The following is a 264,413-nucleotide window of genomic DNA, read 5'->3' on the forward strand; positions in this document are numbered from 1 at the left end:
CCCCCAAAAATGATTGGAAAACTAGATGAAATTAATTTCAGGAGCTCTTCTTGAGAGTCCTTCCTAATTTCTTCTTAACTCTCACTCATCCTAACTCCAAATATCTCATTTTTCTTTTTCCTATAGATCTCCAGAACACACCTGTCCTAAATTAACAATATTCAAGCATAATCATTCCCTGCCAATGTTCATCATTGTGACTGGAACATAGTAGGTACTTAATGAATAATAATTGACTTCCCAAAGCATAAAAACCTGGAGTTTTTCTTCTGTTTTCACTTTCATCTTCCTGAACTTCTCAAACAGAATCAAACAAATAAATGGTTAGTAAGTTTTCTCAAGGAAGTGTGTTTTCAGCTTTCTGGCCTTCCACTGATTTTCAACAGGTTATAAAGTTCTAGAGAAAAAGCCAATATAGATAGACATAAACGCACTAAAGTACTGGCTTAGAAAACATAATCTAAAATGTGTTTGAGAGAAGGAAAATACCTTTTAATGACTTCTTGATGGAAGTAGTGGTGGTGGTGGTGGATGGTGTACTGGTCACTGGAATAAATGGTTTGTGAAAGAAAGTAATGGAAAAATCACAGTCTCAGAATTGCAATTTTTTTTTGAAATTGGAAAGGACATTTTTTGTCTTTTAGTTAGTCAGTAAATATTTACAAAAGCACCAACTATTGTCCAACCATTGTGTTATGTGTTAGGAGTACAAAGAAAACAAAAATACATTTCCTTCTCTGGAGGAGTTCAGTCTAATGGGTGAGACAACATTATAAACTAGGTCAAAGCAAACTATGTATGGGATAATCTGGAGATAATCAACCAAAGGAAGACATTCAAATTAAGAGAACTCAGGAAAGATCTTGTAGAAGGTGGGATTTTAGCTGGGACTTGAAGGGAACCAAAGAAGCCAGGAGGCTGAGATGAGGAGAAGGGAGAGCATCCTAGGAAAGGGGATGGTAAGTTAAAATATCCAGAGTTGAGAGATGGAGTGTCTGGTTTGAGGAATAACAAGGAGGTCAGTGTCACAAGGATTAAAATATCCAGAGTTGAGAGATGGAGTGTCTGGTTTGAGGAATAACAAGGAGGTCAGTGTCACAAGGACTATTAGAAGAATGGAAAGGTGAGAAGAGAGCAGGTTCAAAGTCAAAGAAAGACTTGGACACCCAAAAGAGAATTTTCTATTTGATCCTAGAGGTGTTAGGAAGCCACTAGAGTTCATTGAGTATATGGAGGTGATGTGGTTAGATTTGTACTTTGGGAAGACTTTATTGGAATGTGAGTGGAAGATAAGCTGAGTGGGGAGAGACATGTGGCAGGGAGATCAGTCAGCAGTCTATTGCAAAAGTCAATTATGGGATGGTGAGGGCTTGTAGTAGGGTGGAAGTAGGGTCAAAAGATGGAAAATGGTTTCTAGAACATATTTTTTTTAAGGGAATTTTTAAAAAGGGTAAATATCCTGAGGATTCATTTCTTTTTTTCCTAAACTGAACAGTCTCTGGTCAAAAGTTGTGAGAAACTCAAAGTTGATTATGGACTGCTCATTTGAGCTACAGTTTCCACTTCAGAGTATTGATGATTTAGGGATATTATGAATAGACTTTAGTTTCAGGAAGTCTTATGCTGAGGGGATCATAAATTCATAAAATTATAGCTCTAGACCTGGAAGGCATTTCAGAAGACATTTAGTCCAATCCCTTCATATTATCAGTGAGGAAACCAAGTTCCAGAACACTAACTGAATTGCCTAAGGTCCTACACATAAGTCATCTTCAGAGATAGCCTTTGAACCTAGGTCCTCAGACTCCAGAGTTAGCTAGCCAGGCTCCCGTGCTGTCTCCTTTCTCATTCAATTATCCAGCCAGCCTTTGTAGAGTTCATAGGTGTAGAGCTCTGAGGGATCTGAGGTCATCTACTCCAATTCCATCAATAAAGATGAGGAATCTGAGGATTAGAAAAATTTAGTGCTTGTCCAGTCAGACATTAAGCATCAGAGGTTGGATTTGAATTCAGTTTCTCCCACTCGTCTCCAAATCCAGTATTTTTTTATTTGTTTGTTTGTTTTTGCGACTAAGTAGAAATAACACAAAGAAGTAGAAATTCACAGGGAAGAAATAAAAAAGGAAAGGAAGAGAGAAAGGGAAAGAGGCAAGAAGAAAAGAAAAGGGGGAAAAAGGAAGGAGAGTCAAGAGAGATGGAAGAGCAATTTATCAATTGCATTTGCCTGGCTTTATCATTGCCAGAGAATGTTTTATTTCATGAAAGATATTTTTTCCCAACAGTTGTAAGGTTGACGGGGTGGATGTCACTTTTTCTCTTCCTCCCCTCCTCTCCGGAACGTTTCTGTTTAGCCAACAGATCCTTACTCCGGGGGCCCCAGGACCCACTCCAAGCTTCTCCTCGCCACATATCTGCCTTTTGAGCATCATTGCTTGTTTATCTGCCTAGCAGTATTAATGATCCCGAAAAGGTGAACAGATCCGCTAGAAAGCAGTGGTTTCAGACTCGGATCAATTTCTTAATAACTTTTGCGCTCCTCCCCTTTCTTCCCTCCCAGCTTTTTTTTCACGTTCAAAGCCGATGTCAGCCAGATGGTTCACCATTACTCAAGCCCGAGCCGCCTTCTTCTCTGAGCTGCAGGCAAAACACGGACAAGTGGAGTGTGCAAGCTTGCTGCAAGCCCTTAGGGTGGCGTTCGCGGGCGAACTGGGCATGCTCAGCATATAGGGCTAGTCTACTAGCTAGTAAGAGCTTTGGGATTACAGTGGGAGCGGAGAGAGCGCGCAGCGGGTCTGGCTGCGGAGAGTTAGGTTCCCTGGGAAGGTCCTCTTCTCAGCCCGCCTCTCTCAAGCATCTGTACGGGAGGCAACAGGCTTCCCCGGCTGGGGAGACTTGAGAGGCGCTGGCTTAGCTCGGGGAGTGGTAGGGCTTTTGCTAGTCCACCTTTCACCCAAGTCCATTTTCTCGATTCTCGACCAAGAAGAAGAGCTGCTGAGCTCCAAGAAAAGCTTTTGTGCACCACTCGCTACTGGTTCGGAGCAAGAAGAACCAACCTACCAAGGTAAGAGAGCTGCTTGACCTAAACATTTCCAACAAAGAGATCTTGTCGGTTTCGCTGTGCTTGTCTATTTAACCCTATCTTTTGATAAAAAAAAAACAAAACAAACTATCCAACAAACTCCTTTGCCTTTTTGTGTGTGTGTGTATGGTGGATTGAAGATTGTAATCGGCTTTCCACTTTCGCGTCTTTCAACTGGTGTTTGGAGTAAGGTGCCAACTCCTGCCCTCTGGGAATATTTAACGTGCCCTCTGCCTGCAGGAGCTTGGATTTATTCTGCTTTTCCCCGTTCTTATCTTCAAATAGAACATTTCAAGCTTGATAGCCACAATTTTGCAAGAATTTTACCCCTTTTTTTTTGTTTGTTTTTCTGGGAAGATGGGTAGAGAGAAACACAAAATGCACATATAATGTTTCCTGGTAACTTGAGTCTCCGGCTACTACACCGGGTCTTATCTTGTCAGCTGGGCTTCCATAGACCTAGTATTCGTCTCACATCTTCTGCTCCTAGACTTCGGGTTTTCATAGTCTTTCTCTTTACCTCCTCATCTCCAAGAAAATTATGACTGGGACCAATGATTTCTCTGAAAATATCTTTTTTTGGGGGGTGGGGTTGGGACCAAGATGCCATCTGCAATTCCCTTTCCCAATTAAAGAGAACTCGATGGGAATTTTTTTAATCTCCCAAATTACTTAGATTTTCTTTTCTTCTGTTATGTTAGTCACCTTTATTGATTTTTTTCAAATGATCTACTTTTGAGAAGACTTTCTTTCTCTTGATATTCACTATCTATGAGTCTGATTTATTTCATATTCCCTTTTCCTTTTACTTTATAGTCTCCCATGACACCTTACTCTTTACATTTCTTTTCCGAATTGCTTTGCGATTCATTGAAATCTTTGGATTTGGAGTCCAAGATCCTTGGTTCAAATCCCAGTTTTGCTACTTAATATCTGTATTACCGTGGGTAAGTCACTTAATCTCTCTAATTATCAGATTTTTCATTTGTAATATGAAAGGATTGATTGAAGAAGATACCCTTTCCAGCTCTAAATCTACAATCCTAATGCTTTTACATTTAAGACCATTGTAATTAAGGCAAGTTGGTTGGATTAGTCTCCTTTTGCCCTAAATCAGGAGTGACATAAAGTCAAATAGACTACTGACTAGTGAAAATCCATTAGTGCAACCCCCAGACTCAAAGAAATTCTTCCAACCAACTGTGCTTAGCCCCAAATATTTACCCTAAGATTGTTGCATTTAAAAGGTCTTGCTTCTTCTCCAGTAAAAGAACCCTTCAAACCCTCTGATATTTATAAGCAGGCAGAATCACTTGGCTGTTTGGATTGAGCTGTTTATCTACTTAGGCATAGGACTGCCTTCAGGAACCATATCAAAAAAGGGACTTGTGGAGTTGGCAGTGAGAATAGGCATACCATTCATTTTGCTTGTATTTGTATTCTCAGTCTTGATATATAGTAAGCATATAATATATGCTTGTTGATCCACTAACTTACTGATCTTTTTTATGTGTTGTATTGGTACTATACATTATCCAGCAAACCTTGAAGTGAGTTTAAGGTGACGATGGTTTTTTGAATTTCTCAAAATTAACAGATGTACACAATAATATATTTATAGCTAATATTAATTTGTGGCTTTAAAGTTTGTGCAACTTGTTATAAATGTAATTTCACTTGAGATTCACAATGATCTTGTGCGTTAGGTAGTAGAATGACCATTGTCTCCATTTTACAGGGAAGGAGAATGAAGCTCTGACCCTTGAGATAGAATACTGGGACTGAGACTTGAGTTCCAATTTGGCTGCAGACATTAGTTGTGTGATTCTGGACAAGTTATTGTTTGCCTCGGTTTCCTTAAATGTAAAATAGGGATAATAACAATGTCTGCCTTTCAGGATTGTTGTGAGGATCAAATGAGATAATATTTGTAAAGCATTATGATAGTGCCTGGTGCTGTGCTAGTAAGTGCTATTTAAATGCTCCCTATTATTTTTATTATGCTGTGGTAGTCTTCTTGCCTCCAATTCCAGCACTCCATGTACCGTAACGTTATTTTATAGAGGCAGAGGATGTTGACCTGATAAGTACTATTAAGGATATGTATTCTAAATTGTTGCTGTCTCAAACAAAATCTAGATAAAATTAAGTACAGTTAACTATAGAAATAAAAATCATAGAAAAGTTGAACATTTGGAACTTATTTAGAAATCTTATTTTTACAATCATTTAAATGAGCGTATTGTTGGTTTTCTGGGTCAGGTTAAATGCTTGCACCAAAGAATCAGTTAAAAAAATAGCCAATGTCTTGGTCATATAGTTTTTAAAATCTAGATTGAAATATTCTTTTGTATTTGAGAAATCATTTGATTGAGTTTTGTTGCACCTAGGCAGTAGAGGATTTAGGATTTAGAGGACACTTTTTTGAAATAATATCACAGGAATTGGGTTTTTTCCTTGCTTTTCAAAAAATTATTTTTAATACACATTGCTTTATGAATCATATTGGAAGAGAAAAATCAGAACAAAAGGGAAAAAACATGGGAGAGAAAAAAACAGAAAAAAAGAAGTGCACATAGTATGTGTTGATTTACATTCAATAGTTTTTGTTTGTTTGTTTGTTTTGTTTTGTTTTTTTCTGGATGCAGATGACACTTTCTATCCAAAGTCTGTTGGGATTGCCTCAGATCATGGAACCGCTGAGAAGAACCAAGTGTTTCATAGTTGATTATCATATATTTTTGGTGTTATTGTATATACAATGTATTCCTGCTTCTGCTTGTTTCTCTCAACATCAGTTCATGTAAATTTCCAGACCTTTCTAAAATCAGCTTGTTCATCATTTTTTATAGAACAACAATGTTTCATTACTTTCATATATCACAACTTATTCAGCCATTCCCCAATTGATAGGCTTCTACTCATTTTCCAATTTTTTGATACTACAAAAAGAGCTGCTACAAACATTTTTGCACACGTGGATCCCTTTCCCTTCTTTATAATTTGCTTGGGATACAGACCCAGTTATGGCACTAGTGGGTCAAAGGTTATGCACAATTTTATAGCCCTTTGGGTATAATTCCAAATTGCTCTCCAGAACGGTGGATCATTTCACAACTTCAACAAGAATGCATTAATGTCCCAGTTTTCCCACATCCCCTTCAACATTTATCATTATCTTTTCCTGTTATCTTAGCCATTCTGAGAAGTGTGAGATGGTATCTCAGAGTTATTTTAATTTGCAGTTCTCTTATCGATCGTGAATTAGAGCATTTTTCACATAACAACAGATAACTTTAATTTTGTCATCTGAAAATTGTCTGTTCATATCCTTTGACCATTTATCAACTGGGGAATGACTTATATTCTTATAGTTCTTTATGTATTTTAGAAATAAGACCTTTATCAGAAACATTGCTGTAAACATTTTTTCCCCCAGCTTTGTACTTCCCACAGGGATTGTTTTGCTGTTAGTTTAGTTTTTCTATTGAAAAAACACAATTCTTCTATACCCGATTGCCTTCTGAAAATAATATGTGCTAGTGAATTAAGTCAATTCAGTTTAATTTTTCCTCATTCCTTGATATTTGAGGTTACTTGAGGTTGGTTTTTGCTTTTTATTACATTACTTTGGACAGTTAGAGACAGATTTGGGAAACCTATAGGCTTTCCTGATGTGTTTGGCTTTTTGTGATGATAGTATTAAAGTTTTCTTTCTTTTTTTTTGGTAAGAAGTTAGAATCAGAAGGATGTAATCTTTGATAAGTAGTTAAATAATTAGATAATAAATATACACATTTTCAATTTTTTATTAGTAGCAAATGATACTTTAAAACAAAATAAGATGCAGAAGTTGGTATTTGAATTGGTTGGTCACCTTTTCTTCTGAAGAAAGAAGACCTATCCTAGAATGTTAATTAAATTTCATGGCTCTTTTGGGTTTTCAATGCGAGAATCTCCTCTTGATTTCATTATTTATTTGAAATAAATCTTTAGGTCTTTAGGTCCCTTTACTTTTCCTTTCTCTATTCTAACATCATTTTCTTCTTTCTCCATATTTTCCACTTGTGAATTATTGTCAGTCTTTAAGAAACAAAGGATAAAAACTAGAAGAAAGTGGTAGCCAAAGTTTCAAGTTATTTTATGACAAATTTAATGTATAGTTAGCATTTTATCACTTATTTGAATGGTATAAAGTTTAGGTTAATTTTATACTGGAAGGTTATTTTTATTTCATAATGTAGATAACCAACATGCATTAGGAAACTTGTTAATATCAGCAGTTGTATGTAAGAAAAAAAAAGAGTTTTTAAAATTGCTTTTGGAAGGTGGGTTGACTGCAGGAAGCTACTTATACTTGGTGATGGTTGTTAATTCTTCTTTATGAGAGGTTCCATAAAAACATAGCTGAAATGCTTGATTTATTAAATTGAATGGGCGAAATAGCAACTTGAGGTTTTCACTTTCAATTCAATGTGTGATTATCTCATTAGTCTGTTCATTTCCTAAGGTTTTCTAAGGCATTTGTAACTGTGATTTTAGGTTAAATTAGGATTTCAAAATAGCCTGCAAGCACAGTTTATTCATTTATGATGTATTGCAAAAAATCACTTGTAAACCATTTGTAGAGAGATTTGTTGATTAAAATGCCACGTCTGCATGTATCAAGAGCTTGCTTCCTAGATATTAGGTGTAACATTTATAGTACCCTTCAATTTCTGTAAATGGCAATCTACAGATCAGAGCTGTAAAGATATTTTCAGCTGGCAAATGTCAATAATGTTTTCTACAAAGAAAATCTGAGATATGGGAAAGTGGTGGTGAACCTTAACATATGCCCATGATCTAAGAGTCAAACTCCTGATAAACAGCCTATAAGACAGACACAGACACTATACCTATCAACCAAACCTTCCCTTATAAAATATTTATTTTTTTTAAATACCTTAAAATTTCTTGGTGAATGTTTTGCCTTAATGTTATCTATATTAGTTGATGTTTTCATTGTTGCATTGGCAGCTAGGTGGCGCAGATGATAGGATTAGGTTTGGAGGTAAGAAGAACTGATACTAAATAGCTATCTGTCTCTATACACATCACTTAACTTCTCAGTCTTTATTCCTTTTAACCTCACAAGGCTATGAGGGATCAAATGAGATAACATAGTAAGTACCTTTCAAAGTTTAGAACATCATATCAATACTATTATTCATTGTTTGTGAAAAAAATTTATTATACTTTTTATGCACTGCAAAGAGCTTTACAGATATTATCCTTTTTATCCTCATGGCATACATGGCTTATTATCTCTAATTTAGAAATGGAGAAACGGAGGCATGTAACAGTTAAGTGACTTGCCCAGGCTCATATAACTAGCATGTGTCTAAGTTTCCAAGTCCAACTGTCCATTATACACCCCATTGCCAAACACAAAGTTTCTAGACTTCGAATTCCCTATATTTATAAAATGACAGATCAGATTCCCCCCAAAACAAGCAAACAATAAACAGATAAGAGTTGTTCTTGGTTGTTTGGTCTTTTAGACATTGAAATGAGCTGAATTGTATCACCCCTGACACTGGACTCAACTCTGGCCAAAATGTTTTAAGAAAAGACATAAACAAATTAAAGTGTGTTTGGAGGAAGAATATAGGGAGAGAATTGTTGAGGCTATAGGAATATTACTGGAAAGAATGAGGATGTTTAACTGGGAGAAGAGATGATTTAGAGATTAACTGTGAAAGATCATCATGTGGAAAAAATTAGTCTTCTTAAGGTCGAAGCAATGGATAATAGTTTTAGAATGGCAGATTTAAGCTTCATGTCAGGATAACTTGCCTTACAGTTAGAGCTGTCCAAAAGTTGATTGGACTGCCTCCCAAGGTTTTGGGTTACCTCCACTGAAGTGGAGGCTGTAATGACCACTCTTTAAGGATGTAGCAGAGGAGATTCCATTTCAGGTACCAATTGGAGTAGATAGCCTTTGAGATCCTGTGATTGTATGGCTAAGTAACTTCCAAGGTCCATTTCAACTTTATAATTCTTTGATGTTGTGACTTGACCAAGGGCAGTCAAAACAGTATTTGAATCCATATTTTCTTAGTTCACTTCTTTGTATTGCTAAGTTACCTTCCAAAGTAATGAGGTAATATAGTTTCAGTGCATAGTTAGGTAAAATGAACAGCTGAAAATAGCTATGTAGTCAGTGAAAGAAGCAGTCAAGAGTGTCAGAATAATTAATCTGTTCTTTTTTTTTTGGTAACCTCATATTCATACCAATGAAATGTTAACCTGGCTAAATGACCATGGCTCAAAAGAAATGAAATCAACTTTTCTTGCATGCTGGGATAGAATATGTTTTACTTTGTACCTCTCTGGTTGTTAGGGGGAGTCTACTCACAAAAAGGGATTTTTTTTTTCAAAGAAGAAAGGGGAAGGGACCAAAATAGGACTGAACAAATTAAAATAATAGTATTAACAACTAATATTTATGCATGCCAGACATTGTGTGAGAGGTGCTTTACAATTCTTATCTCATTTAATCCTCAAGGCAACCTTGGGAAGTAGATGCTATTATTATCCCCATTTGACAGATGAGAAAACTGAAATAAACAGGGATTAAGTGACTTGCCCAGAGTTATGCACAGCAATATTATAATATTTTATACTACAAAGCCCAAGAAGAACAAAAGTTTTTGTGAATAAATATCCAATAGGAACCTATGTTCATTGCTGCTCTTACTTTTGCAGAAATTATACTTCAATTTTAGAGTAAAGAAAAAATATTCGAAGGACTTCAGTAATGGCTTATCTTTCTGTTAAGAGGTTAATGAAGAAGTCTAAGTGTTTGGAGAGGGCCTGCACTGTTTAAAATTGAAGTCTCTTAGTGAAGACAGCCTGACAAAGTGGAGAGTTGTTTTTTTGCAGTCTGGAAGATCTGGATTCCACTCTTGTCTTGATTCTATATTGATACAAACTTTGTGACCAGATCACTTCCTAAGACAATAAATTGCTATATTGGGGGAGAGTTTTTCCCCATGTGGAAGAACTTATAGGTTCAAATTTACCTCCCCTAATGAAAAATTACTAGTTTGAAGTGACCTTTTTTGTTCTTTTTAAACATTGAACTTTTTTATAAGACTCATTGAAATAGTCCATCACTTCCTCATTTAGAAAATGAGAGTACAACATTCAGTTGGTAAGTGTTTTTCCAACTACAGTTGCAGTTGAATTGCATCAATAGATGTTCCCTTCCAGTATCTTGAATTTATATATGAAAAATATAATTGTGGACATCAACTATCTAAATGGATTTCTCTGGAAGATTCTCTGATTTTAGCAATTCTGGTAAATTTGTTATATTTTTCCATTAGAACAACATAAAAATAGGTAATGAAGGCAGTTAGTTCTTTTTAAAAAGACACTAGATACTGGCTCAGCATGCTCTCTGTTTTTCTTAGAGATTTTCCTAGAGAAACTTGTGGCTTAATGGTTGCTTCAGACATAAAGGTGTTCAGTAGAATGATTTTATTAAAGCATCCTGTGGCTTTATATAAAACCTAAAGAAAAAAGGGAGAACTGAAAATGGATAAAATCCATACTTACACTTTCCTATCTAGCTAATAAAAGCAAGTCAAATTTAAGATCTTGCTGGGCTAATCCTTTTACCCTATTTTGCTGAGTTTAGGTTTGTGAATTACTTTGTTAAATGGGTGACTCGCCTTCTACCAGAGCATTTTGCTTAATAATTTCTTTCTTCCATGTATGGAAGGAAGTAACCTTATTGCAGTTCTTGAAGAATATTTTGTTCATAAAGAGTTATTATGTTTGGGAGAGCATGAGGCCAGTCCTTCTGATTTCTCCATTCCATCCATTTTTAGCCTATATTTTGTTGTGGTGAACCTAAACACACTTAAGGAATTTTTTAAAATCCTTTTGACCTAGGAATGTCTTCTAGGACACTAATCCTTAATCTAATATGACTTTACAAACATAGGCTTAGCTTTTGGAGTATGTGAAATTATATTCAATGCTTATGTATGGTTTATTGCTAGTACTATGTGTAAACAAGGAAGCTGTATTTTTCCATGCCCCAGAATCTTTAACACACACACATAAACACACACACACACACACACACACACACACACATACACACATATATGAATACAGATTTTCTTGGTGGGGCTTTTATTTAGGTCTTCAGTTTTATGTTGTTAATAATTTAAAAGCAATAGAATTCTTTCTGTGATAAAAATATAGTCACTGGATAAAATCTTGTAGCATTATTCACATGATCTCATGCATGTAAAGAAGTAGAATCAGGATATATGATAGTAAATATAGGCTTTTAAATGAGAGTATTAAGGAAGTATCATTTACAGGATCTGAAGATTTATAATAAGTAATCCAGTCTTATGAGGAATGTATAATGTATGAGGAAATGATAATGATAGAAGTTAGATGACTTCTTGAAAGTCACATAGGTAATAAATAGAGCCAAGGGTCAAAACCAAGTTATTTGACTCTAAATTTAGTATTCTTTTTAGTACCTCAATCTATTTCTTATCAATGTCTGGCTATTGTTATATTTATTAAAATTATGTGTGTTTTCTATATTTGCATTTGTGTTACTAGCTTGAAACTGCACTAAGACTTTTTGGCACACCACATATAAAACTGACATATGTTGGTGGTAGGAGACTGTAGGATTTATATTTTTAATAATTTTATTAGTGTCAGTCAATCAGTCAGTCAGTCAGTTATTCAATAAACCTTTTAAAAGTTCTTACTATGTTCCAGGCCCTGAACTAAACTCTGGGAACACAAAGAAAGATAAAAGATAGTCCTTGATTTCAAGGAACTCACAGTTTAGAGGGAGCAATTATATATAATGTTATCTTGAGGGTAGAAACTCCTTAAATTGATACTAATTAGCAATTTACTGCAATTTTATTTTTGAGAAATATCTGGGGGCTTTGTCTGTGAGACTGTGGCTTGCCCAGAGTCATGGAGTTTGTGTATATCTGAGTTTTGATGATGCTAAGTGATGTTGACTCTAAAACATGCCCTTTATCTACTATGTAGGCCTGTCTGTGTTTGAGAATAGGTTTCTTGTATATAAATAAGTGTGTAAAAGTTATGATCTCTATGTGATATACACGTGCATATATAGAAGTAGATATAAAATATTTTTGAATGATCAAGATGAAATAATACCTGTTTTAGGAAAAATAAAAATTCAGCATAGATTGAACTTGAAACATTATGAATGTTAAATTCTGTGCTTTTCTTTGATGTGAAAAATACTATCTGTCTTTGACTTAAAAAAAATGGTAAGTATTAGAAACACATCTTGCCCACTCCCATACATGTAGTGCAATTTAATTTTCCATACAGTTTTTAGTATAATTTTCATCCCAATTGTTGAAAGAAAAATTTTCAGTACTGATTGCCTTAATATCAATGTTCTAGAGCTTGGCAGAATTTCATGTTTTTAAGTTTTATCTTAAGAATTGTTGTTTTCCTAATCTCTTGTGGGAAACAGTCCAATAAAAATATTGAAGCAGATATAGTCATCCGGCAGACCTTCTGGTTGTTTTTTGTTTTTTTGTTTTTTCTTCTCAGATTGCTTCTGATAGTTTCCTTCAATTTCCAAATAGCTTTAGTTACTAGTTGTATCTTTTGTAACCTTGATTTCCTCCTACTTGCTATTCTACCTCTTTCACGGTGAGTGGTGATGTCATAGTCAGAGAGAGTAGACAAAAGAAAGAAGACATTCATGGTCATTGTGACAATGAAGGTCAAGTTTAGGTTGCTAAATTGTTTGAAATAAAAGAGGCTATTGAAGTCATTTCTTTCAAGTGGAAAGGTGATGTGTACTAGTAGATAATATGCTAGGCCTGGAGTCTTTCTCCAGTTCATTTTGAGATGAGAAAACTGAGAGAAATAGGGTTAAGGGGCTTCCCCAGAATCACATAGCTAGTAAGTGTCTAAGGCTAAATCTTTCTAACTCCAGACCAGATGTTCTATCCATATGCATGTATGTATGTGTATTTGCATGTGTGTGTATTGTAAATGTGTATGTATGTGTGTATAGGTATGTTGTATAGGTGTGTGTATGCATATGTACATATACATGCAAACCCACATGTGTATATGAATGAAATGTTTGGTAAATGCATTGCAAGCTGTAAAACATTATATAAACGCCAATTATTATTATTAATTTAAGTAGTTGTCATATATTATTTTGTAAATAGTTAGACCACAGTAGAAAGATAATTAAACCTCTACAGAATAAAATGCTGGTAGGTAAAAGTGTAACTATAATATGAATTGCAAAAAAGGTCCAGTTGTGATATATTTATGAAATTAAGCAAAGAGAGCTCATACATTTTAATTTTCATCAGCCTTACTATAATAGAAGTTGTAGGTACAGGTATAATCAGTATCAAATCATCTCACCTAAAGCATGACTATATACAGGAAAGTCTGATGTAAAACTATAAAACTATAAAACTAATTTGACTTGCCTTCCAGCATGAACATTTTAAAGAGGCTCCAGAGAGCAGTAAAGATTGTTCTCCATCTTTGCCTCCAAATGTGTTCTCTTCACGTATTCCACATAATACTTCCCCACCTTCCAACATTCTAAGATAAAAAAAAGATTTAGCCTTGGGAAGAATCATTTTCCCATAGGTGATGACCTGCATAGAGTAGTTTTATGTGGGATGTTCATGTTCTCCTGGGAGCATATTAAGGAGTCAACATAATTAAGCACATGTGGGAAAAGCAAATCTGGGTATAGGACTTTTTTCTATTTGAGAACAAGAGGCATTTGCCCCTGGTATGAACATGCAGGGATCAGCTCTCTACAGGCTCAGTGAGACGCATGTGTATCTCTCAGTCTGCAGAGTCAGGTTCATTGTTAGGTAATTCATATGTATTATTTTGAAACAAAGTCAATTAAGTATTAGATCTTCATTTTCATTAATGCATTCACTGAAGTATTATTTGATTCAAATATTCTAAAAGTACCTTCCTCAACAGTCATAAAATAAGATTAATTAGAAGTTCAAATTAGATTTTTAACAAACTGAAACTCCCATGTTTCTCTTTAATATTTTGAATTTTGAGTTTGAGTTCTCTTTGAAGCTTTTTCTTATGATGGAGATTATCTGCTTAAGTTTTCAGAAGTTGTTATAATTACCTCTTAATGGAAAGCAGTAAGAGGTGAATTATAGGCTATCTATTTGAACTATATAGCATAGGAAGCCATGAAAAAAATAGAATAATTCAGGGTGGTAATTATTAGTTCTCCCTATGTATAAAAATCTCTATAATTCAATTTAAATCGTTAAATCGGCTGAGCATGTATTTTTCTTTTTTTAAACATTCAAGGATAGAATGACACAGTATTGGGACAAGGCAGTGCTGAAGTTAGTGATTAGTTATGTTCAGAGACAAAAAAAAGTGTGATGAAAATATGCTATTTTTTGAGCATATAAAAGCCTTCTTAGTCATGTTTACTAACATTCATGCTGCTTATGAGCTACAAGAAAAGAACTAAGTTGTAAAGCAGTTGGCAAAATTTATTAGCATAAATGTCTTAGGAAATTTGTTAATGATGTAGATTTAGTCAATGTACAATAAAAGAATTGTCCCAATCATTGTCTTACCCAATGATAACTATTTGAAACCTAAATATTTTCTTAGTTCTGAAATGCTATCCAAGGTATGCTGTATTATGAATTGTCAAAGTGGAAGTCTATGGGTTCTTTGTTAGGTTCCTATATAAGATCTAACCTATTTAATCATAGAGCCCATCCCAAAGACTGGCACTGTGTGATGAATTTCTTAGCAGAAGTATCTCAAAACAACCATTTACTGTACTGTGGAGTACTCACGTGAATTAAATAATAAATCTTTAGAAGGATAAAGTTTGGCCAAGAGGTGAGTATATGCTTTTATTCATTTATACAGTGACACTTCTATTTTTAAATAAGCAAGTAAAACCAAGAAAAAAAAAAGCACCCATATACATGACAGCTTGAGTTTATGGACAAATTAGAGTTAGAGACTTCTTTGTGTTTGTGATAATAATTGGCATCTCTGTTATTCAATACCATCCAAAGTATAAATTCCTGATTCACTTTGTATTGTTAAGGAGAGGGATGTGATTCCAAATTGCATGTTTTTGTATATATTTTTCACTTTTTTGCCAAGGAACTTTGACAAATGTCAGCAAATAACTGATTATTGTTACTAGAAAAAAACTGCCATTGCTATAAATGACTTTAGCATCTCCATCCCAATAATCCCTGTTTTACTATTACTTGTTATTTAGCTATCTCAAAATGATAGTATAAACCACTTTGTGTCTTAAACATAATTAAGATAAAGACAAATTAACTAGTGGACAGAGTTGAGAGTTATCAGTGGAAGAGAGTTTTCCATGATGGAATTCTCATTACTTATGCAGACCAGTGATCTGGTAGCATATAGAATTTTAAAGCCAGTTCTTTACCTCTTTGGGGGTCCTAGACTCCTTTGCTGAAGACTGTAATCCCCTTCTTTTTACATGAATTAAATAAAATGCTTAGTATGCAAAGGAGACTAATTATATTTGAAATAATTTTCAAAATATCTTAAGACATTTTAAAAAGTTTTTAAACTTTTATTTTAAAAAGTTTATTTTGCTTTATTTTAAAAAGTTGCTTGGGATATTGAGAAATTAGATGACATTCTGAGGCTTATATAGCTGGTGTGTATCAAAGGTGGAACTTGAATCCAGGTCATCTCAACTATGAGGTACATTTCTCTATGCCATTCTGTCTTATAGTATTAGTTAGCAAATAGGATTAGGGATAAGAATTGGTTAAATCATTTTGACCAGGTGACCTGAGCTAACATCTCAGCTAGCATTCTTAAAGAACTCCAGGGAGCTGTTCCCAGGTCAGTCTGGAAATTTAGGTTTGTTTTGAGATTTGGTTACAAATAGCATAATTTAGATCCCATCCTAAATAGATTTGAATCATTCATTCATCAAAAAGCATTTAAGTGCTTTTTTCTGTCCAGGATAGTATGTTAGATCTTGGGGGAGATAACAAAGTTTCAATGAGCTTTAGATCCTGTTGTTACAGAGCTTATGTAAACTAATGAAAAAAAGTACAAATACATATAGTTAGTGTGCAAAATAATGTTTGATAAGTAGTAAAAAATGCTGTAGAGGTTCTGAAGTGGGGGGGGCAGATTTTATATCAGATCTTCTTAGAGAAGGCTTTATGGAGAAGATTGTTTTTAGATTGGGCTCTAAATGATTGAACAATAAAATACTACAAGCATTTTGTTAAGTATTTATTATGTGCTATGCACTCTGTTAGGTGTTGAGGATATAAATAAAAGCAGAAATAAAGAAAATCCCTGTCCCCAAGGAGCTTACATTTTACTGGGGGAAGTCATATGAAAGAGAGAACTAAATAGCAGAGATGAAGGAAGTACCTATATTGGGGTAGGGGAGCATCACATAAAGGTTTAGAAAGTCAGAAGGGGAATACAGTTTTGCAGAGTTGGGCCCCTCCCCAAAAGAGAGGATCTAGGAGGAGCTGACTAATGGGGAATGGGGAATGGAAGTACTCATAGGTCCGAAATTCTCTAAATCTAATATATTGATCTAATGCAAAGTGTTATAATTTGCTGAGCTCTGGGAATCACTCAAATAAATATTTATTAAGTTTTACTGTGTTCTAGCTTCTGTGCTGGGCATATAATTTACCATGAATGAAACAATCCCTACTCACAAGGAGTGTTTGTTTATAGTCATATGTATATATGCATATACCCATATTCATATAAAACATATGTTTTGGGCATTCTTGTACACACCTATACATGCATATTATAGAGTCATACAGGAATTGAATTTGTGTGTGTTTATGTGTGTTATTTCCAGAGTAATTCATTAAGATGCCTGTTGAAGTATGGCATTTGCATCACTGGAAGGAGTCATAGGTCTTTTGAAATAGTAAAGAAAAGAAACAGAAAGGAAGGGTATTTTCCCATGCTTTGTAAATATTTTTAAAATATATAAGAAATAGGGCTTGCTTAACAGAAAGTTTTCTTCATTGAGTCTTGTTCATTGTTCTCTCCTCTAGTCACATATAAGGCTGTCACATATTTAATTTTGACAGGATGTGGGTAAAATTTGCCTCAGTTTAGATAGACCTTGTCCACTTTCAGGAATCCAAGCAGTTATTCTTGGGACTGCTACTCCTTTCTCCTCAGGCATGTGAAGACAAGTTCTGGTTGTAGCAATAGTAGGGAGCAAAGGTTGCCAAGTCTGGTAATCATGAAGAGGCAGAAGTCAGGCTGTGACAATAAAGTTCTGCTTATATATATTTGTTTCAAGTGGTTTTTTTGAATATAAGGCCAAAGTCTTAAGTTTGTTCTGGAATATAGTGCGTTTTTTTCTTTTCCTGATGTGTGTGTGTGTGTGTGTGTGCATGCATGTATTTTCTCTTTTGCTTTGGAACAAACCTGCTTTTTTAGGACAACTGTATGTAAGAGAAAGCTTCCAGAGTCTACATTTTATAATCCTATATGCCAAGTAGCTACTATTCATTCGTGATATTCAAAATTGAAACCACTAGTTTACATTGTGAATTTTTAGAATCCCTAGACAGTAGTAACTTTTTGTAATTGAGAAATCTGAATGAAGGGATCTGAGCACAGATGACCTTGGATGCCTATTGGATGCCATCCATTTTGCTACCCCATTAGTTTTTTTTTTTTTTTGTCCTTGTTGATATTCATAGATCTGAATTCCTCCCAATTAGTGTGAGGAAGTCACCATGAGAGGGACTGGGCTTCATTGTTTGCTGAGGATATATTATGTCACCATGCCCCTTTGTTGACTGCCCTGATGAGAATAAAGTGTATTCTTTAATATGTGTATGTGATAAGTGAAATTTCTTGACAACAATCACACTAGAGGGGCTGGTCATCCCTGAACACTCCATATACCCCAAGGATTTGCTAAGCACTTTTCAGGGCTACTTACTTACCTTTAGTGTCTACTTTCATCGAATTCTTATCTATAGCTTCAAGAAACTAGCATGAGCAAAGGCCACACCCTAGTAAAACCATCTTGGTAGATGGGCTAAACTTAAAGAAGACTTCCCTAGGTAGAATTGGGACCGTAAAAGTGGCTAAGGCAGGCACTGTGGAGGGCTCAAGACTTGGTCAGACATTGAAGACTCCAAGGTTATCCATGAATCCTCAGATATTGTCCATCATCTTGATTTTTGACCTGTCACTGGACTGCAATGATTTGGGAAGAGAGAGTGAAGATGAGAACTTTGTGCAACTCTATCTTACTTAAATCCAGTTCACGTGCAAGTCAAGACATCACCTGTGATGTTGTTGGCCTTCTTCAAAAATGAAGGATGAATAATAGCAACATCATGTCTTTTTAACCATATAATAATTTTGTGAAGAGGGTATTATCCACATTTTGTAGCTGAAGGAGAGATTAAGACAATAGAATGTTCATATATTTAGTAATGGAGGCAGGACTGAAACCCACATTTCTGACAATAAGATCAATGTGATATCTATTATACCCCACTGATTCAACTAGCAGAACTGAAACTAGAGCCTAGTCTATTGTTTTCTAGTTTAGTTCTTTGTATTACCCTTTATTGTTTCTCTTACTCTAACCTATTATTGAGTTTTATTTTGAGCTATAGAGATTGATATGTTAGATCATAAAATTAGAACTAGATTAAATGAGATATTATTGGTAGAGAATGCTCCATTGCTTAATAAATACTCATTCTCTTCCCACTTCCCATCCTCCAGAAGGGGCCTTAGTGGTCACATATTATTGTCTGACACCCTCATTTTACAGATGACAAAACTAAAGCCCATTAAATTTAAATGATCTTTCTTCACATAGGTAATAAAGCATCAGAGTCAAGATTTGAACCCAGGTTCTCTGATTTTTGCGTCAGTGCTTTTTCTATCATACATACTGCTCCCCTACACTAATCCTTTCAGAGTTTCTTGGCTCTTTCCCTAATCTGGCACCCATATGAGAGACATCTGGATGATACTGGAATTCAGGAAGGAAGTACTGATGCTCCTACTTATATTATTTTAAACCCACAAACAGTACCATTTAGCACCATGATCTAAATAGTGAGTTTATCTCCCCATGGGCATTTGTGATATCTTTAATTGAAAATAATTTCCCTTGAGTTAAATAAAATTTTATCAACAAATATATATTAAGCTTGTGTTTAAGTGATTAAATAAATTAATAGTAAATTAGCTTAATAAAAATGTAAATCATTTTATTCTGATTTTTATTTTAAAATTTTTTTCTTTTTATTTTCTAAGCAACCTACTTAATCCATAAAGTTTTCTATGTTATATTTTTCTACATTATATTTTTCTTCATGTTCTGATGCTTCGGTATTTCAGTGCTTGGTATATGCTTTATTCATTCATTAGTCTCATTGATGTGATATTCCCTTTGTTAGTATATATTTCATCCTATATGTACTTTCTCATCTTTTTTTTCTCTTATTTTTGACATAAAATGAAAATTAAAGCAACACTTGAACCATTTAACTAACCCTCACTTTTTATTCTGGTATATATATTTTTTCTTTCACTAGTGTTTCAGTAATATTTTTTTTTCAAATTACATGTAAAGATAATTTTTAACATTCCCTTTTATAAGATTTTGATTTCCAAATTTCCTCCTTCCTCCCTCCCTTTTCTCCTTCCTTCCCAAGACAGCAAAGAATCTGATATAAGTTTTACTTATACAATCATATTAAACATGTTTTCACATTAGTCATGTGGTGAAAGAAGAATTAGAAAAAGTGGGGGGAACTATGAGAAAGAAAAAATAATAAAAAAGTGAAAATAGTATGTTTTGATTTACATTTAGACTCCATAGTTCTTTCTATGGATGTGGATAGCATCTTCATCACAAATCTTTTGGAATGTCTTATATCATTGTATTGCTGAGAAGAGTTAAGTCTATCAAAGTTGAGCACTGCATAATGTTGGCATAATTTTTTTTTGTATTTTTAAGCATGCTTTTTTATTAAAGCTTTTTGTTTTCAAAATATATGCATGAATAATTTTTCAACATTAACCCTTGCGAAACCTTGTGTTTCAATCCCCCTCCCCCCCCCCCCCCCCCCCCCCCCCCCCCCCCCCCGCCTTCCTACTCCTCCCCAGATGTCAAGTAATTCAATATATGTTAAATGTGGTAAAATATATGTTAAATCCAATATAGGCATACATATTTATACAATTATCTTTCTGCATAAGAAAAATCAAATCAAAAAGGGAAAAATGAGAAAGAAAATAAAATGCAAGCAAAATCAACAAAAAGAGTGAAAATGCTATGTTGTGACCCACACTCAGTTCCCAAAGTCCTCTTTCTGGGTATAGATGGCTCTCTTCATCACAAGATTATTAACTGGCCTGAATTGTTGAAAAGAGCCACATTCATCAGAATTTATCATCATATAATCTTCTTGTTGCTGTATAAAATGATCTTCTGGTTCTGCTCATTTCACTTAGTATCAGTTCCTGTAAATCTCTCCACGCCTCTCTAAAATCATCCTGCTAATTGTTTCTTAGAGAACAATAATATTTCTTAACATTCATATACAGTTATTCAGCCATTCTCCAACTGATGGGCATCCACTCTGTTTTCTTGGTCAGGTTATTGTTCATGATCATGTCCATCTAAGATATGTATAGTAATGGATGAAGTTTATATTCATTTGTATGTCATAGTCTGGACCATGGACATTCTTCATCTACTAGTTTACCACTACGTGGATAACTAGGTTCAGGTTTTTTTGGGAATTATTTTAGATTTCATTTAGGAGGAACTTAAGTATTCTGGGGCTTAATGCATCTAGCAAAGTATAATCTGAAAGACATGATATATGGAAGACCATATTAACATGTGGATTAGGTTTTGGAAGCCTTACATCACAGTGACAAATATCTTTGATAAATACATATCTCTGTGTTTTTTATTTTTATTTTTAACACTATAATTCATGTTAAAAATAAAGGATTATTGAACAAAGTTTACCAATATTAATAATAGCAATTAACATTTATGTAATCCTTTAAGATTTGCAAAGCATTTTTTGTACACTATTTCATTTGATTCCTACTGCTATCCTCCAAGGATTTTGTACTTATCCCCATTTTATAAATAAGTAATAAAGACTTAGAGAAATCAAGTGACTTATCCAGGATAACACAGCTAATAAATGTCCAAAGCTAAGTTTAATTTCATGTTTTCCTACCTCCAAGTCTAACTATCTGTTCTTTGTACCACCTTTGTGATATCTTTCAAGGACTCTATGATTTTGACAGATGCAAGAGTTACAAGTTGGAAGAAAGCTTTTGAGATTTGTAAAATCAGTAAATACATTTGAATCTTGTATTGTCTGTACCATTCAGTTTTATAACTATAAAGAATGGTCTACCATTAATTATACCTACCTGTCAAGGCTCTCTGATTACAACAGGTCAAGGACCTACTATAAAACAGATTTTGTGTTCAGTTGTATAACTATAAAGAATTGGTCTACTACTGAATATACCTATCTGTCAAGGCTCTCTGATTACAACAGGTCAAGGACCTACTATAAAACAGATTTTGTGAAAGCCTGAGTACTAATCAGATTGGTAGGAGGAACAGAACGAAAGTAGGAGGGAGGAAGAAACTTGGGACTCACAGATGGTAAGAAAGCCTTAAATTCTATCCATGTACTGTGATTTCTTCCACAGGTGATGGGAGATGGGTGGTATTTCATCCCTAAGAAGCAGAGAGATTGCAATTGAAATTTACATATGGAATTTGGGGAGTTCTTACTTAGTTTGAAGAATCGATTAAATCAAGCAAACTCTCCAATTATATATTATCCTTTGTCCCTTTTTAGATGGCTTAGGAATCTCAACAATAAGCATTCTTCATTTACTTGGTTATTCTTACCTGGATAATTTTGTTTAAAAAAAATCATTATTTTCTTTTGTCTCCTTGTTTATTTATTGTCTTCTTCTCAGTTTCATTCTTAAATTTTCTCAGGATGTCTTTGCCTAATTAGATCTTTTTCCTAGTCCTTCTTAATCTCTTAGTACTTGTCATCTGAGACTATTTCCAATTTATCCTGTCCATATCCTATCTGTACATAGTTTTTCCTCCCTTTCTTTCCTTCCTTTCCCTTCTTTCTTTCTTCTCTTCCTCCCTCTCTCCTTCTCTTCCTTCTTCCTTCCTGACTTCATTTTTTACTTCCTCCCTCCCTCCCTTTTTCCTTTTCCATTCTTTCCTTGCTCTTTTTCCTGCCTTTTTCCCTCCTTCCCTCCCTCCCAAGTGAATTTCAACCAGAACTAAGCTTAGGAGACTATAACATTATCTTCTTCCTGATATGACCAACATTCATGCCTTTAATATATATATATATATATATATATAATATATATATATATATATATATATATATATATGTATATATATACATACATAAATATATATATATATATATATATGTATGTGAGTGGGTTAAAAAAAGTTTGGCTTTTTATTGCATTTTGACTAGTTAAAAACTGTGTCTCTAATTTTATTCTTTGTATTCTTCATTGGCATTGATTTTGATTTTTGCTTTAATAAATTGGTGGTCTGATTATATACATATTTGAAAATAATTTCCATAGAGTAATAATTTTATAGTACTTCCATTAAAAAGAGTTGCATGCTTTAAGTAATTTGAAATCAATATGGCATTTAACCTAAAATTTGCCTTTTAAGTTTTTAGTGACAGTATTATTTTCATTGTGCTTATTATTCTTTTCCCATCAGGATGTATAAGATTTCATAAGCTTCTCTTAATTTTTTATATTTGCTGTTTTTCATGGTACAAGAAGTTTTAATTATTCACATGCTACAATTTGTTCAGCCATTCTTCAATTACTGAGCACATAATTTGTCATCCTCTTTAAACTGATATAAATATTTTTTTATAGGGCAGCCTTTTGGTACTGTGGAAAGAATTGTCTGTTCATAGGCATAGGATCCAGGTTCAATTTCTCTAATACTATAACTGAGTGCTCATGGGCAAATCATTAAGCCTCCCTGGGCTTCAGTTTCCTCATCTGTACAACGCAAAGTTGAACTAAATGGCACTACTTCTATTGTATTATTCATGGCTTTTCTTTGTGTCACTGATTAAACAAGCAATGGCTTACAATGTTTGAGATATTTTGCTAAGTACTAAGAATACAAAGAAAAGCAGAAAGAATCCTTGCCTCCAATGAACTTACATTCTAATGGGAAAGATTAGCATTCAGATAATTACACATACATAAGATAAATTGGAAGTAGTCTCAAGGAGAAGGGATTGAGGGATGGATTGAGGGAGGGAAAAACCAGGGAAGGCTTTTTTTTTTTTTTAAAGTGAGATTTGAATTGATCTTGAAGATTATCAGGTAAGTCAGCTCCTTAACTCTAGATAAGGAGCTCTGGATAAGGAACAGAAGCTTTGATGTGTGGGGGGATAGCCAGTGAAAAGATTTGTAATGGGAGGGAGATGGGGTGTTGTGTTTGTTGTAAGGAACAGCAAGGATCCCAGTGTTGCTACTAAATTACAGAGTGCATAGGAGTGAGAGATCACTAGTTCAAAGAACATAAATAATTAATATATTTTCTTTTATAACTTCAAATTCTTTTTGAGAATGACTAGATCATTTCACACTGCCATCATCATTGAATTAATATTCCAGTTTTTCATATAGTCATTTGAGCATATCATATGTATATATACATGCATATATGTCTGTAGGTATATATTTTCCTATCATTTATTGCCAAATTCTCTGCCATTTAAGGAGTATAATATGATAACTAAGAGGTTTGCCATTTATAAACATTAAAAAATTATTTTCTTGAAAATTTTAGATAAAAAAACTAACAATGAAATCAAACAAAGATTTCAAAATGCTTATAAAATGCTATTCTGGTGAGGAAAAATATCAGATCACAATGCTAATTCTATAGAGGCAAACTAGTAAACTTAACTTATTATAGTGACAATTTTTTAAAAAAAGTTAGTTCAGACATTATTATTCTGTAATCTGTGACCCTCAAGGATCTTTCTATGGATAGATTTCAGGGAGTCTGTGAATTTGAATGGGAAAAATTTACATCTTGGTTTCCACTAACTTCTGACTGAAACTCAGCATTTCTTTCAGTTATTTAAAAAGAATGATTCTGAGCAGTGGTTCCTAGGCTTTACCGGACTGCCAAAAGGAACCATGACCAAAAAAAAAAATAAAAGTTAAGAAACCCTCGGTTAACTCCTCCTTGTGATTAGTGAAACCAGGCACTTTCAAATGTGGCTCTCAGATTACACACTCTTGGAGTTATCCTTACAGTGTGTCTGGCTCATGTGTGTCTAGTTAGCTGCTTTGAATGAAAGATTCATAACTATCTATTTCAAAACCATCTGCTTTGGTTATATATTGCAAGGAAGTTAGCTCTTTTGGCAATTATGATTCCAGACATTTTGTAATAATAAATTAAATACTTGAATTATGATCAGCACTTAATTTTTTTTCTTTCATATTTTATGCACATAGCAGGTTTTCAGTACTTATTGATTGAATGAGATATTAGTGGTTGTAGCAGAAAGGTATTATAGCTATAATATTGTCCAGCTTGTGCCCAAGATGACCTCTTTAATTTTAGGCCATTGTGGTACCATATTTTCCCAGGCTGGGGCATAATTTTATAGTGGCCCCAGCTAATGCTGTTATCTTAAAAAAAATTATTATGAACTTAATGGACATCAATAAACATGGACATTTTAATATACAAAGAAGAAAAAAGATTATTTTATATAAAATTGTGAATGTATTATATAGTTTTCAGAACTATTTTAAATTTAACATTCAGTGACAAAATTGTCTTGCCTTCAGGGGATTATCTGAACTTTCTATCGCTCACTTCTGTACATTTAATTGTTAAAGTTTCATTATTGTTCTTCCCCTTGTTTTCTTTCTTTCTTTTTTTATCCATCATTACTTACCCACTTCTCTTCCCACCCCCTAAAAATGGCACTCCCTTGTAACAAATAAGTATAGACAAGTAGAACAAAACAACACATCATTTTTGAAAATATGATGTCTGCTTCTCAATATTTAATCCAGTACTTCTCGTAAAGAAATAAAAACATGCTTGGTCATCAGTCATCTAAAATCATGATTGGTTATCACATTGGTGAAATTTTATTGCTTTTTCCTCTGAACAAACTATAACAAGATTAGGAGAGGAAAAAGCAAAATATCTGTAAAATGATCAGATGTCGAGATTGTGGAGTGGAGGGAGTCAGATGATTTCAAAATATTCTTTCAGCTCTAAATTTTATTATTTCTACTGTGATTTTCAAGGTATGGGATAAGTATGCTTAGATGGAGAATTTTTCTCCAATGATATTTTTACATGCTGCTGTGAATATCTAGATCTCAGTTAAGTTATAAGATACTCCAAGGAAAAGAAGTGAGGTTGGAAGCATGTATAGCCACTGGAGAGAGAGGAGTGAAGTGATTTTGGGGTAATAGTGGATAAAATAAAGGTGTGGATATATCGGAAATAAGTTCTACAACTATCATTTGACGTGTAGAGTGGGATACAACCTATTTTTCTCTCTTCCCATTGGTTGGATCATTGCATACATTTTGAATACTATTGTTTTATGCCATTCCTACATGCATGTTGTACTATGCTTTATTGTCTCCACCACTACACAAGTTCCTTCTCATATGTTTTCTTATCTGGCCCTACCAGAAGGGTATAGCTAGCATTTAGGAAAAAGAATCCATTATGTTTTTTTCCAAATCCATCTGTCTTGAAGGTCCAACCTCCCAGATTTGTTACTTTGATGTTATCTTCAATTTACCTTGTTGCTGTATCTTATCATTTCTACTTCCACAACATCTTTTGTTTCTCTTTACTCATATAGCTGTTACCGTAGCTTCTATTCTCATCTTTTCTTGTCTAGATTATTAAAAGCCTTCTTAATTGGTTTATCTGCTTAACTCTCAACTCTTCCCATTCCAGTCTAACAGCTACACTGTAGCCAGAGTACTTTTTTCTTAAGTGCAGTTCTAAGTTTTTCATTTCCCTACTCAGTAAACTCTAATCATTCTCCAGGATCATGATTCTAGGATAAAATAGAAAATTCATGTATCACCTTTGAAAGCCCTTTCACAATGTTGTCCCAGTCTGTTTTCTAGCCTTACTGTACATCACTCCCCTGAATACCCTTACACGTTTGCCTTCTTTCTGTTCCTCATACAATAGCCAATCTCCCAGCTCTATATTTTTGCACTGATTGTCTTTTTCCTCACCTCTATATCACAGAATCCTTTCTTCTTTCAAGACTTAGCTCAAGGCGGCAGCTAGTTGATGTGATAGAGCACCAGCCCTTAAGTCAGGAGGACCTGAGTTCAAATCTAGCCTCAGACACTTAACACTTCCAGCTGTGTGACCCTGAGCAAGTCACTTAATTCCAATTGCCTCAGCTAAAAAAGAAGAAGAAGAAAAAGAAGAAGACATAGCTCAAGCCTTTCCTAATCTACCCAACTCTAGTACCCTTTGACCAAATGCCTTTTATTTATTTATATTTATTTTCTTTACTTTAAAAAAAAAAAAAACTTCCATGTCCTTGTAGTCTTTTTTATTTAACAATGTAAACTCAAAACAAAAATGAGGATTGTTTCATTCTTTGTGTTTGTATCCACAGTGAAAGCATAAGTTTGGCACATATTAGGTGCTTTATAAGTTATTTGGTTGATTATCTAAAATGTGTTAAGCATGCTCCTTTAGCAACCAGTTTATAATCTCTTCATCCTTCTTAAGCTACTATATGTATCTTAACACATGTATGAATATTTATTTTAGTGATGTTCAACTGGAATTTGAATAATGTATACCTTTTCTTTTGCAAAAATTAATATAGCAGGACCAGAGGGATGAAGAACGGACACATTTTCAAAGTGTGTGTATGACACACAGAGAGAGACAGAAAGAGAAAGAGTGAGAGACATGCTGAGTGAGAGAGACAGAGAAGAAGAGAGAAGAAAAATGGAGAAAATGAATGAGTGAATGTGTTTGGATCTGGCTCTCTTTAAGTTTCTGTCCAGCTGTAAAATTTTCTGACTTCTCAATAGGAGCCTTCTGTACAGTAGGAATAATGAAAGGACTAAAGACTGTAATTTCCTGTACTCAGAAGTATGCTAGGCATTATGAAGAATAGAAATCTATGCATAATCCTGTTCCTTTTCTTAAGGAGCATATAATCGAGCTGGGGAGATGAAATAGTCTATTATCCAAACATGTGGAAATTAAGGGCTAAAAAAAGGGGTGGTATACATTGTATAAATAATGTATGTAGAATCACAAAATCTCAGAGTTAGAAGGGACCTTAGAAGCCATCTAGTTCAACTTATCTGGAAATCACTGATGCACTGCCTGATACATGATCTACCAACCTTTTGTTGAAGACCTCCATTGATAGGGAACATAAGCTTCTCAAGGAAACAGATCCATTTTGGAAGACCAATGTGAATATACAAAGAATTCATTAATCAACTTAGGTTTAAAAAATGTATGAAAGGTAAAAAATAGGAATATGTAAAAGAGATGAATACAAAAAATAAAAAGTGGTAAGAATACTAAGTGTAAAAATAAACCAAAACTGGTAATGAATTAGAACAACAAAAGTTTTTTTTTTTCATTCCTTTTCTTTCTTTAAGTTATATTGAGTTTGGGGCTGGAAGAAGAGATCCAAAATAGGATAACAGCTTGAGCTGGATGGATTGCTAAAGGAGAAAGGAGAAAAAAGTAAAAAGAAAGTTTTTAAAAAAGAATTATATTTTACATCTGATTTCTCTGCCAAAAAGACTGATTCTTGGACTGCAAAGAATAGAACAAAAGGGATATTATCTTCTTTCCTTCAAGTTATTAGCCCTGGACTTAGAGTTCTGAAAGAACTAGTAGATGTGATTACTGAGCCAATAGATTATTTTTGAAAAATTTTTTGGGTATATTTAAAATGATTCAATCAAAAGATAATGTGGTTTAGTAGAGAAACTGGCTTCAGGCTTAGGGAGATCTTGACTAATGTGCCTCATCTAGGATAGGGCATTTATGTGATCCTGGACAAATCACTTAATCTCTGTGTCCCAGGCAACTTTCTAAATTACTAGACCTTTAGCAATTTGCATTTGTGAAGGGTATTTTTCTACCAAAAATTCCTTATGATGATAAAATCTTGAGTTCAGTAACAAAATAAATATCTTTAAGTGTCTTTAATTTTATGTCTCTTTTTTTGTCTTTACCAGCTTTGTGTATCAAATTGATATTTTTCTTGTGCCAAAGATTAGCAAACACATAGCATCTTTTTTCTGTTTTTCAAATTAGTTCATTTAGTTTAAAGATAACTTGTTCTTTTAATATTTGATATTTGTATAGTAGGTATATAGTATCTATATTGATCTTGTCATATTGATCTGAATTGACCTTGTCCTTTTCATCTTGCAATTCAGATGTCTTCTTTAATTTCCATAAATTTGCTCCTTTGATATTTTATAAACATTAATTTTAAAAGAATTCTTAACTCAGGTTTTTAACTGAGAATTTTCCTTATTTCTTTTCCATTCATTATGTTTTTCCTCATTTTATTTTGGTCATTTGATTTTCTTCGCTCTTTTTTCTGTTTAATTTTGCTAATTGTTTACCAGTGTTTAAGCAAGATGGCTTTTTGTTTTAATTCACTTTGGAGGATTGCAGATCTGGACCTGGAAGGAACTTGAGGGCCCTTAGTTCAATCCTCTCATTTTACAGATTTGGTTCTTTTATCAACATAGCCCTAGTGCCAGAGGTTCTCTCCATGTTTTTGGCACCTCTAATTTGGCTCAATGCTTTCACTAAAGTGGAACCTGGGAACTTAGGTATTTGCTATACTTCAAAGAGTGACCTTGAGTCTTTCTTACCAACAATTAGGCTTTAAAACATAGATCAATTTTATTTACACAGAAAGGATGATCTTTAGTAGGCAACCCTGACAGCAACTTATGATAGACAAGTTACTTAGCACTCCCCTGCTTGTGTTCCTTCCAGGGTCTAGGCTGGTATTTGCTCCTGCATGTTAGGACTTTGAACCTCTTTTCATCATGTCTTTTATTGGTAGCTCTCTTCCCAGTAGGGCCCTATTTTTCTCCTGCTGATGATCTAGGTTCCTGGTGGTCTTAAGGGGCCTCTCTGCTGGTTTTTGCAGTTTTGAGTTCTGGAATTGTGATAATTGCTATTATAATCCTCAGTTTGGCTTCACTGTGTCTCACTTGGACTCCTCAAGTGTATTCATACTTCCTTTTTAGGTATTACTAGCTTTTAAGCAACTGGATCATAGAAGTCTTATACCAGAGTCTAACCTGATAGTGTTATATTTTTTTCTTCTATCTCCTTTGTATTGAATGTTTCTGCCATATTTGAAGCTTTTTTTTATACTAAGGTTGACATGCCCATTTGCTTTCCTTATCCTTTTCAGTTCTATGGGAATGATTCTTGGTCATTGAAATGAATCTGTAGAATGTCAAGTCCATAGTCATTTACCTATTTTCTCCCTTAGTACTTGAAAAGCATATATCCTTTTTCAGGCAGTGTTTCCCATTGAGTATTTTGGAGTTGAAATGCCTGCCAGCTCTTTTCATTTTTCTATCTTTCTTCTACTCAGAATAGTTAAATTGGATTTTTTTTCCTTTAACGAATCTATCAAATTCATGAATTAAATTAGCTTCTATGGGTGCCAAAATGTGGTGTTTTTCTTCTTTTTTATAATATAATGGTTCTCTCTGGGAGCAGGTTTCTTGGGGAGGTTTTCTGGAGGCAGCCTTAGTTTCAGTTGAAAGCAATAATCACTTCAAAATGCAGCCAGCTGATAAAATGCAAACATTTATTTTCTTCTTCCAAAATAGCCCGGTTAGTTTTTCTTAGAGGCCTATCTTTCTGCTTGGTTCCAAGAGCTCTTGCCTCTAGTCCTTTTCCTCTGCTCCCTTCAGCCTCCAGCTAGCACAAAGATGGAAGATGGAATGAATCTGTCTTGCCTCCGAGAGAGGGCTTCTCTCTGAACTGACCCTGACTGGCTCACTGAAGCGCTATTTATGCTCCTTCTCCGAGAGTGGGATTGTGGGGTCTGAGAGTGGGATTATGGGTTTCCTCCCAGAGTGCTCTCTGGCCCTAAGAGCTTCTTGCTTATATGACCTCTCTAAAGGTGTGAACACAAGCATTGTTTCTATCAGTTCTACTTAGTACCTTGTTTCAAGTTCTGGCCCATAACATCTCCTCGTAGGATCAGATCAATCATACTGAACCATGCTAAATTAGATAATTATTGTCTCTATCAATTCTAATGACTTAACAATTTGTAAGGATTCCAACACTTGGTTCCTCATTGCTTAATTGAAGGGATTGTTGGACTAGTCCAAGTAGTAGTTAGACTAGCTACTGAAGTCTTTTAGTTTTGTCCAACTCAAGGGCTGTGATCCTATGAAATTTCTTTGAATATTTGTCAGAAATTTCTTAAAAGGACTATATATAGCCTTTGACTAATGTGACACATAAATTCATTAGTACATAGATTTTTTTATTTTCCATTTTCTTTTTTTGTGTTTGCTTTGTATTACTTCTTTACCTTCTGTTTTTTTTTAATTAATTTAATTTTGGCTGAATTTTAATTAATATTTCTGTTGTGGGTTTTTATTTTTGCTTTCTTTCTTTCTTTTCTTCTTCTAATTTTTTTTTTTTTTGTATCAACAGCTGGCCTCTGTCACAATTTCCTATGTCTTCATGATACATTTGACCTTGCTCTAATTGGTTATATTCTCACTGAACCTTAACAGATAATTTTGATGATTTAGGTACAAACCTTTTCAATTTTTATGATGTCACTTGATTCTAAATACTTCCTGCATTTTCTAGGGACTCTAGGGAAAAGTATTAATGTTATATAGGAATGTGGTTTCTAAATAGACTATAATTCCTAATCTCTTTTATTTCTGAAAATTGAATTAGATTTTTGTCATTCCTCATCCCCATCTCACCTTTTTTGTTGTTGTTGTTTGTTTGTTTGTAATTACTACCTGTTGGAATCCTTACTAACTGCTAACTAATTAGAGTTGATCTAATCTTACAAGAAGATGTTTTGGGCAGAACCTGAAACAAGGTACTAAGTAGAACTAATTAATACAAGGCTTGTGTTCACACCTTTACTCATTGGAGTTCAATGAGTTCATACCTCCCTTGAAGCTCTTTGGGCCAGAGAGCACTATGGGAGAAAACCCATAATCCCTCTCTCTGGAAGGAGCATAAATAGGCCAATGGGCCAGTCGAAGAAGTTCTTCAGAGAGTGAAGAAGCTACAAGTCGAGATTTCGGCGGAATGACATGAAGAATAGAGCTGGCTGGAGGCTGAAGAAAGCAGAGGCAGAGGCTGAAGGACCAGACCTTTGGATTTGGCGACATTCAGAGAGAGCTCTTGGAACCAAACAGAGAGATAGGCCTCTAAGCTAACCGGGCTATATTGGAAATAATAAAAGATCTGAACTTTTATCACCTGGCTGCGTTTTGAGAAGAAAAAGCTCACCACATTTTGGCTCCTGAACAGGGACCGATTCAGATCCATTTGAACTAGATCACAACAACTACCTATGATGGAATGTGCTGGCTTGGTTTGGAGAATCTTATTAAGTTCTCTGTACAATTTCTTTAATGCTCTGCAGTCAGTGTTAGTATATGAGTGTCAGTTAACTCCATTGTAGTCTTTTTTATTGTATTTATCATAAATACTGCAAAAAGAAGACCATGTTTTAAGCAGTATTCATGAAAAATCCTTAACATATCTGTAAATACATTTTTAAGCCAAATATGAAGGACTAATCAAAATTTCTTTCTTGCTTTTTCCCATGTAAACACAAAGTGTATAACATCTTTTTTAAAGTTCACAAAACTTTTTAGAACTATTTTTGAAGAAATCAAGTAGAATTTCAAATTGAGAATCTTGACTCCGAAACTCAAGCAATGAATCATTGTATAGATCCAGAATTTAAGGCTAACCTTATTGATTCAATGTGTTATAATGGCTGATTTTTTTTCAGTTTTGTCAAATTTCACAAATTGAGATTATAAGGAATATACTCACATTTTGAGAATTTTTTTTTAAATTTTGCGTAGGGAATTGTTTTTATGATCATTTATCTTTGGTTTCCTTGAATAGGAGTTGAGTTTGGTTTCCATCAGTCTATTTCTTAGATTTATTTCTTTCCATTAGACAAATAGTGTTTAAAAACTTTTTGGTTAAAAAAATGTTTTTTTTAATGAGGCAAGACTTATCATATACTTAGTTTCTTTGAAAATGATATTTCCTTAGTAACATTATTTGCATCATTTTGGTTTTCTTTGAACATTGTCAATAAATATCAGTATCTCAGGATTTTTGTTTTAAAACATATCATATCACCTGCAACTAATGAAGGGAACAGTTCTAGCCATTTATTGCCTATCATAAAGATAGAAGTTTCTTTATTTGGAGTTTCTATTTAAAATTGCATGAAATCTTGCCTGATACAAATTTTATTTAAACTGCCTTTAAAGGACCTCAGTTTATGTAAGGATGAATAAAAGTGTAGAACTAAGAGAATTACTTGATAATAAATATTTACACTTACCACATTTAATTTTTTTAGGTTGTAGCTCATTATAGCCCATGCTGTCACTTTCAAAAGTAAAATTACTAGTTACTGAGATTAATTTAAAATTTTAAAAATCCACAAAAATTAATATTCAGGTTGTTTTACAGAATGAATCTTTCTGAGGAAAGGTAGGCTAAGTTTTTGTTAAAACTTGACTGAATTTTTATTTATTAATTGAAAAACTTAAGAGCCTGAAAGTATAAGAAACAGAGCAAAGTGGTGAAATATGGAATGTTTGACATTTGACTACCCAATCTGCATGTAAGGTGTGAAACAGAATGACATAGTGGATTGAGGGCTCTGCTTGACCCAAATTCAAGTCTTACCTTAGTCACATGTCATGAGCAACTCTCCAAGATTATGGTACTTAACTTGGCAGTGTTTTTTCTTTATTGGGAATTTCTATACCAATGACATCATAGGCCCATCCTTCCTCCCTCTCAGATATGCCTAGCACAATGTTAAGTGCTCTGTGATTAAAAAAAAAAAGAAAGAAAAAAGAATTATAGGGTACAATCTGTACTCAGAAAGAACTGGGAGTCTAGCTGGGAGATTAGGCATATACACATGAAATACTTTGGAAACATGGTGTGAAGATGAGTTCAAAGCCTTTTCGGGTTTTGCTGACCATATCTCTATAGTAAAGGCAAAGAATGTAGCTAGGTGGGTGGAAGAGAACAATGACTTTGTCCCTTCTGAGTTTAGCTCTGTGCCATTTCCCCTCCCATTTGACTACATGGGAAAACCAAGAGAATTAGAGTTGGAAAAACTAGAGGACTGAAAAAAAGCATTGTTTGAGAATTGCTTCTCTCTTGCTAGTTTTAGACATTAAAATCAAGAAAACTTTACCATGAACTGTGTAGTGGTTTCCCATGCTCAGTAAGAAGGAAGATTTGTCAAAAGAAAAAAAAAAACACAGACCAGCCTGAGAGCACTAGCTGCTGATTTAGGAAGGGAGAGAGCTTTATACTCTGTTCTAAATTATTGGGACCTTGGAAGTTGAGATGAGAAGCTTTATAGGCAAAAATCTGAAGGGAAGGTGACAGATCATTCTGTAAAGAACGAAGAGGCAAGAGTCCAGGGTGACTGCTTTTCCTAAAGCTATTAAAAAAAAAGCACTCTGGCTTTTGAAAAACAACAGTAAAATCTAAAGAATGCTTTCTTCTTACCATGCTATTCTTATCCTAAAATGGAAGTGATGGAATCAAGATGTAGAATGAGACATATGTTTTTAGAAATAGCCAGTATGGGTTTTGCTTAATTATGTATAGTTGTCATAAGGATTTTGTTTTGTTTTGTTTTGTTTTTGAATGTAGGGCAGAAAATGGGAGGGAGAAAACATCTTGTTAATTAAAAAAATTAAATTAAAAAAATAAAGGAAAGAACATAAATTCTGGTGGCTCTAGGTTCAGATCCCATTTCTGAACCTTTTTGGTTTTGGACAAGTAACTTAATTTCTATAGGTCTCAGTTTCCTCATCAGTAAAATGTGAGTATTGGGTTAAATGACTTCTGAAGCCTCTTTCATGTCCAGATGTATGATCCTATCAGAAACTTTGTACATATATCAGGGTTGTACTTGGCACCATTCTGTACATATCTGACAGAGCAGTTTCCAAGAGAACAATATTTATCCAGTGAGGCATTGTCTAGCAAAGAGAGATTAGTGAGGAACAGAACTGGTAGCTGTGTGATGACTTCACTTGTAGAAATCATCAGCTCTTCAATGTTAGAAGTATCCCTTTGCATCTGGATCTTGGCCATATGTATTCTCTATATGTATACATCAAATAGAAATATTCCCTATGTAACTTTATTAGCTTAAAACTGCACTGACTTTTGGGATAACCTGGATGTAATTTTTCACCCATTAATTATATAAGTTCACTCTTTCTACTGGTAGTATATACTTTTTGTAACACTGCCTCAGGTTTATGAGAGAAATGTTGGAATTGTGTTTTTGTTTACTGCCATTTTATTAAATGACTTTGCATTGAATTAATCTGCATTGTTTGGTTGATGCTTAAAAGTAAATACATCAGTGGGGATTAGTGGTCTGTGATTTTTAGTATTTTTGCATTTATGGATTACCTTGAACCTAGACATATTTGTAGACCTGGCCCTATTAGTTACATGTGTGCCCTTGTATGCTACATGCAGCTAGTAGGGCCAGGTTTACAAATATGTCTAGTTTTAAGGTAATCCATTTTGATCATGGAGAAATTAAAGCAGAGAGTTAGATTGAAATAAGTATACATTTGTATTGAAAGTTACTTTTGCTAATCGCTGTTGTTTCCCCTGATAATAAAATGTAGAATATTATGTAAATTGTAGAATCTTTGCTGCTCAATTACAACATGCTATGTCTTGTAGTTTTCTATAAATCCTCATTTACAGGATACGCCAAAAGTTTTAGGGAAATTTCAAGTTACTAAAGAATTAAACTGCTCTAAGAGTTTTGGGATACTCTGTATATAATAAGGAAAAGAGAATTTGTAAGAATCATACATATATTATGATGTTTGTGATCTTGTAAGCAATAAATAGCCATGGTCTAGTGGATATAATCAGAAATACATCAGTGAAAACATTCTGACAAGCCAAGCTGTGTGACCATGGACTTAATCTCTTCTCATCTCAATTTCCTCATTTTTAAAAATGTACATAATTATACTTGGATCTACTTCTTGGGAGGATTGAGGATAAATGGAATGATGAATATAAAACACCTTGAAAATATTAAAGATCTATATAAATTATTATTAATAATATTAATATTATTTGTGTAACTATCGTATGTTTGAGTTATAAATGGTTGTCTCATGCCAGTCATTACAGAATCTTTTTAAAATTTAAAAAAGATTATAGACCACAACCTTTTTTTTTTTTTAATATTTTATTATGTCTTTTAATTTACAAGACATGTGCTTAGGTAATTTTTTCAGCATTGACCCTTACAAAATTCCAACCCTTCCCTTCTTTCCCCTCACCTCCTCCCCTAGATGGAGGTAGACCAAAACATATTAAATATGTTAAAGTATATGTTAAATTCAATGTATGTATACATATTTATACAGTTATCTTGCTACACAAGAAAAAATCTGATTAGAATAAGGTAAAAATAACCTGAGAGGGAAAACCAAAATGCAAGTAAACAACAACAGAAAGAATAGAAATGCTATGCTGTGGTTCACACTCATTTCCCATAATTCTTTCATTGGATGTAGCTGGTTCTCTTCATTATTGAACACTTAGAACTGATTTGGTTCATCTCATTGTTGAAGAGAGCCACTAGACCACAATCTTAAATCATGAATGAGCCATTATAATTTAAAGATATTAGAGTATTGTGTTAATCTGAAAAAAAAATCCCTTCTGATTTGGGGGCCTTTTCTTTCTTGTGCAAACTGTCTGTGTTCTTAATGATGTTTCCTTCTTCTACCTGTTTTTCTATCCTAAATTGTTTTTTGGTTCTTTTTTTTTAAATTAATTCCCCATTTCTGGCATTCTTTCTCCTGGAATTTCTAGTTTTCTAGCCAATTAATATCTGCTTTCTTGTGACATAGAAGCAAGATATCAATCAGGTGGGGGTGAGAACCATCTCTTATAAAATAACTAGGCTGGTTTCATGCTACTGAATAAGCGATTGTGAGGAAACAAACTGGGAATGGGGTGAAAGCCTAGTGTAGCCTTGATGCTCTCTAGGTCATATGGTCATTCCTCCAACCACCTCTTAATGATCATCTTACTCAAGGTCCAGATTCTACTCCTGGCTACATTGTAAATGCTTCTTGGCCTTGTAGAGATTCACTTGTATACATTTGTAAAATTTGAGAGTCTTTCCTTGACTTATCTGAAGGATTTGATACTGTTCACCATCTTCTCCTTGTACATATTTTAACCTCTATATTTTCATGATACTCTGTTCTTTCTCCTTCTCTCTTGCTGACTGGTCGGTCTATATTCTCCTTTGCTGGCTCATCATCTACATCTTGTCCTATAACTGTGGGTGCTCCTCAAGGTTCTGTCATTGGTCCTCTTCCTTACCCTCTTCCTTTCCTTCTTTTTTCTCCCTCTCCTTTCCCTCTCCTCTTTCATAATCCTATGTATCTGACTATTGAATCTATGCAGATATCATGTATCATTTTATCTTAAAAACACAGCTTAAACACCATCTTCTACATGAAGCCTCCCTTGATCATCCCAGTTGCTTGTGCCCTTCCCTCCAAGCTATTTATTTACCTATTTCGTATGTGTGTGTATTCACATTATACTTATTCTATTTTTATTATTATGCACACTTTTCTTCCTCAATAGAGAATAAGATTATTGGTAGTAGAATATTTTAGTAGTAGTATTTTTTATACCTATCCCTAATACTTAAGATTATAGTTGTCGTGTTGTTCAATTGTTCAGTCACATCCAACTATTTTTTACTCAATAGACCTGATTCTTGGCACAGCTCTCAATCCACTGAGCCATCCAAGTGTCTAAATTAATAGGGCTTGGGACAGATTTGTTGACTGATTATACACTAATATATCATTAGCTGGTTATAATCTTGACCTATCCTTTTTACATCTTCCCTTCTTCATGATCAAATTAAGCCACTTTGCTCCTTTTGTATGAGTTTAAAATGTGCCTCCAAAGGGCCAATTGTTTTTAGTATCAGTAGCCAGTTTGTTTCTTCTGTGAAAATTTCTAAGCCTCCTATTCTCCAGCAACTATAATTGACTGGGGTAAATATAAAGTTGACAATTAAGCTATTGTAAAATGTTGATACATAAAAACAGTGTTAAACCACTTGAAAACAATTTTTTTCTCAGAATATAGGTTTTGTTAATCTAAAAGTCATGTTGAAGTAGCTACATTTTAGATAAATAATTTATGGAGATATTGTGATATAGGGAAAAGCCCATTGGACTAAGAGTCAAGGGATGTGATATCTTTAAGGTATAGTTGACTTTATCGGCAGTGGAATCTGGAGCAACAGCTTGCTAAGAATTTGAATGAATGCATATCCTCCAGGCTTTTTAAGTAATAAGATCCTGTGTACAGGTAATTTGCATTATCTGTATATTACAAAATTGGAGGTAAAATGGACCTTAGTTAACTTCTCAGTTACTGAGATACTGTGTCAGAGTCAGTATCTCTACTGTGAAAAAGCCCTGAGATTTTTATATTTAATAGGAGTTTTGTACTATGTCTGTACTGAACTGGCCGTGTGAGAGAAATATATTACAGAAGCTAAGGCGAAGAGAAATGCCCATGGGATCTGTCTTTAAGGGAAGTAAATACCTCCTCTCTTTTAGTTGCCCTGGAGTATCAGAAGTAAAGAGTTAACAGGTGGCAAAATACCCAGGGAGCTTTCTGTTTGACTTGTTTCATCACAATACCATGTTACATATTTTATAGGCAGACTGAATCCTCTTTTCATGAACGTATAATTCAAGAATAGCTTAAATGTTGTTGAAGTACTTTTCAATAAATTCTTATGTTTCAAATTCTACTGCAGATGTGAAAGAAGAGTTTTTGATTTAAATGAATACTGAAACCCAGAGAAAATTTGGTTGGTCCCAAGAAGCTGAATTCTTAAGAATGGAAGTTCTGTTCAGAAACATTTGGGATTCTTTTAGTACTCATGTAATAAGAAATCATTACTTAATTTTCCAATGATCTGTTATTGAGTATTACTCATTTATTCCTGATTGCTATTAAATTTTAGTGACTTTACATTGTTAGTTCATCTAGTGACAAAACAATGGACAGATTACTTACCCACTTCAACCCAGTTTTGTCCAGCTTTATAATGCCTTGGTATGGAAAGATAAAACCTTATCCTTAACTCTCTCCTTCTGTGAATACTCCAATTTAAATTTAGGTTTCTGGCTCATTGGGACACTAATGAATGGAAGTCATCGTTAGTATTTCCTACCATTTGGGAATCCAGGTTAAGGCCACCACCACCTGTCACAGGACCTTCACCCCATGCTCTTGGCACAGAGAAAGCACACATAGAGTGGAGGAATGGTGTGAGACTGTTTGAAAAAAATATAATCCACTGAAGTGTAGCTGATGCTCAATTAGATAGACACAACACAGTGACTACCCTACTGAGTTATGTTGACTTCTCTGATCAGAAGCCAGATGGCAAACTTGGTAGGGGGAATAGCACACTGATTCTCCGTCACCTTGGGGCTGACATAAAGTGTCCAACTGTTCCTTCTCTTGCAATAGCAACCCTGATAACTAGATAATTTTATAATTACTATTTAATACTTACATAGTTATGCGTCATGTCTTAATTGTAGCTTGGGATTAGTCAAGTCCTAAATCTTAAACTATGCAAGTACTAAAAGTTATTTCACACATTATAAGCATTTTAATGTAATGGAAAGAATGTTGGGTGAGGATATGGGCTCAAATCATACTTGGCTACTTTCTGCAATGGACAAGTTGCCTAAATTATCTGGGCCTCCATTTCTTCATTTGTAAAAGGAGGATAGTGGATGGGATGAGCTCTGAGGTTTCTTTTTCCACTAAATTATGTTGATACGAGATAATATCAGAAGAATAAGAATGAAATTTTGGATTAGTTTGAACTTATATAGATTATGTACTCATATGGAATTTTGAATTACTAAAATGTTTCATTTTTTAAAATTTTCATACATAGTATAATTTTAGATTTATTTGAAATTTTTTTCCTTGTCAAAGTGCCAGTCGAACACATACAGGAACAGGAGTCAGAGGCTTTTTCCAAAAAGAAATGTAATTTTTTTCCTTTTTTCTTTTCCTTCCTTCCTCCTTTTGTTCCTTCCTTCCTTCCTTTTTTCCTTTCTTCCTTCCTTCCTTTCTTCCTTCTTTCCTTCCTTTTCTTCTTCCTCTTCCTCCTCCTCCTGTTGTGAAAGAAAACAGATCCCCTCCATTTTTTTTTTCAGGAAAAATAAAGTGGAAAAAATATGCTTCAATCTGTCTTCAGACACCATCAATTCTTTCTCTGGAGATGGATAGCATTTTTTCATTATAAGTCCTTCAGAGTTGTCTTGGATTATTGTATTGCTGGGAATAGCTATAGCTGATCATCTGATAATATTGTTGTTACTTTGTACACAGTATATTTTACTCTGCATCATCTCATGTAAATCTTTTCAGGTTTATCTGAGAGTATCTTGCTCATAATCATATCACATACCACAGTTGAGTTCAGCCACTCTCCAATTGATGGGCATCCCCTCTATTCCCAATTTTTGCCCACAGAAATATTCTTGTACACATAGTTCCTTTTCTTTTTTTATCTCTTTAGTGGTGGTATTGTTATGTCAAAGAGTGTTAGAGCCCTCTGAACATAGTTCCAAATTGCTCACAGAGAAATTGCTCTACAAGGTACTGAATACCTCTAGTCAAATAGTCTTGGCTAAGTAAAAGCAGCTAAGTTCATTATTTTCTTGGATAGCTCTGATTGTTATGAAGTTATTCCTTTTCCATGGAACCAAAATATTCTTGGTTTTAATATTTTTTGTCTGAATGAGAGTATATATATATATATATATATATATATATATATATATATGTGTGTGTGTGTGTGTGTGTGTGTGTGTGTGTATAAACACATAAGTGAAACTATGGATTTGGTTCTTTTATATAAAATATATGTTTATTATATTATGTATATGTATTTTCATCTTTGTATATGTATATATGCATCTTTTTGCTCATGGAGAGTCTTGCTTTGATACTGATGGATACTAAATATTGTGGTGACTTGGGGCAGTTTCTTAAAAATAAGATTGCAATGAAGTCTGTTCCTTGGTTGACTCTTCCTTTCATCTGAACATTTAGAGACACTTGTAGAGTTATTAATTGGCATAATTTCAATATTTTGTTTTTCAGAGAATAGGGAAACTGAGGAGAAAGAGAGAAACTGGAATGTTTAGTCAGTGAAGCAGTCAGAACACACACACCATTTATTGATTAAGTTTGCATTATTGTATGGGCATAATTTTGATGTCTCAAATCAATTCCAATAGTAAAATCAAAGATTACTGATTACAGATCACTGTAACAGATATAATAATAAGGAAAATGTTTGAAATATTGCAACAATTACCAAAATGTGACACAGAGACATGATGTGAATATAGGCTTTTGAAAAATGTCACTGGAAAGACATTTAATGCTGGGTTGCCACAAACTTTCAATTTGTAAAAACAAACAAACAAAAATCCCCTCAAAATGGAATATCTCCAAAGAACAATAAAGCTAAGTTTAATACAACAAGGTATGCTTGCATATTTACATATCTATATCTTTTCTGATGCATGTATTTGAAAATCACTTAGCATCACCCTACAAGCCTTACATTTTAAGGCTTGTATCTGAGATACAAATGTTCCTTTAAGGAGCTAAAAGTGTTTCAGCTGTATTGAAGAATAATTCCTGATACCTAAGTATGTTCTCTATTTTGATAGAAAAAGCAAGGAATCATAAATTTACATTTTACTCTTTGCATACATATATTCTTTTCCTACATGAATAAAACATACATCAAAGTCAGAAGACTGTATTTCATATGCTTTTTTGTTTGTTTTACTTTGCCAAACTAGGTAAGGAGGAAGTTAAAAGTTAAATAGGTATGTTAAAAAGGATAACAGTTGTCTGATATTCTTATCATAATATTGCTTTCATAGTTCAGTCTCATAGTTTGGTTCAGCAGAGATTGGGGAAAAAGACCTGCTTATTTGAGAGATAATAAGGTTTCAGATAAAAGCTATAACATTGCATCTGATTGTGTGCAGGTGTGTATATGTATGTGTTTGACATGTAAAGAAAATATAATTTTCTCACTTATATTTTATAGCAACTTTTTTTTGTGTGCCATGGTAGTTATGGGAATGAGGAATAGGGAAAAGTCTCTCCTTATAGTCTTGAAAGGAAAAGTATGTCATTGGTGCACCAAGTTCCCAGATTGGAACTTGGATTGTATTCATTATCTCCAGAAACAATGTTATAAATGGTGGCTCTGTTCCCAGACCAGTCACAAAAGCCTTTTTAATCCATAATTTTGCTGAAATAGTAGTTTATGTTGTAGTAGTTGACAGTATTATTGGTGAAACAAGACATGGATATATGAAGCATAGAACTATTGATACTATTTTAGCCTTGGGATTTTGGCTATAAAGTTAGCCTTCCCATTTCCTGCTTCCAAATTCACTATAAATTAGAAAGATGGGTAAAGTGTATTTGTGAAACTTTGTGCCCATTTCCTCAAGAGAAACAATATTAAATGTGAGCAAGATGTTATTATATAAGGCCTATTTCATTAATACCATAGCTGAATCAAAAGTAGGGTTTAGATAGAGACAAATAGGGAGGGTGTTTGAAAAAGGCATGGGTAAAGCCCAGAGTGTATTTGGACAAAGATGAATATCACTTTGGTGGCAGCAGAGGGAATCCATGTAGAGAGGCAGTGGAACATACTGTAGAATGCAAAAGGTAAACCAATTTATGTAGTACAGTTCTTTGAATGTCAGGTTAAGAAATTACAAAGGCTTTGCTTATTTTTGTTTTTTCTATTGGTAGTAGAGAAGAATAGCTTATAAATGAAACTAATAGTAGGCAGTATGATGTCATGGAAGAAATGATATGGAATCATGTAATTTGGAGTGAGGATCAGAGTTCACATCCAGATTATTTTACTTAGTTTGATTTTTTTTGACAAAATATTTAACTTAATTGAACCTCCATATCTTCATTCGTAAAATAAGGAGTGTTGATGATGATATAGTACCAAAGTCCAATCCAGTTTTCAATCCTGACTATGATTTGCAGGGATTTAACTTTCTATAATGTTCTAATAGTGCTTTCAGTATTCATTTTAATGGACTTTCAGTTCTCTGTGAATTGTATTTGGATTGAAGGTTTCTTGCAGGAGACTTGGGAGTGGGAAAGAAATGGGAGTTTTCACCAAGGTCACTGTGTTCTGGCATTGTAACAATTTGTTCTTTAGCATTTCTAGGGACTGCTTTGTATATGTGCTGCCACCATGAGCAGCAACTCAAAGAACAACAAACTTAAAACAAAAAATATTCATTGCAACAATTTTTAAGCACAGCTTTCTAAATAATAGCTGTGGTATATAAGAAATCAAGATAAATTCCATGAATTGTCATTCCTTCTATGTCTCTTTTTATTACCTCCAGTAATTTTAACAGTCATTCAATTTGCAACAGTGTGACAAAGATTCATCATTTCCAAGTATCTAAATTTCCTTAGGGTTCAGACTCAATCCATTCAACTGAAAGCATGTATATACCTCTTCCTTCTATGAGGAAGAAACTAGATTATCATGGGAAAATTTGGGGACTCAGGGGAGAAGTGGATCTGTCTGGGAAATAAACTAGCCAGTCATATTAAAGGGAAAGGGGCAATACTGTCAAATGTAATGCTTCTTTTATATATTGTCTGCCAAGAGTTGCTTATGTAATATCAAAAATCAAGTCAGTCCTGACTGTGATAGCAATGGTTTTGTGATTAATATGACAGAGAATAAAATCAGTTCTGTTAATTGAGGCAAGGTTCCTGCAGCCTTTGAGCTAACACCAAGGTAGTTGTTAGATCTGAACTCTGACAAAGCTGCACTGAGCACAGCCAAGTGTTACAGGAAGGGCAGGTGTACTCTACAGGATAAGTAAACATTCTCACCCTGCATCCTGGCTATTTTCTGGCCAGCTTCTATCACCACCAGATTCAGAGAGAGTTTCAAGATAGCCCTCCTCAGCAGGACAGAAATCAGAAAGAAAGGCTAGAATCTGTAATTCCATTGGTAGGGGTCCAAAGGCTGGAGGCAACCCTTTCCCCTCCTCCATCTCCTGAATGGAGGTGACAGTTCCATGTCTCATGTGAGGTAACAAATTTATGATTCATAAACATTTCCCTGGCCAACTTGTTTTATTTGTTTAAAAAATACCCAAAGAGCAGCAACAACGAAACTCTTAACTCAGTGCTCAGTGTGTGTGGGTTACAACCATTTTCATGTTGTTGGGGTCTATTAGAAATCTACAAAAATATAAATCTACATTATCTTATGGTGATTTTTTTCAAGAACTCTCTGATATATTTGCATGTTTTTTTTAAACATCTTTGTTGCATTTACTTTATTTTATGTCTTTTTTTTAAGGATTGTTTATTATTAATAGCATTTATTTTTTAACTGCTTACAGTTATACAACATATTAATATGGGCTCAGTAGATGAGACAAACTTTTTGGGTCTATTTGTCCTTTGGCAGTTTATAACCTCATTCAACAAATAAAATGTACTATTGGAAAAATAATGTAAGACTGATTCATTCAGCACATGTTTATTTAGCAACCTTTGTGTATTTCTTGCTGGGGATTCAAAGCTTAAAAAATGGATGGATGGATGGATGACAATAAAAAAGCATCTAGTAAGTACTTTTGGAGGCAACTAGGTGGTACAGTAGATAGAACACTGCCACTAGAATCAAGGGGACCAGAGTTAAAATCCACCTTCTGACATTTACTTCTGTGACTTTAGGCAAGTCACTTGATCTTGTATGCTTCAGTTTCTCATCTATAAAATGGACTGGAAAAGGAAATGGCAAATCACTCCAATATCTTTGCCAAGAAAATCCCAAATAGCATCATGAAGAATCTAATGTGACTAATTGACTAAACGGCAACAAAAAATATTTTTTACATCAAGTCAGTAAGCATTTAGTAAGCACCTACTTTATGTGTGACATTGTTCTAAGTTCTGGGAATTCAAAGAAAGACAAAAAGTAGACCCTTGCTCTCATTCTAGTGGAAGTAACATATAAACAATTATGTAAATGTGAAATTAGGTATTAGAACATGGGAAGTGATTTTAGATGGAAGACAGAAGAATGGGTATCAAGAATTTGAGGCAAGGAGATTTCAAAGATGACCTTTTATAGAAGGTGAGATTTGAGCTGAGCCTTGAATTTAGGTGGAAGTGATGAGGGAGAGTATTCCAGGCATAGGAGACAGTCAATGAAATGGCACAGACTAGAGTTCAAGTGTAATATGTGTAGAAAAGCAAGAAAGCAGATATTTCTAGTCTGCAGGATATGTATGAGGGAAATAAATTATAAGAGAAGTAAACTAAGAATGAGTCAAGTTGTCAAGGACTTTGAAAACCAAAAAGGAATTTGTATCTGATTGGAGAGGTAATAGAGAGCCACTAATGTTTATTGAGTGGGGGGTTATATAAACGCTCCAAGTAAGAGCTGAATGTAAAAGGACAAAAGCTCAATGCCCTTCAGTAGCTTTCATTCTACTTAGGTAAGATTACATATAGAGGAACAAAAGCCAAAGAATGTAGTTTTGGACTGAAAAGTCACTGTTCTCAAAGTTAGAGGCAAAAACTGACGGGAGAGTGGAAGAGACATGGAATGGGCATAGAATGATAACAAAGTCTCTGGATTTGGCTAATTACGTAGAAATTTCATCAAACAGGAGTAAGCAAGGCTCCAAGGTAAAAAGTGGAAAACTGTCTTGGAGAGCAAAAGTTCCTGCCTTTTCGGAGTGGGACTTTTTATGACAAGGACATCCTCTGATATTGAAAAGTAAGTAAATCATTTGAGCCTATAGGGAATACTGACAAGGGGAAGGGAAGGATAATGACATCTACTGCTTCATAAAAAAACATGGCACTTGAACTGAGCCTTCAAGGAAGACAAGGTTTGTGATAGTTAACACTCAGACAGTATTTTTTAGGTATCTTTGAGCAAATGTCAGGAGAAAGGAGGTAGAATGTTAAGTTCAGGGAATAACTAGTAAACCTTTTCATATGGAATATGGTGCAATGAAGAGGACTAATATGAAATGAAGTAGAGGTAGAAAAAGATAAAATCTCAGAATTGTAATATTTAACAGATTTTTTAAAAAGACTTTTCTTGAAGACTTATAGTGAAGAGGATCCCACTTGTCCACTTCTAAATGACTCAAATTGATAGGATTTTTTTTATTACATCAAATCTGAATCTGCTTCTTTGAATGCAGTCTTTGTCCTCAATTAGCTCAGGTTGCTTCCATCTAGTCTTTGACATATCCAAAACAAACATAACTCCCACATCTTTGTTCGCATGGTTTTTTTGGTACTCCACAAATGAGTGCAGAAACAGGATGTAGCTAGACTGTGGAGAGCTTTAAATGAGCAGTTGAAAAGTCCAACTCTTTATTATTTTTGAAATAAAACATCCTGAAGATTTTTGAATAGGAAAATATGATCAATTTCAAAAGATCATTTTAGCACCTTTGTCAAGAATTAATCAGTGCAGTCCATTGGGGAAAGAAGGAAGAAGTCTAATTCAAAGACTATTATAGTTCAGACTAAAAGTGATTAGAAATAGAACTCGTTTCATAGCAGTAAGACAAAAGTAGAAGATCAGTTTCATAGAATTGAAGATACCTAGACCAAACAAATTAAGAGACTTATACAGATATCTAGGTAAGTAAATACTAATGCTGGAATTCAAACTAGCTCTTTTTCCACTGCATCACATTAGGTAGTAGAAATAAAATGGATGAGTCTTTGCATGGAAAGACATGCAAAATAATGAAAAATGAAATGAGCACACCCAAGAGAACATTGTATATAGTAAAATGTAGAAGATAAAGGAAATGCAATGCAACAGTGTCCCTCAATCCCAACAAGAACAAAGGACAACAACCAGAAGTCAACATCATCTTCTCAGTCCCTCAAGCTCCCAACCTAAGAATTATTTTTTGACTCATCTTTATTTGTCACCCTTCCCCATCCCAACTTATCCAACTTTTTGTGAAAGTCTATAAATTTCACTTCGGCAACACCTCTCATCTTCATTCTCTTTTCTCCTCCTCCATTGCCAGATCCTGATCACCTCACTCGGGGATTATTGCAATAGCCTGTTGGTCTGTCCATCTACCTCAACTCTGTCCTCCCTATACTCCATCCTCTATTCACCTCCTTACATGTCTGGGTTAGTAGCTTCCTCTACCAGCATTTACTAATTACCTTCCTCTGATCAATTGAGTCTCCTGATTAACTGGCATTTTCCCTGTCTTATGGCAATCAAACACTCATTTCCTATTCCATCACTCTTTGATCTCTTTTTGGTAGTTAGAAAATGCTGGTGTAGGAAGTCACTAACTCAGGCATATAAGTGGCTGGGGTTTTACTTCACTTTTTGGCTCTATCCATCACAGCTTTTGAGAGGGGGCAGTACTGGTGCTTTGTCATTTCATGATAATATAAGCTTAAGAAAGAGTTTATTTATATGGTAGTAATTCATAATGAGATAGGGATGGTAGAACATTATTTCTCCCTGTCCTTCTGGAACAACTTTCCTCACTTACCTGGGGCCTTAGTGTAGCTATAGGTATGGGTAGAGTTATTCCTTTCTTAGTAATTATGTGCATTGTAATAGAAACTTAGCTGTTAGAACATGGAGGAATCTGAGTCATTGGACTCCTCCTTTAGTCTATATCTATGGCTTTAATAAGTGCCAAAAGTTGTCTAAATAAAAATTCCTATTCAGAGGAGTGTATTCCAGTTCTGATATTGGCAGGTTTTATTTGGTTAGCTTTGAGCTTGAATGAAAGTTGGGTCTTTTTCAGAGATTAAAAAAAGAGCATTTCAGATGAATCAACAGCATAGGTTTCTACTCTGTTCTTTCATTTGGATTAGTGATTTTTATTGCTGTGCCAAATCCTCTGTATGGAAACTCCTTCCATTGATAAAGATCTGAAATTCCTCTGTAGTTTGTCATTTTTATAGAATTTTATAAAGGACTTCAAGGTTGAATTGTCTAAGGATCTCATAGCCAGTTTATATCATAAGTCAGAATTTGAATCCAAGATTTCCTGACTAAAAAAAAAATGCTGATCTTTTATCTACTGGGACACACTGCTTCTCAAGCATGCAAAGTAGAAATGAGCATGATTCCTTCAGAAACCAGCAGGTTGCCATTTAGATTGGAGAGGGTAGTTTTCTGGCATTGCCTTAGCAGGTAATCAGTAAATATTATTAAGCACTCATTTTATGCCGGATTTTATGCTAATTGCTAGAGATACAAAAGAAGGTATAAGATAGTTCTCATCTTTGAGAAGCTTATAAGCTAATGGAGAAGACTATATAAACAAACATATGCAAAAACTATAACCAGCATAAATAGGAAATAATCAGCAGAGGGAAGGCTCTAGAAATAAGAGAGATTGGAGACAAGTGTTGGAAAAATTGGGACTGATTTATTGTTGGTGGAATTGTGAAGTGATCCAACCATTTTAGAGAGCAGTCAGGAATTATGTCCAAAATTTATTAAACTACTTATACCCTTTGGCCCAAAGGGTCTATTTCCAAAGATAATTAGAAAAAAAGGAAAATAACCTAATTGTTCTAAAATATTTATACCAGATTTCTTTGTGGTGTCAAAAACTAAAAATTGTGGGGATATCCATCAATTGGACAACGATTGAACACATCGTCATATGATTGTAATGGGAATATTACCATGCTGTAAGAAAAGATGAGTTCAGTGGTTATTCGTCTTTGTTCTTCATTGTTAAAGATGACCATGATATCATGAAGGTGATGCCAGGACGTGCAAGTGAATTGGATTTGAGTGAAGGAGAGCTGTGTAAGTTCATCAGCCTTACTTTCTCCTCTGGAATTATCTGAGTCCAGTGGCAAGATACAAATCAGGATGACTAGAGATGTCTGTGGTTGCAGTGGGAGATCTTGATCTTTTTAAGTTAAGGTCTTTGATGAGGCAATGCCCAATCAGTGATTAAGGTTAGGTAAGAAATAAGACAAAGAATGCCTTTTTCTAACTAATCATTTAATATTGACATGTAAAATGATAAGCTTACTGATTGAAGAAAAACATGGAAAGACATGCAAAATAATGAAAAATGAAATGAGCACCCCCAAGAGAACATTATATATAGTAAAAGCAATAGGGTTTTAATAACTATAAGGACAGATGAAGACACTATCTGCATTCAGAGAAAGAACTCATGAATTAAAGTATGTATAGAATAATTTTATACACACACACATACACATACATATGTACATGTATACACAAATGCATACACATATGTAATGCATATACATATACATATATGTTTTGGGTTAATAGTGTCCATTAGCTTCCCCTACTCCTATTAGCTCCCTGTTACCATTAGCTTCACTAAAGTGGTGAAGAAGGAAAGAAGAAAAAAATTTTTTCATGATAATTTTGTTATATATTTGAAAGGAATAATACATTTGTGCATAGTAGATTTGCAGTTTCATGTACAATCATCTTTGTTATTATACTATATTATGAACATGCTTGTTTTATTCTATAAATTAAAAGTAACTTTTTTTAAAAAAAAAGAGAGATTGGGAAAGGCTTCCTATAGAAAGTGGGATTTTAGCTGGGACTTGAAGAAGTCAGATAATTCTAGAGGTAGAAAGAAGAGAGAGGATCCTAGACATGGGGGTCAGCTAGAAAATATGTCCACAGTCAAAAGATGGAGTATCTTTTTTGAGAAATAACTGGATTGGAGTCAGTGGATTGGACATTATATTGGAGGTAGCTAGGGTATAATATGTAAGAAGAAAGTTAGAGGTGGGACTAAATTATGAAGGACTTTGAATGCCAGAGGATTTTGTATTTGATGCTGGATCCACTAGAGTTTATTTGGGGGAGGGGGCACGCTGTGACACAGACCTAAGTTTTCAGAAAATCACTTTGGCAATTGAATGGAGAATGAACTTAAATAGTGAGATACTTGAGGCAGGCAGATCTACCAGCAGACTGTTACAGTAGTCTAAGGGTAAAGTATTAGGGACTACTCTAGCAATGCTAGAGGGGAAAAGGGGGCTGATATGAGGATGTTCTAAAGATAAAATAGTCTTTGGTAACAGATTGGAAAATGGCTATAAGAGAATATCGAGTCAGAATGACACTTGGATTGTAAGCCTGAATGACTGCAGAGTAGTGGTGTCCATAATAGTAATAGGGAAATTTGGAAAGGGGAATGGCTTGGGGGAAGGTAAAAACATAATATCAGTTTTGGATATGTTGAGTTTAAAATGTCTACAGGACATTCAATTTGAAATGTTTAATAGGTAGTTGACGATGTGAGACTGGAAATCAGCAGAGAGGTTACAGCTAGGTAAGCAGATTTGAGAATAATTAGCAAAGATAATAATTGATTCTATGGGAGCTGATGGAATCATCGAGTGAAATAGTATAGAGGGAGAGAAGAGATCTCAGAACAGAATTTGGTGGGACACAATGCTTAGCAAGTAAGACCTGAATAAAGACTAGGCAACAAAGTCTGAGAACACTCAGACATCCCAAAAATTTAGAAAGAAGTATATTGAGTAGAAATGGGTGATTGACAATGTCAAAGGCTGCAGAGAGGTCAGGGAGGATTACACTGTTCCACCATCTACTTATTTGTTCTTGGCCAAATCCCCCCTCACTGGGAGTACCATGTGATAAGAATATAAAAATCTATGTCCTATGAAAAACCTCTGTGGATCTATCCCCCTTTTTTGGTGGGAGGCTATTCATCCCCTTTCACCTCCTTCCCTTGTTATCATAAAGCAAGCTCCTTTCCAAGAATGACACTTGATCCTGTAGAATCAAGAGAGAAGAGAAGAGGGTCCAGAACAAAGCCTTTGGGATGCACAGGGTTCATGGGTATAACCTACTTGTACTAGCCTTAATAGATGGTTTGGAGGTAAAGAATCTAGAAGCTATTACAGTATCCTAGTTACATGACAAAAGTTGTGAGGTAATGGTGAGATCCTAAAGGAAATCATATTCAGTGGTTCTCAAAGAATATGTCTGGGCCCTACTGAACTATGAGTTTTGCTTGGTATTCACTCATATTCTTTCCCTTTCCCTTGGTTTTCTCCATTACCTGGTCCCCACTTCCAGAGAGGTTTGCTATTCCCAGCATGGCCTCTCGAAGGTCACAATAGCATCTACATCTAAAGGGGCTCAAAGTTGCACTCCCACTTTGAGTCTTGAAGAAGTAAAGAAGGAAGATAATAAGACAGTGGAGAAGGGAAAGGAGAAACAGAGAAATCCCAAGGCCTAGATAATGGAAATGGAATTCCCAATGTAGGGAATATTTATTGCTTACTTCAGTGTGCCCCAATTCCTCATGATAAAGAATACTGGGCTGTGAGGAGGAAAAAGTTTAAGAAACATTAGACTATTACCTCATATTTTTAAAGACAGAAGAGAAATTAGAAGTCAGCAAGTCCCACTCTATCTTATATATGAAAAAATTGATACCTCTTCAATCATTTTAGTTGTGTCTAGTTCTTCTTGTCCCCATTTGGGGTATTTGTGGATGCTGGAGTGATTTGTTATTTCCTTTTACAACTCATTTTACAGATGAAGAAACTGAGGCAGAAGGGGTAACTAACTTGCCCAAGTTCACATAGTAAGAAAGTGTCTGAGATTAGATTTGGACTCAGGTAGTTTTCTGATTTTAAGTCAGCCATTCTATCCACTGCACCACCTAGCTGCTGTACTACTAGTTGAAAATGGCATAATTGTTATTTGAACCAAGAGTTTCTGACTCCAAACTAAGGTTCTTTCCATGGCTACAAACTGTGCTCTCAGTTAAGAGCAAGCTGGACCACTGAGTCTTCCCTCACCATTCATACCTTTTCATTCTGTGGGAATCTATTTTATATTCTTCCATATATCCTCCACAGAGAGATCATGCTAACTGCCTTTAGCCGTTTTTTTTTTTTTCCAAAAAAAAATTGCATATGTATAAGTGCAGTATCTGTCCATCTATTAACCTTTACTTGTGCTTTGGGCCATTCTACTTTCTTTTTCATAATACATTTCCTTGATAACATCCCTTATGACTACTTGTAGGAAATATACTTCAGCCTATTTGAACTCTAAATCCCAAATAGGATTTGGCTTCTGTACCTTCAATCACCAGAAATGTTTTCATAGATTCAAGAAACATTGTGTAAGGAGGACTTGGTTATTGATTGGAGGGGGTGAGAAGAAAGAGGGGTTAAGCATAAGCTCAATTTAGAAGCTGGGGTGTTTTGGAGAATGATAACAAAGTAGGATAATCTTCAGCATTTTAACAGGGATCTGTTAACTAAAGGAAGCAAATGATTACATGTTTCTTTTGATGGGATAAGTCTCTTGGGCTGTCATGAGTTCAAAAAAGTCACAATATCTATTTTGGTCATAATTTTGACCTTAAAAATTGAACTGCCATAAAATTTTACTTAAAACAGGGCTCTTAATACATTTAAGTACATGTAGTAGACATTTTTCCTTTATAACAGGTAGTAAAATGAGATTATTCTGTGTTTGAAACTTACTGTAAAATGCCAAAAGAAAGTTAAAGAATATTTCTTTCTATGGATCATTAAAAAGCATATAAAGGTACTGGACTGTCTGAGACGTATTTATTTGTTTATATATACTCTATCTGTTAAAAAAAACCAACTAGTGTATAAAACCCCAAATTTAGGAAATATATATTTGGAAATGTTCATTTTCTGGACTTATTCACTCCAATCAAGGTTGCTTTAATGAATTACTCTAGTGCAAACATTACCTAGTTTATGAACCTCTGACTACTTTATAAGTATTATTTATATATACATATATGTATATATATATATATTATATATTATACATATACACACACAAGTATTTAGGTCCATGTTAGTGCAGAGAATGAGATCCTCTTAGCAATCCAAGAAAACAAAAAAGTGCTTCTTAAGTTGCATCTCACAGCTGAGATCCTACATTAGTGGTAAGTATCACGGTGACTATAATTTTTAAGAACTATTTACACCAAAACCTTTTAGGAAATGATAATTGGTATCCTAGAGGTAGCAGTATAAAACGCATGAAGCAAATGGTGTAATTTAAAAAATTGCTAGTATTATTTTGTGGCAATTTCTTTTATTCTTTTGAATATTATATTTTTAGCCTCTTTAATGTATCGGTACAAGAAAACTGTTTTAGTGAAAAAATAAGTTCTCTTATCTGTAGTTAAGGGGTCTATTCCTATTTCATGCTCTTCAGTTCACCAATAGCTTCTTCTACTTCTGGACCCATGTTCCTCCATCTGTCTACTGATTTTGTGGATACCTTTAAAGATTGAAATATCTCTTTCCGTGGGATGGGAAGCAAACTTAAGAAGAACGACCCCTACTTAGAGATGAAAGTCTCTTGAAAAGCCCACAGTCCTTTGAGAGAAGACACTGAAAAGCCCCATTTTCACACTTTTCTGTTGCTGGAATTTCAGGGTATATTTTCTCCCGAAGTAGAACCAAATCCCTACTTTATCTGTATCCTATTTCCTTATCTGTAATGATTTTTCCCCTCCTTTTCCACTCTAAGTTCCTTTGACTGGGTGTTAGAATGAAAAACTGACAATCTCTCTCCTTTTAATCTTAAGCTCTCCTTTTCTCTCTTTCTATATAAGTAACATCCTTCCAGTGATACGAGATACTTTCCTTCTAAATCTTGATTTGCTTGCAAGTTTTATTCTAAAAATATTAATTTTAATTCTCTTTTTTCCATTTTGATTCTTTTGGCCTTATTACATCTTTGTTCCCTTGAATTTCTTTGCTTCTACATGTTCTCTTATTGGTACTAGAAAATTCTTTTTAAAAAGTTTTTTAAAGAAGTTTTCTTGATTTATTTAATTATTTCCTCCCCTCTAGGAAGGAAAAAGTATTAATTTTCTTCCTTAGTTTTTATTGCTGCTGTTGCTACCTGCACTTAGTTACTTTTGTTGTTCCTCTTTTGTTTGAAATGCCTTGCTCACCTCATTTTTTTTTTTGTAGAAGGAATGTGATATCCCATTTAAAAATTGAGTAATCTCAATTTCTGTAGGTTATACTTTATGATATGATAATCTTTGTTTTTTGGAAGATTATCTTCCAATTCTTCTTTTGTGTCTCATTGATGGCTTTACATGGTTTGTTTTTTTCCTATTGGTAGGTTAATGACTCTCCTGCCTGCAGTATTTTTATTTGATGATAAAGGTCTAAAGTTTGATTACTGTGTTTCTTGGTGAGTTAAACATTAGATTTTTCTCTGGATTTTATTGAGCCCAGTACTTTTCTATTTTCCATACTTCTAGGTACAGTGGAAAGAGTGTTAGGTCTGGAGTCAGGAAGACTTAAGTTCAGATCCATCTTCAGATATTTACTAGCTGTAGGACATGGGTCAAGTGATTTAATTGGTTTGCCTGTTTCTTCAGCTGTAAAGTGGGGATAATAATAGTATCTACCTCCCAGAATTTTTGTGAGGATCAAATAGGTTAATATTTATAAAGTGCTTAGCACAATGTCTGGCACATAGAGAGCATTTAATGAATGTTTCCTTTCTTCCTTCCCCCCTCTCCTTACCTTCTTCCCTTCCATGTTTGGCTTTTTTATTGCTTCTTAGAGAACTTTAATTTCCCCTCTAATCTGCATTTCTTTATCATTTTAAAATAAATCTTTCAATTGTTGTATTTCTTTTTTAAATGAGTCTGGAATTTCTTTGTATTTTTTTCTTGATCATTTTTGGAGATCCAATTAGAATTTATTCCTTTGCTTCCCTTTCATTGAGCATTTTTCAAGTTGTTTTTCTTGATTCCATAACATTCATTGTATTGTTATTTTTTTCTAAATTGTTTGCTTCCCCCCCCCATATTTCTTTTTGGGAATCCCTGCCTTTTTTTATCTGAGTAGATAAACCCAACATTATTGCAGATTTATCAGCATGCTACTTAAACCCAGGTGATATTCGCACCCATTTCTCATCCCTTCTGACTACTTTTTCTTATCCACATCACTACTTTTAGGTAATTTCAATGATTCCCTCCATTTTAAAATTTGGAGCAGAGATTGGACATATCACTGTTGAAGTGAAACTTTCAGGGAAAACAATAAACACTAATTCAGCCCACACTTCTACAGGCTTTCCTCCTCTTGTTTTATTCTTATTTTTAAAATAAGTTTTAATTGATGTCATCTGAGTTATCCTCAGTATGCCTCAAATAGTCATTCCATATGACAAATTCTATTTTTTAAAGACAATAAAAATGGGAGAGGGAAGCATCAGTGTCAACAGGGTTATTTTTTTTAAAGGATAGTTTTCCCTTTTCTCTATGAGTTAGTATCATGATAGTTTCTATATTACTGGGCAACTCTCTATCCATAGTTCATTGCTTGTGACTGCCCTTATTTTTACATGTAGTTTGCTGCATTTAATCAAATATTGTTTCTAAAACTGTATCACCAAGACTATTTGGATTCTGTATAAATTGAGTACTGAATGAGGATCCAAAGGGCTCTACTAGTAACAATTAAATTGCCTGAAATTTAGTATATGAACTTTGTAATTTATATTTTTGCAGTTCATGGATTTTTTATGTATTCTTCAGCTACAATTCAGATACTTGAGATTGTTGAATAAATGAACTCTGTGCATATAACTTGTTCCTCTACTGAGTTTGAACTAAAAGTCATTATACCTTTTTTATTATATATTTTTATTTACAAAACATGTGCATGGGTAATTTTTTCAACATTGCAATTTTTTTTTCAACATGTAAAATATTCTGTTCCAAATTTTCCCCTCCTTCCCCCCACCCCCTTCCCTAGATGGCAGGTAGTTCAATACATGTTAAATATGTTAAATTATATATTAAATCCAATATATCTATACATATTTATTATGTTGCTGCACAAGAAAAATCAGATCTAGAAAGAAAAAATCTGAGAAGGAAAACAAAAATGCAAGCAAACAATAACAGGAAGAGTAAAAATGCTATGTTGTAGTCCACAGTCCTCTCTCTGGGTGTACATGGCTCTCTTCATTACTGGATAATTGGAACTAGTTTGAATCAACTCATTGTTGAAAAGAGCCGTGACCATCAGGATTGATCCTCATATAGTCTTGTTGCCTATACATAATGATCTTCTGGTTCTGCTCATTTCACTTAGCATCAGTTCATGTAAGTCTCTCCAGGCTTCTCTCTATTCATCCTGCTGATCGTTTCTTACAGAGCAATAATATTCCATAACATTCAGATACCACAATTTACCCATTTTCCAACTGATGAGCATCCACTCAGTTTCCAGTTTCTGGCCACTACAAAAAGGGCTGCCACAAATATTTTTGCACATATGGGTCCCTTTCCATCCTTTAAGATCTTCTTGGGATATAAGCCCAGTAGAAACACTGGTGGATCAAAGGGTTTGCACAGTTTGGTATCCCTTTGGGCATGGTTGTAAATTGCTCTCCGGAATGGTTGGATTCCTTCACAGTTCCACCAACAATATATCAGTATCCTAGTTTTCCCACATCCCTTCCAACATTTGTCATTATCTAAAAGTCAATATACTGATGTTGCAATTTCCAAAGTTTAGCTTGAGTGTAATCCGTACTAAATACAAGATATTATTCTACAGCTTGAGATTATCTAAGGCTTACTGTGCATACCCTTTGATCCAGCAGTACTACTACTGGGCTTATGCCCCAAAGAGATACTAAAGAATGGAAAGGAACCTGTATGTGCCAAAATGTTTCTGGCAGCCCTGTTTGTAGTGGCCAGAAACTGGAAATTGAATGGATGCCCATCAGTTGGAAAATGGGTAAATTGTGGTATATGAACGTTATGGAATATTATTGTTCTGTAAGAAATGACCAACAGGATGAATACAGAGAGGCTTGGAGAGACTTACATGAACTGATGCTAAGTGAAATGAGCAGAACCAGGAGATCATTACATACCTCAACAATGATACTGTTTGAGGATATATTCTGATGGAAGTGGATCTCGTCGATAAAGAGAGCTAATTCAGTTTCAATTGATCAAGGATGGACAGAAGCAGCTACACCCAAAGAAAGAACACTGGGAAATGAATATAAACTGCTTGCATTTTTGTTTTTCTTCCCAGGTTATTTATACCTTCTGAATCCAATTCTCCCTGTGCAACAAGAGAACTGTTCGGTTCTGCACACATATATTGTATCTAGGATATACTGTAACCTATTTAACATGTAAAGGACTGTTTGCCATCTGGGGGAGGGGGTGAAGGGAGGGAGGGGAAAAATTGGAACAGAAGTGAGTGCAAGGGATAATGTTGTAAAAAATTACCCTGGCATGGGTTCTGTCAATAAAAAGTTATTTTAAAAAAAAGAGAGAGATTATCTAAGGCTTTACAGTATTATATCAAAAAAGGAATTGGTTTTGGAAAAAAAAAGTTGATATTGCTAACTCTTTAAACATACCTGTGGAGAAAATGTTGGTTATTTGGAGGATTATATATTAGTCCTGTTTTTGTGTGTGGTTAATTCCATACCTATTTTTCACCACCTTCAAAACAACTTTTTACTCTACTTTTAAAACAATCTGATAAGTGTTTATTGAAAATTTTGTTTTAATGCTCCAAATCACTATTGATTGGAGAAATGCGAATTAAGATAATTCTGAGATAACAATTCACATGCCTCAAATTTCTAAAATGACCAGGAAAAGATAATGATGAATGTTGGAGGGGATGTGGAAAAACTGAGACATTAACATATTGTTGATAGAGTTGTGAACTGATCCAACATTCTGGAGAGCAATTTGGAAGTATGCCCAAAAGGCTATAAAACTGTGCATATCCTTTGATCTAGCAGTGTCTCTACTGGGTCTGTTTCCAAAAGAGATCATAAAAACGTTAAACAAACCCTCATATGCAAAAATGTGTGTAGCAGCCCTTTTTTGCAGTGGCAAGAAACTGGAAACTAAGTGGATGCCCATCAGTTAGGGGATGACTGTTATGGTATATGATAAGTTATGTTATATGAATAAAATTTATATTATGATAATATGATATATTAATGTTATGGTATATGAATGTTATGGAATATTATTGTTCTATTAGAAATGATCAGTAGGAAGATTTCAGAGAGCTTTGGAGAGATTTACATGAACTGATGCTTAGTGAAGTGAGGAGAACCAAGAGAACATTGTACATAACAACATGATTATGTGATGATCAACTGTGATGGACTTGGCTCTTTTCAACTTTGAGGTGATTCAAGCCAATACCAATAAACTTGTGTGTTGGAATCTTTACAAACTGCTAACTCATTAGAGTTGATGTTTTGGGCTAGAACCTGAAACAAGGTACTAAGTAGAACTAATTGATGCAATGTTTGTGTTTACACCTTTACTCAATGGAATTCACAAGTATGGGAGATTCACAACTCTGCACCCAGAGAGAGGGCTGTGGGGACTGAATGTGGATCACAACATAGTATTTTCATTTTTTCTTCTTTTTGTTTGTTTGCTTGTTTTTTATTTCTCACTTTCCCCTCTTTTGATCTGATTTTTCTTGTGTAGCATGATAAGGTAGAAATATGTTTAAAAGAATTACACATATTTAACTTCTATTGGATTACTTGCTTCTAGGGGAAGGGGAGGTGTAGAGAGAGGGATAAAAATTTGGAACTCAAGGTTTGGTAAGGTTGAATGTTGAAATTTATCTTTGCATGTGCTTTGAAGAATAAAAAGCGATTATTATAAAAAAAGAAAATTTTCTTTTTCAATGTATGGCATACTTACTTATAGAATTATTTTTATAAATACATAAATGAAATTCATTGATTACTGGCTATTGTAACAATATTTAAAGCAGGTCTCATTTAGTAACATATGATTTAAAAGGAGATGACATTATAAAACATCCTAGGCCCTTCATCTATTATAGATAAATAATAAATATATAGGAAGATAAAATATCATCTACTTTTAAATTTTAAAGTGTTCTTTTTCTGGTTTTTTAAAAACATAATTTCTTTAAAGCAGGTTCTTGTATTTTAAAATGAAGCAAAAGCAGATGATTTTGTTGAACTTATTTTGTTGTCTGTATAACTTTCCAAAGAGAGTTTGTCATAAGTTCCTTCTTTTTAGAATATAATAAGAAATTAAAACATTTGAAAGGATAATTGATGTATATCTTTTGATGCTAAAATAAGAATTTTCACATTGTTTTGTGCAGGCCATCTATTAAGGGTAACAGCATTGAACTTAAGAGGTGAACTTCGTGGACTAGGAATAGGAGCCATTTTGTTCCATTTTTAAGGTAAGTATTTATGTATGAGATGTGAAAATCTTCAGTATATCATCATAGAAAACTGAGTTAGGAGACTATCAAGTGTTAGGAAAGTCATTCAAACTACACAGGTTTCCCTATCTCTGATATGGAAATAATAATACCTGCTCATTCAGTTTTACAAGATTATTGTGAGCTTGAAATCACATAATGGTTATAAAAATTCTGTGAAAAATATATAGAACTATCCCAATGTGAGCTATTGCTATTTGCCTTTTGTGATGACTGCGTATTTAAAATCAGCCGGAGTCAGGAATTCAGGTTAAAAGAAAAATCTTCAATCTTTATTCTTTTTGAGATGAAGGGGGATTGCGATAGCAATATGGGCAGGTGCAACAGGAAGCAAGCCAGCAGAGGTGAAGGGGAATTGCAGGTGAAGGGAGATCATGATAGCAATGTGAGCAGCTGTGTCAAGAAACCAGCCAGCAGTCTCTCTGCTTCCCTTTCCACTCCCCTACCTCTATTCACCAAAAATGTCATTTCCTATACAACACATCAGGACTTGCACAAAGAGTGGGCAGGGAGGAGGGGGGGGGTCATTCTTTCTCCAAGCACATATATTAATAGAGTATGGTCCAATTACTATTTAGCCTCACGTGCTTGGGACCTCAGTGCATCAACTCGAGCCTCAGCCCATTACAGCCTTTTGGGAGTTTAGGATTAATAAAAGCATTTTAAAAATTTCCTATCAGTAAGGCCAGCATGTTCATCTATCTGTAAAATCTGTCACAAACATTAATTAATCTTAATATGTATTTAATTTAGTGGACTTGGTTATCTAGTACTGTGTTCCCCCTTTTGTATTCACTTGGCTGTCATCTTAATTCATTCACTTGAACTGCCTTAGTGATCTCCTAATTGATCTTCTTGCATTTAGTTTCTTCTAATTCTCATTGACCCTCCCCACAACTGCTAAGGTGATCTTCCTAAGAAGAAGGGATGATCAATAATTCCCTGACTCCACTTTGCCTGTGTAATAAATTAAAACCTCTTTGATTGGTATTTCAGGCTCTTTCTTTCTCAGAATTTTTATCTTCCTTTAAAGCTCAGTTCAGGTCCTGCCACTTACATGAAACTTTCTGTGATTCCTTTCTTCCATCTCCCATTTCCTATTAATATTTGCTCTTGCTACTGTTTTCCCTATAATATAGTTATTTGTGTATTTGTTAAATCACCGACTAAAATGCAAATCTTTAATGGCAATAATAGTTTCTTTTTTTTCATCTTTCTCTATCATTTTTTTCTTTCTTTTCATTGTTAAGCCTCTACATCTCTAATACCTAGCATAATGTCTTGTATCCTTGCAGGTTGAATACCTGTTTTTTTTTTCTTTCTTTTTCATATAATAGTTATTTTTTATAATATAACAGTATTCAAATTGAAAAGAGTAGGAAATTTACTTTAACACTTTCTCTTAGCATTCTTGCTTTTAAAACATCACCAAGTTTGTGATAAAATTTAAATATCTTTCAAACTTATCAATTCCTAAAAAGTTATTTATCTTATTACTCTCTGACATTTTCATGCAAATCACAGTAGTTTAGGTAGTGCCTACAGTGTGCCAGACTTTTTCTGTCTTGAAAATTACTTAATATATAATATTAAATATTATATATAATATATATAAAATATACGTACATATACATTTCAATTTTGCTAACATTCCATGGCAATTAGAAAAAATACCTATACATATGATAGCATTTTACTCAATTGTATCCCTAACAGATCTGAATAATAAAGTGCTCATCCTTTACACAAGCCCTTAACTATGTTAAGCACTTCACAACTGTATGTTTTTCCCAATAACCTGGGGAGATCATTAATTCCTAAATCTTTTTATTTCAGTGGGATTAAGACTCTCTCTGAAATTTTCTTTTCAAAACTCTAAAATCCTTTATTTTTTAAATAGTATTTGATTTTTCCAAATACATTTTCAACATTCACCTTTGCAAAACCCTGTATTCCAAATTTTTCTCCCTCTTATCCCTTCTCCCTCTCCAAGGTAGCAAGCAATCCAATATAGATTAAACATGTACAATGCTTCTAAACATATTTCCATTGAGTATTTGCTTTTCAAAACTAATTGAATATTGTGTTATATGAATTGTGTTATGTAAAATAGATACTGTTTTTATGCCTTTGGTTTTTTTGCATGTTGTTAATTTTTTTTTCTTCTTGAATAATCATGAATCTTATTGAGGTGACTCAATATTCTGAAGCTAGATGCAGTTCAGCACAGTAACACACCAAGCTATTGCCCAGAACCAACGTCCATCTTTTCAACAAAAAAATATTCTTTTGGTGACCCTCTGGTTGTGAATCTTAGAATACTTCATTTCTGAGGAATCAAAGTTGTGGAGACTCAGAGAACATTGAGCAGATAATTGCTTTGTGGAACTTATTTATACTCAAAAAGTAGTTGAGATTTCATTAAAGAGATGTATTGTCAGAGAAAGAGATAGACCGAAGGAAGTAAATGATAACAAATAGCTTGAGTAGTCCAGTGTATCTCATGAAATGGAAAAAGACCTAGAATTGTTTAGTGGATTGAATAGATCTTCTCTCCTTAGGTGAGACCTATATGAGATAAGAAGGGATGGTTGGTTGGCTTTCTCCACTGATAGAATGAACACTCAAATTGATGAACTCACAGATTCATTGATGTATTGAAGTATTATGTAGCACTAAGAAAGTAGTAAGGAATTTCATACAACATCCTTTCAAGAATGAAATTTTGAAAATTTCTTCAATTCAATTCTGATAATTAAGAATATTCGTGGAAGGCAATGGTTAAGAATGAAGTAGCAATTTGAAGGGAAAAAAAAACTGCAAAATATCAGGAAGTCTTGAATTCAAATCCAGTCTTACTTACTTACAAGCTTTATGACCCTGTTCTGTGTTCAGGTCTCACAAATCATTCAATATCTGTTCAGCCAGCTTTTGTTTACTTAGCTGTAAAATGAGGATAATGATAGCATCTGCCTCTCAGGATAAGATTAGATAATATTTGTAAAACATTTTGCACATCTTAAAACTATATATATAATTGTTATTTTTCTTCCTTAAGAAAAGATCTCAAGAATTGGTTTAGTTTAGAACTTTGTGCAAAAATAAATATAGTAATTTTTTCATTTCTGTTAAATTATAATTTTTCTTCATTGTTTCAAGAATCATGTAATTTTTTTCTCCCAATTTCTTCTAGTGTTGTAATGCTCCATCTCATTCTCCTAGATGATTAACAAATAGCTATTTTTAGTAAATCTTCCCTTATGTTATTCTTCCTATGTTGTATCCCTAGGTTGTACTTCCTACCAACATTTTTCCATTATGACTTTTCATTCTTGTTCCCACCCCAAATGCCCACCAATGTAATTGTTATTTCCAATGGGCAAATAGCAATGCTAAGTTGAGGAGAAAGCAGTCCCAGCCAGATGGTACCAGCAGAGTTGTATTCCTACAATCTGTATCCTGAGTGATCGTTACTGTTTGGACAGAAATGTTGGCTGATTGTCTTTCCTATGCTAGGGTTGCTGATGACAATTTCTTTTCTCCTGACTCCCTTATATGAAAAAGCTAGATATATGACCTTCAGTGTCTACTAAATTGCCTACGTATTTAGTTTCTTGTTTAATGACTAGAAGACCTGTTTGCAAAAGTCTTTTTTTCTCTTAGTGAACTGGCCTTTAAACTTCTTGGAAATGACTAGAATTTCAAATCACATTGACACACCCCCATTTAAATTATTGTATGGTTAAGTGATCAACTTTCCATTTATCAATAGCCTTATTATACTTCCTCAAATTATGTGTTATTATGCCCTTAAAGAAATTTGGTGTCCTCATGTAGTGTAACATTGCTTGCTTCTATTGAATATGAGTCACATTCTTTGTTACTTTGGTGACAGATAAATGAGTGGATGACTAACCTAAAGAAAACTGAGGCATAATGAGAACTGCTTATGAATGGACCATATTCTAGGCTTTTTTTAATTAAGTATTTTTGCCCCACAGTAAGATATAAATAATATAAAACTTTAGAGCTTATAGAGATGGTTGGCAAGGGTTGTCTATAACTTGAATGCGACACCGATACATTTTTTTCTTTATTTTAGTAAGCCACATTGAAAATTTCTATGTTGTAATGCTGAGTGAAAAGAACATGGTCAGTTTTTAAGCTTTATCAGGATATAAGAGAGAGACCAGTGGACTGGTTTATTCATACAACAGATTTGTGGGAATTGGTTCATTGGTCATGGAAGCATTAAATTTCTAGGAACTATAGAATCCCTTAGTTTTGCAAAGCATAAACCCTGTGTCCATTTTGCTCAAACTCTCGATATTGGACAGTTGCCTAGATTTGTTTTTAAGTAAGAACAATGACTTATATAAATTAGTTTTGGAAGGAAGAATTGTTTGGATTTTTCTGTTAATCCTAGGAAATCCTAAGTCATTATGTGTGCATGCGTATATGTGAGATGAATAAATCACCATGTAAAGCCTTACTTCAAAGAGCTGATTATTCTATAGTTATTAGAAGTTAAATGAATTTTCCAAACTCTCCTTCTGTTGCTGCTGTCTATTACCTACCATCTTGTAAACCTTAGTGTGCAAAAACCAAGCTGGACTGGTTAGATAACAGAAGCACTGACGAGCTGCTTCTTGACAATTTGAATATAAAATTGCTGTTTCTCAATGTGAAACTAAACTTGTTAAAGCCTTTTATTAGAAATATCCTAGAAAAATATTTTCTGCTCCATTTATTCCTAGCTCTTTGAATCTTTGGCATGCCTTTTTTGTTTTTAAAATGTTTTATTGATACTCTTTAAAAAGGACATCTTTGTTATTTTCCAATGACTCTCCCTCCACCCCCACCAAGAGAATCTTCATCTTTAAGAACAACAAAAAACCCCAAAGGGAAAAAAAATATGTCTAAAAATATCATTTCACTTTGAGTTCCTTATCTCTCTGAGTTTACATCAATCCTTTGAAATCATAATTGAATATTTCATTCATTAGAGTTCTGAAATCTATCAGTTATATTGTTTTTCTTTCTGTTGTAGCTTTGTAAAATTTTCCCTGGTTCTGTTTACATGTCAGCTTCAGTTCATGCAAATCTCCCCAAGTTTCTCAGAATTCTTTATATTTGTTATTTTATAGTATCATTTAATATTAATACTCCATGTCATCCATATATCAAATTTATTTTTTAAAATTCCCTAATTCATGGCTCCTACTTTCTTTTCAGTTCTTTGCTACTACAAAAAGTACTGCTATATATATATATATATATATATATATATATATATATATATATATATATATTTGTATTTATTTGCCCAGTGCTTAACATAGTACCTGGCACATAATTATTGTTCACTCATTTAGTCATATCTTCCTCTTCATGACTCCTTGGACCATAGGCTTTTCGGCAAAAATACTGCAGTAGTTTGCCATTTTCTTCTTTACTATGTTATGGTAAACAGAGTTTAATTATCTTGTCCAGGGTCACACAAGCCAGTAAGTATATGAGTTTAAATTTGAACTCGAGTCTTTTAGACTCCTGGCCCAGTGTTTGTTCCATCCACTGAGCCATTTAGTTGCCTCCATATGATATATGAAAGACATTTAATAAATGTTTATTAATTGATTGATTAGCATGGTATTTAAAAAAATCTATTTTATTGCCTCCTTTGAGAATATACCTAGCAGTATGACCAAAGGGAATTCATCATAAAATTTAAGTAAAAACACAAAGGCCCTGAGTGAATAAAATACTTAGAGATTTGAAAAATACAAACTTTTGTACACTCTGGGTAAGACATATTTTTGGTATACTATACCAATGAAGAAAATTCTTCTTTGCAAATAAGATATGCTTTTTTTCCTTTAAGAAAATTCCAGGATACATTTAAAGGATCTTAGTCTCTGTTTGCTCAGAAAAGTTCATTTTTAATTTTTAGAAAATCATCAGTTTATAAGTACAGGTAAGCTTTACTTCTATATATTTTATTTTCTTCATATATCTTGTTTTCATATAATAAGAATCTTATAGGTACATTCTCTGAAAAGTTTATCAAAATTATGTAACAGAATGGTATTTATCCCTTTTCACATTTGTTGTTTATCATTTTTAACAAAATGGAAGAATGACCTTTAACATTAATAATTTGATACCACTATTTGAATTTAATGTAAATTGTGTTGTCTCTTAGTGTTACCTTAATTTAATTGATTTTAATCACTGTGCATATTATTCTTTTGCTTCTCCTTTTTTTCATTTGGTGCTATTACATACATATACCCATTTGCTACAACATAATGGTATTTCATTATATCCCTACAGCAAAATTTATTCCCCGGTGGTTGAGTGCATACTTTTATTTCCAGTTTTTGCTATTACAAATAGCATTGCTGTGAGTATTTCATACATACAGAAAGTTTGTTTCTGTTGCCAGGGGAATAAGCTCAGTGGTGGGATTTCTAAGTCAAAGGTTATGAAGAATTTAATAACTTTTCTTGGATAATTCTGAATTATTTTCCAGAATTGAATTAATGCTCAGCTCTACCAGAAGGGAAACAATACACATTACCCTCTTTCCTGAAAAGTTTTTCCAAATTTTACCATCTTCAGTAATTGGATGGATTGGAGCTGATACCTCAAGATTGTTTAATGTGGTTTTCTGATTATTAGTGATTTTAAAGTTTTTCCTTTGCCTATTGAGAGTTTCTATTTCTTCTTATGAAAACCATACATATCTTTGAACTTTTTTATCTCTGGGGAAATGACTCAGTCTCGAGGATAAGCACACTGAGTATGTAGAAAGAAGCATGGTCATGGAGTCAGAACTCCTAAGTTTATATTTCACCTCCTTTTCTTCAAGCTGATGCTTCTCTGTTGATTTCTTCATTTTTTGAAACTCCTTTTTGCATTTAAAGATACAATCATTCATTGTGTGGTTGTTTTGATTTTTAATATGATTCATATTGTTGCTTATTAAATTTTTAACAGTGAATTTTTGGTACAAATTTAGTTTGGGAAAATGAAATTAAGAAAAAGTATTGTAATGCTTTTGACAGAAAGTATTGATAAAATTGTGTATTAATGTTCTTTACTGATTAATACAGGCTCTCTTTCTCTGCACTATTTCTGATTTGTTTTAGGGATATAAATTTGTTTTGTTAGATTATCCCCTTTATAGCATGAATTTTTTTATTCCTTAAGTATTTGATGAAATTCATTTATAAATTTATCTGTTCCAGATTTTTGTTTTGGTTTGGGAGTACTTTCGTATCATGTTTATTTCTTATATTTGGTTGTTTAAATGTTCACTTTCCATTCTTAATTTTTTGCAATATTGATTTTTAAATTTCACTTTTGTTGTCATATAGTTTAGAGTAATTGTTTCTGATAATTTTTTTTCTTTTCTTATCTATCAGTTATAAATGTATTCTTCTCAGATTTCATTTAGTTGATAAAGATTTTACTATTTTATCAGTCTCTTCATCATGTTTAGTATGTAGTATTCAGTTGTGTTTATCTTTCCTTTGATTTTTCAAAATTTCTTTTTTATTATTTTTAATTAGGAATTTTCAGTTTAGAGGATTTTTAGCTTTTAAAAAGGTATGACCAAATGACCAGACCTTTTTGTTTTTCTCTTCTATTAAAATAAGTCAGGACTTTTTTTCCCTTTCTTTTATCTCTGGTGATTAGCAAAGTATCTGGTAAATAGTTGGTATTTATTAAATACTTCACTGACTCCCACTTCCTTTATATTATCTTAAAATGAATACAAAGTATGTTAGCTTGTTTTTATTGAAATGATTAAAATTTTAGTCTTCCTTGTCACATATACATATCTACTCTGGCCTAGTTCTTTGGATTCTACTTATACTAATATGAATTCTAGTTTGCTTCTAGTTCTTTGGATTTTGATTTTACTAATACATATATGCACATATCATACACACATGTTCATATACAAAGACAGACATAAGATCTATAACTACATTTTTAGAAAGCTGCCTAAGGCACTGAAGATTTGACTCAGAGTCACATCTCTAGTATCAAATATAAGCCTTGAACCTAATTGTTTATGACCAATTCCAAGGTGAATTAGTACATATTTCTGATTACAGAATATTTTTTCTTTATATGGCAAAGGGAACTGATCGATCTCCCTGTTATACATTGATTGCTACAGTGTTGTTCCAAAGAAGTAAATTTCTGGCATATCAGCATCTACCCTAGAATGGGAAAAAGAATTTTTGTACAAAACTTGTATATCCAGATAAGTTTTATTGGAGAACATTTTTCAGCTAATTTATTAAGTATTTATGATGTATATTCTTTAATATACATGATGTATATTCTTTAAGCAAGCTATTGAAACCATTTTGGCAAAGGACATTGTCCTTAAATGATGCATGTATATGTGTGTTTCAGATCACACTTAGCCTGAAAAATGGGTTCTGTGAGTTGGCTTTCATATTTGTTTTTCAATGTTACTATGGTGATGAATAGTGTGCTTAATTCTGTAGTTAAAATAATTCTTACATGTAAGGTCACATATGTTTCTCACTCTAACAGTTGCTCACATTTTGGTGTAACAATTATAATACTGTCACTAACAAGCCATTAGTTAGAATACAAAACTAGCAATTTAGGAGAATTAGTGATATAAATAAATTTAATCCATTGAATTGCCTTTCTTTGCTAACTAATGGAGCCTGTTTCATTCAAGCAAGCTTTCAGCCTTTCCTTTGCCTTCAGAACTGTATTACCCTTGTATGCTTTACATTAGTAGTTAAGGAAATTAGGGGGAAGGGTAAAGAAAACTGAGAAAATCTTTCTGCTGAGGGAGACAAGAGTTACTCATCATTTTAAATTTTAAAGAGTCATTTCAAAGCTTTATTGTATTCACAGAATCTGTGGTAGTGGATGAATTTGTTGTTTAAATTACATCTGCCATTAAAAATTAAAAACAATTTTGTAGTATAAAATATAAATTTTAAGAATTCCACAAACCCTTTCTGAGCTGCTTTTTATCAGTGCTCCTTCCTTGTCACATCTGCCAAATTGGAATGTGAGAATTTCCCAAGTAAGGTCATTGTCCCTAAAAATAATTCCAGCTGTCCTAAACCATAGAAGGCTAAATAAGGTCTTAAATTAGCCAGAAAAATAAGAACTGGACCCAAGCACAGTAGGTCCTTATGATGAAACTTTGTTATTTTGACATTTACAATGGGCTATACATATTGCTTCTTTAAAAAAAAAGGGGGGGGTTAATACGACAACTTTATTATATATTTAAAAAGATTAGCAAAAAGTATAAAATACATTTGCAGTTTCATATGCAATCACTTTTTAAAAAATATATTGTTATGGAAATGCTTGTTTTATTCCATGAATTAAAAAAAATTAAAAAAGAAGGGGTTTACTAAGCAAAATGATATACATTAGATTGGATATAGATAGATCGATGATTTTAGAGCAATTTCAAATGCTTTATTCATTTAGTCAAAGCAGATTAATATGCTAAAAGACAAATTATATTTACCTTATAATGAAGATAAATTCCTTAAGGATCTCTACAAGGCAAGATTTTGGTTACACCTAAAGCTAACCCTTCCTCTTACATACTTCATCCAGTGAGAGATAAAAAGGAAGCATCTTTTGTAATTTAGAGGCTTTAGCTTCAAATTCTCCACTTGATGCTTATTACTTTATGGAAGGAGGGAAAGAAGAAAGAAAGAGAAGGAGAGAGGGAGGAAACAAGAAAGGGAAGAAGGGAGTGAGGGAGACAGGGAGGAAGGGAGGGAAGAAGGAAGGAAGGGAGGGAGGAAAGAAGGAAGGAAAGGAGAAACAGAAGAAGGAAGGAAGGATGGAAGGAAGGGAGGGAGGCAGGGAGGAAGAAAGGAAGGGAGGGAAGAAGGAAGGAAAGGAGAAACAGAAGAAGGAAGGAAGGACAGAAGGAATGGAGGGAGGGAGGAAGGAAGGAAAGAAAAAGGGAGGGAGGAATGAAGAAAAGGAAGGAGGGAGGCATAGAAAGAAGAAGGAAGGTCCCCTTCAAGAATGAAGGACCAACAACAACAACAACAACAACAACAACAACAACTGCTTCATGACTTTAATCTGAAAATGATATGGTTGGTTAGTCAGGAGTCAGTGGTAATCAAGGAATGGTGGCCTCTGGTGGAGGCCAGAGCATTGGACCTGAAGCCCATGATAGAGATGTAGATGCATGTGCCAGAATGGGCAAGAATTGCTTCTTAGATTGCCTGAGAACCAGCCTTGTTAATTATTTATGTTGGGGGGTTTTTCTAAAGTGACTGGAGACTTTGACTTACAGCAGAAACACTACTAGATGGGCTTTGATATTTGCCCTACAATTCTGAGTGAAGTTGTAGATGGATAAATGGAAGGACATCTTTTTCAAGGGATATGGGTTTACACATCCCTTCAGATTGGAGTTATTCAATAGTTGTATTAACATTATTATTATATATTTGCTTTATTTGCTTGGCAGTGACTCTGATACTGACAAGGAGACACAATTCTCCCAAGCACCCCATTGTATTTTCTTCTCCTCACTCTAATTTGGCCCAAAGAGCTCTTGCAGTCCTTGCAGTTGCATCCTGAGAGTGCTAAGCAGTTGGAACTGATTGTACTCCAAGCAAGGAAAGCTTCACTGGAGATATGATGTTAGTCTACAATAATAGCTCAATAGAAGTTCTCTTTCTTTTTGGAGTATTACAGGCACATTGCCCAAGGAGCCTAGACAGTGATTAAGATGGACAAGAGGTGAAGATGCTCAAGTTATCGAAAGAAGTAGTTTGATTTTTGACAGCAAAGGGGAAAATCAGTGAAAAAAAGAGCAGAAACTAGATACTAAGGAAGAAGAAACAGGAGTAAAAAAGCAAGGAGGGCAAGGAGCTGTAAACCAATAAATATTACATTGACTATAATTGAATGCCTCATTTTTGAACAAGAGTATTCATTCTTTGGATTCAACCCAAAGCTCATTCATTCTCTTTCTAGTAGTCTGATTTTTAGCTAATCCAGTGCTTAGCACATAGTAGACACCCACTAAAGGCTTTTTGATTGCCTGTTAGTTATTCATTTTTCTGTACAGCAAGTTAAAACCTTTGATGATTCATAAAAGTGAGCAAATGCAAAGACTTGGAGAAGGAATATGAAGTTTTCTGTGAGGCCCAGCAAGTAGTTCAGTGAAGCTGGATTGGAGAGGGCATTGAAGAGAAATGTGTAAGAAGAATATATAAAATAGGAAAAAAAACACATTGTGAAGAACTTTAAAAGCCAAACAAAACTTTCTGTTTTATCCTAAAAGTAATAAGGATCCCATAGAGGTAGAGAAGTGTTACTCCAACCTGTGTTTTACAAAAATCATTTTGACAGCTGATAAAGGTTAGATATGAGTGGGAAGAACCGAAGCAAAGAAACCAATGAGGAGGTTGTTGCAGTAATTCAGGTGATAAGTGATGAAGCCTGAATGAAGATGGTAGTTGTAAGACTGGAAAGAAGAGGGCACGTGTGTGATAAAATAGAATAGAAATAACAATATTTGGCAACTTATTAAATATCTGAGATGATAAGAATGAGAAGTCCAGGAGGATACCAGGATTGTGATCCAGGAGGACTGAAAGAATAGTGATGTCCTCAGCAGTAACAGGATAGTTGGGAAGGGGAGTGGGTTTGGGGGTAAGAATAGTGAGTTTTCATTTAGACTCAATTTGAGATGCCTTTGGAACATCTAGTTCTAGATGTTCAATAGTCAGTTGAAGACTAGGATCTTGTAGTTTAATAGAGAGACTAGGGCTGTATATATAGATCATGTAGACATATGTTTAAAAATCACAATTATACACATTAAATCACCAAATAGAGAAAAGATTAAAAGATGTAAGACAGAACCTTGGATTACTCTTAGTAGTTGTGACATAGAAGCTCTAGCAGCTTAGCCTAAGAAGAAATTGTCAACTGATAGGAGGAGACCAAAGGTAGAGCAGTGTCATGAAAAGTCTGAGAGGAGAATATATTTAGATAGTAAGCTCTATGATCCTTGGCAAATCAGTTCAGCTTTTGTGGTTTTAGTTTCCTCAGCTATACTATAAGGATAAGAATATCTCTCCCTTTTTAGATCCCTATCTTCCTTCAACATACTTCAAGTATCATCTTTTACAGGAGACCATTCCCAGTTTTTCCCAGATGGTAAAACTTTTAATAGCTATCTTCTATGTGCTTTGTATGTAGTTTGCTTCTTCCCATTTATTTACATGCTCTCTCTTGAGGACAAAGAATGTGTTGCCTTTTTTTGTATCCCCAGTTGCTCAAAGCTTGGCATATAGAGCTTGACATTTATTGAGTTATGTTAATTAATTGATAAGGAAATGTTTAGCACCTTCATCATAATGTTGTTGGGATGCTTAAATTAGATAATATATGTAAAATACTTTGTGACCTTTAAAATGCTATAAAAAGATGTTATTATTTCATAAAAATCTTTCCATTTTTTATGTTCTTCATATTTGTTATTCCATGTGATATGATAATATTCCATTACAACATAATTTTTTTCTGATTTCTCCAATCATTGGGCACATAATTTGTTTCTTTTTTCATTTACAAATGATTTTCCTAGGAATGTTTTTGTACAGATGGGCTTTCTTGATTCAGTAACTTCCTGAGGGTATAAATTCAGTAGTGTTATCACTGGGTCCGGGATATGTATAATTTTGTAACTTTTTTTTGCACAATTCCAGATTGATTTTAAAAAACAGTTGGACAAATTCACAGTTCTATGAGCAGTGATGAACATTTCTATTTTCCCATAGTTATTGTGGTATTGAAAATATTCAACTTTTTTTTTTCCAATTTGATGGAAATAAAATGATAATTCAGAGTTATTTAAATTTGCATTTCTCTGCTAATTAGCAGTTTTAAAGTTTTCACATGACAGTTGAAAATTTGCATTTTCTTTTTGTAGACTGTGGGTTTTATTATTTTTTTTTTGGACTACTTATCTATTGAGCAATGATGGGATCATTCTATGGTAGATAGAGATTTGACTGGGATCTTAGAAGCTATTTAATAGAAACCCCTCATTTTACAGATGAGTAACTAAGACATAGAGAGGTTAAGTCCGAATCATAGAGATAAGAAGTCATATAGCCAATATGCAAACCCAATACCTTCTGACTTGAAATCTGTACTGTATCTCCTGTATTATATTGTTACTGAATCATAAATTTGTATCACTAATAGATTTTGAATGTCATACTTTTAGATGATCAATGCAAAAATTTTCCTCCTGTTCATATCTCATCTTATTCTAACTACATGAATTTTATTTGTGCTTAATTTTCATATAACCAAAATAGTCTATTATGCCTTTTGTAATTATATTTGGGGACTCACTGTCCTAATGGTGGTTATAAATTCTTCTCCTAAGTAATGAAAGAAACAACATTTCATCCTCATCTAACTTTGTGACAGTGCGATTTTTAAAAATAATTTTTATTCATGTTTTTGGTTTTTACATCACCTACATTTTCTGCTTCCTTCCTAGAGATTCATTCTTTATAGCAAAGAATTGGAGGAGGGGGGAGAGAGAGATGAACAAGAGAAAAAAATTTTCAATAAAACCAGTATCTGGGGAGATAATCTGGAATTACATTCAGTGTTTCATACTTTTGTACTCCCAATTCCTGTAAAGGAGATAGAGGGAGAAATGTCTTTTCATATATATTCTTTGGGACAAAATTTAGCTTTTGTAATTTTTGCAATATTTAACTTTAAATATTTTTGAATTGTTCTTTCCATTTATATTACTATAATAATCATATATATAGTTTTCCTGATTCTGATTATTTCACTTTGCATTAGTTCACATAAGTTTTTCTGTGCTTCTCCATATTCATCATGTACATTTCTTAAGTACAAATAACATTCCACTACATATATATATAGTACATAACATTCATGTGCTACAGTTTGTTTATCCATTCTCTAACTGATGAGCATCTACTTTTAAAATTCTTTGCTAAGAGAACAAAATTTGGCTATAAACATATATGCCATTTTTATTTGTAGGTTTCTTATGAGTTTTTCTATTTAAATTGCTTATCCCTTTGACATTTATTATGTCAAATGATTGAGCAACACTTTTTAGACTTAATTTTTATTCAGTTTTTTCAGAGTTTTTATTATATTATTCTTTCACCAATAGTGGTTCTTTTGGTTTCTCTAAGACTAAACAGAATCAGCATTTCTTCCTAAGTTTTAATTATCTGTTCTATTATGCAGATTTGCTTTTAAATGTCATTCAGTACCAATTAGTATTGATAATTATTATTTTATAATGTAATTTGAGTTTTGATTATGATAATCCCATCTAATTTGCTAATTTTTTGTTTCTCTTGATAAAGGTAATTTTTTCATATGAATTTTGTTCTTTCATTTAATTCAATGAATAAGTATTTATGGTATTTCTTTAGTAATTTCATGTCCATTTATTAAGTTATTAAACTCATAAAATAATTTGGTTTACATCATTCTTTTTATTATATTGCCATAGTCTAGTCACAAAATCAGATGTTTCTATTGTTATTTTATGCTTCTTTTAGTTCTTTACCTAAGGAAATTTGGTTATATTTGTTTCTTTTTCTACTTCTTTTGCTCCCAATGCTTTAGATGATTTGGTTTATATGATGTATTAAAAATCTTATCTATTTTTTTATTCTTTTTTGGTTGCATGTATGTGTATGCATGTGTTTGTATGTGGATATGTGTGTATGTATATATTTATTTACACATACACACAATACATCTCTTGTTCCTAAGAAAGAGAGAGAGAAAGAGAGAGAGAGAGAGAGAGAGAGAATTCTCTTTCCTTGTGATTCTTTCACTCTAATACACTGATTAGTTGTCTGGGCCTTGGTTTTCTTTCTTTCAAAATTATTTTGTAGTTGTATTTCTATAAATACTATATATGATTTGGTTGGATTAAATTGATGAAATTTGTTGTCAAATTTTTCTTATTTACAGATGAGCTACTCAGCACATTATTAATTTGTATTGTCACTATTGATGTTGAGATGTATCTATATTTGAAATGTTTGTTTTGAAAAGATATTATAATTCTTTTGAATCTAATTTTTTCAACTATTACTTTAGCCTTTTGGTTTCTGAAAAAGGAAAATTATCCTTTTTTTCTTTTTGGTTATTTTTCTGTGAGATTTATTACACTCCAAAAGAATATTCCCACAATTATTGTAGTACTCCATATTTTCATAATTTAATTAACTTTTCATTTTAAAATTAGGATTATATGTTTCTCATTTTATATATTCAATAATAATAAATATCATTGGAGCTTTAATGCATCATGTGATTTCTGTGTTATGTCTTGATATTGTGATTTTTAAATTGTTGCTTTGTTTAAATCATGCTTGGAAATTATTTTTCATAATCACTTGAATTATAGCTAAATGTGTCCTAGCCTTTTATTTTTCTTTTCTTTTCTTTTTTGACTTCATTTTCTCTTTGTCCAAGCCTTTATTTAAAAAAAAAATTATGTATTTGTCTGTAGCAGATTGTTGAGTTTGGTTTAATTACCTGTTTTTCTCCCATTATCTAAACTGTAAGAGTGTTATCCATTTATATTCAATGTTGTAATTGTTAGATTTGGGCTTTCCTTTATTTAATGTCTTTATATTGATTTTTCTATTTCTCTTTGTTAGCTTTTGGTCCCTTTGATTAGTTTTACTTGTACTAATTTTATCCCAGCATTCTCCCACATACTCAACTATGCTTCCTTTTTCTGTAATCATTTCATTTGGATTTACTTGTTATTATCTTCCTTTGCAAATTGCCCAGAAAAGTATGTGGTACAAATCTTTCCTGCCTCTCTCCTCCCTTCATTCCCTAACCATTTTATCCTTTTAAATGGAATATCATTTATTTATGTCTTCTCTTCTGAGAATTATTTCCTTTGACCTCCTTATTTCTTTGGCCTTCTATTCTGTTTTGAAGTCTAGTATCCCTCTTACAGGAAATATGTTTTTTCAATTATTCTCTCTATATTGGTCATGGAAGAAATGGATTCTGGAGGAAAAAAGCTTTGCTTTCTCATTTGTCCATTCAACAATGAATTTAATCATCAGTCTCACTCATTCCTTTGTGTATATTTTATATTTTGAGGTTTCTGATGAAGAAGGCAGTATGGATAGTATAAATCATCCTCTATCCCCAAAACACTCTTCATCATTCACTTGTGTATCCTGAGGCCTACATATACTATCTCTGGGCCTATATTGTTTTTGTTACTCCAATGATTGTGTATACATTTTGGTGACTAAATTTTCTTTTCTAGGGTAGGATATGGTACTGGAAAACATGGCACTTGTATGTGGGATACTTGCTTAGAGGATAAAAGGGTCATGTAGAAAGACAGACAAGAATCCAGATTTGTGGAATGGTTTGTGATCATATTGGTGGAAAGCATATTAGGCAAAATTAGTGAAATTGAGAGTCATGAAAATAATTCAATTGCATTCAGAGATTATTTATTAAGCATATTCTATGTATAAAACACTATACTAGGTGCTAAGGACATAAAATAAAAATAAAAAGAAACAGATTCTGTCCTCATAGGAATGCAAGCCTATATAAATGCATGTCAACCTACCTATATACCTATGCCTATCTATCTATCTATGTATCTATGTATCTATCTATGCATATATATATAAATGTATATATATATGTATATGTATTTACACACACACACACACACACACACATATATATATATACATTGAAAGAAAGGGAATACTAAAATTGTGATAATCAAGGCAGACTTTTCTTAGGAACTTAGTTAAATTTTGATGGAAGCTGGAATTTCTAAGAGGCAGAGATAAGGAAGTTGCTGAGTAAACACATAGAGTTAGAAGACAGAAAATTGAGTTTAAGGATCTGCTAGTAATTTAGTTTGTAACACAGAATTCATAAATAATATGAAGTAGTTTTGAAAAGGCAAATGAGAACCAAGGTGGAGTGTGCTTGGGATATAGAGCTAAGGATTAAAAAAAATTATCCTAGAGGCATGAATCCACCACTGTTCTGTGTTGTAAAGCAGGTTTATTATATAATGAGACTGATCACAACAGCCATATATAAAATTCTCCTCTTTATTTTCAAGCCATATTTCATAGATTATTTCTCCTTTGCATAATCACAAACCTCTGGAATATACCAGTGGTCTCATATAACTTTATGTTTTCAACATAATATCAATACACGATTCAACATTTTGAGCAAAATGCTCAAAATAAATATGGAAGATCCTGTGCTTTCCTTATTCTCCTTCCAGTCTTGATTTTATTGTGAAAGTAGGAAATTCTGACTCATTGTGGATTTTCTGCCAAATGGATAATCAACTCAGGATAATAAAAAATGCCTTCCTATGTCTTAAAATTGAGGATATTGTGTCGCCAAACATTCACACCACCATAATAACAGCAGCCAATGTTTATGTAGCCTTTTATGTTTTGCAAAGCACTTTGCAAAGTTACCTTATTTATTCCTCATAATAAACCCTATGAAGTTGGCAGGATGGGAATTATTGTCAAATAAGAGATTGGACTAAATGCTCTATATGTTTCAATCCAGCTCTAAGACTTATTGTGCTGTTATTCCCAATGGTCAAAGAGTTAGCCTTGGAGCCAGGAAGGCCTTGCTTGGTTCAAGCCATTCTTCTGGCACATACTCTCTGTGGCACTCTGGGAAAATCACTTTCCTCACTCAGAATTTCTCGATATCGATAAACTCAAAAATATATTCCTCATCTATCCCTGTCTCTGTCCCCATGTCCCCTAATTCTGGTTTATCTACTAGCTGTCAAAGTAGTCTTAAAGTTCAGATCTGATCATTTTTCTGTCTGTCTATCTCTGTTTCTCCATCTCTGTCTCTGTTTTTGTTTCTGTCTCTGTCTCAGTCTCAGTCTCTCTCTCTCCCTCTGACACACAGAGCCCCAAATTAGTAAATTTCAGTGGCTCTCAATTATCTTTAAGATTAAATATAAAATATTGTCAGCTTCTAAAGTCTTCATATCCTGGTCTCTTTCTTCCTTTCTAGTCTTTAAAATATATTCCTCTCCTTGTTTTTTTATAAGGCTGTTCCCAACTGCATGTATTTTCAGCAGGATGTTCCCATGTCTTTAATCCTCTCACTCCCTGCCTATGTCTTCTATCTTCCTTGATTTTCTTCCAGTCTCAGTTAAAAATTCCATTTTCTGCAAGAAGTCTTTCCCAGCCCTCCTCAATCTCTGTGCTTTCCCTCTGTTGGTTATCCCATGGATATATCTTATTTACCCATAGTTATTTGCATGTTGTCTTCTCCATCAGACGTGAACTTCTTTAATGAAGAAACAGTTTTGTCTTTGTTGTTGTTATTGTATTCCTGGTGATTAATATAACCTGGGTACATAGGTGCTTAGTAAATGTATATAGACCTGATTTACAAACCAAGAGGATCAGAAAAAGCTTCCTGAACAAGACTATATTTGAATTAGACTTTAAAAGATGTAAAGGAATCCAACAGGTGAAGACAAATAGAATATTCTAGGGATAAATAACAGTAGGAGAAAGTTATTGGCACATAAGGGGTATAATAGAAGATGTCCTAATTATCTGTAGCCTACAATGAATGGAAGGAAATACTATAAGATAGGCATTTGTGGGCCAAATTATGGAGGATTATTATTATGACTCATATTTATATGGAGAAATGATTCTCAATTTTTTTGCCTCAGGATTCATTTATGCTTTTAGAAATTATTGAGGACCTTTGGAAAGCTTTTATTTATAAGACTTTAGCTATTGATATTTGTAATATTAGAAACTAGACTCTTTTATTATTATTATGAAGCTAGTTTTGTTATTGTGAACCACAAAGAAACTTTGTGATCTGCTAGGTTTCCCTAAATTACAATTTAGAAATGCTGATATGGGGTTTTTAATCAATTCATGAGCAAACAATTATTTATTGCTTACTATGTGCCGGGAATTGTTCTACATCCTGGGAATACAAAGAAAAAAGCCATGACTGCCTACAAGGATCTCACATTCTAATGGCAAAGAACATGCAGACAATTATGCAACTGTTGTATATATGCATGTATGTGTGTATATATGTATGCCTGTATATGTGGCTGTATGTATATATAATGTAAATGGAAGCATATCTCAGAGGGAAGGTACTGTAAATTTGGTTGAGAAAAGCAATGGATCATGAAAGGTTTCTTGCCAATGGTAGGATTTGAGATTGTCATGTAGGGGTAAGACCACTATATCTATGTGTACAAAAATAATTTTGACAATGGTCTAGAGAGTTGAAGCATCATTATTTCCTCATACTAATAGACTGACAGTCACATATACAAAGATCTTGTTTTTCTCCTGAAAGTGCCTTTTCATGGCTTTGCCTGAATTTTAGGGATCCTAGTCTTGGGAATGACAGAGAAGGTAGCCCTGAAAAGACTAGTGAGTCTAGAAGGTAGAGGCGAGAAAGGAGAGCATTCTAGGTTAGGGATAGCCAGGAAAAAGGCACAGATTTGGAAGAAAGGGTCTCATTTGTGAGAAATAGAACAAAGGCCTATGTTGCTGGATCACGAGAGAACATGAAGAGTAACACAATATACTAATATTGGAAAGATAGAAAGGGGTCAGTTTATGCTAATTTTAAAAGCTAATGGGATTTTATATTTGTCCTGGAAATTGAAGGGAACTATTGGAGTTTATTATGTAGGCAGAGACATTTTCTGATCTGTACTTTTGGAAGATCACTTTAAAACCTGAGGGAAGGAGGGATTGGATTAGGGAGAGATTTGTGGAATGTAGTCCAAATAGAAAGCTATTGCAATAATTCCCACATGAGGTGATGAAAGTCATATAATAGCCTTGTGGGATAGGACCATACCGGACAAAGGTGTATGAACTATGTCCTTGGAAGACAATAATGATGATTACTCATATTGTTATAGAATTATGAGGCTTACAAAGCACTTCCCTAACATTCAGCAAAAGCCACTTGAGATTGCTGTGCAAGGGTGACATCACTAAGTCTATGTATAAAAATGTAATTTTGGCAGCGGTCTAGAGAGTTAGAGCATCATCATTCTCTCTGTCTAATAGACTGAAGGTCACAAATACAAAGGTCTTATTTTTCTCCTGGATATACTTTTACATGGATTTGCCTGAATTTTGGGGACCTTGGTCTTAGGGATGCCATTGAAATATTTTTTATCCAGGTCAGAACTGGAACATGGTGAAATAGAAATGGAAAAATGAATGTCCTATGTGTACAGAATAGTTCATGAATCTAAGCTCTGTCTAATTAATATCAACCAACTTTATACATACATAGTTTTAATCTCCTAATTTTTTTCCTTTTTTTGCCAAAAACTATTGTAGGGAATGATTAGAAGCTGTGATATTGTTTACTTACAGAGCAAGAAGAGGAAGTCTTGGTTAACGCCTTAGAAAAACCAAGGGAGAAACTTTGTACAATGCTGAAACTGACACATAGGGTCCCACCCTTTCTTTTGATATGCAAAGGTCACTTGGCATCCAGAAATAAGCTACAAAGAATGCTGTCCAATACAGCTTAGAGAAATATAACTATTATCCACGAGGTCATTTGAATTTGTTCTGAGAATGAAGATATAAGAGAAATAAATCATTACCACAGCAGTACCTTGATATTGCTGTATCTACACCTACAAACACTAAATTGTGGTATTAGAGAAATAAATGCAGGTGATTCCAGATATCCAGATAGGAACTTTGGGTTGAGAAGAAACAGATTTTGGGGTATTTATTAGGATACTTGGTCACCAGAAAACCTCCTAAAATGTTAGTCTTTGCCAAAGAAACTGGAACCAGAGATATGTTCATCTGAATTCAACAAAAATTTATCGAATACTTAATATATTCAAGAAACCGAGATAGGTACAAGTGATACAACTGACTAACCAAAAAATAAATCCCTGCCTTAAGGAATTTATATTCAATTTGCAACAATGTTTGCAAGACATATGTGAATGTAAAGAAATTTCAAAAGATGTAACAACTTGGTTGGTGGGAGAGTGGTGGTGTTGGTGGTGGAAAGATCAAGAAAGGTCTCACTTAAGAAGTAGCCTCTGGGATGAGTCTGATAGATAGCTTAGGGTTTTAGGAGGAAGAAGTTAGGAAGGAATTTATTCCAATATGTGAAAAGTTAAATGTTGAATTTGGACAACAGTTTGTAGTATAGTTTGGACAAAATGTAGAGTATTTGAAGGAAAATAACATAAAATTGCTGGAAAGGTAATGGGGAGTCAGATTGTGAGGGTTTTAAATATCAAGCTGAGGAGTGTTTGTATTATTCTAGAGGCAATAGGAAGGCCTATGTACGTATGTATGTATATATGCATCTATATACCTAGCTCTCTTTCTATCTATCTATCTATCTATCTTTCAGTAAGACAGCAACATGGTCAGATCTGGTGCTTTAGTTTGGAGCAAGGCATAATTGGGATGGAAATAATGAGTTTGTTTTGAACATAGTGAATTTGAAATGTACTTCTCAAAGAGAGATATCTCATTGGCAGTTATAGATGTGGGACTGAAGTTCAAATGTAAAATTAGAACTGAATATATAGATAGATTCAGGGGTACATTCATACATATATATACATATAATTAATAATAGTTAACATTTATGCAAGGATTTAAAATTTGAAAAAATACTTTATATATAATATTTCATTTAATTATACCTATAACTCTATAATAGGTATTGTTATCTTCATTTTACAGATGAAGAAATTGAGGTTGAGAGAAATTAAATGACTTCTCTAGGGTCACACATCCAAGATGAGCATGGTCTTTTGAAAGACTCTATCCATATAGAGTATAACTGATCTAATCTGGGTGATTGGGACTAAGATGAATGAGTTGGCTAGACTTTTAGGAAAATGATCTCTGATAGGAGAGACCACATTTTATTCTCCTTTATAACATCAAACTGGCAGATCCAGTTAATTCTCTTTTGGCTGTTTTATTTTGTCTGAGGGGATAGGGATGGGGAGCATCTTTTCCTTCTGTTTTCTTCTGCAATGTGCAGGAGATGTTAATGACTACTCCAAAACATGAAGTAGCTGCGTACTTGTTCACTGGGCTTAGAGAAGAGTTCCCAGACTCCTTTTGCTTTTATTTTCTCTTTCTGAGCACTGATCCCAGATCAAGGAATTAAGAATGGATTTTCTTTCACCAAGAGATGACAGCATTCAGGAAAGGGGTGGCGTACACTTGAGAAACACATAGTAGTTACATGTGACTTAAGAGGACTATTCATGAATCAGGTTTTGTGATGGGTAGTAGCCAGAGGATTTCCTAGGTAATAAGATTCTGACCATCAATCTGGAGAAAGTGTGAGGGAAATTCAATAATGAAGGGAAGAAAAGGATTTCTGAGCAACATAGAGGGTCCAGTTGAGATTATACTACATAGCATAAATTTACATTAGACATACTCTTACTCCCAGTAGTATTTAATATTTGTGTAAGTAAGAGCAGAGAGGTAGATTGTCAAAGTCACTCAGGGTTAGAATTTGGTAAGATGTAACTGTCAGTAGAACAAGGGGACAAGGAATTCAAAAGAAGATGATAGCATATGGATGAACTTTTTTTCAGTTATATAGTCAGAACTGGAAAGGAACAAAAATGAGAATAGGAGGAGAGGAAGGAATGGAGGTTATGGGAAGGATAAAGAAAATATTTAGGAGGACTAGGCAGAATTATAAATATAAAGATATAAAATTATAAAATAATGAGCAGATAGATCAATCAATAAATATTTATTAAGTGCCTATTGTGTGTCAGGCACTGTGCTGACATAAACACATTAAGGGTCTGGCCACCCTTCAGAGTAGTAGAAAAGCTCTTTTTTTTGGTGGTTTTCTGTTTTTTTTTTCCACAGTGCATTTAGGGTTGAGTGACTTGTCCAAGATTACACAGCTAGTAAGTGTTAAGTGTTTAAGGTTGAATTTGAGTTCAAGTCCTCCTGGCTCCAAGACCAGTGTTCTATCTGTGTTCCCAAATATTCTTAATCTTTTTTTGACCTTTAGGCAGTCTCTTGAAGCTATGGATCCATTCTCAGAACAATATTTTTAAGTGTATAAAAATAAAATACAGAGGATTGCAAAGGAAATGAATTAATTAAGTTAATAGACTCCAGGTTAAGAATTGATGGATAGACTAAGATTGAGTGAATATGTAGGTCTTAAGACAGTTGATAAACTGAGAGGACTGAGTATTTGAAAAGATATAACCATTTGGATTGAAATTTATGAATATGAAGACTGAGGTGGGAGAAAGAGAAAGTCTGTGTGATGGCTTTTTAATTCCTTGAAAAAGAAAGAGGATTGTGGCAGGAAACTAATGGATAACTACATCTAGGATCTAGACTAGATAATAAAAAAGATTAACAGTAAACATCAAGAGAAACAAAATAGCTGAAGGAATAGTGAGTTTCAAGGAACATTACTATGTTTCTTGTTATTCAATGTATTCGAAGCTTGAGACAAGGAGCCCCCACAGAGAAGTATATTCTAAAGGAGAAAGTTTAGTTTGATTGATGATGATGATGATGATGATGATGATAATGATGATGATGGTGACTAGCATTATACAATACTTTTAGAATTTGCAAAGTGTTTATATTGTTTCACTTGTTCCTCATAACAAATCAGCTGCTCTTACCCCCACTTTATAGATGACGATATTGAGGCAAACAGCACTTTTAAGTGACTTGCCCAGCCAGGGTCACATAGATAATTAAGAGTCTGAAGTAAGATTTGACTGAACTCAAGTCTTCCTGGCTCTGATTATATCACTTTAACCACTGTGCCATCTATTTGACTAAGATGGAAAAAAGTATCAAGGGAGAAAAATAAGGCTAAGGTGAACAAGTATGAATAGATGAAGAAAGAAGGAAAGTATTTTCTTTTTCCCTCTGCAGACATTAACTTTGAATCCTAGGAATAAGCAGAGGAGCTAAGAGTTTTTCAAAGAACAAAGGAAGTTCCAGTTCACTGGGCCTCTAGTTACTAAGATTCTGGATGACTGACCGCTAATTCAGTGAAGCTCAGAGGGTAGGTGTTGGGTAGGTGGCAAAATGTTCTATCCAAACATCTGGATCAATCAAAAACGGATATTTCCACATCCAGAGAGGGCCTTGTGCTGGAAGTGACACTGCAATCCCATGCCAAAATAGGAGCTTCTGTGCCTTGCTCAGAAGACATCTTGTATATGGCAAACGTTCCTTTTCCAGTCTTTGAGTCTACTCTTGTCTTTCATTTCCTTGTCTTTACGTTGACCATATTTGGTGGTACTTTTTTGCCATTCTTGATATGTTGCTCAAACATAATCTTTGTGAACCTTTCTCAGGCCTTTGAGCAACTAGAAAAGGGTACAAACTATGTTGTATTTAAACTACTTTTTATATACATATATTTATTAACTTTTAGTTATGCTCTTCATGTATGCAGATTGTTTCATTCTTTGTACTTGTATTCCTAGTGCCTGCTACACAATAGGTACTTAATGAATGCTTATGGAGTTCAGTCATTTTGAAAATCTGCAGCATAGTTTTTCTACTACTTCTCATGCCCTGAGACTCAGAATCTGTTGTGACTTTAAATACCTGACTTTAAGAATGTCATCTACTACCTCTGACTCTCAGAGACTCAATATCTGTGAAAACTTTGAGCCCATTTTGGAGAAGATTTTACTTCTCCCAGAAGGACTTCTGGGTAGTGATCTTTTGTATATTTTAGGGTAAGGATAATAAGAGACTATTAAAGATCTGTTTATAGCATTAATGAAGAGCTGTTTATGGCATTTTGAAACCACTTGTATACGATGTAAAGTTATTTTAAAACCGCACCTCAAAATTATTCTGATATATATATATAATATGATTATCCTTTAAATATTAGATGCTTTGGGATATTTGTGCAATGTCAATCATATTATGAATACCTGCTTATTAACCAAGTACAGTTTGTCTGTAGTTAGTCTTGGCCTTGTATCCACAGGTTCAAACTGCCAAATTCCTGTGTAAACATTTTAGTTTGGTTTGGTCCTCAAAAGTAAATGAATATGTACTATCTTTTACACTGTTTATTCATAACTGTCAATTGAGCATGCATGTTTTTAAAAAGCCAATCTCTACACAGATTAAACAATCTATCACCTCAGAAGTCTGCATACTCCCCCTTTTAAATGGCTTAATTACTATGGTAATCTTCCTCTATGAACTTTCTACCCATTGCTCCCTTCAGTGGTCAGACAAAACAAGTCTAATCCCTCTTCTATTTACATGGCAGCCTTTCATGTGTCTTTGTCCCCTCCTTAAGTCTTATGTTTTCTAAGCTAATCATAAATCTTCTTTCAGCTGTTCCTCACAGTTTTTCAATACCCTTCCTAAAGTATACTCTACATATCATTTGATCAGGGCAGAGTGCAATGAGATTATCACCTCTTTGTTCCAGTCATCATGCTTTTTATGGGGAAAGTACTTGGAAAGTACTACTTTTTTATTGTTCTTTTATCATGTTGATTCATATTGATCTTGCACTTCTCTAGATTTCCAGATCTTTTTTTTTTTAACATTAGTTATTTCTATTTCCTATCCATCCTTTCCCTTCTTCCTCTCCAACTTGTGACTATTTTATCTACTGCAAGTGTAGAGATTAACTATTTTATCTACTGCAAGTGTAGAGATTAACATATATTCAATTTGTTGAAATTTTTCTAAAGTACTTAGAATTTGCAAGAGACCGTGGTAGGTATTAGGGATGCAAAGGCAGAAACTAAGTAGATCTTTATGGGGCTTATATATTCTAATGACATTTGCTATTTTCAAATGACATTTGATTTGATTTGCCTCTAACCTGTTGAAATACTTTTTGAAATTCTGAATCTTCTGTCCCTCTCCTTGTGGCTCTCAATTTTATGTACTTATAGATTTAATAATCATGCTGACTATGCTTTCATAAAAACTTTGAAGACTATAAGGCCAGAGGTACTCCCCCTAATGTTTCCCTCAAGTTGATACTAATTCCTTATAATAACTATTGTTTAGGTCATTCATCCAGTTAATTTTTTAAACTGTAAATTCTTCCCTAGCCCATATGGCTCTAGCTTGTCCACAAGATTATTATTGTATTATATCTCCTCTTCTTCAGAAATAAACTACAAAAACTCTGTCCTCTTTGTAGTTCAGTATATGGTGTGATGGATCATTCAGAGCTTGAGGGTTCAAATAAATAACCAATTCTTTAATAAAAATATATACAAATACCTGCTAGGTAAAAACAGTTCCTAAAGTAATTTAAAAAGCAGTTCATGAATGTGTAAGCCAATAAAAGCCTCACAGACATGGAAATTAAAAGCAGTCAGCCAGCAGGTTCCATGGAATCTCAGGAGTTGTCTGCCAAAAAATACTTCTATGTTCTTGCCAACAGCTGAGTCCCAAATCGATCCACCTGGGGTGAAAGTTAACTTAGACTTCCCCATTTCTGCACAATAGTTTCTTTGCTTATAACAATCCTGGCTGGAGTTGTGAGAGTGAGGAAGGTTAACTCATACTTCTCCAGTTCTACCAATATCCTGGTCCATAACAAGCCCAAGTCAGCTCTTATTTCTTGACAAACAAACTTCCCATTCTATTCTACCTCGTAAGGAGCTATTCTCATCTCTCAATTGCAATAGTATAGTTTGTACGGACTATGTAGCTTATGGCATACAACTTTTGATACATGTATGGCATACAACTGACTTTTGATAATGGGCTATTATTTTCTGATCATTTTTATGTATGTTTGTTGCCCTCTCCTCCCAAATGAGGTATTTGGCTTTCTAAGAAAAGACTATCTTGATCACCTGCACCAGGTAGTAGAGAATTGAGCACACAATTTCTGCTTAACAAATGAAAAATAACTTTGCTTTCAGGTAAGTTTTCTAACAACCTTTACATGATAAAGGAGTAAAGATTTCATCCATTTAAGCACTCAGTGTTGCAGAATTAAGGACTTGAGTTCATATTCTACCCCTAAAACTTACTAGTTGTGTTACTCTGGGACTCTGCTGATTTGGAGCTTGAGTTTTTCTTTGTTAGTACAATGAGGAGATTGGACTAAATGGCCTGTGAAGTACTTTTCACCTGTACAACTATGATTCTATGGCTGAAGTACTATTTATAATTCTATTTGCAATGAATATCAATTAATGACAATAAGACATATTTATAAAATTTTACAGTTTGCAAAGGATTTTTCCTCACCAGCAACCTTACCCCAATCCATCTCCATTCAATTAATAAAGTGATTTTCCTAAATCATAGGTCTCATCATGTCAACCCTCTATTCCCCTGATCAATCCTTCCTCTCCCCGTCTGTTCATTCAAAACTTATCATAATCTCCCACAATCCTTTCCAATCTTTTTACTTCCTCCTCCTGTTCTCATCGCTATTTCACAAATAAGACATTCCATCTCTTGCTTCTGGGCATTTTCACTAATTGTCCCCCATGCCTGGAATGCTCTCCTACCCCATCTTTACCTGCTGGCTTCTCTGGCTTCCTTTAAGTTCCAACTAAAATCCCATCTTTCATAGGAAGTATTTCCCAAACTATGATTGCTCACCCTGTCACATTTTAAACCTGATACAAAAATAGACCAGGTTCATTAGTTTGCTTCTGATTATATGCCTCAAAGTCTATGGTGAAATTCCAGACCAAATTCTATAATAATACTACTAATAATATAACAGTTGACATTTGTGTAAGGCCTTAAGGTTTGCGAAACATTGCATGTAACTGTAGTATCAAATTTTCTTTTTATAACATCCTATAAAGTAGGTGTTATTATTATCTCCATTTGACAAATGAGGACACTGAGGCAAATAGAGACAGATTAAGTGACTCACCAACATTAATAAGTGTCGGAGGCTGGTTTTCCTATCTTCCAAGTAGAAGCTTTTTATCCATTTCATTGCTTAGTGACCTCTGCTATAGAATCATTATTTGATGCTGTTCTTATTTGGGAATTATTAGGGAGAGTTATTTTCTATTCCAATGAGGTTTTTCTTCAAAGAAGACAGTTTTCAATTCTGAGGAATTGGGGGTCTTGTTCAAGCCAATTAGTTAATATACCTCATTAATTGGATATTTGGTATTTTCTCTTATTTGTTGGTCTTTCTCCAAGTAAAGAGTGATGGTTTTGGAGACAGATGACCTTTTACTTGTTAACAATGACTTTTTGTCAGTTACTTTACCTCTCTTAAATTCCTCTTCTATAAAACTAGGTTAGACTACAAGAATTCTAAAATAAATGATAACATTATAATGAGCAGTATGGATGAGTGTGCTTTATTTACAAAAAGCATATATAATTGTATACACCTTTCATATTGCCATTCACCTCCTCTCCCCTTCTCTCCTGAAAATTTTGGCAATTCATTGAATACTTCAGGAAGATTTTAAAAATAAAATTTATAGTCTTAGAGGAGTCAGTGTAACACACTTTTAAGTATAGCCTTTAACCAGACTATAATGTAAATGGATATATTTAACAAAGTAAACATAAACACAATAAAACATAGATTACATTTTAAACCTAAGTCAATATGCTTCTTTTTTTTAGATATGATTTCTTTTATTATTATAGCTTTTTATTTACAAGATACATGCATAGGTAATTTTTCAGCATTGACAGTTGCAAATCCTTTTGTTCCAATTTTTTCCTTCCTTCCTCCCATCCCTTCTCCCAGATGGCAGGTTAAGCAATACATGTTAAATATGTTAAAGTATAAGTTAAATACAATATATATACACATGTCCAAACAGTTATTTTGCTGTATAAAAAGAGTCAGACTTTGAAATAGTGTACAATTAGCCTGTGAACAAAATCAAAAATGCAGGCGGACAAAAATAGAGGGATCGGGAATTCTATGTAGTGGTTCATAGTTATCTCCCTGAGTTCTTTCCCTGGGTATAGCGGGTTCAGTTCATTACTGCTCTATTGGAACTGATTTGATTCATCTCATTATTGAAGAGGGCCACATCCATCAGAATTGATCATCATATAGTATTGTCAATGAAATGTATAATGATCTTCTGGTCCTGCTCATTTCACTCAGCATCAGTTCATGTAAGTCTCTCCAGGCCTTTCTGAAATCATCCTGCCGGTCATTTCTTACAGAACAATAATACTCCATAATGTGAATATGCTTCTTGTAGAGATCCTTTAGTATAAATTGGAGGCCCCTGAATTTGGAACCATCTTAGGTTTGATGGCACAAATACCTTATAGACTTAAATATCAAATGTACAAAGATATAGAAATTAGATTTTTGTGTATGTAATGATTTTGTAGTTAATTTTATTATATATTCACTTAAAATATTTTGGTTCTGATTGAAGTTTTATTTTTCAGTTTGGAATGTTAGCTATTAATATTTAGAAACATTTTTGTGTGCTGGGAATCAGTATGGTATATATGGATAGATTTTTCAGCCTTATAATTGGAAAGACCTAAGTCCCACATGCCATACATACAAGCTTTGTGACCCTGGACAAATAACTTAACCCCAGCTAAATACTATAATTTGCAGAGCAAATATTAATCTCCACTAATATAGTTTCCTCATTGAGAGTTCCTTATGCTAATGAAATCATAGATCCAGAGGATTTGCTTTACTTAAAACAAAGGGAGAAATAAATAGATGTTTTAAGAATATATAGAAAAATAAAAGCACTAAACAAGAAGAGAACTCATTCTTTTGACATCAAGCTTTGATAATTGTACTTGTATTTAAAGCAAGAATTATTTGCTGTGTTAGTTCACCTTGAAGTCCTGTGATTTATTTTCTTTCAGTACTGTTTATTCCGGTTGAAAGAAGGTGTACTAGGTTTGACCGCACAAAAAGCAGTGCTGATTTTTACAGTGCATATGCAGCATTTAGAATATTTCACAGACAAATGAAACATTAGATGCCATGAATTAAAAAGTGGGTGTAAGTGTTTAAGGGTTGGTTTGTTCACACCCTGCAATAAAATATTGTCAACTAACAGGTCAAATTCCAAGGTAAACTATAATAATATTGAAACTAAATTTAACACATACTTTCAGTACGGTATGTAAAATATTTAGTACTTTGGCCCACCAGTTCTCATCTATTGATAGTCAGGGAAGGTCTCTGTTAGCTGAGATTTTAAGACAGAGGTTTCTTTCTTCACTCAGTTGAACTTGGAAAGGGCCTCTTCAGTATCGTGTAAGTAAATTGCATAGAAGAGGAAATGATTGTGGTGGGGATAAGCTGTTTAGTCTCATTTTCTGTGTGAAAAGTTCTGAAGTAAATTCTGAAGAGAAGCTTTTTGTCCTTCCTTTTTTGTGGCATTGCATATAATTAGTAATCCATCAAGGTAAGTGTAAAATGTAAATCCTAGAGCTGTCTTAGATTTTAAAGGGCTAAAACAACAACAACAACAATAGAAAACAGGCATTAAGATTTTAAATGAAAATGATTAAAATGCTTAAAGTTCTATGGTAAATGTTATATAAAATATATACCATTTTATATTTTGAAATTATTTTGTTGTATATTTATATCTACCACATTTAAAAATATAGATAAAAGGTCCATTTTATTCAGTTTTTTTCCATTGTAGTTTGATATTGGAAACATTACATTTTTTTTTAAATTTTGAGATAATACACTGGGTTGTCTGATGTAATTATATCATCTTGATAACAGTGTATAAAACCTGAAAATGTATGCCGTTTGATTTCAATTGCAACTGAATTGGAAGACAATACATTTTATTGCTTCATTTCTGCTCACATATAAATATTTTAAGTAAATTTTGCTTTTAGGAGTTCGAATGCCCCTTTTCAAGAACAAATTTGATTTGGACTGAATTATTTTGAGCAAAAGATTACATATTTTTAAAAAATGTAATCAATAGTAAACCAAATAACATTTTTGTTATAATATCCATTTTTATATAATATATCATATAATATAATATAATAACCTGCTCTTCTTTCCTCCTCCTCCCATAGAACCCTCTCATAGTAAAGAAAAAAATTTAAACAAAATAAAGGGATATAGGAACTGAGTCTGACAATATATGCAATAATCCATACCACTAATTCAACACTTTTCTCCAAAATAGAATAAGTGTGCTACACAATCATTTCTCTATATCCCATGGTATTGTAAAATCTGAATTTTGTCATCTTTTCATGTAATTTTTATTTACATAATTTGTATAATTTCTCATATGGTACTTTTCATTCTGTGTAAGTTTTTACACATTTCTCTTAATCCTTTAGTATTTTCCCAGGCCATATTCTTTTATACATTTCTCACATTTATCTTAATCCTTTAGTATTTTCCCAGGCCATATTCTTTTACTGCCTTCATGTTCCTTCCTTCCCATTCTCAAACCTATAGTTAACTTAGCTCAGTTCTATCATGTCTTCTATTATTAATCCTTACCCCATCCCCAATTCTTCTGCTTTCCATATCTCCCCATATCCCCAATCTTGAATTATTTTTATTATCCATCTTCTTTCTTCTCCCTTGAAATGTTCTTGAATACAGCTGGAGGAAGTGATATGACTTTGCCATTTGTCTAAAATAAATTCATGCTATCTAATCTCAACTGAGACTTCACTGCAGCAAGGCAGTTCATTTATTCCTTTTTTTTTTTTAACTTATTCTCTGTCCCACTCCTTACAAAGTTGTTTGAAGCATTCTCTCCTCTCCTTAAATTTCCCATACCATATCTTTCCTCAACCAATTCAGTTTATTGTTGAAATGCATTTCATACTTTATAAAGGAAGTAGAATCTGTTCTATATTTTCTTCTCCCCCTTCTTGAATTCACTATAGTCTGCTACACTATTTACCACCCTTCCTCTTTCCCAATAGTTTTTTCTCTGAGTTTTTGTGACTGTTTTCTTGGTTCTCTTCTTACCTAATTTTTTTCAGCCTTCTTCTCTGGATCATCAATGATACCTAACTGTGGATAGACATCAAGAGTCTGTACTGAACCTTCTTCTCTCTGTATATTCTCATACTTGGTGACATTAGATTTAATGATTATATTTATGTAGATGATCAACATATCTGTATAGATCTATTCTTAGTCTCACTCCTCAGTTATGGTCTCACATCACCAACAGTCTATTGGACATTCAGAACTGATTATCTCATAATAATTTCAAACCCATATAATCTAGAACTGAATTTATAATTTTTCCTCAAACCCATTTGAATGTGAGGCTTTATAAAACATGATTCTGAGAGGCTTTATAAAACTTCTTGAGGGGAATTTAAGGCACAAAAAAGGTTAAGTATCCTAGCACTATCCTATGCTGAATCAGGGAAAGCTTCACAGAGGAGGTAGAATTTGTTCTGGTCTTTAAAAGATTGGTAAGATTTCAACAGAACGGGGCGAGGGAAGATAGATAGCATTCCAAACATAGCAAACATCATGAGTAAAAGGAAGGAGATGGAAAATCACAGGATAGAATATGGGGAATAGTTCAATGTAACTCTAGCATTGGGGTCTCAGGCTATCAAATGTCAAATAAGTGTCAAATAAGAGAGGCTCTTGAGTGAAAAGCTAAAGGGTTTGAATTTTTGTTAGTGACTCTCAGAAAGACTGAAATAGAAAAATTCTTACAATTTTTGGAGCTCTCATATACCTTCTCTCCTCTTTTTTTTTAATGTACACATTTTGATTTTTAGTACAGATGAATACATAGGCAGGAAGCTCAGCAAAATTAATCAAGATACAAATTCATGGCACATGCCATGGGTAGCATGTTTTCAGGGTAGACCAAAACATAGCATGCAAGGAAGTATGGAGCAATTCTGGGTAGGTGGCGTGATGCCATATTGAAAAGTATCTTGAACACTAAGCTAGATTTTTAATTTGGTGCATCAAAAGGTTTTGACTAGAGGAGACAGTGTAATAGATGAGAGTGTTTCATTTGGATTCAGGACATCTGTTTTCAGTTCTACCTCAGACTTATTAGCTGAGGATTCATGATTATAGCTCTTAAACTTTCAGATCCTCAGTTTCCTCTTAAGTAAATAGGGACAATTATATATATCTATGTATCTATAAATATATATCTATATCTATATATATAGATATAGATAGCTAGATAGATATAGATATGTAGATATACATATAGATAGATATAGATATATAGATACATATGTATATATTACTGGCCTCAGTAGATTATTATGAGGGAAAAATTATAAAATCTGAAAGTTCTATATAAATGTGAGTTGGAGATGGGGAGAAAGTAGAAGCAGGAAGACCTTTTACACCCCTGAGAGGATCAAATTGAGAAACTTTATTAAGGTGTCAACAATGGGAATAGAGAGGAAAGAAAAGATAAGATTTTAATTGTTATTGTTATCTTCAGAAAATAATTATAAGCAAACTAAAAGTATACCATACAAAATATTATGCAATAAACAATAAACTTGTTACATTTATATAGTTGATTAAAATATGTATTAAAGTTAACAAAGTAGGAACACAATTGCCTTTTTTAGGGGAATATCTCCTTTGTCATATGTTGGTGTTTTTTGGTTTTGTTTTTCAAATTAAAACAACCCTAAGACTATCTCACATCCATCAGATTGACAGATTGTATCTTGAAATATAAAGGGGTAAATGTAGACTATATGAGACCCACCTTTCCTAACCCTTTCCAAAGACTGAATAAATGGTAGAACTTCATTTAGTCTTCTGGTTTGTAAAGTTCCAGAACGAAAGGTATAATTAAGCACAGCATAAAGATTGAGTCTTTCCCTTTTCTGTCTTTCTTTTGCAAAGGCATGTAGTCTGGGAACCAGACTAATACTTAGTTCAGCATAAAAAGCCCTTTGTAAGAAAAAAATCATAAGTGTAGTTATTACCCTAGGCAATTAGTAGCTTATTCATGGTATGCAGAAATAATAGGAACAAAGTATTTCTTACTTTATTAAGGACAAACATGTATATTTTCATAATTAATTGGATTCATGTAAAACTAATAGACTATGAAAATACTTCATTGTACCAGACATTTGCCCAAGATCATTTTGTTATTTCAGGAAATGTGTTTTAACAAACAAAGAAAAAAAACCCCCACAAACAAATGAAAATTTCATTGCTAATTACTTGGCAAACTTCATTGTGAGCTGCACACTATCATAGACAGAACTTGGGATGGTCATTTGGAGAGAATTGAATGCGAAACCTTATTCTGGCATTTATTGGTTATGTAATGTGATAATTTTCTAATTTTAAAAATAGGGATAATATATTATTTTGTTAGATAATAACATATCTCCTACTTATGGATTAAACTTATTGGATAAAGTTGTTTTGAGGAAAGCACTTGGTAAAAACACTATATAAATAAAAGTTGTTATTGCTGAAATATTTGCTTGTTGGATTGGGTTGAATTGCTATCAGCAAAAATTTATGTAATTCCTGATTATTCAACTTGAAGATTATGTATGGATATCTTGGAGCTGTTTTGATTTTCAATGTGGAGCTGTTTATTTAGTAGTTGTATTTCCATCAGTCTAGCAACCAGTAGAAAGGAACTACTGAGTAGGATGGGGTAAAAGTCTGATATCGTTATATACAGATATTGCATTTCATGTTAACTATGTAAAAATATAGGGAAGATTTGGGTCATGGGTCAGTCAGTAAACTAGAAAAATGTAATTGTAAGGAAGAATGGTGGCCAAGGAAGGAGGAAGTAAAACCATTTTCCAGGAATCATTTTAACTCAACAAATATTTGAGTGCTTACTATGTGGAAAGCAGTGTTCTAAGGTACCTACTTAGGTATATAAATATTAACATGGGAATAGTGTTTGGTACAGTGTTAATGTGCCTACCACAGTGATTGTTGAATGAAATTGAACATCAAAAGGCATCTCCACTCTCTTGAGGAACATCTTTTGAGGATTGCTCCATATTCTTATGTGAACATGCAACAAACTCATAGAACAAAGAAAAAAGGCCTATAAAGCCTTGTTTATCAAATAGTTGTACCCTCCTGCATGACTTTAAGATTTCAATCAAGTTGTGTCTAACTCTTTGTGATCCCTTTTGGGGGTTTTTCTTGTCAAAGATACTGCAGTAATTTTCCATTTCCTATATCACAGGAATTGGGGATGTGCCTTTCCTGCAATCTAGAAAATCTGCATAAAAATTTTCAATCCTCCTTCCAATGCCAGAGAAGAAATCTGATTTTTTTCCTTTATGGGATGCTTACTGTATTTTGTTTTAAAATTTGGGTGAAGTATTTGGTTGTATACTATATGTAAGTCAACATTAAAAAGACTGTACATATATTTATGCATTTCTGGATTTCCAAACTTTTTCTGTATCATCAATTGTCCTTCATCCTTGGCTTCCACAAAACTCCCCCCAAATTCTCATTTTATTTCTTATGCTGACCTTCAATAATGGAGAAAGTCTAAATATAAAAAGGATGACCCTATATACAAATTATGTGGGCAGAAGAACCAAAGTTAGATCAAAGAATAATTTCAGGCAGTATTTGTCACATAGATGTGTATAATTGGAAAGTCAATAGTGAAAATCAGGAGTTTAAAAAAAGGACAGCTCTTTTTCATCACTGTCTTTTTTTAAATGCTATCAGTGTTAAAAGCCTTTTTACTTTTTTTTTTACTTTTTTTTTAATTTTCAAAATATATGCATAGTTTTCAACATTCACCCTTGCAAAACCTTGTGTTACAAATTTTTTCTCTCTCCTTCTTTCACTCCCTCCCTTAGATGGCAAGTAATCCAATATTGGTTAACCATGTGCAATTCTTCTATACATATTTCCACAATATTATGCTGCCCAAGAAAAACCAGCTCAAAAAGGGAAAAAATTACAAAGAAAACAAAAAGAAAGCAAACTATAACAAAAAAGATGAAAATACTCTGTTGTGATCCACATTCAGTCCCCATAGTTCCCTCTCTGGTCTAGATGGCTTTTTCCATCACAAGTTTATTGAAATTGATCTGAATGGCTGAAAAAAGCCATATCCATCAGAATTGATCATTGTGTAATTTTGTTTCTGTGTACAAGGTTCTCTTGGTTCTACTCACTTCACTTAGTACCAGTTCATGTAAATCTCTCCAGGCCTTTTTGAAATCATTCTGCTTGATCATTATCTTTTACTGGACAGTGCTTTAGAGAGCAACAGGCCCTACAAATAGGAAATGAGGTTTTATGAATGAATGAAGAAAAGATTTTTATTAAATCCTGTGCAAAGTGCTGTGTCAAGGTAGCAATGAAGGTACAAGTAGAAAAGGCAGACAACCCTTGCTCTCAGTTTATATTCTTACTGGGGAGACAACACATACAGGAAATGTTATCTTCAAGTCTTGTGGAAAGGTCCATACTTCTTAGGGAGACATGACAAAGCAGAAGGTAGGGGGCATTGATTAAACCATATCAGCTTCTGTTGTGGAACTGTTTGATAGTGCCGAGGGTTTTGGTGGAGTACTTTCTTTTGCAAGTCTTCTGCAGCTGTGGCTGCTGAGAAATAAGGGGCAGTAGTCCCTGCAGAGAGAGAATTGCTTGGTTGTATGTTTATAAGAATTGCTTCCTTGGACTCTGGATACAAATCCCCATACCAGAAGCAAAGATGTTGACCTGGGACAAGTGTGAAGTGCTGTTGATAGTTATTTTCAGGATCCTTTAGTTTCTATCTGCAGTTGGTCACTCATTGGTGTTGGCTGAACTGGGGTTGGTGGAGAGCCCTTCTCCACAAAGATTTTTCCCTCAGTAACCACAGCAAAATCCCAGTCAGTCACAGTGCATTCACAGTTTGGGAAGAACAAGGGAATAGTACTCATTCCATATGGATGGAAATCATAAACTTTCAAGTTCTTCCTTATTCCTCTTATAGGAACTGAGGTTTTCTAAAGTTTGCCTGGAGTCCAAGGCTGCATCTTAATTCAGGTCTTTCTGACTTCAAGCCTGGCACAATAGTATCACTGGATCACCTCACTGTCCTGAACAATATTATTTGGGCCACCAAACTTGATGATAATAGCCTTTATGATTTAGCTATATGGTCCCTGGATGATAGCAATGTTGTCTGTCACCGAGGCTTTATTTCAGGTCTTTTCTCATGAGTGGGAAATGCCAGCATGAGTATAATAATTACAGTCATCTCTGACTAGCTCTAGCTATATGACTCTGAACAAATTATTTCCCTTCCCTTCTCATTTTACAGAAAGATTGATTCAACAATGAAACTGTATGTAAATAAAACATAGCGTTATGTTCTTGTTATTAGTCATTTTCTAGTCATATCCAACTCTTTGTGACCTCCTTCCCCCATTTGAGGTTCTCTTGACAAAGATTCTGGAGTGATTTGCCATTTCCCTGTCTCTTTCTCTTTGTCTCTGTCCCTCTTTATCGCTCTCTTACTATCAATTTATCTGTCTATCTATCTATCCACCTACCTATCTACCTATCATTATGTTGTTATTCTTGTTTCAGTTGTGTTCAACTCTTTGCCCCCTTTCAACCCCATTTTAGATTTTCTTGGCAAAGATACTAGAGTGTTTTGCCATTTCCTTTTTCAGCTTATTTTACAGATGAGAAAACTGAGGAAAACAGAGTTAAATAACTTATCCAGTTAGTAAGTGTCTGAAGTTAGATTTGAACTCAGAAAGATGAATCTTCCTGACTGTAGGTATATCATTCTATCTGCTTTGCCATTTAGCTGCCCTTTATAGTACATATGTATATGTTATTTATGTATATGTGTGTATGTGTGTATATATATATATATATTAGGCATCTATCATTTACCACATTTTACAACCTCCCCCTTTTTAATTTCTGGTAATATATAATGATAATAAATACATCAAATGCATATATACATATATGCATGTTTGTGTGTTTAGTCTCTATGTATTGGTGATCATTCCCTGCAACAGTTCCTGAGTAATTAGAGGTGTATGATTTTCCAGATAAAAATTGACTAGTTAAATTTTCTTGTTAAAAATTGACTTGCTATGAAAGCAAGTTAATAGCAACTTTATCCTTAAAGAAGTAAGGGATTTTGTTTTAAGACATTAAAAAAATGTTATCTTAAAATTCTTTACTATTAATATTTCAGTCTTTAGAGATATATTATTTTCTCTTATTTTTAATTATTGGAAAGCTTTTAGAAGCTTTCTTTGAATTTTGGATTTGAATTAATGGCCTTAAATAAAAACATATATATATATATATATTTTTACAATTGTAAGGTATAACCTTTGAAACCACTTTAACAGATCACAGATAATTACATTTTTTTTCCTTCTGGATATTTTACAATGTCAATGTGAATTGTTTTATGCAATAATTTTTTTTAAGATGTGAACATTCTGAATTTTTTGTGACATTTTATATTATTTATTTTCTATTTTATGGAACATTCATTTTCAAATATAGCACATTTTTCCCCTTTTTATCCCCAGTGATCTTTGTAACAAAGATTTAAAAGAAAAAGAATGCAGTTTATCCAAACAAACCAACAAATTGCCTACAGCTGGTAATATGTGGACTATTTCAAACCTATAGTCGTCACTGCTGCAAAGAAGGGAACCACTTCTTTAAACCATAACTTATTTCTCTTTTACCAGTGCAAATTAGAAAACACATTAATTCAAAGCATAAGGCATTTGATTGAACATTGCTGCTGCAATGAAGGGAGCCACTTTAAACACAAAGTCATTTCTATTTTACCAGTCCAGAACACACATTAATTCAAAGCATAAGGCATTTGATTAAACAGCAGCAGTATAACTAATAAAATCCTCTCAATCACGTGACACTTTCTCCAGCTGATTTCTCTTTCATGAGTAGGAAGTGCCATGTTTTCCAGTAAGCGTTTTCTGCTTTCTCCAACTTCTAGTAACTTCCTCTCTAAGGTTATATTCAGTTTACTATATATTATTTGATATACACAAATTTATGTATAGATTATGTATGTGTCTTCTTCTTTGGAATATAAACTCCTTGAGGGCAGGTGGGACTTTTACTTTGTTTTCCTAGTCCTTAATACAATGGTCAATAAATGTTTATTGATTGATTGATTGGTTGATCAGTAGCAAATTAAATTGGAACACACACAAGGAATATATAAGCACTCACAGATCAAAAAGTAATGTTACACAAAGCTTTTAAAATAAGAAAAGGAGATGGTATACCTACTATTTTATGACGTTTAAAATTATCTTTTGAAATTTGTTATTGTGAAGGATTGGAACTATTACTACAAAGCCCATTATAATAGCATTTATAGCAAATAAATTGCAACCTAAAGCATCATTTATATGATGCTTTAAAGTTTGCAAATACAAATATTTCATTTTATTTTCTTGAAAAACTTTGAGAAGCAGGTGCAATGATTATTTTTACAGATAAAGAAACAGAGGTAGACAGGTTAAGTGACCTGAACAGCACCACAGCATCAGTGTTGAGGCAGGATTACAACTCAGATGTTCCTGAATCCAGTTATGATACTGTATTCACTGAGCCATATAGCCAAATACTGTCAAAGTGCATTTTTTAAAATCCCTCCAGTTTAGGAAGAATAAGCTTGTAATGGAATCCACTAAGGAAAAAAAAAACTTTTAAGATGTTTTTCCTGTTATATCCCAGAACTTTTAGAGATTCTCAGCCACAGCAATCAGTCATTTGAAGAATGTTTACGCACAACTATTCTTGACAACTAACTGACTTTGCTAGTTTTCCTATTAACAAGTTTGTGTGACAATACAGGAAACATATAAGGAATATAAACAGTTGGACAAACATTTGTAAGAGAGGGAGTACATATAGCCAGAATATCTCATAGACTGAGGACTTTGTCCTGTCTGGATTCTCTCTCTGCTTTCAAAGCTGCCACTGAAGTATAGGATGTGGTGGATAAAATAAGTCCTTAGGGAGTCAAGAAGACCAAGGTTTGAATCCTGTCTTAGAAATTTCTTCCACAGGCTATGAGGTAGGAGATATTTTAGTCTGATAACTTTTTTTTTTCTTCCCTGTGCTACATATTAGTTCTCAGTTGCTAATTCTCTGCTTTCATGGCATTTCCTGGTTGTTCATTGAGTTTTAGTTTATGCGAAATCTCCTTTCTACAAGTAAGGGACATAGTTGTTTGTGTGTGTTTTGTACAACTAACCCATGACCTCAGGGCTATTCCTATTCTCCTGTGAGTCACATCCTTAGTGTCACCCATTCAGCTAGGAAAAAACCCTAAAGTCAAATCTATTTTCCAAACTGTTTTTCTTTGCTCTCAGCTGTATCTTCTTAGAGATTTGGTCTAAAGAAAAGTTCTTTCAGCCTTTTAGTATATACCTAGCTATTAGCTTGAAATTCCCTTAATTACACTGGACCCTAGCTTAGGACCATCCAGTGAAGCAGCTAAACTTTGTCCTGTTTACTACTGGCACCAAAGTCCCTGCTCTCCCTAGGTTTAGTGATACTTAATTTCTCCCTCCCCCATTATTCCTTAGAAATATTTACTTTATTATTAAATTAATTATTAAAATAAATTAATGAATTATTATTAAATATTAGAAATGTTTGCTTTAAAAAGTAATTATGTAACACTAAAATAAATTACATAGAAACTTAATTTTTTAAAATGCAACTACATTTTTTAACATAATTTAAATGGATTTATTTAGTAGCCATTAGCACAAGGAAATGTGAAATTTATTTGTTCTTGCTACCTCTATTATAGGTCAGGGATGCAAGCTAGACTTATGATTTCAGAGCAAATCACTTATCCTCTGTTTTTCTCAGCTTTACCATTTATTTAAAAGGGGGGGAAGATAATATAGCATCTACTTTTCAGAGTTGTTTTTGGGATGACATGAGATAATAATAGCACTTTGCAAATCTTAAAGATGACCAGTTCTCAGCCCTGTATGATTTTTTTGCTTACACATTCTCAGTCAAATAAGGGCTGTTTATATTTGCCAAATGAATTTAATATACATATTATTTTTTGAGATGGAAAAGATCAAAGAAATTGTGGGAGTCTCATTGTTTAATTAATCTTTCTGTAAAATGAGAAGGGAAGAAAAGTAATAAGCATTTATATGGTACTATTATGTGCCAGGCACTGTGCTAAGCCCTTTACAAATACTTTATATGATCCTTACAACAACCCTAGGAGATAAAGGCTATTATTCCCATTTAACAGTTGTAGAAACAAGCCAGAAGAAATTAAATGACTTGCTCAGGATCACAGAACTGAGATGGGTCAAGTCTTCCTGACCCCAGCACCCTATGCATTCTTGCCACTAGCTGCAAATACCTCCTTGAGATACTTAAAAAGTATAATTACTAAGAAAATCCTAAGGGAAGTGGGAAACAGTATAAACTTGATGAACTTTTAAGTGTAATAATTAATATTAACTACTAAGTTTTCAAATGTGACTTCTTCACTGGTTTATAAAAATGCTACTTGGGGAAAATGGCTTGATCATCTTTATATTGTATAGATTTTAATGTCAGAGGCACTGTATGGCAAAATTAATACTAACCTAGAAATAAGTTTTGACTTCAGTTGATCAATAGTTATTAACTATCTATTATGTACCAAGAAAATAGAAGGAGGCAAAAGACACTCTTCAAGAAACTTAAAATCTAATGGAAGAGATTACATGTAAACAAGTTGGGTAAATAGGAAATAATTAACAGAGGAAAGGTACTAGAATGTTAAAGGGATTGGGGAAACCTTCCAGTAAAAGATGAGATTTTAGTTTGGACTTGAAGAAAACCAAGTTGCTTAGTAGTCCTAGTGGAGAAGGGAGAGCATTCTAGCAGTGGAGGATAGTTGGAGGAAATACCTGAGCTGAGAAATAGAGGGCCTTGTTCATAGAACAGTCAGGTTGATACTTGTTAGTTTTATAACCTTGGCCATACCACTTAACATCTCATGTACTTATTTTCCTCATCTGAAAAAGGGAATTAACATTGTTCTTGCTATTTCTCTGGGGTTTTGAGAAGAGCAAAAGAGACTAGGATTGAAAAGGCTTTGAAAAATTTAAAGAAAGGGTACAACTTACATCAGTTAGCATTAGAAGTTCAGAAGCTGCTCTTCCTATCCCTATTCTCAACATCTTTCAGTTGAATGAAACTTTTTTGGGGAACATTATAATTATACAATGTTCAGTATATTTTTTCTTTTCATGAACAATATTATATATATGTATATGATATTTTCCTGATTATGCTTGATTTTGCTCTTTATAAGTTCATATTCATTTTTCCTGTATTACTGTAGATTCTTCATATTTATCAGTTTTTATAAGCAAAAATATTCCATTAAATGATCATATCACAGTTCATTTTGCCATTTCCTAATTGATGGGTATCTTCTTTGTTTTTGATTCTTCATTGCCACAAAAAAATACTTTGATAAATATTTTATTGTTTCATCTTGAAAAATATGACTCAAAATAGAATTCGTAAATCTATGAATACAAGCATTTGAGTAGCACTTTTTTCTTTTTATTGAAATTGCTTTCCAGGATAGATAAAATGCACTTTGTTTTGACACAACAAACAATATACAACAAACACCCAAGTAAATATACCACCAAATAAAATTGCTAAAAAAAAAAAAAAAGCTGTCAAACCGTGTAATATTTAAAATTTTTTTCTGATGGTAAATGTCATTGTTCACTCCAGTGGTCATTAATAGAAAGAAAAAAATATATGATTTTATTTTAATTGGTTAGTATCAGTGTCGTCAGTTGTAACCTGAAGGTGGTTTTTTTAAATGTTAAATTTTGTTTATTTAGCTGTTCTTTTGGCTTTGCTTTCTACATCCTGCATCACTTTTTAGAAGTCTTCAGATGTTCCTAAGAAATATTCATATTTGTTATTTCTAATTGTACAATAATATTCATTATATTATCCTGCCACAAATTATTTAGCCATTTCCCAGTTTAGGACCTATATTTATTGTTCCCAGATTTTTGTTATCACAAATTAAAATGTTTTGCATATGTAGATTTTTCTTTGAATGACTAAACAAATACATGAAAAAAAGTATTTATTAAACACTTACTACATTCCAAGATTAGATCATCCCTCCTAAGAAGTTCACACTTAATTGGAGAAACAAACAACACATATAAAAGAGTTCAGATATTGGGCAGATGGCAAAATCTAAGGTCCTTAGAGTATACCAGCAGGTCAGATGGTAGTTTCAAAGACGATAGTGACAGAGCAGATGGTAAGGCTGCTGGTTTTCCATTTCACTGCAAGGTTCATAGTTGATGACTTCTAGCTTATCCAAGTGATATGAATAGCCACGAATTTTTCTACCTGGATCCAATTTTTGTCAAGGTGACCTCGGTCAGGGGAGGGACAAAATAAAGTAGGTATTGGGAAGAGGAGAATCTTTTAAAAGTTTTAATAACTTTCTTGGGGCACAATCATGGTAATGGAATCTATGATGAAAATGGATTGAATACTAGATTTGGAGTCAGGAACAATTGAATTTAAATCCTGCATTAGTCATTTACTAACTATTTGGTCCTAGGCAAGGCATTTAGCATCTCTTATCCTTAGTTTCCTCATCTATAAAATAAAGGTAATAATACCATCTACCTCATACAAATGTTAACTGAGACAATATATTAAAAGCTTTTTACAAATATTAAAGCTTTATAAATATTATTATCTCTGGATCAAAGAAAATGAACAATTTAGTACGTATTCTGACATAATTCCAAATTGTTTTCCAAAATGTTAGGACTCTTACAGCTCCAACAACAGCAAAATCCTATTTCTGTCTCTCTTTAACCTGCCACATAGAATTTTTCTTCTTCTACATCTACATCTCTCAATTTCATTGATATAGAATAAATGCAATGTGTTTTTTTTTATGTTTTTTTCAAAATTTAAAATTCCCAATTCAGATTTGAAACTCGTTTACATTTTTTTCCTAAAAGATATGTATATCATTTGATCACATCGTTAAGGAATTTTAAAAATTTGTTTTTATAATGTACAGATTCAGGTTTTTTCCAGAGATGTTATAATAATTTCCCTCAACATACCCAATTTCTTATTAGTTTAGCTGCATTAATTTCATTGGTGTAAAACTTTAAAATTTTGTTATTTAACTGTTTAAGTATTTTATTTTCTTTTATAACTATCATATAATATCTGGAAATGAAATTTTCTATAATCATTAGTTGGTAAAACAAATAACCATTATTTTCTAAATTTTTTTAATGTCATGACTTTGCTTACATAATTTTCATTTCATTGCAGCATAAGGCATGACACAATGAAGCATTAGACTGTTTAACATAATGTTTTATCAATAATAATAATGATAGTAATAATTATATTTAACACATAACAATTTAAGTATTATAAAACAGCACATTTTAACATATCCCAATACAATTTTCTCAAGATGTAGCATTTTTAATAATTATAAGATGATTATTTTACCTGAAGTCCTTACTTTTTTTTTCTTTTTCCTTTCTTTGTATTTACTCTTATTCTTCGATCATTTTTCCTGATGGAATTTGCTGATTGAGATTCTTGTCAGGCAGTAGCAAGTCAGCTAGATATGCTTAGTAGACAGTGGAAGCTTTTACCTTTAAAGAAGGATAAAGCTTCTTTCATTCTGTGTTTGACTTGGAATTCCTTTCACAATTTCAGAAGTTTTTAACTAAAGAATTCTTGAATTGAAACATTATGTTGTAAAAAGACTTGGTAGTGTTGTAGAAACACTGGGGGTTGTAATAGGAAAGATTGGATGTTGGAGTAGAAATACTTAGGTTCTGGCCTTCATTACCAGTATGTTCCTGAGTCAGTTATTTCATATTCCTGGGCTTAATTTTTTCATCTGGAAATGGAGGAAGCTTGGAATATAGGATGGTTGTAATGATTTAATCTTTTCGATTTCCCAGGAACATATGTTAATATTAAATTGAGTATCTATAGATTTCAATGCTTAGTTCAAAGGACTGTATCTCTAATTTGAACTGCAGTTCACTAAACTAGCATTGTAGTGACTGCATGGGTGAAGAGAATATTTTGGAGAAGATATGCTTTTCCTAATGCTCTTTGAATCACATCTTATATGCAATTTATAGATTAGGAGCTTTAGATATGAGACATGAACAGAGTGATGTTAACTTTGTGTTGATTGGGAAGGTAAGGATGATGGGCTAGGAAGTTGTGCAATAACAAATATTTGATCTTTGAAGGATGGGGTAAATAGCTAGGCTGGGTTTTACTAGTCTGGCACAGGTTAAACTGAAAGAAACAATTTTTATATGAATACTTGGCCCAAACATTTATTTGCTTAACCTAAACTGTCAGATTATAAAATAATGATCTATTTTGTAGATTTGAAAGCTGTTTGTTTGTTTGTTTTGCTTTGTTGGTTAGGCAGTTGAAGTTAAGTGACTTGTCCAAGGTCACACAGTAAGTGTTAAGTATCTGAAGTAGCATTTGAACTCAGGTCTTCCTGACTTCAGGGCCTGTGCTGTATCCATTACACCATCTTGTTTGGCCAATATTGTATAGATTTTAAAAATCAAGAATACATATGGTAATTATACCACGTTTTTAACCTCTGTGGTAAATTATTTGTTATAAGATGAATATAGCTACTTGATCTCCAAAAGCTCTTTCTCATCCTCCATAATTACTTGCCATGCCTTCTCATTTTTACAGCAGACATCTCAACTATGCAACCTGGAGGAATCGTTATGTATGGTTTAGCAGTCCCCATTTCTATTTGAGTTTGATTACCAAGGTTCTACTATATCTTCATGACATCCGTACCCTTCTGTCTTGTTAATACAAACATGACTTTAATTCAGACTCTTATCACCTCTCACTAGAATCATTGTAATGATTTCTTAGTTGGTCTTTTTGGCTCCAATTCATTAACCACAGAATTCCATATAGAAATATTTAAATCTCAGATTTCACTATCACTATAACCTATGGACAGGAGGTTTCATTGGCTTCTTGATGCCTTTAGAATATAAGAACACTCTTTGACAAAGCCAGACTTGGAACCAATGGCATCTGAATCCAAATTCAGCACTTTTTCTATTCTACTACAATGCTTCTATTCCACCACCCTTTTAATCTAACATATTCCTCTTTAATACAGAATGGTCACAAAATGTATAAATTAAAATTGTTTGAATTGATGTTATTTGAATGGCAGTAATTAAAATATCTTGCTAAAATCAGTGAAATAAATTCTTGATTATCAAAAACTGAATTATTTTCTCAGAGATAGGATAGCCACTTCCCAGTTGATATTGGAGAAGATAGAGTCATTTTTGGAAATTCAGATCTCTATGAATATTCAAAAACAGAAAGAACATTGCTTTGAAAGAGTTTTTAAATAGAGCAGTGTTTTTTAGTTATAAAGTGGGAATTCATAATCTAATATGTTTAATTGGTTATTTAATCACATTTACTCATTGTTAGAATTCTTACAAGGGGCTGTCAGTGGAATTGATAGAGACAATAATTATCTAATTTAGCATGGTACTTAACAGTTCTCTAGTTCACTAATGAACTTAGTACTTATTAGAGTTGACACCTTTTACACCTTTAAGATTCACACCTTTAAGATAGCATATATAAGCTAGGAGCCTCAACCAGGATGCACTTCAGGAGATTCACAAGTCAGGATTCAGTTCAGGAGATTCACAAATCACAGAAGCCCACAAGCCCACTTTTGGAGATGGAGTCAGATTCATTCCATTTTCCACCTTTGTGCTGGCTGGAGGCTTTGGATTCCGAGGGATCTAAAGGCTGAAGCTGGAAGAGACAAATGACTAGTGGCAAGAGCTCTCGGAACCAAGGAGAAAGATAGGCCTCTTAAGAAAGCTAACTGGGCTATTTTGAAGGAGACAATAAAGGATTTGAACTTTAATACCTGGCTGCATTTGAGGTGATTATTACTCTGAACTGAAACTAAGGCTGCCTCCAGAAGCCCCCCAAGAAACCTGCTCCCAGGGAACATTATATTTTTTAGAAGAACATTAAGCTCATTTGATGGATATTTGATAAAAACTTAGAGTTACTTTAATTTGTGTCTCTTTATTTGTGCATTTGTATATTTCACAAAATATAACCCTCATTTGTTTAAAAAAAAACCCTAAAAAACATAGAAATAAAAAAATTAAAACAGAAAGATAGCATTATTTGAACTGGAAAAACGATAAAAGCTTTTCCTACAGCACCAGGGGTAAAGCAAAGGGCATTCAGTATATCTCTATTATTATTTGATATAGAATTAGACAAGAAAAATAAATAAAAGGGAATAAACCTTGACAAAAAAGGTCAAAATTAATCTATGCAAAGATATTATGATAATTGACTTAGTGAGCCTTAGGGAGTCATTGAAAATATGATAGAAGCAATTAATGGTTTTGGTAAAATAAAAAAATTTAAAAAGCCAAACCTACAGAAATTATGAGGATTTTTGGCCATTACTTTTTAAAAACTCAGGAAAGAAAAAAAAGAAATTTTATTCAAAGAAACTACAGAATAAGTAAAATATGGGCTGTTAAGCTATCAAGACACAGAAAATTATAAAAACAATTAAGTAGAAATGAGGGGAGACAAATGTTTGGAGAGATAGAGTATATTCTCTAAATTAACTTACAGATTTAGTGCTATTAAATGAAATTAATATTCATTGTAGGACTAGACAGAATAACTGTTAAGTTCATTTAAAAGAGTAAAAGATCTAGAATCTGAAGGAAAATAATTTTTAAAAATTAGACATTGAAAACAGTAATCATAGAAAGTATGTGGCCTTTCTTCCAAGAACAACATAGGGTGTTGCAGGAAGTGGCCTTAGTGAGTCAGAGGAGAACACTCTTTCCTCTGAGTAAGTTCTGAATCTCTGTGATATAAATAGTGCAATCTTACTCTAAATTGTACTTTTTACATAATGTTAAAATTGATATATATATATATGGCAACATTAGCAAAAGTAAATGTACTACCATTAACAGTAAATTAACCTTATCTATTGCCAGATTGTTTTTTTTTTACTTCCTTTCAGCCCAGCTAAATTCTTTTTTCCATGTGAATTAAATTGATTGTTTTAGATTTATTTTTTGCTTTACATTATTAGGTTTCACTTCAGAAAAGGGTGGAGTGTTGTGGTTGCTAAATAGTTCTGTATTGAGATAGGTAGGAGGGAAAAGATGAAATAAATTTGGGTAAAATATTTTTTTTTCTCTTTCTCAATAAGTAGTCAAGAAAGGTCAGCTTTCTCATAGAAATGGCATATTTTATTTCAAAAACATATGAAAATATTTTCCTAGCATTTCTTTAATAGAAAGGAAAATGGTTATCGTTTCTTAACAAAGTAGGAAGTCTAGGTAATCAATGAAAAAAATCATTCTTCTCCCCTCCCCCACCACTATTCTGGCTTGCTTTGTGTTTTCAGTGACATTTTTGATTGTAGATATTGCATAGGGGAACTTCATGTAAACTCTGAAAATGTTGTGTCAATATTGAGAGTTCCAGAAATAATCAGGGAAGAGTTTCTTCAAGGGGTGGAATGTGATCTGGAGTTAGAAAAGTAAATAAACTGCAGTTAGATATGGAAGAGGAAGAAGGATTTCTTAAGAGGAGCACATGTGGACAAAAGTATGGAGGTGAAAAAGCAAAAAATGTATGCATAGAATGGTGAATGGACCACTTCAGTTATAGTGAAGGTTTACATCCTAATGACTAACATTTCTATAGTAGGTAAAGGACTTTTTCCTCACAACAATCCCATGGGTTAGGGAGTTCAAATAACTGTAGACAAGGACCAAAGAACAAAGCATCTGATCATAGATTTAGAGCTGAATAGGACCTTAGAGATCAACAAGTGACATCCCTTCCCCCCACCTTTTTGTAGATGAAAAAACTTAGGTCTACAGAGATGAAGTGATTTGCCCATTATTTATATATTAAATATTGGAGTCAGAGGTTCAACCTCTGTTCTTATTTCAAGTCCACTGTTTTTCCCATTATATCATGCTGTTTTCCATATTATCAGTACATATTGCATACTATATGCTACTACATTAAAAAGAAAGCTACATGGAATTGATGACTATTTGCTAAAATATATATAGCCAAAAGTAACAAAGAAAGAAGTGAATAATTCTCATTAAATTGTTAAAATGAAAGCTATAAAATTAGACAAAGAGAAACATTAAACTAATTTGACAGCTGATATCTCAGTAATTCAGCTGTTCATTTGGAGATGAAAGCTATTAAGACTGATATTATCCACTACAACTGCCATATTGAGATAGATGACAATGCTTCTCAAATTGTTTTGTTAGTGTTCCATTTGGCTTAGTAATGTGAGAATTGTGGTATATTACTAGCAGGGCCCTCCTTTGTTGGATGTGTTGTTTCTGAGATTTTTAGTCCTTTGGTCTTATGGTTTTCCTCTATTCAAATGCAGTTCTTATCAATAGGCAAAACACATTAAGTCCTTTAGAAATTATATTTTCATTTATTTGTTAAATATTTTCAATTTATATTTTTTCACACTCATTTCTGAAAATGTCAAGTTCCAAATTCTCACTCTTCCTCCTCACTTCTTACCCTTATTTTCTGTCATTGATTAGAAAGGCAAGCAATATATCACTTATACATGAAAATACATTGTCTTATCAATAATAATCTAATTGATACTTGTAATTAATTTATTAACCTGAAGATGAATTCTAAAAATGAGATTTAAAAAAAAAACATGATTTGAAAGCATCTGTCTTGGGCTTCAGCTCTGAGAAGTGAGAAAAAATTAAAATCAAGTTTTGCTTCACAATTTGGCTGATTACTATATATACTATATACTACACAAGTGTAGTATAATAGCATAATAGCACACTCTCCCATTTACCCTACATATCTGAAGACTCTACCTTCACAGCACCTCTTTAGAATTTTAAGTTATTTACAACTTCCTCTCTTCCTATCTTTCCAGTTTTCTTACATTTTACTCTTTGTTCATGAACTTTATGTTTCAGTGACATTGGTTCTTTGGCTCTCCTACACACGGTACTTCATCCTCTCTCTCCATACCTTTTCACCTACTGTCCCCAAATCTGTCATGATTTCTTTCTATACTTCTAAATCTCTTGACTCCTCTGGCATCCTTCAAAGCTTCTTCCAATCCTTCTGGGGGTGGGATTAGAAACCAACCTCCTCCCACTGCTGTCTCTTCTTAAAATTACTTTCCTCTTCTGCAAATATCTTGAATGCATATCGTTGTGTGGTTGTTGTGTCTCCTATTAGAATGAGAGCTCTATAAAGGCATGGATAATGTTTCTAGCCTGCTTTGTATTCTTAGTGCTTGGTGTAGTCCCTGGCACATAGTAAACATTTAAATGTTTATTGTCTATTTTGCCTTTCACCAGTTTTTGTCCAGAAAGCCAGAAGTGGAGATGTGAAAGAAATAAACTAATTGTCCTTAATTTTTTTCAAAGCGTAATCTGGTCAAAGGATTAGATGTTTTTGCTTAGTTGGCTGGGAAAAGAGCTTGTGTAAGAAACAGATTTAGGCAAAATTAAAAAAGGCTTCCTAATGATTAGAGTTATACAAAAGTGAATTGAATTGCTTTGAGAAGTTTTCCCACTGTGGAAGTCTTTAAGCAGAATCCAAATGATCTCTTAGGTATATAGTAGAGGAATTCATATTCAAGTCTGAATTAGAATATGTAACTTCTGAGAACCATTCCAAAACTAGAACTCTAGGATCTGTAAAATGAGAGTAGTAATAAAATTCTGTTCTAATTCATGTTCTACTTTATTCATTACTTTTATGAAAATTTTGTTATAACTTATATAAAGTGCTTTATAAATTATAAAATACTATGTAAATGATTTCATCTGTTATTTTGTACCATATTTTCTTATCCCTTCAATTACTATTTTCTCCCCATTCTTTTTTCTATTTTATATTTTCTGGTTCCTTTCTTTTTTTTTTTTTTTAAACATGAGACTTACTAATTCCTGTTTCTCCTTCATACCTACTTGCTTTTAAGGTAGTTCTCTAATTGTTGTTACCTTCCCAGTTTTAGAGGCTTAGCATAACTAGAGTTACTTAAATTCCTATTCAAGCACCTCCAGGCTAGCAATTCCCGTTCCAGATACTTGAGTTTAAATAATTCCTTGCCAGTTGCCTTGTTGATCAGGGCTTAGCCTTACTAGCTCAGACCTGATAATTGAAGGGTAATTATGACTGTTGATTTAGTGCTATTTAGAGCAGGGGTCCCCAGATGTTTTTTCCAGTCATGTTAATAGTGACTTTCAGTAAACTGATTATTGACTAATCATTATGTCAGGAAATAAATTCTAGAGTTTCTCAGGTATATGTACAAAAAAAAAGTAGAAATTCAGTAATTTCAGTAGGATAGTAGTGTTATTTGTGAAGTGTTTCCCATGACCCATTGTTAGATTTTTTATATCCTCTTTGGTAAAAGGGAAATACATCAATTTAGGAACCAGTCCAGAAGAAAGCTCAATACTTCAGAGGATACTTGTGTGTTTTTTAGCATGTATATTAATATAACCTTTGAATTTTAATTTTATTCTGTATTAAATGGGCCTTATTAAAACAAATTAACCTTGTTATATATGTATGCCCGCCTACAAGAGAATATATAATATAAACATTTAAAACATTTTGAGATGCTATTCACATTAAAGGTGATCATGTATAAGCCAGTCATCTTTCCAGTAAAGGGAGAAACATTTAAAAAGCTATACTAGTAATGAATGTACTTTCATGGTTCTCTTACATACCTGATGACTCTTTCCATCTCTTTCACTCTTCTTCCCACTCCCTAAATGTAGGCATTTTTCTAAGTTCTGTTCTTTTCTCTCTAAACAGTTCCCCTTGGTGATTCATTTTCTTAGCTTCAACTATTACCTAAATGGAGATGATTCACACATCTGTATTTCTAGTTGCGGTTTCTCTCTCAAAATTTAGATCCACATTTTCTACTGTTTGATGGGCATCTCTATATTCATTATCTTCCTTTCCTAAACTAACTCTTCTTCTTTTCTTACCTACTTTAACAAATTATTATATTAGGCCAATTTGGTTAACGTATGGCTTTTTTGTTTTTTGTTTTTGTTTTTTTTTCAGACCAACATTTCATAAGCTAATTGAATGCTAATTTTTTTTTTAGTATGGCCCAGTTCATGATTAAAACGAGAGAGGTTTGTGAGTGGGAAAGAGGAAGTGAATGAGAATCTTACAGTATGAAAAAACCCAAGTCATCTCGGGTTGATTTACTGACCCATCTTACACTGGGTTCAGAATTGGACAACCAGTGGTGGGTTGGAGTAGTGACTGGAACAGAGACATATAATGAAGAGGTTGGCAACAAATCAGTCAAAACAAAGTCTGGGAGGGCCCAGAGCAAAGCATTTGTCTGTATAACATCGCACCTGGTTAGTCAAAACAGAGTATAAAATAGGCTAAAGTCCAAGGGTGGGTTCATAATGTACTGAAGCAGTCATCTGGCAAGATAGCAGTGGGATCCAAGGGCAGAAAAAGAATAAGACATGGGCCAAAGCCATCAAAACTGGAAACAAGACAGATCAAAGTATGGAAGGAGATGGCTAAGGGCAGGTGAGCTTCAGTCTAAGAATTGTAAAGAACCTAAAGCAGTTTGTGGGGATCAACTGAAGATGTTTCCTGCCTTTAAAGTGTGTGTGTGTGTGTGTGTGTGTGTGTGTGTGTGTGTGTGTGTTTGTACAATTTGGGATGAAGGGATTTAAGAAGAAGGTCACAAAAAGCTGCTGCCACTGAGTTAGCCACTGGCTTGTATCTTTATTCTTCAGTGTAGATAGAAGCCACTTTCAGATTAGCCACAAAAGGATTTGAGCTTGAAATATGTCAATAAATACAGGGAGAGCACAGTGAAATAGACATTGCATGGTATTAGAGACATAGGACTGGGTTTGAATCCTGAATTTGCCACTTACTACTTCAATGATCTTGGACAAATCAATAAAATCTTCTGGGTATTAGGTTCCTCTTCAATTAAAAATGAGGAAATTAAGCTAAACTAGCTCTAAAGTTCTCTTCTGAACATTAAAAAAAGGTACAATAAAAAGATTTTTTTTAAAGTACAATGACTCCTTTTTGCATCATTTTTGCTAGTTCCTCTTTCTCCAATCTCCCTCCTCCTCCATTAAAAATCAGGAGAAAAGAGCAAAAAAATATAAAAATTGTTATGTGAGTACGCCTAGCTGTACCCATTTACTTTATGCTATCATTAATATAAGCAGGTGGTATCTTATGAAGGAAACTTATCTGGGGCTTTCCTTTACACAAAATTATATATTCTTACACTTTCTACTTTGATGATCTCTTTTCATCCCCATTGCCTAATTTATTACCTCTATAGAGGTAGGTGACTGTCCAGTCTGACCTCCATCCCTTCAATTCTTCCTTCAAGGGAAAGAGACCTGTATGTGCAAGAATGTTTGTGGCAGCATTCTTTGTAGTTGCCAGAAACTGGAAACTGAGTGGATGCCCATCAATTGAAGGATGGCTGAATAAATTGTGGTATATAAATGTTATGGAATATTATTGTTCAATAAGAAAGGACCAGCAGGATGATTTCAGAAAGGCATGGAGAGACTTACAGGAACTGATGCTGAGTGAAATGAGCAGGACCAGGAGATCATTATATACTTCAACAACAGTACTATATAATGATCAATTCTGATGGTCGTGGCTCTCTTCAACAATGAAATGAACCAAATCAGTTCCAATAGAGCAGTAATGAATAGAACCAGCTACACCCAGCGAATGAACTCTAGGAAATGAGTGTGAACCACTACATAGAATTCCCAATCCCTCTATTTTTGTCCGCTTGCATTTTTAATTTCCTTCACAGGCTAATTGTACACTATTTCAAAGGATGATTCTTGTCAATGAAACAACTGTATGGACATGTATACATATATTGCATTTAACATATACTTTAACATATTTAACATGTATTGGTCTACCTGCCATCTGGGGGAGAGGATGGGGAAAGGAGGGGAAAAATTGGATGAAAAGGTTTTGCAAATGTCAATGCTGAAAAATTACCCATGCATGTATCTTGTAAATAAAAAGCTATAATTAAAAAATGAAAAATTCTTCCTTCAACATTTTATATTTCTTCAATAATTTTATATTTCCCAACCACCTGTTAAATACTTATTTCTGCCTATTTATACCAATGACATATTAAACTCAATGTGACTTAAATTGAACTTATCATCTTCCTTCTAATTTCCATATGGAAGTTGGAAAGACTCTTACTTAAATCCTACCTCCAACTCATTAGCAAGAAGCAAATCAAGAGTTTTGTAAAATGCTTGTAATTTTTACTTTATGAAATTGTTGAAGCTCAAATAAGATTATTTCATGTAGTACTTTGTGAATATTATGTAAATGGCATTTCTTATGGCATTAATATAATTAACTTCAATTTCCATCACACAAGTATTCAATTCACTTAGCCTCTTAGAATCTTCTTTGACTCTTTCTTTACATACACACATATATGTGTGTGTTTACCTTAATATATAAAAAATTAGTTGTCAATCTGACTCATTTTTTTGTAAACAACCCCTTTATTCCATTCCTAGAGCAACTGCTATGAATCAGTCCCTCATGCCTACTCAAATAGAATATTACAATAACCAGCTGATTGGTCTTCCTATCTTTATTCAAGTGGTCCTCCAAACTTTCCTCTTCATTGATTCCTGAGTCATCTTCCTAATACATCAATCTGAACATGTGACTCCTCTGCTAAAATCCTTCATCAACTTGCCTGTGGAATAAAATAATTGTGACATTCAAGATTCAGTTTTTTGTGACTTTCACTTAATTATTCAGACTTATTCCATACTATTGCATATTATTCTTTTTCATCCTTTCCATTTTTATCAGACTTTACCACTTTCTACTGATGTCTTCCATTCTTGTGCCTTCACTTATATTACTTTCACTCCATCTGCTGATATTCACCTCTTTCTTCAAGGACAAACTCGTGCCATTTTTTTTGAAACTTTCTCAGATAATATCTGGCCCTCAGATTTCCTAATTTAAAAATAATTTTAGTACTTAAAAGTTGGAAAATTCTTCACTGTTTGGTAATCTACCCTAAAACAAAGATATAACTACAGCTAGGCTTCAAAAGAATACCTCCGATTGTTCAAGCTCAGAATATCCCACTTTATAATATTGCAATATCTTTTCCACATTTGTCCTTCCACAAGCTATTTTTTAAAAAAGAAATGTTAAGAAAATTGAGACTCACCTCTATGTACTTGAAAACTTCAAGATCCAAACCTTGAAAGATAATATTAGTATCTGTTTTTACTAAAAACAGAGTACACTATGCTAAGCTGCTCATAAAAAATAAGGAAATTTACTATAGATACAATCAGGTGATAGTGGTGATGTTTTGGAAGCTTACTTCTGGCTGCTGTTTAGTATAACAACTAACCATATTTTTAAGAGAAAATAAAAAAGAAAGAACTTTATTGGCCCCTAATCATTAGTTATAATGAGAATCCTCAAAGTATACCTCCTTTTATTTTTAAAAAATCTTTTAAATTTAAGATAAATTGAAGTTTTAGAATTCAAATTAAATTTTAAAGGCAGGTGACTTCTAGTCATATATAATAAAGAGGGTTTTCCACATATTTCTCCAATCTAACAATATCAAAAGAAGACAAATGAGCTAAATTCATACTGATTAAAGGTGAAATTATAAGATATTTAGGAAGATACAATGCAGAGTAAAAAAATCTCATAAAATAAGGTGGAACATTTTAAATACCTAAAGCTCTCATTCCTACTTGATCCTAGTCCACCATGAATATTAGGTATAGCCAAACACTAGCAAGCTCAGTGACTCCTGTTTCAGATAAGGTTAAGGGAAACTCTTTCTAATCTTACACACACACACACACACACACACACACACACACACACACACACACACACCTTCTCATATTAATGACTTAGTTTGAGCCCTATCCCTCAAAACTCCTAGTAGAAAAGGCAGAAAATATTGATTTTTTTTCCAAGTCCTGTGAAATAAAGGCAGGGTAGCTATGTGAGTGAAGGAGAAGGAGAGGGGGGAGGGAGGGGGGGAGGGAGGGAGGGAGGGAGGGAGAGAGAGAGAGAGAGAGAGAGAGAGAAAGAGAGAGAGAGAGAGAGAGAGAGAGAGAGAGAGAGAGAGAGAGAGAGACAGAGAGAGACAGAGAGAGAGAGAGAGAGAGAGAGAGAGGAGAGAGAGAGAGGGGAACGCTCCAAGAGTAGCAGTAGCCTGTGGCAAACAGACTATTATGCTTCTATGGTACTCAAACCAAAGAGCTTAAATCAGGACAGCTAGTAAGTACCAAAGACTTGGAATTGTATAATAATTAGATCTAAGATGTCAAAGGGGGACCAGAAGATCCTTAAAAATGAAAATTTTCATTGATTAATATATGCTTGAAAATGAATTAATTAGTCTAGGGAGTTTTGTAAATTATTCATCACTTTGTTATTTTTATACAAGATCTGTCAGTGCCAACTGCCAGCGGACATCCTTTCTGATAAAAGGAGGCCATAAGAAAGTTTGATCTTGAGTGGACTGATTGTTTATTTTACTTTTAGTTAAGTAGAACCAAGAAAGAATTGGATTTACTAGTAATATTTGTTTTAAAATTTTAACCAGGGTTATGTATTATGCTGTTTTGGCATTTATATCAGCAAATAGCTAAAACCAAGTTTTTATTATAGAATTTTAAAAACTATATATGATAAATACTTGGCTCTGTCACATGTAATATATATTTTTTAATCTTGGACAAATTACTTAAATTCAATAAGTCTCATTTACCTCATCTGTAAAATGGGAGTAATAAGATACTACTTACTTTATAGACATGACATGAATCCAATGAGGTCATATATATAAAGCATCTTGAAACTGTAAAGAGAGAAATGGAAGCAATTTTTATTAGTGTTAATGCTATCTTGAAATTCCCCAATACTTGATATAGACCAGGTAAAACTCTATTTAAATGATAGTTTTATAGACTTGGATATTGCAGAATTATTTATCCTGCCAGATGGCTCTGAGAAATAATTCTTTGCTGATCCAGTTCCAGTGAACTGAATGCAAAGACTGTTTGCGAAGTGGTTTCATTGGATCTAGTGTGTATATATATATATATATAATATTTTTATTTTTCTCTCTCTAATTTATTTTGTTAGTCTGGACCTATAATTTGCTCTGCATGGGAAATTCTCACTAGGAAAATTCCCTTTACTAAAATAGATCAGCAACTGCTTCACCATTTACCAGTGCTACTGGCACTGAGAGATTAAGTGACAATCCAGGTTCACACAGCCAACATTAGTGACTTAGTAATTAATATCTCTGATGAATTTAGAGGCAGTAGTTTCAAGAAAATGTCAGCATTTGAAGTCAGGTTGCCAAAGTTTAACAAGTCAATGCATGGTAAGGCATAGAAGGAAAATGTAACAACTTTTTATAGAAATTGTTAGAGAGATGTAAATCAATACCTTGAGTAAGATCAGTGGAAAGGTTATGGTTTTGAATACTGGAAATTTGAGCAAATTTATAGAAAAAGAGGAAGGAACCAGTAAAGAGAGAAAATTTAAAATTGAAATAATGAGCAAGGGTTTTGAGAAGCTAAGATCAAGGATACATGTCAAATAGTTAGCTTTGGCAATTAGGTGCCCTATATTTTCACAGCACTATGCTACAATATTATAATCATCTTTTATTATCTGATCATTGCTTTCATCTTCTTTTCTCCCTAAAATCTAAGCTGCTTATTGAGTTCTTTATATATTTATGTTAACTTTCTTCAGATGAATCCCTTTTTCCTCATTAGATTGTTTCTCTTTGTGTCTTAAATTTTTTAAAATTTATTTTTAATTTATGAAATAAAACAAGTATTTCCATAACATAATACAATAAAAAAGTGATTGCAAATCTATTATGTGAAACTTGCTATTCCTTTTAGTAAAATAATAAGTTATCATGCTTTTAAAAAAGGAGTCCTGTAATTTCCTCTGAGAATAGAGGTAAGAAAGGAGTTCAAGGTGAATGAAGTTCAAGTAAAGAGTGGAAGGGATCTTATGACAGCCTCAGTCTTCTTGCAAAAGTAGGAAATAAAATCATGTGCACAAAGAGGAGAATGGGTGGTTGATTGAAATCCTGTTGGGTTCCTTAGAGAAGTGGTTAGGAATAGTGACTATGAGATGTTTGATGAGAAATTAGTCATTAATTAATAGAAGGATTACCCATGTCCTGTTGAGAGCCCTGTAAATGAACAATTTTAGCTTCATGCATGGGTGATATTTTCCTTTAGGACATTAACTAACCTTTTCAAAGGAGTGCAGTTCAAGGCAGGTATATTTAACCTAGAGTCTGTGTACTTTTTTTTTTATATTTTGATAACAATATATTTGGTTTCCTTTGTAAGCCTACATATTTTATTTTGTGCATTTAAAAGCACAAAACTTTATTATCAGAGAGATCTATGACATAAAAGTATTATGAACCACTTTTTAGGACAACTTAGAAACGATATGTGCCAATTTTGCACTATCGTTTTTAAGAGGTTGACAGGTCACCATTGCCTTGTTTCCTCTCTGGATCCATCCTCTTCCCAAATACCAGCATTTAGCATCCAGTGGCTAATTGATGGGCATCTTAATATAGGGTTTTAAGATACAACTGTTAGTTTGCTACTTCTATTGCATTTGAAGACTTTCTAGTTTGGTAGACCCAAAAAGACATGGCCATAGCATCAGAATAGGACTTTTATAAAGATTTTATGTAGGGACAAGCATTTTTTTTAAAAAGGATAGACAGGGGCAGCTAGGTGGTGCAGTGGATAGAGTACCAGCCCTGAAGTCAGGAGGACCTGAGTTCAAATCTGGTCTCAGACACTTAACACTTCTTGGCTGTGTGACCCTGGGCAAGTCACTTAACCCCAATTGCCTGAAGTCAGGAGGACCTGAGTTCAAATCTGTTCTCAGACACTTAACACTTCCTGGCTGTGTGACCCTGGGCAAGTCATTTAACCCCAATTGCCTCAGCAAAAAATAAATAAATAATAGGAAAAAAATCATTTAAAAAGGATAGACATTATTAGCCAGAGTCAAAGACCAGTTGCCATACCTTTCCTTACACTAATGAATCCCAGATTTAGACAACCTCTCCTCCCCACATACATACAAGAAAGAAAAATTATGATTGTTGGTACTTTTATTTATAATGAAATCCTACTGTGTTTTTGATAAATTAATTTACCTGCTTAAGTGACATTTTCTTTAACTGAGGAGTGAGTGAGCTAAAGGACTTTGTTTACTTATTTCTGCCCTTTGCTCTAGGTTGATGGTGAGGGCCAACTCTGAATAACAGGGCAGTTTAATATTTAAACAAAGTATCAGATAATTTCTTTGTTAAGAATTATTCTCTTCTACTTCAAAGTCTCCATAGTTGGCTATTTTTAGAACCAGTTTCACTTGTCACTAAAATTCAAATTCAGAAACAATTTTATCCACATTTAAAATGGCTTTAGAACAAATCCAAATGTTTCTATCAAACTAGATTGTGAAGCCTATTTATTTGCACCTTACTTGAGAAGCAATTTGGCAGAGTAGATACAGTAAATTCTAAAAACATAGCATGTAATCTTAACTGTGAAAAGACCCTCTAACTCATAATGTTGGAATTGGGAGGAGACCTCAGAAATCATGTAATACAACCCTCTTATAGTAGAGATAAGGGAACAGTATTCAAGAAAAGTGACTTATTCAAGATCACACAGTGGAGATCAGAGATCAGCAATCTACTCTTTAAAGCATTTAAAGTCTAATTGAAGAAAATGTCTGATTCTTCCTTCTTTCTCCCTTCCCCTTCTCCCCCTGGGGAACTGTTCTTCATTACCTAGTTAGATGTTTAAGATATAATTTAGGAAGAAGTAGGTCTCCAAGTAGAATATCAATGGCTGGGAAAAGGCCTGCTAAGGAAATGAAGTGAAAAGATAGTTGAACATCTTCCCTCAAGATCCAATACCTGGCAGCTATTGATATTTTTTCCTATGAAACCCCATAATTAATGGGGCAGGCAACAACAAGCAAGATGTGGTCCAAGGAATCAAAGAGCTTACTACTCAATTTTTGATGCAACTAGGTAATGCAGTGCAAAAAAAAGTGCTGGATTGAAATCAGGGTTATGTGAGCTGAAATTCTATCACAGACACTTACAATAGGCAAGCTACTTAATCTTCTGGTTCCTTAGTTTTCTAATCTGTAAAATGGAGATAATAACAGTCCCTATCTCCTACAGTTATTATGAGCTTCAAATAATAAGATGTAAAGTACTTTGCAAGCCTTAAAATGCTTTTTCAATACTAGCTAGCTATTACTTAATGTTGATTCTCATCTTCCTAGATTTTGAAAAAGCGACCTGCTTTTGATATTGTTCCAACTATATTTAAGGATTTTCAAATAAAAATTGTTCTCACCAGGAAGTTCTAAGTACACTGGAGACCTGCTGCATCCAAAGTTTATTGGAATTGTCTTGAATCATTGAATCTATATATACTTTTAATGTGTTCCCATCTTTTCCAGTATCTTGTTTAAATTTTTATTGCCACTTTTCCTTTAATCCTTAATCTCTCCTTGTGTGTTGGGTCTTTTTCTGTTATAATCACCTATAATCACCGCCAAAATACTTTTGCATGGTTTTACTGTCCCCACTAATTAATATTATATATCTCTGCTTTCTTTTTCAGCTAAACTTCTGGAAAATCTGTCTACATTTGGTGCCTTTTTTTCTAAACCCACTGAAATCTGATCTCTTATAGCATCATGATAATTTATTTCCAAGAATAGTTCACACTCTTTTGCCTGATATTGTCCTAAAAGGGTTATTTGGGTAAAACACTTGAACTACTTAGCCTTTATTATTTATGATGGATTCAGCTACTAAATAATCTTAAAAGACAGGTCCAAGCCTGTTAACCCCTCATTTAAAAATCATCAATAAGGAGGGTTTTTTGTTTGTTTGTTTGCTTTATGAACCCCTTTGATTGTCTGAAGCCTATGAACATCTCAGAAAAATGCTTTATATATTGATTAAAATACATTATTTTGCAAAGGAAACCAGTTACATTGAAATACTGTTATCAAAATATGTTTAAAATGCTAAATTTAGTTTCTGGGTCCCAGGTTAAGAAACTATCACATCCAGGACAAATATCAAATGTCATTGGCATTTAAAACCTTTTACGATATCATCCCAACCTATTTTTTTCCTACTCATTTTACATTCACATACACACACATACACACACAAATATATATATATCTGAGGTATCCAACCGTAGCCCACAACACACTTAAGTATTGCAGAATCAGATTAAAATGTAACATAAATATTTGAAAAATATAATAACACATAGATAATATTAATATGTGGTTTTCTAAGTCTACCTGCAGCCCATAGGAATCCTTACATATGAATCAGTGGCCCTCATTTTTATTTGAGTTGACCCTATTGCTCTATCTAAATACTAGCCAAACTGGACTATTTACTCCACAGAGGTGGCATTCAGTCATCTATCTTTGAGCCTTTATACTAGCTTTCCTCTATGCCCTATCACCTTTATCTTTCAGAATCTTTAAATTCTTTTAAGACTGAATTTAGTTTGTACCTTCTTTGAGAAGGCTTTCTTGATCTTCCCAGTTCTTTATGCATTCTTTTTTCTCAAATGATCCTCTATTTACTTACACAGAGTAAGTAAATCATATCTTTCCAAAAGAATATAAATATCATGAGGGCAAGGACTGTTTTATTTTCATCCTCGAATCCTTGGTTTCCAATATTTGGTCTTGCCTCAAGTAAACATTTGATATATGCTTGTTGAGTTGAGCTGAAATCATGACCTTCCATATCTTAGTAGATGGGTTTATGTGTTAATATGGCCATGAAAATCATTAGCTGGTGACTAGTGCCTTAATCATGGACCTCTCTTAATTTGTCTAAGCTATTTTTTGGAACTAGACATAGTCTGACTACCAGATTCATGCTCTAAAACTTCTATGTCATTGTAATCATTGCTATCATTGTCTAGCATCACAGCAGTAGTAGCAGAAATAGTAATACTAACAACTTAAGTTTACTAAGAACTTTATTGTTGCAAATAACTGGTGTTACAATAAATCTATGAGGTAAATAGTACAAGTATTATTTTCATTTTACATATGAATCTTTAGGTTAGGGTTTTTTGATTATAATCACCTCACTAAAAAGCTCCTTGAGATGAAAGATTTTCATTTTTGTCTCTATTCCTAGTGCTTAGGACAGTTGCTAAGTCATACTAGATAATAAATGATAATTGAATGAATGAATGAATTTTGAATACCTGCATTTAAGAGCATCATAGTTAAGATGGAAACCCATTTATGGAGTGGAGGTATCTCACATTTCATTTATAGGTCAGGATGTACAAGAAATGAGGGTAGAGACAAGATGGAATACTGAGAGTCAAGTTTTTGCCTGGATTTTCTCTAAAACTTCTCTATAACAACTTTAAAAAATGAGTCAAACTGAATTTTTATTTGGAAAGCCAAGAAAGTGTCATAGTGAGTTATTTTTCCAGTCCAAGGAAGCTTAGGAAGAAATACAAAAAAGTTTATGGACACTGGAGTAAGAGCTGGCTAGGAGTTTGGAGTAGTGGCAGCAGTATCATCAGGACTGGGAGCATTTTTATACCCATGCATAGAAAAAGAACTGAGATAGAATAGCAGAGCAAGAAATACCAGAAAGAAAGGGATCTAAGGAGCCCTTCAATTAATATTAGGAACTCTGTCATCTATTACCCAGTTCTATGTCACTGATCCAGGTTTGGAGAGGAAAATCCTCAAAATTGCTCCTATTTTCCATTTGTATTGTTATTTTGAATTAGTCTTTCATATGATTATAGATCACTTGCCTTCTTCCTGAAATTTTAAATATCCATTGGCCATTTATCTGTTGGAAATGAAGGTTTTAATGTAGATGTATTTTAGTTAAAGGTATAATATTTGAATTGTGCAAACAGTATGTGTACTAAAAACTAAAATAGGTCAAATGTTGGGCAACAAGGTGGTGTTAGAGATAGAGCACTCAGCCTGGAATCAAGAAAACCTTAATTCAAATCTGGGTTCACATTTACTAGCTGTGTGACTATGGGCAAATCACTTACTTCTGTTTGCCTCAATTTTCTCATCTTCAAGGTGAGCTGGAAAAGGAAATGTTAATATGACAGTATCTGACAAGAAAACACTAAATGGAGATTATAGAGTCAAGCAAAACTGAACAACAAAGGAAAATTTTGTCTTTTAAAAAAGAAATGAGAGGAGAATTGGTCAGTAGAATTTTATTGATTTCAATAAAGCATTTGCCAAAGTTTCTCATGCCAACCTTATGGATAGTACTTGGATTTTTGATACTACACTTTCACCTAAACTGGAACAAATTCAATGATTAAACCCCAAAGTGTAATTATTAGTTGGTGAATATCAATTTAGCAAGAGTAGAAATGCTTCTATTCTTGCATCTATGCTGTTCCATATTTTTTATCAGTTATTTGGGTGAAACCATAGAAAGCCTATCTGTCAAACTTGTCAGTGATGAAGGATAACATATAATGAGTGATGTAATAGATGTAGAGTCAGGAGGAGTTGATGAGGTTAAATCCTGACCTGTGTATTACCAGTTTGACACTATCAATGTCATACAATCTCTCTTAGCTTGTTTCCTCACGGATATAAGGGGGTTCGATTCAGCCCTTAAGATTTCTACCAGTTCTCAATTTTTGATCGTCAAGCTTTCAACCATAGCTAACATGTGAAATGGAATAGTGAGTATCCAAAAAGATTTTCACAGGTCAAGTCAAATAAAGATAAGTTTAATAGGGATTAAAATTCTATATTTGGGTTCAAGAAATTCAGGAAATCATAAGTATAGCTCAAAAGTTTGGGTTGTGATAAGGCCTGAGTTCTTTTATTTTTATTTCATTTTATTTCATTTTTTATTATTTATTTTCATTTATTTATTTATATTATTTATTATTATTATTTATTTTCAAAACATATGCATAGATAATTTTTTAACATTTACCTTTTTTAAAACCTTATGTTCCAAAAAATTTTCTCTTCTTTCCCCCTCTCCCCTTCTCTAGATGGCAAATAATCCAATTTATGTTAAATGTGCAATTCTTCTATATGTAAGACCTGAGTTCTTTAGTGGATTATAGATTCAAACATTATAACAAGAACAAAAAAGCAAATGACATTCCAGACAACATTTAAAACAGCATGGTGTTTGGCTAGATGCCATTTTGAATATTGTAATCAGTATTGTGTGCCAAGTTTTGGAAATTATATAGATACAACAAAGGGAGAGTGATGGAAGAAAATAGGAATATTTAATATGAAGAAATTTATTCTGCTTAGCTTTATAAAAAGAATAAGATGGAAGATGCAGAAAGGAAGATTTAAGCTTGATAAAGGCACAATGATAAAGCACCAGGTCTAGTTAGAAAACATGAGTTCAAACATGGCCTCAAGTACTACCTGTATGACCTTGGGCAAGGCACTTAAACCTGTTTGCCTCATTTCCTCATTTGTAAAATGAATTGGAGAAGAAATGATATACCACTTAAAATATATTTGCCAAGAAAACCCCAAATGGGGTCATGGAGAGTTGGACATAACCAAAACAAATGAATAATAAGAAAAAAAAAATACTTCCTAAAAATTAGAGATGTCCTTGAGTGAACTGGAGTATATTAAAAGGTATTGGGTTCTGTGACTGGTGGTTCTTAAGCAGAGACTGTATTGTCACTTCCATTTCTCTAATTCAGTGATATTTGTGAAATAGACTTGCATAACACATTATAATTATTAAACATTTGCCTCTTATTCCTTGTGATTTCCAGAAGAATATACATAGTGCTTTATATACTTTGAAGACTTAAGTAAACATGAGCTTTATCATCAGCATTATTAACATCATCATTTTACAAATTAAGAAATTGTGATATGCTTGGGGATCCATGATTAATTAATGACAGAGACAAATATAATAGCATTCTTCTGACTTTTGTCATTTCTTTGTGTGATATCACTTTTCCTAGAAACCAGAAATAGTAGTACCAATGCTTAAGTATGCCTCAAGAAAAAGGATGGAACAAATAAGGCAACATCTAATTCATAAACATCTATCTAGATAGAACATAGACTAATTTCTAATTTAATTTATTAAATATTGTGCAATTTTGCATTTATATTTTAAGCTATGTACAAGATCATTTGGAAGGATTAAATCATAATTATGACTCCATGAGTATCTTTTCCTTTCTTCACAAATCTTTAAAATTTGACCCCATATTATTTTTTATTCCTTCATTTTCTCTACTAGTTTTTCTCATGTGGGCTTGATTCCCTTTCGCTCTTTGTTTTTGCTCTATTTTTTGTTGTTTTAAGGTGATGAAGGGGAATTCAGATTAGATGAACTCATTTATTCAAAGACTTGGCTGGATATCCATCCAGTTCTTTTAACTTATCCTTATGTAACATATTGTTAAGTTCCCTCACCAATCTGAAGTATCTTTTTTTCTGGAAGCATTGTAGCTTGTTAATATCTTTTTTGAATTGTGGCACCCAGAACAGCTATTTTGTAATAATTAGGGTCTTGTGAGGAAAAATAATGAATGGAAGGCTTTGCATATATTGTTCAATCTAAAATTTCCTAATGTGATAGCATTGTAACATGAAGAAAAGTGATTTTAAAATCAATATTAATTTAGAGCTAAAATGCAAATATAGTTATCCCTTCCACATTGTAACTTTCCCCATCATCCTTTAGATATATCATGAGACCAGATGACAAAGAAAAAGTTTAGAATCACAGAAATGTATACAATACATGAATAGTATTGTACTATATTGATATATTTTATTTTTAATACCATAATAATTTAGACTTCTTTTCTGATATGAAGAGAAGATCAAAAATTTTACTTGGATTTTTCCAGATCACAGGGGTGCCATGCCTCTAACATCTGCAAGGTGAAAGAGATAGTTGTATACTCCTACATCCAGATAAATTCGGGAGTTCAAGAGGGAGATTGATTATAAGATTCCAGAAGTGAAAGGAGATCTCTGTGATTATCCAGCATAGATGAGAATTTGACAGTTACTATATGATACATATATGATGACAAATACTATATGATAAAGCAGGGGCTCATAACAGCTTTTTTTACTCCAAGTCCAATCCTCCCATGACACCACTATTAGAAAATCTTTTATGGGATAGTTAGGGTTCAAGTTTGGTCTCAAAGGATGAATAACTATTTTAGTGGGGAAAGAATCATGTAAAGTAAGGGAAACCCCCTGGGCAAAAATCCTGAACTAAATAGTCCAACATTACCAGACAACTGGGGTTATTGTGGTATGTGTTAGATGTAAGAGGACCATGTTATGCTCATTCAGACATAGGAGGTACATGTGGCACTCTAGTAATGTGGAGCCATTGAAGATTTTTCAATCCATGAAAAACATTTGTTAAGTTGACTAAGTACTGGGATTGCAAAAAAAAAGAAAAAAAAAGCAAAAAGACAGTTTCTACTCTCCAGGAGTTTGTAATCTAATGGGAAGAGACAATATACAAATTAATACAAAAGAAATTGTATGCAGGATAAACAGGAAATAATAGAAGGAAGGCTTTAAAGTTAAGAAGTGTTGCTCTTTTTAATAATGTTAGTGTTAACACTGTAAATTATTCTCTTTATTCTGCTAATTTCACTAATTATCAGTTCATGTTAAGTTTTCCTAGGTTTCTCTAAAAGTGTCTCTTCATTTCTTCCTGTAGAAGGTGAGGTTTTTAATTTGAACTTGAAGTCAGTGAAGTCAGTGGTTAGAGCAGAGGAGGAAGAGCATTTCAGAAATGGGAGACAGAGAAAATTCTCAGAATCAAAAGATGAAGTTTCTTTTTCATGGAATAGTCAGGAGTTCAGTGTCTCTGTATGGAAGTAATTGAATGAAGTGTAAAATGACTAGAATGGTCAGACTGAACTAGATGATGAAGAAGATGGATAGCAAATAGAGCATTTTGTATTTGATCCTAGAAACAATAGGGAACCTTAAGTTAATTGAGTTGGAACTGACATGGCTGAACTGGTGCTTTAAGAAAATCTCTTTAATGGCTGAATGGGATATGGATTGGAGTGAATAGAGACTTCAGGTAGGCAAGGTACAAGAGGCTATTTCAATGATTCAGGAGTGAGGTGATGAGGGCCTGTGTTAGGTGGTAGCAGTGTCAGAAGGCAGAGGACTTGTGCTAAAGATGAAGGTAAAGGTGAAATTGATAAATCTTGACAACAGATTGGATCTGAGAGTGGAAGATAATGAGGAGTTCATAATGATTCCTACGTTGTGAACCTGAGAGAGTGGGAAGAATAGGGGTTGCCTTCTAAGTAATTGAAAAGATAGGAGAAAGGGAGGGAAGACTCAAAGGGAAAGATAATGAATTTTGTTTTTTGATATATTGAATTTTAAGATGTCTACTGGACATTCAATTTGAGATATCTGAAAGTCAGTTGGAGGTGCGAGATTGGAGTTATTTGGGGCAAGGTGGGTGAGAATCACCAGCATAGACAGTGTAATTAAATTTTTGAGTAGAAGAAAAGTTAGTTTTATAGCAATTTGAAGGATAGGCTGAATGTGGAAGAAGGAAGGTCAAGTGGCGAACCATGGAGTAATCTAGACATGAAGCAATTACTGTGTGATAAATAATTGTGGCAGTATTTTCATGAGGAGGAGTTTTATTATAATAAGAACTAGTTCTCAGTTGATAAATGGTCAAAAGATATTAACAAGCTGTTCTGAAGGGATGAAATCCAATTTATTTATAGCCATATTTCGAAAAAGAAAGTTTTAAATCACTAATATGTAAATTATATGAGCCTAAAGTAGTATTGTGGTTGTAATTTACATTCATTAGATTAGCAAAGTTGACAAGGAAAATGACAAATTTTGGAAGGTCTGAAGGAAATATCACATTGACAAACTTGCTATGGGTATGAATTGTTCCAGCCATTCTGAAAATCAATTTGGAACTATATACACATACATATATGTATATTATATATGTGTGTAAATTATTTTGATTTTTAAAATATTTGAGACCATGTCCTGGACATATATCCAGATAAAATACATGCATATATGCTTTGAGATTCAACACTAGTTGGTGGTTTCTTTTTAATTTAATAGATTTTGATATTTTAGGCAATTCTTTTTGAAATTTAGCATGATTATGCCAACTTCCTTTGAATTTGAAGATCTTTCTTTTTGTCTATATCTATCTATCCAATTCTGTTAAATATGTTAAACCCATTTCTTTCTTTTTTTACAGAATATAGTTGTGAAGCTGTGAAGGCCAGGATGAATGGACATATTTCCAGCCATTCCAGTGGCTTTGGAAGTTATCCTTCTCAAATGAAGTAAGTTGAAAGATTAAAATAATCTTTGGGAAAGTGGTTTTGTTATGTATATCATTTCATATTTGCAAATATAAAGTTAATTTATATTCCTTATTAAATATCTCAGCAATATACATACATTCCTGTTCATTTTTAACACATATTATCTTTAAAACTTTATAGCATCTAGTCAGGCTCAAATAAATCAATGAATAACAATTGATCAATAAGTAAGTATTTATTGTTTTTTGTTTGTTTGTTTTTTTGTTTTTTTTGTGAGGAAGTTGCAGCTAGTAAGTATCTGAAGCCAGAACTGAGGTCAGAACCCCAGACTTCAAGGCTGGTGCTCTGTGTACTGCACCATCTAGTTGCACCTAAATAAGTATTTATTAAGCAACTCCTACTCTGTGGTAGCCATTGGAGGTACAAATACAGCTGTTGCTTGCAAGGCATTTATATTTTAATAGAATAGGCATTTATTAACTGTGATCCTGGCCAAGTCACTTAATTCTGCCTCAGTTTCTTCATCTACAAAATGAGCAAGAAATTGCAAACTACTGCAGTATCTTTGCTAAGAAAATCACAAATGAGGTCATGAAGAATTGGATACACCTGAAATAATTGAACAATAAAATATATACATATATGTTATATACATATATATTTATACAGACACATATATGCTATATGGTTTTTATATATCATTTTTTTATTCTGTATATAATTTATAAAGTATATTATCTTTCTATTTATATAATGCATATATATTGCTTATATACATTCTACATAAATATTCTATATATTCTAAATATATATGTATGTATTTATATATATATATGTACTTTTAAATATATATAATTGAAGGAAGGTGTTAGAGTTAAGAGGTGTTGCTTTTTAAATAATATTGATGTTAACACTTTAATATATATATATGTGTGTGTGTGTGTGTGTGTATATATATATACTTGACTTTCAGTTAGAATGTAAACACTTTGAGACCAGGTATTATTTCATTCTATTTATTTGCACCCACAGCATTTAGCAGTATGCTTGGTAAGTAAAAGGTACTTAATACATGCTTAATATTTAAATAGGGAGCTCACTATTTCCCACTTCAGTCCATTATTCTTCTAGATAACTCTTCAGAAAATTTTTCATCCTAATAAGCTAAAATCTGACTGTCATATCTTCACTAATGCTCCATTTCTTGGAGACAAGAAATGTCTTCCACGTGATGATTCTTTTAACACTTGAAGATAGCAGTTTTACACTCTATAAATCTTTTCTCAAGGCTAAACATTCCTATTTCTTTCAAGTGATCTTCCAAGGTCATAGATTAGAGTCCCCATATCACTTCTGGACATACATATTAGTAGTTTTAGTGAAATAAATTAACCAGAAATTTCCATAGTAGTTTAGATACAATGTCAGCAGTATAGAGTATGGTAAAAACTATATAGGATCTCTGTTCTGATACTGTGTTTGTCTTAATGTAGCCTAAGAGATCAGTTGCATTTTTTTGGGCCACTATGACAGTCACTTGAAACATAATAATGTGATATCTTTATTTTATTACAGTGGTTATGGGTCACCCACATTTCCTCAGATGGACAGAGATCATAACTCCAAAACAAGTGCAAAGGCTCTATATGGTATGATTCATTTATTTGATATAGTATTTCTATTCTTGGATAATTTTCAAGAAATGAATTTTTAATTTTTATTTTCTTCAATGTATTTTTAAACTCAATCTTATGCTATTTGATCTGAATTTTTAGTAGCACTATGTACTTTTAAAGACTATGTTAAATACTTTTCTTTAAGAAAGCTAAGCAAGAGCTTCTTTGTTACCAGTATGCATTTTGAAGTATAGAGGATACTTCCTGTGACACTACTCTTGGCTTTTACCTCTGTAAGACTGCCTAATAGGCAGAGGTCCAACTAAGTTTATTGCAATTTGGCAGTTAACAAGGTTCCTTTGTCATGACTCCTGAGTATGTTTAATATGGATAGTTCTGGACAACAGCCACAGATGACAAGGTCCTTTCCTGTGGTATTTAGAAATATGCTTCCCACTTGGCATCAGATACTGTCAATGCTTCAATTTTGCCAGGTCTTTTTGTTGTTGTTGCTTTTGAGAATTGAAGAATAACACACTGGTCCAAATACAGACTCTGCTTTGAAAGTATAAAACTCAAAAATTCTGCCTCTGAAAACATTTTGAAAAAGTGTACATAAAATTATAAATTAAAAGATAACATTGTAATTTGTACTTGAGTTTTTTAAAGTACAGCCTTGCATTCAGACAAATATGATACAATCATTTTCAGAGCAATCCTAGGTATCTCTGAAAAGTGTAATAATGTGTGTCGAAGGGATTAAAATTTTTAGGTCTTATTTGCCTTTTTTAATTTTATTGTCTTAGAGTAAAGCAAAGTTTTAAAATTTGTAGTATAATATTTTAGTAAGAATTAATTGTATTAAAACTTGACCTTTTTTCCTACTTGTGTTATTACTGTATAGCCTTTATGATTCATTATATGTTTCAATAAACTGGACATAACAGCTCCCATCAACAAATTTTAACATTGACTTGTCCTCCTAATTTAGCATTTGATATCTATACTTTTAAAACATATATGTTGATGGATATGAAGGCTTTAGTTTTATATTTATCTATCTTCAAACTAAGTGCCCTCAACAATGGAATAGAATGAGTAACTTCAAAAAACTTTTAAGTATACTAATATAGCCCCAACTATCTTAATGAGCGATTACCAAAATATAAACTACTAAGCAAACTGTAGTCTGCCCTAGCCAGACCATCTTTAGAGACCCGTGTTTAGTTTGTGGCACACAGTATAAAAGATAGTCTTAATAACATAGAGAGTATCCAGAACACAGAAACCAAGATGCTGCATGGCATCCAGAACACACCATGTGAGGATCAGTCAAAAAATTGGTACTTTTTCCTGAAGAAAAAGAGGATTAGGGTAGATAGAGGACATTATAGCTTGTTTAGGAAGTTGAAGGGCTATTATGTGAAAAAGAAAGATTAAATAAGTTCTGTTTGGGCCCAGAAAGTAGAGCCAGTAATAATGGGCTAAAATTGTAAAAAGGCAAATTCAGATTGGATGTCCTAAAATTAAAGGTCTCCAAAAGTGGAGCTGATTGTGCTGAAAAGTTGTTAGTTCCCCCATCTTTAAGAAGAGTCTGAACGTTCATTTGTTGGATGTTGCATGAGGAATTCTCATATGGCCCTTAATTGATTAATTTTGTTTTAAGGAGAAAAGAACATTCAAGCATTATTTCCTGGATAATTCTATTTAAAGGTTGCTTTGTAGCTTTTGTCTATTTGGTAATAGAATAGACTTTTAATCAGATAAAAATAGGGAAACTATTTTTTCCTTTATGTCTTTACAATTCTATGTCTCAATCATAGATTCCTGTGAGACTTAATTTTTGCATTTGAACTAAGGAAGCTATGTTTTTTTTTTTTTTAATTGAAAACACACTGATGTGTGTATTCAGTCACATTAATCACGTCTATGTGGTATATCCATGGTTAGTTTTTTTATTTCATGCTGACTACTCATATTACCCACAAAACTGTTTCCAGTGCCACCATTATATGTATGTATGTGTATATATATATATATATATATTATACATGGAATGAATATAAACTATTTTGACATTAGCTTAAGTAGAATATAACTCAAGAAATAAACATGCTTTAAAACAGCATATAATAGGGCATTCTGACAAGAAGGCTCAGTGATTATGAGTAAGCTCATTTGCTCATCTCTACATCATCTCTTCAAAACAGTAACAGATGTGCCATAGTGAGTAAAAGAATAATAAATAGGAGAGGGGAAATATACCAGAAAAACTAGCATAGAAACTAAAGTAAAGATTAAGGAAAAAAGAGATCCTGATAACAATAAATAAATACAATAAGAGTAAAAAGAACAAGTAAAAATCTTGAAAGTATAAAATTCAAAAATAGCAATATTAACTATGTCCAGAATAGAAAATAAAAACCTCTTGGTGGTTGAAAAACATAATATGAGACAGAAAGTTTGATATTGATGTATAAGAATATGGACTTTAAAGTACTGAAAGGACAGAAAAAGAAGATAAAGAACCCAAGACTCATAAGTTTGGAATAGTTGGCAAAAACTGGATAAAAGGCATAGAATAGACATACATACATAAGTTTTGAAATGGTAAAGGAACAGAATAAAGTTTTAAAATACCTAACCTAGAAAAAGACTTACTTTCTATAAGCCAACTAAACCAGAGGACAGAATTTTAGTAAGACAATCTGACAAAATTTTTAATGTCCTGGGAGAAAATGCAAAAAAAAAAAATAACAAATTTGAATATTGATCCAAAATTCATGTAAAAAATTAGAACTGGAAGGTCAAATGCAGATTAATATATAACTCCAACAGAGAGGAACTATAAATTTTGCTCAATTAGAAAAAGTTTTCCAAATTTCAGAACTCTGTAATCAAAGAGAAACTCTTACACAATGAAATTCAAATATTAAAAAATGCTGATTTGAATCATATAATATTAATAAATGAGGATAAGAAATTAAAGAAAACTGTCAGAATCTGAAGTAATGGAAATCAAAGCAAATTGACTTGTTCCTCTCCATTTTTTATCCTGTAAAATTGAATATTTTTCTTTATAAGTAAAGATGGCTCTAAAGTAATATCAAACTTTCATTCTTCCTGAGTGGACCTGTGAGGTTGGAGAGCTGGGTAATGCTTTTGACTTGCAAATTGTCCTCTTGTAAATCATTTACAAAGTTAACAGACAGATGTTAAAATATGAAAAAAAAAAAGATCGAGGTTAAGATACTGAATGAGTCAAGTCAAGGATGATTTAATATTTATATGCCATTAGAGGGAATTGTTATTTAGTGATTTTTTTAGTCACTTTTGACTCTTTGTGAACACTTTTTAGGTTTTGCTTGGCAAAGATACTAGACTGATTTACCATTGTATTTTTTAGCTCATTTTACAAATAGAATTAAGTGACTTGCCCAGCTAATAAGTGTCTGAGACCATATTTGAATTCAGAGATTTCTGATTCAAGGCCTAGCACTTTACTGACTGCCCTACCTAGTTCCCAGGGTTATTGTCTTTGAAAATTCCATTTTATAAGGAGGATTTTATTTGTATTTGTAAAAATCATTGAGAAAATGAAGGCAATAGAGTGGAGGCAGAATCTCAAAAAGGAGAAAAATTGAAGTTGAACATTTAGAAGAGGGAAAGAGCAGATAAGTGAATTATTATTATTAAATTTAATGAGGCATCAGGTGAAGATCAAGCATATACAAAGATAGGATTGGGAAAGAAAGAGTGATTTTAAACTACGCTGTCTTTATTAGGCTCAAGATGTAAAAAAAAATCAGTAAAAGTTGGCTGTTTTTCTAGATATTCATTAGCTGCTTAATAATTTAGTATTAAAATATTTCTAGGAATCAAACTCATAGGCCTATAGTTTATAGATTAAAATGTTCCCCTTCTTTGAAAATAGAGTATTCATCCTCATTGAATTCTTTGGTATAGCATTTTCTACGAGCTTTCAAAAGACTTCTGACTGTCACTCAGCTGTCACATTTGCTTTTTACTTTAATATCCTATATCAGAAGTATCAAATATGATGTCTAGAGGCCACATGCAGCCCATAATGTTTTCAAGTGTGGCTGGAACCAGATTAAAAGTAATTGGGAAGTTTGTAACAATTTAAATACACACACACACACACACACACACACACATAAACAGATAATCTTAATATGTGGTTTTCTAGATCAGCACATATCCACAGGAACCCCATTAAACTGGCCCCTCTTTCTATTTGAATTTGGCATCACTACCTTAGGTATTGTTCATCTGGGCCATCTGATCTGCCAGTGCACCTTAAAGCCCCTTGGACTATATCTTAAGGACCACCAGGCTTTCTCCTTGTCCAGGAACTGAATACTCATATGTGTTTATTCTTTCATTTAGGGTGTGAGGTGTTTGAGAGCAATAACTATCCTACTTTCCTATTTGTATTTCTTCTACCTTCTTCACTGTGCCAGATTTTCTTTTCAACGTGACATCTTATTCTGCTTACATCCTAGTGCAAAAATACCCTCAATCTATTCACTTTCACTAAGTATTAATTCAAATTGAATTTCAAAAAGCATTAAGCACTCACTCTGTAAATGTAGGTTTAAGTGGGCCTCAGCATATTACCAATACTGACTTTCATGCAAAAACAAAATGAAACAAATAATGTAAAATATATCCAAGAAATATATCATTAGAAAAGAATGTAGGCTTCTAAATTTTCATTAGTTCATTCATCAAAAGAAACTACATGCTTTCTTCTAGTCTGCTTATCCTTGTTGTGGATATCACTTCCCTCTTAAATATTTTGGTTCTATCCTTTCCAATGCAAAAATTTTTCTCCTTGGCAGTAAAAACAAAGTAAAATAATTGAAAAGATTTGACTCCTCTCACTATTATTGCTAGTCATTATCCCATCCAGAGCATATTCTTTTGTTGATCTTCTTCTTTTCCCGGATATAGCTGAATTAAAAAAAAAAAAAAACCTTCTCTGTTGTTCCTCTTCAGTTTTGTTTGTTTGTTTTCTATCTTCATAATTTCATTGTTAAATGCTTCTAATCCTTCTTGGACTGACTTCCCCAGTAGAATTATAATCTGCAATGCCCTTTCTCTAAACTCTTTGGAATGTGTTATCCTCAAATCTATGTACATGTCAAACTATTTCTGGTTTTCTTCTCTTTTTCTATGATAACCTTTAAGATCAAAAGTTCATCTAAGGTTCCCATCATTTCTATGTCAACAACTACGTCCTCCTTGTTAGTGGATGTCAGATCCAGAATAGTATTTCACCTTTTTGGCTCCTTCACCTTTTGAAGTATGAAAGTTTTTCAAAGGCAAGTAAAAACATTATTAGCTGTTGAAAGAACAGCAGCAGATCTATGAAGAACTGAAAATACCCATAATATGTCAGGAAGCCACAGATATTCTACAATATATTCAAGTGGCAATATTATTTTGCTCTATTTCCATGGATCTTGATCTGTTTTTTGCTATGTGCTTTTCCTGGACTTCCTCATGTGTATATATTCTTCTATTTCCTTTCTTTGACATAAGATGCATCCTAGCAGGGTTATTTTTTTAGTCATGGGCCTCCTTCCACCAAATATTAACCATACTGATAAGTCCAAATTTCTCTTTTATTAAAAAGTCTGGTTCATCTTGCTTTTAAAATATACTTTGCACATATTTATAGACTTATGAGACTATGGGTTTGCTGGTTACTTTCTTAAATTTTGTGCTTCTCTACTGTGATTCCTTTTCTAATGTATCTGCTGTTCTTGGAATATGGCATTGTGAATAGACATCTAGACAGTTTTCTCCTTCCCTCTTTTTCATTTTAATGCTCTTTGATTTGATTTGTAAGACTCAAACAAATGCATTCTTGACAGCCCTCATTAGGTATATTCCTTTCTGGTTGGAAGCTTGCAATTCAAAATATTAAACAGTAGTCCTAAAATACAAATCTCATTTTCAGAGTCTGTCTTATTAAATGACTATTCCCTTTTCAAATATCTTTCCCTATTGAAATCCTTCACTTCCTTCAAAGATTATGAAATGACATTTTCTGAGGTCTTCATTTTCTTCCATTAGGCTTTTTATTCTTTTCCTTCTGCCAGAGTTATCAGGTGTTCCCACACAACTCATAAGAAGTGAGTAGTCATACACTCTTTAAAAAATCTTGAGAGGTTTTCTGTCTTGTATTAGGTATATCCTTGTAAAGTAGCAGATGCTTCCATTATTGTTATTGGGGTAATGAAAAGGTAACTCGGACCAACCCTACTTAATTCTCATTCTTGCTAGATGATCTCTCACCTTTGGATGAACATCAGCATTCCTTGGGAGCATAGGCAGTTGTTCACCCTTGGGGAATGAAACTGACCTCTTCTGTAAGATCCTCCTTCTTGTTTCTTGTTTAAAGGCCATAATCATTTTCCTTCTCTTATGAGTGAGGTTCCTTCACTTCTTATCCACTCATTATTCAGGATATTCTCTCTCTTTAAATTCTTCCCCCCTTTATTTTCATACTGCCTCTTCTCAAAGGCGTCATGACTTAATTTTGTTTCATATTGCTTTTGTTTGGGTCCATATTAACACTTTATTGTTCTAATAACTAGAGTGCGGGGGGACATTTTTTCAATCAAAGAATATTCACTAAATGCCTACTTGTTGTGCTCTTCTTTAAAATATAATGGTTCTCTGGGAGCAGGTTTCTTGGGGAGGTTTTCAGTTTCTAGCCCTGTTGGGTTAGAAGGCCTGTATTCTCCCCAACTGTAATCTTTCTGCTGGTTGATCATGTAATCTCTTTGTGCCATGTCATTATTTTTAGGCTGATTGATCACATCAGAGTCCTGCCCTTCCAAAGACTCTCTGGGTGTAACCTCAGCTGCCATCATACCCCACCTGTCTTTTGATTGATATCTTAGAGGTGGGCTCTGCCTCTCATTTCTCTGGGTCAATCTACATTCAGAGGCCCAGTGAAAGCCTCGGTTGCATTTTGGACATGGGGTTTTGGGTTTTATTCTCTCACTCTGTCTTCTCACTCTATCTCCATATCTGCACTGAGCTCTAAGATGTCCTATTTTTCCACACTGAAAGCATCTACAAGTTTCTCTGGAAGTCCCTTGCCAAGAGGGACCCTGTCTTCCCATGTTCATCAAAGTCTGAATATAATAAGGATTTGGCCTACTGTGGCACAGCATTTTATGATCTCTTCTAAAGGAACATCTTTGTCTAGTTCCCATATAGTTCTTTTGCAAACCTCATTGGCATTGTCCTTAGCCAGATGTCTGGTCATTATTTCTGTAGCAGCATTATCGCCAATGGTTCTTATTACAGCTGTTTGCAAATGTCCTACAAAATCTGCAAAAGGTTCATTGGGACCTTGCTCTATTTTTGTGAAGGCTTTACATCCATCTTTTTGTCCAGGGTGAGAACTCCAAGCTTATATTGCAGCCTTAGAAATTTGCTCATACACTGGTATGGGATAATAAATCTGTTCTGAATTCTCTCCATACTGACCTTCACCAAGCTATCTGTACATTAGCTCCTGCATTGGGCTTGAATCCTACATAGTTCATGAAACTCCAGAAGCCACAACAAATTTTGTCCAGGTGCTAAACATGTTCTTGCTATGGATTTCCATCATTTGGGGTTAGGATTTCATAGGACAAATTATCTAGTAACATCTTAACATAAGATGATGTAGCCCTGTAATGACCGCGTATTTAAAATCATCTGGAGTCAGGAATTCAGGTTAAGGGAAAAATCTTCAATATTTATTGAAGTGAAGAGATGAATAAGGATTGCGATAGCAAATATAGGTAAGAAAGATTGCAATACCAATATGGGCAGCTGCGACGGGAAGCCAGCTAACAGAGAGAGATCTGAGCTGAGCAAACCATTGCAATGGCAATGCAAAAAGTCTCTCTTTCCCCTTCCTTTTCCACTCCCTTGCCTCCACCCACCAAAATCGTCATTTCCTATACAACACATCAGGACTTGCACAAAGAGTGGGTGGGGGCCATTCTTTCTCCAAGCTGATATATTAATAGAGTATGGTCCAATTACTATTTAGCCTCATGTGCTTGGGACCTCAGTGCATCAACTCAGGCCTCAGCCCATTACATAGCCCCATAAAGAGTGCAACCCTTTTTCAATTCCTTACTTTTTTCCAAATTAAAAGGAGTGTATCTTCTCCCTTTTTGACCAGAAGAGTCAAGCTCTTCAATCACAGGATATGCATTTATAAAATCAGATACATCTTGTCCTTCATTTTTTGCCTTAATGCTTTTTCTAATCTTGTCACAGGCTCCTTAATAAGTGGTTCTGGTTGCATTACTGCCTTGCCCCCTCCTCCTTCTCCCTCCACCCATGAAGGGTTAATTGAAGGGGGAGGGTCATGATATATGGAATGATCTAATTTCTCCTGCTGTGAAGTATCACACTCAAAATTGTACTTAACTTCATTCTTTTCTGATTCTTCCTCCTTTTCACCTAGTTTAGTTGGCACCTCCCCCTCCTGCTCATTCTTCTTTTTCCTTATTCTAACACTTATATAATTTCCTAAAGCCAGTTGTATTAAATTATATGTATTAAGGATGTCTTTGAAAATTGAGTCAGATCCATCTTTATTGCAGAATTGACAAAGATCTCTTCTACTAATTTGGAGTTTGGATTAGAATTGTAGTATTCACTAAGTTACTCTCCTACTAATTTTCACTCACTTTGATCCAATTCTTTTTTCGTAGAGAACCAAGGGCATACGTGCTTTACAATTTCTAAAAGTTCAGTGATCTGCTCCAAAATTATAATCAAACTTTGGCTTTTCATAACTTTGACAATGCTATCTAAACATTTTCCTTGAACAGAAACAGAAGGCTGTTTTCTAAACATCTGTCCCAACTTAGCTGAAATTCTACTTTAACTCTTTTAACAAAATTTCTTTGTTGTACTCACCCTAATTTCTGGGTTGAGGACACTTTTCCACTGGAATCAGGATCTGAAATCAAGGTCCTGTCAGTCTCACATTCGGGCACCAAAATGTGGGGTTCTCTTCTTTAAAATATAATGGTTCTCTCAGAGCAGGTTTCTTGGGGAGGTTTTCTGGAGGCAGTGAAGTAATAATCACTCCAAATACAGCCAGCTCATAAAATCCAAACATTTATTTTCTCCTTCCAAGTCTTGTCTCTTTCCTTGGGCCAGTTAGCTTTTTTAGAGGCCTGTCTCCCTCCTTTGTTCCAAGAGCTCTTGCAGTTTTGACTGCAGCCTCTAGCTTGTCAATCTCCTTAACTGAACTCACTTGAGCTTTCTTTGGTTCTGAGAGCTCTCGTTGCTAATCTTTTGACTCTAGCAGCTTCTGCTTCTAGTTCAACTCTGACCCCTGGCACTCTTCCTAACTTCCTAACTGAACTAACTGACTGACTGACTGAAGCTCTTTTTATGCTCTCTCAAAGGTTGACTCCTCCTCCAAGAGTAGGATTATGGGAGGTGTGAATTCACAAAGCTAACTTTGTGTATTTCCCATATTTGTGAACATTTGTGAATCTTCCAAACTTGTGAACATGAGTGTGTGAGTTAATGTGTGAACTCTCAAAGGTACAAACCCAAACACACAAGCATTGCTTCTATCAATTCCATTGAGTTATCACCTTGTTTCAAGTTCTGGCTCATAACACCTACTGTATGTCACATACTCTTATTCTTGAAATAGTGACATGGTGAGACTCAAGTGAAGAGAGAATGGATTCTAGGCTCTCAAAAAGGCCAATGCAAAGTCATAAATGTGGGAGGTACAGGAGAGTATTGTGTGAGAGGAAGGAGAGAAAGCCAGTTTGGATCACAGATTTTAGGAAAGAGTAATATGCAATGAATTTAGAAAGATAGATTGGGGGTAGGTTGTAAAAGGTTTTAAATAATAACAGGGCTTTAAAATTTGCAAAGTACTAATCTGCAAATTTACAAGCAGATTCAAATCCAAAATAAATTCTTAGTAAAAGTGTGAATCCTATTTTTTCATATTGTTAAGCATTGAATTGCCCACACCTATCATACTTCTTTCTTTGTGAGCATAGCTGTAGTAGAGTTGTAATTTAATTTATATCTTTCTAATATATGCATTTCCATAAATGTTTGCCTCCTTTTCTTACTATTTTTTGGTCATTAGAGTAGATCCTCTAAAGAAATAGACAATTTCAATAGATGTTACATTATTTCCTTTAAATTCCCAATGGTACTCTTTAGTCAAATAGCATCTGAGTCTCTGAAATAGGAAATCTTACAGTACAGCATGTTTCATATTCTTGTCTAAGTCTAATTTATCTATTGAACATAACTTGGATCAATGTAGTAATCCCACATTTATCTAGCATCATTGGGGGATTGAAAGAACAAAACTTTAAAAATATTAACCAATTCTAGTGGAAATACTTCTACAACATATTAAATATAACCTTTTTGATGATTTAAGGCTATCTTGATGAATAGAAATTTAACTAAATATTTATTAAGCATATATTGAATGAAATATGTTTTGTTATAGGTGTCCCAAAGTATATAAATAAGACAATCACAGTTCTTGCTTTTATAGAATTTATAGTTTAATTGAGGAAGTGATGCATACTCATATGATTGATATAAGGCAGGATGTGATGCATCATAAGAAAGTACAAAAGTGTAGAGGGCCAGTACTCTGAAAATACTTGAATGGACCTTCCTATAATATAGTTCCAATAATAAATACTGTGATGGCCCCAAAGTTACTAAAGTGTATAGGAATGCTGGACCTCAAATTCAATATCTCCAAGATGCTATATTTTTTACTGTGTCTATTTATTACTATTGTCATGTGCCTCCTTCCTTCAATCAACTCCCTTTTGTGTATGCTTTTAGTAGCACCACTTCTCATATTCCCTGGCATTTAAATCGTTCTATTGTTGGCAGAAAACCAAATAATCAATTTTGCATAAAATTGTATATAAAGCAGAAGTATTTATCTCTGAGTTTATGATTGAGGAAATATCCTATTATTTAAGCATATGAACTTTGGGGCATCGATTTTAATTACAAGTTGTAATTTTTTTCCCCTTTTTTAGACTCTCAACTATGTCATAGCTAAAGTTGCTAGAGAAGTGACTTTCAGAAAAATCATGTTAATAATATTTACAACATAACCATTTATAATTAGGAATTTTGAAGTCAGTGACTATATTCAGAAAATCCAAATTATAAGAAATTCTTAATAATTCTTTTTTTTATTGTCAATTCTTAACCATTATGAATAATCTATATTGTTAGAGGAACTGAAAACATAGAAATGAGATCCATAGATTTCCCAACTATCATTTTAGCAATTATACTATCCTCTTCATAAATACTTTTTGTGGCCATTTTAATGTTACGGAAATGAATTTGAATATGTGCCTAGAATGACAGGCATGCATGGGAAAAACATGTAGTCAGGGATTGATTATAGCTGAGATCAACTGTGTAGGAGACCTATGATCCTGATATTTTTTAAAAACAAATTTTGAATGTGAAACAGATTAGAAAAGCAAGATCCAGAAACAACTGCTCAGTGTAGCCAAATGTTCACTTATCCCAACAAGATAAATATTAGGGAAAATAATCCCTATTTTATCAATTCTGCTGCAGAAAACAGTCTTATATGGGAGAAATTCTGCTGGGAAAAATGTAAAGTATTTTGGCAGGAAACAGGTTTGGACCAGCAACTTACAGCATACATCACAATGCAGTCAAAATGGATACTTATCCTAAATGTAAATAATCAACCTGTTACTGAAAAATTAAAGGAGGATGAAAGGAAAGACTATTCACAACTATTAGTAAATTGAGAATTAATGATCAAACAAGAGATAGAAATAGTCATATAAACAAAATATAAATAATTTTGACTACATAAAATTTAAAAGATTTTGCACAAATTAAAACACATGTAGGTAGAACTTATATAAAGAAAAATTTCTCTATTTTATAGAGAAGGAAATTGAGGCAAAGAGGATTAAGTGTCTCACAGCTCATAAGAGTCTGAGGCAAGATTTTAACTTATGAAGATGAGCCTTCCTGATCCCAAACCTAATATTCTATCTACTGTACCTCATTCAATATATATATGCAATCAATAAATCTGCCATTCAAAAGTAGATATTACTCAAAGACTATGAATATAAATTTTTAAGGAAAACATGTATTGATAACCATATGGGGATATTATTCAAATAATAATAGATAAATGAATATTTAAACACTTTTGAGATTTTTAAACTTATATCCATAAGATTATGAAATATGATTAAGGATGAAAATAGTTAATACTGTAGAGGCTGCAGGAAGATAGACACATTAAAACAGCGTTGATTAAGTTGTGAACTGGTCCATACATTTTGGGAAATAGTTTAGAATTATAATAGAAAAGTGATTAACATGTTCATACTCTTTTCCCCTATCTATAGATTGATACAATATGTAATATATAACTTAAAGAGTCAAAGATAGATGGAAAGATCTCACATATACCAAAATATCCATAGCAATAATTTTTGTAGTAGTAAAAAAGTGGAAACAAATTTGGTTACCATTGGTTAGGGAATATCTGAGCAAAATATGCAATATTCATGTATCAAAATACTATTATGCTATATGATATAATGAACATGTAGAATTCACCAAAACTTGGAAAATGCATATGAAATGATACCATGAATCAATAAAGGCAAGAGAGAATATAGTAACATAAAGAAAAAGAACCCTAAAAAGTACTCAATTCAGATGAACGTAATAGTACCAGTGAATTTGTGAAGATACACACACACGCACACACACACACACACACACACATATGAAATCAAAATATATATTCAAAAAATAGGTTTGGGCAGTGAGACTTTATTAGCTAAAGTTAGGGATGGTAGACTCAATCAAACACTGCAGCCAACTTCTGGATGACAGTGACTTAATGGAGGGTAGTCATATGGAGATCTTTTTGATATTTGTTTCTTTTTATTTTTTAAATTATTGATGATTTTTTCGTTTACAACATTTACTCAATACATATATCTTCATCCTACCCTCCTCCTGTAAAGGTCTGAAACTCTGAATAGGTGCACTGGAATCAGACAACAGAGCACTTAAGGCTAATTATCTATTGGATGATACACTATTAGCATATGCTTGGAAAATGGCCCTTCCCACTATTCTGTGCTGGCTCAATCTTTTGGTGTATACAGATAATTGTAGGAGGGATTAGGGGGTGGAGTAAGACAAGCCAAGGTCACTTTGGCGATGGATGAAGAAAAGGGAGGTTGTGGAGAACTTGTGTCCATCCCCTTGACTTCTCCCCCTAAAAGCCAAGAATAAGACCAAGGACTTTTGCTTATCCTGACTCTAGCTGATTCTAAGACATCCAGGATGCTAACCCAGACTTCACATCCTCCCTTTCATAACAAAAAAATTAAGCAAATGAAAGTGACACTCTATTAGCACATCCATACCCAATATCTCTCAACTTCGTACTGAGAGAAGAAAAAACTAGCATGCTTCATCAGTGTTCTGAAATCAAGATTATTTAATCTGACTTTTTATTTCTTTTGCTATTTCCTTCCTGAAACATATTTCTTAATTCTGCTTTCTTCACTTTATATGTTTTCCTTAGTTTCTCTGAATTCCTTAAATATATTGTTTCTACCACAAAAAGTGCTAGTAAGGGGTTTTCTCCCCAATCCATTATTGACCTTGTTTTATTTTATGCTTGAAAGTAAGGTTCAAATAATTTGGTCACTTTTCTTGAAAAATTAGCCAGAATAATTGGACCAGTACAGGTCTACAAAATATATGATTGCAGCTTTAAAGCATTTGGGGATGAATATAATTGATATATAGTTGAAGTATTTGGGGGGAAATGTACATCAATTGATACTGTGAATTAGGTTAAAAAGAACTTAAATTCCTTTTTTCTGAACAGTGCTTGAAAGTATTTCAAATTTGCATAATAGAATCTTCTTATCCCACTTGTAAATTAGCTTATTTATATTCCAAAAGTATTTTACATATGCATTGGTAATTTCTCATAACTGAGTACTTTCCTTCTTAGATTCATTTCATATTTTTTATTCTTAAATCCCTCTACATTTTTCATAGTTTACATGGTCTCAGAAGCTAATGTTGGATAAATATATCCATTATATATTGACTATAGTCATGCTGTTCCATGTAAACTAAAATCAAAAAAGAGGCCATAATCTTACCTTATAGACACCTATAATATCTGTTAATTATGTTTCAACTGTTTTACAGACATGTTATTTCACCTAGGGCTAACCTAAGTATAAGTTAAGGAATCTGGAAATTTTGTATTATATTGATTCAATTGTCTTTGAATAAATCCCTTAACCTTGTAATGCCTTCACTCCTAAAGTTTAGAAGAGACTTATCAGCTGAAACAAGTATTTTGTGAGTCAATAAAGTCTAACAAATAGCAGAGAAAGTAAAAGGGGTCTTCTAGGATTGGAGTTTTAATTGTGTCAAGAAGCTTTGTTGAAGCTTTACTATTGTTCGAATTCTTTTGGTGGGGATTCTCAGAACAGGTGCATCATTGATATTTATAAATTATATTAATGGTATATTCTCATAGTTCTACTGAAAGAGAAATCCCCTTTTTAAATTTTTTCATTTTTGCAAGAGCCTGTCAGGAGTTCAGGTATTACCTCCTTAAATGTTGCTTTGTATTTTAAGATTAAATTGCACTTGTTTCTAGAATCACAATAAATGGAAAAACAGATCCTATTTTTAAAGATTATTAATGTAACAGCAAATTATTTTTTGCCTGTTTTTATAAACCTTGTTATTGTATCCTGCCTTCCCAGATCTTCCTATTTTGTATATGGATAAATCACAAAAATAATAATGACAATAACAACAACAATAATTGGCATTTCTATAGCATTTTAAAATTTGCAAATTGCTTTGGATAGCTTTACTCATTTGAGTAAAATAAGTGAGGTAGGAATTATAGATATTTTTAACAGATGTGGAACCTGATGAATACAGTGGTCAAATGATTTGTTAACATTCATATATGTTGCTGTAGTAAGTGTTGGAAGTAGCATTAAAACTCAGGACTTCCTGACTTAAATCTAGCATTTTATGTAGACTAAGAAAGTAAGCTTAGAAAAAGTCCACATTAAATGATCATCTGGAATATTAGGTAGTGATTATCAATATTGTTATTTGATCATTATCAAATAGCGAATCTTTCATTTTTTTTCTGTGAAGTATATATTTCACTGAATTATGAAATTTGTATTGAATGTTAGTATAGCTTGAGCTTCATGTGGAGACATATAGAATGAAATAATTCAGAATTACTGTTGCAATATGATGGGAAATGTAAAAACAAAATGTACTCCTATCCCTAACTTTCTGTTTATTGTATTCTGTAATCATATATGTGTAAGACATATTTAAAAAGCTGAACATCTTGAGGCTGCCACATCCTGACAATGTCCTGATTGAATATTGTTGAGAGTAACAAGAATGGTCTAATGCATCACCAGGATAGTTGCCCAGTTGATCCTGAGATAGTTGTCAAGGTCATTTATCACAAGAGTTCCTGGATAACGAGACAATATTTCAAGCAGAGGATTTTAACATTTCTCCTTCATAATGAAATTTTAGTGAGTAAAGTCTCATAATGGAACCTAAATTAAAATCAGAACAAATCTGAGCTATCTTTTATTCAATAAATGGGACCTAATTATATAATGTACTGTGACATTTTGGAATGAAAATAATAAATTTCAGAACTTGAACAGGCATTTCTTTTTAATTACCTTGTTTCATCAGGGCAAGATGGATTATACTTCTTCAGATCATCATCCAAACAAAAAAAGAAAGGTAGCAAACACTGAACTTTGTGGTGTGTCTGATCTTACAAGCATTTGCTATGCTGCAAAAGCAAAAATAAAATAAATAATTCTTTTCAAGCCAATCATTGAGTATATCTGTGCACAGAATCTCAGATTTGTGGAATTTAAATAAAAAAGTTTCATCCTAAATGTACCTTATAATTTGCAAAGATAAAAGGGAATTCTTTTTTGTTTTTGAAAAAATAATTGCAAAGCCTAAGTCAGTTGCTAGTAGTTGGAGTCAAAATTTGGACTCCAATTTGGAGCTAGAGTTGGAGTCAAAAGATCTAAATTCAAATCTTGCCCCCTACTACTTTCATAATTGTAGCGTTGGGCATATTTGGTCTTTAATTGCCATAAGCTTTAGTTCCTCTGTAGAATAAGTGAGTTGAATATGACCTCTGAAGTGCTTAATAATTCTAAATCTGTGATCCTTTCATCTGCTCTTTTTTGGGGGGGTGCTATTTTGGAGAGCTAATTGGGGGTATGTAATTTGCCCAAGGTCACACAGCTGATAAGTGTTAAGTGTCTCAGGTTGGATTTGAACTCAGGTCCTCCTGACTCCAGGGTTGGTGCTCTATCCACTGCACCTTATCTGTTCTTAATAGTGAAAAAAACAAAAAACAAAAAACAAAAAAACCCTTGTCTTTATTTTTTCATTGTAAACATTTCTTCTATTTTTTATCATTTTATGTCACTTTTATCATTTTTATACTAGACAACTTTTTGATTTCTTTTACTATTTTTTATTTCTTTTATTATTATTAATTATCATAGCTAGCATTTATATAACACTTTCAAGATCTAAAAGACACTTTGCAGATATCTCATTTTAAAAGAGAAAAGATAGAAAGGTCTCTTGTCTCTTCTCTCTGGTGCAACTAGGTGGTACCATAGTGCACAGAGCACAGGGGCCAGGAGTTAGGAAAACCTGTTTCAAATGCAGCACCAGACACTTAGGAGTGTAGTCATGGACAGGTCACTTAACCTTTTATTACCCCAGTTTCCTCATCTGTAAAATGGGGTTGATGACTGTACCTACCTCACAGGGTTGTTGTGAGGATCAAATGAGACAAAATTTGTAAAGCACACATACAGTACTTGACACAAAATTGGCACTATATGAATGTTAGCCACCACCACCATCAATGTCATCAAAGTTATCAACTAAAAATAAAAAGCATATGATATTCTTCCTATATTCTTGCCTATAATCATATTGTAATATATATGTGGAAAAATGTTTTGAAGATTTAGGAAGAATATTATAAATTAGTCAATTTAAACATGAGAAATATGGCCATTAAATATAGTTACCAATCATTATGTCATTTGTTATTAATATGTAAATGATACTAAATATCTCCATAGTACTTTTATATTTTTGAATGACATTTTTGATTTTGCAGCATTATATGACAGAGAACGAGAGATGCCTATTTGCTTTTTAAATAGCTTAGAATGATTATTTTCCACTTTTCTGGTTTTCTGAATTTTCTTAGCTGACCTTACTTTTACTATCCTTGTGTATAAATTGAATATTTAATGAGATGCAGCAATCTAATTAGATTTTAAACTTTTCTAACCCAACCCATATGTTGAATTTTACAAAGCAATGTTTTGTAGTGCTTTTTAAAAAAAGAAAGTGATAATTTTGTTTAATTCATGTAACATATATGACATTTTCAGTTCTCCCTAGTTCATTAGTGATTTTATCATAAAATTATAAGAAATGTCAAACCAACCTGTATCCTTTTAAGAAATTTTGCTTTATTTAGACTAAATTTTTTGGTACCCTTTCAAATATCATTAACCTGTTGAATACTGAACTGTTATAATAGTCTTATACAGTACACTTAGTTGCTCTTTTGTGGCTCCAAGATTTTATGTAAATAACACGTGCCTTCAGCTACACAAATACAATGGTGACTTGTCATCTATTGTATTTCTGTGTGAAGCAGACTTGTTTTAGAGATGATCTTGTGATGTGAATCATAGACTGAGAGTGAATAATGTCTTTTTCATTTCTTTCAGAACAACGAAAGAATTATGCCAGAGACAGCGTCAGTAGCATGTCAGATACAACTCAGTATCGTGTTGAAGTAAGATGTTTTTCTTCCTTCACTCTATATTATCGTTTTTCTTGACATATGAAAATATCTGGGATATCCAATGTATTTTAATGAAGAATGAAAACAAATTATAAATCCACAATCACTCCCAGCCTCGTTCTGTATATTATACAATCTAACCTTCTTTATACTTTTGCATTATAGAATATATTTTGAAATTGAACCAATAGTAGTTTCTTCAGGTGCAGGTGTTTTATTTTTAGATGTGCTCCCAAGCCATTTCTGCTTGCTCTATTTAGTTAACTGCTTTCATTTTGTAATTTGATGATTTAACTGAGCTCTTTGAAACTTTTTTTTTGGGGGGGATAAGGAGTTATTAATTAAATCCTATTTAGATTCCCTTTACTTATAGTAGAAAATACTTAAAAAGTATTAAAGTATTAAAAAGGAAATGTGACTTATTTAATTTTTTCTACAAAAGCTCAAATGTTAACATTTTAGGTTCATATTCTTAACTTAAATGCTGGAAGAATTTTCACTAATCTTTTGCAAGTACCTTCTGTTGATTGTTCAGAAATTAAAAGATTTTATCACAGACACTGACTGAAGCTGATATTCTCATATATCCCAGTTGATAGTAATCCATATTGTGAAAGCTATAAAATAAAGTTCTTGTTGTCATTGAATTGAATTGAACTGTAGTGATGGAATTTAATAATTGTAGAGAGACAGCCCTGGTATAATGGAAAAAGATGAAGGTACAAGTACTAATATTTAATATCTAATGTCATTGTGAATATGTTCTTTTGTTTTGTTTTTTACTGAGGCAATTGAGGTTAAGTGACTTGCCCAGAGTCACATAGCTAGGAAGTGTTAAGTGTCTGAGGTCAGATTTGAACTCAGGTCCTCATGACTTCAGGGCTGATGTTCTATACACTGTGCAACCTAGCTACTTCTGTAATTGTGAATATGGACAAGTAATTCTCCTTCTGTTTGCCCCATGAAAACTTAAAAGTTAAGAAAAGTTGCTATCTGCATTGTTGTAGGAAAGTTCCATAATTGCTAGTTGCCCAAAACAATGAAATCATAAATCAACTCCCCAAAAGATATGTTTGAAAGAAGACAAGGTACTGATTCTTAAAAACAAAGAAATTGAAATTCATGTTTGTTTAAATGTGATATCCATATAGTAAATCTTTATTACAGTGTGGTATATTATTGCTTAGCATTAGAAATATAATAGGTTGAATCATTTTCCCTTAATTAAAACACTATTGAACCATAGTTTTCCCAAGAAATAGATCCTATTGTTTGCCTTTTGATAGACAATGGTGCAAAAGATACCAGATTAGTAAGAATTAAAATAATAGAGCCAGAACTGTACTGTATTTTTATATATTTCTCTAGTGTAATTAACTTATCAATTTGTTTTTAAAAATGACAATGTTATGTCGTGTCTCATGTTTTTAAAATTTATGTTCCAATCAACAGCATCTGACTACTTTTGTACTGGATCGGAAAGAGGCTATGATAACAGTAGAAGATGGAATAAGAAAACTGAAATTGCTTGATGCCAAGGGCAAAGTTTGGACGCAGGATATGATTCTCCAAGTTGATGACAGAGCTGTGAGTCTGATTGATTTGGAGACAAAGGTAAATTTTGTAAATTGCAACCTTGTCATTATCTAAATCCTTTGAAAACTCAGGTCAAATTTATTATGGAATTGAAGATAATTCAATAAATGAAAGATTTAGTAATTCAAACAATGGAAGAGAACTCATAAAAAGGAATTTTTTAGTCAAATGTAATTATTTTAAATGTCTGCTTTGTTTTTAAAGTAAATTTTTCTTGAGAGTAAATTCTTTTTTGTCCCTCATGCATCATGCCCTTTCTCCCCATCTCTGTCTCTTAAATTCTCTGACTTCCAAGTTTCACCTACTATCCCACCTGTTTTTAGAAGTCTTTTCTAATCCCTTTTATTTCTAGTACTTTCACTTTTAAAAAATGTCCTATTCATTTTGTTTATTGATTGTAGGTCATTGGTTGGATCTTCTATTTCTCATTAAATTGTGAGCTCTTTTAAGAGCAAGGAATGTTTTTAGCTTTTCTTTTCATCTCTAGCACTTAGTAGAGTAACTAGTATTTTATGAGTTTATTTAAATGTTTATTGACTAACTAGCTAACATAGGCAAAGAACTTTTTATTTTCTGTTCTTTGAAATAAGAGATGAAGAAATCTTGTGTACTAAAACAATATGCCCTAATATTAGGTTTTTATTTTTGTTTTGCTTTAAGAATTTTTTCTTATGAGGTATCAATAAATGTAAACATTTTAATTCACAATGAAAAACAAAAAAGATGGTATATAAAACTTACCCTCTTTATGTACATTCCTCTGTATAAATCTTGAGTCCTTTATATATCTAAACACATACACACATATATAATTCAAATTTAAAATGGTAGTTTCATCACTATCCTACATGTCTGTTTCCCTTTTGAAGTCTATTCTACTATCTTGTTTATTTTTTTAATTGTTCATTGGTACTCTTTTTTTTCCTTTTCTTTTTCTTTTACAAGAATATTCTTACTGTCATAATTTTTATTTTATCATGAGCAAAATTATGTACCAGGGCATGAATAAGAAACATTTATGAATTAAATTAATTTTATGTATTGTTATAATTCTCAGTATTGCTTATTATTAAATTTTCAAGTGATACTTAAAAAAGAGTTTTCATATATTTCAATAAAATCTCAAATTCACATGTAGCTCTTTTATATATAAATGCACATGTATGTACTAGATGCCAGTGTATAGGATAAAGTTATCTCACTTGTTTTTTGATAAATGCAATAGGTTACTTGCTAACAGAATGATGATGAAAAGCTTTAAGAAATAGCTGGGTTATTTATTCAGCTTTTAAAAGTTTTTGTGTACTTCCTACTTGGAAATAATATAAAAAACTCTTATAATCTCAGTTTTTTTAACCTTGCTTTTTGAAGAGCAATTCATCCTCAATGTATTTCTTGTAAAATATAGATTTGTCTTAATGACAGTATTATTTGATTTCATTGAGTAGACTAACATTGTGGGAGTGTATTTATAGTTCTTTCCAAACTGGCATAGTTCCAGCTTTATTCTCAAAATAGTACAAATGATTGAGTATTCTGAGAACAAGATGTCACATTTATTATATGTTTATTAAAAAGAGAATGAGGGAGGAAAGGAGCAAGGGAGGGAGAAAGAGAGAGACAGAGATAACAGAGATAGAGACAGAAGAGAGATTATGTTAGACACACAAAAAAATGGAGATAGAGATAGGATGGGGGCAGGGAGTGGAAGAGAGAGAGAAAAAAATAAAAAGCAAAGGGGCTAAAGGTAGAAAAGAAGGGAGAAAGAAGGAAAGATTCTAGTGTAGCTGGCCTTTTTCTATATTATCAGCAGTTCTATATCTTCAGAAAATAAGCATTCCAAAGTTCATTTTCTCTCGGTTAATTAAAAATATAATCTGTTTCTCTTCATGTACATTCCTTTCCCTGTCTCTTCATTTTCCTACCCCACTCCACATTTTTTTCTTTTTAGGCTGTTTCCTTAGTATCAGTCAATTTTTAGCATTAAATCATTTGCCAGAGTTCATAGTAAGAGTGATTTACGCAATTTAAAATGACTAAGTAAGTTGTTGCCAGATAGGTGAAGCAGTGGATAGAGTGCTGGGACTAAAGTCAGGAAGACTCATCTTCCTTGAGCATGAATCAGACTTCAGACACTAATCAGCTATGTGACTCTGGACAAGTCACTTAACTCTGCCTCAGTTTCCAATCTGTAAAAAATGAGCTAGAAAAGAAAAGAGCAAATCATTCCAGCATTTTTGCCAAAAAAAAAACTCCAATATGGTCATGAAGAGTTGGAGACAAACTAAAATGATTGAATAACAACAACAATAAAGTTGTCCATTTTTTAGAATAGAAAATTCCAGAGACCTATAGCAGTTTAGAAATAAATCAGTGATGGATGGAAAGGGTAGAAAGACTGATACACTTGAAATCATAGACTGGGTTTGAATCCTGGCTCTGTCATTTTCTTTCTGTGTGACTTTGGGCCAGTCACTTATATTCTCATGGCCTCTGTTTAGTTATCTGTAAAGTGAAGGAATTACACTGGGTGATTGAGTTGCTTTCAAGTTCTAGATTCTTGAGGGCAAATAATGTGTTATTTTTGTATTTGTATCTCCAACACTTAGAATAGTGCCTGGTACTTAACAGGTTCTTAGTAAATATGTAAAACATTGATTATATAAATACAATGCAGGATGATTATAGAAATATAATTATAGTTAATTTACGTTTTCCTTTAATCTATAGAATGAACTGGAGAATTTCCCTTTAAACACAATCCAGCACTGTCAAGCCATGATGAATGCATGCAACTATGATTCAATTCTTGCTTTAATATGCAAAGAACCAGCTCAGAGCAAACCAGATCTTCATCTTTTCCAGTGTGATGAGATTAAGGTAAAAAATTATTGAAGAATTTTCTCTAGAGGGCTAGAATTGAACAGATTTCTACTGATTCTATAAGGGGAGGATCTCATCTTCCTAATCATATTGTTTTTTCTTTAATAATAACTTTTTATTTTCAAAATACATGCAAAGATATTTTTTAACATTTATCCTTGCAAAATCTTGTGTTCCAATTTTTTCAATCTTTCTTCCTTTCCTCCCCTCCCCAAGACAGCAAGTAATCCAACATAGGTTAAACATGGGCAATTCTTCTAAATATATTTTTACATTTTTTCTGATCATATTGTGAAAACAAACTAGCTTTTCCTTTCTCAAAACTTTCTAGCATGATCATGAAGAGAAATATCAGATATAAATGGGGAAAGAATTAAATTTATTTTAAGAAAAAATCCATTTGAGGGGAGAGATTAATTGTATGGGATGTAGATCCATTAGAATATATTAGGTGACAAGATGTTAAACATTTTCCAAGTATCCTAAATTTGTAATAAATAGGATTTTTTCAATCTTGCTTTATAAATTAGTCACGAAGTTCAGTTCTGTTAAGCACTAATCAAATAGCATAGTCTATTGCAGTGAAACACTTGGAACATTTCCCAGGATATCATTGAAGAGTTGACTGGTTAATTACATGACATGACTAAATTGCTTAGAATTTGTAATCCTCAAGTTATATATGAGCATAGTTACCTGCTCAAATAGACTGTTGTCAGAGGGATCATATTCTATATTCTAGAATTTCCAAATGATGATTAAAATTTATTGATGTCTCTTAGAAAGTTAGAAGGTGTCTTTCACCTTGAGCATCTTTATCTTATGAATGGAATTCCCTGAATGATGTGTTTTTCTGATACCTTCATTGGGCCATTTTGTACTGATTGCTTCTTGGTCAAGACACTTTTATAGTTTTCTGGAAATTCATTTGCCTTTTCTCTTACTGAAATTCTCTAAAGTTAGAGACCCCATAGATTCAATTTGATCACATGAATATAATTTTCTTTAGACATTCAAATTAATGAAATTATAGAAGGGTTTATTACAAAGTCATTTTGAAGAGACCCTTGGCATTCAACTAATTTGCATATATTCATTGACTGGTTGGTAGTTAGTACTTTTTGAGACTGGCAGTACACATTTAAATTATGCAATAATTGGATATGTTAAAGCAACAGATATTCCATGATTATATTGAACTATAGCTGCTTCACAGGAGATAAAATGTCAGATCAAATCAGATGTTTATGAAGATATTCAGCTGATATACTGGATTCCAAAGGTTATTGAGCAGGATTGTCAGATTTTAGTACTTATGATAAAGGATATAATGTTGTTTGTAACAGTCAAACTGGCTAGCACACTGACTTGTCACAGCCATTTGACTGGGCTATTATATAAATTTTGTAGATACTTCCTCATTCCACTTTGTATATTTAGCAATTTGAACCATAATGAGCATGGGAGAACTTGGAGATGCCAAAATTTAAAGTACCCTCATACAATTTGGGCTTCTTTTAGCAGGTAGAAAGAAATGAGCTTAGCACTTAGTTAAACATAAGAACTAAATTGTAAAGGTAACATTTTCTTTTCTCTGGCTGTCCTGGCCTCTGCTTATTGCCTCCCTTGGTTTCTGCCTCCTGCCTATAGGACCCTAAGTCAAAAAGTCTCCTTCCATTTAACTCAACTAGTCATTCTGATAATGGTTTTATGGTGCTTGTATCAAGTGCCAAATTTGTGAGTTTATACTGTTAACAACTCTCTGAATCTTAAAGATGTCACAAATCATAATAAGAAAAAAAAAAGGAATATTAAATCTCACATGGAATCCTAAAAATCGGCAGCACTTCTGTTGGGTATATATAACACAGCAGTAAATTCTTATTGCACTCCTCCTCTAGTTCTAGGAAATCATATGGAAAGTGAAGTTTTAACATGTATATAATATCAAGGTTGCTTTGAAATTACAGACTTTTCACTTCCTCCAAATTTGTCAATATTTTTTTTATTTATTGGATCATAGAATCTTAGAGACGGAAAGGACCTTTAAAATCATTGAGTCCAACTTCCTTTTCTTTGTTAGGAATTTCCTAAATAAGGCTAAAATGACATATTATTTGTAAACTACTTTGCAAACTTAGAGAACTATATAAATGCTAGTTATAATAATTTTTATTACTGATACTATTGATATAGTTATTATATTTGCTATGTCTACCTGAGAATTACATTAGACAGAGATGAATTTCAATACCTCTAGCTCCAAAATTCTAAGATTCTAGTATTGCACTGTAATTTATTTTTAAATGTAGTTATATGAAATAAATATTATAAAAGAATGTAGTCTATCTTTCAGTGGGATCTTGATGATGGAGACTGGCCAAAAAAATGTCATTATACATGTAAGAGAGAAACATTTTAATAGCGACTCAGTTCAAGAACAATACATTGGAACAAAAACACATTATATATTTAGAAAGTTCATCATGTGGGAGAAAGATCCATAATTATTCAAATGTCTAATGAGACTAGTTGGGATGTGGTACCAGAATATAGTCCATGTTTGAAAGGGACATTTGTCTTAAAAGAGATTATTTTGTGACTTAGTAGTAGAGTAGTAATGACACTTCATGCAATAACTATTAAGTATGGGATTTGTACCCTGGGCTTCTTGACTGGTCCAACACTCTATTTACTCTACCAAACTATTTCATGCTAAGCTTTTAAACAATCAATTAACATAGAAAAAAATCTTCCAGGTAATTTTTGCTTTTATCATTTTAGGCGAATCTCATTGGTGAAGATATTGAAAGTGCAATCAGTGACAGTAAAGGAGGAAAGCAGAAAAGACGGCCTGAGGCACTAAGGTAAATATATAAAACAATATCAAGTATTAATTGAGGTTAAAACATATCTCCTTAAAACTTTCAGATTTAACCAAAAGTAGAGGATAAGCATACAACTTTAAAAAATCTTTATAGCAAGAGAACCAGGCCAAATTTGTTAGAATAAGAGGCATCCCTCAAATGATAAATGGTTAAAGGATAGGAATAGGTAGTTTCAGAGGAAGAAATCAGAATTATAAATAGCTAAGTAAGATAAAATACTCTGTTACTAATAATTAGAAAAATGCAAATTAAAACAACTCTGAGCTTATCAGATAGACTAAGAACAAAAAAGAAAATCATAAATGCTGGAGTGGTTGTGAGAAAATAGGTACACTAATGCACATTGTTGAATTAGTCTGATTATCCTAGAAAGAAGTTTAGAATTATGCCCCCACATTCTTATTAAACTGTACAGATTCTTGATCCAGAAATACTGCTTGTAGTTGTATACCCCAAGGAGATCAAAGAAAGAGGAAAAGGACCAAAGCATCGAAAAATATTTATAGCACATCTTTTTGTGATAACAAAAAATTGGAAATTGGAGGGATATCCATCAATTGAGAAATAGCTGAAAAAGTTATAATATATGAATATGATAGAATACTGTTATTCTGTAAGAAATGATGACATAGGTGGTTTTAGAAAATTTGGGGAAGACTTGTATGAATAAATGGAAAGTGAAGTGATCAGAAGTAGAACAATTTTTACAGGAATCACAAATAATTGTAAAGTTTATCTTTGGAATTAATCAGCATACTGACCAAACACAATTTCAAAAGACTTAAAACATGGGACATATAGAAAGACAGCTGATGAATTTAGAATAAGATAGAAACATGTTTTCTCCTGTTTCTTTTTCTTGCCTTTTTTATTGGAAAATGGCTGATTTGGAAATTTATTTTGCTTTTCTAAACATATTTGTAATGAGTTTCATTTTTCTTGCCTATTAATTGGTTGGAAGAGGAAGAAAATTTGAAGCTTAAAATTGAGTTATAAAAAATAACTTCAAATTTGAAGATTTGTTTTCAATGTTACATGTTACATTTTAACAAATTTGTTAATATATTTTTTGTTTATAGTATTGAAATGGACAAAGGACTGGCCTTTCCTTCCTTCCCTCAGTCTTAGGGCCTCGAGCTGGCATAGAAGGGTCTGCTCAGCTAGATTAAAGGAGGTGTTTTGCACTTCAAAGTGCCTGCTCAACAATGAGGGGTATCTGTTCGATAACCCAGACCTATAAACTATGTTAAACATCTACCATTGTATCTTTCCTCTGGTAAAGTCGAGTCACTGTTTAATGTCAAAGGTGCCAGCAAGGGTGAACAAGAATGCTTATAAGGCTGTCCCTACTTCAGTTGGCACGGAACCATGCCAGAATCCTACTGGAGATCCATCCTGGCCATGTAGACCATTTAGGCCAGTTACAAATAAATTATTTCTAAATTATGAATTACTATGGCCGTCTTGAATTCTATTGCCTGGGTTATTCAGTATCATAGAATCTAAAAGTTAGAAAAAACCTTTGAAATTGTTGAGTAAAATTTCCTTTTCTTTGTAGGAATTCCCTTTGCAGTATCCTTAGCATTCATGACAGATGGTCTTTCTACATCTGTTTGAATATTATTTATCACAGAGAATTTATTGCCTCACAAGGTTGGTCACTTGAAAATTCTACCCAGTAAGTCTAGTTCCTTTCCCAAATGATAGCTCCTCAAATAATTGAAGAAGGCTAGCTACATAATAAATGTATATTGACAATGATAACCTTGCCTCCTCCCCTTCACAAAGTTTTCTTCTTTCAGATCATTCAGTTTTCTTCTATGAAATTAGTTTCAGAATTTTGACCATCTAGTTGGTTTTTTCTAAGCAAGCTTGCATCATAAGAATTGAATAATAATATTCTAGATATAATCTGGAATATTGCATATCATCAAGTCATAGCATATTAGAATTACAAGGATCATACATTCATATATGTGTGTACACATACACATATATATGATATGATTATTAAGTGAAGAATTGATTTGTTTCTGGCCTGAATTAAGATTTTTCAGTGGTGCAGGAAATTATATCAATTATGTCAAGGTATTTAACCTTTATATCGTGGACCTTTTGGTCAGTCTGTTAAAATCTGTGGATACCTTCTCAGAACAATATTCTTAAATGCATAAAAATAACATTTGGAAGATTACAAAGGAAAACAATTATATTGAAATATTCATCAAAATATTTTTCAGAATTCATGGACCCAAGGTTAAGAATGATTTCATTAAGTTGGAACAGAAACAAGATCTATTTTGACCTTGATAAAGTTAATTTTCTCTTTTCTTCTTTTTAGCTTTATTGATACATTTTGTTTTTTATTCCACAGTCATCTCCTGATGAACTTAAAATCTGTCACTCCTTCCTCTTGTCAACCCTTCCTTGTAACAACAACAACAAAAAAAATAGTTAAGCAAAAAATGTAATTGCCTGACAATAGTAATTTTCAAGTTGAGGAAATGATACTCTTTTCAAAGAATTGCTGAGTTCTCTAAACAGATGATAAAGGGTTTATTTGTTCTGCTTTTTTTAAAGGATGATTGCAAAATCTGACAGCAGTATTCCTCCTCCACCAAGAGCTCCTGCCCCTGTTCCTCCAGGGACCGTTACACAGGTAGATGTTAGAAGTCGTGTGGCAGCCTGGTCAGCGTGGGCAGCTGATCAAGGAGAAAGTAAGTATTTGTGTGAACTGCTTTTACTGAATGCTAACTCTAATTGGGCAAATGGTTGTTGCTTAGCTAATAGAACTCTGTAAATATCTGGCTAATAAATAGTCCTCAGCTTTCAAATGCTGAAATTGATTCATTGTTTAAAGACAATAGATACTTGAAAACAAAAGAAATAAAATAGGAATTTGATGCCAGGAGACTAGAGGGTTTTGGAGTTCATTTAATCATTTTTCAGTCATACTTGACTCTTTGTTGACCCCATTTTGGGGTCTTCTAGGCAAATATACTAGAGTGATTTGCCATTTTCTTTTCATTTTGCAGATGAGGAAACTAAGGCAAGCAGGGCTCAGTGATTTGCCCAGGGTCACAAAGTTTGTAATTGTGTGAGGTTAGATTTGAACTCAAGAGGATGAGCTTCCTTGACTCCACTTATGACACTCTTATCTATTGAGTGCCTTCTCTACAAATTGTTCTCCATTGTGTTTTAATACAAGTAGCCTTTTATATTCCTCAATTACAGTGTCCCAAATGATAAATTTGATGGTGCAGTGAAAAGAAGAAATTTTATTTCACTGGCAAATAGCCATTAGAGGACTATCCAAATGGTAAACTTTAGAGTACAAAAGTATATTCAGAGAAATTGCTTCACTCTCTATTCCACTTATCATCATCATAACTCCTGTATTAGCTTCAGAATAAATAGTTCTGACTACACTGAAAATTTTCTTTGATAGCAAATTAAGGTTTTGGACTAGATTACTTCTAGGTCCTTTCCAGCTCTATATCTACAATACTATGATCTGATAAAAGATGCAGGAATGGTACTAGAATTGAGGATAGATAACTAACCATTTGGTTCCACTAGTTTGTATTATTAAAAGGAAGTAAGCCATAGTATTCACTACTTACTGTTGTACTTGGAATCACTAGAATTCATTAGCGCTGGAAAGGACTTTAGGAAAAAAAAACAACCCCCTCATTTAACAGATGAGGCAGTTAAGATCCAAAAGAACTGAGGGACTTGCCAAAGCTAGCAAATGTTAGAGTTGGGACTAAGCTGAGTTCTTTTGATTCCCACTTTATTCCTTTTCTACTGTGCCATATCGCTTTTAATTATGTTATTCAATTATATTCAGTGGAATTTACAACTCTAAAATAAAACAATATGACATGTCATATTGAATAACAATGGAATGGAGAATGATTTGATATGTTATATGTAAAACTAAAGTTTACATTCAATTGTGTTTCACTTTGGGGATTTTTTAAATATTTAAGAGGTTGCTTATTTAAATTCTACAACTAAACACATGAAAATAGCAGCTCTTTAGTGTAACTGCTTTTAAAAATAAAATAAGACATACAAATTACTCTTCTTAATTTTTTGACAGTTACTATTTTCAGCAGTTATGAACATTTCTGGCAAGCATACTTGATGTTCCCTTAAACTTGGCAATTTTTTATAAAATCTGTTTAAATAGTTGCTCGGAATATTTTCTGGTTTGTGTGTATGTGTTTTCTGGAGGGATTTTGTGCTCTTGTTTTTCTTAAAGAAAGAATAGCCCTTTTACATTTTTAGAATTTAAAATAAACCTGTAAAGATGTAAGAAAAATTCATGTAAAAGCATATAATAAAGGACAGATAAGTTAATATCCCAGCAATGCTCAACCATTACAGTTTTCAATTCACCATAAAGTATATATATCCTCTCAGTAATGTCATCCATTTCTATGGATTCAATTACCACTTGTGTGTTGATAACTCCCAGATCTAGATATATACTCCTTGGCTCACTTCTTGAGCTCCATTTTTGTAATCATCAATTACCTATTCCCAAGAGGGAACCCCATTGATTTTTCAAATTAAACTTTTCTTTTTCTGTTTTAAAATTAAAGCCTTTTATTTTCAAAACATATGCATGGATAATTTTTCAACATACAAATTAAAATTTTCAAGGACAAACATCATTACCTTACTCCTTAACTCTGTAATTTTTCATATCACATAAAATAACAATTTTGGTATCATCCTCAATAAATCAGTTTCTAAATTTTATTAAATCTCCCTACAACATATCCATTCCCTTCATTCTATTCATTCTTACCAACTTTGTTCACACCCTCATCACCTTTCACCTGGACCATTGTACTGTTTCCTGTTTGGGCTCTGTGTTTCTAGTCTCTTTCCTCTCTAATCCATTCTCTAACTAGATAGCAAAATGATCTTACTAAAGCACAATTCTGACCAGCTCACTCTTCTTTTCAGGAACTTTAGGAATACCCTATTCCTTCTAGGTAAAGTGGCTTCAGCTTACCTTTCCAAATTGATTCCACATAAATCCCCTTCCCATACCCAGATTTCAGCCAAAATGGCTAAAAGTTATGTGAGTGTTGGCCAAACTTTCCTCTCTATCCTTCCTATCTTTCCATAGGCTATCTTTGCCATGGCTAGAACTTGCTCCCTTTTCAGCTCTCTCTGAATGCCTTTTTAGCATTCTGAGCTTCTTTCAAGATTCAGCTCATATGGGTCGTCCTACATAAATCTTGATGCCTTTTCCTTAGTGGAAACAACAACCTTGTAAAGTGGCTAATTATTTACATTTTGTATATGAGGAAACTAAGGCAGAGACTAAGTGATTTACCAGGGTCACATAGCTAATAAGATATGAAGCAGGATTTAAACTCAGGTTTTCCTGACTCTCAATCTAGGGCTCATCAACCCCATACCTAACTGTTTAGCTGCAGATTAAGCAGGAAGAAAAAAAAAGGGATGGGTATGTAGGGAGGCAAAGAATGAGCGCTAATCCTTGAATTGGAATATATTTAGTGACTGAGAATTATAGATGTCTAATAGAAGTTCTGCAGTTTCCAGATGACTTCTTCTGCTTGTCTGTTTTCATTTTTATTTACATGGATTGGTACTTCCTGGACTCTTGACTGAGGCTTTTTGTTTATTTATTTATTTTCTCTAGTAGTAATGCCTGAAAAACCCAGGCATTATGAACCTGAAGAAACAGCTGAGATGATGGCAGCCAGGATTGACAGGGATGTTGTAAGTAAAAACTATAAACTTTGGGATATTGGTTTTGAAGATGATTTAAAAGAAAACATTTTTAAATAATAATTTCATAAATAGGAAAGTATTCTTCTTTTAGACTGGTAATCTATGTTAAAGTTGTTCTTTATCTCTGTTTATCTCTGTTTGTTATTTTGGCCCTTTGATTTTATTGTATATGATGATTCCTGCTGTGGAATCTTCCTCCATCAATATCCATCAATAATTCATGCATAATCGTTGGTTTTAGAGATGTGCTTAGGGCACTGTGAGGTTAATAGATGTTCTTGTGGTCACCAATTAAACATTTTAGTGGCAATTCTTGAACTCAAGTCTTCCTGACTTCAAAGCCAGTTTCCTATCCATTATACTATACTTTTTTTCTTTTATTTTTATGACTGTATCTTGCTACAGTAAATGAGCATTAAATACTAAGTAGTTCATATGATAGCAATCTGTGAGAAATTTAGATTGATAGTGTTAATATCTGGCTTCTCTTATTCTCTACTTTGTAAATTATAATTTTGATAATCTAAGTACCAAAACAAGTTTGGATTTGCTTTTAGTATGACCTTTAATGTAACCCTTATTGAAAAGTAATTGTAGAATTCCTGAAATATGAACATATAATTTCTAATGGTATAATTTAGTATTAGAAGGTCTTTTACCACAATCTAAATGTGTGAAGTTGCAACAGTGTTTTGTATTAGTGCAGTGTATTCTCTGTTTCATATGTGTAAAAATATCTTTAAATTTAGCAATAGAAAGTTTGTAATTTTCTAATTAAATATTAAAACCTATTACATATATATGGAAGAAAAACAAATTGTAGACTTTTTCTGACAACTAAATCAATTTGTGATAATTCTCAAACATTTGAAATATTAATGTATCATTAAATAATTTTTTTACATGGAAACTCTGCAATGCCTCCATTATTGTGGGCATATCAGTCAAATTGTCATAAAATTGTATATCTCCTTCATTCCAAAAATAATACTATATATACTTTTTATGGTAATACTTATTAAGAAAACACACCAATATTAAAGCAAGTAATTTAATCTTGTATGTGTATATGTGTATGTATGTAACTAAATACATTTATATATTACATTAGAGTTAATTGGATAAATGTTTAATAATTTGAGTAGTCATTATAAAACGTTTTCATGATAGCATTTGGAAATAGGAAAAATATGATATTACATTTCAGCCACTGGAATATTTATTCAGTTCTCTTTCCTACTTCTCATGGTAATCTTAAATTTCTGCAAATAAAATTTTGTCAAGTTCTTAATTTTTCTTTAATGACTCAATATGTATAGCAATCATAATATTATTTAAATTCTTTTCTTCTCATGTTTTAGCAAATCTTAAATCATATTTTGGATGACATTGAATTTTTTATCACCAAACTTCAAAAAGCAGCTGAAGCATTTTCTGAGCTTTCTAAAAGGAAAAAGACTAAGAAAAGTAAAAAGAAAGGCCCAGGTGGTAAGTTGGATTTTATTCCGTTTTTAAAATTCAGTAAGAATTCCAAATTGGAACAAATTCTGCAGTTCCATCATAACCTAGGGAAAAACTATTCAAGAAAATGGTTGTTAGTCTCATTGGGATCCCAGATATAATAGGAATGGATTGGGATGGATGCTGCAAAGAGTGCACATTTGCACTTGCATAGTTTCTAATTAGGAGAGTAGCTAGGGTACCATGCCCAAATCAGCATTAGGACTTTTTGTTTGAAATGTAAGAATTGTGGTATATATGTGTTATGTGCATGTTAAAATTAGAATTGGATTTTAATAAAATAAATGTTATATATGGTATTTATATATATGATAGATATGTGGTAAATAGATGTATAACAGAGGAAAAACTAGTTTAATAATTATAAATTTTTATAACTTGAATACAAATAGAATGATTCTTGCATACAAAGAAAAATCAAAGATGTATTTTAAAACATCATCCAATAGTATGTTGACTAAAGGAAGCATTGTGAGACAAAAAGACAGCTACAGTTTTAAAATGAAAAGTTTGAATAAAATTTGGTATATTTTAAGCTACTTCAGAAAATTAGGAATTAGGATTCTGATAATCAACAAGGATAAATTCAAATTATATGGTAATGAAAAAATACTTGCATACTTAAAGATACCATCAGAAATGAAAAAATATTAGATTTGCTCATTTTTGGCCTTTGATTTTATGTTGGACATAACTAACAGCATAGCAACTATTTTTTTTTATGATTTTTAATAGTATTTTATCTTTCCAATTACATGTAAAGATAGTTTTCAACATTCATTTTTGTAACATTTTATGTTTCAAAATTTTCCCCTTTGTTTTTTATTTTATTTCTCCCCAAAGCAGCAAATAATCTGATATAGATTAAATATTCTTTTAAATATATTTCCATAATTTGTCATGTTGTGCAAGAAAAATCAAGACACGAAAGAGATAAAACAAACAAAAAGGTGAAAATACTATGTTTTCATCTACACTCAGTCTCCATAGTTCTCCTTCTAGAAGCTGATGACATTTTTTACCCCAAATCTGTTGGAATATTAGCAAATAATTTTGAAAGGAAAAACCAATTTATTTGCAAAGGGACTTTGACAGAAAAACAGTATCTTGAAAGGTCTACACTTTACCAGTTAGTAATGACAAAAGTAATATGGTTTCAGACTTATATAAAATATAGGAAAAACTGAATTCATTACATGTAATTGACAATGTCTTTAAGAAAAATTGAAAAAAATTGAGAAAAATTATTCTGTAAATAAATACAGAAACTTTACAAATGGTAATCATATCATAGGGTGTAAAGAAATTAAAAGTAAGCTTAAAATGGCAAAAAAATTTAAACAATATTCTTACAGGTTTTAAAGTAATTAAAAAACAATACACACTCAGGTTCCAGGAATACCTACATTAATATTAATACCAAAGTTCAGCTCTATGAAGAGGGGGAGAAGGCTGTTCATTCTGGTAAAGCCACAATGTTCGAATTGGTCAGAAGTTTTACCAGATAATGGCAAAAGGATGTTGTAAAGATTTCTAACAACATGAGCAAAGGATAAGCCATGGTCATGAGATTAAGTCTGTAGGAAAAAGCAACTGAGACTTGTTCTGATGGATAAGACAGGAACTCGGAAAAATGCAATAGGGATCAGCATCCTTGGAAAATGAGCATTGAGTCAGTACTAAGTAGCAAAATGGATGATGAAGACCTATTTGAACATAGAAAAGGTGGGGAATAGGAAAGAAATTGTAGTTGTAGCTCTTTGGATTGATCCTGATGTGCCTGATGTGGACACTTTGAAGGAGATCAGCCCCTGCCTTATCATTTACTTCCTTGGGTCTCAAGCCATTATCCTGATAGTCCCACTTGTTCTTTTGTTTTCAAAGAGGACTACATAACAGAATGTTTTATGTTTTCACTTGCACATGAATTGTCTTTGTAAAGTGGAGTTGAAGAAAGGTGTCAACCTCACTCTTTCCTCCAGTGTCATTGATGTCCAGTGGCAAGACAAAAATCAAAGTGATTGGCAATAGTCTAGGATACAGTGAATAACCTTAGCATCTTTAATACCTTGGCAAGTTGTAACTGTTCCATGCCCCTGCTTCAGCTGCTTCATGGCCACTGGAATAAATTGTTCTTATTCACCTATTCTAAGAAGAACGTTTTTACGTGCTTGAGATAGACATCTTCCTAACTCACTAATAAGTTTGAAGCCTTTCAGTTACCCTTTTAATTGTTTTACCAAGAAGGAGCAAGATGCAATAAAGAAAATGCTGGAAATTTTGTGATTCCAAAGCCATGGAGTTCATGAGCCTTTTATTCATCTGAAAGGATCATTTGGAAGATATTGGCTTGAACCAATACTTAAGTAAAACTAGGGATGAAAGCTTAAAAGACTGATACTCCAGCTTAGTAGAAAGTAGCATGGGTTCATCTGCTGGGCAAAAGAAAGTGAGAAGGAAGCTCAGCTAACAGCTTCTGGCCTTAGTTGAGCAATTGGTGCAGAAGAAGAGAGGCTCTTGCTATACAAACCATATATATATCAATAGGCCGAGAAAAAGATTCAGGAACAAATTGAAGCATTAAAAAAACCCTACACATAAGACCTGCAAAAACTGAAAGAGGAAATAAGGCAGGAAGATAAAGAGAAAATCAGAAAATTAAAAGAGGGGCTGAAGTAGAGAAAAAGAAAAGGAAAAAAGTATGTAGAAATCTTATAAGAAAAGAAACTTTTTATGGCACATGAGCAAAGAAATGTCAGAGCTGAGGTTGTGAGTCATAATGTGTTCTTTGAAAACTTCCCAAAATTTTTGGGAGCAACCTTTGTCATCATTTAAAAAACACATACATACATACATTCATATATATATACACACATATATATATATGTACATATATATATAATATATATATATTAAGGAACTTGGTAAAAATCATCTTATGCTCTGTTAATTTTCCAACTTGTCCTTTCTCTGTTGTTTAGTTGATGAATAATCAGTTGTTCCAGATCCATATTACTCCTGATGTCTTCAAAAATATATAGCTGCAAACCATTCATTATCAAAAATACCTTAATATTTATTAACTAATATTTTAATATGAAAATGAAGAAAGAGACACTATTCCCATGAAAAACCAGAAAAGGAAATTCTAACTCTTCTGAACTAAAATTTTCATTCCAAGATCAAGGGGAAGACAAAAGGAATCTAATACTTTGCTATTTCTCCATTCTCACCTTTTTAGAAAAGAGATATAATCACTGGGATGGTGGGTCTTATTTACATTTTGTTATCATTATCAAGAAACATAAAATAGCTAATAGCTCACATTTGTATAGGGTATTAAGGATTATAGAACATTTTATGTAGTGTAGAATATTTCATTTGATTTGATCCTCGTAACAACGCTGAAGAAAGATGTTATTATCATTCACATTTTATCGGAGGAACCTAAGACTGAAAAAAAATTAAGTAGTTTGCTTAGGATCACAGGGCTAGTAAGTACCTGAGGCTGGATTTGAATTCAAATCTTCCTGTCTCTTAAATTCTCTCTAATTCATTAACTTTCTCCCTAAGCCCTTCCCAATTTCTACCTTCCCCATTCATTTGTTATTATTTGGATAGGGAGAAAATAAAATCCTGTTATATTCATATTTATTAATCCTAAGGCTAAAATTGTCCATAGATTTTTCTGATTCATAACGATCCATTCTCTCCTTGTCTATTCATTGAAATTGTCAAAATTCTGTACTATTGATTGTTATATTATTAGTAATGACAATGACAGTTTATTTCATTAGCTCTTTAAGCTTTAAAAAGCCTTTGATGTCTTGGGGAGGAAGGAGATGAGAGAAAGGGAGAAAAATTTGAAACATAAAATCTTGCAAAAATGAATGTTGAAAACTATTATTTACATGTATTTGGAAAAACAAAATATTACTAAGAAAAAAATGTTAGGGCATAGATACTCTTGAATACAAAAAAAAAAAAAGATTTACCATATACAAAGCCTCTCATCACAGCAAACCTTTGAAATAAAATTGCAGGTATTACTTCTATTTTACAGATGAAAAAACTGAAGTTCAAAAAGAACTGATTTTTCCTATTGTCATGAACTTAGTTAGTGTCAAGGTTAGGATACCAGCCTGGATCTCTCCTGATTTTAAGGCCAATGCTCTTTTATTATACCATATCACCTCTTCTATTAAATGACTGTTTATTCAAGGTCTTGGAATTCTATCTGCTTTGACCAGATCACATTCAGAGTATAATGATGGTGTATGTGGAATGCCAAATTCCTGTCAATCCATAAGTGAAAAGCTTCCATCCAAACAGAAGAGACAATGCAGTTAACATTTTTATTTCATTCTGCTAGGTGAACTGCATGATTTGAATATAATTTGGCTTTTCTTGGAAAAAGTGAATGAATAAATAAATGAAAATAGTCCTCAATAAGGGTAAATATGATATCTAGATATAAACTCAATTGGAGACTAAAAAGTAAATGGCCAAATATTGGCCACATTATTAAAACCATTAAAATTATATTAAAAATTACAGTATTAAATGTAGCTAAAACAATTATCCATGATAAAAGACAACAAAATTCCATGTTTATGCAACTATGGAAAAGAAACAAACTGTTTACATAAAATAAAATATTTTGCACAACAATAACATTGCTTCTATTATACTATGTTGCAAATCTAGGAATTTCTATTTCATGGATTTTTTTTTTTTACAAACTTTCACTTGATAACACCATGAAAGAAGCTATAGCAACTAGGTTTTAGATGAAATATGTGTAGAACAAAGCCCTTCTGGATTGTATTTCCAATTAATTTCTGAAAATTATCTCTATATTTATTTCACTAGAGGGTGTGTTAACACTCCGAGCAAAACCACCACCTCCTGATGAATTTTTTGACTGCTTCCAAAAATTTAAGCATGGATTTAACCTCTTGGTAAGTAGAAAGACAGTTATGTATATAGTACAAGTAAGAGAAAGAAGGAACACTATAATCATTAACTTGGTAGAAAAAAATTTTTACATAAGTTCTAAGAAACTTGTGGTTATTTCTAGTCTTATTTTGCCTATTTGATCAAAACATAGAGAAGGTGAAGCCTGATCTATAAAACTTGGTTTAAAAATGTAATATATTCTTTTTATTTTGCTGACCTTCTTATATAAGCTAATATTCAATTTAAGAAATGGGATTAACCATCAAGAAGTATTTATTCCAATTTAATTAGATCCAGTCTAGCAAATATTTATTAGATTCAGGGGACTATACTAGGTACTTGGGATTCATTGACAGAATACAAAACAATTCCTGTCCTTAAGGAGTTTATATTCTTTAGAGGAAGAAAACATAGAAACAGATAAGCTTATTTATATCTATTTGGTGATGGCAAGAACAATCTTCAAAGGAGTGACACATGAGTAATAAAGGCAATTGCAGCTTCTAGAAGGTAGAGGTGAGAAAATAATGCATTCTGGTATCAGCACAACCTTTTAAAGACACAGAAGCAGGGGATTGGATTTTCAATTTGGAGAACTTGTAGTCCAATTCGGATGCAACATGAAATATTTGAAGGTGAATAATATAAAATAAACCTAAAAGTTCATGTGGAACCGTATTATGAGAAATTTAAGTGTTTTTTAAAATAACCTTAGAGAAAGTCATTTCATTGGAGTAATGAGGTCAGAAGCCAAATTATGAGGACTTGGTTGAGAAGTTAATAATAGGATAGGAAATGAAAACAATGAGGTTTTTTTTTTTAGGACTTTGTGAAAGGGAGACGATTAATAAGATTATAGACTGAAGTGAAGGGGAGGGAATGAGGAAGGAAAGAAGTAAGGGAAGCAAAGAGGAATAAAATTGAAGAGATTTAGTTTCCATTGGTAAAGGGCATAAATATTAAAGGAGTTAGCCTTAACAAAAAGAAATGCCAACTCTTCAACAGAAACTAGCAAAAAAGAGAATGGGAATGGGAGATGAGGATGAGAGGTTTTGAGGTATGGAATAGAGAGAAGAAACAGCTCACAAAGAATGACTTGTGTTTTCTCTGTAAAACTAAATATGTCCAAAACAGAATTCATTGTCTTTTTCCCTAAGCCCTCCCCAAGTCCTAACCTTCCCCATTACTGCAAAGAACAATACTATCCCCCCAAACCCAGAGGCTCAAACAACCAGAGTCATCCTTGACTCCTCACTATTTTTCACTTCTTCATCTCTCTCTCCTTATGCCCCTCATCCCTATATCCAATCTATTACAAAGGCTTGCTGGTTTAACTTCCCTCAAATATCCCGCCTTCTGTTCTCTGACACTTCCTTCACTCTAATACAGACTCTCATCTTGAGCACCAGAGCCGGGTGACTAAGCCTCTTGTCTTGGGAAGGGCTCACAATGGTAGTTATTTCTCCATGCCAGTTTATGGCATATTTATGATTTTTATGATTATAGAAAACTACAGTTAAGGCAGAGTAGCAATAGATTCCAGCTTATGGGACTTATATCAGAAGAAGACCCAATTGCTGAATTGGACCACACCTGTAGCATCTGCTTATGTTGTTCTTAGAACAAGGCAAAACTTTGGTACTGTGATGTTAGCCAAAGTGGTAATCTACCTGCTCCTCAGAGTTAAGCTTACCTTGCCATTTTGACAATGTAATGTTATGCTGATCTTTCTTTCTTAATTGAGTATCTCTTTCCTTCATCATGGCTTGGAATTTGTTTTGTATTTTTTTAAATTGCTGTCTTATTGTTTCAGGCGAAATTGAAGTCTCACATCCAGAATCCTAGTGCAGCAGATTTGGTTCATTTTTTGTATACACCATTAAACATGGTAAGTAATTTGCCCAAATCACCCAAATAGTTGTAGAAATAGGAATCTTGATGCTTTGTCCACTTCCTACTACTTTGTTTCACACCTCACTTCTTTTACTATTCCTCCAAAATATTGGAGATATGTATATATATATGTATATATATATACATATATATATATATACACACACATATATATGTGTATATATATATACACACACATATATGTATATATATGCTAATTTAAATATAATATTTTTCTATGCAAATTAATATGGATCAGTGGGTTCAGAATTTTCTGAGAGTAGTTTGATGTGTCAGCTTATCTATTAAAATATACAATTAAATAATTTAAATGGGGAGACATATTTGCTACGCTACTTCACAATGAGGATTGAGTTTATATTTTTAAGAGGAGAAAAGTGTTATTAACTATTATTAAATATATTTTAATGAATATTTAAGGATAGTAAAAATGAGAGCAATCTATTCAGCCCATTAAAATGTGCTAATGATTGGTAGCAATGTTTCTAACTTTTGAAACCTTATGATTTGATAAATTCAGCAAGCACTCATAGATGCCTACTAGATATGAGAGACATTGAGACTATATCCTGCTCCTGTGTTATTTTTATTGGGAACTGAAAAAATGGTGGTGGGGGAGAGCAGACATGGAGTATCAAAGAAAGACTGTGGATTTGTGGAGAATGTAGCACCCAAGGTCTGTGTAGAAGGAAGAGAAGGACAGATTTGGAATAGGGATATAATAGAGAGTATAAGCAAAAGCCCAGAGGCAGAACAAGGATGGAGAATAGAAAGTTGTCCTTTTTGGTTAGAAATTTGAGCATGATTTTTTTGTTGTTCCTTTAAATTAAACCTCGGTTGTAATTGGAATCTCCCTCTGCCTAGGTAGATTGGCACTTAATCATGCAAGTTATGCTTTCAGGGAGTTGCCTCTCTAAATCTGAAATTAGGCTTTAAAACAATTGGAAAGTGATACTTTGCAAATCAAGATCAGTAATTTATACTTTAATATACAAAGTTTGTTGGGTACAAAAGAGTGATAGATAAAGGAGAAGTATTTGAGCATCTGTATAAAACACATAGTACAAAGAGGATAGAAAGAGACAGAAAAAGCAATAGCAAGTGAGAGGAAATGAGAATCTTAAAAGAATTCATGCTTATATTGAGAGTATAAAGGGGGGGGGGAATAGATTTGAGAGATACTGTAAAGAAAAAGGACTATCAACTGCATCATTTCTCAGAATTAAATCAAATTCAATCTTATTGTCTTTACAACTTGTAATCATTTTTACTTGAATAATAAAAAAAGAATCAACAAATAAAATATCATCTATTTTTTTCAAAGTGGAACAAGACAAACTGTTAAGTAAAATGTAAAATATGCTTTATTAGTTTCCAAACACAGGAAACTCATTAACCCAGTCAGTGACAAAAGCTAGGCAAAGTCAGATTAGAAGAGGAAAAATCCTATATTACATTAGTTTATAAGTGGCTCCAGCATCAAAGTTTTAGTGATCATTGCTATTGTTAAAATAATTCTTAATACTGTAAGTACTCCTGTCAGAGAAGAATCAGATGTACTATCACATAGTAAAAAGAGTAATTACTTAAATAATTTTTAAAATAGAATTATTTTTATACATTTGAAAATATCTTGATCTTTTTATTATTTTTTTTCTGCCTTTATGGCATGGAATTTGTAAAAAGAAATGTAACATGGAATACTATTTGTACTGTAAGACATGTATTATGTATTTCCTCTATGTTTTTTCTACACCCTCTACAAAGAGCTGAAATATGGATTTATTCATATGAATATAGAATGATAACACTTTTATAAGCTACATGTAAAAATCTCAACCATGTAATTTCTAGCCAAAGCTCATGTATTAAAACAAATGCAAAACATTTTCATCTTTGCTTCTTCTCAAGAAAATGACCCCTTAATGAAAAGAACCTGTTATAAATAGTTTAACTATTGATTACACTATCTTAACTTTTTATAGTGTATAAACAATATATTATTATTTTATATTCTTTAAATTGTTGATCCGTTTTGTATTTTGCATGGTAACAATTTCCCAATATACTCTCTACTACTCCATTGAATCCTCCATTGTAATAAGGAAAAACAATTAGAAATAATCAATTGATAAAGTTTTTGTATTTAACAATATATTCAATATTTCAAGGGAAATACATTTTGTTATCTCCTCTGGTGGATCAAAACTGGCCATGATACTTAACAAATAAGTTTAGGTGCCTTTTCAAGTTGTTTTCATTTTAATTATAATCATTGTGTATGGTATTTTTGTCCTTATATCACTCGGCATCAATTTCTGCACATCATTCCATGTTTCTATGAATTCCTAACATTTATTATTTCTTATAGGATAGGAGTATTCCATATAAAATGGTTTTTTTAATGATTCTCTGAGTCAGGAACACCTCTTTTTTTTCAATTTTTCATTGCCACCAGAAATGCTAAGATGAATTTTTGTTAACCAATCACAAACGTATATACTAAGTGTTGAGAATGTCCTCCCCCCCAAAAAAAATGGCAGAAACAAAATCTCCGTTCCCAAGGACTCACATTCTAATGGGAAAAGAATCATTCTAATAATCAGGATATATACTCTTGTAATCTTAAAGGAAAGTATAGCTGCTATAGAAGGAGATCAAGAAAAACCTCTTGCAGAAAATACTATTTGTACTGAATATTGAAGGAAACCAGGGAAGCCAGAATGTGGGGCATTGGACACAACCAGTAAAATCATAGCTGGAGGCAAGACATGTATTTTTAAGTGTTTACTCAGTGCCAGGATGAGTGCTAAGTGCTAGAGATACAAATACAGAAAAAAAAGACTCTTTGCCTTCAAGGAGCTTACATTCTAGGGGAAAACAGACAGTGAGCAGAAGGGAGTTGAAAAGTGGTATATGACTTACACCCAAGGGAGATAGGGGGAAAGATAAGCCATGCAGGGAATGATGATGAAGTTCCAAGATTCACTAGCAGAGCAAGCAAGGAGATGGAGTGTTGTATGCAATTGCACAGGATTTGCAAGGACAGAGTTGCTAAATCATAGTATGTTGGAGAGAGTAAAATTGTAACACAATTGAAAAAGTAGGAAAAGTATGTGTTCTGAAAGGCTTTCAGAAGAAGTAGCAGAAAAATTTATACTTTAGGTAATTTTTGAGAGGAATATTATTTTTGAGGTATGGACCCACTGGAATTACTGAATAAGGGGAAGGAGGGCAAAGAGGTAATATGATCAAATTTATGCTTAAAGCACATATCCATGTTGGGAAATATAGGATGAATTGGACTGGGGAAAGAGTTGAAACAAAGGGAAAACCAGAAGGTTATTAAATTAAAACCAGGGCCTAATTAATGCAAGTAAGGAATTTCATAAAGTAGTCTTATATGTTTTAATTTGCAATATTTGAAGTTATAATTATATAAAATACAGTAATTGGTTCCAGTCTAATGGAAATATGTTGTGGGGAAATGGGGGAAAAATATGACCACAGTTCATTATTTCAACTAATAGGAACCTACCTGGTTCAGACAGGAAATGATGAGTACCCAAATTAAAATGGTGACTATATGGGTGAAGAGAAGGACATGTTGTTGAAGGTTGAAATGACAAAATTTGGCAACATACTGGCCATGAGAAATGAGTGCAAGAGAAGAGTCAAGGATGACACTGAAATTATATATGAACTTGCATGATTAGAAAATGGTAGTGCCTTAAAAAAACCAGAGGTAGTGAGGTTGGGAAGAGATGAAGGGTTTGGGGAAGAAAGGTAATGAATACTGTTTTAGAAGTGGTGAGAGGCATATGAGACATAAACATTTTTCTAATCTTATTTATTTTCATCTCTCAGTATGTACAAATAGAATCTGTGAAAGAAAATGTGCTTCCTATCCTATGTGCTAAGAATGTGGGTGTGTCCTCTCCTTTTTCCTCCCAGTTTCAATTCCTTTTGTTAAACCTGAGATTTTAGCTTTTCCCCAACTTCATAAGCACCAAGATAATGCAGGGAATAGAGTGTGGAACTTGGATTCAGGAAGAACTGACTTAATACACTTATTAACTATGTTAGTCATGAATTTATGTGGACAAGTCACAACTCTCTCAATCTGGTTTTTTAATCTGTAAAATATGGATAATAACATCTATCACAAGGTTATTATGAGAATCATATGAAATAATATATAAAGCACTTTGCAAATTTTAATATGCTTATATAAATGCTCGATACTCTCTTGTCTTGGTCACTACTAAAACCCTGGAAGACCTTACTCAGTCAGCAGGAGAGATTTAAAGCTAAAATAGAGTCAGTTACAAAGCTGTGCCAATTAACTGGAACAAAGTAAAATAAAAAAGGGTATAATAAACCTCAACAACTTTTTGCATCTTAAAAAATATTTTAATATGTAATATAGTTGCTCCATTGGCTACAAGTCTTACAAGTTTTACCATGGAGTTCACAAGATTTTGACACATTTTCTTTAAATCTTTACTGAAACACAATTATCACATTCACTTTAGGCATACCTTTGATGACTAATCTGTTCTTTCAAGTCTAGCATTAATCATAGCCTATAGATTTTTGAATGGGTTTTACTCAGGCAAGTTTCAAGACTGCTTCAGCATGTTAATCTATAGATCTTGGCTAAATATTTTCACATTTCATGATAGATGGCATAATGCAAGATCATATTGTAGTAATCCATTTCTACTTGGACAATTCTATAATTCTGGAACAATTCTGATTCTTTTTATATGGGTCTTTTTAACAGAGTTCATCATTCTCTTGATGGGGACAAGAATTCTAAGCCCAATACAAGTTAAAAATCCAGAGAATATTTTTGGGAATAAATTTTTAGAGTCCAGTGAAGATGCTTGGATCTGATAGACTCATTCAACCTTCTTATGACAAAACTTTTCATTTTTCTTTCAATTTCAGGAAGCCTTGTAAATGCATTGTAGAAAAATCAGTAATAATCCTGCCAGCTTTCAGATCCCTTTGAAGATCTTTGCTTGATTTCTGAGGATTAATTAGGCTATTCTGTGTTAATAGTTTCTCATTTCTTGATGTCATTTTTTTATTTTTGACTCTTTGAATTCTCAAGTGACTGATTCTATTTCATTGTGTGCTTGAAATACTTGAGTTTTCCATAGAGATACTAAAAATATTTCTAATAGTAATTGAAGTATGCTTTATAAGAGCAAAATTTTATAAATAGAAATAACCATTCTTTAAAATCATAAACTTTAAAAAACAACAACAAAAGAAAGCAATAAAATGTATTTCTGTGGCTTGAAATTTAACTTTTAACTGAGAAAATTAATAAAAGTTGAGGAAATCAGATCATTCAGTTTTATCTGGTCAAGGTCAGATCCTGAGTCAACCTAGTATCAGTAGAATTAGTAGGATTTAGTATAATCATTAAAATTTATTCCCTCTTTGGAGGCTTTCCAAAATGCATCTTTTAAAAAAAATTCATGGTCTAACACAAGATAAAAATCCCTGAAGACTGAAAAAATAATTGTCCAAAAGTATTCTTGTTTCTGTCTTAAGACATAGTTCATGATTTTTAAGGAATTGTTATCATGATATTTATCAGAGAAACATACCTATAGAGATTCTTCCCTCTTCCCCCCACATTTCTTAAACTGTTATCCTTATTAAGTCAAAATTTATGGGAAAGCTGACAAGGGAGGAGAAGAAAGGGTTCAAAATAGTTCCAGATTCAGATTGTTAAAACATAAATACTCTTTCTTCTGTGATTTTTGCACCATCTTGTTTATTTTTTATTATGAGAAGATCCAATTACTCTCAACATGACCTTTATTTCTGTCTCTAACATTACTTTCAAAACTATATTTTTCAAGTATGAATTAATTGAGTTTGTCAGTTGGGATCACTTCAATAAAATTTTTATAGCTTAAAATCATCAGATAACAGAGATAAGGTTTTCAAAGGAAATATTAATATAAAAATCAATAGATAGATTTTTCAGTGTTTCTAAAGAAAGTTAATCTTTCATTTTATTTTTTTAGGCCAAGATGAACTAGATTGGTTTACTTGGTATGGTTTAATGCTATATATAAACAAGATTAGATTGGAGGTTATCGAGTATGAAAAAATGCATTGATTTTTTTAATGGATTTTTGTGTGCTGTTAGAAATTGTGTGCTGAAGTTGTGTACTGAAGAAATTCTTGTTCTTTTAGGTGGTACAGGCAACCGGAGGTCCTGAACTAGCCAGTACAGTACTCAGTCCTCTGTTGACCAAGGATGCAATTGATTTCTTAAATCACACTGTCACTGTTGAAGAAAGGCAACTCTGGATGTCCTTGGGAGAAACATGGATAAAACCCAGGTAAAGAATTATGCAAATCTAACATTTTAAGTAATTAAGGCTTTGGAATACCTTTGTGGTGTAGACATATCAATAAAATAATTATAACACAACTCATTGGATCCATGGTATCATCCATATGGAATTTTTGTAATCCTAAAAATCCTTCACAGAGATTCTTTCCAATGTTATGGTAGCCCTCTAGGTCATTTTAACATTTAATGGGTGCAAATGTAGCCCTCAGACTGTAAATGTTTTCCTCTATTTTTGATAGATAACTGGCTGAGCTTTATTTCCCATCATATATTTCCTAGTTAATAATCTTTTCTGCCATATATTGTTCATCAGTTATCATTGATAACATGCTACAACCCACTCGTACACCATGCATCACTCCACTTCCATTTGTGTCAGGTATAATTCATATTCTTTGCAAGTTCAAGAATTGCAGCCATATAGGCTCATGAAAAGAATAATGTTGTTTAAATGATAGATTTTTTTAATTAGGAATCAGGTTGGGATTATTGAAAATTCTGTATTTTATAACAACCACATATAAAAAATATAGCTGATGCTCTTCTTACTAATCAATCAATTCTGGACCCAGAAAGAAACAAAAATCTAACATATTCCAAAATATTCATAACAGTAATTTATGATAACTAAGAACCAGTAATAAAAGCAGAAATCCATTGATTTGAAAATAGGTGAAGACAAATGAACTATGACTCATAGACATAATCAGATATCATTGTGCAGAAAGAAATAATTAATATAAAGAATTCAGAAAGATTTATATGAAATAATTCAAGGTGAATGGAATTAGCAGGACCAATAGAACAATACATACAAGGACTACAACAATGTAAATAAAGAGCTAAAGCAAAACTGATCTCTGAGCAGTTGGAGGGAAAAATGATGATCTGAAGAACAGATATTGAAATATAGCTTTTTCCTTAAGTCATAAAAATAAGGGACTTGCTTTCTATTTGGAGTCTTGGTTATCTTGTCGAATATAGTTTTTGTAGTAAGTGTTTATGCTTTATTTTTTCTTAGTTACGTGAAAAGTTTTAGTCTAGAGGATCCATGGAAGAATAGGTGTTTCCAAAAAATGACTTTAAAATGTAAAAAACAAACAAAAAAAAAACAATTAAATTTACATTCCAAAAATTATCTGTTCCCTTTTGTTTTTTCCTCTAGGATTCACTCCATATATAGTTCATGTTCTTAACGATTTCACAGAGATCAGAAAATTATCTCATATATAAATGTATTTGTTGATAGACAATATAATATTTCAGAGGCAATGCTATTCATTGTCTTTCTAAACATTTAATACAATCTCCATCTTCAAATATCTTAAGAATACCCACAGATTTTTCTTGGATATATTTGGTCTTATCCAATTGTTCTTAACAACTCAATTTACTTGAGTATCATGTTTATTTCCTCACAAATCCCACTATTAAGTGATATTTTTGCAGTTCAAATATGATTGTTCCATTGTCTGAGAGGATTAAAACAGATTTCATAAAAATACTGACATATTCTTTCCATTTTTCATCCATCTTGTAATCAAATTTCCAGTTTTATCTATTAATTACCTTAGATAGTGGTATACTTGGAATCTTTTACTGAGCTTTTTTTCTGTCCTTTCTCTTCCATTCCTGTTTGTGGTTTTGTAAGTAATACTACTTATTATTTTCCATTATCCTCTTCCCTAAAGTTTTAAAGATGAGTTTTATTCTAAACAAATGTTGATTTTGGCTGCCGTATCTCTTCATCTGGTAAAGAAATCAAATATTTTTGGCTTGGCGTGGTTTCCAGGCTCTTATGGCTTCCCTAAATTTGTTTATGACATTAGCTAAAGTTCCGTAGGAAATTAAGACAGTCATACTTAAGGTTTTTACCTATTTCTTCTTTCTTAATATTAATTGCCTTTTTGGAAGAGATAAGGCAGAACTAGCATATTCGCCTACATAATTGTCTCAGTCATCATCTTTCTGGTTTAATGATAATTTTGATCTTTTCTATAACGGCTGTTTCAAAAATGACTGTTATGGTAGTAAACAATCAGTTTCTATCTTTTAAGGTAGACTCATTTTCATTTTTGTGATAGTTTCATGTTTATAGTTCACTTTAGCCAAAAAGTCTTCAAATGAACTATTGTCTAATCACATGTCCTTGAGCAGATTTGTAGATTTTACTAAAAAGTTGAAACATGCAATATACAATTGGAAACAACAACAAAAATTAATATGATCTTCAGCTTTTTTAAAATTGATGTTATTTTCAGGAAAAAGAAGTTGATATCCTACCCCCACTGTATTTCATAGTAATCCAGTCAAAATGGGTACCTAATCTGTGGTGATTGCCTTTTAGTTCAGACAAATAGATGTACAGGAGAAATGTTGTAGAGATAAAAATCTATAAGACTGGAAATTTATTAGATATGGATTATAAAATAGAGATTTGATGAGGATTTTTCTGAGGTGGAAAATTGTTGTTGTTATTTAGTTGATTTTTTTTATGTCTGACTCTTCCTAAACCCATTTGAAGCTTTCTTGGCAAAGATACTAGAGTAGTTTGCCATTTCTTTCTCCAGCTTATTTTACAAAGGAGGAAACTGAGGCAAATAGGGTTAAGTGATTCACCCAGGGTCACACAGTTAGTAAGTCTGTTAGGCTGGATTTGAACTCAACTGCACCTAACACTAAGGCCAACATTCTGTCTACTGTATCACCTACTTGCCCTTGAGGTGGACAATGGACTTTTTTTTTTGTCTTTATTTATTAAATTAGGTGGATATGCTATTTATGGTTATTCAGTTGTTTTTAGTAGTGTCTGACACTTCATGGCTCTGAATTTTTCTTTTTTTTTTTTTTAAATTTAATGATTACTTTATAATGACAACATTATTCCTTGCACTCGTTTCTTTTCCGATTTTTTCCCCCTCCCTCCCTCCACCCCCTCCCCTAGATGGCAAGCAGTCCTTTATATGTTGGATATGTTGCAGTATATCCTAGATACAATATATGTTTGCAGAACCGAACAGTTCTCTTGTTGCATAGGGAGAATTGGATTCAGAAGGTATAAATAACCCGGGAAGAAAAACTAAAATGCAGATAGTTCACATTTGTTTCCCAGTGTTCGTTCTTTGGGTGTAGCTGCTTATGTCCGTCATTTATCAATTGAAACTTAGTTAGGTCTCTTTGTCAAAGAAGTCCACTTCCATCAAAATATGTCCTCATACAATATCGTTGTCGAAGTGTATAATGATCTCCTGGTTCTGCTCATTTCACTTAGCATCAGTTCATGTAAGTCTCGCCAGTCCTCTCTGTATTCATCCTGTTGGTCATTTCTTACAGAACAATAATATTCCATAACATTCATATACCACAATTTACCCAGCCATTCTCCAATTGATGGGCAGACAATGGACTTTTTTAGTGCGCACTCTAGCACATTATTATTGGGCTAGATTACCTCTATGTCTTATACTGGTAGAGACCTCAGAGACCATCTAGACCAATTCCATTTTATAAATAAGGAAACTGAGGCCTGGAGAGGGAAAAACAGGTCAGGAAGTGACAGGAGCACTATCTAGTAGGGACAATAGAAAGACCCATAGAGGCCATCTAGTCTAACCTCATTTTGTAGAAATCCAGGAACCATAGAGGAAAGCATTTGAGGTGAAAATCAAAGGAGACAGAAACATCAATGATAATGTCTTCAGATTATACTATACATACTGGGCAGAAAAAATAAAAAGAGATGAGTGCTTCAAGAAACAGATCAGTAGCCCTGATTTAATATAATAGTCATGGGAGATGTCAATTTGGACATCTGTTAGAGTTTTCTCTGTGCATAGAGAATAGTATCCAGAAATTTTTTGATTTACCTTAGTAACAATTTCATTGTTCAAAAGATATAGGAGCTGTTTTGTAGTGGCAAGAAACTGGAAACTCAGTGGCTGCCTATCAGTTGGAGAATGACTGAATAAGTTATGGTATATGAATGGAATATTATTGTTCTATAAGAAATGATCAGCAGGATGATTTCAGAGAGACCTAGAGAGACTTACATGAACTGATGCTGAGTGAAGTGAGTAGGACCAGGAGATCATTGTACATAGCAACAACAAGATTATATTATGATCAGTTCTGATGGACATGGATCTTTTCAACAATGAGATGATTCAGGGCAGTTCCAATGGTCTTATGATGGAGAGAGCCATCTACACCCAGAGAGAGGACTGTAAGAACTGAGTGTGGATCACAACATAATATTTTCACTCTTTTAGTTGTTGTTTGTTTGCATTTTGTTTTCTTTCTCGTCTTTTTTTCCTTTTTGATTTGATTTTTCTTGTGCAACATAATTGTGGAAACATGTATAGAAGAATTGCACGAATTTAACATATATTGAATAACTTGACATCTAGGGGAGGAGGTGGGGGAAGGGAGGGATAACATTTGGAACACAAGGTTTTGCAAGGGTGAATGTTGAAAATTATCCATGCATATGTTTTGAAAATAAAAATCTTTAATTAAAAAAAGTTTTAAAAAGAAAAGCAACTGACAGTCAAATATATGCACCAAAAAAAGGAAAGAAAAAAAAAGATAGTGGACCTAACATCTGAACTTGATTACCATCAAAAATTATGTATTGATTAATGAAGTAGAAATCATAAGAAGTTTTGGCAAAGAGGACCATTTCTTCTTACAATTTATGGCTGAAAAAGTGAGAAAAACCAAGAAGAGTCTGACATATGTGCTAGAAATTAGATATCAAAGGACATGACCTAATTAAAATTTTTAGAAATCAGCCTAGTAGATATGGGATGTTCCCAAGAATGAAAATATGATGCTACTAAGAGAAACAATTTTGATGAGGAAGAAAGGGTCTCTCCTTGAGAGACGAAGTATACAGAGATTTTCATCAATCTTACTTGATTTTAAAAGTCATATGGGGAAGAGTAAAGCAAACATGGACAATAAATAGAAGACAAATATCAAAGTAAAGCAGAGTAGTAATGGTTAATTAGTTAGTATTGATTAACTAGTAACGAATTAATATAGTTAATATAGTCTGCCAAATATTCCAAGGACAACAAAAAGTTTTTTGGTTAATAGCTGTTGTTGACTAAGTGGAGGAAGAAAGAAGGATCAAAAAAGGGATAAGGATATAGCTTGGGGTAGATGAAATAACAATTGAAGGGAGGGAGAAAGTAGAGCTGTTCATTTCATTTTTCTATTCTATTTTCTTATCAAGAAGAATGACCATTAGATTGACAAGAGACTGTTCAAAATGATGAATAGGGAGTTGACACCTAAACTAAATAGGGAGAGATAGTACAAGAGCTCTTAGCTGTTTTTGATGAGTTCAAGTCACCAGCTTCAGACAAACTACTCTCCAGGGTACTGAACAAAAGTGATTCCTGTCAGGAGTCTTGAAGAATTAATGGAGAGTTGTTCAGGTCTGAAGAAGAATGAGAGAGTTCTTAAAGCACTAGAGAGGGGTGAATATTCTAACTTTTTGAAAAAAAGGAAAGTGAATGAAAATGGCTGGCAATCTATAGATTGATAAATTTGAGTTTGATTCCTGACAAAATTGCAGAAGTTATTCATGAATCTTTAGAAAGAATTGGTGATCACACAAAAAAACAAAACAAAACAAAACAAAACTGCATGGCTTCATCAAGACCAGAGTATATCATACTAATCACATTTCCTGTTTGGATAAGGTTATTTGATAGATCAAGGGAATATTGAAGACCTAATTTTCCAAATTTTCACAAGGTATTTGACACTATCTTAGGATGTTCTTGTGTATAAAAAAAGGAAAATACAGATTTTCCTTTTTCTGCCTTTGTCACCATACTGAAGTCAAAGGCCACACAGGATTCATTGTTTTGTATTTCTTTGTTTACAGGATTGTCAAAGGATTCATCATTTATTGACCAAGTATTAGGGATGCATCTCTTTACTTAATTATAATAGTTGGCATTTATATAAAATGCCACTTTAAGATACTTTAAGGTTCCTGAACTTTATTAGAAAAATTAATAATTTTATATGTATTTTTGAAAATTTGTCTTATTTGATCACAAAACCCTGAGTTAAATGCTGATGATATTATTATACTCACTTTTTAAAATTTTTATTTAATAATTACTTTATATTGACAGAATCCATGCCAGGGTAATTTTTTTTTTACAACATTATCCTTTGCACTCGTTTCTGTTCCAATTTTTTTCCCCTCCCTCCCTCCATCCCCTCCCCTAGATGGCAAGCAGTCCTTTATATGTTGGATATGTTGCAGTATATCCTAGATACAATATATGTTTGCAGAACCGAACTGTTCTCTTGTTGCATAGGGAGAATTGGATTCAGAAGGTATAAATAACCCAGGAAGAAAAACAAAAATGCAGATAGTTCACATTCGTTTCCCAGTGTTCTTTCTTTGGGTGTAGCTGCTTTTGTCCGTCATTTATCATTGAGACTCAGTTAGGTCTCTTTGTCAAAGAAATCCACTTCCATCAAAATATGTCCTCATACAATATCGTTGTCAAAGTGTATAATGATCTCCTGGTTCTGCTCATTTCACTTAGCATCAGTTCATGTAAGTCTCGCCAGTCCTCTCTGTATTCATCCTGCTGGTCATTTCTTACAGAACAATAATATTCCATAACATTCATATACCACAATTTACCCAGCCAGTCTCCAATTGATGGGCATCCATTCATTTTCCAGTTTCTAGCCACTACAAACAGGGCTGCTACAAACATTTTGGCACATACAGGTCTCTTTCCCTTCTTTAGTATTTCTTTGGGATATAAGCCCAATAGAAACACTGCTGGATCAAAGGGTATGCACAATTTGATAATTTTTTGGGCATAATTCCAGATTGCTCTCCAGAATGGTTGGATTCGTTCACAACTCCACCAACAGTGCATTAGTGTCCCAGTTTTCCCGCATCCCCTCCAACATTCATGATTATTTTTTCCTGTCATCTTAGCCAATCTGACAGGGGTGTAGTGGTATCTCAGATACTCACTTTTTAAAATAAAGAAAGTGAGACTTTTAAGTGCTTGCCATCACATAGCCAGTATTAGCAGTGATATGTAAACCCAGGTTCATACTCGTAGTTCAACATTTTTTCTCAATACTAGGTTATTTCTTAGTCATACTAGTCCTCAAAGAGCATAATGAGCCCATCCCTGAGTCCATAACTTTCTAGATTAGTAGATCTGTTCAGAGTTTCTAGTTCATAGGAAATGCCTTCTAAGTACTTAAGATCACACTATACTGTGATGGAGCATAAAAATAAAACTTATGTAGGAAAAAAAAAGCCAAAGGTAAGTCATGAAATGCAATTTCAAAGCTAGTTCCAATCTCAGTCTTGCTTCTTACTCTGTGTGTAGTCACTCATTTTTAGTCAAATCTGGCTATTCAAGACTTTATTTTTTTGGGGGGGAAGGGCAAAGATAATGGCATGGTTTGCCATTTTCTTTTCCAGTTCATTATAGAGATGAAGAAATTGTGGATTAAGTCCAGAGTTTAAGGGCTAAGAAGATGAGTCTTCATCTTCCAGGTTCTGTGCTATATCCATTACACTACCCAGCTGTGGTACTATCCCTCTAGTTGCAGACAAGTTCCTTCAATTTTCTGGGAATCATTTCCTTATTTTTAAATTAATTTAAAAAATAAATGGTATGAGTTAGAGGATTTCTAGAGTGAATGTGAAAAAGTAAAGAAATCAGATTATGACTTGTCCATATTGGCCTGTTATATATTTAAATATTTAATCTATATTTAGTTTCTATATCTTTTTCATTTTTCTAAGAAAGGAATTTTTATTTTAAAAACTCTCTCATTTAATGAAATTTAAATTTCATTCTCCTGTCTCTTTCATAAACTATTTCCTTTCTCTTGGTCCCAGTACTAGAACTCTCATTTTCATTCATTAATACTAGAACTCCTAGAATCTTTTCCTAGTGCTTCCTAGTTTCTTTTCTCTTTTCCATCTAATCTCCTAAGTAATCTCAAAAATCTTTATATCAGCTTCCTGTGACCATATCAGTATTCTCCTATGAGATAAAATATCATTTCAATAGCTTTTAGTAGATTTGCTTATTTGATCTTTTCATAACTATGCTGCCACTAATTTATTTTTACAATTGAAATAACATACAAATCATACAATTTCCCTTTTCCCTTCATTCAGTCAGGAATTATTTTAGAGAACCATGGAATATAGTTTCGATTTCAGAAGGAAACACTCAACATAAAAACTTACAAAGTCATACAAATTGCTTTAACAATGCAAAAGAAGTTATTTATTGGAGCCTGACATTATGGATAGAGAGGCAGTGTAATAAAATGGTTAAAGGAACAACCTCAAAGCCAGGAAGATCTGGATTAAGGTCCTGTCTCTGATGTATCCTGGATGTGTGTCCCTGGGAAGATCACTTTCAGAGTTCTAGATAATTCTCCAAGGCTATAAATTATAGAAAAGGTGCCAATCTGCATCGATAGAGGAGCTTTCACTCCTAAGTTCCCTATGCTAAAGAAATCTTTGAGCTAAACTTTTTTTTGTATTGCATTATGCAAATCATTTTTTTTAAATAAGAAAATTATTGTGTCAACAAACTAGCCTTTACTATGTGTCAGATACTGGGCTTAGTGCTAGAAATAAAAAGTAATAAGAGGCAGTTCTTACTCTCGAGAAGCTGACAGTTTCATGGGAAAAGAATGTGCTAACAACTATATACAGCTAAATTATATGCAGATAATCAATGGAGGGTTTGCCTTAGGATTAAGGAGGAATGAGAAAGGCTTCTTACAGAAGGCAAGACTTTAGTTGAGACTTGAAGGATTCCAGGGAATCTAGGTGACTGAAATATGAAAAGAGAGTTCTAGATGCCCAAAGGGCTATCAAATGGTGCATACTCTTTGATCCAACAGCATCTCTACTGGGTCTATATCCCAAAAAGATCATAAAAGAGGAAAAGGGACTCAAATGTGCAAAAATATTTGTAGTAGCTCTTATTTTTGTAGTTGAAAGGATCTGGAAATTAAGTGGCTGCCCATCAGTTGGGGAAAGGCTGAATAAGTAATGGTATAAGGATGTAATGGAATATTATTGTTCCATTAAAAAATGATGAGTAGGTAGATTTCAGAAAAGCCTAAAAAGATTACATGAACTGAGCCTGAGTGAAGTGAGTAGAACCAAGAGAACATTGTACACAGTAACAAAAAGATTATGTGATGATCAACTGTGATGGATTCTTTTTTTTTTTTTAACAATGCAGTTATTCAAGGCAATTTCAATAGACTTGTGATGGAAAGTGCCATCTGCATCCAAAAAGAGAACTATGGAGACTGAATTTGCATTAAAGCATAGTATTTTATTTTACCTTTTTTGTGTTGTTTGCTTTTTTTCTTTCTCGTGTTTTTTTTCCCTTTTCATCTGATTTTTCTTGTGTAGCATGACAAAGATGGAAGGTGAATGAGGGAGAAAAATTTGGAGCCCAAATGAATGTTATTCACCTTTTGCAAAGGTGAATGTTGAAAACTATCTTTGCATGTATTTGGAAAAATAAAATAAGGGACAGCAAATTTAAATGTTTATTAAATAACTGAGTTATGATAGATTTAATAGACCTAGAAGTAGTGCTTGATAAGTCTTTTTTTCTATATAACTTTATTAAATGTATTGAATCTAAAGTTAGCAAAACTAATTTTCTCTGTTTTATCTATGTCTTTAAAAAGCAGTTGGTTATTTCAGATCATAATTGTATAAAATATTTTGAGAAATAGAAAATATACCTCTAAGGTATCAATCCTGAGCCAAGGAATGTATTGCCAAACTTATGACCAATGGATAATATGAGCTTTTTATCGGGAAAATGATAAATACTAGAGTGTTCTGCCTTTCTCATGTAGTCACCCCAAGACTCAAAATTCTCAGATTCTGAGATAGGCAGCTGATAGATGTTGTCAGAGCTTTAACTAACCCAGAGATACTTCCATATCTTTTGAGACCAATAACCTTTGACTAAAGTGACACAATAAATGAATTCTAGATATAGGACTTTTAGATAATAAGCCACATTAATCAGTATAAATACATTAATTGGTTTATAGCATTACGACATTGTGCAAGAAGAATAAAACCCTGTAGCTAGGTGAATATTAAGGTTGAACCAAGCTGGATAGGAAAATCAAATACCATAGTATCTGGATGGTGTAAACATAGGAAAAGGCAAAGTAGCACTGGATACACAAACATTTCAAAGGCTTCAGAGTCATAAGCAAATCACATTGACCTATAAAGAATACATTCTCTGAACTGCCTTAGGCAATGGATGATCAACATGAGGAAACTATTCAAATATTTAGGGATCATGGAGAAACTCACAAAAATATTAGAGTAAATGGTATATATTTTAAAATAGTAATCCAAGGTAAAAACTAAATCATACATGATAGAGAAAGAAAAAAAAATGATAGTAAAAAAGTAGAAATGCTAGTGTCATGTTTATTTCTGTGCTTCATAAATGAAAAATTCCTACATGGCTAAAGAAGTAGTTATTCTTTTCTGAATTGATTGGTAATAAGTTGGGACAGATTATAATTACAAATGCATTCTGTGACTTTTTCCTGATTAAAATTTGTCTGGTTTATATGTTGATGTATAATCATCTTGATTCATTTTAGCAATCTGCATAATTTTAAAGATGTAAATCTTATGAGTATTTTGGAATATCTGTCCTTTCATAAAAGATAATTCAATTGTTGGAATATGATTATCTTTTATATTGGCATGAAACTATATCAGATATTGAAATTTTGTACAATACTCTAAAAATACACTAAATTGTAATTCTTCATATTGATTTTAAAAACCCCTAAAGTTGTCATCAGAGAGTAGAATCAATAGAGAAATGAAAATCATTATTTAAGGTAATGTAATGTAAATAATTTACAGAATATTATATCATTTATTTGTGTTTCTTCCTATGTACATCATTATGTAGTTATTTAAAATATTGTGAACATATTTTATGGCATGAATTTTGGGGGGATAGAAAAGGGAAAAATAATTATAAGCAGTATTTGTGTCTTGGATATATTTTGTACATATATGATAAAAATGATTTTAAATGTAATTGTTTACATGTCTTATATTTTTCATTTAGAGCGGAGTGGCCCAAAGAACAGTTTATTCCACCTTATGTGCCACGGTTCCGCAATGGTTGGGAACCTCCTATGCTGAACTTCACGGGAGCACCAATGGACCAAGATCTTTTTCAGTTGGCTGAATCTGTGGCAAATGTAGCAGAGCATCAGCGTAAACAAGAAATGAAAAGACTATCCACAGAGGTGAGAATACTCTATATGAGTTAGGACCAGGTTGTGAAGAATTTCTGTTGATACTAGAAGCAATCTGGGCCCACTGGAGTTGGTTGAGAAGGGAAATGACGTGGTCATACTTGTGCTTTAGAGAAATCATTTGAGCAGCTGTGTGGAAAATGGATTAAAGGAAGATAAAACATGAAGTAGGCATATCAATTTGGAGACTGTTTTCATAATCAAGACAAAGCTGAGGAAACCCTGAAGGAAAGTAGTGGGTGGGTGAGTAGAGAGGAGGCACATGTGAATCATGTGGTGGAGAAAGAAATGGTAAGATTTGCCAACTGATTGGATATGTGTAGTGAGAGAAGGAGTAAAAAATTAGGGATAAAACTGAGATTATGAACTTGGGTGACAGAAAGGATGGAAAGAGGGAGTAGCACAGAAATAGAAATAGCTTAGTCACAGGATATATTTTGGAGGGAAGAAGCTGAGTTATTTTAGACAATATTGAGTTGAAAGAAAGGAAGAAAGGTACAGAAGGATTGTAGACAGAGCCTTTACGTACACTCAGAATTAAGAAAACATGATGTGAATGATGTTTCAGTAAAGTAGAATGGGAAGAAATAGTCTGACAGGGAGAAGGAAAATGCAGATAGATCAATCTTTACAAAAATGCAAAAAGGGAAGATTATTCACGGAGAAAAAAGTAAACAATTCATGTTTTGCAAACAGATCTAGAAATCTGAGATCTTAAGAAAAGACAATCATATTTTATAGTTAGGACCTTTGTAACCTCGGAGATAACTATCAATAAATTGATGAGATTAGAGACCAGATTACAAAGAGATTAAGAAGAGAGAGGAGTAGAAATACAAGCAATGAATGTATATAATTTTTTTTCTAGCTTTTGTCTGTGAAAAGTCATACAATGAGATGGAAAACAGGTTGTCATACCTAAAAGCATGTATCAATTAATTTCCTATTTTTACTGTACCTATTAAATATGGTAGCTATGGAAATTGGTCAGATAGAGAAAAAAAAAAGATAGCATGGCTGGGCAGCAAGAAGGAAAACATAAATATGTAGAAGCAAGTATACAAATGTGGGAAAATTAAGAAGAACAATGAATCTGGCAGTTTTTCAGGCACACACACACACACACACACACACACACACATCGACATGCACACATATATCTTATCCCAATACTATGGTGATTCTATGATGTCCATAATTTTTAACATTTTTTGTATTATGACTCTCTGGTAGAAAGATGAAGCCTATCAACATCTTCTCCAAATAATGATTTTAAATGTGTAAAATAAATATATAGGATTCCAAAAGAAAACTACAAAACTACAAAAAAAAATTCCAAAAGAAAAAATATTGAGTATCTATTAAACATTAAAATTTGAAAAACTGTTTTAAAAAATATTAAAAAAGCAAACAAACATGGATCATGGATTAAGAGCCTTAGTCTTGAAATCTAAGCAAAAGATTGAGATATATGACAGGGAATGTAAGAAAAAAGAGAAAAGTAGTATTAGGATAAGAAACATAGAGGCACTTTGAAGTCAGGGAGGAAAATTTTTGGTTAGCAATAATTATAAGCTTATAAGAGACGCAGAAATTCCCAAATATAATGCCTATAGTATTTGATTTGCTTCAGTGGCTCTTAAATGATGATAATAGTAAATTCATTAGTCACCTTATTCAGAAATATTTACTTTGGGAGATAAAGAGGAAATTATATGATCTCTTCTGCAAATCACATAAGGTTCCATAATTTAAAATACTTTTTGTATTAATATTTTAAATTTGTTGACTTTAGGCCCCTTGTACTACCATGAGGCATTTAACTTTCCCTCATGTCTGTTACATGTTCCCTTCCAATACTCATCATTCTTGTTTCAGGAAGTTCAAAGAGATGGCCCAGGCAGTATGGTGTTTCCCCTTGTTGCCATATTTTCTGGAAATATTGTTTTTCCATTACTTTCTCCGACTTGTTAGAATAATAAAGAGACCACTAATTTGAACCAAATTAATTCCATTTTGTTGAGTGACAAGCCTGAAGATCTAGGTTAGATAAATAAGATCAAACTGGAACAGAAAGCACTTCTCACATTCTGTTCTCTGATTTCCCTATCTAAAGAACAAAAAGTAGATAATTAGCAAGTAGTCAATTTGAGTACTACTTAATTCTTTCAATAAATGTCCCAATATAATTGTTTAAACACTCAGATGAATGAGTTAGAAGTAGATAGTAATTCACATCTGGTTGCATTATTTTTAAATAGGAACATATATCTAAATTACAGTTCTATTCATCTGTTGTCTTGTAGATTAATTCTGTAGCTATCAACAAAATGGAATGAACACCAGAAAATTCGAGGGGCTTTAAAAATAAATATATAGTTTCTAAAGAAGAAAACAAATTAAAAATCTGGCTTTCAATAATATGTCTATTTCTGTTGACATTTAGTGGTCACAAATTTTTTTTTTAAATCCTAGCCATAAATGGCTAGTGAAGAGGTAAATCTTTTCCCCCTTTATTAAGTAATAATAAGATTACAATAATTGGGGATTAGTTAGCATGTATATATATATATATGTTGTGTTCTTTTTTAGCATGTATATATATATATATACATATATATATATGTATATATATATATATATATATATATATGTTGTGTTCTTTTTCTTCTTTAAAATAATATAAAGGTTCTCTCTGGGGTAGTGGGTTTCTTGGGGGGGTTTTCTGGAGGCAGCCTTAGTTTCAGTTGAAAGTAATAACCACCCAAAACACAGCCAGGTGTTAAAAGTTCAGATCTTTTATTGCCTCCAATATAGCTTGATTAGCTTAGAGGCCTCTCTGCTTGGTTCCAAGAGCTCCCTCCAAATGTCTCCAAATCCAAAGGTTTGTCCTTCAGCCCAGCCAGCAACAAGTTGAATCTGTCTTGCCTCTGAGAGAGGGCTTCTGGCTCTCAATCTTCCAGAGGGCTCTCCAATCTAATTCAGCTGAACTTTCTTCACTGGATTTATATATGACTCTTCTGAGAGAATGGGATTATGGGTTTTCTCCCAAAGTGCTCTCTGGCCCTAAGAGCTTCAAGGGAGGTGTGAATTCACAAAGTTACAAAGTTTACTTTGTGAATCTCCCATACTTATGAACTCTGTGGAGTAAAGGTGTGAACGCAAGCATTGCATCAATTAGTTCTACTTAGTACCTTGTTTCAGGTTCTGGCCCCAAAATATCTCCTTGTAAGATCAAATCAAGGATACTGAATCATGGTAAATGAGATAATTATTGTCTCTATCAACTCTAATGAGTTAGCAGTTTGTAAAGATTCCAACGTATATATGTAAATATATCCTCTCTTATTGCTTTATGACTAAATATTCCTATGAAATTTCTTTCTCTTAGAAGTTTTTCTGGAAAGAAATATGATCAAGCATGAATCTTCAGTCATATTGTGCACATTAATTGTTGATATCCCCAAAGGTTCTTTCTCAGGACCTCTTTTCTTCCTAACCAATATTGATTATAATCTTATCAGGTCCCATAGATTCAATTATATCCTTGCTGATAGTTCTCAAATCAATGAATCCTGTTCTAGTCTCTCTCCTGAGCTCCAGTCCTTTCATCATTAGTTGTCTACTGGACAATTCAAAGTAGATACCCCATAGGTATTTCAATCTCAAAATCTCCAGAACAGAACTCATTTTACTTCACATTCCCTCCTCCAAACTTCCCATTATCATTGAGGACATCACTACCTCCCAGTTACTTACATCTGCAATCTCTGTGTCATCTTTAAATCTATACTCTCATCCCACATATTCATTCAGATGTCAAATACTTGGGATTTCTACCTCTGTAAGACTATTGCACACATCCCTTTTTCTCCTTGCACACAGCTACTACCCTATTTCAGGCTTCTCATCATCTCACCTCAACTAATACAGTAGCATTTTGATATGGGTTCATTTCCTTGCAAAGCACAGGTTTGACCACATTTCCACTTCTATTCAATAAATTCCTATTATCTTTAGAATCAAATATAAACTTAATTGTTTGGCAATTAAATTCCTTAATAACACGGCCCCTTCCTGCCTAAACTTCTCATACATACTACCCTCAGTAGTATTCTGACTGCCTTCATTTCCTCAACTGTAAAATGGGGACCCTAATATCTACTTCATAGCATTATTGTGAGAAGATGATAAAATATTTGTAGAATGCTTAATATCGATCTTGGCACACAGGAGGCACTTAATAAATGCTTGTTTCTTTTCCTGCACCCCTTTCATCTATTTTATGGTCTCTCCATGCTGACCCACTTGCTATTTGTTACATACAACTCTTCATTGTCTGTCTTTATCCTTTTGTACTTGTCATTGCCCATTCCTGAAGTGCTTTCCTTTTTTACCATCTGCTCCTAGGATCCCTGGCTTTCTTCCATATTCAGCTGCAGTATTACTTTCTATGGGAGATCTTATTTGCTAATACTCTCACATCTAAAGTTAAGATACATCTACTCCTCATGCATCTTGTTTGTTTTATTTATATTTCTTTTTAACTATTTGGAACATAAGCTCCTTGAGGGCAGGACTATGGTTTTTTTTTCCCCCTATTGTTGTTCAATCTCAGTACCTAATACTGTTTGGCACATAGAAAATCCTTAATATATGCTTGTTCATTGCTTTCAGTAATCAAAAACTTTCTTGCTTTATGTCTCTAAAATTTAATTTTTGTCTAAGTTTTTCCTCACCAATAAAATTCATACTGTAATGACATATCTTAAAATATTTTTGATCATTTAAACTATTTTTCATGTCATGTATAAAAGAATTTACTGTATCCCAATAATTGCTGTTGTTGTGATCCTAATTTTTTAATATAAACTCCCTAAAGTAGCAGAGTATGCAGACATGAACCTGAGGAACCATTAAATTGCTCTTAGATTTTAAAAATAAGCTAATTATGTGTGGCAGGGTGTGTTTTATTGCATCTCCAGAGACAAGAGAATGGGGAGGAAAGAGCTGTGATGATTATCTATAGCTGGTCATCTTCCCCCTCAGGAAGGACAACAACATCCATTAGTGTTACTATAGTAACAAGTGCTTGGTCAAAATTATAATTGGTTTAAAAAATAATGAAAAAAGAAAACACCACTAACCACATTTTTAGAAGATTCCAAGTCTTGAGCTTGGAGGAGAAGTAGATCAAGTAAAAGTAATTTCTAAAATTTAATGGATGTATTAATTCCATGACAAGACAGTCTTTGCTATGGTAACCGAATTCAGGACCACCTTTTTTATGTAGGTCTTAAGGCATTCCTATTGTATTTCGGCATTGTAAATAATGAGCATTGGAGAGTGGCATATTTGTACCTTATTGGTACTACTTTTGTACTCTTTTGGCCAGAGATAGCATAATTTTTTTTATCATTAAAGGTTATCCTTTGTATCGCTCTATTCTCTTTCTTCCTCCTAATGCCCCCCACTTGCCTGTCATTTTTAGTGCACAGAAATGAGTAATTTGAGAACTTCTAGCATCAAGACCAGATCATTATTTTAGAACTCTTTGACTGTTATGGGAGAGGTCTTTTTATAAGCTCTTGAGATTTCACTAAAAAATTAGTATCTTTTATCTGCCCATAAAGTAAGGCCAGCCCTAATCCTAACCATAACTCCCCTTTCTGTTCCTGTTATGGTTAGATTAACTAGAAATAGTAGAACTAATTCCTTTATAGAAATGACTTTGATCAAGAAAAGATGGCTTATATGTCTTACTTCTCACTTAGTTTAGTCTTTGCCTGGGTTTGCTCTTTTTTATAACAGTGGGAATTCAGAGAAAATATTTATGATTTTGCTGATTTGGCATATTCTATAAAATTATCTACATAATACTAAACTATAATACTGTTCTGAAACCCTGGTGGAAAAATTCATTCTTCATCATGTAGAGCAGGATTTTTTTAACCTAGGATCCCAGAAGGGATCTATGACCTTGAAGGAGAGAAAAATTATTCTTTATTTTCACAATCCTCTAGCTAAAATTTAGCATTTCCTTCAGTCCTGAATGTAGATAACAGACCATAGTACTACATAGGTTTCATCAGACTATCAGAGAGGTCTTGTGACATAAAAAAGTTAAGAATCTCCAGTTTAGAGTGAAGATTTTGCATTTATATTGATGACATATTTGAAGCCACATCTGTGATAAAAATATAATCCCAGTATGTCATAATTAGCTAAAATAACTATCAGTAGGTGAAAATGGTACCCTGATTAAATGAATGTCTTTCTGGGATGGGATGTGTTAGAATCAAATCAAACCAGCTCCAGCTGATTGTTAAATGTTCAATGTGAACATTTACACCTTAAGCATTGGCAAATGTACATATATTAGAGGTTGGTTTATTATTTTGTTTATTCTCTAGTCTTGAGAAAATAATGCATATTAAATTAAATTTAATTATTTTTAATAATTAATAATTCAGATTAAACTTGAAAGTATTTTGTACATGCATTTCCCCCCTTGGAGATCTGGTTGTTAAATATTTACCAATACATACTTGATTATAGATATTTATTAAATAACTAGCATTATTATATTGACATTACACTTATATGAAAGAACAATTTTGTAATAATTTTTCATTTTTTTAATCTTTCAGCATTCTAATGTACCAGAGCATCTTCCACCTGATGGGTATGCATTCAATAATACAACTCATAAAAGAGGACCTCTACTAGACCAAGGGGAAGCTGCCTTTGCTTTTAAGCAGCCTTATAACCACCATGTGGAGAGGTAACATTCAGTGACCACTGAGAATTTGTGCTTGTCTTTTTTTTCTATCAACTGGTGGTGATATAATCTTCTCTGCTTCTGTAAATTCAGTTTATTAATATTTTAAAAACATCTTTGATGTTGCTGTTAGTGGAGATATGATCTACGTTCAAGTCCTTCTGACATATACTGGCTTTGAGATACTGGGCAAATTGCGTGACTTCTTAGCACTCTGGGCAGTTTGCTAAGCAGCTCATTTAGACCTGGAATCAGGAAGATATGAATTCAAATCCAGCCTCAGACACTATCTAGTTGTGTCACTCTGAGAAAGTCACTGTCTTTCCATATATATGTAGATATGTAATACCTATATTATACTATTTATTATATACTATATGTATTATATATCATATTTTACTATAATAATACCTGCTTCCCAGAGTTATTAATCAGAATCAAATGAGATAATATTTGTAATATTCTTTGCAAACTTTAAAGTGCTTTGTAAATGCTAGCTATACTAACAGACCACATATATAACAGCTAGTTTCTATTATTATTAATCATTATTGCTAATAATTATTATTACTAAAGTTTCAAAAACAATGCTGATCTGCATTGAAAAAGAATTTCTACACAAAGACTAACTTTCTATACAAGTGAAATCATAGTTCATAAATTCATAGATTTAGCACCAATTGTTGTCCCTTAGGATTGATCATTCCTTTGAAAAAATGGCATTATAGTGGGGGAGGAGAGGAAGAAAAATCCCTTAATTCCATTCTCAGTGTAAAATATCTTTTGATGAGTTTGCCTTTTATTAAACTATAGACCTCTATTAGATGCAATGAGTTAATTAGAATTCATAATATAAGTTTCTCCAGTTCTTTTTTGTTTTCTCAGTTTGAAAAAACAGAACTTTACTATTGGAATTGGGATAAAAATGTTTATACTTAGAGTTTTATATACATATGTTTGTTTCTTTGTTTTTCTTTGAAAGTTTTATTTTTCAAAGAAGTCTCTATTTGTTTTTACATATATTGCCCTTCTTGAACATTTTCCAGCAGAGAGCCAAAAATAAGAAGAGAGGAAGTAAGCAATTGATTCAAACTGATAGTACCCATGCACTTGTTATTTTGGAAAGGAAAGAAAAGCAAGGGAAAGTAGTCAGGTAGAATAGTGGGAGAGCCAAGAAGATTCCTGATTTTTAAATGATTTGTATTCACTTAGAGGTTAAAAAAATATAATTGGCAAAGCCATAGTACAATCTTATCTTTTGTAATTTTCTACCCAAACCTTGAATTTCAGTCCAACTCAAAGGTAATTTTACTATCCTACCTTTTCAGTTCTCTTATCTTTTTATTTTGCTGCTTTGTAGATTAATTTAAAATAAACTATTCTTAAGAGTTTTTTGTTCAAATTTAATATGTCATACATTGCAAATTTTTTCAGAATCTATATAATGATTAAGATTTTTACTATTAAGTTGAATTAAATTGCATGAATTTTGTGACATAAAAATTTTTGTGGTATAAGAAAGAATTTAAGAAAACTTTTAAGAAATTGTTTTTTCAGTAAAGTTAAACCATTATCAAAATACAGTAATAGTAACAATAGTAACTCATTTCATGTAGCACTTTTAATTTTCTAAAGCATTTTCCATATATTATCTCACTTTAGCCTTAGTACTGTATTATTATTCCTATTTTATAAATGTGGAAATACCCAAAGAAGTTATTTGTCCATTGTCACAAAGCTAATAAACAATGGGAAAAGTCCATTTGCTATGCTACACTTTTCTGTATTAGCAAATAGGCTGGATCTATATTTAGATTAAATATACTTTGGGAGTTCTAGAGATCAGTGATATAATTCAACTCCTTGGAACCTTTCCATTCCTGTTAGTAGCCATAATAACATTTTAGAGTTGTTTTTTCCATGATAATTTTCCATAAATTTTAAAATATGTAACATTAGCAATTAATTACCTTCCTAGCATTTATATTTGATAGCTCAACAGAAGATGTTTTAGAAAGATTTTCCACAATATTTGCATAAAAACAGAGAAAACTGAATTCAGCCTTTAGTCCATCAAATAGGCTCTGGGCTCATACAATCTGGGTTCCAGGTTTTTACTCCTTTTATTTTTGTTTGTGTTTTTGTTTTTAATTTTTTCCTGTTCAGACTTCCCTCTAAAAAGTTTCAGTTTATAACGGAGGTGTAATCTCATAGATCTAGGTCTCCTTAAAGCAATCAATCAAAAAACATTCATTAAGCCTACCTGTTAAGTACCAGGGACCATTCTAGACAATGGGAATACAAACACAAAAATATTATCCTCAGGGAGCTTACATTCCATGAAAAGAGACAATACGTACATCAGTAAGCATACTTCTAAGAGACAGAAGTAGAGAAGGAGCACATTAGAAATAGGAAGGACTGCCACTGCAAAATCACAGAGATAAAGACATCATTTAATGGGTTCCTACATCCAGTACAACCACTCAGTGTGACAATACAATTTACAAGGTGCAGAGCTGCCTTTATTGAACCCCATGAAAAATGTAGACAATGCATAAAGGACTCAAAATTGCCCATAAATATTACTATGCTTCTCTGTTTCTGATAAATTCTACCTTGCCTGAAATGTCCTCTATAGACATAACACCCTTCAGAAGTGCTGAGAAAGGAAACAAACTCAAGCTTGTTATGAGGGATCTTTTAAGATTTTGGTGAGTTCCATTTGAATGCCCTTCCCCCAAAAAACAAAAGAGCAAACAACAACAACAAAATTAAAAACAAAAACAAAAACAAATAGGCATCTAGCCTTATGGCACTACCCCCTCAGAAGGGAAACAGACTGTGGACTTCTAAACAAGCAACCTTTAAAATGCCCACTTTTCTCCTCAGGTATCCCACACAAGAAGGCATTCTGTATGCTTTTAGAATAGTACTGTATAAGGGGTCTTTATCATAAAGGAAATGAATTTTGATATGGCTAGAGATGTAATCCCAGAAAATATGCCTTTTTTACTAGAAGACTGAATTTGAGGATTAAATTGCCAGGAACCCTCCCTTTTCTAGAAGGCGGTGTTTTAGAAATACCAGACACTTTCAGAAATATAGGTTTTAGAAACTACTTATATCAGAGGATTCCCTTTCCTATAGTTGTTATCTCTTGGCAGAGAAAATTTACTACTGCCACTCTGGGGCTAGAAGGCCAGACAAGATTCTAGAAATTCTTTTTATGGTTCAGGTGCCCAAGAGCACATATTGCTACCATTTGTGTCTGTGCTAAACGGGCTTTCATAGTAACAGACTTCCTACCCCTAAATTCCAAAACCATTCCTACCTGTTTTAGTCTTTCCTCCAGAAAAGAAAAAATCTCCCAAGAACAAAAAGGTCCCAAGCAAGTAATGAATAATGTCCTTTGTAATCCAGAAGGAAGAATTGGCCCATTCCACAGATCTATTCAACAAGAATTCAAGCCAATAATTTCATTCATTATCCTTGAGTTCTGTCCCTCCAGGAAGTGTTAGAAAAGCATATTTATATCTTCCATAGGAAGACAGAATCAGAAGTTCCAAACAAAGACTTACTACTCTAAGGAAACTTCTTGATCAAGCCCATACCCTTACAGGTGTTTTTAATCTTCTCAATAGGTATCCTCTATTGGAGAAATTCCCTTAAAACCCCAAATATAGAATTGTCACTTTCTAAAGCCCTACAAGTTGATCAAGAAGCTTTCATAACCATCGGCTAGCATCTGTATTGTAGAAATTCAAAGGTCTCTGAAAGATCTTCTCTTGTTTAAAGTTCAAAGAGAGATTTCGCATCTTGATCACAATTACTGTATTACCACAGGATTTTAATTATGTGCCAAGAATGAAGTGCAGATAACATATGAAATCCACTCACCCCTCAGTGAATTTACTGTGTTGTGGTTTATACCATGACATTTGAATGATTATTTAGAATCTGGGGAATAATTTTGGAGTTCTTTTTAAACTGCTAATTCAATTTCCTTGCCTTTCACATTTAACATAAATATCAAGCTCATTAATCTTGTTCTGAATGAGAAATTGAAATTACATGTTCTGATACATTATAGATTTTAATATGAAGTCCTGGATGGAACTAAACTTATTTCTAATTGTTATTTTTTGGTTGACTACATCTAATGATATGGCCCCATAGAACATTAAATTATGTCTCTGAGACAAATTGAAGGCTTAAACTGGCCTTAAAGAATGCTGCTACAAGATTTTGTTTGCCCAATCACAATGAAAAAGCTTCCTAAAGAGTGTCTAACATTTATCTCACCCTTTTTCACAATTTGGCACACACTCAGTTAACTGAAATAACTAATTACTCCAGGATAAAAGAGTGATATAAAGGAGGAAAGATGAGCAACATTGAGAATAGAGAAGGAAGCATGTATAAATGAAATATGGATAATAATGCCATTTATTTAACACCGCTTCTCTGCCTAACTTTGAACAAAGTAGTAACTATAACTGTGTAACCTTAAGTTACCTAACTTTTGGAGGTTTCTGATAGCTAGCATTTACATATCACTTTAAGATTTGCAAAATGCATTAGTAATATTACCTCATTTGATTCTCACAATCCTAAAAATAGATGCTATTATTAATTCCATTTTTAGAGAGAAGAAAACTGAAGCAGAGAGAGATTAAATGACTTACCCAGGATCACACAACTAATGTCTGAGATTGATTTGAATTCAGATTTAGACTCCAGGCCCAATGTTGTATGCATTATGATACCTTGCTGTTAATTTGTATGGAATTGGTAGACTACTAAAACCTCCAGATCTTTTTCTGATAAACTGCTCTCTGGCCATGTCTATCCTGTCTTGTAATTTTGAAGTGGAATTTTTCTAAAAATAGTCACAATATATTTACCCTATGTTAATTTTTTTAAAGTGTGGCTCAGTGTACTTGACTGTCAAGAACTTTTTGAATCTTGACTCTGTCATCTCTCATTTTAGTTTTGTGTCACTTGCAATTTGATTAACATTCCATCTCTGCCATTCTCTGCATTTATCTCTGTCATTCATAATGATATTAAAAATCAAATGACTCAGAACATATGTCTGGAACATTCCATCAGAAACCCTTCTCCAAGTTAACACAAAATTGTTAAAATTTGAATCCAACTATTCAACTCACTTTAACTTATCCTAACTCTGTTATCATTTACTCCATTTCTAACTATCTTTTCATAATAATGGTCTGAAAGACTTTGTCAAATGCTTTGCTGAAATCTGAGAAAACTGTGTCTATAGCATTCTCCTGATCAACCAATCTAAAAATTAAATGTAGATAAATGTCAGTTACCATTAATAATAATAATTCTAATTTGGCAAAATGTTTTTTATTTACATTCTTGATCTTTTATTGAATTTTGGTTATTTTTCAAAAATCATTTAAAATTTAAAATTCATTTAATGTATCACTTTGGTAATTTATTGGATAGGAAATTGATCTGTGATTTCATGAATATAGAGAATTTGTCAATCAGGAAATTCCCTCTACCAATGTAGATCAGTTCCACCTCTATAATTTATAATTTTGAGAGTAGACTGATTCTTTGATTATTCCTCTGAATCCCAGATTCCAAATCTAAAGAGCTCTCACTGTTTTCATATTTTATTGTCTTTTGATTTTGCTTTAATATTTTCTGTATTGTACAATTTTTGAGCTTTATTTCCTGTAGGCTTTTTTTCTAAAAATTGTGTCCAAATTCTATACTGCCATAAAATCTCTTCTTTAATTTTTTTATTGAGAGCTATATATTTTCTCTTTATCTCATCTTCAATTGGGGGAAAGGGGCAGGCCTTCCAATCACTCTAGGGATTTTTTTTTCCTTTCTGTTTTCTTTTCTTGAATTCTAACTGTAGTTTCTTTTTCTTTTGGAGCTTTCTTCTAACAATATCTTAGCCTCTATTTTCTTCATTGTATTAGATATTTGTTTTCTATTTTCTCTTAGTATCTCAGCCTGTTTCCCCATCTATGATATATAATTTTTTTTCCCCTTCTTTTAGTTCCTATGAGAGAAAGAGTGGAGAGGAGAAAGTATTTGACAAATTTCTTACTGTTTTGAAGTGATGAAGGGCAATCTTATTACAAGATCTCACTCAACTAGGTTGAGTGCTAAAGTTCCCATTAAAAAAAATCTATATTTACCATACTTCAAGATATTTACCTACTCAGTATCATATTCATGACACAGCTAGTTGGATTGGCCTTTTGTTTACTTTGTGCATAACTCTTTTCACAGGCCTTATGAATAACTTGATTATATAGTTTGAATAAGTAGAACTCATAGACAAATTAAAATCCTTCAATTGATAGCATTAAGCAGAAAATTTACTTGATTTGATTTTTGATTTCTTTTGTGTTATCCATTTTGTTAAAAATGCTAATAAACTTTTACTTATATGCTAAGGAACAAGAAAGTAGAATTAAAAAAGGTAGGGAAAGGATATGAATGAATGATTATTACAATCTTGACAGTTGTATCATTTAGCCCTAAGAAATATTGTTTTCAATTGGAGACTCCCTAGATATTTTCCTTTTGATGGACTTTTTTTTTTTTTTTAACATCCAGCAGTAACTTTTTTCATTTGTTTCAGGAATTATGACCTACTCAAAGCCCCTTCCAAGAAATATGCCAAATCCAAGTATGATTTTGTGGCCAGGAACAGCAGTGAGCTTTCTGTAATGAAAGATGACATATTAGAGGTAAATGGTATTTACAATTCCTACTGTAAATGATAATTATAATGATGGTAACAATGATAATTGTCATTTACATAGCACATTTAATTTGAAAGTCACTTTTACATGCTTGTCTGAACCTTGCAACAACCTTGGGAGATAAGTACTTCTACTTAACAAAAAAAAGTTTGTTGTTCTTATATTTATAATTATTTTATTATTAAGCTGAGGATATAAGTGCAAGTGCAAAGCTGGCTTACCATTATAAGCATATAGTTAATTAGAGTTTTTATCTTATTTGTAGAAATTCAATTAGATAAAAACTATCTATATATTTTGTATCTTTTCTGATCCTTTATTTATTTGAGAAGCCAGTTATCTTTGTTTTGCTGCTGAATGTGAACACATAGGATGAAAAGCTTCAAAAATATCTCTCATGAACTATTTGAAATTCAGTTTTAATAAAAAGTTAACTGGTTTTTCTCTTTTCCATCTACTTTTTGTGTCTATCTAACTTGTCAAACATTTATTAAGTGCTTGTTGTCTAGAAGACACTGTGTTAGGTGCTAGAACTAAAAAGGCAAAAATGAAAGCCTCTGCACTCAAGGAATTTATATTTTACTGGGAAAAATAAAAACATTATAAAATAAGTAAATATAAAATATACGCAAAACATGAATATAGAGTAATTTCAAGAGGCAGCCAAGTCTGTACCATTATCTAGGGGAATTGGGAAGGTCTTCCCATATTGGAAAGTTCCACCTGAACTATGTTTTAAAAGAAGTTAGTGGTTCAGTGAAATCAAGATGAGGAGGGACATCATTCCAGACATGAAGATCATCTCGTGGCAAATAAACAGAAACAAGCAATGAATTAATATGTATAGGAAACAGCTATCAGGCCATTTTGATCATAATAGAAATTGTGAAAGAGACTATTCTGAAATAAAACTAGAAAAGTAGGTTAGAGCTATATTGTGAGAGGGCTTCGAATGCTAGATTGAGGATTTTGTATGTTATCTTGGAAGACTATAAGGAACCTCTGGTGTTTGAGCAGTGAAATGACATGGATCTATTTTAGGAACATCAATTTGTAAGCAGTGTGAAGGAGTGATTGGAGAGAGTGGATAATGGAAGCAGAAACCGATCAAGATTCTTTTACTGTAGTATGAGTGAGGGATAATAACAACTTGAACTAAAGCCAAGTAAAGATTTAAAAGAAGGAGAGAGAGACCAAAGATATTGTTGAGGTCAAATCTGTAAGACTAGGATATTAAATAAGCATGGGAGGTTGAGAAAGAGGAAGGAATCAAAAATGACTCCAAGTTCACGAATGACAATGATTGAAAGGTTGGTGGTGTCCTGAATAGACATAAAGAAGTTAGGAGGAATATGGTTTTTGAGGGAGAAAATAATAGCTTTTATTTTGGATATATTGTATTTAAGATGGTTATAGCCCATTTAAATAGAAGTGCTTTCCAGAAGACAGCAATTATTAGGCCTATAAATATAGATTTGGAAGTCAGCTGCATAAAATTAATATTTGTATTCATGAAAAATGAAGAGATGACCATGCATATAGAGGGGGAAAGGGACCTTGATTAATGACCTGATTTAGTTGGGGAAGTTAATGGGAAAAAGCTGATGATCCAGCAAAGGACATTTAGGAGTTGTGAAACAGGTGGAGAACCAAGAATGTTATGTTACAAAAAAGGAGGAGAGAGCATCTAGAAGGAAGAGGTATTCCCCTTTTAATATATGTGTGTCTTCTCATATATTTTTTTCTTAGCATAAGTGATCTCCAAAACATAACATTTCATGTCTGCTACTAGTATTTGCATATTTGCAATTGGCATTTTCTATGATTCTGATATCTTTACTCTGCCTCATTTCATATAAATCTTCCTACTCAATATAATTCTCTATAAATTAGCAACATTGTCAGAGAAAAAACACTGGTCTGTTTGGATGTCTATTCAGATATCTAGTGTGGAATTCTTTGCACTTTTATATGAATGTCCCAAAATTCTTAGTGCAGTGTTAAGATTTAATAACTTTTTAAGCTTTAATAGACTAAAATTGCTTTAAAACTTCTGGAACATCACACACACACACACACACACACACACAAATGTTCTAGTAAACAAATGTGCTTAGCAAAATATTAATCAATTGATATAACTTATTACTGATCCTCGTATTCCTAACCTTTATTATTTCTGATGGAATACTGTTTCATTGTATTCATATTTTAGCAGAGGTGAAGCTGAAAACTTGATGGACTTGTTTGCAACTGCTGAAGAAGTTTCTATTTATACTATTCACATTTGGTCATATTTCTTTTTCTAATTAATGCAGACAGAAAGAAGCTTTGTAAATTCTAGGATATAAATTATTTTTTTTCAAACACAAAAATTCAAGTGATTCTACTTTCTTTCTCTCCTCTTCCCTCCCCTACCATAGGATCAAGATCCTATCCCTGGTTTTATTTTGTTTCAAATCACTCTTTAATTTCCCAAATACTGCTTTAATAAGAACTGTGGCTTCATTTCTCTAATGTTGGCTTTGAGGATGAGATATTTATATAGAAATTCTATTTCACTGTTATTTATTGTAAAACATGAATGTTATTTATTTAAATGTCTAATATGGTATGTAGCAAAGGCTAGATCTAAGGCATAACAAAACTATGCTGTACATGTTCAAGTAAGCCAAATAACTGATCAGGTCAATTGGGAAATAGAGCAAAATATTCATTTTGTATCATTTAGACAAAAAATGATAATAATAATTCTTAATTAAAAAAACAATTTTAATTTAGATAATGAGATGAAATGATATTTGCAAAACTTAGCTCAGTATATGGCTAATAGTAGGTATTACATAAAAGTTTACTCCTTTTTCCACCCCTTAACTAAATTATTTTCTTTATGATGGTAAACTAACTTAGAACAATCAGTTAAGGACAAGCAAAATGACTTTACAAAGACCATTCAATAATCATTATAATACTCTCTGTGGTAGAGAGATTTATTTAGATTTTGACTTAATTAAAACTATATGGATTTTTCCAGTTCAGAGTTCAAACATATGACCAATATGGGTCTTTTGTTTGTTTATTTGTTTGTTTACAGTCTTGAACTGATTCTTAAGATGGGTTTAGAGTTGAAAGGGATTTTAAAGGCCTATGTAGTCCATTTTCTGAATCAGATTCTTGGACAAAGCTCTGTTTCTTTCACAGAATACTCTTCCTCTTATCTAGTACATTCTTTTCTTTTCATTAATTCCTTAAAATGCCTCCTCTTCTATAAGCCTTTTATTTCATTTATGACAACCCATAATTCAAATATGAAAAACATATTAAGTTTCTTGTATTATTTTACTTGTGCATAATTGTCTAGTTTCTTACTTATATTTATTTGGTTGTTTCAGAGTTAATCACTATTGATATTTAATTATTAAGTACTAAAAAGGATAATTTATATGTGTTTATGCCCTTGAACAATTTAATAAGAAATATTTTAAAAGTGAATGTTTGGAGGATTCTGGGAAGATGGCAGAGTAGATTGGTAAATTTCGAGCTCCCTAGATTTCCCCCACAAATAGAACAAATTTGCACCTCAGGGCAAACATTGACTGGTGAAAAATCAAGATTTAGGGCAGAACAAGAGTCCTCCAGGTATAACAGCAAGAAGATCAGAAGAAAGTCCCTGGGGTGGAGATTAATCCATTTGAAGAACAAACACCTCCGGGCTAGTTTTGCAGCAACACCTACTGGCGAGCCCTGGGGCGAGCTGAGTTTGGCAGGAGCCTCTGCAAGTACCTTAGAAACTTTCATCTCCCAAACTCAGTTGGGGATCTGAGTCTGGTAAAACTGAGGGAACTTCAGCTGATTAGGAATACAAGGGCCAATTGTGCTGCAGAACTATGGCCTGGGCAAGAAGGAACCAGCCCACCCAGTGAGTGCAGAGGCAATGGGGTAGGGAGACTGCTGACTGCGGGCACTTGCAGGAGGGGGGAACTTTTGGTTTGGGGTTTCTTGTCAGAGGGGAGAACTAAAGGGAAGCTTGAGGCACCTTTCCCCCCATGACTGGAGGTACTTACACTAATACCTCTTATTTAAAAAAAAAAGAACTGGCAAAGAAGAAATAACTCCATAGAAATCTACTATGGAAAGAGGGAAGACTGGGGTAGAGGAGGACACTGAAGTAAAAAAAAAAAAAAAAAAAAACTTCTGCCCTAAAGTGTAATGTGAAATGGCTCCCTGCCCAGAGAGAATTTATAGCAGAACTCAAAAAAGAATTTAAAAATCAAATGAGAAACATTGGGGAAAAACTAAAAAATATTAAAACCATTCAAGAAAAACAAGATTATTAAAAAAATTAGAAAAGGAGATACAGTGTCTCAAAGATAAAAATAAGTCTTTAAAGGGACTTCAAGGGAAAACTGGTGAAGCTATGAAAGACCAAGAAATAACAAAACAGATTATAAAGAATGAAAAAAAAAATAGAACAGAATGAGAAACATCTTTTAAGAAAAATGACAGATCTGGAGAACAGATGAAGAAGAGAAAATATAAGAATAATTGTAAAGCCTGATAGTTGTGACCAAAAAAAAAAAAGGGGATCTTGACACAATAATGCAAGAAATAATCCAAGAAAATCCTCCTGGAGTGATAGAACATGAGGGGAAAGTAGAAATAGAAAAAATCCACTGATTACTACCTTAAAGAGGTTCTTGTTGGACAACACATAGGAATATTATTTCAAAACCCCCAAATCAAAGGGAAAATGTTTCAAGAAACAAGAAAAAAAATCAAATATGTTGGAGTTACAATTAGCATTATACAGTACTTAGCAGCCACAATAATAATAATAATCAAAAGAACTAGACCTGCAACCAAAAATATATCCAGCAAAATTATCTGTAATATTGAACAAGAAAAAATGGATATTCAATGAACTTGTGGATTTTTAGGACTTTCTGTCAACCAACCTCAAACTTAATAGAAATTTTATCATTTAAGAGCCAAAATCAAAGATCACTTTCTAGGAACTTAACAGGGACAAATTGTTTGTGTGTGTGTGTGTGTGTGTGTGTGTGTGTGTGTGTGTGTGTGTTTATATATGAAAAGTACACCATATATTTAAGTTTAACATCAATGATAGGGTTGCTTAAAAGAAAGTTTGGGGTAGAGTTAAGGTAAAAAAGGTAATAATGTTATATAACCGAGGTGCAGAGGAAGAATAGATTCAGACATTAGAGTGGGGAGGAGTGCTCATAGTTCTGAAAACCACTTACATCGAGAATGAATTTAATAGGCAACACTGCTTACAAATCATTAAGGGTATAGCAACCTTCAGAAACTATGAAGAAATAAGGGTAGAGGGATGAGCAGACAGGGAAGCTAAGGGTGAGGGAAGAAGACAAGGGAGGGATCTATGGGTGCGGGGAGGTTAAGTAATAGCAAGGCAAGTTAAAGAGCAAAATTAAAGCAGAGACAGCAGGGATAGGAAAGATGTGTGGGTGTGTATGAGGAGGGAGGAGTGGGATATGTGTTTCTATGTATATGTGTGTGTGTATACACACACACATGTAAGTATACATAAATATATTTTTTCTTAACTATAGCTTGGTTTGGGGGGAGGAGGAAGAAAAGAATAAAGTAAAAATATTGCACAGCAGAGAACAATTTACAAGGAAGGAAAGATGGACATCCATGAATATAATTTCTTCCACTAATATATATATATATGTACATAAATATATATATACACAAATATATATGTATGTATATGTATACATACTTTCTTGGACTAGTAGTTTGTTATATATTTTGAGTCCTCCTTGATATTTATGTTTTTGTTATAGTTTTTAATTGTTTTTCAATCATGTTCAATTTTTTGTGACTCCTTTTGGAGTTTTCTTAGCAAAGATGCTGGAATAATTTGCTATTTGCTTCACTAGCTCATTTTACAGATTAGGAAACTGAAGTACATTGGGTTAAGTGACTTGCTTAGGATCACATAGATAATAAATATATCTGAGGGCAAATTTGAACTCATGAAATCCTGACTCCAAGCCCAGAACTTTATCCACTGTGCCACCTATGTGTCCCTCAAATGAGATAGTATACCTAAAATATTTTGTAAATCTTCGAACATGATATAAATGTAAGTCAATAGCACCTCAGTGGTCAATGAAGAACTTTAAAAAATATGAGTAAGATAAATGTGATCATATAGATATATGATTGGAAGAGAAGATGGACAGTTCATGTAGTGAGAGATGATGGGTAGATGACTTGGTTAAAGCAACGATATTCTCATAATGTTAGAAGAAAACTAGAAAGGTCTCCAAGATGTTGGCTGGACTACTTTGGCAAGCACATGAGAAGATAAAAGAAATATTGCTTAGGGTATGTAATGAGCAAAATAAGTATTTATTAAGCACTTACTATTTGCCAGGTATTATAAAGAACTCAGGCTAATGGATGAAGCAACATATGCATCTTTAAATATGTAAAAGATATATATACACACACACACACACACATACACACACACACACACACATATATATATATATTACATATCCATTATATGTGTTTGTAAATATAAGTTTATGTCTTATACATACATAATTATTTACATTTTTCTTTCCCATTAGAAGAATTCCTTGCAATCAAGGACTATGTTTTTGCTTTTCATTATTTGCCAGTACGTGTGTGTATGTAAATATACTAAATCAATAAGATGAATTTGAAGTTCAAACTAATTTATCGCTTTAAAATTTACAATCTGCCTAATCTTAACACATAGATTTGTATAGAGATATGCAGGTAGTTGCATGTAATATATAGCAGTTTGTTCCTTGGATTTTTTTGCTTTTACCTTTAAATATGTTGTTCACTTAGGGAGCTCTAGCTAGACTATCATAGTCAAGCTATGTTTGAAGGTAAAAGCAAAGGGAAGACTTGTTTAGGGGAACAAGACTTACATGATTGGAATCACGATGTATTTAAATAGTTTTTACCTTCTTCCCTCCTAGCCTCAAATATGATCATGATTATGAATATCATCTAACAATACCAGAAAACAGGTGGACAAAGCAGTCCTGCTGAGTCTAGATGCATTTGTGTTATATAGATTAACTGAATTAACACTGATCTTTACTGAATTAGTAATGAACTAGAAATGATTCTGAGAGTGATAGAAGGACGGAACTGCGAGATAAATAATAAAAAATACATCTTTTAAAAAAGTTTTTATTAATGTCTTTTTTTCATCTCATCACTGCTATCTCCAATATAGCATCTCCTCTCTTCCCTGTAAGTCATTCTCTTTAATAAATTATATTTTTAAAGACCACAAAAGATGTATATAATACTATGGACCTCTCTTATCCATGAAGCGATGACCTGGGGTATCTTTTCACACTTCTTCATTTGAGCAGCTTGACCTAAATAATTTTATTGTATTCACTTAATTTTTTTTTCATGCGGTTATTCTTTCCATTTACATTGTAAGTATACAGTTTTCTTGGCTTTATTTACTTTACTTAGCATCAATTTATAAAGATCTTTCCATCCTTGTCTGTATTCACAACACATATCATTTTTTACAGTATTACAAACATGCACCACAATTTTACTTATTTTTCAATTGATGGGTATCTACTTAGTTTCTAAATTGATATTACAAAATATGCTACTAAAATATTTTAGTACACATGGCAACTTTCTTATCAATGGCTTCATTGGAGTATATGATTAGTAATGGAGTCTCTTGCTCAAAGGAGATAAACACTTTAGTTACTTTGCATAATCCAAATTACTTTCCAAAATGATTGTACCATTTCATAGTTCTGCCAATTATATACAAGTGTACCTATCATTTCATAACTCTCCCAACATTTAATTATTGCCATTTTTTGCTGTCTTTGCCAATTGCAGATTAAAGAATGGCATTTGTCATAGTTTAAGAAATGAAAAGTCCTTGATTAATATTAATATTCTATGATATTTTAATGAAAATGAAATTATAGTCAAAGATTAATGTTATTATTAAAGTGTTTTTTTAATATTCTTGACAGATTCTCGATGATAGAAAACAATGGTGGAAGGTTCGAAATGCAAGTGGAGACTCTGGATTTGTGCCAAATAACATTTTAGATATTATGAGACCCCAAGAGCCCGGATTAGGACGTGCTGATCCACCTTATACTCATACTATACAGGTACTATTAATTTCTTACTATAATTTTTACTGTTTTGTTTGTGGACAAGGTCCAAATTGATCCTTATGGTGTAATAGATAATTGAGTTGGAAATCTAAATTTAATTCTCTTCTCTGCTACTTCTTGGCTGTGTAATTTTGGGAAAGTTGTTTATTCTCTCAGTTTCCCAAATAACTCTTCAAGACTTTAACTGGCAGAGAAGGTACCATTCTGTTTTGGAAGAGGAATATCCTTAACATTAGCAACATAAATAAATGAAATCACAAATCCAGTCTTAAAAAGAAAGGCAAGACAATCATATTTTGGCTTTTAATCATTGAAATTAATTCTAGAATATCTCTTATAGCAAAAAGGAGAAATGACATGTTTGTGCTTAGCACATAAATATATACACACCCATATACATATTTCAGTTAAGGAAAAAAACTCATTGCTCCAAACTTTGGTAATAAATAACTTTCCCTACAAGATGTTTTCCACATATGTTATTTTCATGATCTTCCTATCTTTTTAGAAAATTAATGTTCCCACTCCTTCATCATTGCCATTACCATATTCTCTCCTGTTTGACTTTAAGAAGTAGGGCTAAGAGGAATATATAATAGGAAGATAGGAATATCTATTCAGAGCTGAGAGACCTGATCAAGATCACTTAATAACATCATTTTTACAGATAATGAAATTGAGGCCTAGAGAGATCTATAATCTAAGAATTCTAATATTTAAATACTCTGCAACTGGCTTTCCTGTAACTTCTGCTTAGTTCTAATATGCATTGACTATCAAAAATAGATGGCTAGTCTGGCTGTAAAATTTCTTTGTTTTCTATGTTAAAAGTTAAAATACAACATATACACAAAATTAATATATATAGAATTATATATATACATATACAGATATGTTTGTGTGTATGTGTGTGGTTTTATATATATATATGTATTATTGAATCATACCAGATATCTCTCTGCAATGAGTTTAGACTCTTATGATCTTGGGTTTCACACCCTCCCTATGTCTTCAACCTACATTCTTCACTCCTGGGACTTTTGAACTATAGTGCTTTTGATTTGGTTATGTTCCTGACATAATGCCACACATGGCCCTTAATGTTAATATAATTCTCTTGTCAAATTCTTAGAACTGTTTTTTAACTGCCTGAAACTTGATAAACAGATTTATATTAAGTCCAAGGATAATGGCATGAACATATATAAGAAGTACGTTGGATATGTCATGAAGTTGTTTTGTCTTAGTGTTTTGAAATGGTAACATTTCAGGCCTGAAAGTAAATTTTTTTTTAAACCTGAAATTGTGGTAAAGTTCTTATAAAATTTTTATCTTCATACTTCTGGCTAATCAGTTGGTGATAGTAAGTTTAGAACAGTGATGAACTTTTCCCTTTGTTTCAAGTGACTCACCATAATTTCACCATAATTCATGAAAATAGCCATATAGAATATAGAAGATATAATTAACATATATAATATGAATTACATATATTCAATATAGTGAATTAGCATATATATACACACTCATATATACATACATACAGAAAGATATATAGATGGGTAAGTCAAATATACTTTTGATAAAGGAAAACTGATATTGAAATGTGTTTCTATTTATCCAAACTGTGAGTATGATATATTAAATATTTAATTTTATGTTCATCATTTGTTATTAGCTGTTAATGCCAAAGAAGGAGTTTGAATTATTTAAGGTATGGGATTGCTTACCTTACCTAAAAAATATTTCATTTCTTATAGGACTTTGAATTTAACTTTCTATCTTAGGTTTAGAAATTTTTGCTTTGAAAAAAGAAAGACAGCAACAATTAACAAAACAAGTTTCCAGTTGTTTGTCTTTAGGATATTATTGCTATAATATAAATCTTATTTCACCTTCTGGATGCTGTAGCTTCTTAACTTATCCATGAGATCATGTTTACTTATTGCTTAACCAGCAACTGAGAATTTCTGCTTCAATTGAACTTACGTCTGCACTTTTGACTTAGCTGGATTAATTTTTATTTGTTTAACCTTGTGATTTTACTGCACGGAAAAGACTTTCCCAGTGGATCCTTGTATTTGTTTGCATTTGTGCATGTGTGTGCGCGCATGTTTATAGGCATGCACAGGCCAAGGAGTTCCATTTGTGGTGATAAATATATATATATCTATCTGATTGTACCTAGATAGATATGGCTATCTGTTAGAGGTTTTTATTTTTTTTTTCATTCTTTGGTGTGTGATAGCTAGGGGTGGGCAAACTTTGGCAAAATAACACCCTCCTGTAAACATGTCAACAAATATGTAAGCATCTATATGCCAAGTATACGTAAGACAGACTTATTGGGAGTTAAGATCATAAGTTCATATTCCAAATCTGCTTTTTTCCACTATCTTTCTTTTTAAAAGATGAATATTAAATAAGATTGCTTTTTATGGTCTATTTTCAAGGCTTCTAAATCCAGATTTCTACTTTTCAAGATCCACAGATCTTATTTTGCTTTCCAATTGGGTTTGACGCTATACTTCTATGTTCTGGCTAGTGTCATAAGCTAAGTCATAAACCAGAAATGTTCATGCAAAGGGCTGGAAGACATTTGCTAAACAAAAAGTACATTTCCTTCTTCTAAGCAAAACAATATCTTAAATGACAGCATTTATCTGGAGTTTCTGTAAATAACTTCTCATGTTCACAAGCAATTTTGATTTAGCTCAGAGATTTTTAAAATTTTAAAATTTGTCTTTCTTCTCTGATGATAAATTTGTTTTATCTGAGAGTTGCCCATTCCTAGCTTTTTTTAAACTTTTCAGTAGGATTTAAATTAAATATGTACATTTCTGTTTGTGATTGTACATGTAGTGATAGAAAAAAAAAGTGTGTTAAAACTGTGTGCATGAGTGACTAAGTAAGTGTGTGTGTGTGTGTGTGTGTGTGTGTGTGTGTGTGTGTAGGAGGGAGAAGTTTTAGTTTTGATTTGTTTTAACATTGGGCCTTTAAAAAAAGTAATTGCTTTCTTTTAAGATTAAGTTCATTCATTCCTTCTCTCTCTTTATCTTTGTGTCATATTTTGAAGGTCAAAAAGTCTCCATTTATGTTATAGAAACTTATGTGATCATGATGATTTTATTCTGCTTAGGCTATGTTTTGGAATTGTTTTCCTAAAATTGAGGAAGCAGTAAAATTGTTATTTTATGAATTTTACAAACTGATTTAATTCCAATAATATAAGCAGCAATGCATGGTAATAAGCAATTACATAAATCATCTTGCCACTCTGATTTCCCTTAGAAGTGATAATATAAGGTCATAGGACCACACATCTACAACTGAAAAAAAAACTTAGGAGCATGCAAGTCCAACCCCCACTGTCTCTCATTTTCCAGATGAGAAAACTGGGCCTCAGGAAAGAGTCCCAGTCAAAAATACATTTCTGACAAATTTATTTTCAATATGATTGCTTTCCTTTATAACTCTATGTACTTCATGCTTTTAAAAGCATTAATCTAAGGAAGATATAGGTTTCCTCAGTCAAAAATATCTCTGATACACACAGAAAAGTCTCAATTGATAAACAAAACACCTGCAACTCACTGTAGCTGTGACAAAATTTGGGCCACATCATTGATAAAATGCCAATAGATTCCTCAACCAGTAGATCTGTATTTATTGGCACACGGAAAAACTTCTTGGGCAACTAGGTATAATTTATAAAGTTTTGGGCCTGGAATCAGAAAGACTCATCTTCAAAATCTTCATATCTGGCTTCAAACTAGTGTGATATTAGGCAAATCATCCATGTTTACTTCAGTTTTCTCTTCTGTTAAAAAAAAAAAGTGCTATAGAAAGAAAGAAAGAAATGACAAACCACTACAATATCTTTGCAAAGAAAATTCCAAAAAGAGTTATGAGGAGTTAGACATGGTTGAAATGACCTAACAACAATAGCAAGGGAAGCTTTGATCCAGTAAACTTCCATGTTTGTTGCTACCACTGTGTTCCTAATATCTTGGATGCTAACTTTCCTATCAAGCAAGCATTGATATGTTTGGGGAAATCACCTTAATCTCTGGTCCTCAGTTTTCTCTAGAAAACAAGAAATTGAACTAGACCATTTTAAGGACTTTTTCAGCTCTGAAACTCTGGGAGTCCCTTATGTCAGAGCTCCAAGGAAACTAAAAGTAATTGCTTTCCAAAGAAAGGCTCGGTAAACCTGCACTGAAAAATGTATTACTAAAAAAAAAAAAAAAAAAAAAAAAAAAAAAAAAAAAAAAAAAAAAAAAACAAAAAAAAAACCTATACTTGTCTACTGATTAGTATTAATTTATATACATTAAAATAATAATTCTAGTATGCTTAAATATTTGAGAGGATATAATATAGGAAAGAGATTATATCATTCAGCTTGGGTCCAAAAATCAAACCCAGAAATAAGAATGGAAGTTAAAAAGAGAAGTAGATTTGAACTTGATACAAGAAACAATTTGAATTATTTGTATTTGGAATGAGTTACTTTGTAAGTTTACAAGATACTCCCTTGCTGGAGGTTTTCGAAGCAGAAACTCAATGCCGTTTAACAGCAATCTTGAATGGGCTGCAAGTTATGGATAGATTGGATAAGGTGGTTCTTCTGAGTCTCTTCCATTTTTAGTTACTATGAAATCACATCATGTGTCTGCCTACTCTGTAGGGTTGTAGGGCTGACATTATGCTCATTCCTGGTATCTCTAAAAACTTGGCAAAAGAGGTAAAAAAAAATCTCACACAGAAATAAGATAAAGGTAGCAAGAGTTTTGGGGAAAAGGTGATGAGCATAGTGCTTTGTCTGACAGAATAATATCACTAGAAAAGTATCCGAATGGGAGATGGAAGTGACTCTGCCATAAGTTTGTTCTCCAACTGTGGGCAATTCATTTCATTATTCAATAACTCAATTTATCATTTCAAACTAATTTCTCCTTTTGAACTTCACTTCTATTATATAAGTTGGCGTGAATACACCTAGAACTCTCTGAATGTAGGGTTCAGTTTTTCAGAATAGAAATGGCTTAATTAAAGCACAATATGAAGTTAGCTAAGTAAAGTGATTTTCACCTTTGAAAATGAGCTAAACCCATGCATTAAGAAAAAAAATATGAACCAATTCTCTATAACTCTTTTTACTTTTAAATAAAAGAGGTTTTGATTTTTATCAAACTTTACTGGAAGAAGGAGCTTATGTCCCCTCGAGGTTTTGCTCTGGATAAAAGTACATGTTAGTTCCTTTTCTTTCCTCATCTCTGACATCTTCACATTAAATATTGCTCTCATGCTCTTTCATCTTTGTGTCTCAAAAACATTTTTCTCAGAGAATGATATAATGTCATATTTCAGTTATATTTTAGCATGAATAGATGTGCCATTGTGATACCACTTCCAGTGTCTTTTACATTTTTAATTACATTATTTTTCTCTCTAGCAATTTTAAGAATCAATTGAGTATTGTCAGAGGCATATGAAGGTGTGGTTGGAGTAGGGATAGAGAAAGGGAGATGGGCTTTTCTTGTGTTTATGGGATATAGACAGAGTATTCTCTGCCCACATGGCACTAGATAAATGTTGAATTTATTAAAACGATTTAAATTCCTGCCATGTGCAAAGAAAGCCCTATGAATAAAGAGGTGAACATCAAGACAGCCATTGGCTCAAAGGAGCTTTTGTTCTACTGAGAAATGTCATTCTGTACAGATAAATAAATAAAAAATAATTTGAAGGAGAAGAAGCTAACAATTAATTGCAATATTCATGGATTGTTGGTTGTCTAAGATACCGAGTAATATCAGTACTCTTATACATCATTAGGCCTCTCCTTTACTTCTTCTACTTTTCCTCTGTTAGTATACATCATTCTTTTTTTCTAATTTATTCTGTCTGTCAAAGGATCTTTGAATATTAGTTGTTCTCTCCTGAACTATTTTCCTACAATGTATATTAAATTATAACACTTCAGTTTCTCACATAGAAATGGTATACATATAATTTTTTATTAGAAGATTGTAATTTAGAGGGTTGACATTTTCCAAATTCTGTCACCAGTGTACAATCCCATATAGTCAAGTTTTCTGTTTGAAATTCATTGCCCCTGAATTTTCTGCAAAGAAAATATGATATGTTAGCTTTGTTAGTGAGTTTTATGGGTTCTAGAAAATGTAACTAACTTTAATCCTTAAAAATAGAAAGAAATTAAAAAAACCTAAAAAAAATAAATCAAGAAAAACTTGTCTAATAAAGTATGGATTTTCTTAATCCTAAGTTATAAAAAAAGAAGAATAAGATGGAAGCCCATTTTATTTTATTATTCAATAGTTTAAACCTAAGATTTAAGCTAATAGTGCTTTTAGAACAAAACAAAACAGCCTATTTTTGTGTTGATTTTCAATTTTCTACAATAGGTAGTAGTATTGAGGACCAATCAGAAAAGCTTCCAGTATTAATTCCAAAGAATTTCATTAGCCAAAAAAACCCAAACAAAAAAAAAAACCTCCAAAACAAAAAAAAACACCAAAATATTTTTTTTGTTTTCATATATAACATGTAATCATAATGTTGTTTTCTTCATTGTCTCTATTTTCTCATCTGATGTATATGATTTGCTCCATTTTCTTAATAGCAATTACTTGGAGAGCTGTCTGAGGTAATGCATGTTTCCTTCATGAAAATTTGTTTTTAAACTACTTGGTTGGATTCATCTTTTGGCTTTTCATTATTTGATATGTGTCAACTATGTTTAATTTTATAGTGAAAGTCTTCAGCTCTTCTAGATTTTTAGAACAAGAGCCTATAAATTCATTGCAGCTTTAAATTTTACAAAGTAATCTTTATAAAATAGTATTTTATGACTTCATATACATCTGTCTAGCCTTTGATTTGCCCTCTAAGCAAGCTCCACTAATATTTGAGTTTTATTTTGACTTATAAAATACCTAAAATTAAACAATCAGTGAAAAAATTCAACTAGATTCTATTCAGTTTTTAAGCATTACTAAGTACAGAGTATTGTGTTAGCAATTGGGTGAGATAAAAATGGAGTTGTCTTTTGCATCAGACTTAACTTGTTTTCCTAAAAATTCTGTCCCTTAGAATGAAAGAACAACCTAGACCATTTTTATTATGAGTAGTATGTTTGGAGAAAGGAGCAGGGAATAGAACACAGACTTGGAGGCAGGGGACCCTTAGTTCAAATCTGAACTCAGATAGAAAGATGATATGATCCTGGGCAAGTCACTTAATTAACCCTGTTTGCTTCAGCTTCCTCATCTGTAGAATAAGCTAGAAAAGAAAATGGTAAACCACTCTAGTATCTTTGCCAAAAAAAAAATGGAGTTAAAAAGAGTCAGATATTCCTGAAATGACTGAAAAATAACAAAAAAAGTTTGAAATAATGCAAAGGTTATATTCTTTTTAAAAGTCCTTTTTTCAAAATACATGCAAAGATAATTTTCAAACATCTACCCTTGCAAAACCTTGCTCAAATTCCCACCTCCTTCCTCCCCTAAATACAAAGTAGTCCAAATAGGTCACACATGTGCAATTCTTCTAAACATATTTCCTCATATATCATGCCGCACAAGAAATATCAGATCAAAAGGGGAAAAATGAGAAAGAAAGAAAAAACCCAAGCAAACAAACAACAACAAAGGTGAAGTTACAATGCTGTGATCTACATTCAGTCCCTATAGTCTTCCTGGATGCAGGTGGCTCTCTCCATCACAATTCTATTGGAAATGCCTTCTCATTGTTAAAAAGAGCCAAGACCCTCACAGTTGATCATCAAATAATCCTGTTGTTACTGTGTACAATATTTTACTAATTCTTCTCATTTCACTCAGTATCAGTTCATGAAAGTTGGAAAGGCTGTGTTCTTATAGAGAATTTTATTTTCTTCCCATCTTTTTAAGAAACCCAGAGAGAAAAAATGCCAGATACCTGATACATTTTACAGAAGAGGTATAAAAATATGCAATCCACAGTACTACCAAATGATCTTGAACCAGATTAAATGGTAATTGGTAAATATTGAGCAAAATAAATAAAAATGTAATAAAATATAGAACATATTACATTTTAAAACTAAGTCACTATATGGCCAGGTACAGATTACTAAGCCCCACATTTCATTTGCATTTGACACCACTGCTCTACAGAATTAGAATTCATTGGAGCTAAGAACTCTTCATTTCTGTAACAAAGAGAGTAAGAGATAAAGATAAAAGGAAAGGGGAATAAAAGAGAGAGAGAGAGAGAGAGAGAGAGAGAGAGAGAGAGAGAGAGAGAGAGAGAGAGAAAGAGAGAGAGAGAGAAGAGTAAAGATTAGTTAAGAAATAAATACTGGTTCATTTTTCTCTCCCAAATCACACTCCCAAACCAATATCAAACAACGTTTATTTATTTTTCATAATAAGCAACCTTGGATATTGTTCTAAGTGAGAAAAGAAGATGAGTTGAGGGAAATGAGGAAGGGATGACAATATTTTGTGATTTTTTTTCTTACTGCTTTGATAAATAAAAATGGCGTGCCTAAAAAGACAAATCTTAGGTAAATGTAATCATTTAAGAATTTTTATGTGGGAATTTTTTTGAATAAAATAAAAAAAAAAACTGGTCTCTTTAGTTGTAGAAGGTGCATGATTACATATATCTCCTTCTTCTGTGTACTATACAACCTCTATCACTCCCTAAATTGTCCTGTTCTCCTTTATCTCTATCTGGCAGTTTTATTATGAAACAAAGTCAGACACTTGAGGCAGGAAGATTTTAGAATAATATGTGCCTTCATACTCAGCTGTGACAGTGACACCCGATATTTTCAATTTTTTGTTTTTTTGTTTTAATGAAATCACTTACAGAATAGCAAACACTAGTGGTTCTTCCTTTTGTGAGGAGAGTAAATGCCAATGCATTGGAGCATTCACATCAATGAGCATTTCTGAGTTTGAACTCTAAAAAGGTTTTAATCTTTTATACTTCTTAAAGTAATTAAATGGCCCAATGAATGGAGCAGAGTAACTAAAATCCAGAAAACCAGAGTTAAATTCAGACACTTTAGCTGTATGACTGTTATTAGTATGTGTGCTATATACATGCTAATTGTTATTATTTTTGCTTCAGAAATATTTGTGAACATGACAACTCAGAATTAATTATGTATTAGAGTTAACATGTTAAAGACATATCTTATATCCCTTGGATTTTTTGTTTATAAACAATTGATGTTGATAGTGTTTGCCATTCATAGTTCTGTAATTGCTTTATCTGTTGGCTTTTAGTAGAATTAACATGTTTCCCTTTATCATATTTGGTATTTCTTGATTTTTTTTCCTCATTCTTCTATCCTTTCTCCCTGTTTCTTTACCCCTTGGCATATAAAAGGCACAGTTTAGAATAATACCATAAAATTTAAAAATTCACTCCTATATCAGCATTCCAAAGTGCAACTGTGAAGAAAAAGTTACAAAGAATTAAAGTGGTAATTTTCTGGATCATATTTAAATGAAACACAGGCTTATGTGCATTTTCAAGTCATTCATCTCCTGTTAAAATATTTAATTTTGTCTTATATTTGTGCCAATACAGTATTGAAAGCAAATGTATTTCTTCTAGAATTGTCCATTTTTTAAAAAGGTATTAACTGGAATTTCCTTTTATATCTCATAGTACTTATACTTATCCTGATGTTTCAATAATTCAAGATCTCTTAGAATATTGAAAAAGGTAGCTTTTAAAAATTTGGAGTATATCATAGTACATTTGTCAATTAAATGAAATGATTCTTTTAGATACAGCATTTTGATTACATTTTTTCAGTCACTGTAATAGTTATAGATTGTAATCATTTTAGGATCAATTAAAATAATCTAACCATTACATTTATACTAAATCTATCTAAGTTTTAATACAAAAAAATTCCACATTAATATTTTTGTTTCTATTTAGAAGCTATAATTAGAAGTGTGAAGATAAAGACTATATTATAAATTTAACTTGACTTTCCAAAATATTGCTTTTTTAATAAGAAGAATGTCTCATTTGGGATAATAGCATAAAGTAATAATAGAAAGGGAAATCATTTAAAAATAGTAGTCTACCATAAATAGCATTATGATGTTTCATTGTTAAACAATGCTTCATTGATCTCCCAAAAGCAACATCACCTTCTTATGGAATGGGAGAAAGATGTGAAATCATTGAATTATCTGAGTTTATATCTTCCTCTATGCCACATTTTTATTTAAAATGAAGAATGTGTAGTATAATGATATTTTACTGCTGCAGTGGGTATTGACTTTTGAATGACTATTAGGATAACTAATAAAATTACCCTAGATTAGATTGAGATAAGTAAACTGATGTGTGAGGAACTTGTAATATTTTTGAAGTTTTTGTATTTATTGGAAACTTAATACTGTATTACTAATTTGGACTTCAACATTGTGCTATAAATAAAGTCCTTAAAAATTGCACCTTTATCAAGATATAACCTGTGGCATTTTGGAAACAGTGTCTGTGGTTGAAAAGAAATTGAAAATAATGTACCCAATGATTTCTTATTGAAGTACTTCTATGGGGCAACTCGTTGGTACAGTGGAAAGAGTGGTGGACCTGAAGTCAGAATAACCTGAGTTCAAATTTGGCTTCAGACATTAGCTTATGATCCTGGGCAAGTCACTTAACGTCTGCCTCAGTTTCCTTAGCTGTAAATAGGGTTAATAATAGTATCTACCTCCTAAGATTGTTGTAAGGATCAAATGCCATAGTAATTGTAAAGAGCTTAGCACTGTGCCTAGCATATAGTAAGCTCTGTAAAAATGTCGACTATATATAGCTATATAAAGATTCACAGGTTTTGTTGTTGTTGTTGTTTAAAGCTTGCTTTTACTTTACTCTTTGGTGGTAAACTAATACTTTTGGAATTCTATTTAGAAACAAAGGATGGACTATGGTCCCAGATCCACCGATACTCCTTCAGCTCCTTCTCCACCTCCTCCAGCACCAACATCAGCCCCTGTCCCTCTTCCACCATCTGTACCAGCTCCTATTAATGTGTCAAAAGTACCAACAAATGTAACTCGCCAGAACAGCAACTCCAGTGACAGCGCAGGCAGTATTGTGCGAGACAGCCAGAGACATAAACAGCTTCCTGCAGATCGTAAGTTTCTGAAGGTGGTGGGGAAATATCTACGCTTTAGTCAATGAATTAAATGCATTCCCAATTTTATTACAAGTGATGAATTTTTAACATAAATATATTTCTGTATATTGTTATATATTGTCTTTCAAATAGTTTGAAAAACCTATTTAAGAAGCACAGTGTCTCGTGTTGAAAGGAAACTTTGCCCTAATATTTGAGGACTTTAGTATGCATGTTTAGATCCCCGACAAACATTCCAGCAACCTGGGTAATCAAATATTTGTTCCACTTCAAATGCATGTGCTGACAACCATAATTTAATGTATTTTTTCAATTTGTGATCAGGAAATCTGAAATTTCCCGTTCCTATTCTTCCATATTTTTCCAGATCTTATTCACCTTAAAATTGTTCTTTTTTTTTCACCATTGCTTCCTGTTCATCTATTCTTCAATGTTCTTTCTGCCATCAGCCCTGCTCAGGCTTTACTTTTCTCCCTTTGAAATCTTGACCTTAGAATTAGATTGTGAATAATACTCTAATCTTGAAACTACCATCAATCATGTTTCCCCAAACCCCTGGATTACTCCTGTCTTCCACTTTCTCCACTCTTACTCATATCTCTTACTAATATACTGCTGAATAATCCTGGAAAATTTTTATAAATATATTAGTTGGATCCTCTTCTAATTTGTTATTTAATTTTAACTAAGTTCTTAGTTAAGCAAGATAATCCTTTTAGTCTTCCACAATTGAACTTATTCTACTTTCCAGATTCTCCCAAACTTTATCTTCTTCCCTTGCTATCTTCATCTCTCTTTCTGAAGAACTTGCCATATATTTTACATAGAAATTAGCAGAATAGGAAAGGGGAGGAGACAAATATTTGTTAAGCCTTTGTACAAACAAAACTAATGCCAATAAGATTAGAAGGGAAGCAACAAACTGGGAAAACATCTTCATAGTTAAAGGTTCTGATAAAGGCCTCATTTCCAAAATATATAGAGAACTGACTCAAATTTATAAGAAATCAAGCCATTCTCCAATTGATAAATGGTCAAAGGATATGAACAGACAATTTTCAGATGATGAAATTGAAACTATTACCACTCATATAAAAGAGTGTTCCAAATCACTATTGATCAGAGAAATGCAAATTAAGACAACTCTGAGATACCACCGCATACCTGTCAGATTGGCTAAGATGACAGGAAAAAATAATGATGAATGTTGGAGGGGATGCGGGAAAACTGGGACACTGATGCGGTTGTTGGTGGAGTTCTGAACAAATCCAACCATTCTGGAGAGCAATCTGGAATTATGCCCCAAAAGTTATCAAACTGTGCATATCCTTTGATCCAGCAGTGCTACTACTGGGCTTATACCCCAAAGAAATACTAAAGAAGGGAAAGGGACCTGTATGTGCCAAAATGTTTGTGGCAGCCCTGTTTGTAGTGGCTAGAAACTGGAAATTTAATGGATGCCCATCAATTGGAGAATGGCTGGGTAAATTGTGGTATATGAATGTTATGGAATATTATTGTTCTGTAAGAAATGACCAGCAGGATGAATACAGAGAGGCTTGGAGAGACTTACATGAACTGATGCTAAGTGAAATGAGCAGAACCAGGAGATCATTATACACTTCAACAACGATACTGTATGAGGATGTATTCTGATGGAAGTGGATTTCTTTGACAAAGAGACCTAACGCAGTTTCAATTGATAAATGATGGACAGAAGCAGCTACATCCAAAGAAAGAACACTGGGAAATGAATGTGAACTATTTGCATTTTTGTTTTTCTTCACGGGTTATTTTTACCTTCTGAATCCAATTCTCCCTGTGCAACAAGAGAACTGTTCGGTTCTGCAAACATATATTGTATCTAGGATATACTGCAACATATCTAACATATATAGGACTGCTTGCCATCTAGGGGAGGGGGTGGAGGGAGGGAGGGGAAAAATCGGAACAGAAACGAGTACAAGGGATAATGTTGTAAAAAAAATTACCCTGGCATGGATTCTGTCAATATAAAGTTATTATAAAATAAAATAAAATATATTAAAAAAAAAGATTTTAGCATCACCCAGCAAAAAATAAATAAATAAATAAATAAAATAAATTTCCTCTTCAAGAGATTTTCACTGAATACATTGTTCCTATAGTTCTGCTTATTTTGTTGCAGTTATTTCTATTCTTTGTAACAAGAGATGGCTTGGGACTAGGGTGGGGGAGTCATAAACTTGGAAATAAAGGTGATATAAAAACAAAGGATATCAATTGCATTTTTTTAAACTTATGAAAAATGATGGCAAAATCATTAGTGCCTCATAAAATAGTAAGAGTCAATGAGGAGAGGAGAAAAACCAATTTAAAGAAAGGTTGGTGACAAATCCAACTAAATAAAGACATTATGGCATCATTTAAGTATGAAATTGAAAGGAAACCAAGCAAATGAAAGATAGAAAAGACCTGTAAAGATTTACATTACTGTCTCTTCAGTATCAAGGACAGTAGAGCTACAACATTTGGATTCTAACATCATGGTCTAGAATATACTTATAAAAGAGGTGTTAGTGACAAAACGAACAAAAAAGGGAAAACCAGCTATATTAGGTCAAGCATACACAGAAATGGCAGAGATGGTATTTTAAAATTAAATTTTAAAAATTTTAAATGAGAACTGAATTTCTGCAAGATTAAATAGCTTATGTTCACAAATTAAGTGTTTCTTTTTAAAATATCTTTTATCCCCTTTTTTCTCTCTCCAGTACTATACCTTGTCTCTAGACTTCCTCACTGCCAGTTTTAGCCCATCACTCAGTAGCATCTCTTGTTTTTGACGTTCATTCCATTTGTCTATATTTGTGATCCTAGTTGCTATCATTTGCCAATCTCTAGTTAACACTCCATTATTCAATAATGAGTTTATAAGAAATCTTGTTGCCAACTTTCAAGACTATGGTATTTGTGTTCATAATCTTTTAATACCCTAGCCTCCTCTTTCATCAACATAATATCTTATGATCTAAGTTTTTCTTCTGCCTCATGCACTTCCAAGAGTAATGAATGACACCTTAAATCCTCTATCACCACAACCATTTTACCGTCACAATTTAACTGAAATATCACCCTCTGAACCACACCTTGTATTCTGCAAGTTCTCCCACTTTCACATTCTATTTGCTTTATATCCTCACAATGACTTCTGATCCCTCAGTACTTCCTCATTTTTCTAGTATTTCTCATCTATTCATTTCTTACTTTCTTCCTTTTATATGTTAATCCTAGAGTTAACTAGTTCAATAAGGCACCATTGCTGAATCCCTTGCCCTCTTGTCTCCTTCTTGCTCATAGTGTACTAGTCCTCAATCTTGGGTCATCTCCATTCTTTATATTTCCTGTTCCACTCACAAACCACTAGACACTATTAGAGAAAGTCAATAGAATCATTCAAATTGGATCCAGTTCAAATTTAGTTGCCTAAATGCCACATGAGTTCTCACCTCATCACAGCAATTGTTTAATTCATCTTTATCTGGCCACTGCCATATATCACAAAAACTGCACCAACTTTCCTCTACAAGTCTAGGACTAACAGTTCACCACAATTCACTAGACCTGTCTCCAATTTATCCTCCACAGCTATTATTGAGAAAAGAAACTTTTGTGGAGAGGAAGCCCACCTTCCCCATCCCTACCAGCAGCAACTCCTGATCAGCTGCTACAAATAAGCAGGTATCCTAGATGTAGTATCACCTTCAGACACATTGGTCTTGCTTTCAGTCAAGCTATCATCTAAGGAAACAAATCCTACAGAAAAAGGAACAGTCATTCCCACCAATGAATTATCAACTCACAACTACACATAGAGGAAGCAAGCCAGTCTAACTGTAGCAACAAGGTACCCTGAGGGAGAGAGAACACTTTCCCTCAGACCCTTATGGACACAGCCCAAGAAGTTTGGGGGATAGTATTATTCTCAGTCTAATATCCCTCAAACAATATCTGAAAGCAAACTCTGTGGAAATGCTATCTTGTAACTGTTCTAATGGGTGCTATAGAGAGCCACAATTCACTGAAGCCCGAGAAAGCAGTTTTTGCCACCACAGTCCTTAGCACTGTCACAGAAATGATTTTATTAGTAGAAATGGCCTTACTATCTGTTTTGCAACTCTACCTTAAAGACCATGGGATTTTTCCACCTGATTTTCAGCTAAAACATTGATAAGTGTTAGAATTATATGAGTTCCTTGAGAGTAGTGTTGCTTTTCTACTTTATATGACTTAATAAAGTGCTTTGCATGTAGTAAAAACTTAATACATTCTTTGTTCGTTCATTTATTCCTCTTTTAATAACAAGCACATTCATCATTAAGTTTTTATTTATTTATTTATCCATTCATTCATTTATTTGTTTGTTTATTTTTAAATTTATTTATTTATTTTGCTGAGGCAATTGAGGTTAAGTGACTTGCCCAAAGTCACACAGTCAGTAAGTACTAAGTGTCAGGAGTCAGATTTGAACTCATATCCTCCTGACTTCAGGGTTGAACTATAAACTTCTTTATCTCTCTCTTTTTTTCATATAAGAGGCAACAAAATTGGTACAGTGGCTAGTATTGAGCTAGTAAGATCTGAGTTCAAATCCAGCCTCAGATACTTACTAGCTATGTGACAGAGGGCAAAACACTTCTGTTTGCCTCAGTTTCTTCAATTATGACATAACAATAATACCTATATTGCAGGGTGGTTGTAAGGATCCAGTGAGATGATACTTCTAAAGCACAATACCTGGCATGTAGTAGGTGCTATATAAATGTTTATTCCCTTCTTCATGCCCCTCACATGTATAAACTTCTGCATCTTCACTCATCCTCTGCTCCTTACTTGGGTCTTAGAAAATATCTTGATCCCCATCATTATCCAAACTACATCTATCCTTTGTACCTTTCTATTTTTCTACAAAACTTGCCATGTTGATCATCATCTCTTTTTATCTTCATTCCCCAGAGTTACCAATAAGGCTCATGGGACTTTTTCATTTGATTTATATCTGAAACTTTCCATCTGTATTAATTTATAATGTGAGCTTTTTGAGAATAGAGTCTTGCTTTTTCAATTTGTGTCTGCATCGTTTAAAAATTATTTGCACAGAATAAACACTTAATAAATGCTTGTTCATTCATTCATTCCTCTTTTAAGATTTCACTTCACCTTCCCCCTTTATTGAAAATATTGAATATATTCACATAGATTTTTTCTTCTCCTCTTTTCCACATTAGAGGAGATTAATTAGCACAATCGATAGAGTGCATTTTCTACTAACAGATAAATCCGTGTGTGTGTGTGTGTGTGTGTGTGTGTGTGTGTGTGTGTGTTCAGTCCTCAATGTCTTTAACCTCCCAATAGCTTTTGACACTGTTGGTCACTTCCTACTTTCTTCTCCTTTGGACTCTACATTGCTCTTATCACATTCTCTGATTATTTTCTGACTACTCCTCAGGCAGCCATCTCCCTCTTATTAAATGTGAATATTCTCCAAAGTTTTATCCTGTGAATCTTCTCCTTTCCCCTGCCCTGCCTTCCCTTCCCTTCCTCTCCTTTCCCTTCTTTTTTCTCCTCTCCTCCCCTCCCCTCCCCTTTCCTCTCCTCTCCTTTCCATATCATCTCTTGTAAGATGAGGGAGCCTTTTGAGAATAATAGTAATAGTTGTTTATATTTACATAATAGTATGAAGTTTATAAAACACTTCTTACAGGTATGGAGGAAACAGGCTTAAGGATGTCACATAGTAGTAAGTAGTGGACCTGGCTGTTGAATTCAAGTTTTCTGTCTCTAAATCCTATGCTTTTTTCTCTATGCCAACCTGTCTCCTTTAGGTCTGTCCTAATTTATTTTGAGTAAAAAGGAAATAAAACAGTTGATTTATATTTTTATTTGCTTTCTTAAGGATGATGTCCTATTGAAGTTCTTAGATCTTAATTCTTGTAAATTACAATTTTGTATAGTAGGAAGCTCATGAAAGAGTGTTGTTGTTGGGTTTGTTTGTTTGTTTTTTTTTTTTAATACGAACAGGGAATAACATTCAGTGAAATTAAAAGAGGCCTTGAAAGTTGGATTTAGGGGGATTTCTGTATATGTGTTTATGTACTACATGTGTTTTCAATTTTTATTATTTAAAGAAACAAACAAAACAATATGCTTTTAAATGAGAAATTCTAAAAGAATATTCCTGTTAGTATGCCCTGAGGAGTTTCCTCTTAGAAAATCACAATCCCATGATTTTTTTTTCCTAATTAAGTCTGTAGAGTTTCGTTTATTTCCTTTCAACATGGTAATCCTTGACATTATAGACCTCTAGTTCTGTTCTTTAGATCAAAGTTCATCAGAACCCAAACTCTATTTAGAACAGTTTATAGGTTGGAACAGTATGTACTATGTCCAGTTGTGCAGAAATGGAGAATAATCCAATGGGGAAAAGCATGGTTGGAATCTTATGAGGAACTAAGAAACCTTCTGACATTATGACTCACTATTTGTCTGCTTTTCATTAAATGGAGGGATGATATTTCCTTATTGGCATATAAAACATAAATAAACCTGTTGAAAATTATCCATATGCTTAGTTTCCTTTACAAATAATATAACAACATCTTATATTTACGTAATGGTTTTCCTTTGTAGTACTTCAAGAATTTTAAATTTATCACACTGATGAGGTCATACAAGCAGATGGGTTTTAAGTATGCCCTTTTATTTTCTTTTTGTAAACCCAGCCTGTTTATAATTATTTCCTCTTTTAAATTGTTTTTATGTAGTTTTCTTGAATTAATTTTTGAATTTCATCTACATTTTAGAAACAGATTTTGCTGTCAAGGTGGACACAGATGACTGTGTATTTTTGGCAACAGCTCATCAAGGGCAGAACCCTCCCCATTATTGCCCACTGCTCATATACTATTCTGCTTCTATCAAAATAGAACAGGAAGAAATGAGGGAAAGATCTACTAACTCATGTATAAGTTTTATCATATAAACAAAATCAGTGTAGACATAATGAGCAATTGACTATAATGTCATTATGTTTTCTTATTTCAAATTAGTGGAAAGAAATATCAGCATCCAAAAATCAAAAGAGTATTTAACATGTTCCCAAAGTGTAGAACAAGGTCCTAGAGTATAGATTTAGGATGGGAAATTAGTTTAAATAAGGAAAAATTGCTTTATAATTATATCTGCCTAAAAATTGAATATGGTACTTTCCTTATCACTTATAAAATTCAAACTTCAGTTATTTAAACAAGATTTGATCTTACAAAATGTAGACATTTGGGAGAAGTATAACAATGCAAATTGATTTATCTTAGGAACTATAAAAAAATTCTAACTGGTATATCATCTCTGAAGATGAAAATGTTTTAGTTCTTTTGAGCTTGTTTTGAAGGGAGACTAAATTAGGGGGAAGAATCCAATTGTGTTAGTGAACATTTTGTCTGTTTTTTTTTTCTTAGCCTCTTTCTACTCTCATCCAATTCTCTTTGAAACAAAAAGTAGTAAAAATTATGCAAGTTACCCAAAACTGTGTATTAAAGGATACTAAAATAATAATTCAGGAGACCAGTTCTGACTTTGTCACTACTGACTCTATAATCTTGGCCAAGATACAAGCTGAAGATACAAATGAAGAGCAGACAGGGTGGTGCAGTGGAAAAGAGTCAGTAGGCATGAAAATTCCACCTCAGATCCTTGCCAAGTATGACTGGCTAAATTGTAAAATCCTCAACATCCTCTCTGAGCATCAATTTCCTTGTCCATCAAATTAAGGGGTTAGATGAAGTTGCTTTTCAGGTTCCTTTCAGGTCTTGATCTATAATGATAGGATCCTCATCCTATTATAACATGATCTCCATGGTGTCTTTCATTTCTAAAAATCTGAACTCTGTAATCTAAGAGATTAAAGGTGCAAAATTTTAATTTGTAGGGAGGAAATCTCAGATGGAAGAAGTACAAGATGAGCTTATTCATAGACTGACAATTGGTCGAAGTGCTGCCCAGAAAAAATTTCATGTGCCACGACAGAATGTGCCCATTGTCAATATCACTTATGATTCCACACCAGAAGATGTGAAAATGTGGTTACAATCAAAGGGATTCAACCCAGTGTAAGTCTGACTCTGTAAACTTTCCCTTTTAGAAGTTTCCTTTTTCCTCAAAACATTAAGATGAGTGATGTTAAATAAAGTCCTAGAAGGCAAACTTATTATTTTCCCAAAACACCAACATGATGCAAAATAATGGTTTTTATATGGGAGACTGTATTCTCCCCTTAGTAAATAAATAACTGTTTTTAGTACTCTGTAACTATGAAAATATTTGAAAGAAGCAGAAATAGTCAAGGTCCTTGGCCTAATCTTTCTATCTGTAGAATATCTGTTTATTTTTGTGTTCCTTAGAATAAACTGACAGTAGCATTAGGGTCCCTACTTCATTCCCTCCCCTTGTATAAGGACAACTAGAGTTAGCAGGAGGATCCTCTAGGCACATAGAATATACATACACGTATCCTACACTGGCATCATTGCTCAGACAAATAGAAATAAGCTTCCTCCAAAGATTATTTGACATAATATCAGATCACATCTGCCTTAGTAACCCTTTTCTCATGATCTTATCTATGAGATAAAGGCTTTTTAAAAATAAAATAAAAATAAACACATTGATTTATTTTTAGTTTATTTCCCAGTTTCTGGCAAACTGCAGAATCCCAGTAGATTTGGGGGGGGGATATATCCCCTGAGTCACTGAGACAAAATGTAAATATCCTGCTATCTAGTTCTGGATACTAGAATATTGCTTTACACATAGTACACTGATGACCAGTTTTTAAAGATTTAGAATATAATATCATGCCAGAGGGAAAGAAGGCGGCAAAAAAGAGGTAAATGATTTCTAAGGCACTATTAACATTTCAGAATGTTTCACAATCATCATTTTGAACTATCTGTTAATGGGCATAAGATTAATAGCAAGAAGAGATTTCTAGTTAGGGAAAATTTCAGCTCCCCTCCCCCAAAAGGCCTGTATTGAAGAGATAAATTTCTCACATCCACCCTTTTTCTGAGTTTGATGATTTCTGCTTATCATGGGTATTGTAACATTTTATCTTTTTCTTTTTTAGAACTGTAAATAGCCTTGGAGTGCTGACTGGTGCACAACTTTTCTCTCTCAATAAAGATGAACTGAGGACTGTTTGCCCTGAAGGGGCAAGAGTCTTTAGCCAAATTACTGTACAGAAAGCTGCATTAGAGGTATGTTTCAATAGAAATAAATAATACTGCCTTCAGATTGATAGTTCTAGAGACAGAAAATCACCACTACACTCATGAATAATTTCCTTGTGCTATACAAATTATTTGTTTCTACTTTTTGTGAAATTAATGCCTTTATTAAAACCCCCAAATCCTTGATAGCCATTTCATTTAATAAAGAGCCACTACAGAATTGTTGATCACTCAGTAGAGTATTCTCATCTTACTACTTATATATCATGGAGCCTGACGGCCTTTTAATAAACTTTGGCTTATTCTAAATTAACGAAATAATTTTTGCATAATTCATAGTTTTAAATACTTAAATGCATGTTTTGTGTGGAGAACACATAAGTTTATTTGGTTTTAGGCATGATAATTACCTGTCCCTAATTTCTTTCCAATCTCTCCAAATTTTAGTTTGTTGCTCCTATTGTAGGTTTGAAAAATATGGACAACTGGTTTTTACAGACCAAGGATTCTGTGTTGTATCTAAAGACAAAGAGGCAAAGGCATCAGGTCTTTTAGAGACTCAGTGCTTAGTTTGGATCCCCAAAGCCATGGTGAACTTTCCTCTAATCTCCTAGATCTCCCAACTGTGAACTTTGTAAAAAGCATGAAACCATATCTGACTCTTCAGGGGAGCAAAAATCTTCCCTAAGCAGGAGGTGGTATATGCAACCCAAGCCATATCTCCAGGGCATTAGGGACAGGGATTAAGGATCCATGCTTTGGCTTAAAGCTTTAAAATTTTCCTATATTTCTGTCTTCCTGTTTGTTATCAGGAAACTAAGATACTTAGCTAATTGTAACCTGTTTTAATATAATATCAAAGATCTAGGAAGGACCTTAATAAGAGGTCATCTACACCAGCATTTCTTAAACTTTATCATTTGTGATCTTCTTTTCTAAGAAATTTTTACATGATTCCTGTAAATAGCTATATAAATGGGTATACAAATCAAACATTTACTGATAATAAATCATAATTTCAGAATCCCCACATTCAGTTACAAGAGAGGTCTCAAACCACATTTTAAGAAGCTGGGATCTAGACCATTTTAATAATCAGGCATTAAATCTTATCCTGCTGAGGACATTAGTTATGTCTTAAAGAAAAATTGTTTCTTTTTCTTTTTTTCCCTTCTTCCTTCCTTCTTTTCTTCCTTCCTTCCTTCCTTTTTTTTCTCTTTCTTTCTTTTCTGTGTATGCGTGTGTGTGTGCACATTCATGACTGTGTATACTATGCCTGTGATTTTTTTGATATAGAGAAGTGCTAAGGAAACTCCTATCTAACCTGCTTTGCAAAATAGCATCTTAGACTCTCAGTACTTGTATTTAGAGATTAAATGACTAGCTTTGAATCATGTAGCTAATTTGTTAAGAGGTTTTCATAACTCTGAGACCTGTCTTCTATCTTTTATACCAAATTGATTGTCAAATTTAATGGGTAAGGGCCTTTAATCACCTTGCATCCTGAAAGTGTGCTGTATGAGTGGTACACTTTTTATTGCTAGATTTCAGACCTGCTGTAGCTTTGTTTAAGTATAATGCATCAAAAAGGATAAATTATTTGCAATGGTTTTAGAATGGTTTGAAATTGAAATTGTAACTGGATTCTCCCTAAGTGAATATAATATCATTTGAGAAGTTAGCCAGCCCAAAACAATTTTATAACCATTCTTAATCAAGAGAAATTTTATTTTTCAAAATATAATTAAAAATTAGTATAGGGTTTATTATTTAATTTGGGGCTTCAGTTGTCTTATTGGTTTCATAAAGACCAATTTCCATTTGCTGATCACAGAAACTGACTACAAACTTTCTGAATTAATTTTGTTTCAATACTGTGTAAATATTAAAATAGTGCCCAATATTCTGTTTCATTATAGATATGTAAGTTACTTGTTCAAGGAGAAATAGGAATTTCAAAATTTACAAGTCAAGATCTGTAAATATCATCTCTGTGTTCTTCCACGCCTACAACTTAACCTACTGAGGCAACCCTTATTTCTGTCCCATTCACAAACAATTAAAGCAGTGAAACAATGTTCCTTGGTTCAACCTACCTTCAAGAGAGGAATAAAAGATCACAGTGGGGGAAAGTGAACAGAAATAAAGGGATTGGAAATTAATTATTTTCTGGCAGGAGTCCATGCCTCTGGCAGAAGAATCACCTAAATAAAAATATGTCTGTCATAATAATCAGATACCTGTTTAAAAGCTCCTCTAGTTATACCCAAGGAATAGAGCTAATGGGTAAATGAGCCTTCAGTTTACCCCAAAAGGTAATATTCATAGGAGATGACAAAATTTTAAAAGTTAAAAGGCAACATAGAAACCATCTAATGTAACCCACTCTCAGTTGAGAGAGGAAGAAACAGAGTGCGGAGAAGGGTCAACTTATGAGTAATAATCAGAGAAAAACTCAGATCTAGGTCTTCAAACTCAAAATCCATAACTTATTATTAGCTGAAAAGCACATGGGAATGCTTATTGGAGTTATTTTCATTACAGACTTTCATCCCACATAATCCAGTAACAATTGTTTGTGAATTTGTTTTGTATTATAGGACAACAGTGGGAGCTCTGAGCTACAAGAAATTATGAGAAGACGGCAAGAAAAAATTAGTGCAGCTGCCAGTGATTCAGGAGTAGAATCTTTTGATGAAGGAAACAGTCACTAATCATTTTTAACTCCAGTGTTCTTGGCATTATTCCAAAATACTTTGTTTTTAGGAAGCCATGAAGAGAATGTCATGTTGATGGTTTTTTGGTACACATCATTTTTTGCCATAGAGAAATAATGAAAACCTGAGTCAACAGCTGAATGTGCCATTGGGCCTGTGTTTTACATATACTTGTAGAAAACTGAAGAGCTTGAAATGATTTTTTTTAAACTGTAAAAATACTTCATCCAGCAACATAAGAGCTATGTTGTTCAATTGATTATTTAATTCTCTCTCAATAATGAAGCAGCCATATTTTGTAGCTTTGGATTTGCAACAACAAAGTAGGGAGATAGTAAAATATATATGGCTCTTAATTCAAATCATTTAACTTTGGTCTGTCACAATGGTATCTGTGATTCGGAGTATTTGCTTGCTTTGGTTTGGACCTCAGCTCACTCAGGTCTCTAATCTCACATGTTCAGTGACAGGACGTGCAGATTTATTTAAAGTTCTTAATGCCAATCTCTGAAAAGAGGAAACATTTGAACTAACTGAAAAGTGCAACAAGGCCTCTGATAAATAGAAATGTTTTGTGAGGTGTTCTGTTTTTCCTGGAGCTATTGAGAATGCAAACTGTAGCCTGTTTTTTTATTTAGTTCCTGTTTTACTGACTACAAATCATTCTATATGAAAAAGCACAAGGGGAAAATGTACACACATACATACATATACACACAAGTACACAAATACACACTTGCAAAAACACTATATTATTAAAAAAAATAACCAGAAAAAATGTTTTGATGTGTATCACAGTATTTTTCCTAAACTGAAAAGCCTCCATCTTTATTTGCGGGAAGATAGTAAGCAAGAAGTTTGGGCCATTTTAGGTATTGATCTGTGTCAATTTTTCTTTCTGAAAGAAAGTATTTAATTTATATATGTTTTAATTTTAGATAAAGAGAGAAGAAGGAGAAAAAACCCATCTCCAGTAAACGTTATTTTTGGAAACAATGATTTTTGTCACTAAATGTTCTATTGTTTCACATATATAAACAGAGGCTATGTAAGAATTGTTGTATATTTTAACATAAATCCATTTAGAGAGATTATCTAGTTTCATTAATTTTCATAGTGCCTTCTTCACATGTCAACTGAAAGTCTGCAATAAACAATATTTGTTGTATGTTGATTATTTGTGGGTTTGTTTTTATTTTTTATTTTTTTATTGAAGAGTGGGGTAGTGGTGATAATCTTTTATTCCATTTGTGGTTCAATTCAGGCTACACTTCCTTTAAAGCCTTTCTTTTCTGTTCTTCCTGTGTCTTAGGGGTTAAAGTATTATCTTTCCTCAAATTTCCTAGAGCTCTTTGGATCTCTTAGTATTTATCTCACTCTTTTTTCTAGCATAGTTATTTGTGCACATATCTTTGCCTTTCATTAGATTCCAAGTACTGCAAGTTAAATGTCTTTCATTTTTCCCTTTTTATCCCTAGTTCTTACTACTGTGTGTTGCTCTGAAAAGTCCTTAATAATGCTTATTGAATAATTGAGTGTGTTTAAAGTACATTTTGTGTACAAGATATTATCATGTAGGACTTTGAGGATAAAACCCTAAATGACTAAAATACAAGCCTTCCCTCAAGCAGCTTACAATTTATAACCTGGAATGAATATTATTCATGAGAGTAGAATGACATGGAGTAGAGTGTTTTGTTATTTTACAAAGTTCATTTTGTTTTAATTTTGTTAAATAAATATGTCTCCAAAATCCTCCACTACCATGGCACCCTGAATCAAGTATTTCTTCCAGTGATGCCAATGGCAATCCATTCACCATTCTCCTGTGCAATCCTTGTCCATGTCCTGCCATAATTTACAAGGAATTCCACTAACATTCTAGGGGCCTTCCTCTCAATTTGAGACATTCCACTAATATAAGTTGCTGCACCCAACTCAGCACCTATTATCCTATTAGATCTACCTTTTTTCCTGATCATCATCTATGTAATATCACTTTATGTGAAAAATCGATCATTTCTATTTTGCTTCCACCTAGTTATGTCCACTTTCTGTACCTTCATTGTTCTTTGTCCACAGTTTTAATTTCTAAGGGACTACAATATTATACTTTTTGTAACCATAAAATATCAATGTATTAAAATTATATATATATAATATTAATGTAAAATGAGTTTTATTTCAGAAATTATTTGGGGCTCATCATTGAAAGCACTATACATTTTTATAAATATAATTCAATCAGCTCTCTTCCTCCTATTCAATTTTCAATATCATATCTGTCTAAAATATATGTATTGTTGGATAAACTTGATAGCAGAAGATCTTGACCTTTTTGTATCATAGAAACTTTGGCTGTCTGCTAAAATCTATCGAATTTTTCCAGAATACTGTATCTAAATGCATAAAATAAATAACCTTACAAAGGAAAGTATTTATATTAAGATATCATTATCAAGATATACTCAAAAAAGCAAGGTTACAGATCCAGTGTTAAGAATTCTTTCTATATAAGCTGTTCACCTAACTGGATATGATAGTAAAACAAGAGATAGTGTTCATTCAAGCATTTCTCTGAATTCAAGCACCTACTGTGTTCCATCCACAGTGTTTTTCTTGTTTACTTGATTACCTTTGAAGAATGCCAAGAAAAGCATAAAAGACGCTTGTGTGGCACTATCATGGGGGATTTCTATTACAGAGATCAAATGGAAGAAGAACTCTACAGATTTTAAGGTGTTCTCAATTCTATTGTTTGTAAATTAAATTATGCTGACTGCATCAACCCAAGCAATCCAAGAATCTCCTACATGACATCCAAAATCACAAAGAAAAGTTTGCCCTAACTCCAAAATATCTTTCATCATCAGCAACAATATTATTCTAACCTCTCAGAATTGTTTTTTTCCTCTTCTCTCCTTCCTTTGACAGGGCAGAAAGTGGTGGGAAAGGTTAGAGTAACATAGTAGTTTAATGTTTGAAGGAATCAAAATGAGCCATATTAATTCCTCTTTTTCTCAGTGTTGACTGAGTTCTTGTTTGGGAATCATTGAAAATTTGGATACAAAACAAAAGATTGTCAGTAAGGTCCAAAATATCCTATGTGTTTAGCAGCATATGTAATGCAGAATTAAAGGAAGAAAACAATCATATAATGTGTTCTGTAAGAATAGGATTTAGATTTCTATACTATGGCTTAAAATATAATAACACTGGTTCCTGGCCAGGGATAACATGCTGGCAAGAAATTTATTTATGGTCTCAGAAATTTTGTCAAACGAAAGAGAGAAATAATTGTCTCCATATAAGTACAGAAGTAGAGATACCCAGAAATTTTCATGCGCCCAATTCTAATAGCAAAGTTCATGGTCTCGGACATATATAAATAAAATGATAATATTCAGATAACATTTTTATATAGTATTCACTATGTGCCAGGCACAATGCTCAGCACTCTACATTATTGTCTCAATTGATCTTACCAACATTGGAAGATAGATGTTATATTGGCCCACATTTGCAGAAGAGGAAACTGATGGAAATAGGTTCTTTCCAATTTTATAGATTAGTACCTTAAAGAAGAAATATACTTTCTCTTTTCTAAAAACAAAGACTTTGTGTTTTTCTCTTTCCTCCCTGATTGATCCTTAGAAATGGTGTCTATTTGCTAATTGTATGGATTTAAGCATTGATTATTATTTAGCCTTTTCAAGTTGCTTGTTACCTTTCTAGGTTTCACTTACCTTCTGACTTTGCATTTTGAATATTTTACTCACCTTTCTGTCTATTAACAAGAATGCATGGAATGAATCAGTTTTATTAAAGATCCATTTCTTTTTTTTACATTAATTTTATTTTTGCACATACAAAACCAATAGAAGCAAGGAAAGTACAAAGCTGGGAAAAAATATTTACAACCAATGTTTCTGATAAAGGTCTAATTTCTAAAATATATAAAAATGATGTCAAATTTATAAGAATACAAGTAATTCCCTATTTGATAAATGGTCAAAGGATATGAACAAATTTCTGATGATGAAATTAAAGCCATATATATATATAAATTTATCATTGGATTTCTTTTTTTATTAAAGCTTTTTATTTACAAAGATTATTTACATAATTTTTCCAACATTGTCCTTTGCAATATCTTTTGTTCCAAATTTTCCCCTCCTCCACCCCACCCCCTCCCTTAGTTGGCAGGTAGTCCAATACATGTTAAATATATTGAAATACATGGTAGATTCAATATATGTATACATATTTATACAGTTATCTTGTGGCACAAGAAAAATCAGATCAAGAAGGGAAAAAACCAAAAACTAAGAAAACAAAATGCAAGCAAATAACAGAAAGAGTGAGAATGCTATGTTGTGTTCCCACGGTTCTCTCTCTGGGTAAATGGCTCTCTTTGTCACTCAACAAGTAGAACTGGTTGGAATCATCCCATTGTTGAAGAGAGCCATGTCCATCAGAATTGATCATCGTATAGTCTTGTTGCCGTGTATAATGATCTCCTGGTTCTGCTCATTTCACTTAGCATCAGTTCATATAAGTCTCTTCAGGACTCTCTGAAATCATCCTACTGGTCATTTCTTACAGAGCAATAGTATTCTATAGCATTCATATACCACAATTTATTCAGCCATTCTCCAATTGATGGACATCCATCCACTCAGTTTCTTGCCACTACTGACTGCCACAAACATTTTTGCATATGTGGATCCCTTTTCCTCCTTTAAGATCTCTTTGGGATATAATCCCAGTAGAAATGCTGCTGGATCAAAGGATATGCACAGTTTGATAACTTTTTGAGCATAATTCCAAATTGCTCTCCAGAATGGCTGGATCTGTTCACAGTTCTACCAACAATGTTTCAGTGTCCTAGTTTTCCCACATCCCCTGCAACACTCGTCATTATCTTTTCCTGTCATCTTAGCCAATCTGACAGGTGTATAGTGGTATCTCACAGTTGTCTTAATTTGCATTTCTCTGATCAATAGTGATTTGGAGTACCTTTTCATGTGGCTACAAATAGTTTCAATTTCTTCATCTGAAAATTGTCTGTGCATATCCTTTGACCATTTATCAATTGGAGAATGGCTTGAACTCATAAATTTGAGTCAATTCTCTATATATTTTAGAAATGAGGTCTTTATCAGATCCTTTGGATGTAAAAATGTTTTCCCAATTTGTTATTTCCCTTCTAATCTTGTCTGCATTAGATTTGTTTGTACAAAAACTTTTTAACTTAATATAACCAAAATTATTTATTTTATGATCAATATTGATCTCTAGTTCTTCTTTGGTCACAAATTCCTTTCTGAGAGATAAACTATGCTATATTCTTCTAATTTGTTTATAATATCATTTTTATGTCTAAATCATGAACCCATTTCAAAACTCATTTCAAATTTATCTTGGTAAACAGTGTTAGGTGTGGGTCTATGGCTACTTTGTTCCATATTAGTTTCCAATTTTCCCAGAAGTTTTTTGTCAAATAGTGAATTGTTATCCCAAAAGCTGGAGCCTTTGGGTTTGGGTTTGGAGCCAATAGCATTGGCTATTTTGTTCTGTGAACCTAACCTATTCCACTGATCAATTGCTCTATTTCTTAGCCAGTATCAAATTGTTTTGATGACTGCAGCTTTATAATATAGTTTCAGTTCTGGTACAGCTAGACCACGTTCATGCTTTTCTCTTCATTAATTCCTTTGAAATTCTTGACCTTTTGTTCTTCCAGATTAATTTTGTTGTTATTTTTTCCTAGGTCAGTAAAATAGTTTCTTGGGAGTTTGATTGGTATAGCACTAAATAAATAGATTAGTTTAAGGAATATAGTCATCTTTTATTATATTCACTCTACCTATCCACAAGCATTTGACATTTTTCCAATTGCTTAGATCTGACTTTCTTTGGAATTTCTCTGTATCTCTTGCTGCTGGATTTTGTTAGTGATTTGTAAGAATGCTGATGATTTATGTGGATTTATTTTGTATTCTACAACTTTGCTAAAGTTGTGGATTATTTCTAATAGCTTTTTAATTGATTCTCTGGGGTTCTCTAACTATACCATCATATTATCTGCAAAGAGTGATAATTTGATTTCCTCATTACCTATTCTAATTCCTTTAATCTTTTTTTCGTCTCTTATTGGCAAAGCTAGCATTTGTAATGCGCTATTGAACAGTAATGGTGATAGTGGGCAATCTTGTTTCACTCCTGATCTTATTAGGAATGTATAGTTTATCCCCATTACATATAATGCTTGCTGATGTTTTTAAATAGATGCTACTGACTGTTTTAAGGAAAAGTCCATTTATTCCTATATTCTCTAGTGTTTTTATTAGGAATGGATGTTGGATTTTATCAAATGCTTTTTCTGTATCTCGAGATAATCATATGGCGTTTGTTAATTTGGTTATTGATATAGTCAATTGTACAAATACTTTTCCTAATATTGAACCAGCCCTGCATTCCTGGTATTAATTCTACTTGGTCATGGTATATTATCCTGGGGCTGATTTTCTGTAATTTCTTTGCTAATATTTTATTTAAGATTTTTGCATCAATATTCATTAGGGAGATTTGTCTATAATTTTCTTTCTCTGTTTTCATCTTACCTGTTCTAGGTATCAGTACCATGCCTGTATCATAAAAGGAATTTGGTAGGAGTCCTTCATTCCCTATTTTTTCAAATAGTTTATATAGTATTGGAGTTAATTGTTCTTTAAATGTTTGGTAGAATTCACATGTAAATCCATCTGGTCCTGGAGATTTTTTCTTAGGGAGCTGATTAATAGTTTGTTCTATTTCTTTTTCTAAAATGGGACTAAATTATTTAAGTAATTTATTTCCTCTTCTGTTAATCTGGGCAATCTATATTTTTGGAGGTAGTCATCCATTTCACTTAGGTTGTCATATTTATTGGCATAAAGTTGGGCAAAGTAACTTGTAATAATTGCTCTAGTTTCCTCTTTATTTGGTGGATAGTTCTCCCTTTTCATTTTTGAGACTAACATTTGATTTTCCTCTTTCCTTTTTTCTATCAAATTAAGTAAAGGTTTATCTATTGTGTTGGTTTTTTCATAAAACCAATTCTTAATTTTATTTATTAATTCAATAGTTTTTTACTTTCAATTTTATTGATCTCTCCTTTTATTTTTAGAATTTCAAGTTTGGTATTTGATTGGGGGTTTTTAATTTGTTCTTTTTCTAGTTTTTTTAGTTGTGGAAGCCCAATTTGTTGATTCTCTCTTTCTCTATTTTATGCAAGTAAGCATCAAGAGATATAAAATTTCCCCTTATTATTGCTTTGGCTGCATCTCACACATTTTGGTATGTTGTCTCATTATTATCATTCTCTTGGATGAAATTATTGATTGTGTTTATGATTTGCTGTTTCATCCACTCATTCTTTAGGATGAGATTATTTACTTTCTAATTTCTTTTTGGTCTATTTTCCCCTGGCCTTTTATTGAATGTAATTTTTACATTCATTTACATTACATTACATTTACATTACAGGTCACTTGAGATCTGAAAAAAAATACATTTACTATTTCTGCCTTTCTGTATTTGATGTTGAGATCTTTATGTCCTAATATATGGTCAATTTTTGTATAGGTTCCATGAACTGCTAAGAAGAAAGTGTACTCCTTTCTGTCTCCATTCAATTTTCACCAAAGATCTATTATATCTACTTTTTCTAGTATTCCATTCATCTCTTTAACTTCTTTCTTATTTATTTTGTGGTTTGATTTAGCTAGTTCTGAGAAAGCAAGATTGAGCTCTCCTACTGTTATAGTTTTGTTGTCTATTTCTTCTTGCAATTCTCTTAACTTTTCCTTTAGAAATTTAGATGCTACACCACTTGGTGCATATATGTTTAATATTAATATTGCTTCAATACCTATGATACCCTTTAGCAAGATATAATTTCCTTCCTTATCCCTTTTAATTAGATCAATTTTTGCTTTTGTTTGATCTGAGATCAGGATGGCTACCCCTGCTTTTTTTACTTCACCTGAAGCATAATAGATTCTACTCCAGCCTTTTACTTTTACTCTGTATGTATCATTCTGCTTTAACTATGTTTCTTGTAAACAACATATTGTAGGATCCTAGCTTTTAATTCAGTCTGCTATCTGCTTACATTTTATGGAAAAGTTCACCCCATTCACATCTATAGTTAAAATTACTAATTCTGTATTTCCTGTCATCTTATTAACCCCATATTATACTTTTCTCTTTCTTTTTCCCCTTTCCCTTCTTCCCAGTATTTTACTTATGAGCACTATTTGCCTCAAGCAATCCTCCCTCTTTAGAGACTTTCCCCCTTTCTTATACCTTCCCCCTACTATTTCTCTTTTCCTTTCTACTTAACCAACCCCTTCCCTTTTCCCCCTTCCCCTCCCACTTTTCTATAAGATGAGAGATGTTTCTTGGTGAAACCAAATATATCTAATATTCTTTCTTTGGGCGAAATCTGATGAGAGTAAGATTCATACAATATTCATCACACTCCTTCTTTTCCTCAGTTATACTATGTTTTTTTTTTGCCTCTTCCTGAGATATAATTTCCCTCATTTTACTTCCACTTTCCCCCCCTTTTTTGTTACAATCCCCTTTCTACCTCTAGTTTCTTTTTTATAACAGTAAAATCAGATTATACATGTACTCTCTATCTATACCCATAACTGAAATACATTTCTCAAGAGGTTTTTTTTTTCTTTTTACCTTTTTATGCTTCTCTTGAGTTCTGTATTTGGAAGTTAAAATTTTTGTTTAGCTCTGGTTTTTTCATAAAAAATAAATGGAATGTCCATCTTCTTCCCTGAAAGAAAATGCTCAGTTTAGCAGGGTAATTTATTCTTAGCTGCATTCTAAGTTCCTTCACCTTTCAGAATATTTGATTTCAGGCTTTTCAATCCTTTAATATGGAAGGTGCTAGGTCCTGAGTGATCCTTATTATGGTTCCTCAATATTTGAATTGTTTCTTTCTGGCTGCTTGTAATATTTTTCCCTTGGTCTGATAGTTCTGAAATTGTCACAATATTCTTCGGGGTTTAATTTTGGGATCTCTTTCAGGAGGTGCTCAATGAATTCTTTCAATGGTCATTTTAACTTCTGATTCTATGATCTCCAGGAAGTTCTCTTTGATGATTTGCTGTAAGATAGTGTCTAGGTTCTTTTTTTCATCATGTATTTCAGGAGTACAATAATCCTTAGATTGTCTCTCCTATATCTATTTTCCTGGTCAAATGTTTTCTCATTTAGATATTTTACATTTTTTTCTATTTTTTCTTTTTTGGTTTTGTTTGACTGATTCTTGTTGTCTCAATGAGTCATTCATTTCTATTTGTTCAGTTCTAAATTTTAGTGAATTGTTTTCTTCATTTACTTTTTTTTTTTGCTTCTTTTTGTATTTGTCCAATTGAATTTTTAACTGAGTTATTTTGTTCTATGGATTTTTTTTTTCCATTTCACAAATTCTGTTTTTCTGGGAGTTGCTTTCTTTTTCCATTTTATCAAATCTATATTTTAATGCTTTTTTTAATTTAATTTTTTAATGCCTTTTCCAAACTCTCTTGCAAATTTTTCATTTCTTTTCCCCATTTTTCTTCTAGCTCTCTTTTAAGCTCCTTTTTAATTTCTTCTAAGAGAGCCTTGTGTGATGGGGACCAGATTATATCACCTTTTAGGGCTCCCTTTAGTCTCCTCCGGGTTTGAAATGTGCTCTACTCTTTAACCATAGAAGCTGTCTATCGTCAGAGTCCTCTTTACTTTTTTACTCATTAAAAAAGTTAAGATCTGCTATTAGAGTGGAGGAGGTTTTTTTAAGCGGCCACGGCTGCACTGGATCGTGACGATTCACTCCCAATTTCCCAGTGCTGAGTGGGTGTGGCCAGGTCTCGGGAGGTCTTGGCATTTCAGGGTTCACTATTAGTCTTTTGTGTTTGTGTTAGATGTTTTATAATTTCTCTGCTGATCTACTGGCTTGCAACTAGGGCAGAGTGGCCAACATTGCTGTAGGTTCCCGTAGATTCCTGTAGATTCCTTCCTGTAGATTCTCGGCCATGTGGAGTCTGCACAGCCTTGCAGAGTCAACACCACCTGTGGAGTCCACACGGCTGGGACTCTGCATTATCTGTGTTGGTGTTTGTTCTCAGAAGCTTGTGCTTTGCTGCCTTCCTCCCATTTCTGATTGAAACAGATCTTTTCTGGTCTGTTTCCTCCTCATAGATTCTCTGTCACATGGAGACTGCATCACTCTGGGACTCTGCATAGGCTGCACTGGCATTTGTGCTCAGCCTTGTGCTTGGCTGCTTCCTTCCCATTTCCAATTGAAACAGACCTTTTCTGGTGATCTTTGAAATTATCTTCTGCTGATAATTTTTTACACTTCCAATATTTGTGGGTACTGCCAGTCCAGAGCTAATTTAGAGGCTGGATTTGCTAATTAGTCTGAGGGTTGTAGAGAAGGTCAGCAAGAAACGTGTATTGTTTCCGCCATCTTGGCTCCACCCCTGGAAGTCTAAAGATCCATTTCTTAATAACAAAGTTCAGATTTATAGGAAAAGCTCTTCATGGATATAGGCATTTGTTTTTTACCCACTGGTACATTGTATTCTTAACTTTCCTTTCTCATATTTGCTTTGTAATAAGGTGTGATTTAGACTATGGTTCCTTAGTACTTTATTAGGCACTTCCTGGATGCTCACAATATTTTTCTTTTTATTTACCTGGAAGATCTGGAGTATGATAATCTTATTTCTGGAAATGTTAAATTTGAAGTTTCTTTTTTGTACATTTTCAATTTACCAATAGTTCTTTAGTAGTTTTATCCTAAGACTTCCTTAAATATAGCACTCATGTTTTTGTTGTGGTTGTTGTTTATTACACTTTCATAAACTCAATAATGCATAAATTATTTTGTATTCTTCTGTTTTTCAGATCAGTGAGTTTTTATTACAATTAGCTCATTTCTTCCAGTATTTTTCATTTTTTGACTTTGCTCTAATATTTCTTATTCCATTGAATTTTAAAATTCTTTTAAGAGGAGCTAAGTTTAGATTGGAAACTATCACATCATTATCTTTACTGGACATTTCCCCATTCTTTCCATTCTCTATCTTTATCATTTTTATACTTTATGTTATTCACTATCTTCTTATTCCCTTTCTGAAGTTCAACATTTTGACAGGGAACAAACCAAAAAATGTGTTATTTTCAGCTAAATGGAAGACTGAACAATGAGGATTTTTTTTCCTACTCAACATTAATTCTGCTTCCATGACAGCATCCCTTCATCTTGCAAGAAGACTTCCTAAAAAATACATGAACGTCATAGTAACTATTCTCTGAAGTGTTCTTGGTTATTAAAATCAGAGGACCTAAGGAAAAGCTATAATCAACAACTGAAGACTGTTAAGGATTTGCTGCAATTCTATGTACAGTCAAAAATTATTAATATTAAATTTGAAGATCTAGATTTTTTTAAAAATTAGACTTCTTTTGTATTGTGTAAATATATTTTGTGAGGATCCCCTTCTGATTAACCATGTTTTAGCCTTTGCCATGAATATGTTACTCTTTATTTTCTTTTGAAAATCTAATTGAGGAGCAGCTAGATTCAATTGAACCTGAATTCAAATTTGACCTCAAACACTTAATAGCTGTGTGATTCTGAACAAGTCATTTAATCCCAAATGCCTCACCAAGAGAAAAAAGCCCAATTGGGTATATGAACCAAAAGTAGATAAGCCACAATTATTGTTTCCATATATGAATTATGGACCACAAGGTAGTAGAGTAGATTGGAAGACCTGGCTTCAAATATGGCTTCAGATATTCCTATGTGTTCAATTTCTTCAGTTGGAGAAGGAAACACCTAACTTCAGTATCTGCCAAGAACAAACCCAAATGGGGTCACAAAGAGTCAGCCATGACTGAACGACAATCACTTCCCTTATCTTCCCTAATTAATAATATAATAATTTGTGTTACATTAATGTTTTGTGCAGCTGTAGGCTTTTTGAATCCCACAATTCTTGGGGGGGGGGGGGGGCGTGCTAGCAGAATCACTATAATACTTCCAGTAGGATAAACCACTTAGCAAATACTGCTGCTCCCATTAATGAATGGGCAAACTATAGGATAGACATGGAATTATTTGCTCCCAATGACTCAATTTACTAACCAAGAGAAAAATTCTTTTTTTCCTCACTACTTTCTCCAGTACTCAAAAACTCAGACAAATGTTTCCCTTTCTAGATAAGATAAAATAAAATTCTCTTAATACTTTGCCTCAGTGAAAATAGTCACTAGAAATAGCAATCCAATAGAATAAGTGAATGAAAAAAAGCACTTCTTTAAGCACATGCTATGTCCTAGATATTATGTTAAGTATAGGGGATACAAATTTAAGCAAAGAAAATGGTTTCTTTCTTTAAAGAGCTTAAAATCTAATAAAGGAAAATAATACAAAAGGGGAACTAGGGTTAGAAAGCAGGGCATGATATAAAAGTCCAGGAAATGGATTTCCCAATCCAGTATCTCTGCCAAGAAAACTTCAAATGGGGACACAAAAAATCAGGACTAAAAATGAGTAAATAATAACAATAACACCAACAACATATCTATCTGCATCAGATCTCTTCCCCTCCCTCTCTCTCTCTCTCTCTCTCTCTCTCTCTCTCTCTCTCTCTCTCTCTCTCTCTCTCTCTCTCTCTCTCTCTCTCTCTTTCTCTCTCCTCTATCTGTCTGTCTCTATCTATCTATTTATCTAACCACCCATCCATTCATGCATCTATCTAGCCATCTATCTAAACAAGACTTCATTCCTTAGAGCAACTAGGTGGTGTGGTAAATAGGGCACCAGGTCTGATGTCAGGCAATCTGAATTAAAATCTGGTCACAGACATTAATCATCTCTATGACTCTGAACAAATCATTTAAAGTTACTATACTTCCTAGTCCAGGAATTGACAGCATGATCTGGTTCAGAACAACATAAGGTCAAAACTTCTCTAAAGATGGTCCAGTGTCCCAGACAAAATCTTAGTCATGGTGAAAAAAGGATGATGATCAGAATGAAAGCCATATAGTTTGGAAATGGCCCAGAAGTGAAATTGTGGCCTGGCCACTTATCGGAACCCAGGATCCTGGACCAGGGCTGATTAACCCGGGATGAAAGGTTTAATAAAGAGGGATCATTACAAAAATTTGTTTTTCCCATTAAGATGTCCAAAGATAGGTCCAGGAAATACTTTTCAGTTGGATTCTGCCTGGAGTATGTACAAGTAGTAATCAACTATAATATAAATATGTATTAATGGGCAACAAAGACTAATGCTGATCCTATTTTGATGTCTTGAAGTCACGGTGAAATCTATCGATGGATCCCAACTTAGGAACCCCATAAATTAGATATATTTATTTAGACTACAGTGTATACCCTCTTTCAAAACTGGAGTCTATTGGATATAATTGTTGGGAAAATTGCTAATCTCCACTAATGTCTATAAAGTATTATTCAAGAAATCATTGTGAGTAATGGGGAGTAAAGGAGAGTAAAGATCACTAAAAGCCTGATTTGGTTAATCAAGAATAGGTTTTTTAGGCAGTTTACTAAAAGGGTAGGTCAGGGGAACGTGTTATTATTTTATATGGCACATATTATATTTCTGCATGAATTCAATGTTTGTTGTAATCTTTGCAATGATGGGTACATAATTATATTCAGAATGATTGCCTGTGATGCTGCTATAATACAAAGTAATTAATGCTCTCTGTTGATCAACATATAATATATGCAACTAGTATAATTTCTGGAGATTATAAATATTTTGGAAAGGACAATCTTTGGAAATATATAGCCCACAATTTATACACATATAGTGGATAATGATGGTTGCCTGGAATGAAATGTGGTCGAGGAAAGCATTTTCAATATGCCTGACAGGAGGAGGGCCATGAATTGTTGCAAGAGAGATGAGATGCAGAAAGATCAGAGTATGACAATGGAAGAAAGAGAAAAAAAAGACTTGGAGCCAAAAAGCTGTTCAGCAGCTGCTACCTCCAAGGATGTTTTCCTTCTGTGCTAGAAGCAACATTTGTAGGCATCCTCCCAGTTGCATTTTCTGTCCTGAGAAGCTACAGCAACGAGATGTCAGTGCTTCACAAATCTGCTGCTGAGAATCAATGCCTTTCATTTTTCCAAGACTCTGAATTCAATTGCTGAGCAAATTGCTATAACTCCTTTACTTTTCCTTATTTTGCTGATATAGCAGCTCAAGGAATACCAGAAGAATAAACTCACAGATCTATTTTTTCTTTTCTTTTTCTGTTCTAATAGTTTATAATGCAGCCTGATAAAAAGCCAGCGAGAAAGTAAAGTTTGAAGTTTGGGAGACTGTAATTTGAAAAATGGATGCTTATTCACTGTTTGATTCTTATCTCATGTTACATATATTGCATTCTATTTTAAGTAAATGTTCTTTTACATTGATATGATTTCATGTGACTAATTCTGGCTGGTTGAGAAAAGAGTCAGATGAAATGACTGAGGTTTATAAGCAGTGGGTGAATAGATGATATCTCTAAACAGGACCTGAATGTAGCAGCAGGGTACTAAAGTTAAAAGCCCCAGAGTCAAAAGAAGATTCTCTGCATTTTTAACCTATAAGAGAAAGCTAGATTCTCTCTGTATATGTGTGTGTGTGTGTGTGTGTGTGTGTTTCTCTCTGTGTCTCTTTCTCTCTGTGTCTGTCTCTCTCTGTCTCTCTGTGTCTCTATCTCTCTCTGTCTCTCTTTGCATCTCTCTCTTCTGGTTCCTCCCTCCCTCTGTCTGTCTCTCTCTCCCTCCTTTCCTCCTCCTCTTTCTGTCTTTTTGTGTCTCTCTGTCTCTGTCTCTGCGAATCTCCTTCTCCCCCTCTCTCCTCTCCCTCCTTCCCTTCCTCTCTTTCTTTCTCTCTCCCCCCCTCTTTTCCTTCTCTTCTTTCTCTGTGTCTGTCTCTGTTTGTCTCTGTCTGTGTCTCTCTCTGTCTCTGTCTGTCTGCCTCTGTCTCTGTCACTGTTTGTCTGTCTGTCTCTGTCTCTGTCTCTCTGTTTCTCTTTCTCTGCCTCTCTATTTCTCTGTCTTTGCCTGAACTTTTGACTTTCTAATTTCTATTTTACTGTAGAATGGTAACTGGTGAGGATCATTAGTACTTAGTATGATGATGTAATGGTTCTCTAGTTCACATATATTCATTATACTGTAATGATGTAATTATAATAGGGTATTTAAACTCGGGACAAAGTCTCAAACAGTGACTGGTTAAGACTGGCAGACTGGCAGACTGCTGGAGGAGACTGGTCAGACTATAACAGACCCAGAGTGTGTAAGAGACAATAAAGACTTTGGACTCCATTCTTGTCCATTCTCCTGGTATCTATCCTGCTGAGACCAAAGCCCTTCGGGAGTACCTTCAGAAAGCTAGCCCAAACATTACAGAGAAAGCATTGTGTAGCACATATAGAAAATATTCTTGGATTCAAAGAATCCAAGACTTGGATTCAAATAATGCTTCTGACACTTACTAGTGGTCTGATCCTGGGTAAATGACATAACCTTTTTGAAACTCAAGTTTCTTTATTTGTAAAATAAAGGGGTTAGAGTGTCTCCTAAATTTCCTTTAAGTTCTAAATCTATGACCCCATCATCCAGCAAGACAATACTTTCTGTTACCAAAAAAAATAGTATACAAAGATTTGTATATATTTGAGTTGTGAGTCCCAAGAAAGGGAAGCTATGATTAGAATAAGCTAGCAAAGAGCCATAAATAGTTCAAGAAAGACCAGGATCATTTCTTTCTTTGATAGCATTACTAAACCAATAATTTAGGGGAATACCACATATATAGTATTTCTTTATTTTAGTAAGGCATTTGACAAAATTTTCTTAGAAATTCTTCCAGGAAAAAATGGAGTAAAATAAACTAGATGACAGTACACTGGTGGATTTGTAATTATCTGAATGACCAACTCTGTATAGAAAGGGAGGGAGGGAGGGAGAGAGAGAGAGAGAGAAAGGAAGGAAGGAAGGAAGGAAGGAAGGAAGGAAGGAAGGAAGGAAGGAAGGAAGGAAGGAAGGAAGGAAGGAAGGAAGGAAGGAAGGAAGGAAGGAAGGAAGGAAGGAAGAAAAACAAAAAGCTAAGATTTGATTTCAGGAACCTAAACTTCAAATCCAGAGTTCTTTTGCACTATATCAGGTAGATTTATATAGAATCAGAATGACCAAAGACTTCAGTACTTTAAAACAAGGAACCAACATTAATTCAATGACGTTTAAAATGGGAAAATGTAAATTTGTACATTCACATAAAAATATTATCTATAGAACTTCCGGATGTCCAACATGTTCCTTTGGGGAAAAAAAATCAAAGCTTAGTATACAGCAGGCCACATATCAACTGTATGATAGTGTCAGAAAAGCTAATAAGATGTTTGATTGTATTCTTTATAGCATACAAAAGCTGTAATAATCTTTTTGTATGTTACTCCTATTAAGTCACAGTTGAGTCTTTTATTCTAGACAGAACATTTGAGAAATGACTTTGACAAGTTGAAAAATGTCTAGAGAAAGATGACTGATTATAATGGACAATTGATTATGCTGTTAAAGAATTACTTGTAGCAATTGTGGAAATTTTTCCTAAAGAAGATGTGTGTGGGGGGGTTATAACATAACAATGACCTTTCCTCAGACCCCATCCTTTGTGATCTTTCTGAATCATTTTAAGCTACTAATTATAAACTCTCTTGCCAGGGATTTCAGGACACGATTGTTGCTTAGTTTTCCTCCTACCTACTCTAGAGCAACTAGATGACATATTAGAGAAAGAGAGTGGAGTAAGGTAGACTAGAGTTCAAGTTCTAATACAGTTACTTACTAGCTTTGATTACCCTACATCTCAAGTTTTATCATCTGTAAGATGGGAATAATAACAACAACTGTCTTGCAAGGGCTTTTTTTAAAAGAGAGATAAATGCTTTACAAATTATGTAGTGCTATTTAAATGTTTGCTATCATTTTTATTACCTGTTTGTTTCCTGTTATTAATACTGAATCCTAAGGCTCTATCTTGGTTTCTTGTTTATCTCTTGATATCATTTCCTTCATTAGCTCCCATTAAGTTAAATATCATCTCTAAGAAAATAATTCCTAGATCTGGATATCCAGACATCATCCCTCTCTTGAGCTCCTTCTCAAACCATCAACTACCAACTGGACATTTCCAGTTAAAAGATGATTTATAGGCACCCCAAACTTAATATTCACTCATTATATCTTCTCCAAGTTCTCCTCCCTTCCCAACATCCTTATGTCTCTTTTCCTTCTTTTTTAAACATCTCTATTTATATCAATGACCACACTATCTTTCCAATCACTCAAGTTTGGCACTTTAGAATCATCCTAAACTTTTCATTTTTGCTTTCCTTTCCCCATATTTAACCAGTTTTAAAGTCTTATTGATTTAAAGTCTTATGATCCTCAATACATCTCCTACTATCTTCCTTCTCTACTCTAATATTTGCCAGATTAGTTCAAGCCTTCATAACTTCTATTTGTTATTAATTTGTTTCCTCAAGTGATGCATTTTCCTTTTCCAATCCATTAGCCACATAGGTCCTTCTAAAGCACTTATCTGATCATATCATTTCCTCAATGAAAAACTTTCATTCTTTCCCTATTGTCTATACAAATATTGGTTAATAACTATAGACAAATCATTTCTCAGTACTCTATGCAACCATCTAAGGCTATCTATTGCAGAGAAGATGTTGACCTATATAGGTACAGGGAATTTCCTTATTTAGAATTTCCTATGCCAAACAAATTGCAAGTTCATTTGCTATCTGTCCCCTTTCCCTACCAAATACAGACTCCTTTGTTTGATATTTAAATTCTTTCTTGTCTGAATGTAGCCTCTATTTACACATTTACATAATACTCTACATCATGTACTCTAAAGTTCAACCAAACTAACTTCTCTGCTATTCTTCATACACAGCAAAGTATCTCTTATTGCCATTTCTTGGTACAAACTGTCCTCCCTGCTTCGAATGTATTCCCTTCTCCCTTCTTTTAGAATTCCTATCATCCTCCAAAACTCAATGCCATGTTCTTTCCTGATCTTCCCAGCTATGAGCATTCCCATTACACAAAAATCATCTTGCATTTAGTTTGTCTGTAGTTGCAAGTGTGTATGTATGTACATAATTTTCAATTTTTCTTCACTGCAATTCCTAACAGAAATATAAACTTGAAATCAGGGACTGTTTTTTTTTTTATTTGTCTTTAGATACTAAGCATCTACAATAGTGCCTGGTACATAGCAAGTAAGTAATTAATGTTTATTGCTTGATTGGTTGATTCCTGTATTTGAAAAAGTGTCTTGTGTTGTTTGTTGTTGTTGTTGTTTTTTGCTGAGGCAATTGGGGTTAAGTGACCTGTCCAGGGTCACACAGGTAAGAAGTGTTAAGTGTCTGACTTAAGATTTGAACTCAGGTCCTCTTGACTGAAAGGCTGTTGCTCTATCCATTGTGCCATCTAGCTGCCCCCCAAAATTGTCTCGTGGAAGAAGGATTCAACTTCTTCTCTGACCCCAAAGAATTAGGCAGAAGTTGCAGTATGGCTTTGGGTGAGAAAACTCCCTAGAAATTTGAGTTGTACAAAAATAAAATGATTTGCCAAAGGAAATGAATTCATTATTTAAGGTCTTCAAGAACAGACTGGATGGCCAATTATTAGGAATGTTGTAGAGGAAATGCCTTCTCTGATAAATATTGGACTAGATGTTCTCTGATGTACTTTAAAACCTGAAAATTCTTCACTTTTATGACTTTATTCTCTTAGAACATGGTGCTGCCTATGACTTTTTATAGCATCGCTCTGATGTCTGTTTCAAATGAGGGAAACAAAATACTTGATACTAACATAAGTATCTGCACAAAAAAAACCCTGAATCAAAAACAGACCACAATCTGGACCACAAACTCATGATTTATCATAACAATACATCACATATTTACTCTAGGTTATGGATTATTCCCTACAGGTTCACATTCTGGAATAGTAGAGATCTAATGACAATCACAGAGACCAAATCTAAAAACAGCCCATTGAGTTGTCTAATCTGGTAAAAATCAACCTGAGAATTTCAGGGCAGGGGCAGACCTTGGAAATCCTAAAAAGCTTAATTCCGGAGAACTCTGGATGCTTTGGTGGGACTGATAAACTCCCCCATGAAAATCTTTATTCCTAATGGATATTATTTGGAAAATTAAATGAACAATTTTGAAGCCAACAACTTGATCACTACCTCTGTTACCAGACTCTCTCCACTGAGGGCCCTAGGCCTCACTTATAATATGAAATGGGGGTCACTTGAATAATCAACAGGTTTCTTATTGATCTGTGAGACAAGTCAGTCATGTGATAACCCGTTAATATGCGCTTTATCAGAAGTAGGCTATTATGAAAGCTACTGTCAATTGGGTTAAAGAAACCACATGAAAAAGCTTTGTTTTGAATTTTCTTCATAAAAATCTTTAATGGCAAGTTATCCAGATTAGAAAAATTAATCCATCAACAAGCATTTGTTGATTAAGTATCAACTATGTGCCAGGCACTATGTAAGGAGAGAGTACACAAAGACAAAAATGAAATAGTTCTTCCCATCAAAAAACTTAATTCTATTGGGGAAAGCAATAAGGACACAAAAAGGCTAATACAAAATTCACAATAGGTCAATTATTTTTATGCAAGGGAGGTATTAGCAACTCTGGAGAGGTAGAACGATGAGTCTCTATTTTAAGATTCCTAACTGTGCCAAATGGCATGGGGCTTATATCAACTTCATGCCAATTTCTGAAGGTTGTATCAGCCTTCAGAGACTTCAGAGTCTTTTCCAAAAAAAGGTAGCCCCTCTTCTCCCCCTCCTATCTTCCTTCCATGCCTCAAGGCCCTTAGATCTACATTTGGATTTTATGCATTTGGATTGCATAAGATAAGTTTGACTTATCAAAGTTTGTCAGCTCTAAGAATATAAGTTTGTCACCCCTAAGAAGCTGACAGCAGAGAGTAGCAAAAAGAAAGATTGTGTCATATAACCTGAACAGACCAAAAGTGAACAGGAAGGCCATAAGGAAACACAGTACTTCCACTCAGTTGAATTGGCTTTATTCTTCCTGGCAGTCAAGGGAGCAGCAGGTGAGAGCAGAGCTCTTCCACTCTCCCCTTACGCTCTACTTGAGCAACCACATGGGAAGCCCTTCTGCACACAACACAGCCATAAATCAGTTTTCTTATTTCCTCCTATTTACACGAATGCTTGCATGTCTGTATCATATAGCATGGTTGTTAGGAATTATATCTCTGATTTATGAAAGCTGGGCTTTTTTATGGATTTTGCAGCACAATGTTGAAATAATTGAGCATCTGGGAGAATTAAATTTTATGCAGAATCCTTCAGTCATTTGGAATCTTAGGGCATTTTTCATGCTAGAGGCAAATACTGTTGATAAATATACATCCCCTAGTCTCATTTGATATTGAAAATCAGAGACTGATTGAACTGAGTTCTAGCTATGGATGAATCTATTAAGGTATCTTGTGATTTTTAACATATATTGAAAGACAGTTCTGAAATTCTTTCAAATTGCCTTTTGCTCTGACAGATTTTTTTAACTTTTCAGTCAATTATGAAACTGTGAACATGTGATCTGCTGTAGAAAATTATTTGTGAAACCTTACCTGTTATCTTCTATTTTCTTTAAGGCTATAAGGGTCTTCAAAGTATATAATCGTTCTTTAAAAGATTTTATTTAGAGAGAAGAGAAAGTTGGGTCAGGTAGTTTACAGCTGCCTTCGATTTCCTTCCTATTTCTGCTTATGAGATAATCATGTTTTTCTCACTTGTTTGGTATCTTTTCCACTCTCCAGTATCTTGAAATGAATGTCCTCATGTTACCTAATTTTCTTTCGATATAACTGAATCTAAGATCCATCCACAAATGAAAGGGGTACTTACTCAGAAAATGAAATGGATTCCACTAGTCTAAGAGGCCTGACTATAGGATAAATACCTACTAACTTTCCCTTCTCGAAATCTTTCCATGGAGGTTAGATTGATTCTTTCTCTAAAAAAGAAAAGAAGCTTCTAAATATTTTGGAAATCAATTTGGAACTGTGCCCAAAGGATTATAAAACTATGCATTCCTTTTGACCTAGCAGTGCCACTACTGGATCTGTATCCCAAGGAAATCATAAAGGAGGGAAAAGTAACCACACATACAAAATGTTTGTAGCAGCTGCTTTTTTTTGTGGTGGCAAAGAATTGAAAAATGAGTAGATGCCCATCAATTGGGGAATGGCCAAATAAGTTATGGTATATGAAGATAATGGATTATTGTTCTATAAAAATGATGAACAAGGTGATTTTAGAAAGGCCTGGAAAGATTTACATGAACGGATGCTTAATGAAATAAGCAGAACCAGGAATATATTGTACAGAGTAACAGTATGATTGTGTGATGATCAGCTATGAAAGACTTGGAACTTTTCAGTGGTTCAGTGATCCAAGGCAATCTTAATAAACTTTAGATGGAAAATACCACCTGTATCCAGAGAGAGAACTATGAAGACTGAATGTAAATCAACACATGCTATGTTCATTTTTTTTTCCTTTTCTTCTGCCTTTTTTTTTCATTTGTGGTTTTTCCCTTTTGTTCTGATTTTTTCTCTCTCAGCATGACTCATAAGGATTTTTTAAAAAAAGAATGTACATGTATACCCAGAAAAAAACATTTAAAAAAAAGCAAAAAGAAAGAAAAGAAGCTGTCCCCAAAACTTAATTGACATAAAGGCCATCCAAGCTATTTCAGGGTTAATCAGTTTCCTGGTGACTCTCTGAGGGCATAAAAAGATATATCCAACAAGCATGAAGATGCTTGTTGGGGGAAAGGTCACCATACTTTCTCATTCCATTTGGAAACTTGAGAGACTATGTCTAACTGAGGGAAGTGCTTCTTGAATTCTTGTTGAGTATCCTTTCTATGCTATGGCTAAATAAACCTCTTTTTGTTAAGTGTTAAATAATCTTTGAATCACTCATTTCATTCAAATATCAGACCTAAATTACGGCAGGACCAACCTTAATCAGTTCCAATGACAATATCTCACTCTGCTGCTAATTAACAATGAGTATATACATGTGACACTCTCTGAATCTATTTTCTCAGTTATAACTTTAAAGTTATAACTTAATTATAACTTCAAACGAGGTAGAATTGGGGTTTAAATTTTTAGGAGTTCATAACCTGGGGCATTATCTTATGTAAGGTATTTAGAGAGCATCCTTTACTCTAGACTTATTATAAAATAGTCATTTATAGGACTTTGTAGGTTTAAAATATAGTATAGCTAGTTTCTTTGAGAATTACCTATTTGGATTCATTTGTATAATGCAAAAGAAGAAAAAAAGCTCTTCTCTGGAGTTAAGAGAACTTGGATTCAAATTTTATACCTGAAGTCAGCTCTTTTCATGAGCTTGTATGAGTAATAATTTCTTCATGTCTCATCTTTCTCACAGTAAAATGAAAGGGATGAACTAGATGATTTATGAGGTCCCAGCTCAAAAGAGCTAAAATCCTATGATCCAATGCTAGGGTTCCTTGCTATAAACTCAAATCTTATTTCATTAAACAAAAATGTAAAAAATACATTTTATTGAGGTCTTTCTTTTTATATTGTCTATATTTCTCCTTGAATCCTATCTTATCCCCTTCCCAGATAATCACCTTTCACAAAAAAATTATTTTTTATGAAAGAGAAGAAAAAAGGGATCTCCCTCTCAAGCAAAAACTATCAAAACATTTTAAAAGTCAGATATTATATGGAATGTTCCACAATCATGGATTACTGCTACCACTACTTTTAACCTCTATAAAGGTTCAGGGGGAGCAGCATCTTTCCAGGTCTCCTTTTTGGGATTGAAAAATATATATTTAGTTATTTTTATTGAAGTTTTTTATTTTCAATACATATACAAGGATAATTTTTTCATCACTGACCCTTGCAAAACTATTATGTTCCAATTTTCCCTCTTCCCCCACCACCTCTCCTAGATGGCAAGTAATCTCATATATGTTAAACATGGTAAAAATATATGTAAATCCAATACAAGCACTTATACAATTATCTTGCTGCACAAAAAGAATCAGATCAAAAAGGAAAAAAATGAAGAAATAAAATAAAATGCAAGCAAACAACTACAAAAGGAGTGAAAACACTATGTTGTGATCCACAATCAGTTCCCACAGTTGTCTCTCTAGGTGTAGATGGTTCTCATCTTCACAAGATCATTGGAACTGGCCTGAATCATCTCATTGTTGAGAAGGGCCATATGCATCAGAATTGATCATTGTATAATCTTGCTGTTGCCATGTACAGTGAAATCCTGGTTCTTCTCATTTCATGTAGCATTAGTTCATGTAACTCTCTAGGCCTCTCTAAAATCATCCTGCTGATCATTTCTTATAGAACAATAATATTCTATAACATTCATATGCTATAATTTATTCAGCCATTCTCCAACTGATGGACATCCACTCACTTTTCATTTTCTTGCCACTACAAAAAGGCTGCCACAAACATTTTTGCACATATGGTTCTTTGGGATTATTTTTGATTATTTTGCAATGGTCATTCTTTCCATTCACATTGATATAGTCATTGTGTATGATGTTTTCCTGGCTCTGCTTCCTTCACTTTGCTTCATTTAAAAACAACCCACCTTTTACACATTGAAATCCATGCTCATCGCCAATATAACTCTCACTAACCCATTCTTGGGGGCACCTGGTCTTTCCAAAGCATGGGTTTTCTATTGAATGGGAGGACTCATTGCAAAAATTTTGAACCTGTATTACTTCACTGAAGAGTTAGCCCCATTTTCTGGGTCCTTATAGAGAACAGAAACCATTATACATTTCACTATAGGCTTACAACATAGGTACACAGTGTTCTGAAATGATGCACATAATCTTATGATTATCACAGCCCACTCAGTCTCCTGAGACAAATTCATGAACTTGGCTTCTGCATTACTCTTCTTTAAAGCACAAAGAGAAATATGATTCATGCCTCAAATTTTTTGTACTAGTTTTATACCCATTAATGTCATAAGATCATAGATTCTTAGTGCTGGAAAGAATCTTCGGTTTTATTTCAATTGAAGGAAATTTTCAACTATGAGTTTGTCAAATATTTATGACCATCAAACAGGGACATTGGTGATAGACATTTGGTCAAAATGACTTGCATTGTGCCATGAGGTATTAAGACTTGCTAAGGTCACTGAGGATAACTTTACATTGATTTTCTTGTATTGCTTTAAACTCTATTGAAGGAAAAAAAAACCCATTTGCTAAACTTAGAGCTATCTTTAAAAATGTCTACCTTTTGTGACAGGGAACCATCATATAAGGTCTATCAAATGTGACAGTGAATTTATCATCACTACAGATTTCCAAGAAAGGTAAGCTATGGAAGAGTTTGCTGATATGCCCCTGGAAAGTCCATTCCAACCTTGTGATATTTATAAAATATTTTGAACACAGACCTCTTATCTCTAAATATCCACAGTCTTTCAAACCATTTCACTTTTCTCAGCAGCAGCCTGTTTAAACTAGAGACCATTCCCTAGAAGTTTTAACCTTTTCTTCTCTGGTATTTCTGCTTTAAGGTTGCCTAATTGATGAAGAGTGTCTCTTATAGCTATTTCAGGAAACCCCAACTATCATTCATTTTACTTTCTGTTCTCAACAATGGCCTTATTCCTTTGTGAGTTCCATCTCTACCTTACTCCCAACTTTTCCACTGCAGTTTTGGAACTGTAGCAATCAGCTAGATAGCTTCCTGGGCATGAAGTCAGGAAGATTTACCTCTCTGAATTTAAACCTGGACTCAGACACTTACTAGTTGCTTGACCCTAGGCGAGTCACTTAACCCTATTTTCCTGAGTTCCTTCTTCTGTAAAATAACTTGGAGAAGGAAATGGCACACCATTTAAGTATCTTTGCCAAGAAAACCCCAAATAGGAGTCATGAAGTGTTGGACATGACTGAAAATTATTAAAAAACAACTTTGAAATCATAATCAAATGAACTCTGCCATTATTCCTGGAAGAGGTATATCAACACATTCTCCCATAAATTTACTTTTTAGGACCCAAGCATTCCTCACTCCCCATCTGCATAGTCTCCCCAAAAATAAAAGTCCCTTAAGGGAAGAAATTATCTTTGACTTTTGTATCTAAATCTCTATCCTTTGGCATAGTGTTTGTACAGAATAAGCATTTAATGACTTTTTAAAATATTAATTAATTCACATTTACAAACCTTTCATTATGCCGGTGACCCTCTTCTAGATAGTTCCTTCATTACCTCTTAAAAAATGAATTCATTGTTCCAAGTGTGGTTAAATAATCCCTCAGGATAACATCTTGTGATAAATCTGAGCAAAAAGGAAAACCACATGAAGTAGGCAAACCAAATATAACTTCTATGAGGAGACAGTTGTTGCTCAAAGCCATTTTTAAATGCATCAAACGATAGCTTTTAAAATATGGGGGTGTGAGATTCAGTTTCTGTGTACCTCTTTCTGTGTTTTTAAATAGTGAGTTTTGGTTCATGTGATAGTTACTTTTTGCCTGCCAATATTACCTGTTAGTCAATAGATAATCTTGTGTGAGGCACCAGGCAATATTTCTATGAATTAGAAGAACAATCAAGTTATTTTATAGCAGGTTGTGTTGGGTTTGTTTCAGTCTGAATGGTGAGTACTTCCTACTACCCAGCAGTAGGCATTTTGGTTACTGAAAGACAACCTAGAAAGTGCTGACCTTTGGACGATGGCCAAGATCTCTAGTAATCAACTAACTGGAGTCAGCACTCATCAGAGACAACAAGAAATAAAGATTTCTAGAAATGAAGTAGTTTTTAAACCATCCATTCTTAGTAAAGGAAACTGCTTTGGATGAAAATTTTAAGCGTTCATGGGAAGATGTATTGTCCCTTCTAGTATATTCAGTAGAGAATAGACTATATTTGTAAAATTTTAGATTAAAAACTAAACTTTTTATCAGATTTTTATAATTTCAATTCATATTGCTCTTACACACAGAAAATGTGGAAACTTGTAAGTAAACAAAGAAATTGATAATGAAAAGAACAGCATTAGGACCTAGAGTAAGGACATACACACCCACATTAGAATCATTCTAAATGAGAAAGAATGATTTTCACATTCAGTATTCAAATAAGGTGTATTTGAAAATTTGGGTCTGATTGTATTTGATCTTAAATAATTTAGAGTTTAAGAAGATTCATTTCTTCTGGGAGTAGAAATTACAGGATATCGCGGATAGATGAGCTTACAGCAGAAAAGCCTCTAACACTTAGGCCGTGCTGTTTTGTTCGTTTACTAATTCTAACATTAGAATGTTTATATTAAAATGCTAAGACTTGATGGGAGCAGTTTGGAAGCAGGGTTTTGTCAAATACAGAATGGAGATTATTATTTCCTACTATTTGAATCTGATCTTTAAACTCTCTTAAGAAAAATGGCCACCAACTCACCACCAGAGGAGGAGCTGGATTTTTAAAATTCTGGTTCTGAGTCTACAAGAAGAAAACATACAGTGTTCACTAAAGAACAAGTAGATATTCTTAAGTTCTATTTTCGAAAGAATGGATATTCCGGAATTGGAGAAAGAGAACAACTTTCAAGGTTTATCAACATTTCTGAGGATCGACTACATGTGCAGTTTCAGAATAGGAGAGCTAGACAATCTACAGGAGGAAAAGAGCTAGCATCTGAGGCTTCTGCCAGCTTAAGACCAAAATGCCTGGAAGATATATCTCCAAATCCAAGTCTTGAAGAGGATTTCTCTGAGCAAGAATTTTCAACACCCAATGAAAACACATGCCCATCCTGGGCAGGTAATCCTAGTCAGGAAGGTGATTCAAGGAGAGGCTGCTCCTGTGAGAGGAGTAAAAATTCAGCCACTGAGGCTGCTTTTTGTATGGACATGGCAACTCTCAAAGTGATCCTTCTGTCTCCTCCCAAACCATGGGATCATCAACTGATCTTCAATCTTGTGCCCTCTCCAGGCCAATATCCCATGGAAGCTCCAACCAGTGGGCATCTTCTTTGGCCCTGCAAGGTACCCAAGGGCCAAAGAACTGGCCAGATAACACACACAGCTCCCTTTATGGAGGACTACAGCCACCACTGAATATTCAGGAGCTAGACTTATACCCAAATGATCACTCACTGTTTTCTTGGTGTACACACCAACACAGAAGTCCCCATATCAGTTGCAGCAGCCACTTTCCCAACAGCTCCATACCCAACAGCTTCCCTCCCACCAGCTATACCCCCAGCAGCCCTACATCCAGCAGTCTCACCCCCAGCAGACCTGCAGCCCTTGATGCCCCAGGCTCCCCACTTTTCAGGGACAACAGCTCACCTTATGTCAACATAACTCATAGGAGCTTCAAGACCAAACACTGTCCTCATTGATGAGGAGGGAACAGCAGCCATGTGAATTGATCCCTGCTTTGAACCAATAAGAACTTCATTGCATGGATGTATATAAGAAAATTGTTGGACTTAGAGCCACATTTCTTCTTCCTGAAATTATCTACTTGCTTTCTCCCCCCACTCCCACCCCAGGGTTACCACTTGAGAGATCTGGCTCTTTCTCTTCCCCTCTTTCCCCAACCAAAAAAAAAATTCTGGTTGTCTTCTAGGGACAGCTATCTGCCCTTCTGAGACATTTGGCTGGATAGCTAGCGGATACCAGAGACAATCTAATTGACATCCTGGAAGATCTGAGATACTAAATACCAGATTCAAGAATTTCAGATTTCTAGATGTCTGATTGTCTAAGTTAAATGACATTGTCAGTTATGTGAGGAATATGGATTTTGAATTATTTGAAGAATGTGAATACCATGGTATGACTAGCACTAATAAAATCCTTCATCTTGCTTTGTCAATGCATCCAAAGGACTCCCTATGTGACTTGTTCAGCAAAGCAAGGTTATAAGTGGAGATAGAATATTAGAGGCTAGATCACAGGAGTTCCCAGTCTAAGGTGAAGGGACACAAGCAACTTTACCTGATTGAGGAGCAATTATCATCATGGCCCATAAAGCAAGCTAAGCTGAATGTACTTTGACTGCCATGTCTTTTTTGCTTCTGTATCTATAAGATCTTAGACCATGATATATTAGACTCATAATAAATCTTTGTGGCCTTGAAAAATATAAAATGGAAAAATGATTTTATTCTGTAAGTATTCCCTCTCATCTCCAAAGTCCTTAGTTGATGGTCAAAGCCTACGGTTGGCAAAATAAGGAAATCCCAGACCAATTCCCATATCCAGTCCCAGAAAATGAACATTTCCTAAAAGTCAGAAACCCAAATATCTTTTTAGTTTGTGCATTTTTCAGAAGAGAATTGATGAGCATCTGAAATTATTAATTATAATTCTAAGCCAAGTCAAATAATAATAATGATAATAATACTTTACATTTGGATGGCACTTTTCTTCCTTTTGTTTTATTGATGCCCTTTGTTTTTTTACATCATAGTAATTTCCAAATAAGTCCTTCCCCTCTGCCCTCCCCTGTGAAACTTCCCTTGTAACAAATTTTTAAAAAGCATTAAGCAAAACCAACTGACACATTGACCATATTTGACAGTGTAGTTACATTCTATATTCATATTTTCCAAGGAAAGGAGGCAAGTATTTTTTTTTCCATTTTCCCCCCAGAGCCAGCACTGGCCTTTATAATTCTACAGTGTTCATTTTTATGTTATTGTTCTTTATTATTATTATTATTACATTGTTGTATTCATTGTGTTCATTGCTTTCCTGGTTCTGCTTATTTCACTCTGTAGCAGGTCAGACAAATCTTTGCATGTTTCTTCGAATTCTTCACATTCATCATGTTTTATAATAAAATCATATTCCATTGCATTCAAAAGTCAAAATATAATTCAGCCATTCTCAATTGATGGGTTCTTTATTTCCAGGTCTCTTCTAAAAGTTCTGCTACTAATATTTTGGTGCATATGGGACCTTACTTATCTTTGACTATCTTGGAATATAGGGATAGGGGCAAGATCTGTGATTTTACTGGTATAGGGAAGTCCTGGATATGGAAGTGTCCCTTTGCCAATGCAACAAACTGGCATTTTCTCTGCAATTTATGGTCTTGGAAAGTTGCCTAGAGCATGGAGTTTAAGTGACATGTCCAGAGTCACCAGCTAATTATGTCAGAGACAGGACTTGTGTCCAGACATTGGCAGCTCTTAATTTGGTTCTATAATTTCTAACCCTTGAAGTATATGGTCAGAAATAGATATGTGGTTCACAGGATAGGAATCGTGTAGTCACTTTTTTCCCCTTACAAATTTTTTATAGTATCTTTCAAAGCACTTTTACATTTGTTTTATTTAATCCCCACAATGACTCTGTGAGGTAGGTAGAAAAAGCATTAGGATTCTCATTAAAAAAAGGAAACAGGCTCAGAGAGGTTTAGTGATTTGTCCATTTTTTTTTTGCCAGATAGGATTCAAGTTTCCTGGAAAATACTCCAGTGTTCTTTCCATGATGAATAGGTAATCTAAGAGTTAACAAAGTTAATACTTATTAATATTTAAGTTAACATTTGTTAAAAGTTAATAAATTCTAAATCACAACCATTAGGTATAGCATTTCTAGAGCCCTTCACAAAATGATCCAGTATGAACTGCAGGATATTTGGAGCTCTTTGAATCATTTTTAAACACTTTACCAAGATTTCAAAATTATCCTAGGGAGTATGGTTCTTGAAAGGAATATTCTTCCTGAATATTGAATTCTCTAGTAGTTAGTTCTTAGAAGGAATATTAAAACAAATGATTTCTATCTTTATGTCCATATTCCAAGAGTTGAGAATTAAGTATTTCAATTTTTCTCGATATTTTGGCTTCTATTCCTCCTCCTTGAAGCCATCTCCTGTTGAAGCTCATATTATTTTTCTTTTTCCCCTCCTCCTTCTTTCACTTGGATATAATAGTTCAAAACACAACAAGGGAGGTGTAGCTAGACTGCAAATATTCTGAATATATTATCTGGTGGCTTTAGTGGTCTACAAGCTCAATAACATACTATAGCAATCAAATGTGATATTAAGTTATATAAAGAGAAGCATGGTGTCCAGGGAGGTGATGTCTCTCCTATATTCTCTCTTCATCAATTCATATCTGGAGTAATATGTTCAGCTCTCAGTACCACATTTTAGGGAAATGATTTAAAAAGGCTTTGATGTCATGCTATACAAGAATCTGGGGATGTTGAGCATGGAGAAGAAAAGATTTAAATAGAATATATCTATCTTCAAGTTTTTGAAATGCTGCCTTGTATTCAAAGCACTCAGGAAATGTCCATTTCAAGTCCTTGGAAGCTAGACTTCTAAGAAAAAAATTCAGAGTTTAATGGGAAGAGTACTAAACTTGACATTAGGTAGAAATGGATTTAAACTCTGTCTCTGACATTTATTAGCTTTGTGACTGTGGGAAAGGCATTTAATCTCTTTGAGCCTCAGTCTTTTTTTCTTTAGTCTGTTAAAATGGGGAGAATAATACCCGTAATACCTTCTTCATACAGTTCTTTATAGAGGATCAAATGGGGCAATGTTTGCTAAGTGCTTAGAAAATTTTAAAGTGCTATATAAATGTCAGCCATTATATTATTAATGTTCAGAGAAGCTTTTGTTCTTCAGTTGTGAGAAAATTTTCCTAATAATTGGAGTTGTCCCAGGGTAGAGTAGGTTGTTTTTCAGGCAGGGGCTGGATGACCACTTGCCAATGTGTTATAGAGTTAATTCTTGTTTAAATAAATGATGGACTGGATGGCCTTTTGGTTACTTCCTGCTTTGAGATTTCATAATTCAGTCAATTTGCTTTGCTATGTTAATTTTGGAGGGAGAGAGGAACTAGCCAAATTTTTATGTTCATTAGCCTGCCCATCAATCACAAAGTTATACTCAATCCCTTTCTTGTAGAGATCTTAAAGAGATTAATGAGATGTTTATAAAATTCTTGATTTCCAGAATCTGTCCAGAATAAAATGCTATTACATTTTTTTTAAAGACAGCTAGCTTCTGGATTTTGGGGGAATTTGGGGAAAAATTCTATTCTTAACCATACAACTCCTCAGCTGTAGTTTTCATCAATGGCCTGATTCATCTGTGAAAGCCTATAAATATCACACGATGGCTGATAGGTTTTTTCCCCCATCCCCATGTTGGTTTTTTGAAGTGACGAAATCATTATAATCGTAAGTAGTGATATTAAACAACAAGAGAGAAATAGCAGTAGGGAAAAGGGGTGAGCAGGTACCTAAATACTATTCTTTCTTGAGTCATAATTCATGTTAACCTGTTTAAAAAGAATGAATCTCTGGCCATATACTTATCAAAGTAAGAACTGAAATAAACAGTCTATGTCTTATATGAAATTTTGCCATATTTTCTGGCTAAATCCTCTCAGCAATGAGGCCTTGATATCCATACCATTTGCTTGACATTCTTCATAATTACTATGTTTGGTAAAAAAAAAATATCAAACCATCCCATGCACACTGATTCTTATAAAGCTGGAGAGATCTCTAAAGAAAATATCTAGGGAGTATGTGCTTAACCAATAAACTAAAAACCAAAAAGGAAGAAACTTTCACGACAACAGCAATATTGTCGCAATAAATAGTTGATGAATATTTACTTTCACTTCTAAATGTTTTTCCTTGCACTTTTAGTACCATCATCTCTTATACAAATGAGTATTGCAGTGAGTGACACAAAGAAACAGGCTTTTCAATGCCATCAATGCCCATTTTGATAGCATTCTTGTCACAATACAGTTACATAATGTCATTACACAATGCTCAAATCATAAAATGTTACTAATTACATCAATAATAAGTGAAATTGACAATCCAAGATTAAATAAAAACTCCACTGGGACCAGGTTGACTGCTTGTCCACCTGTATATAACCAGGTAATTCTAAGATTGTACAACTCCTTATCATAGGTTCATGAATTCCCTTCAGATGGGTGAAGTAGTGTCTTTATGGCACACATTCTCCAAAAAAAAAGAGCTTTCACTGTATGCCATTTAATAGAAAAAGGAATGATAGGTCTTCAAGCACCAAAAATTGCTCGAACAAGTCAACACTATATCAACAGAGCCTCAAGATAATCAGACTGTAAACTGTTCTGAACCCAGATTAGAGTCACTGAAAAGAAACCGAGGTGGTGATATTCGTCCATAAGGATCAGGGATGAAACATCCTACTGTTAATTATGAAGAAAGAACCCTGTCAACAACTAGAACAATTAAGACAATATTTTCTTTTCTATTCTACATCAGAGCTGTATTACAGCTTTTATATATTTGGAATAGGAAAAAAAATCCATTGATCTAGTACCCTGCTTCCTTTCTTCCATTCTTTCCATCCCAACTT

The 264,413-nt window shown here is 33.2% G+C and overlaps 1 protein-coding gene across 1 annotated transcript; it reads left to right on the forward strand.

Moving 5' to 3' along the window:
• The first annotated feature begins 2,664 nt into the window (after window positions 1-2,664).
• EPS8 (epidermal growth factor receptor pathway substrate 8) lies at window positions 2,665-232,953 on the forward strand. Its single transcript, XM_052000226.1, has 22 exons — window positions 2,665-3,061; window positions 59,001-59,084; window positions 127,846-127,933; window positions 129,491-129,564; window positions 147,498-147,565; window positions 149,027-149,188; window positions 151,901-152,050; window positions 154,838-154,920; window positions 157,522-157,658; window positions 160,628-160,707; window positions 162,081-162,207; window positions 167,113-167,201; window positions 169,013-169,087; window positions 175,336-175,484; window positions 186,667-186,850; window positions 193,510-193,643; window positions 200,281-200,389; window positions 208,459-208,602; window positions 219,568-219,793; window positions 227,763-227,943; window positions 228,960-229,089; window positions 231,663-232,953. Exons 3-22 carry the CDS (start codon window positions 127,875-127,877, stop codon window positions 231,774-231,776), a joined length of 2,475 nt encoding a protein of 824 aa, XP_051856186.1. The 5' UTR covers window positions 2,665-3,061; window positions 59,001-59,084; window positions 127,846-127,874; the 3' UTR covers window positions 231,777-232,953.
• Window positions 232,954-264,413: the final 31,460 nt, after the last annotated feature.

This window comes from Antechinus flavipes, chromosome 5 (genome assembly GCF_016432865.1).
Source record: "Antechinus flavipes isolate AdamAnt ecotype Samford, QLD, Australia chromosome 5, AdamAnt_v2, whole genome shotgun sequence".
Taxonomy (NCBI): Eukaryota; Metazoa; Chordata; class Mammalia; order Dasyuromorphia; family Dasyuridae; genus Antechinus; species Antechinus flavipes.

Bases quoted from the DNA above. Each gene is read 5' to 3' on its own strand.
- EPS8 (XM_052000226.1), top strand. From the start codon at position 127,875: ATGAATGGACATATTTCCAGCCATTCCAGTGGCTTTGGAAGTTATCCT. The intron at 154,921-157,521 runs GTAAATATATAA...CTTTTTTTAAAG, and splicing joins AGACGGCCTGAGGCACTAAG to GATGATTGCAAAATCTGACA. The intron at 167,202-169,012 runs GTAAGTAGAAAG...TTATTGTTTCAG, and splicing joins AGCATGGATTTAACCTCTTG to GCGAAATTGAAGTCTCACAT.